General features: G+C 39.8%; 10 protein-coding genes and 1 long non-coding RNA gene across 16 annotated transcripts; 6 read left to right on the top strand and 5 right to left on the bottom strand.

The window, feature by feature from the left end:
- Window positions 1-6443: 6443 nt before the first annotated feature.
- slc35a2 (solute carrier family 35 member 2) lies at window positions 6444-19135 on the bottom strand. 2 transcript variants are annotated; one of them, XM_088331014.1, is made up of 7 exons: window positions 19008-19135; window positions 18607-18889; window positions 14813-15001; window positions 13646-13797; window positions 11349-11471; window positions 9562-10118; window positions 6444-6567 (listed from the first exon to the last, which is right to left on the bottom strand). In XM_088331014.1, exons 2-7 carry the CDS (start codon window positions 18668-18670, stop codon window positions 6543-6545), a joined length of 1110 nt encoding a protein of 369 aa, XP_088187140.1. In that variant the 5' UTR covers window positions 18671-18889; window positions 19008-19135; the 3' UTR covers window positions 6444-6542. The 2 variants fall into 2 exon arrangements, with proteins under 2 accessions (XP_088187140.1, XP_088187139.1); XM_088331013.1 differs by lacking the exon at window positions 19008-19135 and having other exon boundaries at window positions 18607-19001.
- Window positions 19136-21492: 2357 nt separating this feature from the next.
- On the bottom strand, window positions 21493-36453 carry otud5a (OTU deubiquitinase 5a). The gene is made up of 9 exons (XM_088331012.1): window positions 35581-36453; window positions 32604-32697; window positions 32068-32132; window positions 31679-31835; window positions 29745-29893; window positions 28112-28297; window positions 27095-27299; window positions 25805-25876; window positions 21493-23338 (listed from the first exon to the last, which is right to left on the bottom strand). The coding sequence occupies exons 1-9, from the start codon at window positions 36175-36177 to the stop codon at window positions 23202-23204; spliced, it is 1662 nt and encodes a 553-aa protein (XP_088187138.1). The 5' UTR covers window positions 36178-36453; the 3' UTR covers window positions 21493-23201.
- A 4912-nt stretch (window positions 36454-41365) lies between these two features.
- creg1 (cellular repressor of E1A-stimulated genes 1) lies at window positions 41366-46061 on the top strand. Its single transcript, XM_088331011.1, has 4 exons — window positions 41366-41793; window positions 44548-44667; window positions 44735-44848; window positions 44980-46061. The coding sequence occupies exons 1-4, from the start codon at window positions 41515-41517 to the stop codon at window positions 45061-45063; spliced, it is 597 nt and encodes a 198-aa protein (XP_088187137.1). The 5' UTR covers window positions 41366-41514; the 3' UTR covers window positions 45064-46061.
- Window positions 46062-46793: 732 nt separating this feature from the next.
- On the top strand, window positions 46794-48517 carry LOC148369094 (uncharacterized). The gene is made up of 3 exons (XR_015849872.1): window positions 46794-47089; window positions 48082-48166; window positions 48496-48517. It is a non-coding gene; the product is annotated as an uncharacterized LOC148369094 (long non-coding RNA).
- A 33-nt stretch (window positions 48518-48550) lies between these two features.
- Window positions 48551-51874, top strand: cd247 (CD247 molecule). The gene is made up of 7 exons (XM_088329891.1): window positions 48551-48641; window positions 48709-48747; window positions 48820-48879; window positions 49044-49076; window positions 49172-49225; window positions 51594-51620; window positions 51699-51874. The coding sequence occupies exons 1-7, from the start codon at window positions 48552-48554 to the stop codon at window positions 51765-51767; spliced, it is 372 nt and encodes a 123-aa protein (XP_088186017.1). The 5' UTR covers window position 48551; the 3' UTR covers window positions 51768-51874.
- A 2321-nt stretch (window positions 51875-54195) lies between these two features.
- On the top strand, window positions 54196-62361 carry dnajc27 (DnaJ (Hsp40) homolog, subfamily C, member 27). The gene is made up of 7 exons (XM_088331009.1): window positions 54196-54559; window positions 58231-58313; window positions 58397-58466; window positions 58647-58811; window positions 58889-59011; window positions 59095-59255; window positions 60245-62361. Exons 1-7 carry the CDS (start codon window positions 54473-54475, stop codon window positions 60375-60377), a joined length of 822 nt encoding a protein of 273 aa, XP_088187135.1. The 5' UTR covers window positions 54196-54472; the 3' UTR covers window positions 60378-62361.
- Window positions 62362-68429: 6068 nt separating this feature from the next.
- Window positions 68430-110950, top strand: xdh (xanthine dehydrogenase). The gene is made up of 35 exons (XM_088331008.1): window positions 68430-68539; window positions 68902-68959; window positions 70968-71064; window positions 73845-73953; window positions 76208-76334; window positions 80190-80251; window positions 81723-81803; window positions 81870-81950; window positions 83234-83378; window positions 83468-83560; window positions 83637-83788; window positions 83862-83955; window positions 95406-95515; window positions 95643-95827; window positions 95898-96060; window positions 96147-96236; window positions 96299-96468; window positions 97341-97464; window positions 97533-97652; window positions 99662-99758; window positions 100149-100273; window positions 100334-100467; window positions 100538-100625; window positions 102283-102369; window positions 102442-102633; window positions 102723-102868; window positions 102932-103013; window positions 103142-103237; window positions 106761-106964; window positions 107035-107087; window positions 107161-107275; window positions 108399-108464; window positions 108532-108720; window positions 109020-109187; window positions 109281-110950. Exons 1-35 carry the CDS (start codon window positions 68450-68452, stop codon window positions 109329-109331), a joined length of 4044 nt encoding a protein of 1347 aa, XP_088187134.1. The 5' UTR covers window positions 68430-68449; the 3' UTR covers window positions 109332-110950.
- An 8890-nt stretch (window positions 110951-119840) lies between these two features.
- On the top strand, window positions 119841-127705 carry LOC148369090 (tetraspanin-7-like). Its single transcript, XM_088329890.1, has 7 exons — window positions 119841-119921; window positions 123413-123601; window positions 123663-123737; window positions 123815-123910; window positions 126446-126601; window positions 127447-127530; window positions 127637-127705. Exons 1-7 carry the CDS (start codon window positions 119841-119843, stop codon window positions 127703-127705), a joined length of 750 nt encoding a protein of 249 aa, XP_088186016.1.
- Window positions 127706-136869: 9164 nt separating this feature from the next.
- On the bottom strand, window positions 136870-146151 carry LOC148369089 (uncharacterized). 2 transcript variants are annotated; one of them, XM_088331004.1, is made up of 5 exons: window positions 144234-146151; window positions 142434-142502; window positions 140970-141203; window positions 137833-137931; window positions 136870-137726 (listed from the first exon to the last, which is right to left on the bottom strand). In XM_088331004.1, the coding sequence occupies exons 1-5, from the start codon at window positions 144501-144503 to the stop codon at window positions 137616-137618; spliced, it is 783 nt and encodes a 260-aa protein (XP_088187130.1). In that variant the 5' UTR covers window positions 144504-146151; the 3' UTR covers window positions 136870-137615. The 2 variants fall into 2 exon arrangements, with proteins under 2 accessions (XP_088187130.1, XP_088187132.1); XM_088331006.1 differs by lacking the exon at window positions 142434-142502.
- A 157-nt stretch (window positions 146152-146308) lies between these two features.
- On the bottom strand, window positions 146309-155175 carry LOC148369088 (uncharacterized). Its single transcript, XM_088331007.1, has 7 exons — window positions 155065-155175; window positions 154822-154908; window positions 150673-150774; window positions 148043-148077; window positions 147915-147940; window positions 146582-146641; window positions 146309-146514 (listed from the first exon to the last, which is right to left on the bottom strand). Exons 1-7 carry the CDS (start codon window positions 155162-155164, stop codon window positions 146334-146336), a joined length of 591 nt encoding a protein of 196 aa, XP_088187133.1. The 5' UTR covers window positions 155165-155175; the 3' UTR covers window positions 146309-146333.
- A 4525-nt stretch (window positions 155176-159700) lies between these two features.
- flna (filamin A, alpha (actin binding protein 280)) lies at window positions 159701-204009 on the bottom strand. 4 transcript variants are annotated; one of them, XM_088331000.1, is made up of 49 exons: window positions 203862-204009; window positions 195531-195989; window positions 183541-183792; window positions 183146-183243; window positions 182009-182156; window positions 181829-181947; window positions 181668-181745; window positions 180858-181020; window positions 180577-180777; window positions 177834-177971; window positions 177575-177701; window positions 177373-177509; window positions 177094-177290; window positions 176912-177025; window positions 176616-176759; window positions 176405-176528; window positions 176006-176166; window positions 175810-175900; window positions 175033-175202; window positions 173677-173794; window positions 173462-173574; window positions 173236-173385; window positions 172828-173146; window positions 172198-172371; window positions 171961-172123; window positions 171715-171875; window positions 170859-171026; window positions 170660-170783; window positions 170435-170591; window positions 170175-170364; window positions 169238-169261; window positions 168624-168871; window positions 168038-168112; window positions 167265-167364; window positions 167051-167191; window positions 166850-166978; window positions 166560-166733; window positions 166302-166463; window positions 166020-166223; window positions 165784-165936; window positions 165583-165705; window positions 165199-165465; window positions 164980-165117; window positions 163495-163610; window positions 161791-161923; window positions 161519-161695; window positions 161234-161452; window positions 160960-161157; window positions 159701-160877 (listed from the first exon to the last, which is right to left on the bottom strand). In XM_088331000.1, the coding sequence occupies exons 2-49, from the start codon at window positions 195898-195900 to the stop codon at window positions 160693-160695; spliced, it is 7635 nt and encodes a 2544-aa protein (XP_088187126.1). In that variant the 5' UTR covers window positions 195901-195989; window positions 203862-204009; the 3' UTR covers window positions 159701-160692. The 4 variants fall into 4 exon arrangements, with proteins under 4 accessions (XP_088187126.1, XP_088187128.1, XP_088187127.1 ...); XM_088331002.1 differs by lacking the exon at window positions 168038-168112; XM_088331001.1 differs by lacking the exon at window positions 169238-169261.
- Window positions 204010-216741: the final 12732 nt, after the last annotated feature.

Raw genomic sequence — 216741 nt, 5'->3', positions numbered from 1 at the left:
AAAGCAAGCGGCGCATCTTCTACCGTGACACTGAGGATGACATTCTTTGGGGATTTGGTGTTTTGGAGTTAAACTGATAGTTTGGTAACCATATTCTTTGTGATAGTGTTATCTGAATAAAGTGTGTTACTAAAGTAAAAGTACTGTTACTTCAGAAAACTATAACTCAAGTGATCTGGAAGGGGATGGGCGCCACCAGGCTGTACTTGCCAAAGCACACCAAAGGAAATGCGCCCCTACGCCCCTCGTGGTTAAAGGATCCAACCAACCAGAAGTAAAAAGCAGTCATCTAAATAATTACTTGAGTAAAAGTAAGTGATTGCTGTGCAGATCCTCCAATAAGAAAAAAAAAACGGCAAAAAAAAAAAAGCCTAGACCGGCCCAACATAAGGATTGACTTTTTTAGTCCTAACACTTTGTGGTTCGCAGAAACACTATTTCTAGGCCATGCCAAGTTTTACCAATTTATTTCTAAACACTAGTATCAGTGTTGTCACGCAAACTCCGCTGCCTGTCAATTCCAAGATCTGGCTCATCTCCGTAGAGTGAAGTGACCCAAAAACAACAGATGATGAAGGTGCTGTATCCGAGTCAGATCAGGAGGCTTCTGCTGCTACTGGTAACCATGGAAAACCAGCATGATTTGTTTCCTGTGGGGAAACAAACTTTTACCCCTCCAAAAAAGCGGCCTGGAGAGGAATGGGTGCCGCCAGGCTGTACTTGCCTTAGATACACCCTAGGAAGTGGTGTCCCTACCACCCAGGTGGTTAAGGGATCCGTGAACTGTGAAGAGAATACATACACATAGTAATACAGAAGAAGAAACATGGAACTTATTAGACAATAATGCATTCTATTCAACACTTTATTAATAATAATTCCACCCAACAATTTACAGATTTGGCAGTGTCTGTCAAGGTTGCCATGGCGCCCAATTGTCCCCACCTGTGTGGCGCCAGCTGCGGCTCTTTGACAGATTGGCTTCCCTTCTATTTAAGCTCAGTGCTCTCACTCACCCTTTGTCAGTCCGTCAACGAAGCTCTGCACCCGCAAGACGTGGGTTTTGACTTTGTGCGGTTTCCTGCTTGTGTTTCCTGTCCGGTATTGTCCTGTTTAATAACGATCTCCAGTTTCGTCCCGTCTAGTTTGTCCTGTTTAATTTCGATCTCCAGTGTCTGGTATCGTTTCCGTCCATCTCGTCCTGCTTGTTATCAGACTCCAGTCTCCAGTGCCTGATATCAATCCTGTCTGTCCTGTCCTGTCCGGTATTGACCCCATCTGTACGATATCTGCTCGTGCAATTGGTATCAATCTCGTTGGCCTCTGGCTTCCTGTCATTCCACGCCAGACTGCTGACTTACGTCTTCCGCCCAACGATCACCGAATCACTGGCGTTTGGGTAAACGTGCAAGACTGCCCCATTTTCCGTAAAATAAAGCTTGTGTGAGAAACGTCACGCATCTGGGTCCTCCTCCTGCTCCGGTTCATGACAGTGTCGTCTGACCTTGAGGGTTGCAAACCTGTCACTAACTTTTGGGTGTTGCACTTGGTCAAGCACATCTTGAGCTAGGCTACTCCTTATTTCATCCGGTTCGGAGGAGCTCCAGAGACACATAGTCTGTAAATGATCAAAGTCGTAGTATTGAGTGCTAAAATAGTTGTTCAACATAACCACTGTATAACATACTTTTACTGTAATACACCGGGGCCTCCACAGACTCCACCTCTATGACGCAAGTGACACGAGCCAAGCGGAAGATGAGCTGGTAGGGAGGCGAGACCGGTGGGAGGAATCAAATGGATTGAACTATTGACTGGAATATATCCGACTTTCGTTGTTCCCATTTTTTGTTCTGTTTTACATTTTTTATTTTTATTATGTGGCGTTTTTCATCCCATTTAAGCCTATCCTGTTCTTTATTAGGAAAAAGATAGTTTAATGAATGTTTTAAATTTCTAGGTTGCTTTGGTTGAATTCGGGGGTGCTTGGGGACCCCCAAACTGGGCTGGTTATGCCCTCTGCTCGCGGCCTGCCCAATAATAACATTTGTAGTAATGATGATAAAAATAATGATAATAATTATAAAAATAATATTAATGATAAGCCTAAATCCACTGTGAAACCACTAGACCAGTAGGATGTAGGTGACATAGGAAAAGGCATAAGATTTTATCCCTCCATCACAGTGTACATTTTATTTTTGTATTGTGTTCATAGTTTAGGTTACTGCTAAGATCTTAAGCATGAACCTGGCCCAAGCCTGGCCCGAAATTCGGGTCAGGTAAAGCCTAATGTCAATCACTACATTCGGGTTCACGCCAGGCCAGGCTTCTCTCTTGCTGACTTTTTTTTTTTTTAAATATCGACCCGTCATTGTTCTCTGTTTTTTTATTTGTGGAGGATGAGCGCAATAGAGGGCAGCACGGTGGAGCAGTGGTTATCGCTTGTGCGGCACAGTTCATGTCATGGGAACCTGTCGTGGGTTCAAATCCAGCTCCAGACTTCCTGTGCGGAGTTTGTATGTTCTCCCCGTGCTTGCGTGGGTTTCCTCCGGGCACTCCGGTTTCCTCCCACGTTCCAAGAACATGCATTTCAGGTGAATTGGCCGGTCCAAATTGTCCATAGGTGTGAATGAGCGAATGAGTTGTCTGTCCCTGTGTGCCCTGCGATTGGCTGGCAACCAGTTCAGGGTGTCCCCTGCCCACTGCCCAGAGATGGCTGGGATGGGCTCCAGCCCCCCCGCGACCCTAATGAGGATAAGCGGTACGGTTAATGAGATGAGATGAGATGAGCGCAATAGATTCTATACCCCTATCGCGCAAGGCCCCCACGTTTGCAAGCTTGTCCACGCTTAGAGGAGCACCCCTCCTCCTCCTCAGGAGTCCTCACAAATAAAATATTAAAATTTGGGTTTGCTTCGGGCTTGGTCCCTTAAATCAAATTAATTTGTCGGACTTGGGCTGGTTTCAGCTTAAATGCCCGTGGGCCAGGTCGGCTTGGGCTGGATTCTTTAGGCCTGATCTTACCTTTAGTTTAAATTGTCAACAAACCATTTTAATCATGACCCCACATATTCAATAAGGTGGTTGTCGGTTTTTCCTCTATATCTCAATAAACTTGTGAGTAACGTTACGCATCTGGGTCTTCCTCCTGTTCTAGTTCTGAAAAAAGAAGCGGCCGGGGGACCTTTCCCTTGACTCTTTATAATGACTGTTTGGACAGCACATTGGGTCAGTTCATTGCATTTGCCATCGTCATCCTAGTAGCCATTTTCATGCCACTTTCCCCCTGTCTTCTGTTTCTATAACAGTTCTTTTTTTGTCAATAAATACCATCCTTTGTTGAGCATACCTGCTTCTTTTTCGACTTCCCTGCATTTGAGTCCAGTTCTGCAAACGTGGCAGTTGTACCATGAGAAAAATAGTGTGATGACCAGATAAAACCAAATTCTTATTCTTGTGCCATCTACATCAGTGGCCGGTCTTTGCCTTGGCAAAAAAATGCTAAGACAAAAAAACAACATCAACAACTGTGAGTCATAAAGACTTGTTAATAGTAGATGGCGATATTTCCCTGCAAATGTGAGTGGAGGCCGGCCAATTCCCACTACAGAAAAAGAACAGTGGCAATTATTTGAAATATGGATTTTGTTTTCTTGAAGACAAAGCTTCTGAAGTCTTTTGGATTTATTTCAAAATGCAGCTAATTGCGCATTAAAGGGAATATTACCGTATTTCCCGGACCATGACATGCACCCGATTATAAGGCAGACTTTTTTACTGCGTCAAAGCCTTTTTCACATTTTAGACGCACCAGATTATAAAGCACATTTTCTAAGTTCTGGTCAATTTTGAGTTTTCAGGCGTTCCTTGGAGTCTGTAATATGCGGATATTAATTAAAGTCGTTTTTGTTTAGTTAGTCTTCGTTTGTTCATGTTAATACTACCTTTGGTTTAAACTGCCCCATCCTTAGATTAAAAACAAAAAGTGGAAATGTTTTCTATAATTGGGCTGCGGTTTATAATTAGGGTAGGATGCTGGGTTTTTAAGTCAGACCAGTTGAGAACCGCTGCTTTAAGAAACACTCGAATAAACAAGGCATATAAAAAGTCCACAACAACAAACTCATAGGCTGAGACTAGGAAAAAAAAAAGACTTTGCAGGGTGTTTGACAGTTTTTCCTTAGTATAACAAATTCAATGGAGCGTTTGGTGTAATCGCGACAGCCATCCACCAGCAAATGTGCAACCTAATCGTTACGTCAATACAGTACTAATTGGATTTGTTCCCATCGACGATAGCCGAGTCTTTGTTTCCCTCAGGTGGCAGCAAGGACAAAGTACAACTATATGCACTCGGATTTTAGCTTACCTCGTGAAAGTCAAGTCAGGTCAAGTCGTTTTAATTTGCAGGGCCGTTGTGTAGTTTATTTTTCCAAATAAACACCACAATTAATTCTGCCAGCATCTTTTGACACTTGTTGTAAATACCCTATTGTTTATTATATGTCGCAGTATATTTTTCTTTCCCATACAATTATTGTTATGCATCATTCACAATTTAAATTCATCAAAAAAGGTAAAAAAAAAGAAAAAAAAAAAACAATACGGGGAAATCATATAAGTTGACATGTATGCATTTTGTGAACATTGACAAATGTCACATCACACAGAGTGACTTAGTTAAAAATTTAGATGTCATATTTGACCCCGATCTGTCCTTTCAAACACACGTGAAGAAAATTACTAGAACCGCTTTCTTCCATCTTCGCAACATTGCTAAAATTCGTCCTATGCTGTCTCAGTCGGATGCGGAGACTATAATTCACCCGTTTGTTACCTCCCGTCTCGATTACTGTAATGCACTACTCTCCGGTCTCCCGAAGTCCAGAATCAAGAGTCTTCAGGTGGTACAAAATGCCGCAGAGAGGCTTTTAACTAGGACAAAAAAGTCCGATCCCATCACGCCGATTTTGGCTAGCCTGCATTGGCTCCCTGTTAGCCTAAGATGTGATTTCAAGGTTCTCTTAGTATTATACAAAATCATACATGGACTTGCTCCCTCATATCTTTCAGATCTGATTTCCCCCTATGTTCCGGTCCGAAGCCTTCGTTCTGAGAGCGCCGGTCTTCTGGTGGTCCCAAGAGCCAAGAAGTGTTCCGCTGGTTCGAGAGCGTTCTCCATCCGGGCACCGGTTCTGTGGAATGCTCTTCCCCCTGAGATCCAATCTGCAACCTCTGTGGAAATGTTTAAATCTAAGATTAAAAAACACACTTCTACTCTATAGCGTATGAAAAACCTATACTTTTCGTGGACAATCTCTCTGTATTATTTGTGATTGCAACATCCTTTGCTGTCTGGTAATCCTGAAAGGGGGATGCCACATGTGCGGTCCCTTCTCAAGGTTTCTTCATTTTCCTCATGTTGAGGTTTTCTCTTGCCCTTTTTCCTTGCCCTCATGTTGGTTACAGGTCAGGGAATGGTGTAATAATAGTCTGTGTAATAACCTGTGAAGCCTTTTGAGACTCTGTGTGATTAAGGGCTATACAAATAAAAATGACTTGACTTGTTAGTGTATTTCACAGTTCACGGATCCCTTGACAGTTGCAGTTTTCAGGGAATCATTTCCTGTGGTGTGTCTTGGGCAACTACAGCCTGGCAACGCCCATTGCTTTCCATGGTTACCAATAGCAGAAGCCTCTTGGTCTGCCTGAGATACAGCATCTTCTTCGTCTGGTCGCTGTCGTTTTCCAGCAAAAAGTGACATCCCGCTCTTCGGGGTCGAGTTAGGCCTCGGCATTGATGGGCATCGGTGTGCAACTACACTGAGAAAACAATTTTTACACATTTGTGTGTTTGTGGATCTCTTAACCTCTAGGGTAATAAGGTCACAGTTTCCTTTGGTGTGTCTTGAGCAAGAACAGCCTGTTGTCGCCCGTCCCTCTCCGGTCCAACAAATGTTTCCACCCGGTCATGTAACTTAATTTAAGAGTTGATCTTATTATTTTTAAAGGGACCATATTAGTTTTTATCAATCTTGTTATCTCTTCATTTAAACACATGAAAAATTTGAAGATACAAAAAAAAATATACACAACACAAACTCCTTTATCGGACATCATTTTTGAGCATGGTGCACAATCTGTATCCAGAATACGGAAAAAACGTGGGTGTTTAAAACCGGAAGTGGCCAACTTTTACCCGAGACATTGTCCCGCTACAAAATAAAACTAGACTAAAATACTTGACTCGAGTCATGAGTTTTTGTTGTTTGAATTGAAAAAAAAAAACATTTTTAAGGGGAGAAAAGTAGTAGGGTTATTAAAACAGCAATGTATTTTTAGGTACAGTCAGCGGAGGTCACCTCAAAAAAATATATGCTATGCATATAAAACACCAAAATAAACACACGTCTGCTGTATCAAAATAAGTATTTCCGAAATGTTTGCGATCCATTGATTTATTTAAAAAATATAAAATAAAAATCACACCCTTCCATAGCCACAAAGTAGCGCTGTTTTCATTCGCGAGAAGTCCCGTCTCAAGCTCTTTTGTTCTTGTCGCACCTGCACGATGGGGAAAGAAAAGAGAAAAGTTCATCGTTAAAAACGTCAACAGTCACGGGGATCGTTTTGTCGTCTGGAACTGAAATCATCAAAATCTCATAGATGCGTGTTTCATCTCGTAATATATAGTATTCACCATTTCATTAAATGTGTTAATATACATTTGTTATAGGGACACCTTTATTGCGTCTTGATTGTACCAATCGGCATGTTGAACCAGAAGGCAACAAACAGTACATTCTTTACTTCCATCGGGAGTAATAACAATGGCAGAAACAGTGTAACAACCCTTTTAAGTATAAAACGTCAATCCAGGTGTTATTAATTCATTGGTACAAATTCCCAAAATAGCATTGGTAAAATCTTCTCAAATTCCCAAAGAACTCGAAAGGTGGTAGCAAGCATTTTGTCGATTTAGATAAGAATCCCTCGAGTAAGTGATCAACATGCTGTGCTAGGGCTGGGTGATCGATCCTTAGAGCGAGTAATAACAGATTATAAATCAGAATTTTAAAAAAGAGTGGGGGTAATAAAACTGTTATGTATTCTTTTTTTTTTTTAACAGAGGTCCCAAAACTTTGGTACACGGGCCAGATACGACTTGCCTCCATATTAGGTCCGCCCCCCTGAACAATACTAGAAAGCTTTCTTTTTTTCTTTTTTTTAGACTGAAAAATAACTCAAAATCTGGGTGCATTTTTGGTTGCAACGGAATTCGAACCAATCGTTATTTGATTTTTGGGGGTTTTGTTAATAAATGATCCTGGTGCCTCATCAGGAGAGGGAAAGGTTATGTGGCCTTCACAGGAAAAGGTTTGAGGACCCCTGATTTAAACAACTTTCCTGCCCGGGTAACTTCCCTTTCCCCGCCTCACCAGATTAATATGCTGGTGGAGGCTGTTCGAGGTGGTCAAACATTGTTCTTTAAAGGAGACTGTGTAATATTTGACCACTAGATGTCGCTGTATAGTGTAGTGCAACCGAAAACAAGTAAGAATACAAACTACAGATACACTAAGTGACCAGAAAGGACCCTTTTCTTTTCCCTTTACCCCCCAGTCTTACTCAAGGTTTGATTGGACCTTTGATAGCAAGATGAATACATAATATTTTCTTTGCCTAAGAGTACTGAAAATAATGCATGTTTATATGATATTTCAGGTATTTTGCTTATCATTCAAATTAATAGTATTTTAATTTATAAAACTTAAAAAAACTGACTAGGAGGTGCTAAATAATACCCAATGGCATTTTTATAAGTTGCACATTTAAAAAGTATTTAAGTTGAAACAGGTTTTTGAAAGCAAAAAGCGGGACACTTTGGTTTTAGGTCATATCACCCAGCTCTGCAAGCTGTTTATTCACCCCACAATTAATGACAAGATCGTATTAAATAAAAATCATACACTAAAAGACAAACTCTTTCTCCCGCTTAGGCACCGAAGTCACATCGACACCACCAGTTTTACAATTTTTTCAACATCCCATTTCTGATAAAAAATATTTCATAAGAAAATAGCAATTGCTTTATCAATGCATTCATGTATCAATGTCCTCATTGGGGTTGCAGTGGGACACAACCCAATTCATCTGAGTGAGAACACCAAAGACTGGTTGCCAGTCAATCTTAGAATACACACTGACATACAAAAAAAAAAATCTAATATCATGAGACCTCTGGACAAGGGCAAAGTTTTGGCATTGGTCTTCCCCACCAATATTGAGCAATCATTGTTTTATCCCCACTAATATTATGTGATCAATTCTAAAAATTAAGCTATGTCCCCCACCTATATGATATGATCACTTGAAAAACTGCACCATGTCCCCACCATTGCCAAGACCAAATCTACACCCTTGCCTCTGCACAATTTAGAACTGATGAGCGAGTAACCCTCTCCAAGCAGCAGCTGATCTATACCGCTAGAAGCTGCCAACATCTCTCCTCCATCGCCGATTAAGGCGACATCTGCCCAACATGAAGCCATCCGCACAACCCAACGGTATGGCTCGCGTACAAATCCGATGAAAAAGAAAGCGTCTTAAATCTGCAGGTGAGTTTTCCTCCGTCCATCCCACTACTGTAAACAAACAATCCTTGGTATGTGCTTTGTGCATAAAAGTCAAGGGAAATCAGTGTTGTATAAGGCTTCTCCAGGTAAGGCCCCTCGTCCGCATTTCATGCAATCAGTTAGTGTGTTAGGTGGGAGGTCAGACGCAGACAGGAAAGAAGAGGCTGTGATCAAAAGTGTTCACGTTTCCCCCACACACTTCGTTTATGGTGGCTCTGATAATCTGAGTTAAATTGTGTGAGTTTGTGGCGTAGACCCAAAAGTAGTAGATAATATCTGTTCCATAGTTGCAACCTTAGCAAATGAGAAGCTATCATCTATGCTAGTTTTTCTTACCCTATTGTTAGCCAGGGCACGTTTTCACAACCCAAGAAAATATTTTTGAAAAATTGAAAAAAAAGTCAACATTTCAAATGTTATTTTAAAGTGTCTTCAGTCTGCACCATTTTTTAAATCACGGTTTTGATCGTCATTTTGGTACTTATTCTTTTACCGGTTTGACTTCATGTACACTTGTTTTTCCACTAGAAAAATTTACTTAAAATGACCATTATTGAGTGCTGGTGGAACATATACGACACACTAGCGCCACATTAGTTGAGAAATACTGCTCTGTACAATAGGGTCCCAATGATGGTGCCCGAGTAAACCCAAGGACTTTATAAATTATAATCACTTATTAGAAGTCATCCCCCATTTTCTGTTGAAGTGCTCAGTCCCAAAGCCATGCGGGATATAAAATATTTCTTTGGTGCCACAATGTGGAAGTTATGAATCCCTTAGGGGAGGTGTTCATTACTTGCAGAAGTTGGCTCAGTCTGGTATGATATTAGTGGTCAGGGAATGCGTGAATAATCCTGAACACAGCCTGCAGAGAAGAGGGTTGAAGAGGTGGTTGAAAGGTCACATGACCACCACTGACTTTGTGGGAAAGGCCTCCTCCACCTTGGCGCTGCCCTCAGTCCGCGACGTGGAAGAAGAAGGATTAAGGCTGCCTGATGATTTTGGTTGGCTGTACATGTAAACGGCACTGATGACCAGTCCGGCGCCGGCGGCAAACAGCGGGTCCACGCGGAATGCAAACAGGTAGATGGACGTGATGGTGGAGATGATGATGGAGAAGGAGGTGGCGAAGCCTTTCAGGATGTTGTCAGCGTACTTGACCACCACGGCGACCAAGAGGCCGCCAAAGGCCTGGTTGAAAATGACGCACCATACCATGGACGTGTAGCCCGAGAAAAAGCCGCGGCGTGCCACGGCAGCGCCGTCGTTCCAGCACAGCGCTAAAGTGCCGAGCGCCGTGCCGAAAATACCCAGCTGCACATTGCGCAACCACACGGATGCCGAACTGCCCTTTAAGATCTTCTCGAAGTAGACGCCGGCGAATCCTGATGAAAGGCAGCTGACGACTACCGCCGCCAGCCCTACTGCGTAGTTCTGATCGGCAATTTCTGCCTCCTTGTTGCCCCCCAGTTGCACCTGTCGACCAATGAGAGAACATGTCTGGTGAAGAGGGATGCTTTCACCCACCAGAACAGTGGTCACCGACAGCCGGGCCACGAACGGGGACCAGGCCGCGGGTCATTTGTCACATTAGTTATTTGTAACGCAAGGTTTTATGTTATTATATTACTGTATTTGGGCAATGATAGATCAGAGGTGGCATTAACTCAGGTGGTAGAGCGCTCGTCTTGGGATCAAGAGGTTGTAGGTTCGATTCCCGGCTCCTCCGTTTTATATGTCGAAATGTCCTTGGGCAAGACACTGAATGCCCCCAATAATGCCCCCTAATGCCCCCAATAAGCAGGTTGACTCCCTATTGGTGTGTGAGGCACATTGTAAAGCACTTTGGGGAGGTCTTCATTGACTTGAAAAGCGCTAAATAAATGCAGACCATTTACCATCAGTCGACAAATACCGCTGACATTTTTAGCAGTGGATGCAACGGGAATCAAGCCCAGATTGCAGTGGTGAGAGCGCCGAATCCTAACCACTAGACCACCAGGAATGTAGATGACATAGGAAAAGGCATCCGATTTTATCCCATCATCACACTATTTTAATCAAAGTGCCATGTTGTACAACGTTGTGATGGAAAATATGGGAAATAGTTTAGCCAAAACAACAATGTACAATGTGGTAATCATTGGAGTAAATACGATATTCTAATTGGCAATACCGTAGTGCAGTTTGTGTGCAAAACAATCATGCATTTATATTTTTGATATTAAACGCAAAACAAACCAAGACTCAAAAACAAGAAGGTAATTTCTATTAAGATGTATCTATTGGGCAACTGGTGCACAACATGTTCACATCAAAATGCTTAGTTTGTTTTTCAAATGGCTCAATAAAGATAGTATTCAGATTGCTAATTTGGCAAAAAAGGTGATGTCAGGCATCCAATAGTCACTCCTTTTCCTGTAAAGTTTGCAACTGTTATTTGAATGTGATGTTTCACGATTGGACAAAAACGTCACATGTGAGGAGAATTTTCGTACATTAAGCTATTGATGTGCTCTACAAAAAAGGGTTAATTGATGAACATCCTTATACAAAATTGTGTACCAATGAGTTATTTATCGACTCTGAATAGTAAGATGTGGTAACTTTTTGCAGGGTAAGTGGAATGGCAAAGATAACGTTGTTCTATCTTTGTGGGTGAAAACCAGGTACACAGTCAGATACCAAGGGATGAGGGTGTCCTACCTGAACAATCGCGACGCCAACGAAGAGCATCAGTAATGAAAACCACTGCACTTTGGACAAAGTCTTTTTAAGCATCAGCACACTAAAGAGCGCCGTGGTCAGGATCTTCAATTGGTATGTCACCTGAGAATCAACAACTAGAGTCAGATTCACAGTCAGAAGTTCTCCACACCCAAAACTGACAACTTCCACCTATATTAGAATACCAATAACTATTTATCAGAATACACTTTTATTGTTGTATTTTCAAAAACATGTTTTTTATCGTAAGAAATATGGTAAAAAAAAAAAAACGTATCAAACGATGGGGAAAAAATATATAACACGAATTATAGGGATCAAATATACTTTCATTTCAAGGTAACCTATTTTCAGGGTGGAAAAAGCAGTCATTCCACATCACTAGCGTTAATGCAGATGAGATTATTTACATCTGTACTTCAAATGTGTTGTGCGATGCAATCAAACATTGTTTGACGGAATTTGCTGGAAGTCACATTTTTTTGAAGCGGAACATGACGGCCTATCGTCTTTTTCCCAAGTTGGAAGAGTTGTTTACCGGTGCAAAGGACACAGAGGATGAATATTTCATTGGATTTAGTGATTTAGAGTGGAAATGATAGTTTGGTATGCATGTTCTTCTATCTGAATAACTCTTAAGTTCAAATACATCAGTAACGATGTAAACTATTGTCTAAGATATGCACGTATGTGTAATTTTTTTTTTCAAAAGCTGACCATGCGCCTTATATATGGCTCAATATTAAATCGCAAGGTCTCGCAACTTACGCAACAGCCACCGACTCGATTTTCCCCCAAACGTGGAGTAGTCCGCGGTGTATGCTGGGATTTATATACCGGCGTTTCATTGGCTAACCAATGTGTCAATCATCATTTGAATTGATCGCTATTGGCTTAAGTTATTCGGAGCCTCGGATAGGCTAGAGGGCCGAAACAAAGCCTGCAATTGGCCGAAAAAGATGTGTCAATCGTCCGTTAAATCGATCGCTAATGGCTGAAGTTATTCGGAGCCTCGGATAGGCTAGAGGGCCAAAACAAACCCTGCAATTGGCCGAAAAAGATGTGTCAATCATCAGTTAAATCGATCGCTATTGGCTGAAGTTATTCAGAGCCTCGGATAGGCTAGAGGGCCAAAACAAACCCTGCAATTGGCCGAAAAAGATGACTGAATAGCAAGCTTGCAAAACTACGCCATAAAGAAACATGTTTCATTAGTCTGTATTTGTAAATATTTTACTCTCCTGGATTTACTACACTCACGGTTGTAAGAAGACCATGGTTGCGTATCATTATTGAACGTGAGAACTTAGGTGAGCTGTGCGGCTTTATATTTTCCCGGTATCTTGTTTTAGAACGATCTTGATGTTGCTGTGATGAGTTGAGTGAATTAAACTCAATTCCAAGTGTTTATTGTCATATGCACAGTAATGTTGCGAGCGAAAAAGAAAATAGAAACAAAGGAATCGTTGGCATTTCTTGAATCCTAAGACTTTAACCTTCCGAATGATATTTGAAATGATGCATTTGAGTGACATCGTACGGACACCGCATCCGCACGTGTCTACAACACATATTTGCTTCTTTGCAAGCTTTGGGAATTTTAAGGGGGTAATCAGTTTGACTGAATCATCTGACTGTTTTGTCGACGTTCCCATTGTAGCGCCTTATAATCCGGTGCGCCTTATCTATGGAAGATATAGGACCAAAAACTAATTTTGGGGGGTGCGCCCTATAACCCGGTGCGCCCCATAGTGTGGAAAATACGGTAAATGCATAACCATATTGTTAAGGACTATTGCGGCTTCATGTTGGTTCACTCGACAAAAATGATTTATTTTCATAAACTATGCCGAATAGTGGCAAATTTTATTTGCACAACTCTGGTTGTGCATTTGCTAATTGTTAAAAAAAAAAAAAAAAAAAAAAAAAAAAAAAAAAGTTTTTTTTTTGTTTTTTAATTATACTTGCAGCAAAGCTCAGCTTCTATGTAAATATCAGGGAATATATACAAATTATATACCTTTCAGTTATTGTAGAAAGAAAGCATTCTGCACATACTGTATGTCTGAAGGTTTTAAAAAACAAATGCCTATTTTATGAACCATACAAGAATGTTTTAAATGAGAAGAAAAAAAAAAACATTTCAAACGTACTGAGCAATATTCAATGACTCTGTACATCAAAATAAATAGCTGTGAAAAGCTGAAAAGGGGGGTTATGCCTTAGACTTTGTTAAACATGAAGATAATGGCTGAACTTGTGATGCAAGTAATGACCTGGTAGGTGGCGGCGGGCAGGTTAGAGACAGCGATGTACTGGAGGTTGTTCTGCAGCGTGTAGATAAGAGACGGTACAGCCAGCTTTAGCGTGTCCCTGAATTGAAAGAAAATAGTGTCCACCAGGAGAGATACCGTCTCCTTAACGTTGACTGAGAGGGGACAGTCAGACACACACACATACACACACAGGACGTGTTCAGTTTTATGACATTGTGAAATTTGCAGTTTCTAACTTAAATTACTAAACAAAGATTTTGCTCTGTCTATCTGCAAATTTAGTTGTAGCGTATTTGAGTTGTCAATGAATTATATGAAAAAATCCCATGTCCACGGCGGCAACCCCTCCCTGTCCTTTGTTTGACAAATGCGAGATAACAAACCTTACGTTTACGCCCAGTGCCACATCAGACCATTCGATCATTTTAAATCAGAGCTATTATAGGATTCAATGTTTTTACATTGTTTCAGCATTTTAATTTATATTGCAAAACAGAATGCTGACCCAACGTTGAATGTTTTAAAGAGTTTGGTAACAGTAAACTTTAGAAAGCGGTGATGTTATTGGTGAAAGCAGGGGTGTCAAACTCATTTTCACCGAGGGCCATATTAGGGTAATGGCTAAATCGTATCAACGTGTTCAAATTTTCAGAGGCTCAAAAATTGCACATAAGACATTTTAATGCCAGTTAAGGCCTTGTTTTTAGAATAACGAATTCAATGCCTTTTAGGGTTTTAAGAATCCACAGAAACCCTGTTTAGTTATTCAGTTTTTCAGGGTGCCAGGAACTAAATAAATAGTTTCAGTTGTTTCTTTTGGGGAAAATTAACTCAAGATTTGTGCAATTGTAGATAAAAGCATAATCTGGGAAAAATTAATCTTGTAAAGTTTAGGTATCACTGTATAATAAAATATTCTTGGACATTTTCATTTATTTCTGAATTCCACTCATTGACATTGATATGGAAATACTGGCGTCTAGTGGGGCTGAGCGGATATTGTCATCAACAGGAATTGTGGGAAATGTAGTTTGGGGCCAAAGCACACTTTTGACCCGTTTATTTATAGAGGCTCAGACATTAAAGGCTCTCACAGGGCACATAAAATAATGTGGCGGGCCATGAGTTTGACACATGTGGGCTAAGGGCACAAAAAAAAAAACTTACATCTCTTCTGTAGCAGGATGATGATAAGGCACGCAAGCACTTTGAGGACCTCGGCCATGACCACCGCCGACGTGGCCAGGAATTTCTCGCCCGGCAACGTGCGCACGTATTGGATGCTCAATATAAGCGACGCATTCTGGACCACCAGTACAGCCAGACTGATATACTTTAACTTGTGTTTCACAGACACTGAAAAACATAACACAAACATGTATTGTTTTTCAATTTCATGTTCACACAAGACAGCCATTGTTACTCATAAAGTACTTTTCAAGTAAAACAATCAGCCAATAACACACAACATTTATTTATTGAAGCATGTGCAAATACAAAGGTTCCATCAGTACAAAGATCCATTAAGAAAAATATTATTTTTTTTGCATCATTATCCTATTTTAGGACAGTAATGCTACTGAAATACTTCTGTTCTGTAGACCATTGTTCCTCACATATGTGTAACTTGTACCCTGGAGTGAAGGCCCGCCAGATTTTAAAGTGTTAAGATACATTTTACAAGAAGGATCCCGCCCAGTGTTTACCATCAATTTTGTGAGACCCTGGTGCCTGGACAGTCAACAGGGGTCTGCCCCCCACACTGCCGAACCATCTGTTTTGAACTTATCAAAAAACGTATAAAATATGGGGAAAATGTTCAAGTTGACACGTATGTTATTGTAAAGCGCAACCTATCAGTGATAGAGATTCCTTTTTTTTTTTTTAAAGAACCGGGTCTTTCAACTCAGATCCCAAATGGCTCTTCAGATTTTTTGTTGCTTTAAGTCAAGTTCTGTTTTTTAATTTTACTGATAAATCAACAATAATAACAGTGAACTTTTAATTCCAACTTTTTATCCTAAGCAACTTTAAATTTAAGCGACACAGACTCGGTGAAAAAGAAACAACTCAAGAAAAAAATATTGGAATTAATATCTCTTCGGTGCTATGAAAAAAACATTTTGAGTACAGGAACTTTTGACTATTTACAATTCAACTTCAGAACACAGAAGCTCTGAAAAAAACGCAAAAATATACATTAAAAAGTATATAACAAAAACAAAAATATAATTGGTGTCTACTGCATATTAGCATTTAGGAACACAAAGTTCTAAGGGACTGATACAGATTCTTCTGTCAGGGATAAACCATGCACAATGTTTTGGAGCCATTGATATAATAAAAATGAGTCCAAATAAGGATCATTTTCCTCCTTTGACCAATCTTTTTTTTAATCCTTTTGTCCTACAATTGCAATACCTCTTAAACCGTTCTTGTGCTCAATTGTGTCGCTGTGTTTTAGTTAGTTTAAAAAAAAATCCATGTGGTGTCAATGGGCTTTGAGGTGAGCAGGATTTCTGTACCTGTACTAACTTTGTCTGAAAAAAATAAAATAAACCTAAATGTTTATTTGCAGAGTTAATTGCCTACATGGCCGAATAACAGTATAATGTATAACATGAATACTAACCGCACTTCATATTTTTTAATGAAAGTCATTTATTAGAAATCAAAAATGTGAAGAAAACGTTTTTAGTCCCCTTGTTCGGCCAAATTCTGGCATCCGATCTGCTCCTTTTAATTCATTTTTTTAAGTGATAATTCAGAAAACAGTCATTTTCCGCTGTGAGGTAAAGACAAAGATTGCATTTTCTACACTACAGGCTGGTGTACCCTTTATCACAATGCCTGCAGCGTCTTTTATTTATTTTCAATGGGAAATGTGCAATTAGGTCCTTGCGAACATCCAATGGAGGGTGTCCGCATGACTTTTTGAATCCTGCACATAGCTTCTTGGATGGCCATCACACTCCTATCACCAGAGGATAGCCGACCTATCTTTTTTCACCAAATCAGAACAGAATGAATTAATATACATCTAAAAAATACATAAAGATACAAGTCGAAAATATGACGAACCAACAAATATTGAAAAATAGTACATACGAAATTACATTAGCATCACCCTCATTTCTCATTCCCACCTCAAAGTCACTGTCATTATCTTGGATGGCAGAAATCACATCCTGCACACTAAATTGGTGACCTCTCTATGCAAGTGACATTCTGAAACGGAAGCCGTAAAAAATAAACGAACATATTAATGTACCAATTCTACTGTATTTGCGCACCCCACATTTCAAAGGTTCCATACATCTTTCAAACCCAAACTATTCAAATCGCATATCAAATGCATTCTGCTCATCTGGCCTTTCTACACTCTACTTCGCACATTTTGATTACCATAAAAGCTCAACGATGGCATAATAAGCTAAAAATAATATTTGATGAATGTATTTCATGGAAACTAAATATGTACATGCTCTATACATTGTAATAAAATCAAAAAAATATCTAAGGCTTTTCACTTACCTGAATATTTTCAGATTCAGATTCAGATCTACTTTATTGTCATTCTAGTACACGTGTATACAGAACGAAATGTCGATACATCTGACCCACACAGTTTCCTTGAATGTACAGATATAAATAAAATGTTGTATTGAGTTGTAGTATTGAGTGCTAATGATATACTAAATAATTATGGCTATGTATAATATTTTACAGTAGCGCAAATAGTGCAAGAGGAGTAGCTAACCAGATGTGCAAAATGTGCAGTCAGGTAAACAAGTCAGGTAAACAGAACAATAACACTGTAACAATAGCGCTGTAAGTACAATAGTGCAGAGAAACAGATGTGCAAGGAGTGGCTAGCTATAAAGAACTGCCAGTAGTGCAAAAAGTCAAACAAAACCCACAGATGTACAGATTAGCAGCAGTTTAGATTTACTATGTGTTTGAGTGACCATTTAACAGTCTAATGGCCAGGGGGACAAGACTATTGTGGAATCTGGTGGTCCTGCACCGCACACTGCAGTACCTCTTCCCAGAGGCTAGCAGAGTGAACAGTCCATGATGGGGGTGAGAGGGGTCCCTGATAATGTTCTTAGCTTGGGAATATGACAAATCTAGTCCAATTAGTCAAAAGCAAGTGAAGTTTCAGACGTTTTGCACGAATTGTGACTTCAAGGCCAGAGGGCTTGACTTATACAGTAAACGCAACCACTGTCCAATGACAATCTGGGCAGGTACAACAGGGTCCATTTAAAAATTTAAATGTGGTCTTAAATGTGGTAACTGTTATGTTGCCATGTGGCAACACTGGGCCTTACAGGGTTTTTAAGTGTGCCTTAGCTGGAAGGCTGGGGTGTCTTCTCGGAGATCCGCGGCTAAGTTATGATTCTGATGCCATTTGGGGATTTTTCAGATTGCCTTAAATAGCGCGTCCGTCACCTTTATTTTAAGTAAAATATCATTGGGATGTGTTTCCTCAATGTTCTCTGGTGCGTTAATGATAGTCAACAAATACAGCTACAAAGGGTGCTTCACGAGTTTGGCAACATCCACTGGACATATTTCAAACTGCAATACGTTGTTTGACACTAATTATTCTCTTGTGCTTCTCTCAGTATTGTCTCACAGGGCACATCTGGGCACACATTTTATTGAGTTTGACACTTGGGATGTAGAGTGAGCCGGACCTAATAGACACCGCCCATGTTTACTCGAATTCACTTACGTGTCACGACCATATGTGGGGTAAAACTTGCACTACTTGCTCCACGACAGAATTCCATAGATTTCACGTTCGATAAATTTATTTAAAAATGGGTTAAAATACAATTGGGGTGGCCACTTGAAGTCGTTCGTTTTTGGTTCCTAATCCTGAAACTAAAAAAACGCTTAAGATACCACGACTTCTAAAAGAACACCAGTTTATTTTCACAATCTTTGCTTACTTTCAGCATGTCCTCCCTTCATCGTCCTGTCCTCGACCACCTGGTTGCGTTTTCTATCAGCCATGTAAACGTCTACGCCCCGCCTGGCAGCGGCTGGCGACGCCAAGAGAAACGGAGCCCGGGTCCAAACGCAGGTGACGGGTGAAAGGAAAGGTAGATCCGAGAGAAGTCGTCTGACAAGGGGGCAGGAGCTGAAACAGCGCCGGGGAGGTCACCTGGTTGGCTGGCTGGGGCTTGCCAGCCAGGCAGGTAGCCGTCAGGCAGTCCACCGAGGAGCTGTAACCTTCGGACGGAAGAAAAGTCCTTGTTAGATGGTTGAGGGTGAGACGTGTTACTTTCTTCGTGTTTAAACCCCAAACTATTGAGATAAAAGAGTTTTATAGAGCCCTGTACGACTTAACTGATCTCATTAACAAACACATCCTTGTTTGTCGCATCGATGATTTCTATTGGCTGTTGAGCAGGAAATGAACGCTGGGTTACAGGGGTGGCTGTTGAGTGGGGGATCTTGTGAAGACAGAGAACACGCATGCGCAAAAGGTCGGCCATCTTGGATCGGTAACGACAGCCACAGATATCGATAGACCACCGTGTCTGTGACTACGGCTACCGCACTAGAACAAACAGCTCAGTGCGCAATTAGGCGCACTTGCAAGAAAAAAAAAAAATCCAAATTCCATTTACCCCTTTTCGTGTTTGTTTGTTTGTGACGGAAATAAACTGCGTGCACTATGTTGAAGTAAAAAGGCAGAATTCAAGTCTTTTTCTACAAGCCGAGGGACCGAAAAAGATTAATTTTTGTACACTTCTATTTTATAGCTTATGAATAACCTATATTTCATGTTGACAATATCTGTGTATCGTTTGTTATTGCAATATCTGTTGCAGCCTGGTCATCCTGGAAGGGGGAATACCTCATGTGCGGTCCCTTCTCAAGGTTGATGTGTTTTCCTTTGCCCTCATATAGGTTTTAGATCAGGGGATGGTGTAATAATAGTCTGTAGCTTGCAATAATCTCTGGTCAGTGCAGCCCTTTGAAACTCCTTGTGAATAAGGGCCGTATAAATAAACATGACTTAACATCTCAAATGAGCACAACGTATGTGCAAGCAAAAAGATCAGCCAGGGCCTTTGGGCAGCCGCTGAGAAGGAAGTGGGCCCGCTGAAGGTTAGCTGGACGGTATACCATAAGTCAAATCAAGTCATTTTTTATTTGTATAGCCCTTAATCACAATTAGTCTCTAAGGGCTTCACAAGGTATTACATATAAGAAGTTTAGGTTATTCGTATGCTAGAGTAGAAGTGAGTTTTAAGACTAGATTTAAACATTTCCACCGAGGTTGCAGATCGGATCTCAGGGGGAAGAGCATTCCACAACACCGGTGCCCGGATGGAGAACGCTCTCGAACCAGCGTAACACTTCTTGGCTCTTGGGATCACCAGGAGACCGGCGCTCTCGGAACGAAGGCTTCGGGCCGGGACATAGGGGGAGATCAGATCTGAAAGATATCAGGGGGAAAGACCATGTATGATTTTGTATAGTAGTAGGAGAACCTTAAAATCGCATCTTAGGGTAACAGGGAGCCAATGCAGGTTAGCCAAAATTGGGGTGATGTGATCGTACCATACACACACACACACACACACACACACACACACATACATACATTTATTTTATTATATGAATCAAGGAAGCAAGGTTTTGGATGCTCTGAGGAGAGTGATGAGTAACAAGAGTATGAGTATGGATTTTAAGAGGGGACTGTATGAGAGTGTGATTGTGTCGACTGTGTTGTATGGTGCAGAGACTTGGAGCCGGAACACAGATTTAAAAGGAAATTAAATGTTTTTGAGATGAGGTCTTTAAGGAGTAGGTTAGGAGTGACAAGATTGGATAGATTGAGAAATGAAGTTGTGAGAGACAAAAATAGAGTAGTAATGGAAATGAGCGTGTGGATAAGAGAGTACTCGGTTGGTTTGGACACATGAAGAGGATGGATGAGGAGAGAATGTTGAAGAGGATCTACAGAGCAGAAGTGAATGGAAGGAGACCAAGAGGAAGGCCGCGATTGACGTGGATGGATGGTGTTTTGAGTGCACTGCAGGAAAGAGGTCTAAATCTAGTTAAAGCTAGAGCTATTGTTGGTGATAGGAAAGAGTGGAGGGGTGTTGTAAAAGGATAGTGGGATGTTTGGGCGCGTTCTAAGGGATGGGCAGGGCACCTGTATGATGCAGCAGGGGTAAACCAGTGAAAGCTGTCGGGCCCTGCTGTTAAACAAAAGAGTATGTTGTGACACCCTGACCCAAGAGACATGGCCGCTTTCTTGTGTCTTGTTTCATCTGGACGGGCGAAAGTATGACCAACTTAGGTGCCTAACTTGTTTGGGTGTTTGGGCATTTGGGTTGGCCATGGTCCAAAATTCTTTGGGTTTTTTGCTATTTTTCCCTTTTATTTTCTTTGTTATTGTATGTGTTTGTCTTGCTGTCGGTCACCCCTCTTGAGGGATATGACCAAGGTAGATATATATATATATATATATATATATATATATATATAATATACTGTACATATTATATATATATATACACATACATATATCATATATATATATATATATATTACATATACATATTATATATATATTATATAAACACACATATACATATATTATACATATATTATATATATATTATATATACATATATATCTATATATACAATATATATATACATATATATATTGTATTATATATGAATAATTTTACTATACTGAACATATATGATACTGTATATCTGCAACAACACAAGCTTGCTATAACGGGAACTCCCCATTTCAACCAAATCCCCAGTGATAGGACGATCCCAATGATAACAGCACGCACAACATTCCATCTGAAACAATTTTCCTGTTTTTATTCCAAGAAAAAAAACATATCTTCATCCCAAGTGATAAAATAAAAACAAACTTATATTATTAATTATAACAATAATCATAAAGAGTTTAAGTGCGACAATTATTTTTTTGTCTTTCGTTCGTCGCTTTTCTCCATGTCGGTATTGGTCATGATTAAACATGCAGCTAAGGATGTTGAATATGATGGTGGTGGTCGTGGTGGTGGTAAGAAGACAAACATTAAAAAAATAAATTGTCAAGCTATCACTGGAACTTAAACTCGCTGGTCAACAACAAGGAGGGGTAGACTTCAAGCGGTTAAAGTGTAGTAGGAGGTGCCACTGTCCATCAAATTAGCCTTCCACACACTTTATTGTGCTACATAGTCAAAGGCAATCTGTCTGTACAAACTAGATTGGAAACTTAATTTGCAATTGCAAGCCAGCAGAAATTCAACTGATAGCATGCTAACTTGTCAAAAAGAACCACAACAGTTCAGCCGCATTAAGCAACAACACTTTTATGCTGCTGTGGTTTTTCCCTTCCACTGAAGTACAACAGACCATGAAGACATGTTGACCTTGTATAAATTTCCTGTTGTCCCAGCCTACTACTATCAGAAAACACAGCACAGGAAAATCTCGTTTTCACAAACAGTATATTAGCATAGCAGCTAGTTAGCTACTACACTTTACAAGATGACGCCGCGACTTTGCCAGTTTGTGTTTTGGTTGCTGTGCAACAGCTTAGTGGCAGAGGCCGTGAATCCCTATATATATATATATATATATATATATATATATATATATATATATATATAAACAGACGAATCAAAACAAAGTGCGGGATATTGGGCAGTATTTCTTCTTGAATCACAAATGCACTACATTCTTTTTCCAAGTGAAATTAAAGTTCTCTATATGTTTTATGAATCCAGTAGCAAAATCCACTTGGTCTTATTCCTTTTGGTTCCGATCAATTGGCTAATTACCGCAGAGTAGTGAAATCATAAATGCTTAGAGCTCAGGTGACAGTTCACCTGCTTTCTGAAGGTGAAGCGTGATTGGTTGTTACACTAGCTCTGAGAAACATCATTTTCTTTGAATAGCAAATGGAAAAATTAGGATTAAAAAACCAAAAACATGAAGGCGTTAACTCAAATTCCGCTAATGCAATAATAATTGTAATATTGAGCATCGGTGTTTAATCAAATCCTATTAAAAATGCAAATATTTGACAAGTGCATGCAAGTTAACAGAAAGTGAAAGTGAAGTCATCCCTGAGAATGTGCCCAGTATCCCAAACTTTTTGAGAGCAGCGCGACTTGTGCAAACCAGAATAAATAATTTAAAAACAAATGTGAATCTGAGTGAGGTCATCTGACAACATTGTTTGTCTGTAGCCAAAAGTTGACTTGTGGTCATAATAGGTCATCGTAATGCGGAACATGCAAGCAAAAAAAGTGCATTTTTTGTTCCCATGGATTAACTCTCTCATGTGACTTTGTGGTTAGCGTTCACCTGACTGGCTTGCAAAGCCAGAACCTGCTCAGGTTCCCGAAAGGATAAAATGACAAGCGGGAAAGAACAAACGAATGTGGTTTGAGTGAAAAAAATGAAGAAAATAACTAATTCTTTCTTCTGGCTTTGTCTTCAGTGGTTCACTGGGGGCAAAGAATTCATAGGTCACGCATGTGCGTCCATCAGCTACTGTCAGGCGACGCTTCCCGCTCTCGATGTTGTACGGAGCCCCCCTGATGTTTCATGCTGTCTAAATATTCCTGCTGGGAAACAGCCAGGACTGATGCCAGGATTTCGTCATCCTCCCAATCACTTAGACCTTTGAAAAAAGGGGAAAAAGATGATAAATACAGAGGTTTTTTTTCCACTGACAAAATCGCCAAGCACATTAGCAACCGAGGTGTTTATTTTATGGCTTGTAGTCTATAATGCTATAGCATCTTAGACACAGCTGATAGCACGATAGCATTGGAAGCTAAAAATTTTCAATATTGCTAATTGGTATCCTGCATTTATGACTTCAAATTCCAATGAAAATCTGAGATGCATAATATTAGATACTGCCTTATATAAAAAGGTAATATCTCAAGTGCAGCTGTTGTTATAGGTATGGAGGCAGCGTTTGAAAAATGAGTTAGCAACTCAATTATTCTATAGTAAAAGCAACTAGTTACCGGGGAAGGTAACTATTTAGTTGTTGTATGTCAAAGGAGTTTTCTGAGCAGTATTCGAGTCGTTGGAAGAACAGACAGGTAGTTGTGTTATAAAACGTTGTAATATTTATTGCACTTCAACAGCAACAGATTTTCCCTACACTCGAAGTGCAGCAAATATAAATAGTAAACAATATTAAATAACAAACAGCAGCAAACGATATGAAGTGAGTTTAATAAATTAAATGAAAATAAGACCAAAAACAAAATACAATAACAAGACGAAAAAAAAGAGATAAATGATGAAAAAAATAATAAACTTGACATTGTTAAATAAACACAGTAACACTGAAAAATACAGTAAATAAAATTAGAAAATAAATCTACCGAAAAAAAAAAAAAAACTACAAAACAATTTTCAAGTCAACAACACATAATTCTCCCAAAATGGATACTGACCAATCATAAGACAAAAAAGGCTTCTTGGAGGGAACCAGCTGTTGATTAAAGGAAAGCCGGTTCCCGTTTCATCTCCTCCAAGAACCTTGGAGCCGTTTCGTTCGCTAACGTCGCGGTCAGTTGCAGAGGCAATGACAACAGCCGCCTTCTCTTTCGGCGCTTTAGTATATACAATATTCGTAATCGCTATTTTGGTGACATGACATCCGAAAAGACGTGACTTGAAAAACTCGGAGGAGAACGGAAACCCACTTGATCTAAAGTAACGCACCATTTTAGACAAGTCAGTAACGGTAACCGCGTTGTAACAGCAGAAAAATTAATTAGTTAAATTACCCTGTTACTGAGGAAAAAATAACCCTGTTACGTAACATTAGTTATAATGACGTTATTCTCACCTCTGAGTACAGCCAATACACTTCTGGGACTAACTTACTGGATACAACACAGGTGTTTACTACCGTAAAATTCGGACTGTAAGCCGCGTTTTTTTCTCCACATGCTTTCAACCCTTCGGATTATGCAATGACCGGCTAATTTGGGCATTTTTTATATCGGCTGCCAGGAGCGCCAGAGTAGAAAATCTAAGAGTGTGCATGTGGAATATATGTGTCGAGGAAGACGCAAGTTTCATGTAACTTTGCACTTTGTGCATGATTAAAACTAGCATGAACAGACCCTCATCATGGAAAAGGTGTCAATCAAAACGGGTAGGGCTAATTACCATATTGGGAATAATTTTATGAGTCTTGTTCATTTGTTAACGGAAATAATGTGGTGAAGCTAACCGATTACCAGAAAAAACATCCAACAAAGCAGTCATGTTTAAGGCAGATTCCTATTTATCTCTCGCATTATTGTGGGTTTTTGGAAAATATTTGACACGTTGGATTCTATGGATTGTCCTTGATGTAACAAAGCCATTTTCGCAGACATTCAAAGAAGTTGAAGAATGCCAGGGGATGTAACGGTGAGTTCACCGGTTTGATAGTTTTCGGGTGTCTTGTTTTAGACTGACTGTGATGTTTCTCTGATGGTTATTTTTTGAAGTACTCATTATATCTTAAGTCCCAATAGTTCAGGCTTTCCAATGATATGTGGTATGACGTATTTCAGTGACCGGTGACATCGTACAGACATGTATTTGTTTATCAAAAGTCAGCCGGCAGGCCAGCAGAACGTTAAAGGGTTAAGGTACCAAATATTATTAAAACTCTTTCTGTGTACCTTCTTCTTTATTAATATCTCATGTTTCAATGTGGGTACATGCAACTTATAGTCAGGTACGGCTTATGTATGTACAAAATGGCTTTTTATTCAAAAACGTAATGGGTGCTGCTTATAATAAGGTGCGCTCCATAGCCCAAATTTTACCATTATTAACATGTTGAACTGTGGTACGTTGATTCTCTGTTAGCATGTCACAATTAACCAGAGTTCGGCTACTGTGCAGGCCTGACGATTACCACGCATTCGATGTCAATGACATCACAATTTTGGCCTCAATACATTTTTGTCCCAGCGGTTTCGTTTCAAGGACATTATTGGCCGATGATTTTCAGTCCCCTGAAATTGGGAGCGTCACTAAGATTTTACCATAAAAACAAAGAGTTCAAAGGGAATAAAAAAAAACTACCAAGCCTACATGGTGGGCAATACTTGGTATATCTTACCAAAGGCTGTAGGTGACATCTCCTGCATGATGGCTCTGTACTCTAAATGATGACGACTCTGATTACTTGGACCTGCAACCGTACAGACACACATATAACGCATATTTAAAAAGTGCATGCTCAGAGTCACCCAGGAAAATATTTCACCTGTATGATTGCAAATCTCTGAGTTTTTTTCAAATCTACATATTTTGTGTTGCAAACTAAAAGGATGCACAGATTCTTAGATGCATACACGGATATGCTCTGGTTATAAGGCAAAGCATGTCAGCTTCTGATAACACAATTACGAAATAATGGACAAAAGGTTGGGAACCTTTTTGACCCAAAGAGCCATAAATGCAACAATATTTTGATGTTTTTTTTGAGAGAGCCACACCATATGATTTAAGACAAAATTCAACAAAACCGCCAAACCGACTCTCCAAAAAAAAAAAGCTAATTCTTCAGCGCATTTTATTTTACTGTGTGTGTGATGTCAGCTGATCTGGTAAAACCTATGAATTAATAATTATGCCAGAGGCTGTGTCCCATATCAATATAAATACGGTTGGTTGGAATTCTTAACCACTTGCGTCATAACGGCACCATTCCTTGTGCTGTGTCCTGGTGGCATCCCTCTTAAGGCCAACAAATGTTTCTATTCGGCCTCGAACCTCTATTATGTTCATTGTTTGAGTATTTGACAAACACTTGGAATTTTTATAGTTTTATACTAGAGAATATGTTGTTGTTTTGTGCACTATTTTTCTATTTGTGCAAAACTTTAATATTTGAATAAAGAAGGAAATTTAAAATGCATTTTTTAAATCCGACATTCGGGAATTTGACTGATATCGGTATCGGCTTTTTTATTTTAAAAACTGGGTAAGAGGAGCAAGTGTGAGCTTTACTTTGAAGCAGCCTTATTCTCTCACTTGCTCCTCTTGTTTTAGGGAAGCAGGTTTTAGGTGGGGACTGATATATCATCTGGCCTGGAGAGTGATGGGCGCTACTAGGCTGTACTTGCACAAGATACACCACAGGAAGTGATAACCCTATGACGTTTGGTTAAAGGATCTGTGAGCTGCGAGATACTGATTGAAACACAGTGGCTAATTCGATGCCTGTGAATTTGGGCTTCTACAATTTTAAGCATTTTTAAAACTGAAACATACAATTTAATTTGTTTTCATTCAAGAATGTTTCACACAAAAAGCGTTCCCCAAAACCCATCATGCAACTTGAATTTACCAAAGATTTTCCAGAAAATTCCACATTTTAGAAGCCCAGGTCATCGGTGAGTGTTACCTGGCGCACAAGGCGATGGAGGTTTGTTGAGGATAAGAGCAGCACCAGAGGGGGAAGGTGGCTTCATGACCGTTGATGGGGTGCTGCTGAGGTCTGAGTGGGCAGGGTCAGTCTCTCGTTGCCGTGGTGACCGAGCAGCCCAATCCTCCAGGCAACTGGAGGCTGCCGCTGTTGCAGAACTGCAGGTGGCGCTTGCTTTCCTGGGCTGGAGTGGAAGAAATTACCTTATCAGTAGTAGACAGAATGTACTTCCACTGACATCCACAAAGATGCAAGTTAAAAAAATGGGAATTCGTATTTTTTTAAAGACAGAATATTTTGGATTATCTCATGGAAATCATTTTGTTTTGGAGTAGGCCAATTAGCTCAAAATGAAGGATTACTTATGGATTCGTATGAATTATTTTATAATGCTTTTGTTAAGTTAAATAGAAATTGTATTTACAGAATGTTGTATACTTGTACATGGCCATTGGTCTTGAAAGTCATAATAGTATTTTTTTTTACATTTCTGCCGTATGGATTAATCACCTTAATTTCGTCCACCTCAGGGGGCATCTGTTTTCCTGCACTGCCATTGGCTGTCACTTGAAAATGGCAACACATTGCCTATAGGGTCTGTTTGAGTCACATGACCGGACTCAGAAAGCAGGTGAGCCGCTTGTGATCATTACCTGACCCTTTAAATCCGTTAAAGCTGCTATTTTAAGACCCACGGCACAGTAAAATTATTCAAATAAATGTAAATGCCATGTAACAAACATGAGGTCTAGAAATCGAATAAAAGAGAATGCAGAAAAAAAAATGTTTGGGTGCAAGTCCATTTAAAGGGTGCAGCTGAGTGAGTAACGTCACTAGATTGATTAGCTGATACGCATGTGTTGAATATTCGGTTGTAAATGTTCCCCTAAAAATGGTCAAATTATAATTGTCTTTAGTTTAACCTTTGCCATTATTCTTTTTGAAAACTTCCATGTAAATAAAGTTGCGTAAAATACTAGTAGACAGCGCACTGACCTGCCGGGCCTGCTTCTCCTGATCCCGAAGCCACTGCAGGTACGACTCCCTGGCCACCTGCTCTTCGATGGCCTCACATGTCGCCTCCCAGTCGCTTGCTCGCTTTTTGTCCTCCAACATCTGCTGCTCAATCCAAGACTCCTCGGATGTCTTGATGGCGGACTTCATCAAGGATTGGTCGGCATACTGGGTAAGCCGTACAAAAAAGTCAGAATATCGTGTAACTTTTTGATATGTTGTATCTGAATAGTTTTGTGTTCGAAGTTCCTGCCAACCCCTTAAATGTAGAATTTAAAGAAAAAATTCAAATGCTACATACCTAACGTTATCTTAGAAATGATGATCAGCACTTCAATGCTTATGTGCCCCGACAGTGGGATTAATTATCAAAGAGCACATAAACACAATGTTAAATACTTCATGTTAAGGTATATTTGGTGAAATGTTTTAGAAAATTGTTTTAACTGAACATTGGAAAGAGATTTAATTTAATGAGTTGTTTTATATCTCAAATAAAGAAAAATAAGACATTCCTGCAACACTTTTCATTGAGGAACCTCATGTGTTGCTATTGTGGAGAAGGCTCCCAAATAATCTATTAACAGCACAACATTTATGCTACACATTGCAGAATAATTCAAACCTTTAACCACAACCTGAAGCCTGTTGCTGAGAGTATTTTTTGATACAGATCCCAAGCTTATCGCTTAAACAATGTCATTTTATAAGCAATAAAAAAAAACTGCAACAAACGTTCAATTTTGTAATTTTGTATTTAAATATGTTTTTCTAACTATTTCGTTTTAAATATTCAATGCCTGCGGTAATCTGTAAAGTAACTTGTGTAACTAAATTGCAGCATAGAGATCCCTTGGTTTTTAGCGGATAACAGGGACCACAACCACCTGCGAAAAGTGAAAAGCCGTCAAGTAGTGTGCACCTTCATAAAAACCCAAAGGGGTTCAACTTACCTCGGGATGACATCATTAGAAACTGGAGTATACGACTGTAACACAATAACCACTATGGAGCTACAATAATATCACACAACTAATTCTTGCAGTGAAATGAATGGTTTTGTCATTATACAAAAGTAAAACCGATTGGAGGGCTTTTCCTTTCAGTGTAAGAAAGCAATTTAGAGAGCGGCTGGATAGCATCGAGTGTCCTCGAAATGAGCCAGATCTCTGCGATGATTAAAATAAAACCGTCCCGAATGTAGCAGATTCCCACAAGTTGAGCTCCAGATCGTCTGTCTCATGGCTAGTGGACCGGCCGTTGGCACAATACAGGGCCCGCAGCGGTTGCTTAGGCGAGTTGTTAGCTTAGCCATAGCAGTAGGCAGGATCAGCAGCATCGCGCTTGCCTTCTCTCAAACGCCGCCGGTTGCTTCTGGAACCCGATAATAATCTACGGAGCACCCGCTTGTAATCACAATTTGTTTGCACTCTTCTGACTTTCCTCAGAGTTCAATTTGATTGAATGATTTATTTTCAATGTAACGAACTGCAAAAAGTTAATAGAAGCGCGAAGTAGCAAGGGCTCTCTGCATTTGGTCAGCTGCACCAACTAAAGCATCATATGATCTATGTGACATCAACAAAAAACTTTGGGCAAGGATGCAGGTTCCTACCCCTGGCTTAAAGGCAGGAAGTCCAAGCCCCACACCAATGGTGGCTTTGTTGGGGTTGACCACAGAGTTGTAATGGATGTTACGATGGTAGCTCACTCGGATAGGCTCATCGTTATTTTGGTGGATGCCATGGAAGGTGTTGATGGGCTCTGAGGCAAAAAGAGGTGACAGGGCTTAGCACTGACGCAGATAATCAAGAGTTACAATGAGTTTAATTAACAGAGCAGAGTAGGGTTGCACAATTTTGGGAAAAAAACCTAATTGCCATTTTTTAGACCAGTGTTGCAATTTCAATGCGATTTTCGATTTACAGAATCACATTCTGTGTTGTTTTATAACATGCAGCCTGGGGGTCAATTGCAGCCCGCGGGGTGATTCTTGACGCCGTATTTGTAATATGAAAGTTTCAAGGGACTGTCGTATTTGTTATCGCCCCTTAGTGGTATAAAAAAAGATTAAAATGAACAATATTTATTTCAAATATAAAATACATGAACTATGATATAAACATGCATTTTTTAAAAGTCCTTGCTTGAGAAGGTTGCATTTATTTTACATGACATGAGCTAATGGTCAGCAATCTTGCTGCCAAGGGTAACTAAAAATCTCCAAAAAGGCTTGGCAAGAAAATGGGAGGTGAAATTGAGCATTTTGGTCACTTTGAGTCTCCATAGTTTGTATTCTTTCTTGCACTTGTTTATTGGTTGCACTACACAAAATAGAGCAACATCTAGTGGTCAAATAATACACATTGCCCCTTTACGGTCAAAAAGCCCATGCAAAAGACAAATGCATCTATTGACCTTAATTCTTAAAAGTTTTTTAAGATCTTATTTGGCATAGCAATTTAAAGAATCTATTTGAGAACAGTGGAATGTTTTTAAATCAGTTTTTCTAGTGAAAAACCTGATTTGACCCAGTTTCACACGGACCCTAACTCTAGAGCAGCGCTAGGAATTAAATGGAGGTAACTATTTCAAGGCAGTGGAGCATTTCCAACTCTGCGTTGTTCACATTTTTGTTTATTTTTCCTTTTTAATTGTTTTTTTATCCAGCGTTTTTCATCATGTTTAAGATTATCCTGTGTTTTTTAAGGAAAAGGTGTTTTAAAAATGCTACAATTTTGGGGTGGGTGGGTAGAATTTGGGCACCCCCAAAAACATGTTAATTAACTAATAAAACAATAAACACAAATGGCGAGTCAGAGGAAGAAAAAAAACAGCGAGTGACACACCAGCGCATTTACTCTATATGGCATTTGGTCCATATTGCGCCGTTCTAGTTGGACAAACACTCCATCAATCAAATAACAAACTATAAATCCTTGAAAAAAAAACACAGTACCTTATGATTGCAAAATCGCACTACGTCAATTCGTGATATAAATTAGATTTAGGTTAATCGTGCAGGCCTAGAGCAAAGTTGCAGAAATCAAGTATTGTTAACACTTTAATTCTGCAAATTACAAGACCCAATTGTATTAGGTGTTTTAACAGTGCTTCAGTGAAAACCTTGGAACTTGTATTTTACAAAACAACTGTTCCACAAAAGATAACCTTCAAAGTATTGTTTTTGTTTTACTTTTTAAAATCTCAAGAAACACTTGAAATGCAATCATGTACCCACAAACGTACTAGGACCCCATCGGAGAATCTCTGGTGTGGCAAATGATTTCATAAAAATAAAACACAATATGTATATAGCTTGATAAGGCGGGGCTAATCAGAAGTTTTACATTGTGTAGTAAACATTGCAGTTATGTTACTAATTTATATTTCTATGATTGCTGAAACATTATCCCATGTACCCACGGAATAGATAATCATCCCTGCAAAGAGGATGGCGCATATAACTTAATTTTTCCTAAATAGTTGACTAACTATGGTTGCCCTAGTTAACAATTTAATAACAAGATGAGAATAAGTAGAGGGCACCTGTGCCGTACTGGTACACCTCAACTGGCCTGTTGTACATCTCAGCCATGGCCTGCATCTCAATGTGGTTGCCATGGCAATTATTTTTCCTTTTCCTGTTGATGTATGTGGTAAAGTCCTCTGTCACGTAGTTGGAAAAATAGTCTGCATTCTTCATCTGTGAGGAAAAAGTCAACTTCAAAAAACCTACATAAAATTAATAGAATATTTTCTACAACTAGTATTTCAAATATACAGATACATTCGACTGATATATTTCAGTCTATCGGTTTAGTTGCCAAATAAAAATTAAGACAATAAAAGTATCCTAATTTACTATCTTCCCTTATAAACCCAATGTTTAACATACTTAAATGCATTGGAAAAAGTTATGCGAATAAAGAACTTACCAGATAGTCCATGCAATGTTTCCTCACCACTTCGTGCATGTCCTGATCACCATATACCTGGTCAGCTGATACACACACACAAAGGAATACATATTTGTTAATGGTGATCTTTGCCTTTTCTAGCCACCCTGTTGACCGGTAAGCTATGAAGATGCAGAAGAAGACTAATTCAATTTACTTGATGACCAAGCTCGTAATGCAATTTACTCTCATGTCAAGTGATTCTAATCTTACTCCCTCACAAACCAGAAAATGCTTCTTTATTGTTAGTGGTACACAGAATAGAGTGTGTATAAATGTTTGAGGAACATTGTGGGAATAATGCATGAATGGCCCTTAGCCAATACAAACAACAGTTCTGTTTTGTATTTCTTTGGTTATTGCCAAACAACTGAAAGTGAACAAATAACTTGGGTTCTCAAAACAGGTGTACCTGAACTTCATTTGTCCCTCCTTAGTAACAGGAAAGTTAAAATGACCAAGCAGTAAACCATATTTCCAAAAACGTGAAAGATTTGGTAAAATGTATTACTCACCTACAGCTCTGAAGAGACAAGCACCATCCTCCTTCATCTTTTTAATAACGAAACCTTTCTTGTCCTGTAGAGTTTTTTCAAACCAGTTTTCTTGCTGCAAAAAGCATCACAATTATTGATTAGCATCATAACAGCCAGAATGTCCTTAGTTTCCGAGTAACTTCCTGTGTTCCTGCTCTGTTTGAACACTTTGCCGTTCTAAAACAAGCTCCAATCCTGCATGGCCTGTTGCCAGCTCACTTGAACTCTTTTCTTGAGTAGTGGAGCTGCACAGGCGAGGCAAAGAGCACACACTTTGACTGAAGAGATTGGAACACCTGACTGAAAAAATATTTGACCATGAATTAAAATTTACTATAATAATTTATTATATCAAAATATCAAATCATTTTTAATATGGGAGCAATTAATTTTCCAGTGTTCTTGTCTGTGACAGAAATAAAACCATAATTAAAATATGTCCCATTACAGCCACCCAAAGTGCCTTGATATCCTTTTGTATGTCAGGGGTCTCAAACTTTCAGCCTATTGCTTAATTGATAGTTTAAGGCCAATGCCTTAATGTGACAGTTAAAAGAACATTGTGTATTATTTGACCACTAGATGTTGCACAGCAAAATACAGCAACCGAAAACAATTGCTAAAAATCAGTAAGAATCCCAACTACAAAGTGAACTTAAAGCACAATTTTTCTTTTATTGAGCAGCCTGTTTGTTTGGGTACCTATAGCAGCAAGATGGCGGAAAATTATGTCATCGCTCTGTACATGAGAATCTTAATTCTTGACACTGAATCCCTAATGCCCCCAATAAGCAGGTAGGCCCCTTGCTTGGCTGACTACCTATTGGTGTGTGAGTGAATGGGTAAGTGTTAAGCACATTGTAAAGCCCTTTGGGAGGTCTTCATTGACTTGAAAAGCAGACCATTTACCTACAAGTATTTAAAAATAATGCACATTTATAAGATAAAAGATGTATTTTTGCTTATCATTTGAATCAATATTCTTTTTAATAATGAATGACAACTGTTTTTCCCCACCAAGAAGCACTGAGTAATAAACAATATTGTTTTAAGTGCACCTGTAGCAAATTATGCTGAGGTTTTTTGTTTGTCCTTGCCCTAATGTGGGTTTTAAATCAAGTGATGGTGTAACGGTAGTCTGGAGTTTGTACAGCCATTTGAGGCTTGTTATGATTAAGGGCTATACAAATAAACATGACTTGACTTGATATAATTATATTTATATTATTGTTTAGCGAATTTTAGAAAACAATATTTGAGAGCAGTGGAGCGTTTTATCAGATTTTCTTTGTGGAAGATTCGATTTGGCCCAACCTCACCCACACCAACTATGGCAGCCCCCAAGTAAATAGCGTTTGAGTCCCCTGGTTTATGTGAATCATGAGATTTCACAGTCATTTTGTGGTGTAAAGTGAATAATAGAAATGGATAGAAGGTAAAAAAAATGACATTTTTAATAGGAATGCACATTAATTTTAACTAAACTTCCTTCTTTCAAGTTTCACTATTACTAAAATCAAAATTCAATTTCTTTCCTCTCATGATGTTAAATTGTCACTATAAGGCAGACACAAACGCTGGTACATTAAAAAGCCTTCCCTATTTTTCGAACATTAAAAAATAAATAAAAATCAAGGCGAGCATTGTGAAATATCACAACAGAATATTGGCCTCCTAAACCATCAACAATCAGTATCTAATCAAGTGTAAATACATCAATTGTCTAGAAAATTAAAAGTCCACGTAATGTGTGGTTACCTAAAATTATGTACTTCAATACAGCAATCAATATTTTGTACGTTTTCTGTTCGTCAATGAGTTTTTGAATGCTAGTAGACCCAATCAAGTGATGCTATGCCTACGACGTGATTGACGTGACCAGAGAACAGGAATGTCAAACATACAACTCAAGGGCCAAACCCGGCCTATTGAATACAGCCCACCATCAAAAGTTGTAACTTCTTTAAAAGAAATGCAAACCAAATGCTCTCCCCGGCTGCTAAAAAAACAGTAAATGTGTAATGGAGCTGACGTTAAGCACGCAGACTGATTGAATTAATAACAGGAAGTGGAAATTCGCATTTCGCAACATGACGTGTTCTTCTGAAAATATGGCACGTACTTAAACCCTAATGTTAGGTACCCGGCGACTGCCTTTACGTTTCGAGGGTGGACAGCGATGGCACCGAGGGGAGACAGGCCAAGGACAAAGGTGGGACATGGTTTCTATCAAGGTCAGAGAAGAGACGGAGTGACAGTAGGAAAGTTGTGAGCTGCTGTAAAGAGGAAAGGGGTGGTGCAGAGCTACAAACACTGCGCTTTGGCAGAGCGCGACACCCCGGGCCCCTGCCGAACCATGCCAGCAACGTCCGCTAGCCCGACCCGTGCCCACACCCCTCTCAACTGATGGGCAGCACGTGGGGAACATACTCTCAGTAGTAGGCCCAGCTCAATTTCATTTTTATATTTTGGAACCAGTACGACGATTAAGGGAAAAATTATATATTTTTTCATAGCTCCCGCTTGAGTTTGTATATAGTGTGGTGAGTTGGTTCAGGTGTAAAGCTGCATTCACTGAATTGAATAAACCAGTTAGCACATTTAGTGTCAAACATTGAAATAATGTTTTGCCCATTGTTTCTGAATAAATGTGGTATGCTTAGAAGAGATTCCTTGTCATCCGTGATGATAATATGTAGTGTAGGCTATTAAAGTAGTATGAATGATAAAAGTTAAAACTGGAAAAACAAGGCAATACATTTCGAGTTGAAAAGATTTAACCGATCTGGCCTGACTGAGACGTGAACATCTGGGTCCGGTACCAGACTCAAGCTGAGTTTGACATTCCTGCCCTAGAACCAGCGTCATTCGGGGTCTATTTTAAGCGCAACCAGAACCCCCACAGGTAGTTAGCTATCTTTTCTCCGGCTGGTTAGCTATCTTTTCTCCGGCTTACCTGCTCGGCCGTTGCCGGGTCAACAGACTGCAGGCGAGCGGCGTTTTCGTACTCGTCCTCGCTATTGTTGCCGCCGGCTCCCTCGTCCGTTTCTTGGCTGGAACCTACGCCACCAGGACCACTCACACCAGCCTGTCCTCCTCCAGCCAACGCCGCCGAACCGGAGCATGTTCCCGCTTGCCTCCGCCTTTTACTAAGTCCAGGCCCGGAGCAGCAACCGCCTATACTCCCACCGCAGCCCACGACGCCGGCCTGCACAACCAAGTCCCCGCGGGAGGAGGCAACAAGGCCGCCGCTGCCAACACCGACCCCGCCACCTTCCCTGCCGTCACACGGCCCCGCGGAGGCCACGGAGCCACCAGGTGGAGGCGAGGCCTGCTGCGACCGGGAGCTCGCCTCGATACTCCGCCGCTCGTCTCTGGCGGAAGGCGGCGCAGGCTGATACGTCCACGGCGGAGGAGAAGCCCTGGGCCGAGCTCCGGTCCTCCCCGTGTGAGGGTGGGGATGCTGGTGAGGGTCCGCGACGTTCCGTCGGTCGCTGTCATCGGCGTGGTCCGCGACACCGGCGCTGGGTTTCTTTTTGGGCAGGATCGTCATGGTGGGGAGGAGCAGGGACGGGGGGTAGGGTGTCGGGGTAGAGGGCGACGAGTCAGTCCGCCTTTTTGGATCAAAAGACTGGATGAGTTCGGCGTCGAGCTAGCTGACTAACCGCGAATCATCGAGCAAATGTTTGCCGTCGACGCCACGACGATTCCCATCGACGTTCGGAAGAATTACAGCATTCAAATAGACGAGAAAAAAACAACAAACACGTCTTCGTCTTCCCGAGCGGGCAGCTCGTGCACAAAACATCAACACAGTCTGACGGGCCCGGTTGCGTCATTTCCGGGTCAGGGCGCGTGCTTACGACACGATCAACGTAGCTGCCGCGAATAAATAAAAAATATATTGGTTGGTTTAACCACGAGGGCAACATTTCCTGTGGTGTGTCTTGGGCAAGTACAGCCAATTTATTTATACTTTATATATATTTTTTGCCACTGAGTGAAAAATACTGCTCATCGCTCTGCTAATTACTTTTTAGCGCTGATGTCATAACCATTCCACAAGTGAGCGTTTGACGTTTAAACTGCATTTATAGTCTTTTATAAAATAGTTACATCAATTAAGAGGACATTGTGTACTATTTAGCGACTCCTAGTGGTAGAAAGAAAACATTCATTGAAAAAGCATTGTACAACAAGCAAAAAGACGTGAACTATCATATATCCATCCATTATCTGCACTGCTTATCCTCAGAAGGGTTGCAGGGGTGCTGGAGCCCATCCCAGCTATCTTCGGGCAGTGGGCATGGGGCACCCTGAACTGGTTGCCAGACAGTCGTAGGGCACACAAAAACAGACAATTCACTCGCTTATTCACACCTGGGGACAATTTGGACCGGCCAATTAACCTGACATGCATCTTTTTGGAGTGTGGGAGGAAACCGGAGTGCCTGGAGGATACCCACGGAAGCACGGGGAGAACATGCAAACTTCACACAGGAAGGTCCGATCTCACGACCTCAGGCAGTAGCTCAGGAGTTAGAGCAATCGTTTTAGGATTAAGGGATCCCAGTTCGAATCCCGGCTTGTCCGTGTTACATGCCGAAGTGTCCTTGGGTAAGACACTGTACCCCCAACAAGCAGGTTAGCGCCTTACATGGCTGCACACATCACTGCCGCTATTGGGAAATGTGACGCACAATGTAAAGCGCTTTGGGAAGTCATTGACTTGAAAAGCGCTATATAAATGCAGATCATTTCATTTCAGAACTGTGCTGCACACGTGCTAACCACTGCGGTGCCGTGCTGCCCCCTAAACACTCGTATAGATGTAAATTATTTTAAATACCAATAAGTCGAGAGATGTGTATTTTTTTTTCATCAGTGTTTCTCATCTTGTGGGTTGGGGCCCAAAAGGGGGTCGGGGCCTGTCTCCTTGGCAAAATAATGCTACGAAGAAGAAAAAACAGAGGATAATTACACTCCTTAACCGTAGATGGCAGAAATGCCCTGCTCAATCTCTTTTACCTGTCCAGTCAATCGGCGTGTTTGAGAGGGGACCACATCACCTTTTATTGTGATATCTTGGTTTTATTTCCCCTTTCTGCCCATAACTATGGGTCCTGAAGGATTTTATACATTTGACCTTAAAGGATTTTATACGATCGAATACAAATTACATTTCATGCAAAAGATATTCACTGGCTGGGTTGTGTGCGATGGCAGGGCACCCTAGTAGAAAATGTTGTTTACAGGAACGGTGGGAATGGGACGTAAGGCTGATAAGATAATAAGCACATCCAGACGCAGAAAGGCCCTGATGACGTAGAAACGCTCTGTGATGTTTTGATTATTCCAGACATCGCGACGCTCTTTTCCAAGATGGTGTAGCCCAGAAGGCTTCATTGGCACGCCCATGGAAGGAGCGGGCACACCATCTTGCAGGGAGACGTGGGCCAATAAGAAGAAAGCTAAAGGACTTAAGAAGAAGGCTTCACACAGACTCCAACGTCACTAATTCGGCCGTTTTCGATGGAGTACACTTGGTTAAATTGTTAATGAAATTAAATCAGCCCCCGTGTTAAAATGTCGGCTTTCTTGTTCATCTTTTCCCTCAGGAAACGAGCGTGCATAAATTGTTGGGTGAATGTAGATTGTGTTGTGTTAATGGAGTCAGGTAACTAATTCGAACAATTTGGTAAACAGTACATTTTGATATTTTAATTCCAAACAGACCTAAGAAAAGTTAGCGATAAGGGGAAGGAAAAGTCAAAAACATTTACAACAACGATCGAGTTGAGGAAGGATATGATTCCGAACTGTCTGCCATCGAAGCGCTGCTGGAAGACACAGTAAATAGTTTCAAAATGGTATATGTTTTGTTTTTTAATGGTATATTTATGTTTATTAATTGAATAATCAAATCATCTTCTGTGTTTAAGTACACCGTTTTAATAATATTTGGAATTTCTTTAGTATGTAGATATTTTAAAGCAATTTCAGGGGGTTGCTGAAATGTGACGTAGGCTTATGTGCGAGTATATACAGTACTTGAAGTTGTTTGAAAAATAGGTGAAAAAACAGTTCCGTGAAAAAGTATTTGCCCCCTTTCTGATTTCTGTGTTTTTGCATATTTATCACACGCAGGTTTCATATCATAAAATCAATTTTAATACCACACAGAGACAACCCAAGGAAATACAAAATGCTGTTTTGAAATGTAAATTCCGTTTATTAAGGCACAAAAAAAAACTATGTGAAAATGAATCGTCCCCTGAACCTAATAGCAAGGTGGGCCACCTTTGGCAGTGATAACAGAAATCAAACATTTACGATTATTGAGATTATTGAGATGTCTTTCACAATGCTGTTTAGGAATTTTGGCCCACTCCTCTTTGCAAAATTGTTTAAAATCTGCCATATTGGAGGGTTTTCAAGCATGAGCTGCTCGATAAGGGTCACACAACAGAATCGCAATTGGATTTAAATCCGGACTTTGACTTGGCCACTCCAGCACCTTTATTTTGTTTTTTTTAGCCATTCAGGGGTGGACTTGTTGGTGTTTTTTGGATCAGTGACCCACTGCATGATCCAGGAGCGCTTCAGTTTGATCGCACAGAATAATGGCCAGACATTGTCCTTCAGGAAAACACCAGAATTCATTATCCTGTCAACCACAGAGAGTTGTCCTGGTCTTGATATAGCAAAGCAGTCTGGTTAGTTTTCATGACTTCACTATAAGAAAGACACTAGCCAAAGATGGCATCCATGGGAGAATTCCCCAGTGAAAACCATTGCTGTCACAAAAGAACACAAATACACAAATACATTTAGTTACATTAATAAATTACATCAGGCCCTTTAAGGACAACCATTATGCTGATGTGGCCCTTGGTGAAAATCAGTTTGACACCCTTGGTCTTTATGATTTCAAGCTCTGAGTATAAAATGTTAGTGTTTGGCTATAAAAGATTTAAAAGAAAACTTAAATGTATTAAATTAATACTATGATACTTTATGTTCTTTTACTAGTTTTATATAGTTATGATATGTCAAAGTGTCCTTGGGCAAGACACTGAATCCCAAATGCCCCCAATAAGCTGGTAGGTGCCTTGCATGGCTGACTCCCTATTGGTGTGTGAATGGGTATGTGTGAATGGGTAAGTGTGAAGCACATTGTAAAGCGCTTTGGGAGGTCTTCATTGACTTGAAAAGCGCAATATAAATGCAGACCATTTACCATTTCTAAGGGTGGGCGGATGCAATTAGATACTGATATTATCGATACTGAGCGGGTAATTGGATTGAATTGATGATATTGTCTTGGGATAGATACAGTTTTCCCATTTTAACCTGCACTGTAATATAGTACTATTAGTACTGTTTGGGGGTCGTAAGATCATACACACCGTATAACTTTTAATTTTGGATCCAATTTCTATGTGTTCACCGCTGACTCTATATTCAAAATATTGTGCAAAGGAAGGTATTTTAATGCTTTGTATTTTTTTTTACAATGTTCCTTTTCTGGTTTAACACTCTCTAGTTTTGTTCAAAATCCGTTGTTTAGTAGAAGTATTTTATTTTTCATACTGTTAAAGCCCCAATGTTTAATATTTGACCACTAGATGTTACCATGTTGTCTGGAACGAGCGAGAGACAGTGTGTTACACGGCAGAACATGGCAGCAGGATGGCAGACAAACATGGCGCCAACTTAAGTCAAGTCACATTTATTTGTACAGCCCTTAATCGCAAGATGCCTCAAAGGACTGCACAGGATTACAATTACACCATCGCCCGATCATAAGTGGGGATTCCATGTTGTAAAAGAAATACAATTTTCTCGACCAATGATTTTAAAAAAAAAATAATATTTGTATGATATTTCATGTATTTTCAAATCAATTTTTTTGGGGGGGGTCAGCACGGCGGCGCAGTGGTTAGCGCGTGTGCGGTACAGTTCCTCTTGTGTGGAGTTTGCATGTTCTCCCCGTGCCTGTGTGGGTTTCCTCCGGGCACTCCTCCCACATTCCAAAAACATGCATGTTAGGTTAATTGGCTGGTCCAAATTGTCCCAAGGTGTGAATGAGTGAGCGAATTGTCTGTCCCTGTGTGTCCTGCGCCTCGCTGGAAACCAGTTCAGGGTGTCCCCTGTCCCCTGCCCACTGCCCGAAGAAAGCTAGGATGGGCTCAAGCACCCCCGCATATAATGGATGGATGAATGTTTTTTTTTTCACTGAATTAAATTCTTATTTGTAAGACTAGGAAGTACTAAATATGACACACTATCCCTTTAAGGGCCTTTTTACACTGTATTGTTTACACTATTTGCACTTTCCAAATGTATTTTCAAAAAAGTTTGGGATGGAAGTTGTTGTCATGTAGAAATGGATGTATTTGCTTTTTTTTTTACTCCCTTGAGTTTTGTTCTGAAATTGTTGGAATATAAATATAAATATTAATATTTATTTTACACATTTTGCCTTGTAATTCTTTCCTCAAATCTTCGTGCTTTGTTTATCGTAATAATAAACTAACGCAAGGTGGGACAATTCATGACATTTCTAAGCAAGGAGTATAGGATAGGTATCGATCAATAGTACCCTGTATCAACTTGTTTCGGATTAATACCAAAATATGAAGTATCACACACCCGTTGTTTTGACGTGAATCTAGTTTGTTTACTTACATTTACTTTGAAAGTATGGACCGGATCTTTGAGATCCCTGTTGGTAACATATCCGCCAATGTTTGTTTACAAGAGTGATTACCTATTTCTATTACTCCGAAAATCTATCCCGGAACTTGTAGTCCCCCGCTTATTTTTATCTTTGCCGTTCTCCTTTTTGCGTCTTCATTCGTAAGGTTTTGGGATTGTTCAACCGACCATGAGAGTTCTGTTGCTGGCTTTCTGCCTCTCCCTCCTCGGCTTCGCTGCGGCTTCTACCCGGTTCCGCATGCCCCCCCACGAGCAGGTCGCCCGGGTCGCCCGCTTCGTTGCCCACCAGTGTGACTGGGCCTCCTTGGCCACCATCAGCAGCCACAAGCCGGTGGTGGGGCAGCCCTTTTCCAACGTCTTCTCGGTGAGCGATGGGCCACCGGGCACCAGCTCCGGCGTGCCATACATGTACTTGACCCGCATGGAGATCTCCGTGCAGGACCTGAAGGTAGCCTTCCACAAGATTTCTGCACATTTTTGCACTTTGCTGGAGAATTACTATACACAGTGTAACAAGATGACTGATTATGTAGAGATTAATTTATTTTTCGCCACACCCAAACGAATTGAGTAGATTAAGGGTTGTAGATCCCTCGTTGTGGTTATTGAAATTTATTAAATAAGGTAAATAACGAATAACCCGATACCCAATTTTATTGACCCACGTGATTCACCAGTTTGTTCTTGCATCTCATCTTTTAATATTTAAAATAAACCATACCCGTCAACCTATACGTTCCCCCTATTATCATTCGTTTTTTTGATAATTTAAAACAATTTAGCAATTTTTGTAGGGGAAAATTATATATAAATTTTGGAAAAAATGTTAAAACGTCATATTGTCAGACATAACGAAATTGTGAATATGCTTAATTGCTGTTAAAATTGTCGAGAAAAAATGTTCAAACCTCACATTGTTTATTTGCTGTTGATAGTGTCAATAAAATTGTTCAAACCATTATTGCATGTGGGAAAATAACAAAGAAATATACTGAACGAATTGGTTGTGTTGATAATTGGTTAGTAAAATTGTCTTTATTTTCTAAATAGTGTATCTCGCTGTGAGTAAATGGGTACCGCGTTGCGTTTGTAAGTCTTATTGTCTCTTGATAAGGTGAATTGCAATCATTAATAAGATAATCAATTGGCTGAGCTTAACAGATGTGTTTTTGGCTTTAGTTATTATGTTAGCTATGCGATACATATTCTATGTATTCACAAGATCAACACGCACTGAGAGATGTTATGCAACTGTACTAGAGTCACAATGACTCAGCGGCTTTTCAACTGTGTGTCAGCATTTATTGATATAGGCCTTCACTATAATCATGTGTTGGAAAAGCAGTTATACATATGACATAGATGAGGTCAAATATGTTGACTGCTATCAGATCGGGGGGTCGTCAAAAGTCCCATTATATGTCTGTGTGGCCAAACGTTCGCAACAAGAGAGCTATATAAAAGCATAGGGTACTCACCAAACTACCATTTTGTGTACTGGGCCGCACAGAAAGAAAAAGAAAGAACGCCCTTTTTTCCTCATACTGTATTTATTTGTGAATACATCCATTTTCACCCTATAAAACTCCATGTTTGGGTGCGTGCCATTGCAAGGTTTTACATTAGTATATCATTTTGATTGACTGATGATTGATCTGCTAACAATTATCGCTGACCTCATTTGATCAGCACTGGATGCAATGAGAATTGAACCTGGATTGTGGTAGTCAGAATGTCAAATCCTGACCATTAGCCCACTAGGATTGCACATGACACCGAAAATGGCAATCGATTTGATCTCATCACCACACTATTTTTACTCACGGTGCCAAATAGTTCAGCCTAAAACACATTGTACAACGTGGTACCGTGAGTACAAGTACTGTGATGATGATATAAAATCGAATGCCTTTTCTTTTGTCATCTAGACCCCTACACAGTGGATTTGGAAATATTATTATTGTTATTATTAATGTTTTAATTGGGCCGGGCATGAGAATATAGACATCAAACCTGTCCTTGGCACAGAAAAGGTTGCCGACCACTGTCTTAGACTCCCACTTTTCTTCCTTTACAAATGTCTGTCGATTTAAAATAAATAAATATGTATGTATGTATATATATATATATATATATATATATATATATATACATACATACATACATACATTTTTTTTTAAATTTCAAATTTACTAAACTTGTATTTTACTCTACAGCGGCTTTATCTTGAAGCTAGACTAAGTTTTTGTGTGTAAATAAATTGCTCACACGATTTCATTAGATTCCTGTTACGGAAAAGTTTGCTACTTACAGTTTTAAACAAACCACCCCCCAATACTCTGGAAACGGATTGTGTTTCACACATTGAAAGTAAGTGAATGAAATATACAATTTTTAATGACAAAGGTAGACATGTTTGCCTCTAATTAGATGAGTTGAATAAATGTTGACTTCTGTCAGATATGGGGGTTGTTAAACTGGATTTTATAGATCCGTGTGGCCAAACTTGCTCAATGAGTGCAATAGAGCTGCAGGATATTTAAGGGTACCCATGTAAAAGTCAATGTCTGCGGGCCATATAAGACTCTGGAGAAGGTTTTCTTTGTCACCTCGGGGATCTATAGTCCTCATCGTTGTTAATTTGTTATTACTGTATGTCACTTCTCCTTGCACTTTATTATTGCAGTGGAGTAAAAGATAGAACATTGCTATTGTGTTTTTCTTTGAGGTGATTTTAGACAACTTTGGCTAAAAACATAGGCTAAAGATGGGGCCTGAATAATACCGCCTTCTTTCCTTTAGAGGTAATATAAAGGGGATTCTTATGTCAAGGAAATGTGTCTTTTGTCCCCTTTGAAAATTAAAGATGACTGACAGAACAATAAGAAAATAATAGCTATATTCAGCTGACCAGATTGTAATATATTTGTTGTCTTTTCAGTTGGTTCAATTAGGTTCACTCGACCATATGCGTCATTTGAAAAATGTTCAACATTTGATCAATCCGGCTCTCGACTTCATTTTTTTCATTGCGAACTTTCCTTTGTTTGAGTTTGCCACCCATGTTTTAGGGCATTTATATTCATCACTGTACAAAAGCTTATTTATTTTCAGTTTAATAATTTTCCCAGGTTTTAATCAATCCGTTTAAATACAACACAAATGAATTCACTGAGTGAACTCAAATGTTCTTTTCATGTAGGTAAACCAACAGGCATCTTTGTCCATGTCTCTGGCTCAGACTCGGTACTGTCAAAAACAAGGCTTCGACCCCCAGAGCCCCCTTTGCGCTCACATCATCTTCTCAGGATCGGTGCTGGAAGTACGTCCCTGAACCAACTGTCTGCTTTTATTGTCAGAAAAATCATTTTCAAGTTTATCTTCTCTAGGTGAACGGCACAGAGGCTGATTTTGCGAAGAAAGCTCTCTTCACTCGACACCCTGAGATGACTGACTGGCCAGCAGACCACAACTGGTTCTTTGCTAAATTCAACATAACACAGGTAGCTGCGTAATGGGTTTTCAGCTTTGGAGTTTTCATGATGGAACGACTCAAGTCCTCAGTTTTGGCCCTACAGTCACAAGACCATAAAACAGCATCATTTTCATTCTTGTCATACCATCTGTGTTACAGGTTTGGGTGCTGGATTATTTTGGTGGTGTGAAGACAGTCAGTCCGGATGAATACTTCCAAGCCTCCCCAACTAACGTACATTAGTGCCATTAATGAAGCTTTTATGTGTTCTTTGCAGTGAATCATTTTGTAAATGCCTTCCAGTGGATACACTGGTCTTGTGTCATCTACAAGTGCCATGAATATTTAACTGTTGCAGTGTGACTGTTTGGAGTGTGTTTTTTTTAAATATTCAAAGAGGACGCAGTGTACAATTGAAGTTGAGTTGAAATGTTATGGGCTCAGAAAAGAAGAGGTTAATATTCACATGACTTTCTAAGGGAATATTTGAATGCCTTTATTTTTTTACCACTTCCTTATGAATTTCATAATTTTTGGATCCATGATATCTTTCCACATATACAATCAAACACAATTTTGAGTATATAAAACCGAATTTTCAAAAAAGCCCACGTAAACCTATTTGTAAAAGGTGTCCATTACTCTAGTTGGCACGAAACTAGTGAATGATTGTGTGGAAGCAATAACAAATTTAAAAAAGACGTTTTCTGGTGAATAAATCTTAATTTTGTTTATTTAGGGCTGGGTAATGAGGCATAAAATACAAATGTTGATTTCTGGGCTATTAGGATTTGTTTTGAATTGAACCAATAAACCTAATCCAAAAACAAATGATTGTAATTAAATTGATTACAAAAAGAATCCTGTACATAAAGGTGAGAAAGAAATAACTAATTTAGATCAGTCATAATACAAACTTATCATTCATAACATGTGCAAAAACAACCCCAGCTATTTATAGCTTATGCCTAACATATAATTCAGTATTTTGTATGTATTGTTATTCAATATAGTTAACCCTTCCATCAAATATTTTCTAGCCTTACTTTCAACAAACTTTTTTTGTGTGTCTTGAGTGTGTTGGGGAAAGTTTTGTGTGTCTTTATTTTATTTTGTGACAGCCACAGTGGATGCGGGTACTTTGCCTTATTATATTTTGATAATTCAGAACATTTCAAAGAATTATATTTTTGTAGGAATAATTTTGAAAATATTATTTACTAATAAAGATTGTGTGATGACCAATGTCTCCACCTGCTGTCTTTGAATATGAATATTGAATCTGTTATAGGACTCTGATTATGATGTGCCTCTAAATATGGTCTAAAATTTCCAAAATAAACAATCGAGATTGAGATGGTTGCTATTACCCCTGGTGTTCCAGCCACAGAGTGCATTACGCTGGAGAAAAGTAGGCAAGGGGATGGGTAGAGAAGAGTGAATTCACACACGTGTCTGCGGTTTTCGTTTATCACAGGATGAAAATGTTGAAAGTAAGACGATCTGTTTCAAACACAGGCCCAATGCCAACCCAAACCCCAAAAAAGAGGAAAAAGGAAGAGTTAAAGAATTTCACATTCTTGCACACGCAACAAAAGAAGCTTGACAAAGGCAGCAATAGTGAGTTCAGCCAGAAAATGGATTCAGCAAGTAGAATATTTTGAAGTTACAAAAAAATACATAGACCTACTCACAACAAAGATTAGCTTTACTAAGTTGCATTTAAAATATTTAAGGACTTTTAATCATGGAATGATTTCTTTCTCTCTTCCTTTCATCCTTTTCTTTCTCTCTTCCTCCCATCCTGTCTTTTTTCTCTCTTCCTTCAGACTGCACAGGATTACAATTACACCATCGCCTGATCTTAAACCAACATGCAGGCAAGGAAAAACTCAAAACCTCAGCGTGAAGAAAAAAGAAACCTTGAGAAGGGGGTCTCACAAGTGGTAATCCCCCTTCCAGGATGACCAGGGTGTAATAGATTTAGCATTGGGTCACAGTACATAAACATGGTAAACATCAATAAAAGCGAACACGAGGTAACATGTTGAAATTTGTCCGGAAAGTGCATGACAGCAACAACCCCACAAGCCTAAAACTAATCAAAAAAAAGTATAACAGCAACGACGCAGCTTCCAATCTCTGCCGGCTGGTTGATGCAGGTTTTCAGGTCAGACGCTGGTCCGCTGACTCATCTTGAATCGTCCTTCTCCCTCGTATCACCACTAGCCAAGCAGTCGGAAAAAGACAGGACAATACTAAATATGAGGTAGGAATCAATCATAAGCTTTTGAATAGAAGAGGGTCTTAAGTCCTGATTTAAGAACTTCCACTGAGATTGCAGATCTTATCTCCGGAGGCAGAGCATTCCACAGCACCGGGGCCCGGATGGAGAACGCTGGTGTCTAATGTGTTATCAACATGTACATTTAAATCACCAGTTATAGATGTTACAAATGTGGGCACACGTGTAAGATTGACAGTCTTTAATGGGGATAGGGGGATGACAACTTACAACTGCGTAATAGGGTGGTCCTTAATGGTGGTCGAAATTTTTTTTTTTGAAATATTGGGCTCTGACCCCCCGCATATGTTCTTATATCGATAAAAACACACTGTGTGCAATTTTGAACAATTTGGATAATATTTAGAGGTAGCTCAACGACTTTGAAATTTCCCAAAATGGTAAAATTTTGGCAATTTTCGAGAAAAAACGGAAATCTTAACCCTATGTGTACGGCGTTTTAGAACATCCAATTTCAGTCCATTGCGTATAATTGTAACACAAGAAAAGTTACAAGTAACTTTGTACACTAGGTCTGATATAATGTGCGAAAAATCCTTATTTTTCATACCAAAATTTCAGAGGCCTTGAGCGACCTCTAAATATCCTTTGATTTTGATGAAACTTTGCCTAATTACGTTTTGTATATATTGGAACATATTCAAGGGGTCAGAGCATGAAATTTTAAAAGTCGAAAAATAAGGACCACCCTACTGCGTAACCACAAAGGAGAACAGAAATGACATGAATAATAATGGTTATGGAATAATCTAAATGCATATTTTAATAAACAGGCAATTATTGAGTCTAATTTGCATTAAAGCGGTATATCAATGAGATATACATTATTATCGCCATCATAATTGTGAGGAGGAATTACTGAGAATTTGAGTCCAAATGCATTAAAAACTGAGGTAGGTCCCACACAGCGCAACCACTCTCAGCAGCTTCTCACCACTTCCGGTTGCATTTCACAGACACAGACGTTTGCAAAGCCTGAGTAGGTCAAGATGGCGTTCTGGTGGATATCATGTCTGATGTTTTCGATGATCTGGCCAGCAGGTAAAAATTCTAAATTTTATTATCTCTTTTTTGTATAATTGGTAGTTATTTAAAGAATACATAATGTATACTAGATGTTCTTTTCATAGGATAAAGAGAAACCTAACTTGATTTGGAAAAAAAATCAGTAAATATTTGAAACTTCCACTCTAGTCAAATCAAGTAATGTTTGTCTATATAGCTCTTACATTTTTAACAAAGTACTTGTAAGACAGATGAATGTTAAACTATGAAGTACTTTAGAGGCAACAAACCAGGAAGACAGTTTGTGGCTTTGGCATTGCTCTGCTCAGAAAGTAGTTTTGTTCTTAATGTATTTTTTTGAATAGAACAAAGAATGTCATTTGAGGAGTGTTTTAATTGTTCATCTGAAGATGCCATGAGCATGCTTTATGACCCCAAGCTGTGCTACATCCTCGATGGCTTCCTGGGTCTGTATGGCCTTGTTGTCACTGCCATGCTCATCAAGGAGAAGGTATGTCTGGTCATCAAACAAACCAAAGTTTCCTGATACTTTTTCAACTCTAAACATTTCCATGCAGTTCTTCAAAACCAAAAAGACGGTAAAGGACGGTCACATGGTAAGACCTAAAAGTGGCAGCTGTCACCATGTTTATACTTGACAAATTTAGTGCTCTGATTCATTCGACCAGGGTGGAAGCAGTCAAAGACTTGAAGTGGATGTGCCTCTGAGAGACCTGGAAAGAGGTCATGTAAGTATTGTAGATATAACCACTGAAATTAACTACATTTTAATAGAAATAGTGCTTTAACATTTGGACTTCATACAATATATTCAGCACAAAAGACGGCAGACCTTTGTAGCTTTATTACGTGACCATATTTTGAAATATTGTCTCTTTAATCTGTCCTACAGAACCGCTGGACGAATGATAACAAAATATACTCGGTAAAAGTCTACCCTAGTTACTTAAGTACAACCCTTAAAGCTTGAAAGAAAAAAATGGTGTTTATGGTTGTTTGTCTGCATGTGTGCTATTACAGGGTTTGAACCAAAGCACAGAAGAAGAGTACCAAGAACTTTCTTTGGGAAAAAAAGTAAGTGTCTACTTCCATATCATAGCCACAGTCATCAAAACCCACGGATAATTCGTTTTTTCCATTTTCATTTATCATTAAAAAAAAATCACGTTTTTTGATCCAACCCCCTACTCTAAAATGCCTGAGTTTTCAATCCTTGACTAATGAATTTTGCAAAAAAATGTTTTGAGATAAACGCTAACAATTATATAGACGTGTGCCCGTGTCAACCACCATGGAGTGCCAGGCGCTAACATCTTTCCACCATCAATGATGTGTCTTTTTTTAAACTAAGGTGGCATAATGAAGCTGTACGGAATTTGAAAATTTGATACTCTCTGCCACCATCTCTTAGCTTAAAGTCATGATCGCAGCCTCTGTCAGCTCATTTATGATGCACATGCAAGTTCGTGTAATTCTTAGACAATAAAATGAACTTTTTGAGGGTTTGGGAAGGCGTTTGGACTCTCCTCGAAGCAGGCCTTTTCTTACTTTCACATTTATCATGCTACACAGACAAATAGACATCACTCTCCAGCATTCCCCCAGTCTCTATTCATAAAACCTAATGTGTACCGTCCCGATTTAGGGATAAAAGCCCATCCCAGCAGACTTAGGGCATTGGCCAGATTACTGATATCCGGCAGTTTATTCTAACAAGACCATAAACACACTTTACAGCGGACTGATTATTTACCCACTAATGGATGTGAACAAAACTCACGTACTGCTCTGGATGTTTGTATCGGTCACCTAAAGTGGGGCAGATAAATATTTAGTCAACCATTATTTGTGCTCGTTTTCCCACTTGAAAAAATATGAGCTGTCTGTAAATGTAAACATGTGTAAACCTCAACCATGAGAGACAGAATGTGGAAAAAAAAACTATAAAATCACATTGTTTGACTTTTAAAGAATTTATTTACAAATTATGGTAGAAAATTAGTATTTGGTCAATACCAAAAGTTAATTTCAACACTTTATGTACCCTTTTCGGGCGATAACAGAGGTCAAACGTTTTCTGTAACTCTTCACAAGCTTTTTACACACTGTTGCTGGTATTTTGACCCATTCCTCAATGCAGATCTCTTTTAGAGCGGAGATGTTTTGGGGCTGACTTTCAACTCCCTCCTCAGATTTTCTACAGGGTTGATCTCTGGAGTCTAACCAGGTCACTACAGGACCTTCAAATGCTTCTTATGAAAGCCACTTCTTGTTGCACTGGCTGTGTTTTCGGAATGGATGTTTACTGGGTTCAGCAGGGGGACACGTCCGGCAGAGAAGGTTTTGAGTCCCTGGCGGCGCAATGTGTTACTGATAGTAGCCTTTGTTACTGTTGTCCAAGCTTTCTGTAGGTCATTCACTAGGTCCCCCCATGTGGTTCTGGATTTTTGCTCACCGTTCTTGTTATCTTTTTGACGCACCAAGTGAAATCTTGCATGGAGCCCCAGATCGAGGGAGATTATCAGTGGTCTTGTATAGTGATACGCAAAATGTAGCGCGGCTTTGACGCTTGTGTCGACTAAGAGCGGGCGTGGAAAATGAAGCCCCGCAAGAGGCATTGTCAATGACGTGCAGATGCAGAGATCAGAGGGCAACACGTGTATAAAATTCAACGCAATGTTGGGACGGCAAGGGTTGATGGCGAATGCAGATGAGTGGAGACTGTGTTGTCACTATGAAGGATTGGATACACTGCCTTAAACAAAACATTGAAACTAATAGGAAAACATGTTACTGGATTTTGTGAGGAGTGTGAAAGGGAAGAGTCAGTGGAGCATGTCATAATGAATTGAACAGGTTACCACATTCGGAGGGAGGACATGAGGAAAGGGCTGGTGAAAGAATAAATAATGGAATTTTTAATGAAAGAATTTCTGGACTCAGACAATGGCCTCAATGGAAAAATCTTTTACATTTTCTAAGGAGTATGGGACCTTTTTATAGGATTTGAGGAGTGGAATGGTGACGAGGATCCAACCATTGAGGGTGATACTGCACCAAAGTAGTGGATGCCAACCACCATTAAACTTCAAGAAAAAAACAGAAGAAAAAGAGAAAGAAGTCAAACAAGATTATTAATTAGTGGAGCCTCGTTAGACATTGTTAGAAGCTAGACCTCTTCGTCAAAATCTTGCTTGTTTGTAGTTGACCAAGTACTTATTTTCCACTCTAATTTGAAAATAAATTATTTACAAATCAAACAATGTGATTTTCTGTTTTTTCCCCACATTCCGACTCTCATCGTTGAGGTTTAACCATGTTGTAAATTGCAGGCTTCTCTAATCTTTTCAAAGTAGAAAAACTTGAACAATTGGTCTTTGATTTAATTCTTTTTTAACCCACTGTGTATGATCTACATGTTCATTTAATTACTTCTTTTCAGCGACCTCAATATAATCGAGTTTACCAGGTGAGTCCAATCTAATTTTTCAGTTATAGTCTATTTAAATTTTGCCATTCCCATATTCACAAGAAAATACTACTTTAGGGTTTGAGCAGTGCCGCCGCTAGAGACACCTACGACAGCATCCAGAAGAAGGCGTTTCCATCCTGCTAAACAGATATCGTGCTCTTGAATATCACCATGTCTTAAAAATCCTTGTGTGCTCTGACAATACATTGCAAAACAACATATGAATATAATTTGAATCTTTTTTTCCTAATATGTATACAAAATAATTCTAAATAAATATGTCAACTTATGTGTTTCTTTCGCCCTGTAATATTTTAAAAAAGTGTGTTTACAAGTTTTCTCATTTGTCAGAGATACAGTACAAATCCAATTTAATCCTCGATAGCACACTCTCCTTTAACTCTCATATAAATAACATCACCCGGTCAACCTATTTCCAACTGCGCTTCATCGACTGTCTCCGCCCGTCCCTCAGCCCACACACAACCACCATCCTCGTCCATAGCCTTGTCACCTCACGCCTCGATTACTGCAATTCCCTTCTCTACAGTTTACTTTAAAAGTCCCAATATAAACTTCCGCCAGTCCATAACTCTGCTTCAAGCATCATCACCAAAACCCCCTCTCGCCCTCACCCTTGTCCTTCGGCAACTCCACTAGCTCCCAATCTACCATAGAATCAATTACAAAATCCTGCTCTACACCTACATGGCCCTTGCCCCTCCCTGCCTCTCTGACCTCCTTCACATTGCCACACCATCCCACATCCTCAGATCATATTCCTCCCTCCATCTCATTATACCCCCTGCCCGCCTCAGCTCCATGGGGAGCAGAGCTTTCAGCCGCTCTGCCCCCCAGCTCTGGAACTCATTACCGCCTGACTTCCGAAATTCTGCGACCCTGTCCACCTTCAAATCCGGACTCAAACTCACCTTTGAGACTTGCCTTTTTTTGCCCATCTGCCTCACATATTGCCCCTTTTAATTCTATTGTGTTTTATTGGTAAATGTTCTGCATTTATATAGCGCTTTTCAAGTCAAGTCAAATTTATTTATACAGCCCTTAATCACAAAAATGTCTCAAAGGACTGCACAGGATTACAATGACACAATTACCTGATCTTAAACCAACATGCGGGCAAGGAACAATTCAAAACCTCAGCGTGAGGAAAAAGAGAAACCTTGAGAAGGGACCTCACAAGTGGTATCCCCCTTCCAGGATGACCAGGTTGAATTACATTTAGCATTACACTACACAAACATAGTAAACACTAGGTAACATGTTGAAAATTTGTTCGGAAAGTGCATGACAGCAGCGACGCCCCCAGCCTGTAAACTAGTCCAGAAAGTCTGTGACGGCCACGACGCAGCTTCCAATCTCTGCTAGCTGGTCCATGCAGGCGTTCACATGCATCAGGTCAAACACTGGTCCGCTGACTCATCTCAAATCGTCCTTCTCCTTCATATCACCACCAGGCAGGCAGTCGGAAAAAGACAGGACAATACAGAATATGAGGTGGGCATCAATCATAAGCTTTGGAATAGAAGTGTGTCTTAAGCCTTGATTTTAAAACTTCCATTTCAAGTCAATGAAGACCTCCCAAAGCGCTTTACAATGTAAGTCTTCACTCTTACCCGTTCACACACACACACACACACACACACACACACACACACACACACACACACACACCAATATGGAGTCAGCCATGCAAGGCACCTTCCTGCTTATTGATCCCAAGACGAGCGCTCTACCTCCTGAGCCAATGCCGCCCCTGCCTATTGGCTATTTATGTTTTACTCTTCGTTTCTTGTTGTGTCCTACTTATTTGTACAGCAACCTTGGGTGTCCTGAAAGGCGATTCGAAATACAATGTATCATTATTATTCTTATTATAAAGTATCTTTTAAATTTTGGGTTGCTTGGATTTAGTTGAGTGGGTTAATCCCTTAAAATTAGCTTTATACACCTTATAACCTTGTGCCTCAATGTTCAAGTTGCCGAACATTTTTTTGAAGGAACCGTGTGTATCAGTATTTGACCACTATATGTTGTATTGCGCAGTGCAACTAAAAACAAGTGCTAAAAAGCGCAAGGAAGAATACACACGACGGAGACTCAAAGTGACTAAAACTCCCCATTTTTTTCTGTCATTATTTGGCCCAGAGTTTTTTGGGTACTCGAGCGGCAAGATTGCGGACAATTATGTCACTCTCACAAAGTTAGGCTCATGTTATGTAATATGAATTAAAATTTCTCGTATTTTGAAATTTTAACACTTATATGATAGTTTGTGGACTTTGGCTTACACAAATCATTTTTGTTTTTTCTAAACGAGTTGTTTACCAAAATGAGGCGCTGGATTTTTCTGTTTTGAGTGCCTACTTAATTTGTATTTAGTTTTCATGTGAATAATGTTATATAAAATATTGAATCCGTATATATTAAATACTTTCAGTTGTATAAAAAATAATGTAACATAAAATTAAATTCGTGTTTTAATGACGGTTGGTCGATGTATTTCTTTTATTATGAAAAGTACAAAAGGAAGTAAATCTGCCTGAACAACCGCTTATGGACCGATAGCATTTAGGCCATGGCGCTAGCACTTGAGCTAGCTGTATTTATGCTGTCTTTTACGACAGATACCCAATTCATGTGCCTCGTCCCTGACTCGATTATAATTAAAAAATATAAAGAATTCAAAACTCTTATATTCTAGACTTCTAGTCACATGTTCATGGACAGTGCTCAGCTCTGACGTGAAATCATTGGCCGCACTGTCAGTTGTTCCATCGTCCTTGTCATTGACTACTTCCCAACATTTATTTTTGAAGATTTAATTAAAAATGGAAACGAGCGTTCCTAAGAGACGAGAGAGCAAGAAACCGCTCCGCGTGAAGGTGATTAGCCTCGGCAACGCTGAAGTCGGGAAGGTAAATAAACGCGATTCATAAATGGACGTCATTGGATTACGTTATTACATGTTGTAGTTATTAAACAGGTAGGTGAAAGTATTAGGATGAGGCATTTATCACTTGTGATAAAATTCATATTCCCAATTCTTCTCTCCCTTTAAACTGTTTTTTTTCATACTAGATGGAGTTACTACTACTATTACCACTACACTATCGAATGCCAATCAATAAATAAAGTATACATTGTACTGTATTGTTGTCTGCGCATTGAACGCATGTCGTAAAAGGACAAGGTCTGTAGGCAGGTTAATGTGTCTTTACCTGAGTAACCTGAGTGAATAAAATGCGCACAGGGTTGGGTAGGGTTACTTGAACTGGATTACTTTCAATTACTTTTGGATTACTCCAATACCACATATGCTAATAAAAGACAAAAGAAACTAAATATGAATACAATTACTAAATTTTGTGCAGGCTTGGGGAGTAACGGAATACATGGAATGGCAAAAATGATGTTGGCAAGCTGTTTGGATTTATTTTCATTTTGTTTCTGTCGCATTTTATGTTAGTTTTGCCGGAGTTCAAAGAGATCAAAGCCAGGAAAGAAAGCTTACCACGTGTTGTGAGTCATAATTTTATTCATATTTAGTTTCTTTTGTCTTTTATTAGCATATTTGGTATTGGAGTAATCCAAAAGTAATTGAAAGTAATCAAGTCCAACCCTGAATGCGCATAAGTCGATCTAAACAAATTCAGATGTTTACCTCCCAAAAAGCGATTTAGGGGGCTTAGTGTGTATTAAAATAAAGGTACAGTATACTCTTTGAATATCAGATGCTTGAATTTCCATCTGCAAAACACACTACACGCTATATCAGGTGTCTGGAACCCTTTTGTATTTAATATATATACATAACTGTCAACCTGTGCGGTTTTGCCGTTCAAAGTACGTTTTTTCATGCATTTTAAGACGTGTACGATAAACAAGGAAATCTGTACGGAAAAACGCAATTTTTTCAATGATGGGTACCATCCGGTATACACAGACTATCACGAAACTGCAAATCATTCAAGTCAAAGGGGTTCGCCGCGGAAGCCTTTATCTCGGTATCGTTTTTTTTTTTTCGTTGCAAACGAAGCGAGTGGTTTGATGCTACTGTGCGCATGCGTCTGCCGCCTGGGGATTTCCCATCATGCGTCATTCCAAAAAAAAAATATATATATATGGTGTACAATTATTCAGTATTTTGTACGGGAAAATACGACAGTTTGTACGGGCATGCAGCCGTGGAGGTTGACAGGTATGTATATATCTTGCTCTTAAGACAAAAGTTTCATCTTCAGGGCCATTTAACCTCACTGTGTGACATCTGCTGATATGGTCAAGTCTATTAAATAATAATAATAATGTCAACAAATATATCACTGTATAACTTGTTAAAAACAAGGACCCAATATATATTATTTTGCTTTATTTCTGAAAATAACAAAATACTATAGAAATACTACAAATTATTACTACAATTTTGAAAAAATACTACAACAGAAAAATGACAACAAAATACTTCAGAAATAATGCAGATATACTACAAAAAATCTTCTATAGAACTACTTAAAGAGAACTACAGTAATTCTTTAAAAAAAAAAAAAAACTGCACTAGAACTACCATAGCAGTGTCTTAAATAATGCCTGCCCGGATGCCCAGGGCGTGCATCTTTTACGTCGGGTGTACAACTTACAAAATGTCTCCGCCCAAGTGGCCGACAACTTTTTCAAGAAAGAAAAAAAAAAAAGAAATGAAAGATTTTTTTTTTTCAAATCAAACGTTTGCTGTATTCCAATTTCGAAATCTTCGTTCGGTTTCGAAATGTCGGAATTTCAGTTTGTTTTGCAATTTGCATACTTGGCAGCCAATCTGAAGCCTTTTCCGAGCGTTCTAAGGTCGTGCATTTGCATATCATTTTCCAAAGTAGACAAGAAAAATGTAGAAGTGGTTAGGAATCAAGCAAAAACCTCAGCGCCAGAAGAAATATTCAAAAGAAGCTAACAAAATTAATGACTCTACAAAACGTAAACGTACATTAAAAGCATCATGGAAAGAGGAGCTCACGTGGCTTGTAGCAGACAACGCAACGCAAACATTGCATGAATGAAGATGAGTAAATACAGGTACATGCTGATGGCAGATGGAAAACAGCGATGTCATACACATGCAATGAATTTTATAAGTAGATTTATAAGAAACCTAATTTTGAAGTGTTGTTCTGTTATATATTTTGATTATCAATCCTTAATACTTTGCAACAATGTTTTTTTTTTGCGATTAGTCGTCTTATTGTGTTTCAAGTTGTGAAAAATGGGACAGGCAACTTTATGGCTGGGCAGGCAACTTTTCAGAGTTGTCTGCCCTGCTGTCTGGCAACTTTTTGTCATGAGTTTCACACACTGGAACTACTAAATTAAATATTAAATTTAGTGTTTGAAACAGGTACCTTATATATTTTTTTTCTTTAATTGTGAGTTTTTCAAAACCATTTTGATGAAACTAATCTATTTGAAAACAATTATAAAGAAATATAAAATGTAGATGTCTACTTGTAAATATATTTGCTCATAAATGTAAAAAATCTCATGGATCGGCCCGTTGGCCAAATTTTTGAACCAAATGCCACTTGTGCCTTCAAATAGTTGCCCACCCTTGGTTTATGGTCATGTTAACCGGTAAATCATCATGGCCAAAGAACGATTTAGGATAATCACAACAGTGATGCTGTAAACTTAGAAACACAGAAATTCCCCACCGTACTGAGTCGATTTAAATCGCAGAGTCTGAGAAAAATACTGTGGCGCTGAGTTGTGTCTTAAAGTAAATAATGTTGAGGCAGGGAAACATGCACAGAATGCAGAAAATCATCCATCCATTATCTGCACCGCTTATCCTCAGTAGGGTCGCGGGGGAGCTGGAGCCCATCCCAGCTATCTACGGGCAGTGGGCAGGGGACACCCTGAACTGGTTGACAGCCAGTCGCAGGGCACACGGGGACAGACAATTCGCTCGCTCATTCACACCTAGGGACAATTTGGACCGGCCAATTAACCTGACATGCTTGTTTTTGGAATGTGGGAGTAAACCGGAGTGCCCGGAGGAAACCCACACAAGCACGAGGAGAACATGCAAACTCTGCATAGGAGATTCGATCTCATGACCTCAGAACTGTGCCGCACGCGCAATAACCACTGCTCCGCCCTGCTGCCCATGCAGAAAATCATATGTTAAATTCAAAATTTCATTATTTCTGAATGCCATTGTATTGGAATACATTATTAGCAAAAAATTATGACAAAATACAACCCAATCACGTAAGTTGACAGGTATGACTTTTGTTTGTAGTCTCATTTTGTGTTTGAACTTGTCTTTTATCTGTAATTGGAAAAAATGCCCGAAAACACTTGCAAACAACAAATGAAAGCATTTTGCTGTAAAATTGAGTTTTGGTTTTACATAAACTAATTAAATCATTGACTTATAGGGTCTCTTTTCGAAGAAATTGTTTATCTATTTTGATTTTTATCATAATTACAATTAGATACATATCTCTTAGTTTGATTGACAAGTTCTTGTCTCATAATGTTCTGGGTGTAGGCTTAGGTAGATGACCGTTAATGGCATTCTCATTTCTTCCATCAGAGTTGCATCATTAAACGTTATTGTGAGAAGAGGTTTGTTCCTAAATATCTGGCCACTATTGGAATCGACTATGGTGTCACCAAGTAAGTGTGTTCACTTAAAGTATTGAATGATGAATATTTGGATGTACTTCACCCATATAAACTATAATGGCATTTATTTTCAGGGTGCAGGTTCGCGACAGAGAAATCAAAGTCAATATCTTTGACATGGCTGGCCATCCGTTCTTCTATGAAGTGAGTCTGAAAATGTTTCATAGGCTTGGTGCTGATAATGAAAAAAGTGCAAGATATTGTATTCAATCATAACTATGATAAGGTCGGTTGTAAAATGAGTAGCTTTTCACAGAACAAAAATGCTGAAGCTAACTGTATGTGTGAGTTCACTGTAGTCAATGGCATTCTTTCCATCTGCAGGTGCGGAATGAATTCTACAAGGACAGCCAGGGTGTGCTACTGGTGTACGATGTGGGACTTAGGGAAAGTTTTGACGCCCTTGATAGCTGGCTGGGCGAAATGAAACAGGAAATGGGCTCTCAGGCCAACATGGACAGCATTGTGTTCGTGGTCTGTGCCAACAAGGTGTTACTTGGCCCATTGGGTTAATTTTCTGTAATTTGCTGGATCAAGAACAGGAAGTAACCTGAGCGTGTCTGCAGGTGGACCTTTTAAAACGGCGAGTGGTGGACGAAGGAGAGGGGCGTCTGTGGGCAGAATCTCGTGGGTTTCATTACTTCGAGACGTCGGCGCAAAGCGGTGAGGGGATCAACGAGATGTTCCAGGTGAGAGGACTTACGAGAGTATTCCTGGTCTGACGCTAAGCTGGGACGAGACTTTTATCTTTGCTGCGTTTGTCCGTGCCCAGGCTTTCTTCTCTTCCATCACCGACATGTGTGAGAACGGTGGTAAGCGTCCTGTGTCAGAGGTCAGCGTAGGTTTCACCAAAGAGCAGGCAGACACTATCAGACGCATCAGAAACAGCAAGGACTCCTGGGATATGCTAGGGGTCAAACCCGGAGCCACAAGGTTAGTCAAATGGTCAGGTGAATTTGAAGTACAATTCTCAAACGTGCCTGATCTTGGCACACATCTTAACTAACAGGACCATAAACTTTGACAGCATTCAAATATAGTAGGATATTTGAAACTCATGCCAAAAAAAAAAAGTCCCACCATCTATTAAACGTTAAGGATTGGAAATACTTGAACTATGTAGACTTTCTATCCCTCGAAAAGCCAATATACAGAAAGAATTCTGGGTGTCAAGATACATTTTAATAAGTACAGTACAGACGCTCCCCTACTTACGACCATTCGACTTACAAAAAAAGGGTAGATAGAAACATTTTTTTCAGAATGTCGAAAAAAACCCGACATTGCTGTAAATTGGATTTGGTATTGTGTGCACCTTTTTCAGAGTACAGGACAGTACTGTAGTGCTTCTTTCCGCCGCTACTGGCATGTGGCACTGTGAGAGGTCACCCAGCATCCACCCAGAAGAAGAAGTCCGCTTCCTCTTCTTAGTTCGTGTGTAAACATTCCATACTGCATCTCCACCGCGCTAAGAACGTTGACATTTTTATTGTTTAATATCTCATGCATCCATTCAATATAGTTAGTGTAAAGTGTAAAGAAGAGGCGAGCCATTTCATTTGAAATTAAAGTGGAATATGGAAGCTTGTTGAATCTCATCTTCCAAGAGTAAGTTAAACTCAGCTTTATTTATCTTTATAGAGCATATTATTTTATGAAATGTTTATTTTAGTACAAAACAATACAGGTTACTTATACAAGCCTTAAACATGCAAAATATAGCACTGAAGCAACTTACGAACAAATTCAACTTTACGAACGATCATCCAGAACCTCTCGTTCTTAAGCAGGGCAGCGTCTGTATATGAATCCAATCAATTGTCCATGTTAGCACTGCTGTTTCCATCCTTCATTGAAAGTGTTGGTATCAAAATAATGTCAATGAATATATCTTTGTCTTCCTTCCTAAATGTTTGCTTCAGAGAGGAGGTCAACAAGGCATACAGGAAGCTTGCGGTACTATTGCACCCTGACAAATGTGTGGCCCCGGGGAGTGAAGATGCCTTCAAGGCAGTGGTGAACGCACGTACCTCACTGCTGAAGAACATCAAATAGTGCCAACCCAAGAAGGACATCCAATTTTATTTTTATTTAAATTTATTTAAAAGCACTCTGCGTCCCAGCTTTTTTTGGTGCCAATTTATTTTCTGCCAAAACTCTTCTACAATTTATCCCTGAATGCATGAATGGCCGCAAGAATTTATGTTTTACAATACTTAATAACCTTTTAGTTTTTGTTTTGATTTTTTAAAGGGACTTTTGACAATTTTTGGGTCATTTATTTTGCACTTTTAGCATGTTGGTCAGCATGGTGCCAAAAGTTATGGACAATAGCAGGTCTAAGATCAGTGTTAAACTTTATGGTCTCTGATGAGAATAAGGTAATGGGCATGCAAAGGTCATTTCATTTAAATTATTTATTTATTATTATTTAGTTACGCGGAATCAACTCTACCTCCGAAGTGTGTATGAATTATATTTGAACACAAAAGTTTAGGTTGCCTTCCTTACAATGCATGCATGCATGGAAAATAGTCTACTACACTTTTATTGCTATTGCAGACAAATTCCAGGTGTCTTTCTGCCATGCTCGCTTTTCTGAAACCACCCAATAAAACCACTCAATCTAGCTGTTTTGCATGACTAGCAAAATCAGCCCTTTGTGACTGTAACCAGGATTTGAGCTAGAAGGCAAACACCTTCAATGTCAAGCTCCAATGGTTTGAATGGTAACTTTTTTGCTACTCAAACTACAAAGTTTTAAGGTGTCATTTGTTAAGTCTCTGACAGACCAAAAGAAGATGTGACACAAGGTAAATTGATCTCTGGTTTTGACATAGGTTAATTTCTGAACGTTGAGGAACATTCTGTGGCAACTGCAAGGATTAACACCACATTGGTGCAGTTTCAAAAGTTTTCCTAGATTATTTGTATCTATATTTCATGAAAGTAGAATAACCTAAACCGTTTAGAACATTTCTAGCAGAATGTAATCATTTTCTGTACAAATAGACACAATCCTTTTCTGTCATTTGCATCTGTTTATGACAAACATTGTGAACAATTCTGAACATAGTGACTGTTCCGCCTCAGTTCATAAAACTTCTCAAAGTAAAGAAATTTAAAGTATTAGTAAAATGATTTAATTACAGACGCTGCTCTACTTAGGAACATATTCGTAATTTGCTTCAGTGCTATATTTTGTATGGAATGTATGTTTAAGGTTTATATAAGGAAGTTTAAGGCTTGTAGAGGTAACCTGTATTGTTTTGTACAAAAAATAAACATTTAATAAAATAATATGCTCTATAAAGATAAATAAAGTCAAGTTTAACTTACTTTTGGAAGATGAGATTCAAGAGTTAGGCGGAAAAAAAAGCGATCCAACCATTTTCTCAACCGCATCAAGCTTTGTTATTCCACTTTCATTTGAAAAGAAACGGCTCGCCTCTTTAACACTTTACACCAACCATATTGAATGGATGCACGAGATATTAAACAATAAGAATTAAGTTCCTTGCGCGCTGGAGATACAGTATAGAATGTTTACACACAAACTAGGAAGAGGAAGTGGATTTCTTCTTCCTGGTGGATGCTGGGTGAGCTCTCAGACGGCCACACGCCGGTAGCGGCGAAAAGAAACACTACAGTAATGTCCTGTACTCGGAAAAAGGAGCACAATACAAAATGTAACTTAAAGCAAAGTGCGGATATTTTTTGATATCCCTAAAAAATATTCATATCTGCCATTTTTCATAAACCGAATGTTCGTAAGTAGGGGAGCGTCTGTAAATACAACAGTCATATCAGCAGTCATGTTTTAGTAACCTGCAAAAATAATCACAGATGACAAATTTATCCATTACGGTACATTAACAATGTGTTTCATATGCATATATCAAATGTATTGTGTCGCTGTAAATCTGTGAACAATGCATGACTGAAATTCTGTCTGCGTCATGTGAATAAGACTTGATGTACAAATGTGTTTTATAGTTCTTATTTAATTCAAAAGAATAAAAAATTTAGAATCAAACGATTACTGAGCCCTTTAATTGTGCTGACAGATAGCTAATACAGTTTAGGCTTTTCAGACTTGCTCTAAAACATTGTTTTTCAACTAGGTAACGGACCGGTCTTAAGTGGCCCGCGGGATTTTTCTAGGCAAAATAATGCTAAGAAGAAAAAACAGTGGGTCAATTACACCTCTTAACAGTAGATGGCGATAATGCCCTGCTCGAGCTCTTCGACCTCATTCAGTCTATTACTGTGTGAGAGGGACCACATGTCATTTTATTGTGATTTTGTTGGTTTTATTTCCCTTAACTGCCCATAATAATGATCCCAAGAAAGTTAGTGATAGGGGGAAGCAAATGTGTAGAACAGCGACGACAACGATCAAGGTTGACGAAGGAAACCAGTGCGAAATACGAAAATGGTCTACGAGTGTCTGCCAATAAAGAGCTGGTAGAAGAAACTGTTGTGGAGACAATGTCCAAATTGTACATTGTAAATGGATTAAAATGTTTATTTTTTGCGGCTTTTTGCCCGCATAGTAATATGTGTTAACTAAATAAATAATTATCGAAGTTTAGGTACATGCTTTATGAACATTTTGCATTTCTTTTTAATAAAGATATATATATATATATATATATATATATATATATATATCCCTTATCTGCACCGCTTATACTTAGCAGGGTCGCAGGGGGGAGTGCTGGGGCCCATTCCAGCCGTCTTCAGGCAGTGGGCAAGGGACACCCTGAACTGGTTGCCAGCCAGTCGCAGGGCACACAGAGACAGACAACTCACTCGCTCACTCACACCTGGGGACAATTTGGACCGGCCAATTAACCTGACATGAGGAAAACCCACGCAAGCATGAGGAAAACATGCAAACTCCGCATAGGAAGGCTGGTAGCTGGATTTTATCCCATGACCTAGAACAACTCAGCCACTGCGCTAGAAAACATATGAAGAAAAATGGAGCCGTTTGGCCACTTTGTTTCTCCATTGTTCGTATTTTTGTTATTATTTTTAGCACTCGTTTTCAGTTGCACCAGAAAATACATCGACATCTAGTGGTCAAATATTACACAGCGTCCCATTAATACACCTTTAAACTCTGACATCGACCCTGAGAATATAAATCAGCCAAAGATAGCAAAGGTCTGGAATTTGACAGCAAGCTTTCCTGGAATAAAATAAAATATTGACCTCAAAAGTGACTGAGAAACAATGCGTGGCTGGATGAAGAATTATAGTCATGCGTCAGAGGTGTGCTTGATCGAATGGTCACAAGTTGAACACGGGTTGCCATAAAACATCCATGACTTGATCGATTTGGACTGAGTGCATGACACAATGGCATTGGAGGTCACTATTACTCATGACACATTAACCCTTTGAAGCTTGCGCCTAAAGTCCATATGAAAATGTGATTCTTCGCAGGCTACAAATGTACTAACATACTGTAAACTACATACATTCTTTTACAACCGTAATGACTGAGCACAAGTGTATATGTTTGTGTAGTCAAAGAGTGTTAAGTGACCCCTCCCATTATCATATCAAGAAGAAATGAATCAATGCAAATACATTTTCATTTTATTCAACTTTTCATGTATTTCCTGAACACTAGGGCCAACTTCGGGCTCAAGTTATCTTTGTAGCCTCTTTAGAGCCCCTTTTGTGGCACAAGCAAGTATGTGCATTGCTTAGATGTGCTGGAATAAACTCTTTTTTATTATCTTTTTGGGGGGTTTAAGTTGGCGGTTGGCCTGTTTTTGAAACCGGCCTTTTCTTACTTTCACCATTTTCACACTACACTCACAAATAGAAAAAAAACGTGGTGTTGTGCACAAAGTCCTCTACACCCCACACCAGTACGGTGTCAAAGTCTTTTCTCCAGTTTATGTGTTCCACGATAGAAACAGCTCTGATAAAAATGAGATAAAAGCAGATAGGTACGCTGGCAAAATGTTTTTAAAGGCTCTTTAAACTCAGTTGGGCTTTGTTGCTACATATTTAATGAGAAAATTTTCTACTTGCAACTTTGTAAGGCCACCTCAAATGACACACTCCACCTTGAAAATCACCTTATAAACTCCTTCGAGATCATAGTAAAAATCTGTTGTAAAATAGTGATTATTTACTTAAAACTGAAAAATAATATCCTGCTGCATATAATTGTATGTACAATACTTAGTTTTAAAAAAAGATGATCAAATAAGTTAATTATTTTATTATAAATTCTATAGAAAATCTCATTAACCACTGCCCTGGTAAACCTGCTGGTAATTGATTCAATGCCTGAGCCAAAAGTAAACATGTCACATGGCTATAGAAGTAATATAGAATAAAATAGAATAGTCTTTATTGTCATTTATAACAACGTAGTGAACACTGTTTGATACGAGATTAGACAAGGCAGTCCAGGATAAACATGCTTTTTAGAAAAAAAAGAGATAAATCAATGTCTGGATAAAATAGGCAAAGGTATGTAAAAATGTCAAGGACAGGCTATGTTCATGAACCAAACAACAATACACAATCAGGTGTTCATTCAGTCCAAAAACAGCACATTTTTAGTTGCTAGCAATTGGATTTGATCAGATTTGCGCGATATTACAAGTCAGTATTTTCTCGGTATTTGAAAACAAATCATCAAAATAACAAAGATCACCAACTGTTAAGGTTTGGGCCTATTTCATTTTGTCAGAGCTCCACTATTTATCAATGTAACAAATGTACTGCAACACATGTAAATGTTAACTTAACTGTCACTGCCTCCTAAAAACCTTTTGCTCATTGAAAAGCTGTCCATATTTTTGGACCTTTGCCTCCAGACAACGGACCAAATGTAAATAATTATACAGTCGCCAACATATTCCCGTTCTTTGCCAAGTGTCAGAGATAACATGACACTCTGGAGTCTGGATAAAACCTAACTAACACCGGATCAAGCAACTGTTATTTTTTGTTACTGTGTATCGCTAGCAGTACGGGCACACGTACATTATTTGTGTAAGGAATTCTCATCAGCCTATTTAATAATATCAAATATTTTCCCCTCTCCTGCGATACATTCAGCCTTTATTGAAGTGAGTTGTCATTACTGTCATTGATAAAAACGTAGTGCCACAATGTACTCAATGAGATTTGACACGACATTCCAGGGTAAACTTTAAAGAGAAAAATGAGATAAATAGGCGAAAATATATTCGATGTAGTGCTTAGAGACTAGCCCAAGTTATAACAATAGTGCAATGAAATACTAGTGCATCGTAAAAACACTGCAATGAAAAGTAGTGAAATAACATTAAGCAGCAAGAAAAATTCTGAAATAAGTCGCAAAATATATATTTTTCAGTTTTACACACTTGTTCAGGGTGAAATGGCCCTTGGAGACAAAATGATTTTAAGCATGTTTGTCCTTGACCTGTATAATATAGTCTGTGGTTTGGAATAATCTGTGGTCCGTGCAAATGAAATGATCTGCATTTATATAGCGCTTTTCTAGTCAATGACTTCCCAAAGCGCTTTAGAATGTGCACCACATTTCCCAATAGCGGCCTTGCAGCCATGTAAGGCGCTAACCTGCTTATTGGGGGTATTAGGGGTTCAGTGTCTTACCCAAGGACACTTCGACATATAACACGGACGAGCCGGGATTCGAACTGGAATCCCTCGATCCCAAGACGAGCGCTCTACCTCCTGAGCTACTGCAGCCCTTTAAGACTCCTTGTGATTAAGGGCATCACAAATAAACATGACTTGACTGGCGCCTACCTGATGGCAACAGGTCAAAGAGGTGGTGGCCAGGGTGAGAAGAGTCCTTTATAATGTTGATGGCTCTTCTGCGGTATCGTAAGACGGCAATGTCCTCCAGACTGGAAAGCAAGATTAGAGAACCAGTCTTGGAGGGCCATAGTTCTATGTGTTTTACATATTATCATGCTCTGTAGAAATCTGATAACAATCCTGTCTAGTTTAGTCTACCTACGTTTAAGCTAGGCCAGAGGTCGGCAACCCCCAAAAATAGATTTGTCTGAAATTGCAAAAAAATACAGGAATACAACACATGCCTTATGTATCCATGCGACTAAGTTTATGATGACCTACGAGACTACTCTCTTATAGGATAATGAATTACAATGTTTCATTGCTTTCATAAAGTTGAAGGAATACAATAAAGAAATTCAATTTTTACGTCATTTTTTTTTGAGGATTTGAAAAAACAACAAAATGAAACGAGTATAACGTGCCCATTATACAGTGGAACCTTGGTTTTCGAACGCCTCTCAGTTCGAACAAATCGGAGTCCGACCAAAAATTTCGAGGAAATTCTTGCTTCGCTGTTCGGTCCAAAAATCGGAGTTCAAACGCCGGTAATGCGTGAGTGCGTACGCTAGGGTGCGATGCTGAGCGGCGTACGGGTGTAGATCGCTTTTTGTGACCAACTGTTATTGCGCGCGGACGTGCTTCGTTTTGCTTTCGCTTTAAATATAGGTGTACGAAGTGTTTTAGCCCCTAATTATGCCTCCGAAGAAAGTCAGTGCAAGCAGCAAAGTTGCTACAGGTAAAAAAACAAAAGTAGTGCGTACAACTATTGCATTTAAGAAAGAAATAATAGCAAAATATGAAGGAGGTGTGCGAGTGTCTGATCTTGCCTGCGCCTTCTGCTGACCACCACAAAGGTAAGAAATCCTATTCAAAATTAATTTTCTTTATCCTTTTTTTTATTTTTACACGTTCATGTTAGCGTAATCTTTCGTACGGAAGATTCCGATAACGCGAATGTACGATTAGCCTGGGTTAGCTTGATGTTTACGTTAAACATTCAAGGTAAACATTCAGGGTGTTGAAACGGAGCCCCCTTTCCAATGAACAGCTCACCACTTGTTGTGGAGACCCGGGTGCTAAATGACTTGTAGACGACCTGATTATTTTATTTTTACACGTTCGTTTTAGCGTAATCTTTCGTACGGAAGATTATGATAACGCGAACGTACGATTAGCCTGGGTTAGCTTTATGTTTACGTTAAACAGTCAAGGTAAACATTCAGTGTGTTGGAACGGATTAAAACGATTTACATTATTGTTAATGGGAAAAATGATTTCGGTGATCGAACAGGGAACGGATTATGGTCGAGAACCGAGGTTCCACTGTATAGGCAACAAAAAGAGTGCAATAAAACACAGCATGCATTGATAGGAATAAAATAACAACCTTTTGAAAATGTTAATTTAATACAATCAAATTGATACAGTTTAAGTTTGATCGCAGTTATTTTGATCTTTTTACCTTTCTGGCTTGGGACACTGCCCCTTTAAAAGGCAGAACTTTTTCCAACACAGGGGACAGCGGAGGAAGTGGAAAACAAGGTGAGGAGGGATGCACCAAAGTTTTGCATTTCAGCTAAATTCTTCAGGCCGAAGTCAAGCTTGAGAGCTACGACTTTACGTCACGGTGTATAACTTTGCTGGGTTCAAGGTGACACCCTGTATCCTGTGTTTTTAGAACACAGTACCTGTGACCAATACCTGTCACTTACCATTTGTAAACTAACACTAGCTGATCTTCCCTTTCGTCTCATAGCTACTCGGCTAGTTGAAATATAATATTTATTCCATACATTTTTAAAGCATCGGAAAACATTAAAAATGTTTGTGACCATATTCAAACTAAAATAAACTTTTCTCCCTCATCTTTTTCAATTAGTAAACATTTTTGGAAACGTGCTAGGAAGCCAGTCGGTAGCTAAAGAGCCGTATACGGCTCCAGAGACGCGGCGTGCTAACCCCCCGGGCTAGGAGATATGGAATAAAGACATGAATATGGCTCCTCGGGACCAGGGTTTCCAACCGCTGCCCTAAATGTAGCCACACACAAACCCAAACCAAAGGCATTGATTGTTTTTTCTGGATTTTGGTTATTTTACAATGTTGTTTATTTTTCAGGAAAAAAAGGAACTATATTACATGTAGTACCATATGTGAGGAATACAAACTAGAAATGTGTTGGGTTCCTGCAAGGGGGCAGGGCCACAACATCACGCCCACTCCAGACAGCTGAGGCTTGGAATTATTAAAGACACAAAGGGGAAGAAAGGTTTCACAACATGAAAGAACTGGACAAAATCATGACAGGCTGCAATACCTTCGCGCGGTCTTCAGCCGATGACCTCGTCTTTTTTGTCAACGGGAGAAAGGTAAAAATGTCACTTATCAAACTTAAATATTAATTTCGATTATTTAAATGATTCAAGAAAATTCATGATAATAGTAGAGTAAAAAATGTATTGTAAGAATTGTGGAGGATTTGCTTTCCCAAGATGTTTTTTTAAAATGTTTCTTCTGGAACTTTGGCAACTTTTGGTATTCTTACTTTGTGAATACTGATGACGGGTAATGTTTAAAGAGCAGGCAACAGACAAACAGGCCTTCAGCTGTTAATAAATAACTGATCACCTTCTGAGCTGTTTCATACGTTAAACACGCTTTATGCTGATTCATCAAGTGCATAATGTACAAAGCGGAAGTGTAAGCATTTTATTTACGGGTTGTTGTCTAGGTTGTGGAGACAGATGCCGATCCTGAAATGACCTTGCTCACCTATCTGAGGAGGAAGCGTATGTAACATGCACAAACACTATCAGGAGCCGTGAAAGCAATGATTGTTCCCGTTGATCGTATAGACATTGTATTACACAGTCAAGTTTATACAGCACCAGGCAGCTCATGTGTTTTATGGATTTGGTCAAGTAATGTTCATTGATCGCTTGAAGTCACTTTTAGCAAATTTGATGGTGGTGGTAAAATGCTCCTGCTAAAGTCTAAGTCAAAGTCAGCTTTATTGTCAATTCTGCAGCATAAATAGAGAATTGAAATTGTGTTTCTCTCAGACCTCAGTGTCTAGAAGATAACACTATGCTAGGACACACTACACTAAGACACGCATGTAGACAATACGACACATAAATAGACGGTGCACGCACAAGTCATAAAATGCATAATGGTAACAAAAAAATCAGAGTTGTATTTTCTCATTTCCTATTCCACCAAGTAACATTATTCATTGAAATACGGTAAAAAACTTGGTCAGCAACATATTTGACTCGGTCTTCCCTTTATAGAAATGAATGAATTTAAATTCAACAATAATGTTTACAAACAGTATTGTTTACATCGGCAAAATAGATGCAGTTTTATGATATAGTTTTAAATGTTGTAAGCAGTGTCTGAAATAAGGTCTTCCCGGACGTCCGGGGCGTGCATATTTTACGTCGGGCGTACAACTTGCACAACATCTCTGCCCGGGTGGCCGACAACTTTTTCAAGAAAGAAAAAAAAAAAAATCGTTCTTTTTTTATTTTTTTCAAATCAACAGTTGCTTTATTCTGATTTCGAAACCTTCGTTCGGTTTGGAAATTTCGGTTCGTTTGGCAATTTGCATACTCTGCAGCCAATGAGAAGCCTGCGTCAAATAACTTCGTGCTTCCGGACTTTCCTGAGCGTTATATGGTTGTGCATTTGCATATCATTTTCCAAAATAGACACACAGAGAATACAAGAAAAATGGATAAGTGGTTAGGAATCAAGCCCCGGAAAAAAGATTCAAAAGAAGCTAACAAAATGTATGACGCTACAAAACGTAAACGTACATTAAGAGCATTATGGAAAGAGGAGTTCACGTGGCTTGTAGCAGACAACGCAACGCAAACATTGCATGAATGAAAATGAGTAAATACAGGTACATACTGATGGCAGATGGAAAACAGCGATGTCATATACATGCAATGAATGTTATAAGTAGATTTATAATAAACTTAATTTTAAAGTGTTGCTCTGTTATATATTCTGCTTATCAATCCTTAATACTTTGCAACAATGTTTTTTTTTTTTTTGCGATTAGTCGTCTTATTGTATTTCAATTGTGAAAAATGGGGCAGGCAACTTGATGGCTGGGCAGGCAACTTTTTAGAGTTGTCTGCCCTGGTGTCCGGTAATTTTTTGTCATGAGTTTCAGACACTGTTGTAAGTTTTAGGATAAGAATGGGATTTGGGCAGACAGGAGCTTTGATAACCCCGAAAACTTGTAAAATGTGCAAGGCCTGTTCAAATAGATAAAAGAACAGAATAACGAAAATTGGGTAAAATTGATTAAAAAATGATCAAAGTTGCCCTTTTTCTATCTTTCAGTTTTTATTTTAAATAAGGTCAAAAGTTTGGACACACAAACACACTGCAAAAAAAGAAAAAACAATTCTGGCTTCAATGGCACATTTTGCAAATTTTAGGTAAGGTTTTTTTCCTTTGTAAGATGTTTATCTTATTTGTTTTTTTATGCAGAATAAGTAAAAATCTATCTGAAATATAAAAACAAAAAGTGCACATTAAAAAAAAGACAATTATTTATAAAAATATAAATTTCAATCGGCACGTCACATGTAGTTCTAAATGGAGCGATGTTCTGCTGATTTTTACAGCAAAAATAAAATGTGCCTTTGGATAACGCGCTGCTTTTTTTATTGTCTGTGGGATTGATAAATCACACACATCACACAACCTAAAGCAGTTGTTGCTTTTTAACCTTCATGCATTGTCTAGCCGTGTGTTCTTATGGATGTTTTTCTTCAGTGGGGCTACCAGGGACCAAGCTTGGTTGCGCTGAGGGCGGCTGTGGTGCGTGCACAGTGATGCTGTCCAAATACCAACCTCTCACACAAAATGTGCTGTATCCTTCTGGGACACCCGATGATCATGTGTCCTCGTGTGACATCTAGCAGCAAGCTTATTTCAAGCTGTAACATTGTAAAACAGACACATAAGGCCGAAGTTTTGATCCCAGCAAAAAGTAGTCTTTGTGCTTGGTAAACTCATGGTCTGGATCGATTAGCAAATCAGAGTAATGGATACAATTGTTTTTTGGATCAGCAAAAGAAAAAGGCAGGAAATATATACTCAAGTCTTCCATATATTGCAAAAGATACTTGAGGATCTATCAAATCTTCTTGGACTGGAAAAATGTGAATACATTGAAAACATATAGCTCAGTTTCATGTTTGCTACCGTAGTGACGTCATTAGATACAAAAAGCACATGTACACAGCCTGTTCTTAATCAAATGGCCATCCACGTATTGCTTTACACAAGACGTCAAGTCAAGTCATGTTTTTTGTGTCGCCTAAATCACAAGGAGTTTCAAAGGGCTGCACAGAGCACACACTGTTGCAAACTACAGACTATTATTTCATCATCCACTGATCTAAAACCTACATGATAGCAAAGAAAAACTCAAAACCTTCAGCATAAGGAAAATGAAGAAACTTTGAGAAGGGACCGCACATGAGAAAATCTCCCGTCCTGGATGACCAGGCTCCAGTGGATGTTGCACTAACAAACAATACAATTCAAAATAAAATGTAAAATAATTAAAGTATGATATAAAATCAAAAATAAAATAAAGAGGGTGACCAGCTTGCGAAGACGAATTTAACAAACATATGTCGGCCTGGAGAAGGATGGGTGCCACCAGGCTGTACTTGCCCAGGACACAACACATGAAATGTTACCCCTACGACCCTAGTGCTTAAGGGATCCAACTAAAACACCAAGAAATGAAGGTAAACAAGTTTTCAACTCGGATGCTTTGCCAGATTTAAATGAGCAGAGCAAAGACAAGGGTTCTGACTATTCAAGGACCACAGTGAAGATATCATATTTCTGCAACAAAGATAAGCTAAGTGTCTCGCTTCCACGCGGCGGAAGCGCCTCAATAGTTACATTTTGTGAAACTGTTACATCAAAGTCAACACAGAGCATGATATATTCTTTTAAACAACTTCAAGAGAAAATTCTCTAGTCTGTCGTGTTGAAATGATCGGTTATCATCACAGCTATTAACTCAGCCCCAACTTTTGTCTTTTCCTGCTCATTAACGTTCATAAGCATTTTTAACTCCTGTCAACAAAACACAGGCGGTATGCCGCTGAAATGTGTGAACATGGATCCGCTAACCACAAAACAAAAGGAAGTAACACTTTCAAATGAAAATAAACAGGATATTTCTAAATAGTGTAGCATCCGTTCACCATGATAACTTGTGCGTGAGTTGCACATTCGCACTATACGTCGCATTATTTTCTTGAAGCGATTCACGGATCACGTCTGTTTTGAACCGTAAACATTGATCCGAATGGATCACGGATCATTGATAATATATTGCACTACTAGACCATGGGTGGAGTTATAGTTGGTCCGTTTCTGTATTTTTCAGAGTTGACATTTAGGTCTGTGCTTTTGTGGGAGAGAACACAGTAGGTTTCTGGCCAATTAAAGCAGCTCACATATCCATCCATTATCTGCACCGCTTATCCTCAGTAGGGTCGCGGGGGTGCTGGAGCCCATCCAAGCTATCTTCGGGCAGTGGGCAGGGGACACCCTAAACTGGTTGCTAGACAGTCGCAGGGCACACAGAGATAGACAACTCACTTGCTCATTCATACCTGGGGACAATTTGGACCGGCCAATTAACCTAACATGCATGTTTTTGGAATGTGGGAGGAAACCGGAGTGGAGGAAACAGTACTCCCTGTGAGTGAGGCCAGTAAACAGTAGACAACGACACAAAAACTCTATAATATTCAACACTGTTGGCAATGACTAGTCAGACGGTATATTGTTCAGGTTTCGGTTGAGGTGGATCACCTTTTCGGACAGCACATAGACCGGTACTTAGAGAAACTGAGGATAGCAGGGCTAGTTACTGATACCATACCTTCTTTCTTCTGACATATTAAAGAATCCAAACAAATCGTCCAGTCTGCCTGACTTCAGTCCACACCATTTTTAGCATTATATTGTAAATGGAGTATCCCCATACTCCGGTGCTGATCTAAAAGCTTAAAAAAGTATTGATGCTTACCAGTTATTCATAGCTGGTTGGGTTACCGGCATGCGTTGCTGCGCTGACAGGGTAGGTACCTCATAATGGCAAAGGTAAGGCACAAACGTTAGCTGTGTATGCTAATATTTTTTATCCAGGGTGCCATCAAATCTCAAATCGATTGTAACCAAAAGTTGCTCAAATTGCTTATGGTTTATGGTCATTAGCATAAATTTGAGGTTTTTATTGTTTTGTTTTTTAGCTATAGTAGCACTAGCTAACTTATTGGTAGCTACATTGAATATCTTTGACGTGACTTGTACCTATTAACAAAAAATTGCTTGGAAAAACATAAAACGTACCTGGTGAATAACGCTCACTTCAAATCCTGGAGTACTTCGAGGGCTGCCAGTCCCTTGATTGCAGATATCCAACGCCGTCTTCTGTCTTCATCAAAAGGGATAATGCAACAAGACCTGATGTGCAAAAAGGCATTGGGCAATTTTGGAACGCCCATAAACATGTAGCAAAGTAACTTGCATGCCTACTCTAAACTAGACTTGTTTTGTTATAAAAATTTAAGATGCATCCAATGTTTGTTCTTTCTTTGAATCCTTATCGCTGATCAGTCATTATTCAGTCAATGCTTGCCTGGCCCCGATCTGTTCCTTGCATTTGGTTGCTGTGACCACAGTAGAAGGAATTGGAAGTGTTGCCAGGAAGCTGCATCCAGTACAGGTACAGGATCCCAAACCGTCTTATCATATTGCAAAAGATTCAATGTTTTTTTTTTGTGCTAGTATTCCCCATGACACAGTGCATATTGAATTATTAGTCCCCATTAGTACAATTCAATGCAATAGGTTCTCAAATGTGGATATGTGAGAATACAGGAATTAAGAAAGATATTAAATGAACATAAAAAGTAGTAATTATATTAAAATAATTCGAAAGTAATTGTTAAGTTATGTAATAATTCACGGAAATACATAATACATAAAATGAAGGCTATACATTTATATATTATATATTTTGAAGTTTAAGTCCGAAATGTATTTTCTCAAACAAATATTCACTATGATTATAACTATTTTTCAATCTTTTCTCTAGTAGAAGAATGAAATCTGCTAACATATAACAGTAAATAATATTTTTTCACTTATTTGTTGCACTCAAATACATCAAATCATTCTTGAAATGAGTGTTCTTATTATTTTCAATATGATCAAACTCTTGGAAAAAGCTTTTTTTTCCAAATGAAATTGGAAAAATAACATTTAAAGCAAGCAAAAGTATTTGCCAAAAGTATACCATTTTTTTTACTTATTTATTAATTTCTTAGTTTCCCTTAGCTTAGTCTTACTAGACTTTCTATTGTGTTGAAATGTTTTAATTGGATTTAAAAATAAAATGAAAATAATTTACGAATTGTTTAATCTAAAGTAAACATGTTTCTAAATTATTGATTTTATATCCAATAACAAAAAAGCTTTGCTCGTGTTAGGGTTACTTCCCTGAAAAAATATTAGGAGTAAATATAAGGAGTAGGTCACTAATAACTCACTGTGCCATTAGAATTACAAGGGGAAATTTGGAACAATTATACCCTACTAGTGACTTTTATCCTTAATAATGTATGACATTTCAGCTTACCCAGTTCATAGCCAGAGGTGGGTAGAGTAGCCAAAAGTTTTACTCAAGTACTGTTACTTCAGAATAATATTACTCAAGTAGAAGTAAAAGTAGTCTTCCAAATACTTACTTGAGTAAAAGTAAAAAAGTACTTGGTGGGAAAATTACTCAAGTACTGAGTAACTGTAGCAACGCTATATTTATTTTTATATTTTTTTAAACAGCCAATCAGATCATCAAATGAACAAAGTCCATCCAATCAACAAAAAAATACATGTAATTTTAAAGTAGATTTAATAAGTCAACGTAATATATATATATATATATATATATATATATATATATATATATATATATATACATAGTAATAAATAGCAAATAAAACCAGAGTAAAGTTGACATTTGAAATTAGGAAACTTACTGCTACGTTTCCCCAAGTTCGATGTTGAATTCTTGAATGCAGAAATCTCAGTTTGTTTAAACAAAGGAGACATTGTATATTGTAGCCTGTGTTTGGCACCCTATATAAGGGGAACATGCTTTTGATGTGAGGCCAGGGGTGCTCCTCCTCTTCTGTGCCTAATAGTTGGTACCGCTCAGCGACATTTTGGATCTGTTTCATCTGTGAACAAATTCCCCACGCTAAAGTTGAATATGGTCACGTGACGGGGCTGCTACGTTTGATTGGTTAAACATGGTAGAGCCTGCCGGTGGTCTCTGTCATTATAATGACAGACGCATACTTCCGTGGAGGGGAATTATTAAGTAACGAAGTAACGACTTCAATCTTGCCTGATGCAGCGGAGTTAAAGTATTTTTTCATTTTACTCACAAGTAATAGTATAGGGATTTAAAAATACTCCTAGAAGTACAAGATTTCCCAAAACTCACTCAAGTACCTAAATGTAACGGAGTAAATGTACCGGTATTCCCTTATGACCCACCTCTGGTCATAGCAACATGTTATTAGTGAGGCTAAAACAGGTACTACCTAATTCACAATTGTATTTTGTTGTATTCCATAACACCACCCAGAATTGTACATTGTTTAGTATTGTTGTAAGCAGTAAACTCATGTGCAATACTTAACTCATAAAATTGTAGATATGGAGGGCAGTAATAAATATTCTACAACTGCGACAGTGCATTCATGCATACATGTGTTGGCATACACATCTTATCATTCCTTTATTTCACAACAACTGATTTAATTTATGGTTAAAACGACACTTAAACAATCAAAACAGTCTGCAAGATGTACGGAAGGAAGACTTCTGATGAAAGTGTTATGAAGTCAAAACCAAAAGTCCCTTCAGACAGAGTGAAGAATAAAGATACAAATTTATTGTGCTGTTTTCAGGAGCGGATCGCAAAGGCTCATGGTTCACAGTGCGGGTTCTGCACTCCTGGTATCGTCATGTCCATGTACACCCTACTGAGAAACAACCCCATCCCCAGGATGGCTGATGTGGAGGAGGCCTTCCAAGGTAAACAAAGCCTCAAACTTAGTCAGGGCAAATGTAGCTTTTAGGTAAGCATGCTGGCATCAAATTTAGTGCCAGTTACTTCTGTGACCTGGACTCTTGGACTTAAATCTCTTAATGCTACAGATCTTATCTCTTGGGCATTTTGACATAGTCTGCTATCTCTTAATTGTATTTAACTACAGTCCTTATAATACTGGCAAGTAGGAAAAATCACTCAGACTTTTAGCAAATTTGATTAAATTGATGGCACTATTTTACATAAACAGTAAAATGGATAGCATGCTTATGTTAGGTAGCGGGTTAGCCGTTTTTAATTTGTTTGATTGTACAACCTAACCAAACATTTAAAGAATAAGGCAGTAAAATGTCTTAGACAACAATCGGGGCTTTGTACAGATTTATGATGAAGTCAATTAGGTTACTGGTTCTCAACTGGTTTGACTTCAGGACCCACTATTCCACCCTAATGACTAGCTTCCACCCAAATCAAAAAAATAATTTCCACTTCTCAATTCTATCAAACGAAAGGATTGTGCATTTTAAAGCAGATATAGTAGAATATACTGTTAGTACCTTTTCCCCTTAAAAAACAGCAAATGACCCGCAAAACCAAAACCGAGTTCAAGTAAGGTAAAATGGCATATAAACCTACCTCACATACATGCAACCTCCTAAAACTGCTTTAAATTAGCCATTTAATATACCAAAGCTAAAATTCTAACATTTTTAAACCATTTATTGTACCTTTCAGCAGAGCTTCAATGGTACATCATTTTCGTATTTCGCAATGGTTTCTTTCTTTGACTCGACCGTTGTTTTCACTGTTTTCCCCTTTGCCTTTTCTTATCACTATCTTTCTTAGAACCTATAATTAGGGGGCAGAAAAATGAATTAAAACAGCAACAATCACAATAAAATATTATACACCTGAAAATATTCTATGAGACAGTAGTGGCAAGCGCCCTCTTCTACGCGGCAGCGTGTTGGGGAGGCAGCGTCAAGAAGAAGGATGCCTCTCGTCTCAATAAACTGGCTAGGAAAGCGAGCTCTGTTGTGGGCAAAGAGCTGGACAGCCTAACAACAGTAGCTGAGAGACAGGCACTGAAAAAGCTGAGGTCAATCATGGACAATCCATCGCATCCGCTTCACAGCATTATCTCCGGACAGAAGAGCAGTTTCAGTGACAGACTGCTGTCACTGTCTTGTACTACGGACAGACTGAAGAGATCTTTTCTTCCTCATGCCATGAGGCTCTTTAACTCCACCCGGCAGAGTAAAGGCCCACATTAAACCACACCACCTACATTGGATATTACCGAATCTTACTGCATTATGTGTTCTGTGTAGCACTATTTAGTTACTCTATATAACATGCTAAAGTGGGCATTTGCACGTCACACTGGGTATTTGTATATTGTATTCTTTTGGCTTTATTATTGTATTGTTCTCAGCTCAGGGATGCTGCTGGAAATGTGAATTTCCCTTAGGGGATGAATAAAGTATCTATCTATCTATCTATCTATCTATCTATCTATCTATCTATCTATCTATCTATCTATCTATCTATCTATCTATCTAATAAAACGTGATGTAGTCCCCCTGTCAAACGTGCCGATTGACTGAGTAAGAAGATGCGATCGAACAGGGTATTATCGCTATCTACTGTTATGGAGTGTAGTTGACCCTTCATAGTTAACTCAAGTCATGTCTATTTGTATAGCCATCAATCACAAGAAGTCTCAAAGGGCTGCACAGACCACAGACTATAACAGACTACAGATTATCATTACAGCATCCCCTGATCTAAAACCTACATGAGGACAAGGAAAAACTCAAAACCTTAGGTAATCCCCCTTCCAGGATGACCAGACTGCAATTGATGTTGCAAAGGCATCATCTAACTTGCGTTCTTCCCCTTATTTGTCAACCATTTAGAAAGCACACTTGTGAAACCTTATATAGCTAATATAGATACATATTGTCACGAAACGGAACGGGAAGCAGGAAGTAGGAACTCATTTGCATAGACGGCCTCACACTTTAATTGAGAAAGAAAATTTGTCCAAAACACAAACGGACCAGACCAAAAACCAAAATGGGTCAAACCCAGGCAAAACTACAAACTAGGCATTTCCAGAATCAAACAGAACTTGCAGGAATCTCTTAGAATGTTACACCGAAGTGCAACAAAGTCCAACAAGCACAACAAGTATAACCAAGCATAAACAAGTCTTCAACAACGATCTGGCAAAGCACAGTTCAAAAGAGCGCGTTTAAGTACCCACAGGAGTAATCAGAAAACGCGAGTCAGCCGGTGTCAAGGGGTGGTGCCAGCTGGACGCCATGGCAACCGTCCAGAACTGGACACATATAACATGTGTTGCATTCATTATGAGGCTTATTTAAGGCTTTTATCATTTTTTTGCGACCCCAGACAATTTTTGTGTTTTTTTTTTTTTTGTGGTCCATGTAGACGTATTGTACAAGAGGTATATCGGATTTTATTATAAACTGTTATTTTCAATGCAAACTACAAGTTCAAAGTAATGGCAGGAACTTTAAGTGAAAGAACAAAGTTCAGCCTGATATCAAGAAAACACGAGACCAGGGTGCAAGCAGTCAACTGAAGTTGTGGTTTCCTGTTGACCTATCCAATGCCTCAAAAATATATTTGTTGCACTAAAATGAATAAAATCATCCTTGAAATGAGTGTTATTATTATTTTCAATATGATCAAACTCTTTGGAAATATAACATTTAATTAACGCAAAAGTATTTGCCAAAAGAATACAATTTTTTGACTTATTTATTTACGACCCACCTCTGGTCATGGCAACGTGTCATTCGTGAGGCTAAAACAGTTACTACCTAATTCACAATTGTATTTTGCTGTATTCTATGACACTACCAAAAAACGAACTGAAACTGGGAATTGGCTAATGATACAAAAATGTGCGAACAGATGGCAGGCAAAAAGCAGAAGTTGAGGTTTCCTGTTGACCTATACAACGCCTCAAAAAAGGTTTAAGAATCTTGCTTCAAAATGTCAAAGACAGACTAGTGCTAAAATTGTCCGATTAAAAACTTGTATTCCGGTGGTCTCAAGAATATATTCTGGAGAATATATTCCACTTTATCTCCAGCCTCTTAATCTACCAACATTCTTCTCACCTGAAATTTAACAAACATGTGAAGGACAAGATCAGAATCCACAATCCCTTTTCATCCAATATGGGTCTTTCAACATTTTGGGTTGCCGACCCACGGTTTAGAGTGTGTCGGGTCAGTAAGTTTGTGTTAGAGAGCAACACAAGGCCGACATCTCAAGCCCAGGACACGCTGAGTGTTGTTTTTGTTTTGTATGTCGGCATGTGAGGGACACAATGTTTCAATTTGACGCAGACGTAAGTCACAGATGCCATCAAGGCGATCGTAATTCAACTCTAGCTCAAATTTGAATGTAATCTTAGTTGAAAATGATTATATTTGCCAAGGAATACCCAGTGTTAACCGATCCCGACCCATTAGTTGGAAACACTGAATTAAATTATTTGAAAGAAATTGTCTTGTGTATTTTTCATAGACGCCACAAAATGCTTTTTCACCAGTCAAGGTCGACGTGACATTTTCTTATTTTATTGTTTCATACTTTTAATAGGTGTAACAAGCCAGCATCCGCTTACAGAAAAAAGGAAATGAGAATTACATGGTTCCAGGACCAAATATAGATCATGGTAATAAAATAATAATAATGATAAGTCAAGAACATCACGATTTGCCAATCGTTTAGGAGACTCCCAAGTTATTCAATTTACTTTACATTGTTTTCAGTGGTTGAAATTTACACATTTTCAGGAAATCTTTGTCGCTGCACGGGATATCGGCCCATCCTGGAGGCCTACAAGACCTTCACTGTGGTGAGAAACACTCCTACTTCACTGGTTTGGGAGGAAATTGAGATTAGACATCACTTTTGAAAAGCGGCTATCTTGGCCACTCATAAAAACACTGGAAAAAAAACAATTCTTGTTCCACATGCTGATTTTTGTCTTTTGAGCTCATGTCATGCATTATTCATTTTCTTCTTTTCCCTGTTATATTAGCAAATCAGATCATCTGATATTGCAGATGCATATGACTTTTGGGTTTCTGAAGGATATGTTTCTAATTGAGTTGAAGACAATAAATTAAACAGGAAAACACACATCAGACACATACAAACCAAGGTTTTTAAAAGCATTTCAATAATTAATAAAGCCAAATTCCTTTTAAACTATAATGCATTGTGTTTATTACATTGTTCTCTAGTTCTGCCATACTTAACATATTGTGCAGAAGTCTGGGGCAATAATTACAAAAGTTCACTACAGCCCCTTTTTATCCTCCAAAAACGTGCAATTAGAACCATACACAGAGTAGGATATCGGGATCATACTATTGTTTTATTCCTGCAGTCCAAATTATTAAAATTAGATGATTTAGTATTTTTTTTTACTTCACAACTGCTATTATTCACTTGGAAAGAGAGGTTATAACTTAAGGGGCTGTAGTAAATTCAAAATCCCAAAGGTGAGAACCATCAAGAAAAGTATGTGTGTGTCTGGGTGTGGGGTCAAACTTCGGAACAATTTACAAGAAGAGATCGATGTCCAACTATTCACGTGTTCAAATATAAATACAAAACAACATTACTGGCAGAATACAGGGATGAAGAAAACGGCGTATGATTGATATTACAGATTGGAAATACTGTACTGCGTTTACAACTATAGTTAACCTTGTTGCTATTGTGACTATTATTATATCATAACTGTTATTATTGCTATTTTTATTATCATTTGTGTCACAATGATATTTAGTGACGATTAGCATTGTAACGTTAATAAATTGCTACTACGATGATTAGTGTATAAAATATGTGACTATTGTTATTATTATACTTATTGAAATCTGACCTATGTAATATGTAACCGTGAGATTTTGTTATATTTAAACACTAAAGAGGAACTATCTGTAAAATGTTATTAACAGGGAAGATTAAGAGGTAGGGAAAATAAATGTCTGCTTCTTACTACCCCTTTTCGAACATGTTATGTTAACATTATTTTGCTGTTGATTCATTTTTTTGTCCTGTTTTTATTTTTATAATGTTCGGAATAAAGTTTTTATTAATTCATTCATTTTAACGTTTTCCCTAAGGTTATTGTAAAATAGATAAAATTAGCTCGTTTTTCTGCGGGAATATGTAATTACTTGTAAAACATAATTACTTAACCTGTTTTACAACATCTTTTCTAAACTTTCTAATAACATATAGCTTTAACTCGAGTTAAAATGCCAGAGTTTATTTTTGTCCATTCCAGTCAACCTTGTTATTGTCCTTCCTAGGAAGGGGGCTGCTGTGGTGGAAAGGGCCAGAAAAACGGCTGCTGTATGACTAACGGCAAAGGGGAGGTGGAGGACGTGGAGGTGAGCGTGTCAAACTATTGAAACGAACGTATCGCAAGTTTTAGTAACAGCACAATGCTTTTATAGACTTCTTCGAAGCTTTTCAATGCTTCTGAGTTTGCACCACTTGACCCCACGCAGGAAGTCATCTTCCCACCGGAGCTGATGGTGAGAAAGTGAACACAATTTGGTTGTTTTTGTGCTTATGTTATCATACAGAAAAATGAGTGCCAGGGATGGCCAGGTACAGATTCTATATATCTGTATCAGTTTCCATACCAACCCTTTTGAAGGTATCAGTACTCGCAAAGGTGGGGAATACCAGTAACATCTGATCTCTAGTGGCACTAGAAATTAGACGAATAATACATTTCCATTCATTTAGAGCAGAATTTGGAACATTTTTACTCACTGCCGCCACCTACCCGCTTGTAACATTATTGCAGCCTCTGTCAAGCTTCTTATGTTGCTCGTACAAGTACAGAATGTGCATTTCTTGGACGCACTCGAATGAACTTTTTGCTGATTTCACCATATTTTTGCGATACTAACAAATATCCATCCATCCGATATCTGCACCGCTTGTCCTCAATAGGGTCGCGGGGGTGCTGGAGCCGATCCCAGCTATCTTCGGGCAGTGGGCAGGGGACGCCCTGAAGTGGTTGCCAGCTACTCGCAGGGCACACAGGGACAGACAACTAACTCGCTGATTCATTCCTAGGGACAATTTCAACCAGCCAATTAACCTGACATGCATGCTTTTGGAATGTGGGAGGAAACCGGAGTGCCCAGAGGAAACACACGCAAGCACGGCGAAAACATGCAAACTCTTTACAGGGGGATTTGATCCCATGATCTCAGAACTGTGCCGCCGACGTGCTAACCACTCAGCCGCCATGCCGGCCTACTAACAAATAGAAACAAATAAAAACGTGGGGATGTGCACAAAGTTAATGTCTTCACCCTACCACCGTTCCTCACTCTCTCTATCTAATTTGTTACGCCCTGAACAGCTTTTCTTAAAGTAAGATAAAAGCGGATGGGCGCTTTGGAAAAAAAACAGCACAAGAATTCTTTGAACTCAGTTGGGCTTTGTTAACACCTACTTAATAAAGAAAATATTCTCCTTTTAAAGAACACCGCAATTGATGCACCCCACCTATAAATAAATAATAAAGGGGCCCTGCTCCATGCGAGCTACTCGAGATACGAAGGATTTTGGATACGGGATATGGGAACAAATTCATCTCCTATGTCAAGTTCTTACCGTATATTGGGATTTAAAGGTCATCCTTTAAATACTAGTCAATATTTTGCAAAGGGGATGTCATTTTGGAATTTGGAAATATGGAATCATTGACAACCTAATAGTTGAGTATCTGTACATGACTGAAAGAAGTGTTTTGGAAACTCCCTCAATAAAAATTGTTGCTTTCATCTTACCCATGTAGTCCCTGAGCAAAAGTCAGAAGCCTCGCTCCCTACAATTTTGCAACAACAGGGCAGTGTGGTTGCAGCCTGCCGACTTAAATGAATTCCTCAATCTGAAATGGAAACATCCGGATGCCCGAGTGGTGGTGGGAAACACTGAAGTGGGTAAGTGTTTATTCTCATGAATTTATTCACACTTCCTCAAAGTTTTACCTACTTGGTTACACTGGGCCTGTGTGTCCTCATGTATACAGGTATAGAAGTTAAATTCAAGAACATGGCATATCCAGTAATTCTGGCGCCAGCCTTCATTCCGGAACTCCAAAGAGTGACGCACTCTGATGAAGGTGACTACGGAACTGACTCAAACCCAAAATGAAAGAATAATCAACTGTTTTTAATCTTTTTGGGTTATGCACGCAGGTATTGTGTTTGGCGCGGCATGCACTCTCACCCAAGTAGGTGATGTCCTCAAACAGGCTGTGGAAGAGCTCCCTTCTCACCGGACACGGGTCTTTCTTGCAGTCCTTGAGCAGTTGCGGTGGTTTGCGGGTCAGCAGATTCGCAATGTCGCAGTGAGCATGGGCAGCCGTGGATTTTACAAAAAATCAGGCGGGATTTTCTCAGGATTAACCATATGTGTTTCAGGCTATTGGTGGGAATATCATGACTGCCAGCCCCATATCAGACCTAAATCCCGTATTTATGGCGGCCAACTGCAAACTGACATTGGTGGACAAAGGTATGTATTGCAAAAATATGATGAAATAATTAAAAAGATTATTTTTCTTTAGTCGACAGAATATTCTTTTCCTTTCGTAAGAATTATGTGTTTTATTTAAAAGCCGAATTTGATTTTGAAAAAATATCGTAAAAGGAGAAAAATAAAGTACAGAAAAACAAAACAGAATTATGTTTGTTTACAATGTATTCATCGTCATTTTTTTAGTAAATACAAAAGAGAAAATACACACGTAGTATGCATCATACTGTATGTACTCAATGACAAGTTATCTGATAGGGCAGGTAGGATACTTTGAAATAGAGGAGCATTCAATGTGAATGATTATGTTATTGTGTTATGATTTTGCGTGGGTTTCCTCCGGGCACTCCGGTTTCCTCCCACATTCCAAAAACATGCATTTCAGGTGAATTGTCCGGTCCAAATTGTCCCTAGGTGTGACTGAGCGAGTGAGTTGTACAGGACTGTCTCTGATCATTAGAATATTGTGATAAAGTTCTTTATTTTCTGTAATGCAATTAAAAAACAAAAATGTCATACATTCTGGATTCATTACACATAGACTGAACTATTTCAAGCCTTTTATTATCTTAATATTGCTGAATTTGGCTTACAGCTTAAGAAAACTCAAAAATCCTATCTCAAAATATTAGAATATCATAAAAAAGTATACAAGTAGGCTATTCAACTAATCACCTGAATCATCTAATTAACTCGAAACACCTTGCGAGGGTTTCCTGAGCCTTAAAAACACTCAGCTTGGTTCAGTAAACTAAATCACAAGTATGGGGAAGACTGCTGATCTGACTGCTGTCCAGAGGACCATCATTGATACCCTCCATCAGGAGGGTTGTTAGGTTCACGTTTCCAACATTTATAATAAAACGCTCTGCAATATAGGACAAAGAGAATCGGTTCTTTATAATTAGTTACTTTATTAATCATCATATTGAGAGCCCCGGAGATCGAGCTGTTACGAATCTCCGCCTCGCTTGCTCGCTAGCTGGGTTCTGAAGAAATCTCCGAATCTCCTTCTTTTTATTATGTTTTTTGCCCTGTAATACATGAGTCTCTTTACTGAGGGGCGGGGATTCTATCTAACAAAGGAGACTGTATTCTAACTTTTGCTACGTAGAGTTAATCAGTCTTCTTTGGAAAGCCTGGTTTCCTTTTGTTTTGGGAGAGACTTCATTTCCTTCTTCTCACGGCTCTTTGGTGAAAAACAATCTTGAGTTATGGCATGAAGAGGTCATTCCAGGTCAGGCTACATCCGTTGGTATGTGAGAACAAAACACAGTGCATGAAGAGGTCATTCCAGGTCAGGGTACATCTGTTAGTATGTGAGAACAAAACACAGTCTGTATATCAAAACACAACTCATGGCCTTGGAAAGTAATTTACAGGCTGAGAACTCTTCAAAATGGCTGAGAACACATATAACATTTTAAATATCAACTGTAGGATAAATATAATTATACAATCCTAACATTTCCCTCCTGTTTATCCAACTGGTGATATTAATACTTCATTCAACTGTCACTTTGCGTTAAGATTTTCAACAGAGAAATCATGAATAAAACAACAGAGGTTGCCGTCATAATCACCAGGATCCGAGTAAAAATCAGGAAAAATGCAGAGACAGGCAATCATCATCAACATTTGTGTCATTACTATTTTCACCATGTCATTTTTATGGTTAAGACAGCTGTATATGCGTTAAAATGAGCATTCTACCTGTAGATCTGCAATTCCTCCTAATACTTCCAGAGTTGTGGACAATCTTCACTGGTTTGAGATGACTGCAAACTATAATTACAGCCCCCTTTGTAGCCAGACTTCCTCTGAAAGTTTGTTGAGGAACTACAGCTCTACAGCAAGTACCACAATGCTATTACAATGACGCAAATGAGAACGGTTACGGCGTATGCTAAGATAGAAATAGTTATTTTAGTCGTATTTAATTACTTTCTTACAATGTGTCAAATGAACCCATATGCTTCGTTCTGCAATCTTTACTGCTGTGCCTGTGGTTAACAACACCTGGTAGGGCTCTTCCCACTTAGGTGAATGCCAGTTTTTCTTCTTTCTGCTTTTTATCAAGACCCAATCTCCTGGTTCAACTAACTGGCTTTCCTATTCTTTCGGGAGAATAGATTAGGACATCATTGGCGGCTTTGATGCCGTTTTTCATGAGCATGGCCACCGTTAGGCACCCCGACGCCTCCTGGCGTGATGATGTGTTGCTTGTAGATGAGGTGACACCATCCAGTTGTCCACATTGGACTGCACCTCTTTTCGGATGTGGCAAGCTAACTTCTTCCATGAGATAGCAGCCTCCCCAGAGTCCTGACCGCTGCCCTTGGGAAGAAAAGTTAAGTTTGAAGCTCCCTGGGCTGACAGAAGTCCGTCATCTGTTCAGCAGGGGTCACCATCTCCTGTATGGATGAGAAAAGCTAAAGAAAAGTTAAGTTTGACGCTCCCTGGGCTGACAGAACTCCGTCATCTGATCAGCAGGGAAAGCTATAGAGGAAAAAAAGAACAGACTTAAAAATATATATTTTTTTAATACTTTATTCTATGCCTTCTTTCCCCCCTGTTGAGACTTTCATGGCTCAAAACAAATTAAAAAACAAAACAATAAATTCATTTATAGATTTGTATATTTTCTTAAGTTGTCTTTATATTTATTATACGTGAAAATCAAAATCCCCACTATAAGTTGCCCTATCAATTTTGAGCATTCTATCCCAAAACTCCAACTCGAAGATAAACAATTTATTTTTTAAATTGTTAGTTCTAAATCTCAAATTTTGCTTTTTCACTAAATTCAGTCACTGAATCAGTTTAACCATTATCCTTGTCAGAATCGTTTACCCTGATTTGAGTGATTGAGTGTTTTCTCTTCTGCAGATTGATCATATTCGAAAAAAAAAAAAATTGTATGCACTTTTTAATTGCATTTTCTTTTGGTTTTCAATGCGTTATCTTGCTGCTGGCCATTCCCCTCGAGGCAGATGACCAGGATAGATTGTTAAATTATCAATTTAGCAAAAAGAATCGTTCTTATTGTTATGATTCACTCTTTGTTTTGCCTTTTGTAAAAATCATAACCTATATATTATCTTTTCAGTAAGTAAATTTGTTCAAAATAACAGTATTTTGCAAAGAAAGCAGGTAATTCACGCTCAAAGTGAATGATTTTGCCAAAAATCAAAAATACTATCCAAAAATGTTCTCAATGTGGCTGATAATCTAATGGTGAATGGTTATTTTAATTGATTTTTCTAAATCAATTTGACAAACATTATAATTTTGTTATATTACAACATTTCTTTTGTGTAATATTTTTTCTATCCGTCCAAATTTCGTAATTTGAATCTCAAAAAAGTTATATGGAGAGCTTATTCAGAAGACAATTTTTCATCAATTGCGGATAAAACTAGGTTTTAACTTTTATTTTACTGAATGTCTCAAAACTTCCCCCCTGAGTTAAAACCTAAGTTCACTATCTATGAATACGAGTGAAATAAGACAGCATTTATAAATTTGCAAGATTAATTAAACAATCCTCCTCAGTACATTTACACTTTGTATTAACAAGACTCTATATAACTTCAAGCAGACGTATTCTTGAATGTTGTTGTCTTTCAGTCTTTGATTTGCTTATTCCACATTACATTCACCATTTAAATGTTGCTTTTGGCCCATCAAAAATACTTTTTCAAAAATGTGTCCATGTCAAACACAAAATGACTTTATTGACTTTTCTGTCAATTCCACTGGCAACGACTGCAGGAATCTCCTGTTAGCTGTCTGAAAAGCAGCTGGGATGTGCCCCATCACCCCCTTGATTTCGTTGTTGATGAGCGCAGCTGGGATGTGCTCCAACACTCCCTTGGCCTCGCTGTTGATAAGCGGCGCAGATAATGGATGACTGATGTCTTTGTCTCTTTCAGCAAATCTCTGTCCATGACTTCTTTTTTACATGTCCTTTGGAGAGTGCACCGACTTTCAAAAAGAAAGGAAAGAGTCTTTTTGTGGAATTCACTGGCACTTAAGAGTCCCGTTAATTTATGTGCTTTTCGTACTGGGATTTTTAGTAAATTAACCGGATTATTCAAATTTTTCTCAATTTAACTACTAGTAGACATTATCTTAGTTTAATTAATTTCTATCCATTTATTTCCCATGCAATTATTTTTAAATTAGCATGATATGTCTCGAAATCAACTAATCCGTTATTTTCATTTCTTATGAATCTCTTGTTCAATCTATTTCTCATTGTCTTCTAAAAATTCTCTTCCATAGAAACCGTTCCCTTTTTAACTTAACCAAACCATAAGTCAGTATTTGTTACACATTTGTTTATCACTTGTCAATCGTAACACTCATTCTAAAAAAATTCAGTGTGTAATCAATTGTCCTTCCAATTGTCCTTTGGGCTAAACTTGTCAAAATTCCAAACCCTCACACTAAACATCTAAATTTTGAAAAGATCAACAAAAAATTCTCAAAAAATGCCAAATCGAACTCATGTCATAACTTTTCTTATTTTATTTTCTTCTCTCTGTAATCATAATCAATCTTTTGTTATTGATTCAATATAGAGCAATACATACCCGTCACTTATGAACCATCTTGTTAAGTGTATTTATTTTGTTTATTCATTATCTTTTATTCTGCGCAACAATCTTTGCTTCTACGCACCAGTCTTTGTTCTATGCAGCCCTTCGAGATCCCTTGTGATCAAGGCTATACAGATCAACATGATCTGGTCCGACTATTAATACTTTTCTTTTCCTTTGTTTAAAGGAAACATTTCATTCATTGACTGAAATAGCTTCAGCTACGTTATTAATGATTTCTAATCTTGAATTTTCTTTTCTGTGTTAGTTTGTCGTCATTTTCAAACTTCTTTCAAAATTTTGATTATTTTATTGAGAGTAATGTATTATTTAATACGAGAACAACTAAGGAAACAATCTTTTTACGTATTACGCCTCTTTTGAATTTGTCCATTTACGAACGAGAAGATTGACACTAAAATTATGGACCGTTTTTAGTCATCTTCATTGCTTCAATCGCCCTTGCTTTATTAGGAGCAAAACTACACGTCTTAAAGTTATTACCCTTTGCTATTCGCATTTTCAACGAAAAATGATTAGTTGTTCACTCAAATATTCTTTCTTTTTATACTATTCTGTATAATTATCTTGTATTATACACTCAGTGTTTTCATTTTCCCACTTACCTGTCCTAGACGCATCATTTATGCTGGGTACGCAACCTTTTTTTTTTCCTTTAAATTTTCATTATCATTTAGTTTACTCTTTAACAAAGATTTAACGCATTACAAACCTTATTGTTATTTTGAATTTGCTGTACGAGTTTTTTTTTTATTTTCCTGCACGCCGATCTTCACTAATGAGATCTCGTCGCTTCGAGATTACGTCATTGTTGTTGGTAATTCTTGTCGAGCGAAGGTCAGTCTTTTTATTAGACAAACGGCTTTTTTTCCTTGTTCAATTCATCAAAGAGAGCTTGCTTTCAAACGGCTCATTTGCTTTGATGATTGATATCACGAATTATGTTGTACTAAGATGTTAAAGAAAAGTACAGTAAGTAGAAAAATGGAAAAAGACAAGCCTGTTATTCGCAATTACCATCAACAAATGCAGAAAATAAATTAATAATTCGATGATCAAAACTGAATGAATACGCAGATATCTACTATTTTGCTTGTTTGTTTGTTTGTACATGATTCAAATTGAATCTTTTCTTCCGGCGCCGTCACGAATGGCAGCCACTCCAGCAGCTCCCGTGTTATTTTCGATTGTTCTCGATTGTTCTCAGCTCAGGGATGCTGCTGGAAATGTGAATTTCCCTTCGGGGATGAACAAAGTATCTATCTATCTATCTATCTATATTTGTCACCGATTTATAAGTTCGATCTTTGTATCACTAAATTTCAGGGGTTCTGCCAAGATCTAGAAATCTTTTAGCAAGCTAGTACACGGAATTCAAAATTCCTATCATATTATCATTATTGATAGTTCAGTTTAAAAAAATCATATATACCAGGGTGTCCCCTGCCCACTGCCCGACGACCGCTGGGATGGGCTCCAGCACCCCCGCGACCCTACTGAGGATAAGCGGTGCAGCTGCTGAGATGAGATGAGATATATATTATATATGTGTGTGCAGCACGGTGGCGCAGTGGCCAGCACGTGTGCGGCATTACTAAGGACCTGGGAACAGGTGTGTGTGTTCCAAGCCAGCCTGCATGCTCTCATTGTTACGGTTTACTTACCTCTTTCAAAAAACATGCATTTCAAGTGGACTGACTGGTCCAAATTGTCCCTATGTGTGAATGAGCTAGTGAATTGTCTATCTTTGTGTGCCCTGCAATTGGCTTGCAACCAGTTCAGGGTGTCCTCCAATCGCTGCTCGATGATCGCTGTGATGGATTCCAACAAGATGAGATCTACTTATCATAGTTATGGTTCATACCGGCCGAATATGAACACAAAACTTTTCTGGTTCTCACCTGTAACGCCTTTATTGTTGACATATTCCTTTAATATCATAAAAATTGGTGTTTCACTTACCATCGTTCATCCCATTCAAATATCTTCATCATCGTTAGTAATGCTACTTTTTTTCCTCACCGTTCCTCCATTTTCTCCTCAGCGGATTGTTGAGTCCAAATGAGACAAGAACCAAAATTCTGGAACTCAAAAACATCGTTAGAGCAACACTTTTGCTGTAAAATCAAACGTTTCCTTCCTTTGCAGTGTTTTCACGATAGTTCACTAATATATATATATATATATATATATATATATATATATATATATATATATATATATATATATATATATATATATATATATATATATATATATATATATATATATTTTTTTTTTTTTAGTCTATAATATTTCTCATTATGGCAACAAAATAGTGTAGTTTTTGTATCACTACAGTATTTTTGTAGTCAAATTTATTATTGTAATACTTTGCAATTCTCTCATTTCTTGTTCTAAAGCAAAACAATATGTTATGTCTATGTTCATTTGCCTTCAAATAGATTTTCATCCTTTATATAATTTTCTTTTATTTTTATAGCTTATCTATAAAATTACTGTCACATGTTTTGACTATTTTTCACCAAATGCATATTACACAAATCTCAACTGTATGTAACATCTTACATGCAAATATTTCTGTGTAAATATTGTTTCACTATAACTTTATCTTCTCCTCAATTTAGTGTCCACTTAATTCCTGCGTCCTCATATTCACCTCTTTTTTTTTTTTTAATTATTCACAGCTTGCTCGGTGTCACGTGTGAATCCCCCTTCTAGATTTAAAACCATTATTCAACCCAGAAAAATAACTCCCTTTTTAATTAATCACTGCCAAGGCCGTGCTATGACCCATGATCTGACCTACTCAGGATTAATCAGTTTCTCGTTATCTATATCTATGTTTTACTCTGTCAATAAGGGGGTCCACTTGGCCTTTTAGCCATTGAGAATCGGGCGGTAAAACCCTACCCTCTTCACGGCTTCTCCTCGGAAGTGGGTAAATGGCCTGGGGGGTATTAGCGCATGTGAATGATATTTGGCATATTGTGGGGGCGGCGTGGAGCGAGGCGTATTACTGTGTGCCTGCTCTTCCTTCCTCAGTAAAGAGGCAGCAGCCATTAATCGACGCGGTTCACTATATGGCCCTGTATATTCGTTATCCTCCTTTTTAGGATACATTACGGTAGTTCCACAAAGGTAATGCCATAAATCGCAAATGGTTTGCATCTAAACAACGCATTTCAAGTCAATGAAGATCTTCAAAAGCACTCTATAATGTGCTCCACTCTACCCATTTACTTACTCTAGATTTAAAACAGTTCAATGTTGAAAAAGTAAGGTTTTTTTTCCAATCTATTGTATTAAGGTTAGTCTCACTTAATTTTCACCAAATTATCTCTCTTAATATTTAATTAACTTTCCCCTTTATGTTTCTCTCTCCTTTTTTTTTTTTTTTTTTTTCTTTAAACCAATTAAATCTACTATTTTAGCTTCACCTATTTAATGTGAAAATGGCATCTATTTATTTATGAGTTATCTTACTCATTTGAATTTCACTCAATCCATTTTTTCCATTTTAATTGAAAGAGAAAAAAAAGTATTTATAAACAATTTTTTCAATATTTTTTGGTATAAAAATGCCCTTATCTCAAATTAGTGTATTTCAATTCACTCAATTAGATTTTTCCTATTCTTCCCAGTCCTTTTTTACCAATTTTTTGAACTGAAAACAGGAATATTTTATCTTTTTCGGTATTATTCTGGCATTATTTTGATTTAACGCATCTAAATAGCTCATTTATATTTTTCCCAAATTTCTCACTTTTATCCAGTAACACAGAGGCTCGATTGCGGTCGGGTCTTCCCTATAAATGACTCTTCACCTATGAGTTCATCGAGTATTTATTATTATTGTTATTATTATTTTTTATATAAATACAATTGCCCAGGGGCAACTTTATATTTCATTCGCTCTTTCTCAATCACACAGACGTCTTGTTTTTTATCGTGATCACGTTCTTACATCGCTTGTTCTTTTTCCACTTATTTTCAGTTGACAGAGGACTCCGCACATCCTTGTGAAATTTAACTAACTTCAAAGCACTGGGTTAGGGGAGTCCACACCTCCCGCGGAATTTTAACTGTCTGAAAACTATTTACCTGATAGAGTCTAGAATTGTCAGGGTTTTTCTGTTAAGAATCTGCCCCCCGTAATTTCTTTTTCAACGGAGGATTCTTAAACTTTGTCTCTGTTAAGATTTTCCTTTTCTACAGAGAATTCTTAATCTTTTCGACGGGGGATCCTTAAACCTTAAGAATCTACCCCCCGCGCTCGCTCGCGAGTCAATTTCTTTTACCGGTTATCTACATGCACACAATGTTACGAATAAATTTTACTCACGATTCTCTAAGTCCTTGGCTTTCCGTCAACCGTCAGATCCCAGCCCGCGAGGGAAGGTCCAGTCCCGGAAAAAGGGTCTTTATGCTGTGGCCACAGTCTTTGCTGGATTTTCCTCTCGCGTCCTGGAATCGTCTGGTATCTTGGAATCCGGTTTCGAAGGACCAATTAAATGTTAGGTTCATATCCCCAACATTTTTAATAAAACGCTCTGTAATAAAAGAAGACATAGAGAATCGGTTATTTAGAATTAGTTACTTTATTAATCATCATATTGAGAGCCCCGGAGATCGAGCTGTTACGAATCTCCGCCTCGCTTGCTCGCTAGCTGGGTTCTGAAGAAATCTCCGAATCTCCTTCTTTTTATTATGTTTTTTGCCCTGTAATACATGAGTCTCTTTACTGAGGGGCGGGGATTCTATCTAACAAAGGAGACTGTATTCTAACTTTTGCTACGTAGAGTTAATCAGTCTTCTTTGGAAAGCCTGGTTTCCTTTTGTTTTGGGAGAGACTTCATTTCCTTCTTCTCACGGCTCTTTGGTGAAAAACAATCTTGAGTTATGGCATGAAGAGGTCATTCCAGGTCAGGCTACATCCGTTGGTATGTGAGAACAAAACACAGTGCATGAAGAGGTCATTCCAGGTCAGGGTACATCTGTTAGTATGTGAGAACAAAACACAGTCTGTATATCAAAACACAACTCATGGCCTTGGAAAGTAATTTACAGGCTGAGAACTCTTCAAAATGGCTGAGAACACATATAACATTTTAAATATCAACTGTAGGATAAATATAATTATACAATCCTAACAGGGTAAGACACAAAAAGAAATTTCTCAAAGAGCAGGCTGTTCACAGAGTGCAGTTTCAAAGCATATCCACAAAAAGTCTGTTGGAAGGGAAAAATGTGGCCGGAAACGCTGCACAACCAAGAGAGATGACCGCAGCCTTAACAAAATTGTGAAGAAGAGCCGCTTCCAGAATTTGGGGGAGCTTCAAGACAGTGGGCTGAAGCTGGAGTCCAGGTATCAAAAGCCACAGTTCACAGACGTGTCCGGGAAATGGGCTACAATAGCCGTATTCCCATGGTCAAGCCACTTCTGAACTCAAGACAACGGAAGAAGCGTCTGACTTGGGCTATGGAGAAGAAGCACTGGACAGTTGCAGAGTCCTCTTTTCAGACGAAAGCAAGTTTTGCATTTCATTTGGAAGTCAAGGCGCCAGAGTCTGGAGAAAGGCTGGAGAGGAGCAAAATCCAAGTTGCTTGAAATCCAGTGTGAAGTTCCCACAGTCAGCAATGGTTTGGGGAGCCATGTCAGCTGCTGGTGTTGGTCCACTGTGTTTCATCAAGTCCAGAGTAAATGCAACTGTGTACCAAGAGATTTTAGAGCACTACATGCTTCCATCTGCTGAAAAGCTCTATGGAGATGAGGATTTCATTTTCCAGCATGATCTGGCACCTGCCCACAGTGCCAAAACCACCAGTAACTGGTGCACTGACCATGGCATCACTGTCCTTGATTGGCCTGCTAATTCCCCTGACCTGAACCCCATCTAGAATTTGTGGGGTATAGTTAAGAAGAAGATGAAAGACACCAGACCTACAAATGCAAATGAGCTGAATGCCGCTATCGAAGCATCCTGGGCATCAATAACACCTCAGCAATGCCACAGGCTGATTGCCTCCATGCCACGCCGGATTGATGCAGTAATCCGTGCAAAAGGATTCCCAACCAAGTACTGAGTGCATCAATGGACATTTTCAAATGTTTGATTTAGTTTTGCTGTTATAAAATTATTTTTTTACTTGGTCTGAGGAAGTATTCTAATATTTTGAGATAGGATTTTTGAGTTTTTTTCAGCTGTAAGCCAAAATCAGCAATATTCAAATAATAAAAGGCTTGAAATAGTTCAGTTGATGTGTAATGAATCCAGAATGTATGACATTTTTGTTTTTTTAATTGCATTACAGAAAATAAAGAACTTTATCACAATATTCTAATTTTCTGAGACAGTCCTGTATGTCCCCGTGTGCCCTGCGATTGGCTGTCAACCAGTCCAGGGTGTCCCCTGCCCACTGCCCGATGATTGCTGGGATGGGCTCCAGCATCCCCGCGATCCTACTGAGGATAAGCGGTGCAGCTGATGAGATGAGAGCTGAGATGAGATGAGATGATATATATATATATATATATATATATATATATATGGTTGGTTAGTTAGTTAGATTCTTAACCACTGGGGTCGTAGGTGAACCATTTCATTTTCTGTGGTGTGTCTTGGGAAAGTACAGCCTGGTGAGCTGCATTTCAAGGGGTTACCTTTCAAAGGAATAAACACAAATGAGCAGAATGACGTGCTAACGGACAGGGTGTTTGTTAATTTTCGTTTTTTTCTTGGTCACAAAAAAAAGTGCATACTGCGCTCAACTGTCTGTTTGCTCTCTCTTCTGGCTCATCAGATGGCAGTCGTGTGGTTCAGATGGACGACAGTTTCTTTGTGGATTACAGGAAGACTGTGCTGCGACCGCAGGAAATCCTGCTGTCCATTGAGATTCCTTTTAGCAAGAAGGTTAGACGGATCACCACAGCTAACCACTTTCGTTCACCCTGAATATACAGTCAACATTTTCAAAAACACAATGAGTAATATAAGTAAGAAAAACAAAGTGTCGTACATTTCTGTTTGTCACTTTTAGAATCAATTTTTCTCAGCCTTCAAACAGTCACCTCGCCGAGAGGATGACATCAGCATTGTCACGACAGCGATGAGTGTTACATTCACCCCTGGTACAAGCATTGTGGAGGATCTTAGGCTGAGCTATGGTGGCATGGCAAAGACCACAGTGCTAGCAAAAAATACTGCAAATAAACTTTTGGGAAGGTAATGCACACAAAGAGTAGAAATTTAAAAACGAAGGAACAGAGAAGGAACCACTTTTGCTGTGATCCAGATGCTGGGGAGAGAAGTTGCTGGAAGAAGCTTGCGTCTCATTGGCAGAGGAGTTGATTCTCGATCCCTCTGCGCCAGGGGGCATGGTGACTTACCGGCGAACTCTTAGCCTCAGCTTATTCTATAAGTTCTACCTGACAGTATTGCAGAATCTCAGAGAAGAGGTAATCAATTTCTCATATCTGTGCAATGCAGAACTGTCCTGCCAAACTTCTTCATAAGATTAATATTCAGCTTGCTGGTTGAATAGGGTTTGGATGTGGAAGAGGTCAGCTCTGATTACCTGAGTGCAACGGAGATTTACCATCAGGAGACACCAACCAGCGTTCAAATTTTTCAGGTAAGAGCAACACCTGGCATATATTCACAAGGCAAAAACTAAATGGATGCTTTCACCTGTAGGACGTGTCGAAGGCTCAGCAGAAAGATGATGTGCTGGGTCATCCCATGATGCACCTCTCTGCTCTGAAGCAGTCGACGGGCGAGGCGGTGTACTGCGATGATATTCCGCTGTTTGAGAACGAGGTGTACCTGGGGCTCGTGATCAGCACCAAGGCGCATGCTCGTATCATGTAAGTCTGCATGCAAATTTCAGATGTAAACTGTTTTTTTTTTTAAATAAACTGAAACAAATGTGTCATTTGTTTTAAAGGGGTATTATGTATTATTTAGCGCCTTATAGTTGTATAAATATTCATTCAAGTAATATTGGTATAAATGATAAGCAAAAACACACAAACTAGATCATGTTGTATGAACCTGCATTTTTTAAAAACTCGTCAGTCGAGAAATTTGTTTCATTCTACATAAAATGAGGTTAACCTAGAGGGAGCCGACATGATGATCCAGCATCTTGCTGCTGCAGGTACCCGCAAAAGAAAAAAAACCTTGTGAAAGGCTGGGCCAAAAAAAAAATAGAAATTGACCAGTTTGTTGACTTTGAGTCTCTGTAGTTTGCATGCTTCGTTGTGCTTTTTAGTACTCCTTTTTAGTTGCACAACACACAATACAGCAACATCTAGCAGTCAAATATTACACTCTTCATTAGAGTGTCGGCCCAAAGTTTTTGCATTTTGTTTCAAACAACTACCCTAACCCCAATTTATTTTTGTTGGTAGAAAAAAAGTATAATTATATCTTGAATACAATTTTAAAAATGGGTCATATGTTCCAAAACAACCCCAAAACTTGGTGTTCTAATTTAACACAAGCCCCTAGAAATATGTAACTGTTTCAAATAACCTGGAATGCCACCCCCTCCCCAAAAATTGGTTTTCTTGGAAATAAGACTAAAAATAAACTGTCTTTATGATTTTTTAAAATAAACCCCTCCAAATTTGATTGTTCTTGTTTTGGTTAAAAAAAAAATACGCAAAATATTTGGGTAATATTGCCAACACTATATCAACCCTTCACAACATGTATGTTGCTCAATGTGTCCCAGTTCCATTGACCCCTCTGCAGCCGAGAATTCGCCGGGCTTTATTTGCTGTCTCTTTGCTGGCGACATTCCCGGCAGCAACACAACCGGAATATGGCATGATGAAACCGTCCTTGCCGATAAACTGGTAGGCTTCAGATGTGTGAGTTGTTACTGTGAGGCATATGGATGTTCAGGTGTCACTTGTCCATATAGGTGACATGTGCAGGTCAAGTCATTGGCGCTGTTGTGGCTGACACGCAACTTCATGCCCAGCGAGCTGCTAAAGCAGTTAAAATCCAGTATGAGGAGTTGCAGCCGATTGTCACCATACAGGTTAGAACACTTGAAATGAAATGATTTGCATTTATATAGCGCTTTTCAAGTCAATGAAGACTTCCCAAAGCGCTTTGCAATGTGCTTCACATTTACCCAATCACAAACACTCACACACCAATAGCGGTCGTGCAGCCATGCAAGGCGCCAACCTGCTTCAGTTCTTACCCAAGAACACTTCAACGTGTAATACGGAGGAGCCGGGATTCGAACCTGCGATCTCTTGATCCCCAGACGAGCACGCTATCTCCTGAACTATAATTTTTTACATTTTTTTGTGGTGTGGCTTTTTCTGCCCCCACAGTTTTAAAATTGAAGAATTGAGTCAGGAGTACTCGAAAACCAGCGTGGTGTAACGCTGTTTCCTACAGTGCGGTAAAATTAAACTGATGCAAGAAAATAAATATTTGACATAAATTGAGATAAAATGACAGGAATCCTCCTTGTGATTGACTGAAAAAGTGGCACATTAAGAAGCACCCAATGCCAGATTGTATTTTGTTTTTGGAAAACTGGTCTTATGAAAGAGTCGACTGTATATTTAAGAGGAAAGAGCTAAGAGTGAAAAAAGGCACATGAGGGTGTTTCATTATCATTTAACAGACAGATTAAATGTTTAATAAGCACACATATTAAATTAGGGCAGCACGGCGGCGCAGTGGTTAGCGCTTGTGCGGCACAGTTCATGTCATGGGAACCTGTCGTGGGTTCAAATACAGCTCCAGACTTCCTGTGCGGAGTTTGTATGTTCTCCCCGTGCTTGCATGGGTTTCCTCCGGGCACTCCGGTTTCCTCCCATGTTCCAAAAACATGCATTTCAGGTGAATTGGCCGGTCCAAATTGTCCCTAGGTGTGAATGAGCGAATGAGTTGTCTGTCCCTGTGTGCCCTGCGATTGGCTGGCAACCAGTTCAGGGTGTCCCCTGCCCACTGCCCGGAGATGGCTGGGATGGGCTCCAGCCCCCCTGCGACCCTAATGAGGATAAGCGGTGTAGCTGATGAGATGAGATGAGATGACATATTAAATTAAGTATTTGTAAAATTCTCGATAAGCACGTTTTAGACTCAAACAAGTCATAGCCCCGCCCACTAGTGGAGCCCCGCCCACTAGTGGAGCCCCGCCCACTAGTGGAGCCCCGCCCACTAGTGGAGCCCCGCCCACTAGTGGAGCCCAGCCCACTAGTGGAACCCAGCTCACTAGTGGAGCCCAGCCCACTAGTGGAGTCCAGCCCACTAGTGGAGCCCAGCCCACTAGTGGAGTCGAGCCCACTGGACATCTCTGTGTCCCACGTATATTCTATAGATGCTCTTTTCTCAATTTGATGAGTTGCCATTATGGGTAATAGTGTTGATATAAAACAAGTGTCTAGCTTTTAATTCTCTGTTCGTGGTTTTTAAGTTTGATTTTGCAATAAAAAAAAAAAAAAATTGTGTAGCAGATAACGACATTGTTATTAAAGGTAAAAGACCTTTAAAAAGTTTTGACCATCCAAAATGAATGATCTAAAGGGACTGTATGTAATATTTGACCACTAGATGGCACTGTGTTGTCTGGTATAAGCGAGGGCCAGTGATACATGACACAGCGTGGCAGACAAACATGGCGCCAACTTGAGTGGGGATTTCACGATGTACTGTAAAAGAAATCCAAATTCCTCCAGCTATGATTGAAAGTTTTTCGTACCATTAAGAGGGAATACATTTTACATACTGCCTGATCCAAAGGGACAGTTTTAATATTTAGTGCCTCCTAGTGGTTCATTTTCATTAAAAAAAAATCAATTCTGTTTGGAGGGATTCAACCTGTGGGCGGGGCTGCACCTGGTGGGTGGGGCTGCACCTGGTTCAGCTCCACCCCGTGGTTCTGAGCGAGCACCCTCTCAAAGTTCTAAAATAGTCAATATTGAACTGTTATTTGTTTAATAACTATAAAAAAACGTTTTAAAGGGGCACGAATTTTGAGAAAGGGTACAGGAGCCACTATTTTATAGCATGTGGTCTGCTCAACAGGAAGCTATTATCGCCCAGTCCTTCTATCAGCCAATTAGAACACTTCAAAAGGGAGACCTGGAGGCTGGATTTAAACAGGCAGACCACATCCTGGAAGGTGAGATTGTCACACCGTGAATACATCTATTATTATAAATACCGGAGCCATATCCCCCTTGTGGGAGGGAAGAACACATTCACAGTTTTGCTTGTTTCTGGGAGATTGATACAGAGGAGGGGAGTCGCAGCCCCCCTCGCTTAACCCAGCTGATGTGTTGCAACATCTCGTTGGGAGTCATTAGGTGACCAAACCCCCCAATTCTAACCCCTAATGCCAAGCACCAAGCAGGGAGGTAGTAGGTAGTGGTTGTAAGTCTTGGGTATGACCCACCTGAGGCTCGAACCAGCAATCTCCCAGTCTCAGGGCAGGCGCCTACCCCCAAGGCCACCGACCTGGTGAATACAGATATACTTTCCCCAAATAATCATAATACTGACTGACTGACAGGTGAGATGCACATCGGGGGTCAGGAACATTTCTACCTGGAAACCAACGTGACCGTGGCCATCCCTCGAGGGGAAGACGGTGAAATGGAGCTTTTCATTTCCACTCAGAATCCCTCTGAGTCGCAGGTAGAAAAACATTTTGTTAATATGGAATTTTATGCAAGGCTCTAATTGTTTGCATGTTAGACCTTGGTGGCCAAGGCCTTGGGCGTCCCTTCCAACAGGGTGGTAGTACGAGTAAAAAGGATGGGCGGCGGCTTCGGAGGGAAAGAGAGTCGGACCACCTTACTATCTACCGTGGTCTCTATAGCAGCACAAAAGTACTTTATTCAGTTACTTCTCATTTTGACTCGTACATTTATGCTGACAAGCTTTTTGCTTTTGCACCAGGCTCCAACGGCCTGTCAGGTGCATGTTGGACAGAGACGAAGACATGTTGATCACCGGAGGAAGACACCCATTCTATGGAAAATATAAGGTAAGAAAAAGCAGTTTATGCAGATAACAAAAAAACCTGAAATTGTTGTGTGTTTTTTATTTTATACTTAATAATTATTTTAAATTTTATTGTTTGTTAATGCAACTTCCATTGCAGCCTTGTTATCGTGGAAGGGTGATTACTTCATGGTTTCTTTATTTTCCTCATGCTGAGGTTTTGAGTTATTCCTTTCTCTCATGTAGGTTTTCAATCAGGGGATGGTGCAATAATAGTCTGTAGTTTGCAATATTATGTGGACTGTCCAGCCCTTTGAGACTCCTTGTCAGTAAGGGCAATCCAAATAAACATGACTTGACTTTAAAAATATAGGGTGAAAATTCTTGCCACCCTACAAGCATACCTTGAATTTGATATAAGTAATGACAATAGTATTAATGATAGTAATAATAATAATAAAAATACAATGAAAATTGACTAATGCACTGCTTTTGAATTATGGTCCAAAAAAATTGTTTTTAAAACGCACTTAACAGGCCATAGAAATTAAAATTTAGAATGAAATTCATAAAGACAACAGGTATTTATCTGTATTTATATATATATATATAAATTACTTGTGTAATTTATATCTATTTTTTCTCACAGCTGTTATGTGAAAAAAAACTTTACTATTTGTTTTTGCTTTTTCGAAAGCGAAATCGTCCGTCAATGGTTTATATATATATATATATATATATATATATATATATATATATATATATATATAAAAAAAATAAAGACTTGATATTATGTGAATCTGTCAATATAAAATGCACATCCGTCGCTATGAGTGGGCCATAGTGATAGGATGTATTCGAAAACGAATTTGTTTTTTGCATGGCATTTTCTAAATAAAAAAAAAAACATATCGCCCAAAAATATTAATAATGACATGTACATAATGTTTTATAAAAAAAAAAAATCTGGAGAAGGGGCCCACAAAGGGGAAAAGAGTGGCACCAAAACAAACATTTTTGTATTTGTTTTAATGTACATATTTTTTTACTTTCCTGTTCAGCAGACCAAAATAAAAAGCCTGACGAGCCATACGGGGTCCTCCCGCCGTAGTTTGCCAACCCCTGCCTTCAAGCCTTTTTGGTGGAAAAATTGCTTTTTGTGAAAACTATTGCATAGCAGATGTCAATAGACTGATATCAAAAATTGAACAGCCAAATAAACAAATGTATATTTGTTAAATTAAATTCCCAATATGGCAATATTTAGAATGTAATCCAGTCCAAATAAATTATGTTTACAATAAGATGTTCTGTTACTGTCCAGTAGTCTAAACGGTATACTATGATTAATAAAAAGGAAAAAGGATCTCTTGAGGCTGCCATTTTAAGAATTGCTGTCAAGCCACGATGACACCACAGTTACTTAGGGCTAAGGTAACGACCAATCAAGATTTAATTTCGAAAAAGAGTTGAATCGTGAGTGGTCATTACATGAACCCAGGACAGGTTTGATGTATTTGCTCAAGGCCACAATTAGTCAAATAGCCACTACCTGACATAAATATACATACTGTGTATGAATCCTTAACCTATTTTTAACAATAGTCTTCAAAATGACGGGTTTATACTAGAAAACAAATGTGCTGTTAAGAAATATTTTGGGTGGACTTCCACTTTAAACTATCATTTTCTTTTTCAAGGTGGGCTTTCTGAAGAGTGGCAAGTTGGTCGCCCTGGATGTATCTTTGTACAGCAACGTCGGAAACTCCCGTGATCTCTCTCAGTCAGTGAGTATTCTTCATCCCGCATGTTCCTGCATTTGCGAAGGGCGTTTTCCTCAATCGTGCTTTGTCTTCCAGGTCATGGAACGTGCTTTGTTCCACATGGAGAACTCGTACAGCATTCCAAACGTGCGTGGTCGCGGCTTTTTGTGCCTTACCAATCTGCCATCTAACACAGCCTTCAGAGGCTTTGGAGGTCCCCAAGGCATGATGGTTGCTGAGAACTGGATAAATGACGTGGCTCAGAGTCTCGGCCGGCCGGCAGATGAGGTCTGTGGATTCTTGGAATAAAAAAAAAAAAAAGGACGAGTTGTGGGAAGAAGGAAGTCTTGTTACCATCACCTCACTGCAAATTACAGGTTCGGCGTATAAACCTATACCAACAAGGTGAATTGACACCTTACAATCAGGTGCTGGAGCAGTCCACCTTGGAGCTCTGCTGGGAGGAATGCATGTCACGCTCACAATACCAGCAAAGGAGAGCAGCTATCGATCTCTACAACAGGTAAAAGATAACTTTGAGTTATAATTTAAAACGTTGTAGCCTTAAAACAAGTTCATTTATTAGTCAGAACCGGTGGACAAAGCGAGGCCTTGCCATCATACCGACAAAGTTTGGCATAAGCTTCACTGCGACTTTTCTTAACCAGGTATGATCTATTTGCATGGTATTCAGTTACAATATGTATTGTCAAATCTTGGTTAGGCTGAAGTAAAAAATATAACAAAATGTATCAAAAAATAAATGCTCGCTTTGCTACTTTTCTGTTGTTCACAGGCTGGCGCGCTTGTTCACATTTACACAGATGGGTCGGTATTGCTGACTCATGGTGGGACAGAAATGGGACAAGGACTCCACACCAAGATGATCCAGGTAGTTCATGGGACAGTCAAAGGACTAGATGTCATGGTGTGACAAATTGTAGTTTTCTTGTGTTATTTCACGATACAAATTCACTGCAATGCAATATTGGTCATTAGAAATCATAATGACCTTCAGTATAATAATACAAGTCCACTGTAGGTAAATTTACAATACGTTTTCTGGGCTTTAAAATATATGAATAAAAGGGTAAGGATTTTAAAATTGTCAAATTCTGTCAATTAAAACTCCAGAGTGTCAAGACCAAAACGGAGACAGGACCCACTTGCGTTGCGTTTCTCACAAGTTTTATTGGAAGAAAGAGAAAAGGTTGCGCCCACGATACAGTGGTTTCTGGACGCGGGTCGCTCTGAACGCGGAAGTGGATCTTCCGTGACGAGCGATGGCGGTGTCGGGAACGGAAAAACGGGTCAGTAGAGCAAAAACGTGGTCGGGGTCGTAAGCCTGGAAAGGAGAGTAGACGTGGTCGTGCACACAAAGAGGACGAAAGCCAGGACGAGAGAGTAGATGTGGTCAGGATAAAAAACAGGTCGAAGCCGGGGGACAGACAGGAGCAAAAAAACAGGTGGGAGTCTGGGTCGAAAAAGGCTTGCCTAGTGTAAACTGAGGTTTGCAGACGGACAGACAAAAGGGGACAGATTGGAGGGGGTATAAATAGGGACAGAGAGCCAATCAAATTCAGAGGCAGTTGGCGCCAAAGGAGCGGGCACAGGTGATGCATATCGGTAATCATGACACAGACAGCAGAGGAAGCAATAACAGACCTTTCAAAGCTACTTCAGAATAAAGAAAGTTTTATTGGAAGAAGGAGAAAGGGTTGCGCCCACGATCCAGTGGTTTCTGGACGCGGAAGTGGATCTTCTGTGACGAGCGATGGCGGTGTCGGGAACGGAAAAACGGGTCAGTTGCTGGGACAGGAGAGCAAAAATGCGGTCGGGATCGTAAGCCAGGAAAGGAGAGTAGACGTGGTCGGGGACAAAAAGAGGTTGAAAGCCTGGACGGGAGAGTAAACGTGGTCAGGATCAAAAACGGGTCGAAGCCGGGGGACAGACAGGAGCAAGAAACAGGTGGGAGTCAGGGTCGAAAAAGGCTTGCCTAGTGTAAACTGAGGTTTGCAGACGGACAGACAAAAGGGGACAGATTGGAGGGGGTATAAATAGGGACAGAGAGCCAATCAAATTCCGAGGCAGTTGGCGCCAAAGGAGCGGGCACAGGTGATGCATATCGGTAATCATGACACAGACAGCAGAGGAAGCAATAACAGACCTTTCAAAGCTACTTCAGAATAAAGAAAGTTTTATTGGAAGAAGGAGAAAGGGTTGCGCCCACGATCCAGTGGTTTCTGGACGCGGAAGTGGATCTTCTGTGACGAGCGATGGCGGTGTCGGGAACGGAAAAACGGGTCAGTTGCTGGGACAGGAGAGCAAAAATGCGGTCGGGATCGTAAGCCAGGAAAGGAGAGTAGACGTGGTCGGGGACAAAAAGAGGTTGAAAGCCTGGACGGGAGAGTAAACGTGGTCAGGATCAAAAACGGGTCGAAGCCGGGGGACAGACAGGAGCAAGAAACAGGTGGGAGTCAGGGTCGAAAAAGGCTTGCCTAGTGTAAACTGAGGTTTGCAGACGGACAGACAAAAGGGGACAGATTGGAGGGGGTATAAATAGGGACAGAGAGCCAATCAAATTCCGAGGCAGTTGGCGCCAAAGGAGCGGGCACAGGTGATGCATATCGGTAATCATGACAAAGAAAGAAGGGGAAGCAATAACAGACCCTTCAAAGCTACTTCAGAATAAAGAAAGTTTTATTGGAAGAAAGATGCACAGGTGATGCATATCGGTAATCATGACACAGAGAGCAGAGGAAGCAATAACAGACCCTTCAAAGCTACTTCAGAATAAAGAAAGTTTTATTGGAAGAAGGAGAAAGGGTTGCGCCCACGATCCAGTGGTTTCTGGACGCGGAAGTGGATCTTCTGTGACGAGCGATGGCGGTGTCGGGAACGGAAAAACGGGTCAGTTGCTGGGACAGGAGAGCAAAAATGCGGTCGGGATCGTAAGCGAGTCGTAAGCCAGGAAAGGAGAGTAGACGTGGTCGGGGACAAAAAGAGGTTGAAAGCCTGGACGGGAGAGTAAACGTGGTCAGGATCAAAAACGGGTCGAAGCCGGGGGACAGACAGGAGCAAGAAACAGGTGGGAGTCAGGGTAGAAAAAGGCTTGCCTAGTGTAAACTGATGTTTGCCGACGGACAGACAAAAGGGGACAGATGGGAAGGGGTATAAATAGGGACAGAGAGCCAATCAGAGTCCGAGGCAGTTGGCGCCAAAGGAGCTGGCACAGGTGATGCATATCGGTAATCATGACACAGAGAGCAGAGGGAGCAATAACAGACCCTTCAAAGCTACTTTAGCAAATACCGTAGTTTTTCAGGCTGCATCGTCTTCACGTCACATTTCTCCAATTAATTGGCAATATTAAATGTAAAGTTATATGCCTTTGTGTCAGGGCCATTCAATGCAGTGTAGAAGCAAAATACAGTATCACAGAATGAACAGTAGTTTTTTTTTCAGGCAGGGTTCAGCTCATGGGTAATCAGTTATCGGGGCAAAAGTATGTTGATCACCAGAGGCAGCAGTCATGGTCCAAAGGGCAGGCAAGGGGTCGGTGATCCGGTAAACTCGCTTCCGTGAAGGCGACAGTCCAAATGTTTGGCAGGCGGTACATGTCATCAGCAATGAAGGCAACGGTTCGGTACACTGGAGACAATCAAGGCTGTGACAAGAAAGCTTGGAACGTGACAAAAGACTCAACAAACAAGCAATGAGCCCAGAAAACAGAGAGAATAGTGAAGCAGAAGAGGTGAGATTAGGACGGAATCAGGTGTGGGTGGAAATTACAGCCAGGAAGTAAGTGACCAAAAAAGGCAAGGGCAAGTGAGAGGGGGAGAGAGAGAAAATCAAACCTGACTGCAGGACTTTGACACTTTTGTGCTCTTGAACATGAAAATTGTTTTGGTGTTAGAGCAGTTGGTTGGTTGCTGAGTCTTGCAAACAAACAATCCCAATTACATTATTTTACCAAAACATATCGTATATCAAAGATACCGCTGCACTTTACTGCATTACCGCTGAATGTAAAATATTGTGATTTTTTTTTTTACGTATCACATTTAGCAGTTCAAACCTTCCTGTGTGGAGTTTGCATGTTCTCCCCATGCTTGCGTGGGTTTCCCCCGCTCACACATTCCAAAAAAAACATGCATGTCAGGTTAATTGGATGGTCCAAATTGTCCCTAGGTGTGAATGAGCGAGTAAGTTGTCTGTCTCTCTGTGCCCTGTGATTGGCTGGCAACCAGTTCAGGGTGTCCCCTGCCCACTGCCTGAAGATAGCTGGGATGGGCTCCAGCACCCCTGCGACCCTACTGAGGATAAGCGGTGCAAATAATGGATGGATGGATGGAAGGACATTTAGCGGTGTAGCCGTCAAAGCATTTGATTTTTAACACCATCTACCATTCCAGGTTGCCAGCCGGGTTCTTGGCATTCCTTGCTCAAAAATCCACATATCAGAAACCAGCACTCAAACTGTCCCCAACACAAGTCCGACTGCTGCCTCGGCCTCCTCTGACTTGAATGGCGCTGCTGTGGAAAACGCCTGCCAGCTCCTTAATGAGCGACTAGCACCCTACAAAAAGAAAAAACCCAACGGATCGTGGGAAAATTGGGTAAGGGGTATTATTGGCAGTACTTAGATGTATTTGTTGCCCCCATTGAGTGTCTTCATCCTTGTTTCAGGTGAAAGATGCATATTTTGACAGAGTCAACCTGAGCGCCAATGGATTTTTCAAGTGGGTCCCGTATGGATGTTCTGCCCAACTCGTTTCGATTCTTCATGATTTACTGTTGGCTGTTTTTTGTCAGAACTCCAGATCTCGGATACGACATTGAAACCAACTCTGGCCGGCTGTTCAACTATTTTAGTTATGGAGTGGCTTGTTCTGAAGTGGAAGTGGACTGTTTGACTGGAGCACACAAGGTCAGGTTCCCAAAGAAAAACAGGTCGCTTTATTAGAGCTCTTTATTTACCTTTATGTTCTTTAATTACCAAACCCAAAAAAGTAGACACAATTACTGATATATAGGGAAGAATATACCCATTGATGCCCGTAATAACTAGTGAGGGGATTTCTTGCTCCGCTTAAGAAGCAGCTCTTTCGGCTTGACTCACTGAAAAAAAAACCCAGCTCTTTCAGCTCCCAAACGGCTCTTCAGATTTTTTGGGTAGCTTTACTTTGATATTCTGTATTACCAATAATTGTGTAACATTATGCATAAAATTAATTGATAATATTAAAAAATGTACTATACAATCTCCACAATAAGTGATGGGAATTCTGTCTCATCAACTTCCAAAACGGTTCTTCAGATTTTTAAAAAGTTTTTTACTTCAATCCATGAATGACCAATTATGATGTAAGATTGTGCATGAAATAGTTGTTTAGTTAATTTAAATATGTATTTTTTAATTAAATTCTAATATCATTTCTTTTAACTCTCTCTTTAAACTTTTTTATACTAAGCAACTTTAAAGTCAAGCAACACAAAATTCCTGAAAACTACACCACACAGCAAAATGTAATATTTCTATATTAGTGCAACAACAAATAAACTATGAAATACAAGAATGAACTTTAAATTCACATACATTTATGGTGGAAAAAAACTTCATTTGAAACACGGGATTCCTGAAGAGCACAGGAAAATGCAATTTAAATATTAAAAGATCTTCCCAAAACATTATACAATGACAAAACAACTTTTTATGTCCTCAACAAATTTCAAGTCATCTAAACAGAATCCCTGAAAAAAAGGAATAATCACCAATCACAAGAGAAAAAAGTGTTGAAAGGAGCTGGCCCTTAATCGGTGTGGAGTTAACTCCCATCTTTACTTCAAAAGACTGGCTCATAGAGCCGTTACGTTTGCGAACGACACATCACTAATCATAATACAGTAATATCAAAACATATCTTTATCATTTATTACATTATGTTCTTCAAATGCATTTCAGTGTGGATCAAGTGTACAACTGTATTTTTTTTAAATTGTAAGCTGGTTTCTACCGGGGTCAATTAACATTGTACTTGTACCCGATTTAGAACCTGAGCACTACTATTGTGATGGACGTTGGTGTTAGCCTTAATCCCGCAATAGACATCGGACAAGTAAGTTGACAAAGCTGAAAATACCTCCTTGTTTCGCGGAGCTGCAATGTCGTTTGTTTGTTTCAAGGTGGAGGGGGCATTCATGCAGGGTCTTGGTCTCTTCACCCTGGAGGAGCTTCACTATTCCCCCAAGGGCATCCTCCTTACCCGGGGTCCGGGTGCTTACAAGATCCCGGCCTTTGGCGACATTCCTACCAACCTAACTGTGTCCTTGCTTCGTGACGCACCTCATGACAAGGCCATTTTTGCTTCCAAGGTAACCGTCATCAGGCTCAGTAAAACATTTTGGTTGTATTTCTTCCCTCCCAACCTCCAGAGTCGGTGCTTCAAGAACTGAATGTTACCATGTTTCATGCGCAGGCAGCAATCAGTGCTTGAAGCACCGCTTCTTTCAGTCATAAGTGACCTATAGAACCGTATTTCCAGTCGATTTGGACTTTAGATGATGACTTGACCATTGGTGTAATGACTTATGAACTTGCTTGGTAGAACCTTTAAAAGTCTTGGTTGAAAATGAAACACAAGATGATGAACTCAATGTATTGTCTTTGGCAGGCTGTTGGCGAACCTCCATTGTTCCTTGCTTCGTCTGTTTTCTTTGCTATCAAAGATGCTATCACTGCCGCTCGGGCTGAGTCAGGCATCACGGGTACCTTCAGGTTGGATAGCCCTGCCTCAGCTGAGCGTATACGTAATGCGTGCAATGACCGCTTCACCAAACTGGTAAACATATTTTCGAAAATGTCCTCAGCCAGCAAAGACCAAAGTTGTTTTTATGGTTATTGAGGAAATAAAATACCGTCTTTTCTTTATCAGTGTCCCCCTGCGGCGCCTGGCACCTTCCGACCTTGGTCTGTCCAAGTCTGAATATATTGGAAAGCAGAACCACTTCACTGAATGGAGAATACAGCAGACTATAACCCCCATTTTACTATTAGGAATAGTAGAATCAAGAAAAACATACAATCACACTTTAATCGACACTGTTTAAGGAAAGTCTTTCACATATGGACTCTCACTTGGGCAAATGAAAGGTAAACTTGAGCTGTTTGTATATCATTCCTGTTCAATGATTACTGCCTAAACCAAGGGTGTCAGACTTATCTTAACTCCGGGGCTACACAATAGAACGGAGTCCCCCCACATAACCAAATTTAAAATGACAAATAACTCTCACTGAGTTTAAAAGGTAACATTTAAATGCAAACATTTCGAAAACAACCATGTTGTATACCGGTATCATCTTCCATATCCATCACAACTCGCACAATTGCCTTGGGAATTGTCAAGTATTTTAATTACTTCCCAACACAAAACTGATCATTTTTACAATCTATTATGATATAAGAGATGATAAAAAAAATCTTGAATTTGGCTTTTCCATTTTACAAGATGTTATAGTGAGGGACTAGCACAAATCCCGCCAATCATACTGGAAACATTAAGGCACTCTAGCTCTTTGTTTTTTTTTCCTTTGCTTTATAGAAGATAAATAACTTGATCACAATATTCTAAGACAGTCTTGTATGCTCTATGGTTGAGTTGGACGTAGTCTGGAGATTTTTCTTTCAGCATTTACTGTATTTGTAAATGGTTAATCAGTTAATATCCATTCACTGAGAAGACCAAAATTGTTTTTATAGTTATAGAGGAAATTAAATACAGAATTTTGTCATAATAATCATAAGGCAAAAAAAAATCTGGTGATTGGTTTTAATTTGGAATGTTTAGTTTTTTGCAAAGGAATGTGTGTTTTTTTAATTTGTGAAATACTTTTTTTCATGGAGCAAATCTAAACTGTTTCAAGTAAAATGGATCAAAATGTTTAGAAAAAAAAGTGGGAGAAAAAAAATAAACAAAGCTTTTACAGTATCACAGGGTTGTTGGCACATCACTTCCTCTGGTGTGTTTGGGGCAAGTACAGTCTGGAGGTGCCCAGCCCTCTCCAGGCTGTTTTTGGGGTATTGGTTTCATCCAACACATTAGATAGATAGATAGATAGATAGACATAATCACACTTACTGACTTGTTTATTTTCTGATTCATTCTTAATATGGGGACTTTTCATGTTTAATATCTTATTTTGTCTAGAAAAGAAAATATTTGAGAACAGCAATTATTTTGTACCTTGAGGAAAACCCGATGCTGGTCAACTTTACCTGGACCCTAACTCTTCCTGCCCCCAGGTAAATTGTGTTTGAAACACCTGGTGTATTGCAATCAAAAACAAGCGCTAAAAAGCACAAGAAAGAAAACAAACCACGGTGACTTAAAGTGAACAAAGCGCACCACTGCTCCTCCCATTCCCCTGCCCAGCCTTTCAAAGGGTTTTTTGTTTTTTGGGGATACCTTTCGCAGCAAGATGACGGGACAACCATGTCAGTTTCCCCTAAACCAGCCACACGCCATGTAAATGAGTACAAATACAAAACCCTTTGCGACTTATTGTGATTAAGGGCTATACAATTAAACATGATTTGACTTGATTTGGTGAATGTATGTTATGTTGTGGGGTTTTGTTTGTGTTACTAAGGTCTCATTTATTTGGTGGGTGGCACATGTTTGGGTGTAGAGGGATAAAAGAGAGGACAGATTCTTAGGCTTTACACTAAACTCTTATAACTTTAATGAAGTAGCTTCAGTACACACGGTTTAAGTAGGTGACTTAAAACATCAAATCCTCCCAAGCAATGCACTGGTCTCTCTGCAACTTTGTTGATGACAATGTCATTGTCTATAAACATGAGGATATCCTTTTCAGTGTACATCAGCATGAAGGCCTCCAAAGGTTCCTGAGACAGAGAGCATTTTAGCCTATTTTCACACTTTTTAAAGCATACAATCTCCGCTCACACGCAACTGGAGTACAGGAAAGGGTCAACAGAAATGTATATGCGATCCCAATGACATGGTAGGCATTCCTTGAAGAGATTATATTGTGAGAAGACCTTTTTTTCTTCTTTTTCATTTATTTCCCCATCTTTTGTTTCCTTTTTTTTCAAGCAGTTTTCAACTTTTTTCATGCTTTTCCTTCATTTTTCTTATTTTACTTGTTTCCTTTTTATTCTTCTAGCCTTTTACTTTTTTCTTCCTTTTTATGGTTTCTTTTTTCCCCCCTCATTTCTGATTTCAACTGCTACGTTGGGGTTCCGCTGAATGTGGCCAAATATCTGACTAGAGAATGAATGCATGAGTAAGGTTAGATAAGTAAGTGACCAATACATGTGATAATTATTTTTCTCATCCGGCCAGCCCAAACTCCACCGGCCCTTCGGGAAATCCCACGTTCTTCCCGAATAGCCACTCCCCCATTGGACACACACGCACATATACGCACGCTCAAACTTTGACAAAGCGTCAAATAACTGAACATAAATACAAAAATAAGAGCATCTAACAACTAAAGAATACATTAGGAGCACAACACGCACCAATAATGGGATAAGAAACCAAAGACTCGACATATAGTCATTCAACACTCAAGACTTTCAATTAGACGTAACTCACCCAACACATGCAGTCAAGCAACTGACCGGAAGCTAGCATAGCCTCATGCTTGCCACACCGTGCGCCACTGTGTCACTTCCCCCAAATTTAATAGCACTCCGTTACACTAAGAACCCCAGAAATATGTACCTCCAACTCCTTACGAACTTGCAATCACATGTATAAGCAACCCTGCTTCATCTGTGCTTTTAAAAGCCATTAAAATGTTGTTTCTTTGAATAAAAATGAATAAGCACTTTATTTTACCTCCCTTTTTTCACTTGTTGCATAAGCACAAAGTTTTGAATTCAGAGTGTATTTTAAACAAGCACGTTATACATTTTTTTCTGTCCACATGATGGCGTAGTTGAGGTACTGAATCATCTTGAAGCCCCTACGTGTGTGTGTGTGTGTGTGTGTGTGTGTGTGTGTGTGTGTGTGTGTGTGTGTGTGTGTGCGTGTGTGTGTGTGTGTGTGTGTGTGTGTGTGTGTGTGTGTGTGTGTGTGTGTGTGTGTGTGTGTGGCATTTCTCTTGAGGGCTTCACTGTTTTATGGGGCTTTAATTTGCCATCAACAAATTCATCTCTGTAAAACTGCCTCTGTCTCATGTATAATGAAATGAAATGTGCATTTGGGGTCCAGCAATTTAGCAAAACATAACAAAATTGTTGCAATGCAGAAATTTCAGTTACTATGCACTTTGTCTTTTGTCCTTCCATCACTTGCTTTCTAACACAAGATGTCTCTGTCAGTGTTTGTACATCAGAATTTATCCATTTCTTTAACTGTAGAATTTGGTCCAAAAGTTATGCTTCATGTAAATGCTTTTTAAGGAACAGTATACTGATAGGCAAATATTAACAAGGAAGTGCTTGGAGACTGGCCTAAGTTGTTAGCTCATAAGAATATAATGGCGATAAAGGAATAGAGCAATGGCAGCCAAAATTTCAAGTGAGTGAAACGTCACCACTGTTGTTTTAAGCAACAGAACACGGAACCTGTAAACAAAAGTTGTTGTTGTTATTTATTCTGAATCTGCATTACGAGTACTGCAAGGCTTCCTGATTATTGTCAAACAATTTCGCAAAAAACAACAAGTAAAATAGAAAAACAAATAAGGAAGCTACATAATCCACAAAAGAAAGGATAAAACAAAATATGTATTCAGAAAGGAGTGTCTTATTAACTCTCACTCCTTTGACAAGAGCCCATCATCACAAGGAGTCTCAAAGGGCTGCACAGACCACAGACTATTGCTAACAACAGAGTATTCATCTATCCATCCATTATCTGCACCGCCTATCCTCAGTAGAGTCGCCCATCCCAGCTATCTTCAGGCAGTGGGCAGGGGACACCCTGAACTGGTTGCCAGCCAGTCGCAGGGCAGACAAGGACAGACAACTTGCTCACTCGTTCACACCGAAGGACAATTTGGACTGGCCAATCAAGCTAACAGGCATGTTTTTTGGAATGTGGAAGGAAACCAGAGTGCCCGGAGGAAAGCCACGCAAACACGGGGAGAACATGCAAACTCCACACAGGAGGTTCGATCTCATGACCTCAGAACAAACTAACCACTGCGCCGCTGTGCTGCCCCAACAGAGTATCATCTCATCTCATCTCATCTCATCAGCCGTACCGCTTATCCTCATTAGGGTCGCGGGGGGGCTGGAGCCCATCCCAGCCATCTCCGGGCAGTGGGCAGGGGACACCCTGAACTGGTTGCCAGCCAATCGCATTATTTTATTTTTTTTATGAATCAATGGTATTTTCGATGACAAAAGTAGTTTTTATTGTACCCAATTTTGTGATTTTTTTTAAAATAATTTACCAAATCTTTAATTGTTTAATGTTTTTTTTTACAACGATCTGATTTTTCAACTAATTGCTGCAATTGTCGCTGATGTATCGACTATTTGAAGAGCCGTTAGTTTCATCCCTAACCAAAACAAGTATATATGTATATACACATGTATATACCTACATACACCGACATACACACATATACACTTGCTACATCCATGCAGTTACGCTCATAAAATCCTATATTCACACTGACACATATATATATATATATATATATATATATATATATATATATATATATATGACAAAGCGTCAAATATATATATATATATATATATATATATATATATATATATATATATGTAACGGGTGTAATAATAACTTTTATTTTATTGAAATTCCTGCTAAAATATGTGTATAGTTTTTGGTAAATGTCCTGCAATGCTGAGTCCAACAGTGCCATCTGCTGGTATGGGGTGGGGTTTGGTTTTGGCTTCTAACATGTGACCAGGAGGCGGGGTTTTGTCAGTTTAACCAGAGTACTACAAAGGTAAGACATATCTTTTGGTGCTCCACAAAATAAGTTAATTTTAAACTTTATAACCCCAGCTGACAAATCTCTCACCATGCATAGTAATGTGATTGATATTGTCAAGCTGTTTAGGTTTATTTTCGTTTTGTTTCTGTTTTACTAAATCTTAATTCCCCTTGTAGAGATCAAAGAGATCAGACCCAGCAGAAAAAGCTAATGTTGTGACTCATCCATTTGCAGGTAAATTGTACCCATTTTTATACTCATTATTGTTTTTATTCCTATTTTTCATATACATTAAAAAAAAAGGATGATGTTGGTTAAAATTCAGAGTAAAGAAAAACATGTTGAATTCATTGTAAACGTTAAAAATCCACTATACGATCTCTTGTTAAAAGTATCTTGTTAAAATGCAAAGATTTATAAATGTATTGTGATATTCTAAAATGTATTTTCTGTAAAGTGAAAAGACAGCTCTTTGATATGCTTTGTTGTCAGTTTAACCAGAGTACTACAAAGAGATCAAAGAGATCAGACCCAGCAGAAAAAGCTAATGTTGTGACTCATCCATTTGCAGAACTGTAATAATAAAAACCTCATCATCCAGTCCAGCGTGAATGTGGATCTTTGGTGGGACACGTACAACGCGGTTACATTGGTGCCGTGACCCGTGACTTCTATCAAACTCGCCGAACCGAGGACTGTCCTACCTGCCACATGAGCTCACAGTATTTGAAATTTTAGTTACATGAGCGATATTGTTTAGCTCATTACAGTGCAGTGTCACAGTGATACGAAGGCTGCTGATTTATTTTGTGATTTTGACTTATTTACATTTTTTTCTGTTAATCTTTGAAACATGTTTAATCAGAGCAATGTGTTAGCTCCACAATTTGACACACCTATTCACTTTGGCAGGGGCAGGGGCATGTTTACCCCCATCCCCTCTGATAATAGTTCTACCCCAGGTGGTGCTACACATAGAGTAGAGGCAAGTTCCAGTGTGAGCACCCATAATGCAGCTGACCAACATGCTAGCCTACCTTCACCTCAGGTCAGACCCACATCTACGCCAAATTCCACGAGTGAAATTTCTGAGGGTTTAGCTGATCACATGACAAATATTATTCAGGAGATAGGACATAAATTGGCTGATAGCATATTCTCAAATATACAGTCACATAATATAGTAGCTCCTAACGCTGCTGCCACACAAGATGTAGCAAACAGATTGAGTCAGGTGGTTACGCAGAGAAAGGTTAAGGAACCGCCGTCATTTATTGGGGATGGCTCAGACTCAATAACAATACAGGAGTGGGAAGATCTAATGAGGACATTTATAAAAAGGAGTGATGTGAAACTTGAAGAGCAAGCAGAGGAAATCCTTATACATTTGAGAGGAAAAGCTAAAGATGTAGTTAGGTTTAGCATTAGAAACAGTAATATAGACGTCTATACCCGCCCTGACATGATTTATAGTCTTCTCAGGAAATACTTTAGCTGTACCAAGTACTCTGCTGTCCCTTTAGCTGACTTTTATTCAACTTTGCCCAAAGACCAGGAAGACCCCTATGACTACTGGCTGAGACTAAACAGAGCAGCTGACCTTGCCTCTGAGTGCTTGAGAGAGCAGGGCAAAACATTTGACAACCCTGAAATAGAGGTTACTCGCATGTTTATTAGGAACTGCCCATGCAAGGAACTGGCACTCACTTACAGATCAAAAACCATCGAAAAGTGGTCAGCATGTGAGGTACTAGAGGTGCTGAATGAATACCACGCTGAGAAGAGCTACAAAGCAGATTCCCTACAACAACCTGCGAATAGAGCGGAAATTGCCGTACACAAAGCTGAGGTGAACCATGGTCCAACCCTCGTGCACGAGCCACCTCAGACTTCGAGCCCACAGTATGTCTCTCTAACGGATGTTATTAGTATGTTGGAGAACGTTCTGATACGTGTTACCTCGAACCAGTTTCAAGAGAGAGGGGGAGCTCCAACCAGGCGACCTGGAGCCAGAATAAATGGTTTCACTGCCAAGCCATGTATCATTTGCAAAGAAGTCGAACACAGTGCTCTCTCTCATTGCCGAGACAAAAACCTTTGCTTTCACTGCCATGCCCCAGGGCATTCTCGACGTGATTGTCCAGTGACGAAAGTTGTCCCGCTGCCTCAGGGAAACTAACTGATCTGCGCTTAGGGGAGAACAGTGCAGATCAACTGAGTATACCTCCCACCACTAATGTGAAGCCTGACATGCAAGACAATAAATCAATTTATGAGTTGTATAGCAACAAGATACCTCCATCGAAGAAGCTGATCTTTCAGGGGTTTCAGAGAATAGCGGAGACAGACGAACTGTTTTACACACCTGTACTTGTGCAAGAAGGCCCCACTTTCAGAGCGCTGTTGGACAGCGGTTTCTGTTTAGTGTAGCACTCCCATATTTAGCAGAATTTCAGGGGGGTGTATGTAACGGGTGTAATAATAACTTTTATTTTATTGAAATTCCTGCTAAAATATGTGTATAGTTTTTGGTAAATGTCCTGCAATGCTGAGTCCAACAGTGCCATCTGCTGGTATGCGGTGGGGTTTGGTTTTGGCTTCTAACATGTGACCAGGAGGCGGGGTTTTGTCAGTTTAACCAGAGTACTACAAAGGTAAGACATATCTTTTGGTGCTCCACAAAATAAGTTAATTTTAAACTTTATAACCCCAGCTGACAAATCTCTCACCATGCATAGTAATGTGATTGATATTGTCAAGCTGTTTAGGTTTATTTTCGTTTTGTTTCTGTTTTACTAAATCTTAATTCCCCTTGTAGAGATCAAAGAGATCAGACCCAGCAGAAAAAGCTAATGTTGTGACTCATCCATTTGCAGGTAAATTGTACCCATTTTTATACTCATTATTGTTTTTATTCCTATTTTTCATATACATTAAAAAAAAAGGATGATGTTGGTTAAAATTCAGAGTAAAGAAAAACATGTTGAATTCATTGTAAACGTTAAAAATCCACTATACGATCTCTTGTTAAAAGTATCTTGTTAAAATGCAAAGATTTATAAATGTATTGTGATATTCTAAAATGTATTTTCTGTAAAGTGAAAAGACAGCTCTTTGATATGCTTTGTTGTCAGTTTAACCAGAGTACTACAAAGAGATCAAAGAGATCAGACCCAGCAGAAAAAGCTAATGTTGTGACTCATCCATTTGCAGAACTGTAATAATAAAAACCTCATCATCCAGTCCAGCGTGAATGTGGATCTTTGGTGGGACACGTACAACGCGGTTACATATATATATATATATATATATATATATATATATATATACATACGGGCAGCACGGCGGCGCAGTGGTTAGCGCATGTGCGGCACAGTTCATGTCATGGGAACCTGTCGTGGGTTCAAATCCAGCTCCAGACTTTCTGTGCGGAGTTTGTATGTTCTCCCCGTGCTTGCGTGGGTTTCCTCCGGGCACTCCGGTTTCCTCCCACATTCCAAAAACATGCATTTCAGGTGAATTGGCCGGTCCAAATTGTCCCTAGGTGTGAATGAGCGAATGAGTTGTCTGTCCCCGTGTGCCCTGCGATTGGCTGGCAACCAGTTCAGGGTGTCCCCTGCCCACTGCCCGAAGATGGCTGGGATGGGCTCCAGCCCCCCCGCGACCCTAATGAGGATAAGCGGTACGGCTAATGAGATGAGATATATATACATATGTATATATATACATATGTACCAACATACAAACATACTAGATCTCTGTCTATTGTTACTTTGCCATATTAACAGGGCCGTTGCAAGCCATTTGGGTGCCCTAAGCACAATTGCTTTATAGTGCCCCCCCTCAGCAATTTGTTCATTGACGTAACACTGTCGACAAACACGACAATTAAATAAGTAATTCCATACCTGTCAACCTCCACAGCTCCATGCCCGTACAAACTGTCGTATTTTCTCGTACAAAATAATCGTACACTATATCTTTTTTTTTTTTCGTAATGATGCATGATGGGAAATCCCCAGGCGGCAGACGCATGCGATTGACAAATTCGCGTACAGATTTTCTTGTCTTAAAATGCATAAAAAAACGTACTTGTACGGCAAAACCGTACAGGTTGACAGGTATGTAATTCTATTTAGTTTCTTTGGGGTTAATCAGGTGAGGACGTTTAAATTTGTTGTCCTAGTAAAAAGTTGTTTTAAAATGCTGTGTTTGAAAGTGTGTGGTACTCACTTTATCAATCTAAAACTTTACTGACAGTCTGACACTGACAGTGAACGAAAAAAACTATACAGAGATAGAGGATACCGCGGCGAACTCGTTTGACTTGATTGATTTGCCGTTTCGTGATAATCGGTGTTTACCGCATGGTACCCATAATTGACAAATTTGCGTTTTTCTGTACAGATTTCCTTGTACATCGTACTCGTCTTAAAATGCATAATAAACGTACTTTGTATGGCAAAAATGTACAGATTGACATGTATGAATCAATAAAGCTATTGTCGGAAGAGCAGCAGAATGCGTGTTCACGCAAGGGGGTAGGATTTTGCAGGGGAGTCGAAATTATGCACTACACATCAATGGTTGATATTTTAGTTTGGTTTACAAAATAGAAATGCCAACTATTTTTTTCCTCCAAAATTATCTTATTTACAAATTTAAAGTGTTATTAATGGATATTTTAGTTACACTGATTACAATTGTTCTTGATTTTTTTATTTTTTTATCAAGGATATGTACAGAATGATATAACGAAACACATGTACAATATAACATGTTAAAGTACATAAATAAACACGTTTGAAAAAAAAATATGGTGTAAGATTTTTTTGTATTTTGTAAGGGAAAATACGACAGTTTGTAAGGGCATGCAGCCATGGAGGTTGACAGGTATGCACTGAACAGTCTGTTTAATTACTAATATTTAAATATAATTTATAATACCCCGAGTTTTTACAGCACAGACACTTGACAATGACATAATATTTGCAGAAAATGATTCATAAATGTTGTATAAAATTTTAAAAAGTGACTTTGGATAATTTCTCACGGCATACCTGACGATCTCTAACGGCACACTAGTGTTTTGCGGCACAGTGGTTAAAAATCACTGCCCTACGCAGTGCGTGTTATGTGCTTCCGGGGCTACGGCCCTGCATGTTATTACATAAATACATAAATCAATTTCACCAGTAATTATTCATGGTCATTCTCATTTGTACCCACCGAGCAACATATATTTGTACCTTTTCTCGAAATGAAAGACTTTTGTGCTAAACGAGGATACAAGTTGATGTTGGCAGCCAGTGGCTACGGATGCTTGTCGTGATGGTGTTACAGCTTCACTTTCATGTTAATTGTGTGGCTCAAGTGTGAACTATGAGCTTTGCTGGCATATGAAGCCTCTCGCACTGTTACCATTCTCAGATGTTAGCATGGAAGGTGCGCTCGCCGGGCTGACAAACTCAAAGTAGGTCTGGGTCACCTTTTTTGCATGCGCTTCAAATCGGACGGCCCGGGTTGGCGAGAGAGAAAGTGGAGCCATGGCACCCAGGAGGATGGAAACCAAGCCGTTCATCTTGTGTGTGAAGATCCTGCTGCTTTTTTACTCTTTCATCTTCTGGGTGAGATGCGTTTTGGCATCATGCCTCCTATCTAAGTCTTGAAAACTGCTCTTTGTTGTTGTCCGCTTCGTTGGCTGAAAGTGAGGGGGGAAAAAAATCGAGATCACTCATTACGTCTTAGCCAGAGAAAGAGGGGATAGATGTTTCTAATTGCTTGTGATAGCATCGAAGGTGTTTTATGAAAAAGTCGAGGTCAGAGTTCAGGAGTGGAATGATCTCAGGAATGATGAGAAGCTAGGCGAAGTAGTCTCACCCACTTGTAAATGAACAAAGTGACTAACACAAGTGTGTCCATTTTTTTTCCTTCGATTTGCAATGGGTGGGTTAAGAAGGCCCAATTGGGAAACTTTATCTTTACTTGCACGCCACTTAATGTGAAATAATAAATCATTCCAGTTCAATATTTGCTTCAATTTTGATGGTGGTGGTTTAAAACTCGAATTCATATTGACATATCAAAAATTACAACAATTTGTTGAATGCATCCGCTCATTATTCATATTAACAATGTTGTCACCTGATTTCTGGCTTGTGTCATGCGATACTGACGCTGCCCTACTTGTGAACGAGATAGGTTCCGGGCGAATGTTCACAAGTTAAATTTGTTCGTAAGTTGCTTCCGTGCTATATTTTGTAGGAAGTGTATGTTTAAAGTCTGTATAAGTAACCTGTATTGTTTTGTACTGAAAAATAAACATTTCATAAAACAATATGCTCTATAAAGATGAATAAAATGAAGTCTAACTTACTTGTGGAAGATGGGCTTCAAGAGGTCCTCTTCCGTGGTAAAAAGCGATCCGACCATTTTCTCAACCGCATCAAACTTTCATATTCCACTTTCATTTCAAAAGAAACGGATCATCTCTTCTTTACATTTTACAGTAACCATATTGAATGGATGCACAAGATATTAAATGATAAAAATGTAAAAGTTCTGGAGATAGTTTAGACATAGTATATACAGTACTGTACAAGTAACCTGTATTGTTTTGTACTAAAAAAATAAACATTTCATAAAACAATATGCTCTATAAATATAAAAAAAGGTCCACCTCTGTGGTAAAAAGTGGCCAAAAAAAGCGTTCCGACTATTTTCTCAACCGCATCAAGCTTTCTTATTCCACTTTAATTTCAAAAGAAACGGCTCGCCTCTTCTTAATACACCAACTATTATGAATGGATGCACGAGATATTTGACAACAAAAACGTCAAAGTTCTTAGCGTGCTAGATACAGTACTGTACGTTTACACGCAAACTAGGAAGTAGAAGCCAGATTTCTTCCTCAGGGTGGATGCTGGGTGACCTCTCACAGCGCCACCACAAGCCGGTAGCAGCAGAAAGAAGCACTACAGTAATGTCCTTTACTCGGAAAAAGGTACACTCAACAGCAATGTCCAGATATTTTTCGACATTCCGAAAAAAATATTCGTATCTACCATTTTACGTGAGTCGAATGGTCGTAAGTAGGGGAGCATCTGTAGTTTGCAAGCTGAGCTTTTGGGACTTTGATCTCCAAACGATGGCTATAATTTTCAACAGCCCGCAATAACAATACACACTATGTTTTTTAAATATATATGTACAAAGCATTTTTAGGTTCTGCACTAAACCTAAATTAAAATAAAAAACAAAATCTCATGTGTGAGCGCTGTAAAAACGACTGCATTTGTTGCCCCCTTGAGATGGCTTATAAGACTCCACTCCAGCTTTGGTTTGGGCAACATTTTATTAAGCTCACAGGTTGGTTGCATCAGCGAGTCTCCCATCATTTTTTTCGTGAGTCCCTTAAAGGTACCGAAAACCATACACTGGCAAACCCTTATTACTGATCAATGAATGTCCAATTACAGTGTGTCTAGAATGTTCCAGTTATTGCTCATCCCTATGTTTGTAAATACATTGAAAAATAACAAAGTGCCACACCTTCAGCAGATTTGTTTTTTGCTTCTAAGAATAATGAGACTTTGTACCGTTGACTATATGGGCAGATAATTTCTTGGGGGTTGCTTTTCAAATTCAAAATATATGTTAGGCTTGCTTATCAGTCAATTACAGTAAGGAATATATCCACCTTGTATTGTTCAAATCTTCTATACATGGCCCTCAGAGATAAAAACAAAAAATAGCACCCCTGCTAAGGTTCCTTGATATCATTTTCACCAAACCATCTTTTTCTCATTATTAAATTACACTGAGTGTCAGGACCCAGAAAGGAATCTCGGACTCAAATGCGTACGTTTGGAAGGAATCTTTATTGATTAGTTAAGGGAGCTGGCTTAGGAAGCCGCTGTGCGTCGATCGCTCGTAGCGTTGGGGCGGGGGCGTCAGTTCCGTGACAGGTAAGAGGAATCAAACTTCGCAGGCAGGTCGATGATCAAGGCAGGAGAGAAAGTCGTAGCGAGGAGCGGAAAACAGGTCGAAACCGAAAGCAAGAATCAAAACAGAGTAGTCTTTAGTACTTGACGATCTGGCATGAACACACAGGAACTCAGAGGTACGCTCGGACAAACTGGTCTGGGCGCTGACCGCTTAAGAACAGTACGGCAGCCAATCAGGGAGCGCGCTCCAGCGCGCCACACAACTGCCGCAGGTGTCTTCACTTTAGCAATCGTGACACTGAGGGGCGGTACGGCGAATGACTGGGTGGTATGCCCTGCTTACAGTTTGGAGTTCCCAGTTTTAATTCCAGCTCCTGACCTCCTTGTACGGAGTTAGCATGTTCTCTCAGTGCCTGTGTAGGTTTTTCCGGGCACTATGTTAACCTCACACTGAGGTAAATAGTGACTTGGAATTATGCCTCAGAATGAATATGTATGTGGATGTTTATTTCTCTGTGTGCCCTGTGATTGGATGGCAACTAGTCCAGGGTGTCCACTGCTCATTTCCTTATGTCTGCACCCCTGTGACCCTGGTAAGGATAAGTGGTTTGGAAAATGAATGAGTGAATAATTTACATTGGGTATTAACAAAAGAGTTTTCAAACTTAAGTCCTATCTATCTACCCTGGTCATATCCCTCGAGAGAGGTGACCGACAGCAAGACGAACACATACACATAAACAAAGAAAAGAAAAAAAGGGGAAAAAGTAGCAAAAAACACACACAAAATATTTGGATCATGGCCAACCCAAATTCCCAAACACCCAAAAAGGTTAAGCACCTCGGCACCCAAGTTGGTCATGCTTTCGTCCCTCCAGATGAAACGGGACACAAGAAAACGGCCATGTCACTCGGGTCAGGGTGACACAACACACTCTTCTGTTCAACAGCAGGGCCCGAAAGCTTTCACTGGTTTACCCCTGCCGCATCATACGGGTGCCCTGCCCATCCCTTGGAACATTTAAGTTTGAAAAACCTAAGTCCAGTATTTCATAAAATGTCACGGAGAGACAAGTGCTCCAGCACACTTTGAATCATTAACCTTTGAGCCACAGTGTTAACTTAATTTGAATGCATTGTTGCATGCGTGCTCTCCCCAACTCTATGGACAGGTAACAGGCGTGGTCCTCCTCGCTGTGGGTCTATGGTGGAAGTTCATGTTGAGTCCCTACACGCTGTTGATCTCCAGCGCGCCGTCCAACGCTCCCTTCATCCTTACCGGCACCGGCGTCGCCATCGTGCTGTTTGGCCTTTTCGGCTGCTTCGCCACATGCAAGGGTCACCCTTGGATGCTCAAACTGGTAAAATATTGTTTGAGTTTTCGCATGCTTTTCGCGTTTTGATTGTGTCTCCCCACAACAGTACGCCATCTTCCTGGCTTTGATTTTCCTGATCGAGCTCATCGCTGGAATCTCCGGCTTTATCTTTCGCCACGAGGTTTGAACTGGATTTTTAAAAAATCTCATAACCCAACCTGGTTTTGGAATAATGTATGTGTTTATTTGTGTGCTCAGATCAAAGGTACCTTCCTCACCACGTACAGCGAAGCAGTGCTACAATACGACGGACGAAGCGACAGGAGCGTTGCTGTGGACGATGTCCAACGAAAAGTTAGTGTCTCATAATTCAGTTTTACAAAACAGAGCGGTTGATTTTATTAAATGAGCATGACCATCAGAAATAGAAATTATAGGTCCACAAAGTAGGAGACCTGACCCTGCTTGGATTCAGCCACAGGTGCTTCTATTCAAAGGCAAACAAGTGTGGCATGGTCTTAATCCATTGGTCCCTTATCCTTCTTTAAAATTATTAGCTTTCTTACAATTTAAGAGTGTCAGGACTCACATTAGGGTTTAAATGTCATGATTGCTCATTGCACTAACCTGTGCCCGCTCGTTTGGCACCAGCTGCTCCTGGTTGCCTGATTGATTCCCCTCCTATTTATTCCCGGTTCTCCAGTCGGTCCTGGTCAGTCCGTCAGCAAACCATTGCATACGCAAGGCAAGAACTTTGACTCTGGCTCCCGTCGGTCCCGTCTTCATCCTTTTCATACTCGTCTGTTTCTTATTGTCCCGTCTGTCTCCGGCTATCCTCCCGTTTTGTCCATTTGACCAAGCTCTGATCTCCCGCTATTGACCCATTTTCGCTCCTCACCACGCTGCGACCTTCCGTCCCGGCGAATCACTTCCGCATTCCGACCATGCTCCGATCCCGTGAGCTGCTTGCTCCTCCTTTCCAGCGATCACCAGATTTGTGGCGTTTGTTTCCTCGAGATCCCAATAAACTTTTGTGTGAAACGTTAAGCAATTGGGTCTACCATTTGTTCTGGTTCTGACAGTTAAAGCAAACATGATCAATTTGTCTAGATTCAAATTGACAATTGCACAATTTTAAAGAAAAATACCTGACTACGGATAAAAGTATATCTGTTCGGAGAATATCATTATTGGATAATATCCTGGTCTGCAAATTTTGTACCATACCTCAATTAAAAACTTCTAATGGGAGCCCCTTGGTTTTTTCTTTGCTTGAATCCTCAGGTTATGGTGAACCCTCATCGATATTTTCTTAAGCAAACTGAAATAAGTTCTAAAAAGTCCATAGATGGAGTGGGTCTTTTTAAAAGAAATCCTCAATGTGCAACAAGTCACGAGGCCTCATCAGTAGTTATCGCAAGCTTGATTTTGAACATTTGAGGGCACAATTATTATCAGAAAAGACATTTCTTTGCTCGAGTCAATATCCTTAGTAAATTTTTTAACCACTAAATTTTACGTCTTATAACATAACACATTTTTACTTGAGTCTCAAACATTATTTGTGGGGCAGCTTTATGCTGTTGGTACAACTAGCAACATCACAATATCTAGTTTAGTACTACCAAGATTGAGTACTAATGCTTGATACAGTATTAATATCAGGTCGATACCAACCTTGTTTTAATGTATCGCATACCTATGAAAGCTGCTAATACTATGCACCAATACTGACATGCACAATGAACACGTTTTGTTCTTTTTAAATTAAACATCAGATAAACCAGCATTTATTTCAAATACTTGTAGATTGAGAAATTTGTATTTATTTGACATAACATGTGGCTCACCCAGAGGGAGCTGACATGATTGGCCACCATTTCCATTTCTGCAACAGTTACCCACAAATAATCAAAAACCTTGTGAAAGGCTGGGTGGAAAACAGGAAGAACAATTTTGTGGTTTGTTCACTTTGAGGCTCTGTAGTTTGCATTCTTCCTTGTGTTTTGTAGCACCCATTTTTGGTTACACAACACAATACAGTGACTTTGTCAAATATCCTTTGATGCGCACTGGTCGTGTAAGGTCTTTCCATATTGTATTCCAGGCATTTAGTCAAGTCATTTTTTTGGTAATCACAAGGAGTCTCAAAGGGCTGCACAGACCACATATTATTGCAAATCACAGACTATTATTAAACTATCCCCTGATCCAAAACCTGCATGATGGCAAGGAAAAACTTTAAAACCTATTGTCTGTTTACATGTGTTGCTGCACTGTAAACCTTTTCTTCAAGGTAGAGGTAAGATCTTGGTTCGGAATAAAATGTCAATTATCAAGTCGGGCTGGGCTTCTCTCTCTCGCTGTTTTTTCTTCGTGGAAGATCTGCACAGCATGTACTCTGCCCGGCGCAGCTTACTTTTACTCAAGTAATTATTTGGATGACTTTTTACTTGTACTTGAGCATTATTATTCAGAAGCAACATACTTTTACCTCAGTAGCCTAGATGGTAAGGCGCCCGCTTTGAGACTGGGAGGTTCGGGTTCGGGTTATTATTATTATTATTAACAAACTTTGGCGCTGCACTTTGGCGCCGTTTTGTGCTCGATTTGAGGGACTGAGGCATGTACAGAACTTAACTTAATTACTTTTTACCATTATGTGCAATAATAGGGAATGTGTTTTTATTATTAAATGCAGTACAGCAAACATGCCTACATTTTTGTTCCCACATTTTGCTATATTTTGTGGTTCAGTTAACTGTCATTGTAGTTGTCCAATGCTAGCTTTTTATTCTTTCATAAATATTTGTTGTTAAATTCACCTTCAGTTCTGCTTTAACATTGCACAGAAGTATCGGTTATTTTACCTTTGTTGTCTCCGTGCAGTTGCAATGCTGCGGTGTTCATAACTACAGCAGCTGGTTATCCAGCGAATATTTCCCGACCGGGGGGATCCCAGTCAGCTGCTGTGTTTCTTACTCCGATTGCAAAGAGGATGACTTGAAGAACGCCACTCTGGCACCTCGCAAAGTCCACAAGCAGGTGAATAGTGATAGTGTCAAGGGTTCACCAAAGCAATTGATTACTGTCAATTCCGGACTACAAAGCTGCGTGTGCAGATTTTAAGAAATAACTCAACTTTGTTTTTGCACAAGCCTCACCGGATTTTAAGCCCCAGAGTTTAAGGTCATTCGCAAGGCACAGTGTACAGACCATTGTGATTGTACAGACTTCTGAATTTTAGTCAGTACAGTACATTGAGTTTTATTTTGACAATGTTTTTGCTCTACTCCTGTGTAAATGTTAATGCAAATTTTATTAATATTGACTGCTGCGCTAGTTGGTGGAGATAGACAGCTGTGGACACAGACCGCAAACAAGTGTCTTTATCGCGACACAATGTGTTTTCTTAGACATTTCCCCGCTAATTCTGCCAAGATGGTGATGCTACTCCATAGTGATAGTAGTAATCTTGTTCATCAATTCATGCTCGTCACTAATTGGATGATGAGGCATTTGGCTACCGAAGGGAGTGGTTACCGTCTACCAGCGCTTCTTTGTATCTTCACTTTGACATTCAAATCACTTGGCAGAAATCGCAATGCTTAGACTTAATCAAACAGTCAGATTCCCCTGGTCCGTTTTAAGACAGCTGTTAGGTGACGGGCTGCCAGACGGTGCGGGGAGGGCCGCTGCATCAAAGTGGAGCCCTGACGGGGACTGCAGCTGGGGAGATCATTGGGAAGGACTCGCAGAAAAAAAAGGAATAAGCCGCATTGTATACTAAGCCGCAGTTTAAAATGTAGAGAAAAAGTAGCGGCTTGTAGTCTGGAATTTACAGTATATAGCAAAATTTTGGCCTGGGTGACGAAAACACGTGTGTGCAGGGTTGCTACGAGCTGGTAACGTCCTTTATTGAGAGCAACATGGGAATCATCGCTGGAGTCACCTTCGGGATCGCCTTCTCGCAGGTGCTCGTTCATTTTCCATAGTGGTACCGCATCACTGCTGTGATTGTAGTCCATGTAACGAGTTGAATTTGCATTTGTCTCTCAAATATAATGTTATGCTTGCCAGCTTATAGGCATGTCGCTCGCCTGCTGCCTGTCTTACTTCATCAACACGAACCAGTACGAGATGGTATGAAGAAAGAGCCACGATCAACATGGCGGCCTTTGGAGTCACAGGCTGCATTGTGCAAAGCACACCAGGTCAATGTGGTCGAATTTAGTCAACCAGCTGATTGTTGACTATTTTACAAAGGCCCAGTTTGCTTTACATTTAAAGACCAGGAATTGAATATCTTGAGTGCTTATACCATAGCCCATAATTCATGATTTTGTGGTATGAACTGTGCTATTATATACAACTAACTTTGGCAATGTTTATTTATTTTGCAGCACGCAACAGGTTCAAACTGATATAGTTGTTTAATCATATCATTTTCATTTTCCATAATTGTGTCTGATGAATATGGAGTTGATAAATGTTTGGCACTCTTTGTTCTTGTTTAATAATCAGCTCTGGTTTGGTAATGTCACAACCAACTTAGTCTACTTTTACACTTTTGGTCAAGATTCATCCCAAAACGATCCTGATCCCTTCACAGTAAATTTCATGTTGCTGTTTATTATTACACATGTGCAGTGTTGGGCATGCTACTTTAAAAAGTAATTAGTTATAGTTACTCACTACTTCTTCCAAAAAGAAACTGAGTTACTCTATAGTACAAGTAACTTGTTGCCAGACAAAGTAACTATTTAAAAAGAAGTCGTAAGTCAAATAATTGGAATTTTTCTGAGCAGTATTCGAGTCAGTTGAATAGAGAATAACAGACGGGTAGTTGTGTTATAGAACCTTTTTATAGTTATTGCACCTCACCGGCAAAATATTTATCCTGTACTTGAAGTGCAACAAAAAGAAACAGTAAACAATATAATAAAATAACAATCAGCAGTAAACAATATAAAGTGAGTTTACTAAATCAAATCTAACTCGAATGGTCTGTTGTAGAGATGGGAATTCTGACTCTTTTTAGAGAACAGGCTTTTTCTGCCTGGCTGACTAAAAAGAGCCCTGCTTTTTCGGCTCCCAAATATCTCATCAGGTTGTTTTTCTTGTTTAATCCATATATTAGTATTTATTATGTATTATGAAGAATAATTTGAAAATGGGGAATTCAAGCAAAATTAACACGTAATCGTTAACACTGAAAACCATAAAAAACATAAATGAAATATTTATAAATCTACAAAATAAAACGATAATATACAAAACAATTTTAGCCTTTTTTATACCTAACGAATTCCAAGTCAACAGCCCAGAATCCCAGAAAAAAATGCATTTTGATTAATATAGGAGAAAAATAGCAAAACGAAGGGAAACGGCTCTCGATTGGTGGGTAGTCAGCTTTCACTTCCAAGAGACGGCTCACAAAGCCGTTACGTTCGCAAACGACGAGTCGGTTGCCGCAACAGCTGTCATTCGCCTTTTCTTTTCTTTTCGTAAATACTATATTTGTAATCGCTATCTTACTATATGGTAGTAGTTATTTTTGAATGGAGACATGATCCGAAACGACAAAATGCAACGAACTCGGAAGAGAGCTGAAAACCGCTTTATTTAAAGTAACGCACCGCTTTTGACCGCTAATAACGATAACGGCGTTGTAACTTCGGAAAAAGTTAGATTACCCCGCTATTGAAAAAAGTACGCCATTACGAAACTGCGTTACTCATAACGGCGTTATTCCCAACATTGCATACGTGGCTATTGTCATAAAAATGAAACCGAATTTGTTGTAAAAAGTCAGCTTGTTGTTGGCTTCTTCATTCTTTAAAATCATTCACTCTTGCAGGTTAAGTGCTGCTACTGACTTTCCACTGACTTCAGTCAATAAAGTTTTCTTTGTTTGTCTTGTCAAGTTGGGATTGACGGCCTTATATTAGCACAACTCAGATGAAGAATTCTTAATGTTCAGTAAATGAGGTAGATTGAATTTCACATGGAAGGTAAAGTTGCAAATTTGCGAAGTAGTGTTTTCGGTATGCTGTTAAAGTTAATTATTTTTCATGGTCATTAACAACACTTCAAATTGTGCCCTTGCTTAATTACAGATTACAGACGCTCCCCTACTTACGACCATTCGAGTTACGAAAAACGGTAGATATGAATATTTTTTTCGGGAAGTCGAAAAATAAATACTTGGACATTGCTGTAAGTTGCATTTTGCATTGTGCACCTTTTTCTGAGTACAGGCCAGTACTGTAATGCTTCTTTCCACCACTACGGGCTTGTGACACTGTAAGAGCTCACCCAGCATCCAGCCTGAAGAAAAAAATCCGGCTTCCTCTTCCTAGTTTGTGTGTAAAAATACTCTACTGTATCTCCAGCGTGCTAAGAACCTTGACATTTTTATTGTTTAATATCTCGTGCATCCATTCAATATAATTTGCGTTAAGTGTAAGGAAGTCAAGTCAAGTCAAGTCATTTTTATTTGTATAGCCCTTAATCACAATTAGTCTATAAGGGCTTCACAAGTTATTACATATAAGATTAGGTTACTCGTATGCTATAGAGTAGAAGTGAGTTTTAAGCCTAGATTTAAACATTTCCACCGAGGTTGCAGATCGGATCTCAGGGGGAAGAGCATTCCACAACACCGGTGCCCGGATGGAGAACGCTCTCGAACCAGCGGAACACTTCTTGGCTCTTGGGATCACCAGGAGACCGGCGCTCTCGGAACGAAGGCTTCGGGCCGGGATATAGGGGGAGATCAGATCTGAAAGATATGAGGGGGAAAGTCCATGTATGATTTTGTATAGTAGTAGGAGAACCTTAAAATCGCATCTTAGGCTAACAGGGAGCCAATGCAGGTTAGCCAAAATTGGGGTGATGTGATCGTACTTTTTTGTCCTTGTTAAAAGCATCGCTGCAGCATTTTGTACCAGCTGAAGACTCTTGAGTCTGGTCATCGGAAGACCGGAAAGTAGTGCATTACAGTAGTCGAGACGGGAGGTAACAAACGCATGAATTATGATTTCCGCATCCGACTGAGAAAGTATAGGACGAATTTTAGCAATGTTACAGAGATGGAAGAAAGCGGTTCTAGTAATTTTCTTCACATGTGTTTGAAAGGACAGATCAGGGTCGAAAATGACACCTAAATTTTTAAGTGAGTCACTCTGTGTGATGTGGCAATTGTCCAAGTTCACTGCGGTTTTAGAGAATAAGTCACGGGACTTAGAAGGACCAATAACTAACATTTCAGTATTTTCAGGGTTAAGACGCAGGAAATTGAGTGACATCCACTCTTTTATCTCAGTGAGGCAGGCCTCCAAAGTTCCACAGTTTAGTGTGGCAGATTCCTCCATGGGGAGATAGAGTTGAGTGTCATCTGCGTAGCAATGGAAACTGATATTATACTTACGAATAATATCACCTAGTGGAAGCATATAAATGCTGAAGAGAAGGGGGCCAAGCACTGAACCCTGCGGAACACCACAAGTAACACTAAATGGCTCAGATGTCAATTCGCCATATTTAACGCAGTGTGTCCTATCTGAGAGGTAGGATCTGAACCATAATAGGACACTTCCTGAGAGACCAATCCATTTTTCCAACCGTTCTAGCAAGATAATATGGTCCACTGTGTCAAATGCAGCACTAAGGTCCAGCAGCAGCAAAAGTGATGATGTGCCCGAGTCCATTGCCCGTAGGAGATCATTGGTTACCTTAATCAGAGCTGTCTCAGTAGAGTGGTTAGCCCTGAATCCTGATTGCATTGATTCAAAGAGATTGTTCCCGGACATGAAATCATTCAGCTGCTGTGCCACTACTTTTTCAAGTATTTTAGAAAGAAACGGTAGGTTTGACACAGGTCTATAATTACATAAGTTTTCTGGATCTAGGTTGGGTCGTTTCAGTGTGGGTTTAATGACAGCGGACTTAAAAGCAGCTGGAACTACACCTGAGGCGAGTGATATGTTTAAAATATTTAGAACTGAAGGTGCAAGAACGCCAAAGAGACCTTTGATAAGTGAACCTGGAAGTGGGTCGAACTGGCAAGTCGTCGGTTTGGCCGTATTCACCATCTGTTTAAGATTTTCGAGTGACAGTTCACTAAAACGGGACAAAATACCTAGACAGCCACCATGTCGTGCATCTAGAGATTTGAGTGCTTTAGTATGTGTTGAATTAATACTGTCTTTAGCAATTTCTTCCTGTATGCTTTGGATCTTCTTAGTAAAGAAGACCATTATGTCGTGGGCAGAATGGGTGGAGCTATCTGGGATAGTCTGTTGCCTTGTTAGCGATGCTACAGTGTCGAAAAGGACCTTGGGATTGTTCTTTTGTGACGCAATCACTTTCGAAAGGTAGGCTGATTTTGCAGAGGCCAGGGCCGCTTTATACTTCAACAAACTATCACACCAGATTTGATGGAAAACTTCAAGCTTGGTAGCGCGCCATTTTCTTTCAGATTTCCTGCATTCTCGTTTAAGGGATCTAGTTTCATCATTAAACCAAGGTGTGCGTCTTTTAGGTCGTGATTTATGCCGGATGGGCGCAACTGAATCCAGGGCATTGGCCAGGGTAGCGTTAAATTCATTTAGGAGTGGTTCGATGGAGCCTATGTAGGAAGGAAAGGACGCAACTGCTCCTGGAAGAATATCGGAGAGCTCAGAAACTGTGCCCGTGCTTATATTGCGTCCGGTGAATCCTTCAGTTTTTTTGGTACTACATTTAGCTAGCACCTCAAATGTAACTAAATAATGATCCGAGATAACTGTAGTACACGATAGCACCGCCGTGTTTGAGGTTGAAACTCCTCGAGTCAGAACCAAGTCGAGCGTGTTTCCATCTTTATGGGTTGGCAAATCAACCAGTTGATTAAAACCAAAAGCATCAATTATAGACTGAAACGCAACAGTGAGTGAACTGAGTGGGGAGTTCATATGAATGTTAAAGTCGCCCATAATTATAATTTTGTCTGCATAGGTTACTAGTTCAGACAAAAGTTCAACAAATTCGTCTAAGAAAGTTGTGTACGGCCCAGGTGCCCGATAGATAGTTATTACATAAATTGACAATGGAGAGGACCTCATAACAAGAGCCTCGAACGACTTGTGATTATTAGAGGTACGAGGAGTAAATTTGAGCGTTTTTTCAGAAATGAGCGCGACACCGCCACCCTTTTTCAACGTGCGTGCTAAATGGCTGCTCTCGTAATCTGGGGGAGAAGCATAATTTAGAGCTAAATACTCATCCGGGCGTAACCACGTTTCACAGAGACCAATACAGTTAAGTTTATAATCGCGAATAATATTATCTACAAGTAAAGCTTTAGGAGCGAGTGATCTAACATTCAAAAGACCAAATTTTAGCTTTGAATCATTTGACTTAGCTGTAGCCTTTGTGGAGATCGTCACGAGATGCCGGTTGTGTGCGTTGGGCTTCGGGTGTCGGTTGACTCGCAGAATCGACGAAGAAATGATGGTTGGATTAGGCAGATCTTCATGTCGTTGCTCCATCAACTTCACACGCTTCCCTGCACGACATCCTCGCTTCTGTTTTCTATCTTTTCGCCGTCTTCGTCTCCGATTTTTCTTCTTTTTCTTCGGTGGAGCGGGAAAGCAGGGCGAACCCGAGTCCCTTTGGAGCTCATTTGGGATGTCGTGGGTGGTATAGAAAGTGCCCGAAAAGTCGAAATTTAGACACCCACCTAGTCGGATGAGCTCCTCCCGACTGTAGGTCTTATTGGCCACGCATGTATCCAAAAAGGAAAGCAGGAGGACAGTGGTAAATAGTAGGATAGCCGGATAACAATCAGCCGCAACGAAAACTCGCGCCGCCATGTTGGAAACCGGAACCGGAAGGAAGAGGCGAGCCGTTTCTTTTGAAATGAAAGTGGAATAAGAAAGCTTGATGTGGTTGAGAAAATGGTCAGAACGCTATTTTTCTGCCTCTTTTTTACCATGGAGGAGGACTTCTTGAAGCCCATCTTCCAAAAGTAAGTTAAACTTAACTTTATTTATGAAATGAAATGATCTGCATTTATATAGCGCTTTTCAAGTCAATGACTTCCCAAAGCGCTTTACAATGTGCTCCACATTTCCCAATAGCGGCCTTGTATTGCAGCCATGTAAGACGCTAACCTGCTTATTGGGGGTATTAAGGGTTCAGTGTCTTACCCAAGGACACTTCGACATGTAACACGGACGAGCCGGGATTCGAACTGGGATCCCTTGATCCCAAGACGAGCGCTCTTATTTTTTATTACAAAACAATGCAGGTTACCAGCTCAGTAGCCTAGATGGTAAGGCGCCCGCTTTGAGACTGGGAGGTTCGGGTTCGCGCCCCGGCCGAGTCATTCCTAAGACTTAAAAAGTGGTCGGCGGCGCCCTCTCTTGGCTGCGGCTGCATCGGGTCAGATGCAATCGACATTTCGTTCTGTGTACATTGTTACACAGAATGACAATACAAGGAAATTATTATTATTATTATTATTATTATTACTTATACAAGCCTAAAACATACAAAATATAGCACTGAAGCTACTTACAAACTAATTCAACTTACAAACGTCTCGTTCGTAAGTAGGGCAGCGTCTTTAGTGTGAAGAATGTTGGTGGATTAATTCCACTTTAATGTTAATAATACTAACATTGAAGTAAGATTAGCCCTTCCAATTACTAATAGCCGGTCTAAATCCATGATTATCAGTATTGTCGTTTATTTTATGTTCCATTTGACACACTGTTTTGGCCTCAGTTAACAACATATACTTTATTGGGATCAGGTTTGGGTGGGGTTACTTTAACTGGATTACTTTCAATTACTTTTGGATTACTCCAATACCAAATATGCTAATAAAAGACAAAATAAACTAAATATGAATAAAATTACTAAATTTTGTGCAGGCTTGGGGAGTAACGGAATACATGGAACGGCAAAAATGATGTTGGCAAGCTGTTGGGATTTATTTTCATTTTGTTTCTGTCGCATTTTATGTTAGTTTTGCAGAGATCAAAGACAGGAGAGAAAGCTTACCATGTGTTGTGAGTCTTAATTTTATTCATATTTAGTTGATTTTGTCTTTTATTAGCATATTTGGTATTGGAGCTATCCAAAAGTAATTGAAAGTAATCCACTTAAAGTAACCCTACACAACCCTGATTGGGATTCACCTGATAATTAAATTGATAAAATTGGAATTAATCCTCTGTAGTGATGTGTAATTTAAACTATTTATACTTCTGGAGAGTGATATACAACTTACTATAGCTTTGCCACACTCAAAAATATGTGCCTGGCTAGTCTTGTATGTATTATGGCAGGCTAAAGTTAGCCCACTAATGCACTTAAGAGGATAAGGAACAGGACACCTTCAAACTGCAGCATGAGATGAAGGGATGATGATGTTGGAAAATGAAAAACCAGAAAAATAGGAACGTGGAGGTTATGAGCTTTGTAGTACCCCAAAAAAAGTCTTGCTCCTCAAACCATTGAACAATAGCATTATCTCAGTTGTAAATTCATGTCACATCAATGATAAGAGGCACAGCTGTAGCTTAACACTAAGCACATAAAACAAAACATTCTTGAATTATTTTCCACTTGGGAAATTTGAAAAACCCTTCCAAAAAGTAATTATTCTAAAGAGTCTGTGATCTGTTAATTTCTAAAATCAATAGCTGGGCATACATTACCGGTAAATACATTTCAACGATTCATTCACTTTAAATCATCGCTAATCTTAAAACTAAATCATGAATTCAAAGTGAGGAATTTAATGGTTAAATTTCAATTACTCAAAGTTTCTGATGGACTTAGAACTTAGACCAGCCTCCTTACACTATCTTCTAAACGTTTTTGCCTATTTATCCCGAAATTATTTTTCTTCTTTTATGTCTTTATTTCATATATTCCTTAGTGTCATGTCGAATCTTGTTGTAAACAATGATCATTATATTGTTACCAATGACAAGGAAGATAATTTATATTATAATGCTGATTATTAAAACTGCCAAATATTTGTGCCACTTAAGTAATTAGGACACATGCTATTTTTAACAAGATATGAGTACTAATTTTGCGTTAAAACACATTTAAGGTAAGTTATTCTCGTTTTAACATTTTCCAGGGTTTCTTTTTTAATCAATATTGCTTTTTTTTTAATCAAATATGTGTTTGGTAGGGTTTGTTTTTAGAAATGATTAAATTGTACTTATCCATTGAGACTGATAAAATCAAGATTTTTTTTTTCTTAGAAGTACTAAAAATGAATTCTTTTAATGTGGATAATAATGCCCCGAACTGTTTCTTTGCTCATGACTTGGCAGATAGGCTAGTGAAAAAGTCTACATGTCTCATAGGTATCCATCCATTATCTGCTTATCCTCAGTAGGGTCGCAGGGGTGTTGGAGCCCATTACAGTTATCTTCGGGCAGCCAGTAAGGAACATCCTGAACTGGTTGCCAGGGTACATAGTGACAGACAATTCACTCGCTCATTCACACCTCGCGACAATTTGGACCGGGCAATTAACCTGACGTGTGCAAGCACGGGGAGGACATGCAAACTCCACACAGGAGGTTCGGTCTCATGACCTCATATCTGTGCCGCACACGCACTAACCACTGCGCCGCCATTCTGCCCTGTCTCAAAGGGATATTGTATATTAATTTGCACCTCCTAGCGGTAAAAAAATATTTCTTTGGAAAAAAAAAAGATAATATCAATGATTTAAATAATAAGCAAAAATATATGAATATATGAATTTCTAAAAATACTAGTAGGTCAAGAAATTAGTACTTACATAAAATGAGGCTTACCTACAGAGAGCTAACATTATTTTCTGCCATCTTGGCTTGTAAGGTTACCCCCAAAAACTAAAATCTTTTACTAAAAATGTAAAAGGCTAGGCAAAAAAATGGAAAGGAGAAATGGAGTGGTTTGGTCACTTTGAGTCTCCATAATTTGTGTTCTTCCTTGTGCTTTATAGCACTTGTTTTTGGTTGCATTACACAATACGACAACGTTTATTGGTCAAATATCATAGTGTCTCTTTAAAATTACATGCAAGTTCAATTTTGATGAAGGAAAAAAGTTTTATTCAGAAGAAAAAGTCAAAATGTGTATTTCACTGCAAAAGTGTTATGATGACTCATTTCATTCACCTGTGCCCGCTCGTTTGGCGCCAACTGCTGCTGGCTACCTGATTGGTTCCCAGTCCTTTTTAAACTCAGTCCTTTCACTTGCCTGTTGTCAGTCCGTCAGCGAACCTTCGTTTCTACAAGGCAAGCACTTTGACTCCCGTCGGTCCCTTTTTGTCAACCGTTTTCCACTCGTCCGTTCCTGATTTTCCCGTTTGTCTCCTGCTACGACCTGTTTTTGAACCCGACCACGTTTTGATCTCCTGTCCCTGCTAATGACCTGTTTTTCCCGTCTAACTACGCTACAATCTCCCGCTCCGGAAGATCCACTTCCCCATTCAGAACACGTCCCGAACCCGTGAGCGGCTTATTTCCCATGTCCAGCGAGCACCGGATCGCTGGCACTGCCTTTCCTCTATATTTTAATAAACTTGTGAGTAACGTTACACATCTGGGTCCTACTTCTGTTCTGGTCATGACACAAAAGTATAAAAGTGTATTCATATCCCTCTATAATGCTTCTCGTTATTTAGTAATAGTGTGTGGTTGTACTTCAGCTGGATGAGAGGAAAGATACAAACTGGTTTTGTCACTTAATTGCGGGGAACAAATTACAAATGATAATGTCTTCTATACCTACAGACAATTCATGTTAAACAATAGCATGTATATAAAGTAGTTATAAATAGGATTCAACAACACAAAAGCAAATTAAATAGCGCCATCCAACTATCATTTTAAGCAGTCCCTATTTGATACCCACCGTTTCTTTCATAAAAATAGTAAATGTGCACCGAGGGTTGAATATTTTCACCATCACGGCCTCTCAGTGGCCAGAATCCCCAACAAACCGCCCCAATTTTGAAGGCAGCTGCATCCTCTAGTCTGTGTGGATTTTTGTCTCAGGGCACAATCACCCGAGTGGAGCTCCAGTAGGCGGCCTGCTGCGGCATGAGCACTTGGACGTGACACGTAGGACATGATTGCTTCCTCCATAACCACTCTTCTATACACTGAAAAAACACAACAGACCAAGATCTATTGACGTAACCAAAAAAGGGTGACAGGGAGACACTGTGCATGATGTCATATTTTTGCCTAAATCGATTTGGTAAGTACCTCTCGGTGGAAGCTGTGTGTGCACTGCAACTCTCTGACTCCGCCTGCGCCCCGGTTCAGGTCATGATGGCAGATGAGACACATGCTGTCTGCATCACTCTACAGTACACACAGGCAGATTTATCTTATTGCGCGCAAAAACGGTTTTGGTGTTGATATATTGAAACTTAAAAAGGGATATTTGGTGTTTCAACCAAAGAAATTACACCATTCGGCTGTAGTTGTTTTTCCTTGGGCCTTGTGATTTCATGTATGGCAAATTATACAAGAGTCATTCTTTTTACTTAATAAATATGTTTGTCATGTTCTAATAAGAGCATTTTAAAAGGACAGTGTGTATTATTTTGTGCGCCCTAGTGTTCAAAAAATCACTAAATAATAATACATTTATCTATCTTATCTAAATCCATTATATAAATGTGCATTTTTTTAAGCATTCGCATGACATGAGGCTCACCCAAATGGAGCTGACATGATTGTCCACCATCTTGCTGTTACGGGTATAGCTAAGAAATAAAAACATTGGTTCAGGTTATGTAAAAAATGAGAGGGAAAACTGCAGTTCGGTCAATTTAAGTCTCAGTAGTTGGTATTCTTTTTTATGCTTTGAAGCAGTCGTTTTTCTGTTTTACCACACACTACATGGACATCTAGTGGACAAATAGGGCACAATGTCCCTTTAAAATGACCAATAGAGCATTGGGACGGATGTTTTTGTCAATGCACAAGGAAAGTGAAAATACAGATAAAATAAATAAAATATCAAAATAATAAATAACAGTGGATAACCTTATTGTAAACTTTTTTTAAATGTCTCTGATTGGACCCAGGGAAAGTACAGATATTCTAGTAGACCCTCATTGATTTTATTGTCTTTGAGTCACTTAGAATAGTGTAATATATCACTGCATAGATAGTTATAATTGTATGTATGTCCTTCAGTTATATCCATCCACCCATCCATTATCTGCACCGCTTATCCTCAGTAGGGTCGCGGGGGTGCTGGAGCCAATCCCAGCTGTCTTCGAGCAATGGGTAGGGCACAGAGACAAACAACTCACTCACTCATTCACACCTAGGGACAATTTGGACCGGCCAATTAACTTGACATGCATGTTTTTGGAATGTGGGAGGAAACCGGAGTGCCCGGAGAAAACCTACGCAAGCACGGGGAGTACATGCAAACCCCGCACAGGAAGGCAGCTAGCTGGATTTGAACCCATGACCTCAGAACTGTACTTCCTTGGTTAAACCCATTTATTACTTAATTATCAAATTTTAATTTCAACATAACATTATTATTTTGATAATCACATTATTCATTTAGTTGTTCTCAATACACTTCATGATTATCTATGTATCCGAGTGAAGTATTTATTAATGGGTGTATTCATTCGATGTCTTATCGATTGTTGTGAATTCCTTGTAATTTTTTAAACGATCCTTTGTGTGTGGCTGGACTTTTGCTAGACCACTCACAAATTCCGTTGAGCCACAACTGAAAATTAGGTAATTTGGTAAACAACCACTATGTACAGAGATTCTTTCTTCAAACCAGGCTCATGTCTTGTAAAATAATCCCCGCCAGTTTTCCGACACTTTGTTATAAATGGACTTTGTTTTCCTCACAAGCCCAGAATGTATTTCGTTTCTGTTGTACTTTGTTACATTGTATCAAAATCCGCAATGGAACGATTATCCCCAGCTTTTGTTTTATTTGTCGTAACGTCTCGTTGAACCCGGATTTTCTCTTTCCTGTCACGGTGGCCATGGCGCCCATTTGGCCCCGCCCGTGTGGCACCAGCTGCGGCTCGTTGACAGATTGGCTTCCCTGCTATTTAAACCCAGTCCTGCCCCTCTCCTTTTGTCAGTGCGTCAATGAACCTCTGCCCCGCAGGACGTGGGTTCTGCCTCGGTCCTGTTTTCCTGTTGGTATTTCCTATAAGGTATTGTTCCTGTTTATTTTGTCCTGTTTAATATCGGTTTCCAGTTTTGTTCCCATCTATTTTTGTCCTGTTTATTATTCTTTCCAGTTTTCGTTCCCGTCTAGTTTGTCCTGTATAATTTCGATATCCTGTTTCATTATCAATCCTGTCTGTCCGGCATCGAACCCATCAGTCCGATATCTCCTCGGGCAATTGGAATCGATCTCGTCGGTCACTGGGTTCCTGTCTTTCCAAGCCAGACCGCTGCCTATCATGCATGACTCCACAGTTCCCGAAAAATAAAAGCTTGTGTGAGAAACGTCACGCATTTGGTTCCGGTTCATGACATTTCCAGCCCGGCAACTCTTGTTTTTCACAACAATAAACATATATATGGAGTCCATCTCCACCGAGTTCCCTCCCAATTTTTTTTATTTTTGACCAATAAGAAAATAAGTTGAACATTACGGTTGTACTGACTTAGCAGGCAGGGTTTACTGAAGTCAATACTAACCAGAAGAATCTGTTTGAAAATTTGTCACCCAAGTCCAGAAATTCTACACTTTCAAAAATTCTCTGTTTACATGGGGGGAAAATATCAAAGGTGTTTACAAACAAAATACTACAGAGCCAGAAATTCCTGGGCAGTGTAAAAAAGGCTGATGTTCAAAATGGCTTCATGTTGTCCTTTGTAAAAGTTTGCAGCTGCGAGCAGTGTATTACGGACATAATTTTGAAAACCTACAATTTGATTGGAAAAATCACGGTCTAATTTATTCATTTTGGACTGTTGCAAACCATATAGATTAGTTTATTCCGTTTCTTATATTGAACACCTCCAAAGAAGATTGCACAGGATGGCAGTTCCTTATTTGTACTATTACAATGCACTCATGTTGCTGTTCTTTGATTACCACACCCCTTGAAGATTTAATAATAAGAGACGGCTCAGGGGAAGGCCTTAGAACGGGGAAGGAAATTCCTTATCTGAAGGCTTATCTCCCTGTCCTCCTTGTACATTTAAAATTCATTGATTGCTTCTCTTCCCATTTTGAGTGTCTACTAAAGTCTAAAAATAACACTTGTGTTTAAAATGTTGAAAAAACGTTTTTCGGAAATTGTGCCTTTTTTTACGCTCTGATTATTCCTCCCCTCAAAATGATCTTTGCACCCCACTTCTTGCAGGTAGCTTTTGTCTTATCGCATACCCACCATAGACATGACGTTGCGTCTCCTGAACTGGCTCTTTTTCTCAGGCGTAACACCCTCCGGGATGGTAGGAATGAGAGAGGGTCTCCGCTCAGTAGTGGGCACGCAGGGGGCAGCGTCCTCTTGCTGAGATGGCAGCAGGCGACGAGAGGAGGAACGTCGCAATAGAGTTTTGGCAGTCACGGGGGTGCGCGGGCAGGAGTGCAGACGTGCAATTTGCATGCTCGAAAGGGTCGACTGCATTCACAGAAACAAAACACTTAACTCAAGGTACAATGTATACAAGTCGAGTCAAGATATGTCTATTTGATTAGCTACAGTTCCAAAAAAAACCTCAAAGGGCTGCACAGGCACGAAGATAAGAACTCCAAGATATTCACACAAAAAACACAGATAGCTATGAAAAATAGTAAAAGTAGATCTTAGTTTCAGTATAAAAACACAGTTTCCTAGTTTAAAAAAGAAAAAAGATATTGATTCATTTTTGTATCTACCAATTCAAGTCTGCAATCAGATACCTCAGCACTACATGAGGAAAACAATTCTCTCGTATCATCACTGCTATCTTAAAAATATGTATTTCATTTTTGTCCTTTTGTGGTAAACATGCCATTAGTGCAAAGATTAATAAATGGCAAAAAAAGGAAATAAGTCTATTTTATATGGCATATATAAAGAGACCATACATCCATTCATTATCTGCACCGCTTATCCTCAGTAGGGTTGCGGTGGTGCTGGAGCCCATCCCAGCTTTCCTCGGAGAATGGGCAGGGGACACCCTGAGCTGGTTGCCAGCCAGTCGCAAAGCACACAGAGACAAGACAATTCACTCGCTCAGTCACACCTAGGGACAATTTGGACCAGCCAATTAACCTGACATGCATGTTTTTGGAATGTGGGAGGAAAACCAGAGTGCCCGGAGGAAACCCACACAAGCCCGGGGAGAACATGCAAACTCCACACAGGAAGGTTCGATCTCATAACCTCAGAACTGTGCCGCACACACGCTAACCACTACTACGCCGTGCTGCCCATATGAAGAGACCATTTCATTCAATTTGTTTTGAAACACTCAGAATTACAGCAAAGTAGCAGACGTTTTTTTTAATCAGTAAATTTCAAAATCTGTGCAGCTTATGTGAAAAGTTTAAACAACACCAGATAAACCTCCATCACGTCTTCGTGGATTTCAAAAGGTGTTTGACAGAGTATGCCAAGTCTCTTTACTGGCCACCCTGCGGAAGTACAACAGTGGCCAGAAACTAGTTCGGACCATTTGAGAGCTGTATGCCAATGCCAACAGTGCAGTACTGATGAATGGTACCATTGGAGCGTGGTTTCAATTCACAGTTGGTGTGAGAAAATGCTGAATTCTCTCTCCAACTTTATTCAACATTTTCCTGGGAAGGATCATATCCCATGCAACATGAAGGTACAGTCATCATTGGGGGACACAACATCACTAACCTCTGTTTTGTTGATGATATTGCCGGATTGGCAGGAAACGAACAGGAAGTCGGAGATCTGGTCAATCACCTGGACAAAGCATCAAGCCAGTATGGGATGGAAATCAGCAGAGAAAAAAACAAAAATAAGACCAAAAATCCCCAAGGTATCACCACAAAATCAACATTAACCACAAAGAGCTAGAACCTGTCACCAAATTTAAATATCTTAGAGCTGTCATATCAGAAGAGGGGTCAGAACCAGAAATCATAGCCAGGATAGCTCAAACCATAGTAGAACTTGCCAAACTTGAACCCATGTGGAGGGACAGGAGCATAGCAGTGAAATTAAATATCAGACTCATGCAAGCCCTGGTTACTTCCATCATCCTTTACGCTTGCGAGGCATGGACTTTCACAGCAAAACTGGAAAAGAAAATCCAGGCCTTTGAGATGTGATGCTCCAGGAAACTTCTAGGCATCAGGTACTTAACCCATATGAAAAACGGAATGGTGCGCAACACCACCAGAAGGCACATTGGACCCTATGAAGAACTGTTGTCAACTATGCGCAGACGGAAACTTCAGTGGTATGGTCACGTTACAAGATCATCAGAATGGACCAAGATAATTCTCCTGGGCACAGTCGAAGGGGGCAGGAGGAGAGGAAGACTGAAAACGAACTGGCCCAACAACATTAAGGAATGGACTACTGCCAACTTTGCCACAACCCAAAAAAAGGCCAGGAACCGTCAACAGTGGAGAAGGCTGTCCAGAGTTGCATCCTCATTGGTGCCCTGACAACCAATGCGGTTAAGAGATCCATGAACCGTGAAAGAAATTTGTTGCAAACTGTTGGAACATTTGGGACAAGAGTGGCACCAAATCCACTTATTTTAGAAGTAGTACTTTTTAAAACCACTTTATATACACTATAACCATTTAGTGGGTCAGATTAAGAGGCATGCATGTGGCTCACAGACTGTAGTTCACCTACCGCTGTCCTAGTCGGCAGTCAACTTGTGTTTTTTAACTCAGTTCAAAGGTCATTTAGGAATGAGGAGTGCGAATACATTGTGATGTAAAGTAAGCATGTAGATCCCCAGGCCACGGGTCTCCAACATGGTATCGGCAGGCACCAGTTAAGACCACCTGAGGAGCCTGTGGTCTGGTTCTGATACTATATCATGGCTCATTGTGATTTTATAAGAACTTTGACTTCTAACTGGCATGTTTAGTGGTTGACTGAGCTTATCCTTACCTCTAATAGTTACAAACTAGTGACAATATCTGTAGGAATAATTAGCAGATAGTTATCACACACTTGCTTTCGATTAACGTTTTAAAACATGTAGTATTTTACGTGATGGCCTAATAGTAATGTTGAATGTTTTGTTAACAGTTTTCTTATGTTAGTCTGGGATAAGACAAGTTTGCCGTGTCGCGTATTGTTTCCTCAGCAATCTTATCTAGGCGACACAGATGTAACTCGTGGCCTCCAAAGTGAAATAAAATCTTTGGGGGGACTGAGAGACACCAGAAGCTGACGAGCAAGCACCCAGTATGGTTGTTCTTTAGCTTCCTTCCAGCTGGAATAAAAATTAAGCGTTTGCGTCTCTTGTTTTCGGTATTTTTGGTATAAAATTGTTTTGATGAACCTGACATCATAACATGTTTTTTTGGGAAAAGCATATAAAACTAGTAGCCCTTCGTTCTAATCAGTACCAAAAAAGTAAATCTCAGCTTCAAAAACGTTGGCGACCCCTGCCTTAGGGTGAATTACTTTAATACAGCGAAAAATAACTGTAGAGTTGTGTGTTACCGGACAGGGCAGAGATGATCTGCGCTTTGTTTGAGAACAGGCTGCCGCCTCCAAGCTGATTCTGTTTTCTGGCCTTGCATCTTTCTTTTCGTCTTCCTTCTCATCAGTCGTCTTCTGCTGCGCACCGCTGTACCGTTGCATCCAGGCATTGAAAATCTTGGCATCCTCTTCCTCGTCTTCCTCCTCTTCGTCTTCTCCATCAACCTCCTCTTCTGAAATGGCAAGGTTACAGTCTACTGCAAAGACCTCGGCTTCGTCTTCGGAATCCATCAAATCAAGATAGGTGAGAATTCATGTATTGATGGACATACTGTAAACTAAATTGCCAAATAAACTGTGACTTCAATGTAGCAAACAAATCCAATAGTTCTTTTTCTTTACTGGTGCGCTCCCCCTGCTTCAATCTCTGCCTGTGTTGCACTCTCCAAAAGCCTGATAATCCAGTTAGGCAAAGATGGATGAAGCTGGTTTAGTGTATCATTGGTAAAGTAGCCCAAAGGTAACACAGGAGAAGAATGTAATGTGCCAATGTATTTTTTATTGTTTCTTTGGTTACATACACACAAATTATGTGATTAATTGAAAAGGCTAAGATTTTCAACTTAAGTCAACGATTGACCATGCTAAGACTATTTATTACATCAGCGTTTGTTTGGTGGTGTGCTCTACTATTCTTCTCAAGAAAAGAAGGATATGCAATTAGCTTGGCAACACACGGGAAATACTTGTTGACTGACTGCAAAGAGAGTAAACCAGAATGATTGTATTTTACAGTCCAACCATTGCTTTGTAATTTTGTCTCTTATACTGTTAATATACATTTTATACTGTACATATGTGTACACTGTTCCTTTTTAATAATACCCATACTCACACAGTATTTGTTAACTGCTTGTCACAGATAAAACGGTGGTTTGTTGACTGACATTGAAAAACTCAGAAAAGACATCGTTATTCCCTTTACTTTAAGGATCGGATTGGATTTATTGGTTGTATGTAGGCCAAATGTATTGATGTGCCTCTGGAGACACCATCCCAAGTTCAAACTGAGTAGTTCGCGCGACAGCCATACAATGTAGAAGTCTAGGGTTCACATCCAGCCACTGACTTCCCCATGCAGTTTGCATGTTTTCCCTGTGCCTGCATGTTTTTCTCCCACATTCCAAAAACATGTTAATTTATGACTAAAATAAATTGTCCTGAGTGTGTGCCCTGCAACAAGCTGGCAACCAGTTCTGCTGGGATAGGATCAAACACCCCTGCAACACAAGTAAGGATAGGCAGTGCAGAAATTGGATGAGAAATATAAGTTTAGAAAGGGATACACTGGCCACGTCATACTATAGAGTGTGATTAATTAACTTTGAATATGCTCAGGATTCGTCCACATTTCCCAAGGCTAAATTCAAGCACCTTTGAAGGGCTTTGAAAGGGAATTTTCGAAATTCCCCATTACCATAAAAAGAGAAAGTCCGGATTGAATCATGTAATCAAGTATATCTACAATTTACATAGGCAGTTTTATTTTGCATGTGCGTTTTTAAAGACAAACGATTTGTAGATCTTGAGTCAATCGCAAATATATTTGTGATTCTGAACAATATGTGTAAATATTTTTTAGACAAATCTTTCCACATAAAGCTAAAAATGAATATGTAGTAATATGTAGCTTACATTTTTAGTTGCAGGAAGTTCTTCCGATGACAATTTACCACTGGGAAACACTGCTTTAATTATTTGCATGGCCTATAATAAATTTACATAGTTGATCCGTAATACTTGCACTAATACACATTTCACAGTACCCGATTTGTCCTCTTCAGCGCGACTCCTAGGGGACGATGATGCTTCATAATACAGTACCATAAAAACTATTGCCAGCTTCTGTTAGTCACAAAGGAAGAATAAATGCAATGGTAAAGCAAAACCACCAGAGCTTTGTCTGCGTCATTTTTACGCAGATCTGTTAAGAAAAATGACAAATTTCAAGCATTTACAAGCACTTCACGCAAAATTCGAGCACTTTTTCAACATTGAAAACACAATATTTCAATTCAAGGATTTTAAGAACCCTGTATCCTCAAAATGGTCATTTATTGATTATTGAAGCTTAAAAGGATTTTCATCTTTGGTCAAGTGACAGTACGAGTAGTAGGCTGCAACTACCACTGCAAGAAGCAGCAGCATTTTCATCAGCCCCCACATGCTGCATCCAGAAGGGACCGCCTCCTTGGTGTGTACCGTGTTCTGATTGGCTGGGCTGCTCTGGAGCCGGATGAGTCTGTTGCACAGGAAGCCATGACGATCACTGAATTTATTTTCCGCGATGTGAACATTTGCAGACGTACTGTTCATGGCTGTCTGATTCCTCGTCTTCGTAAGGCTCACTGTTGTATCTCCTTTTCAGCCTGATTGGAATAAGTGTTAGTTAATAGTTTACAATTGCAGAGGAAAATGATGCCCTGCCCCAAATCCCACCCTAGTTTACAATTGGGCAATTGAGCTGTTTACTCCTGTTTATCAGTAGCTCATGTTATCCATCGCTTGATTAAAAATAAATACACTAATCCCTTGCTATTTCACACATTCAGCGGATTTTGAATTGTCTTTATTGTAAATTATATCGTTGTATCGTGCATTGTTTTCTGCAGCAGACAGCGTGCAGAAAATGCTATCACAGAGGCAGGTTAGGGAGGGCTTTGTGTGTTGGATTTGCGTGACTTTATGCGAAAGTGTGATAGGCTCTTGTATGCCATCAGTCAGAGATGGGCCGGCACACCAGTCAATGTGTCCACCATAACAAACTGCGGAGCACGGTGACAGCTAGTAGCTTTAACGGCTCTTGCATTGAAAAAACAACAACAAATCAATTAAATCAGACTCTGAGGAAAGGCAGAAAAGCACAAAGAAATAGCAATAGCCAGTGCATGCTCCAAGGATTGTTATCAGGTTTGGGAAGCGACCAGGTCAGCGTCGGGAGAGAAGGCAAAATACGGGGCTGCAGGTCCAGCCTCACGCTACAGCTAGGCTAACAACTCTATTAAGCTACCCCCGACGAGCCTGTATCTCACCAACGCTGAATCCATTACGAATGGAATTGATAACCTGGAGCTACAACTTGTGAGAAACTGCTACATTCGAGACTGTTGTATTTTAATCATCGCGGAGACCTGGCTCAATCTGAGGATACCTGATACTGGTGTGCAGCTTACCAGCCGCTCTCTAAATGTTTTTCTTACACTGAAAGGATAATCCCTCCGATTTCCTTGTACTTTTGTATATTGACAATAAAGACCATTCATTCAACTGAAATTCGGTGTTGTCTTTTTTATTTTGTAGATCTATAGTTTTTTTTACAATCGTATATTCTCTGTAGGTAAGGACGTCATCTCGTTGTAAGTTTGACCTTTGAGGGCACGTAAGAAGGGGCATTCCTACTCTGCAGATGATCACTTTTCGCGGAGGGTTCTGGTCCCCATTAACCACAATAACTGAGGGATTACTGTAAATCAATGAAATCCGATTTCAACTCTGCTTACTAGGAAGCCTAATTTGACATTGTTTTGCTAGCTAACTTGCTCAGGCAGGTTTTCATGCAACCTCACCCAGCATGATACACAATGGAAACGTCAAACAAAGTGAATGCGAGCACACTCTGCACTGTGTTTGTGACGCACTCACATGTCTCTGGAAACTTCTTGTTTCACCTGTGAAAATAGCAGCAATACAGAACTTTAAGGTTAGCAATCTTATTTGTACAACAAAACATAATCGGGAAAAAAAGGCAAGGGGGACAATCGATCACTTACCGGGCTGTGGTAGGTCACGTACGTAATTTCCTCTTCTGTGAGGACAAACGACATATCAGTTCAGCTTTCACTGCAATTTATTGTTTACGACCCATTTGCTTTCACCTTTTTAATTGCCAAGTTGGTCAGTAAAAGTACACAAAGTGCGCCACGGGCTTGTCTAGAAAATGGTTACATATTTCATGCTCTAAAAACAACATTGCATATAGAGGTGTGCTCCTCGGCTCGAACACCTGAAGCGTGTGCCGAGTATTTTAGACGAGTGGTTCATGAATTGCGAGTCGTGTGCGTGTTGATGACGTAAGCGGTGACGTTTTGAGCACGATGAAGCTGGTGTACCACTTGACTGATTCAGGAAATTATTTGCTTGCTTTGAGAGTGGTGTGAAATAAAATAAACGCCCACAGAGTTAAAAGTCCCCTTCAGTACTGGAAGTCACAGAAACCTGCACTTCAACTCCTTTACAAACTTGCGATCACAAATCGACGCTTCATCTGTACCTTGGGAAAGAGTTATTTTAAAAGCAGGGGAAATTCTCTGCAAAAAATAAATAAATAAAGTAACCTGGTCCAAAAACGTTGGAAAAACTATTGTTTTTAAATAAAAATGAATAACCCCTTCACTTTACCCCCTTTTTACTTATTACATGAGCACAAAGTAACACAGAATAATTCATGATACACTCTTACTCTGTTACTCTTCAAATATATACCGGTATATTTTTTGTATTCAGAGCCTGTTTTTACACAAGCATGTTATATATTTTTCTGTCCACATGGTGGCGCAGTTGAGGTGATGAATCATCTTGAAGTCAAGTCATGTTTATTTGTATAGCCCTTAATCACAAGGAGTCTCAAAGGGCTGCAGGGACCAGTTTATTGCAAACTACAGACTATTATTAAACCAACCCCTGATCTAAAACCTACATGAGGGCAAGGAAAAACTCAAAAACCTCAACATGATGAAAATGAAGAAACCTTTAGAAGGGACCGCACATGAAGTAATGCCCTGTCCAGGATGACCAGGAAACGTTGCGATAACAAATAATACACAGTTATTGGAGACACTATGGGTGAGATCAGGATTTCCTTTGAGGGCTTCACTGCTCTACGGGGCTTCATTTTTCCATCACTAATTACATGCATCCTTTTTCAGGGTTTGAAAGAGTTTCTTGGACTTTTAATTTGTGGATGTAATAGAGGACACAGTGAGAACGCTAAATGATTAAGTGTGATATTTTGTCCGCTGGACATCGAAATTGGCCGTTCAACATAGGCTGCGAACGGCATCAAAGCGATGGGAGACCAGTTTCACTATGAGTGGGAGGCAGCGCCGGGCGGGTTATGCTAAAATTTGCAAATGGATTGTAGATGCTTGGGCTAACTGGTTTGTTGGGACTGTTGTTCAAGCTTTCGCAAAAGCTGGCATCCGAGGAGCCGCACGGCACGGAAATTGACTCAGACAGTGAAGTAAGTGAACCTGGCATGTTTTTCTCTAAAGGTTTGTCACAGAAACAGAATATAATGACTTTGATGGCTTTGAATGATGATGATGAATAAAAAGTACTTTATAATCAATACTTAAATAAACCACAACCAAACTCAGTTCTGCTCCCTGAATGTTAAATATGCACACTTGTGTTGTTGTAAGGCGGGCGTAATGTGGTTGGTTGACGTGAGCAGGGAAACAAGCGTCACGAGAGGGTTGAAGTTCAGTGTTGTGTTATCAATAAACGGGTACTCTCCAGGGAAGCCATACGCGTTCATGAGAATCCATCAATCCACTCAGCCGCCGTGCCACCTTTCTTCACAGGTATATTTTCTTTAAAGCAGAGTAAAAAAACCTCCCTAAAACGACACGCCACAGTACACCCGCGCCCAATAATCACGTGTGTATGTATGTGTTAAATACAAAAATAAAACCAGCAACTGAGAACTGTGCCCTTAGACATGGTGCGCCCTATGGTCTTGAAAACATGGTACTACAATTTTCGGTAGGAATGTTTAGGCCAATACGTCAGTTATGCATTACATAAATGTCATCAAATAATAAGACTTGTCACCCGCTGGCATCAAACACAGCATTGTGAATTACATAGACCATGTAACTCTGTGCTGTTGAGCCACTGGAGAAAATGAAAATGACAAATGATAGGCCATGTGCAAATTGCCATGCGCCTATTAGTCACTAAAACGTAGAAAAGAAAAAAAATAATTATGAGTTTTTTTCCTTTTTTTTTTAGCTTTTTAGAAATGTCAAAATCCTATCCACATCATCGATATTTTTAATTAAATAACATTTTGTGTTAGCTCAGTAGTGTCTTGGGATCAAGGGATCCCAGTTCGAATCCCGGCTCGTCCGTGTTACATGTCGAAGTGTCCTTGGGTAAGACACTGAACCCCTAATACCCCCAATAAGCAGGTTAGCGCCTTACATGGCTGCAGCCGCTATTGGGAAATGTGGAGCACATTGTAAAGCGCTTTGGGAAGTCATTGACTTGAAAAGCGCTATATAAATGCAGAACATTTCATTTCATTCTATTTGGGCATCCCAAATGTGTTCTCATTGGAAGGAGGCCCCCCTGCTTCAGCTCTGAAAAACGACGACAAACAACCAGTGGAGAATCTTACCTTCCTCTCTGTAGTAAGTCTTATCAGAGGAAGACTTTACTGGCAACTCTTCTTTTTCCATGGCCCTCTCGAGCTTCTTCACATACAAATTACGCGTCGAGTCTGCAGGCACAAAACAATCCATATTTATACCTAAAGATGCGCAGCCACAATGGTGCTTTACTCAACATTGCAGAACAAAGATATTCTGTGTTCTGGGCAATACAATACACCACATACACATTATATCCCATTACCCATAAAACGGATGATTTACAATTGGTTGGAAACTGCTACATTCGTGAGAACTATATTTTCATCATCACGGAGACCTGGCTCAATCCAAGGATCCCTAATGCTAGCGTACAGCTTGCCGGCATCTTTCTACATCGCTTCTTGCACTGAAAGCGGAAGCCCTCCAATTTTCTTGTCCCACAGGCTCTTTGTAGACTGGTCTTTCGACTTGTAAATTCCAGCTAAAATGAGATGTCCATAGTTTGCACGGAGTTGCTGTTTGGTGATCGTGATAAAGTGCATAATCATTTCCTGTCCTTGTAAATTAGTCATTTGTTCAATATTTCCTCGGTAAAAAATAAATTAAAGGCGGTGATGGGGCTACTGATGCAGGCAATGGCATGCAAAGTTTGCCCGGTATCGGGCAGTGTCTGAGGCAAACAGTGCTCAGCCTCTTGGTGTAATGGAGACTAATTATTTTTTTTGGGATCGCCAAATGTTTTTGTCCACTTACGTCTTCTTCCACAATCTTCCCAGATCCTTCTACACGACTTCTTCCTCCACATCAACACCCGGTTTATCGTCGTCAACAACCTCCTCCAATTGTCCCTTCGGCCGAGCGATCAGGTTTAAAATCCTCTTCCGAATAGTTTGAGGTATTAGAGGAAAAAAAAAATCTTCCGGTTCGGATTTTCCCTTCATGGCCAAATACAGCTTCTTTGGCTGAGTATTTCCTTTCCATCCTGCCCAAGTCAGTGTTGGTAGGTAATGGTCGCCGGGTTGAGTTGGTCCCCTATATACATTTTGCCAAAGAGGTCATAATCCACTCTAGTTCTAACAGCTGACCAATAAAGGTTGAGAGTCAAACACATTTTTATTTGAATTGTTTATCTCTTTCACTTAAATAATTCTGATATTTCTTTCCCACCAATCAATCAGTTGTTTATCTTTGAAGCAGCGCAGGTCCCCATAGGCAATTCAAATTCACGACACTTGGTTTTGCAACAACAAGGTAGAACGCAATACACGTGTGATGCACCACAGTCTGCAATACCAGCATCATGAAGGCTGCAGTCAGTGGTTTGCAGGCAAAATTATAACCATGATTATTACTATATTTGTACTTTGGCGCCACTGAACAAAATGTTTTACAGTACTTTGCATATGATTTACTCCACAGCACTAAAGGGAAAATATCAAAATCCCTGAAAATACAATGAAATAAACTAGGTTTATGATGAATCAAAGATTATGAATTATAATGGCCGTCTATACGGCCAAAAAATGTACATGGCACGCTTTTGTGTATAGTATGAGGTTGGCTTCTAAATGCAGAAACATATAAATTACAGCCCCATGACATTTTGAACATCTACACGTTCTCACAATCTGTGTGGAATTTGAGCTCCCAAGAGTTTACTTTTCAATGCTCTTTCTTTAAATTTAAAATAAAAAAGCATGAAAATGTACATGATATGTACCTGCAAGCCACGAGGGTTAAAAAAGTGCATCGCATAGACTTTCATTTATAAGTTAAGATGAGGCAATGAAACATTTTCTTTAATGCTACAGTTCCTATTAGGGCTGCACGATTAACCGAAATGTAATCGACATTGCAATGTGACGTTGTCAGATTGTCTAATCGCATAACACTGTATTTTTTGGAAACATTTATAGACAGCAAACCTCTAACAAAGCTTCCCAGAAGGGGGCGCTTGTTACTTAAATTTGACATTTTATTGATCCTTTAAAATTCACCTTAAATCTCAATCCAAGACGTACCCTAAGTAAATTGAATGCTGTCGCTTAACCGTTTGGAGAAAATAGATGGTTGTACTCTCTTTTCATATGTAACACTCTGAAGTTTTGTTGGGCATCTTAGCTGGAAAACAGCTGGGACAAATGCATGAAAACTTACCTGGGTACCAGGTCAAATTTGATCACAATCTGAAAAACTAAACATGAGTATTTTGCAAATATTTCTAAGGGTATGTCTAGGCATTTCCGTAAGTGGCTATTTGGAGACCCGGAAAGTAGCAGTGAGTGACTAATGACATCATACAGACAGTTTTGCTTCTCAACAGTCTTACAGCCTGCAGGCGGGTTAAAGCACGTCACTAATATTAACTCTTGGATGCATAAATAGGATAAAAAATGACCCCATAGTTGACATTCCGGCAGCATGGCAGCGCAGTTGTTTGCACGTGTACGGCACAGTTCTTGACTAGGAAATCGAACTTTCCCTGTGTGGAGTTTTCATGTTCTGCCCGTGCTTGCGTGGGTTTCCTCCCACATTCCAAAAATATGCATGTCAGGTTAATTGGACAGTCCAAATTGTCCCTAGGTGTAAATGAGCGAGTGAGTTGTCCGTCTCTGTGCGCCCTGCCACTGGCTAGCAACCAGTTCAGGGTGTCCCCTGCCCACTGCCTGAAGATGGCGGGTATGGGCTCCAGCACCCCTGCTACCCTACTGAGGATAAGCGGTGCAGCCAATGGATGGATGGGTTGGCATTCTTCAAAATATTTTAAAATAAAAGTTGTAATACTGTCATGTTCGCTGTAAACCATGTACATGACAACATGCATTAAGTATTTTTATTTTGTCCCCACGAATTATCACTCCAGCTCATGGACGAGTGTATATATTGGTAGGTCATGCATCCAAGGGTTCAGTTCTCACAAAAAAAACTAGCACAGAAAAAGCACTTTCCTTTTAAAATAGAAAATCACATCGAAATTGCAATAGTGGTCTGAAAAACAGCAGTTACGTTTTTTTCCCCCAAATCGTGCAGCCCTGGTTTCGTCATTACTCTACTGATCAAATGACAAATAAGATGTAGGTTCTTGTACAGTGGAACCTCGGTTTTCAAACGCCTCTCAGTTCGAACAAATCGGAGTCCGACCAAAAATTTAGAGAAATTCTAGCTTCGCTGTTCGGTCAAAAAAATCGGAGTTCGAACGCCGGTAATGCGTGAGTGTGTACGCTAGGGTGCGATGCTGAGCGGTGTACGGGTGTTTTAGCCCCTTATTATGCCTCCGAAGAAAGTCAGTGCAATCGGCAAAGTTGCTACAGGTGAAAACAAAAAAGTAGTGCGTACAACTATTGCATTTAAGAAAGAAATAATTGCAAAATATGAAGGAGGTGTGCGAGGGTCTGATCTTGCTAGGGAATACAGCATGGCTAAATCTACGATCAGTACGATACTAAAGAATAAGGAGGCTGTGAAATCTAGAGATTTGGCTAAGGGAATGCGTGCTATAAGCAAGCAACGGCGGTCCACCTGCGCGTTTTGCTGACCACCACAAAGGTAAGAAATCCTATCCATAATTTTTTTCTTTATCCTTTTATTTTTATACGTTCATGTTAGCGTAATCTTTCGTACGGAAGATTACGATAACGCGAACATACGATTAGCCTGGGTTAGCTATATGTGGGTGTTGGAACGCAGCCCAACTTTCAGGGTGTTGGAACAGAGCCCCCTATCCAATGAACCGTTCACCACTTGTTGTGGAGACCCGGTTGCTAAATGACTTGTAAACGACACGATTTTATAATTTTTACACGTTCATGTTAGCGTAATTACGATAACGCGGACGTACGATTAGCCTGGGTTAGCTTTATGATTACGTTAAACATTCAAGGTAAACATTAAGGGGGTTGGAACGGATTAAAACGATTTACATTATTTTTAATGGGGAAAATGATTTCGGTGAGCGAACAAATCGGTTTTCGAACAGGGTTCTGGAACGGATTATGGTCGAGAACCGAGGTTCCACTGTATTTGGAAATCTGTGCCCCTACTATTAGGGCGGTTCGTTTACAGTTCAAATGTACCCCTTTTCCAACTTCAATAGAACCCTAATACCACTTTTGTCAAACGTGAGTTAATTCCAAAGGTGACTACAAGCATGACTTAGAGAGAATTGCACTTCTTACCGACTATAGGTCCATGTTTGATGCCGTAATCAGTAAGCATCTTACTGAGCTCTTTGTCGCTTTTGTCACTCAACGACATTCTGCGATCTGCACAGTTAGCAAAAACACATGGAAATGTGTTAGCCGACCAATTCAAGTGGTCGCGTTAATGGAAACCGGAAAATGGAGGGAACCGAGCCGCGCACACGCACACACATAAAAACAAAAACTTCATTAAAAGTGACAAGAGACATTAATACGTACTATTGAAATAGGTTCCGTGTTGGAAAAAGGAAAGAAACAAAATCCTTCCCCGCCTGACAAGTTTGGGAGTGAAGAGGAAAAGGGCGGAGGGCGTGTCCATCTGTAGTGGATGACGACACACTATCTTTCAAATGAATCCACACAGAAGAGTTTAAATTTTATTTTTTTCCCCAACAAGCATTTAATTTTAAAGCATTTTTGAATACATTTTTTTGAATATCCAAACACATGTTTCAACACTGCGTTTTCATATCTTGTATTTAACCTTTTTTTTCCCAAAATGCACAAATAAAATCACTGTGTTGTTGTGTTATGTTCGCCTGCTATCGGATTGAAATAGACTGGACCGTTAGGGTTTGTGTGGACAAATATGTGCTTATGAAAAATCCAATATGAAAGTTTATATTGGGACAGATGATCACAGATCACATGCATGCAGTTCAGTTTTTATCCTCTAAGTGTCGTCAATTTGCCCGAAATAGTTCACTGTTTTTTTTTTTTTGCGTTTACGGAAGCCCAAGAGTGCCATGATTCAATTAATAGAACTGACATTTAAAGAGTAAAACCAGTTTTAAAGCTAACATTAAACTCATAAATCAGTTTTTGAACATTTAAAAACAATAAAATATTTTTATTAAAATATAATCGTAGATTAACTTAATGTTGTAAAATTTAGAACAACATACAGCACGGCAGCGCAGTGGTTAGCGCTTGTGCGGCACAGTTCATGTCATGGGAACCTGTCGTGGGTTCAAATCCAGCTCCAGACTTCCTGTGCGGAGTTTGTATGTTCTCCCCGTGCTTGCGTGGGTTTCCTCCAGGCACTCCGGTTTCCTCCCACATTCCAAAAACATGCATTTCAGGTGAATTGGCCGGTCTAAATTCTCCCTAGGTGTGAATGAGCGAGCGAGTGAGTTGTCTGTCCCCGTGTGCCCTGCGATTGGCTGGCAACCAGTTCAGGGTGTCCCCTGCCCTCTGCCTGGGGATGGCTGGGATGGGCTCCAGCCCCCCGCGACCCTAATGAGGATAAGCGGTACGGCTAATGAGATGAGATGAGATACAGTACTTTTCATGTCAAGTCAAGTCATGTTTATTTATATAGTCCTTAATCACAAAGAGTCTCAAAGGGCTGCACAGACCACAGATTATTGCAAACCACAGACTATTATGACACCATCCCCTGATCTAAAACCTACACGAGGGCAAGGAAAAACTCAAAAACCTTAACATGAGGAAAATGAAGAAACCTTGAGAAGGGACTGCACATGAAGTAATCCCCCTTCCAGAATGACGAAGCTGCAATGGACGTTGCAATAACAAATAAGACACAGATATTGTCAACCTAAAATTTAAGTTATTCATATGCTATAGAATAGAAGTGCTTTTCTTGTCCACATAAAATGTAATTCAAGGTTGCAATTAATTATTCCTGGTCCAATACTGCAAAGAGCAGAGGCCGATAGAGCAAAAATGTGTCATGTGCGTGAGTTATATAATTTTTGTCCTTTCCGACTCTAATAAATTATACCAGTGCAACCAAAATTCATAATAATTTAATTTTAAAACGTAATTTAGAGTATAGTTTTTTTGAGAAGCAACTTTTTTTTTAAATAGAACCATGACTATTGAATCACAATATAGTATTATGAAGTGTAGCTGCTCTAAATTAAAAAAAAAGTCAAATTCAATTATGATAGATTTGTAGTTATGGTTTGCTTAAGGACTTTTATTTAAATGGCCGTTTGGTTGTTAAAATGTTCATTTTTAAGGCCGTTTGATAAATTGAATGCTCGTTTTAAATCCGTATAAATTTTTTATCTTTTTAAAATTTGTATTTTGGCACTCTGCGGCTTCCATAAATTAATGCGAGATTTCCCATGAAACGCAACTGTTTTTCAATATAATGCAACAGTATTGAGTTGTTTTGCAATTATTGTGTTTATAAGAATATATGTCGTGTGACTGTGAGAATCAGATGTGAGAATTTGTAACAATGTTCATGAATTACAATAACCAGACAGTTTTGGGGGGTCTCCAAGTACCCTGAAATTCAACCCAAGCACCCCCCAAAATTGTGTCTTTTTAAAAATTCTCTTTTCCTAGATAAAGGACGAGATAGTCTTGAATGTAATTTAAAAAGCTAAATAACAATTCTTTTAAAAAGTAAAACAAAACAAAAACGTGAACAACACAGCTTTAGAAATACCCCACTGCCTTAATTTTTTTTTTCACTTTTTCTGCTTGTTGTTCCTTTTTCTCATTTTCCTTAAAAAAACAAAAAACAAGTCGGTTGTTTTTTTTAAGCTGTTTTTGTCCCCACCCCCCCAAAAAAATTTAATGTTACATGATGAAATGTATTACATGTATAAACGCAAAAAAACAATCTGAAGCTTTAGTGATCCGAGCCGAAAGAGCAGCTTCTTTAAAGGGCCAGAATTCCCATCACTACGAGCTTATTTGAGTAACTGCTCGATCCTGCAACAGGACAGGGCCAAAATATGCTCTGGCCTTTCTGTCCAACCTTTTTCCCTTTCAGTTCCTCCTATATTGTTTCATAAAGCATATTTTTACTACTTGGTTACCTTTTATGTGGCTGAACAGAGCACATAAAACATCAAATGTTCTGGAAGTTCCTGAAGTGTTCAACTGAAGGCACTGGATTTACACATTTTTGATATCTTGACTGTGCCATTTTTAAAAAAAATTATCAAACCACAGAAATATCAGGATTGCCAATTTATAGCTTTAACTACTTGTCTGATTACAATTTGTATTTCCTTAATGCAAGTTTAACTTTATAGTTACAGTACTCACATTTTTAGGAAAACAATTCTGACTAGTTTTAGTGTTACCTGTGGTGTTCCGCAGGGTTAAGTGCTTGGCCCCCTTCTTTTCAGCATTTACATGCTTCCGTTAGGTGATATTTTTCGCAAGTATAATATCAGTTTCCACTGCTACGAGGAATCTGCCACACTAAATTGTGGAAATTTGGAGGCCTGCCTCACTGAGATAAGAGTGGATGTCCCTCAATTTCTTGCATCTTAACTCTGAAAAAAACCGAAATGTTAGTTATTGGTCCATCTAAATGCCGTGACTTATTCTCAAAAACTGCTGTGAACATTGACAAATGTCACATCTCACAGAGTGACTCGGTTAAAAATGTAGGTGTCATATTTGACCCCGATCTATCCTTTCACATGTGAAGAAAATTACTAGAACCGCTTTCTTTCATCTTCGCAACATTATTACAATTCGTCCTATACTGTCTCAGTCGGATGCGGAGATCATAATTCTCGCGTTTGTTGCCTCCCGTCTCGATTACTGTAATGCCCTACTCTCCGATCTCCCGAAATCCAGAATCAAGAGTCTTCAGCTGGTACAAAATGCTGCAGCGAGGCTTTTAGCTAGGACAAAAAAGTCCAATCACATCACGCCGATTTTGGCTAACCTGCATTGTCTCCCTGTTGGCCTAAGAAGTGATTTCATGGTTCTCTTAGTATTATACAAAATCATACATGGACTTTCTCCCTCATATCTTTCAGATCTGATTGCCCCCTATGTTCCGGTCCGAAGACTTCAGAGAGCGCCGGTCTTCTGGTGATCCCAAGAGCCAAGAAGTGTTCCGCTGGTTCGAGAGCATTCTCCATCCGGGCACCGGTGCTGTGGAATGCTCTCCCCCCTGAGATCGAACTGCAACCTCAGTGGAAATGTTTAAATTTAAGCTTAAAACTCACTTCTACTCTATAGCATATGAATAACCTATACCTTTAGTGGACAATATCTGTGTATTATTTGTGATTGCAACATCCTTTGCTGTCTGGTATTCCTGGAAGGGGGATACCACATGTGCGGTCCCTTCTCAAGGTTTCTTCATTTTCCCCATGTTGAGGTTTTTTAAATTTTTCCTTGCCCTCATGTTGGTTCCAGATCAGGAGATGATGTAATAGTCTGTGTAATAACCTGTGAAGCCCTTTGAGACTCTTTGTGATTAAGGGCTATAGAAATAAAAATGATTTGACTAGTAATTTGATGCTGTCGGGTCCCGTTTGTGTTCTGGTCCTAATTGCGTTATGTTGTATTAAAGGAAAGAGGAAGGGCTGCGCCCAAGCTCCGGTGTTCGCTAGGCGCGGGAAGCAAGTCGCTCTCGTGCTCGGATTGTGATCCGAACACGGAAGTGGATCTTCCATAGAGAGCGATGGCAGCGGCGGAAAAATGGATCAATAGCCGGGACAGGAGAGCAAAAACGTGGTCGGGGTGAGAACGGGTCATAGCCAGAGACAGACAGGAGCCAAAACGGGACAGGTGGGAGTCAGGGTTGAAAAAGGCTTGCCTAGTATATACTGAGGTTTGCAGACGGACTGACAAAAAGGGGAGAGATAGGAGTGTGTTTAAATTGGGAAAGGGAGCCAATCAGAGTCCAAGGCAGTTGGCACCAAAGGAGCAGGCGATCCACATCAGTAATCATTGCAGATGTAACTTTTATTACATCTTTGAAGATATTTTTATTAGCAAACTAATGGACTAAATCTTTCCGAAGACAACTGGAATAAGAATTTTATTTCAGTTTGAAGGAATCCCATGTGTGTAACAGTTCTAGTCAAAGTTGGGAAAGAAAGATGAATACAAACTGAAAAACTACTAGACAACAACTTTATTGTGTATCAAAATACTGTCTTACAAAACATTTAAAAGCATTTTTATTCTGAACAAAGATCTAAATTTTTGTGGACATCTTTTAATAAGAAAAAAAAGAAAGAAAACCTCAACAAGTGAGACATGAACACTGAAGATGTGGGTTTTTTTTTTTGGTCACTTTCTTGAAACAATGTGATGAATCAATCTTTCATCCAGCATCATTTGAAATGTTTCCCTTTTGAATAAACATGTTTGAAACGCATCAGGTAGCTTCTCCTGTATCTTGAAAGCATTTTTGTGAACATACAGCCATAGCCAAACACTGAGAAAGGCAGCGTTGTTGTGAGCAAGTGACAAGCTTAGCGTTAGAACTCTACCTGATCACTTAAACTTTTAACGTTAAATTAGATATCTACTCTAACATGCTTACATCTTAGAAGAGCAGTGCCTAAAACTGGGTCACACCGTCAGCAGGTTAAACTGTTATTAAAAAAGGAGTCACAAAAAATAAGTGGAATAGGCTTTTCCAATTAAACATGACAACAACCATGCCAACCCATTCAACATGAGCCACTTGAAATTTTTACGGACCATGAAGGTGTAGATTTCAATTATTAGGCCCAGTGGAATCATGCCTAGCACGATAATTTACATGAAATGAAAACTTCCACAATGAGAAGCATTCTGGACCTTTTGGACTCAAGTCCACTATAGCATGGCCAAGTTCTGATGCAAAATATACGTTGAATTCAACTGCCGGCTCACAATCTTTCAAATGTGCGCTCAACATTAACCCGACACATTTGGAAATTGATTACAAATTGACTGAAAATTAGGAATATTTGCATCTTTGGAAGATGATTAGGTTTTCAGAGGGTGTTTACATAAGCTGAAATCCGGTCAATAGGAAATGTATAACATTGGTGGGACACGGAGATGTAAACAATAACAGCGGTGAGAGAAGCTGCTGGTGGTGCTTTTTTTCCTCTTTTTTTAAACGACAATATGGAAAGGACTGCCGGGAATGTGCTCATCCCCCCATTTGACCACTAGGATGTACTCTCCCTTCTCTTTGAGCTGGTAGCTGACATTATACAGGCGGTTGCCCAAGTGTTTGACCAGGATCTCCTCACAGGGGACTTTGGGGCCATCCACTCCAACCAGAAGCATGTTCCGACCTGAGGGCATGCAAGAAACATGTCACAACCCTTACAGTAATCAGTTGATTTTCACTGCCATAGGTTTGAGACACACTCTCACCTGCTTTGCCGCAGTCGACACTGAAGCTGTTCTTCTGACCTAGGAAGCCCTTGTTGAGGCCAATACCTTTGGCCACCACCTTGCTAGCGTCTGACTTGACAGGAGCGCCTTGATGAGTGGAGCTGATGGCACGAGTCAACGGGTCGACCATGACGGAGGAGGTCTCATGCATACTGTGGCTGGACACCAACTTGGAGCCTGGAGAGAGGCGGGATGAAGTGACGGAACCATTCAGGACGTCAATTGCGCTACAGCAGCAGAGTCCATTTCTCACCAGTGATCTTTGCTTTGAAGGGGCTCCCCACAATGTGGTAAGGGCCACCATACTTGATAGATATGAGATAACTTCCAGGAGCCATGGGAGTGTAAGTGACTTTGTAGCCCTCCGAGCACTCTACACAATCCATCTTCACCTTCGAAGGACCATCAATAGTTACAGCCAAAGCCCCAGGGCCTGCAGTACTCGTGTTGACCACAAATTCACATGCCGTTCCTGGACAAGGACCACATTTAAAACATTACATTTTTTTGGACCTTCATGATCAACCAACTATCTTACCTGTACTCCCTCGTTCTAAGCCTGGTCCATAGGCTGACACCATCCCAGGATCACCTGCCTGGCCCGTCTCTCCAACCCGGATCTTAAACGGGCTTCCAGGGATGTGACTCCCATTAAACTTTACATCAATAAGATAGAGGCCGTTCTCTCTGGGGATGAAGCGGACTGCATACTTATCTAAAACAAAAAGCAAAACAATTAAAGAATAGACACCAGAGTTAAGACGTCATTTTTAATGCAATTAAGAAGTGCTTTATTCATTTTCTCACTACCTTGGTCAATCTCAGTCACACAACACTCCTCCAGAGCTCCCGACGGGCTGTGAACTTTAGCATCGATGACACCCTTCGCTCCATTCAGGCTGACCGCGAACGATGCCGGCTGGTTCACCTTCAAGCCGGACTCCTGCTCGACAAAAAGAGCTCACACACTCAAATCAAGGGATCATTTTTGCTAGGCATGAAAGTATACTGGGGAAAATACACATGTACAGAAACCGTACAGCCCCTTTAAGTATTCTAACCGATGAAATTATCCGAATAGGGTAGTTCATGTCCAGTTAAAAATGGGTTTTTGTGAATGCATTTAAAAATAAAAAAAAAGTTGCTCTGCAACAACATTAACCCATTTACTGCCAAACACATACCATTATGTAAATACAAAGTGTTTATTCAAAAAAAAGCTTTGTTATAAAAGCATATCTTAACACAAGTATAAGATGCCAATTGAACAACACAAGCACTGAACCTTCAATCTCTTTCTAGATTTGGGAATTTTGTACAATCGCAATTGAGATTTTTTTGTGGTGAAAATTCTAGTATTTTATCTGTAAGGATATCTGAAGACCTGTTGTCAATAATTTTTCATGCATAAAATGAATGTACGGGAAATAATATTGACTTTTTTAGGAAAATATTTTCGTTTTAGTAATATTATTAAACTCTGGAATTGACACACAGAAATTTGCCACAAAAAGTTCTGATAACATTTTTAAAAGAAAATGATTAATTTTTATCTTACCTGGAGGTCGCTAAGAAGGTTAAAGAGGAGGCTGCATAGTGCAAAGGCAGGCAGAAATAGAACCAAAGTGTAAGGGGACAAAGTCTCATGTACGCAGGTGAAAAGTAATGGTGATGTTAGTACAACTTTAACTTTTAGAGCTACACATAGCAGCTGCAAAGAACAAGTTTGTGCATATGTGACTTAAAGCTCATACTCTTCAGAAATCAAGCAAAACTACAAAGTCATTAAGAAGAGTTAAATTATTGTCAATAAAACTGGTTCACCACAAAATACAATTACTGGCCTAAAGATGATGATATAGCTCGTTTAACAAATGTCAAGGGTAGTGTTCAAATAGGTAAACAGTGGATAGAACATATGATTATGTATCATTACTTGGTGGTGAAATGGAATTTTGCAACTTCCAGTTACCCTTTCCCTTCCTTCATAATTAAACACATTTTAAAAAAAATGTGCCTCTATCCCTTAGTATTGTCATAACTTGCATTCTTCAAGCTATATTGCGCATATCTGAAAGGAACAGGAAAGGGAGAAGGACAGCCCACTTTGAAACCTCTTTAACCCTTTAGCGCCCCTTGATCACATTTCAGTAGGCTGTTGGAAGCCTTTAGAAGGAGGCACGAGAAACACACACAGTCCTTTGTTATTCCACAAGCCCTTGGCACTGCCCAACAATGTAGCAGCTGCTTGTCAGTAGCCTGCAGCTCACAAGACATAAGAACCACTTAAAGAGTACTCATTCTTCACTCAAACAGGTCTACGAATAATGCACACATTACCCAACTGGTTTCTTTTTCGTTCTATTGTTTAAGGCGGTTCATCGTTACTGTTCCCTCGAGACAACTAATATTGGTGTGGACTTGAGGACACTTGACAAGCAGATGCGTTTTGGACAGTGACCGGCGGCTTGGTGCGCTTGAACAGGGACATGTGTGCGTGTCTCAAAGCCTCACCTGAAGGCTGGCAACAGTGAGGCGTCGGGCGTCGTCTGAAGGCGAGGCCACAGGAACGATGAAGGGACTGTCGGGGATGTGTTCGTCATTGAAACGGATTGACACCTCATAGTCTCCTACACGGACACAAACATTAAAAAACAAAAAAATCACTACATGTATTAAATTAAATATTTTCTGGACTATAAGGCACACTCAAAAATCTCAAATTAGACAGAAATCTGAACATATGCCTTAAAAAATTAAAATACAATACCATATTTGTTTAACTGGGGATCAAACCAGATAGCAATAGTAAAAGCACCAAATCCTAACAACCAGGCAGTTACATGGAGGGACATGAATGGTTGTTCACAATTGCATAACATCAGATGCAACAGGAATCAAACTCGAATCGCGGTGGGGATAGCGCTGGATCTTATGGTCAAAAGTGATCAGAAATACATTCCAACTGATCAATGCATAATAATAATAATAATAATAATAATTTCCTTGTATTGTCATTCTGTGTAACAATGTACACAGAACGAAATGTCGATTGCACCTGACCCGTTGTAGCGAGCCGATGCAGCCGCAGCCAACTGAGGGCGCCGCTGACCACTTTTTAAGTCTTAGGAATGACTCGGCCGGGGCGCGAACCACCGACCTCCCAGTCTCAAAGCGGGCGCCTTACCATCTAGGCTACTGAGCAATATGGTACCTCTATTTTTTGTGCAATTTTAGCCCTTACTGTAGTTGTAATTCCATATGCCTTCAAGTCCAGTGCACTTTAAATATGAAAAAGAAATCATCACAAAATACTTTTTTTTGGGGGGGGGGGGTTCCTCATACCGTATTTTTTGCACTACATGACGCACTAGAAAATAAAATAAATTAGGCAGCACGGCGGCGCAGTGGTTAGCGCTTGTGCGGCACAGTTCATGTCATGGGAACCTGTCGTGGGTTCAAATCCAGCTCCAGACTTTCTGTGCGGAGTTTGTATGTTCTCCCCGTGCTTGCGTGGGTTTCCTCCAGGCACTCCGGTTTCCTCCCACATTCCAAAGACATGCATTTCAGGTGAATTGGCCGGTCCAAATTGTCCCTAGGTGTGAATGAGCGAATGAGTTGTCTGTCCCTGTGTGCCCTGCGATTGGCTGGCAACCAGTTCAGGGTGTCCCCTGCCCACTGCCCGATGATTGCTGGGATGGGCTCCAGCCCCCCGCGACCCTACTGAGGATAAGCGGTACGGCTGATGAGATGAGATGAGACTCAATGTTAACGTATTGCATTTGCATGCATAATTTTATTGTGATTTAACAGCTCTGGGCTAATCTTCACTGTTCATTAGTGTTGCTACTAAAGATGCTGCTTCTTTGCACTGTTGAAAAAAGCACTTGGCTCATTATCAATATCCTGTAATCTACAAGGCTTGAGGGATAAAATTCACATCTCAGGAAACTCCATCCCACATGAACCCCACTATCATTCAGAAAACACTTGTCTCACCTGGCTCCTGCACAATATAAGACACTCCACTCGAGCCATCCTTGCGGTCCTCAAAGGCAATTTCCGCCTTGCTTGGCCCCTCCACTGCAATACTGAGCCCACCAGCTCCAGCCTCCCTCGTCCAAATACTGAATTCGGCTTCAAATGAAAAAGGACAAAACTTGGTCCACTTTTAGAATATAATCTTCGCAAACAAAAATGTCCAGCCACCAGACCCACCTGGCACACCGGCTTCCGCTCTCTCCAGGCCTGGCCCACCAGCACGAACTTTATGTGCGCCGCCCTCTCCAAGCGGGCCAACAGTAAATTGGAAGGGGCTGCCAGGAACATGGATCCCATTGTATTTTACGCACACCGTATGCACCCCCGTCTCAGTTGGGACGAAACGGATGCAGTATGTGTTGTTCTCGCCCTCCATAATTTCAGCTTGGTGAACTTGACCAGAGGGGCTGGTCACCTGAGCGGACATGTCTGCTATGCTGATCTCTAAAGAAACAAGTAGTTGAGTGAATAGTCAAAATGATTAAATAAATCAATATGGATAAAATAAAAACATTAAAAACAAACCCCAACTAAAATTTTAAAAATAATGGTCATGGCTACCTGGTATCTTAAGGCTAAGATCACACTGGCTGCCAACATTAGCCACTGAAGCTGCCCTCTTCTTTCTAGTGATGCTTTCTTTCATCCTGCCCTCGCCTGTAACCTTTACTGTGAATGCACTCCCTGTGCAAGAAATTACAACACATAAGTCAAGCTTAGCAATTGTTAACCTCATTGTTGCCACCTCTGTTTAGTTCCTACCTGGAACATGTTGGTCAGCAAATTTGATGTTGATTATGTAATTCCCAGGCTCAGTAGGGCAATATGTGACTTTACAGGTACCATCTTCCTGGTCCTCTGTGTTTATGTCCACTTTGCTGGGTCCTTCAATGGAAAGGCTCAAGCCACCATAGCCTAAATACACAGAACGTGTGAGGGGGGTTTTGAAAGATGTTCTCAGTGATATGCCAACTATAAAGTCCTTTAAAAGGTTGTACCTGCATCACGAGTGTCAATGATGAATTCAGCAGGCTCAAATGTCTTTGCTTCACTCAGCCCCAAGCCACTAACATGAACGCGGCTGGCATCTCCAATCTCAGATTGATTGATCATTACAGGAATAGGGCTGCTTGGTATATGGCGACCATTTTTCTTTATGTTAACCAGATGTTCCCCAATCTCCTTTGGGACAAAGGAGATACCTGAAACAGGAGGGGAAAAAGTTTACCAGCTATACAGATTACCAACATAGACCTTTTTTCAAGAGCAATTATTCTTACCGACATGGCCATTACGCAGCATTTTGAGGAGGCAATGTTCCTCACGACCCGAGGGTGTGGTGAGCGATGCAGTCAGTTGGCTCAAGTCAAAATCCCCAATGTCCAAGGGAATGTCAGCAGCTGAACCCACTTTCAGATGAGACATTCTCATAGAGTCATCTCCTGGATTAAACAACGAAAACATAAGGCACTCACTTTGAACCTTTGTGTACATTTATTGACACAGTCCGGGATTTTGTAATTAAATATTGTATCTACCAGTGATTTTTGCTGAAAATGGGCTGCCAGGAATGTGTTTGTCATTGTATTTGACCAGGATGCTGTAGTCTCCTGGCAGAACAGGCAGATAGGAAACACTGCAAGTCCCATCTTGGTTGTCCAAGCAGCTGATGTCCGCTTTTGATGGACCCTCGATGGCTAGAGATAGACCACCTATTAAAAGATACAACCATTTATTATAAATCAGGAAATTAAATGTTACTTTTCTGGTAGAAAAAAGTATGTATGTTGTGCTATATTTTTTATGCTACAGCATCATTGCTGCATACCCTCGCCAGCATCTTTTGTATTGACCGTGAAGACTGCAGGTTTGTTGACTGTCCCATGAATTAGGCCAGGTCCATAGGCACTGACATTACCACTGTTCAAGTAATCCACATAGAACTGTAGGGGACTTCCTATGAACACAAGTGAAGGACATTAAAGAAGATGATGCAATACTTGCAGAAATCTTTCTAAAAAATACTCACCAGGGATGTGAATGCCATCATATTTTATGTCCATCTCATGCAGTCCAGCCTCAATTGGAGCATACTTCACAGTTACTGTGCCGTCCTTATTGTCTGTGATGTCAGGCTTGGCAACCTTGCCAGATGGCATTCGGACCTCACCTGCGGTCCAAGGCGGTCAAAGTGAGATTAATGTACCCCAAAATAAGAGAAACTCAACAATTCATTGTCCTACCTGTGATCTCCCCTTTCTGAATTGTGAACGGGATGACCAGATCAAAGGGTCTAAGCCCAGTCACATCCAAGCCATTCATTCCAAGTGGTCTGTCTGTTGCCTAAGAGAACAAGAGCCGAATAAATTACTCAGTGTAACAATATATTAGAGAGCATACGCACTTATTCTCTACTCTTTGTTTCACTTAGCATATGACCCCTAAGAAACATGGATAATGGAATTAAACACTGAGAAGACAATCATGATCAACAAAGTGGACATGATTACGACAATGAGAATGATGATACTGACAAACCAACAGAAACAGACAATGAGGATAAGATGTAACAAGTCAAACGCCAAAAGGACAGTTCAGCGCACAAGTCAGAAAACACAGTCCTCATGGAACACTGCCAACGCAAATCATTTGTCCCTTCAGTAAGTTTTTAAATAGCACTGGGCAACACAGTTAAATCACTGTGCACTGTTGCCATTTAGCTCAATGTCAATTTCTTGAGTGCGGTATCAAAAACCTTGACCAGTGCCTCTTTCTCACTGAGCAACTTTGTTGCATTTTCCATGTTAGGAACCCTGTTAATGAAATTAAATATCACTGCAGAAGATGAGAAACAAAAAGGCCGTCAGATGAGAGACACCTGCTCATCGAGGTCGGACATGTTTGATGGTGCATAGCAGAGAATGGTAGGCGGGTGACATGATGGAAAGACAACATGGGACCCATTTGTTAAAAAAAAAAAAAAAAAAAAAACGGTTGGGACAAAGTATTCTGGTACCCAGGGTTGCTGAGCGTAGTACTGAGGAATTTGCCGCTGCTGCATGAGCTGGTCTGATGGAGCTCCTTCCAGTGCCTGAGGGGATGAAAGATGAGGGGGGATAGATGGGATTGGAGTGAAGTAAAAAAATGTGACACCAGTTGGAGCCACTAATGAAATTTCTGTAGAATAAACAGACTAAAAAGGAAAACTTCTCAAGGCTAAGCTTGAAAAAGTTAGCCCAAGTTATACATGTTGCTCAATTATTTGTAAAGCCCTGTAGGTTGAGGTAGCCTAGAATTTGGACTGAATAAATGCTTAAAGATTTGTTTTACAAAATTCACAAAGAATTTGTAGGTTCAAAAGAACATATAAACGCACTTTCTGATGTGGCCTTTTAACTCATTTACCGCCATTTGATTTTACATCCAGTCATAGCAGTGAATGAGTAAATGCAAAAAAACACTTATGACCATCACAGGCAGTGAATGAGTTTCTTTTCAGTTAGGGTTGCAATGCTTTGGACAGAGTTGTAATTAAATTGTATAGCAAAAGATACACTTTTAAGAAAAAACAAAAAACAAAAAAGAAGAAAAAAAAAACACACCGTGACTTGGAAGGGACTGTTGGGAATGTGTTCTCCTCCGAAACGGACGCAGATGATGTACTCGCCAGGTTGCGGTGCAGTGTAAAAGATGTCGAATGTACCGTCCTCATTTTCCACAACGTCCACATCCAGCTCTGCTCCTTCAGGTGTGCACACTGTGCAGGTCACCTTGCCTTTGCCTGCTGCCTTGGCATCCACAGTAATGACTGTCTGTTCCCCAATCTGGATGGTTGGGCCCACACCAGCACCTGTTTGAGTGAAACGCTGTCAAGTTGAAAATATACTACTGCACAAATCTTAGAAGGCTTATTTAGCATGCATATTTTGCCACCAAGTAAATAGATTGAAGATGAAATCTTGTCATGTTAAATCCAGAAAATATTTGCCCAACATTGATATTAACATCTAAAACTAAGTTTGATTAGCGAGTGTCATTCAGCATGCCATGATTAATTTTCCAATTAGTATTAGTGTATCAAAATGTTTCATATGTTCAGTTAAAGGAGGAAATGTAATAAGTGCATGAGAGAAAAAAAAAATAGTTCAGGTTTTAAGCGTTTCCATGCTAAAAGACAGGGAATTGCTCTACAGTCCAAAGTTACTCCATGGCTTACCTAAACCGTGACCTCCAATTGAGACTGATAAGGGGAACGGTGACAAGCAGGATGTGCAAAAGACAAAAGTGACACAGTTAGCTAGGGGTGGAGGTGATTAGAGGCAAATGTGTGCTGTAAAATCCAACAAAAAAAATATAAAACTGATAAACGCAGTGAAGCAAATAAGTGTTTGCATATGTGGAGCAGGGAATGGCCTAAGAAGTGTAACAGAAAAGGAAACTTGTATATAAATGCTAGAAAAGCTACTTAAAGAAAAGGTAGTGGTAATTTTGGGGTTTCATGAAAAAACCTGCTGAGAAGTAGACACTTGTGATGTCAGGCTCAGCACAGGTCAAACTACCCTATCCTTCAAATCTACAGTGATTATAATATTATATTGTATTATAATATAATAAGATCTACTCCTATAAATAACAAACATTACTAAATACAGGGCGGCAGGGATTAGCTATAGAAGACATCGATAGAGTGGCAAGATTCTCATCTTTGGCAAATCTTAACACTCAACTGTTTATAATTAAAAGCATTACAAGTATTCTAAAACGGTTGAAATTTTGGCATCAACAAAAATTGACAAACAGAATCTAGGAGTAGATATATGAATACGGTTAGCAAAGGGCAGACATATTTGTTAGGTTGGTATGGGAATACATTGTTCAAACGTTTAAGGGATGGCCATCATATTGAATGATCTTAAAATCTGCATAAAAAAAAAAAAAAAAAAAAGTTTATTTGCAGGTTTGTCGATATCATCTACATTTTTTATTAGGTCATAAATCAAGGTCTACATATAAACCAAGCTCGTGTTTTTATAATACAGTGCAAGATGTCTGAAAAATAAAAACCAGTTGGATTTGGACCATTTTAATGAGGAAATATACCCAGATGCCCATACCAGTGCAAGCTAAATCTATGGAGAATGTTCATTGCATACCTGTGACTGTGCATTTGCTGGCATCTCCTGTTGGCAAAGCCCTGATACGATATGGCGAGTATGGAATCTCATCCCCTCCATACTTGATCAAAATGGTGTATCTGCCAGTCATGTCTGGTACGTAAGATACCAAGTATGTTCCGTCTTGGTTATCACGGATGTTGGCCTTCTTTGGCTTGCCTTCTGGGTCCTGCCAAAAAATGATTAAATATAGATCCCAATTTGATTTAGCGTTATTGTTCGCAATTCAACACCCTTACAGTGATTTGCACAGCCAGTAGTCCTTCTCCTGCATCTTTAGCATCGATGGTAAACTCAACAGGAAGGGAAGCAGGCACCCCCGTGGTGTTTAAACCAGGCCCGCTTGCTCGTACTTTACTTGCATCATGTGTAGGAAGCACCTTAACCTTATAAGGGCTGAAAAGGGAGACATAGTTCAGTGTAAAACAAAACTAAACACTGACTACAGTCGGCATGTGCAGTACCTGCGCGGGATTTCCTCATCGGCATACAAAACATTAATGGAATAAGGACCCTCTCGAGTGGGAACATAATTGACTGTGTGAGTCTGGTCACCATTAGCCACAATTTTTGCAGGCTCTACGACACCTAATATATACAGACAAGTGATAATCCCAGCAAATTGTCACGATAAATGCAATTCAGTAACATACTGCAATATACCTTTGGGGCCCTGAACGCGAACCTGCAGTGGAGCTACTCCAGCCTTGGTAGCATCCACTGTGAAGGCTTGTGGAATATTGGCCCTGACATTGTTGCCAAGCCCTGGACCTTGGCACTTTACCTTGGAGCTGTCCACTGTGTCAACGACTGGCACTGAGAAAGGACTGCCTGTGAAGACATTTTATCGGCAAACAGTTTAGATAAGTCAAATAAAGGCCAAGCAAAAATATAAGTTTCCATGCATTTCCACTTTTATGCCTTTTTGTATTATAATTTTCATCCCTTACTCAGCAGTGTTTCCTATAGAATTATAAGGGTGGGAAACTCTAGGGGGGTTCAGGGGCATGGAAGAAAATCGTTGAGATTTTATATTCAAATGCATCCAGCTGGTGCATTATTAAAGCAAAATAAAGAAGCTCTTTGATGAACGTGTGCGCTTGTAAATCATTGAATCGTAAATACACTTGTTATGAAAGGCAGCAAACAAGTCAAACCCACAAAGCATGAAAACGAGACAGGAACTAAGTGCAAGAAAAAAAAAAAAAAAAACTACTCGCCATCTATTTAGACTAAAAAGAACTACCATTCCATTTTAAAGTAGGTGATCGGTGAGTCAACAGACCAAAACCATGATTTGATTTAATTTATCAAATATCTTAAGAAATAATCTGTGAAAAAGGTAAAATGACAATTAAAAATGCTGCAACACTGTAGAGCATATAAATGTAATCATTGCAAGCACATTTTAAATTAACTTTGAGGTCTTCAGCCATCAATGGCAGTAAATGAGCACACTGATGTAAAGCCACTGGAATAGAGTTTCCACAAACACGTTAACTAGTGAATTGTTATATACCATTGATTGGTTGTCCTCCATATGTCACATTGAGATTGTATGTGCCCGGCTCGTATGGGATGTATTCGACGCTGCAACTGCCATCCTTATTATCAGTGCATGACATTTTGGCCTCCGACGGCCCTTCCATAGCCAACCCAAGACCGCCAGTCCCTGCTCCCCTGTAAATATTATGTAACAAAAAACATAAAAGCTCAAGTCATTATGAAGGACAACAGATTATCCTAAGTTCCAAGTCTAATTTACCGCGTCTCCACTGTGAACTTGTTGGGCTTGTTTGTGGTCCCACTTTTTAGGCCAGGACCATGTACACGCACTCTAGCCGGATCACAACCTTCAGTGACAGCAACTCTGAATGGGCTTTTTGGCACTGGTGTGCCATCATAGCACACTTCAACACTGTGTGGGCCTAAAGCATGAACAGGGACCATCTTTAAGCACATATACATGAATAACAAAACTGGCAAGACATATTTTGCTGACCTTCTTCGTAGGGCGTGTACTCCACATTATAAATCCCGTCTCCAAGGTCGGTAATCAGGCTATCTGTATGACTTCCCGATGGGTTGCTAATTACAGTTTTAATATGGTCTCCTCCGGAAGCAGTCAAAGCACGAGCATCCACTGTAAAATCAGTAGTGGCTTCACGGAAAACGCCTTAAATAGAAAATTAAAATGGGTGTTAGATAAAAAAATAAAATAAAAAATAAAATGAAAACAGTGGCTTGATGAACTTTAATATATTAAGCAGGCTACTAAGGATAATTTCGTGGTGAAGGTTAAAGCGCTTGAAACTACAGTCTCAAACACTTTAAAATTAAAATCTGCCTCTTTGCCTACTACATGAACTGGGCCATCAAGTGAACACAATAAGCATTTTGAAGAAATAAGGATGCAAGTCTTAATCTTCCTCTGACTTGATAAAGTGTTATCGTGAAATTACTGCATGTTTTTTCCCTTCACTTCTTATTTGTATGGGCTGCAGAGAGAACGAATGCCATATATTTTTTAAGCAATGACAATGCTACCCCTGCATTTAAACCACAAACATCCCTTAGCAAATTTTAGGTAATAATTCATCTATGGGTACATCCTTAAATATAGTGATTTTACCTTTGCCTTCCACTCCTGGCCCAAACACACGGACACCACTCGCATCAATGGCTGGTTCAACAGTGAGTCGAGCTGGGAAGTTTGGCACATCCTGGCCACCGTAGCGGATTGTCAAAGTGTAGGAGCCAGGATACAGGGGAATGTAGGTGATTGTGTAAGTTCCATCCCCGTTATCCTGGATATGAACTTCAGCCTCTGTTCCACCATCGGAAATTATCTCTATTGTCAGTTCAGCTGGGCCAGCATTAGTACAGTCCACTACAAACTCCCCAGTTTCCCCAACCTTTGCACGTTCCAAGCCTGGGCCGGAACAACGCACCTGGTGGGAAACATTTACATGCATTAACTCCTAAGGACTGCATTTCTGTAGTTTTAAGTTACTAAACCTGATTAGATCTTCAAATTTACCTTAGATGGGTCTGTGGCAGGATAAGCTGTGGGTGTGAAAGGTGACCCAGGAATTGGGACTCCATCATAAGTCAATTCAACTTGGTATTGCCCAGCTTCCCTTGGAATGAACCTAACTTGACTGGTTTCTGGACTGAGACCAGGTTCCACCTGGAAAAAACGATTTGTGATATTAGGCATTAGAATATAAAATTTACAAGCCAGAGCAGACAAGAATATACCTCACCTTGCAAGCAATAGGCTTTCCAGTAGGTGCTGAAACTTTGGCTACTACTTTGCCTTGACCTCCGGCACCCTTTGATTTCACAGTCACCTCTTGGTCTTTGCCTACGGTCATTTCTATGATGAGAAAAAAAAATTGTCGACGCAAGTCAAGGAAATGTTTGCAATTTTTAAAAAAGCAACAGTTATTATGTTAGAACAGAAGTGATTAGCACATACTGTCCCCCAGTCCCATGATGTTGATCTTGCTGAGGTCCAGGGACGGCGCAACAGCTACATTAAAGGGGCTCTTGGGGACATGATCTCCACCGTAGGTCACGGCAAGCCCAAGTGGACCCTAACGTCAAGAAGGAATAAGATTCAGAGTGCAACCGTATCAATGCAAACACATTACAATTGAGATAGGGTAGATTATCCTGAAGGTGGGCAGTCCAAATCTAAAGTAGATGTGGAAAATATCTTTAAAAAGAAGAACCACAGCAGGAGATGGCAAATTTATAGATATGAAAAAGAAAAAAAAGCCAATTATTGGAACAGCTAAGTATAAAGTTTGGTAGGACAAATTCCATTGTTTGCATAGGCTGAAGAGGAATATAAATGATAATGGGACTGGAATTGACTGGAAAAGGGTTATCAATGAAATGAGAAGTTAGTGAAGCAAAGGAGGATCAGATGACACACTAGCTTAGTTGAAAAAAAGGTAAAACAATTATTTGTAAACATTGTTGCATCTACAAGTGTTCTGGGACTTAAAAAAGCAACAATTTTGCATTTGCCAAGCAACAAAATGTTGATCTTTATCCAGAAATGCTGCTATAGCATGGAGCACGTCACTGCACTAGAATAGAATTAGAATTTACTTTTATTGTCATTCTTTGTAACAATGCACACAGAACGAAATGTGGATACAACTGACCCGTACAGTTAGACTGTAGCGAGCCGATGCAGCCGCAGCCAAACAGGGCGCAGCCATTTTAGCCATTGGGTGACCAAACCCCCCAATTCCAACCCTTAATGCTGAGCGCCAAGCAGGGAGGCAATGAGTACCAATGTTGTAAGTCTTAGGTATGACTCGGCCGAGGCTTGAACCAGCGACCTCCCAGTCTCAGAGCGGGCGCCCTACCATCTAGGCTACAGAGCTGGTATAGCAGTATTTTAAAAAATAAAGGGCTTTTTTATGGATGAAAATCAAGTTCATGCTTTATAGTTAACAATTTTTGTCATGACTAGGCTCAACAAAAACCCACTTTAATTCATTCTGCACCAAATTTTTAAAGTTATGAAAACTGTTCCTTCCATTTGCACTTGGAGCTTTTCAAATCAAGAAAGTTAAACCAATTTGTTATTAGTCAATGATAATGTCAATTCTGTCAATGATTTTAGCTGAAGCATCTCAAACAGAGAAACCAGTGACTACCGTCAAAATATGTCAGAGAAAATAAAAAACGTCAATCACCCTTAATAATGCCAATCAACTCAATTAGTAAACGGGCTTTGTTATCTATGTACATAGGCCATAGAACTAAATAAATTTTAAATTAAACATTTTGATTGTAGAACATGTTCTACACTTACCTGCTGCACAGGAGTGTATTTTACAGTGTGCGTGTTGTCATGGTTGTTGATGATTTCAAAGTCTTTTACTGCCTCTCCTTTAATAGGCCCCACAAAGTTGCAGTCCAGGTTTGCTTTTCCCGCTCCTTTTGTGTTCACAGTGAAATGTGTGGGCTTGTTCAATTCAACCCCTAGGAAAGGCATGTGGACAATGTAAGGACAGGTATCAAAAGTGGTGTATATAAAATAATGGAATAGGTTTTATGGTTTAAGAACTGTTTATAAAGATTTCTCAATTCAATATTTTGCATTCCATAAAAATGAAAAGAAAAATATTTCGTCCTCAACGAAAGCCAAGCACAGTCATGGCGTCATTTTTTTCCTCATAGGCGTTCAGCAGCTTGTCCCCATACTATTCCTCGCGTCCCGTCCTGAGACCTCCAACTAGTGTTGGATGGCCTGTGTCTGCCTCCCTTTGAGCTGCTTTCTGAGGTAGCCCTTCGATGGGTTTCCTGCAAGGCTGCACTCTTGCCTTAGCTAAGCACGTTGGCAAGCTTCACGCCTTGTCGTACAGGACTCATACAAGCGCAGTTGAATTAATAACTTTTGTTCTGTTAGAATTATGGTTTGGCCATTGCTAAACTTTTATCAAAACCCCATAAGCTTCTAAATAAAATGATTGTCGATCTCAGAAAACAATTACTGTAGATTAAATCATAATTGTTTTAAAATATGGTCAATGATTGATAAAAGTTAAAAAATAAATAAATAAAGTAAAATAATCATCCGTGAGCTTACCACTACGGCTAAGTCCCGGGCCTTCTGCCTTCACTTTACTTGCATCATGTGCAGAATCCACCTTGATTCTGATCGGTGTCATTGGAATGGCCTAAAAAAGTATTAACAGTTTTATATAAGCTAAACGACTTCTCACACACAGTCAGTACAAAATTAACTTCTGACTGAATTCAACTTTACATAGTAGAAAACAAACCTGGTCAGCAAAGAGAACCATGATTGTGTAGCTGCCTGCCCCAGGAGGCGTGTATTTGACAGTGAATGTATCGTTGTCGTTCCTAATTATGTCAAAATCAATGTCAGCTTCTGCATTTCCAACAACGCCGGGAGCGCACTTGATTCCAATGCTAATGTCACCTTCAAAAAAAACAGAAGGAGAATATCATGAAATACTGTTGACAAGTTTATATTAACTTTCCAAAATGTCAAACAATGTAAAACTGCCAAATGCGGGCTCAAAATGCTCTGACTTAAAAAAGGAAAAAAAATTACATTAAGAGATTAGACAATATCCATATATAGTAGTTTAGTTTTAAAGTAGATGGCGTTTTCTTCCCTCTAATTTCTCACACCAATTGTAGGATTCAATCATTACCTTGACCTGCTTCAGTACAGTCAACTGTAAAATAGGTTGGCTCAAAGGCCTTGAGACCAGTCTTAGCTACTCCAGGTCCAGAAACCTTCACCTTATTTGGATGGCAGCCTGCCCCGACATTCATCTAGGGTCCACCGGAAAACAGACCAATCAGTGACAAAAGTAATTTTGAAGGAAAAAAAAACAAACTAAAATATCAAAACATTCATACCCTGAACGGGCTGTCAGGGATGGTGACTCCTCCCCAGGAGACCATGACTGTGTGTTTTAGTGGCTTGCGTGGAGTGTAAGCACAAGTGTATGTGCCATTACCATTGTCTTTAACATTGACATCCAGAGGATTGCCTTCCCAATCCTGTAAAAGGACATCAAAGTAATTGTATATGCATGTAAACCTCAGAACGAAAAAAAAAACTCCAGAAGAATCATGATAATTATAGTGTTCGAAGACATGTTAACTTAAACAGTCAAAAATTAAAATGTACCATTTTATACAAAGACCTATACCTGTGCAACGATCTTCAGGGGAGCTTTTCCACCTTGCTTGGCATCTACTGTAAACTCTGTGGGCTTGCCAACAGCCAAACCAGTGCTTTGAAGACCAGGACCATAAGCCTTAACCTAGAGAAATACATTATTACTTCTGTGTAAAAGCTGGGGACACCAAAATGTTATTAAAAATTGCTTACCTTTTCAGGGTAAAAGTCTTTGCCAGGTGGGTTAACAATCTCAGCCATGAAGGGGGAATGTTGAATGTCCTCACTGTTGCAAAGCACATGTACTGCATACTCGCCAGGCTCTGTTGGCCAGTAGCGAACATCACAAGAACCATCGCCCTTGTCGTCACACTCAATCTTTGCCTGAGACGGGCCTTCCACAGAGAAACCTGAAGAGAACAATCCCAAGCTTAGTTTGCGAGGCAACAAGGATGGAAGTGGTAGCTAACATATGAATACACAAAAATATACCTAAAGTGCCAACATTGTCTCCAACAGCCTCCACTACAAAGTCAGCAGATTTGCCAATCACGCCACCCTCAAGGCCCGGACCCCAGGCCCTAACCTTCTGCTGGCCAGCTTCAGGACCAACCTTGACTTCAATGGGACTGAAGAGAAAAAAATATTAACATTTGTGCTTCTACAAAAATATGATTTTAATTAGAGTGAATACCTGCGAGGGATGTGCTGTCCTCCCCATGTGATGGTGATGCTGTATGTGCCAGTCGAGGTTGGGTAATACTCAAATCCATACACACCATCCCCCAAATCTTTTCTTTTACAAGGTTCCTCAAGTCCCTCTAGAGATAAATCAGTACATTATTGTTAAGAGCATTCATTACAAACTAGCCCTCCCACCCAATAAAAAAGTACAAATCTATCACAACCTAAAAACAAAGTCAAAGGAAGCATTAATAACAAAAACAACTCACTGGGCCCCTTGATAGTGACTTTAAGCTCTCCGGTGCCAGCGCCTTTGGTATAAACACGGAAGTCTGCAGTCTCCTTTACACGCAAGCCTTTTGGCTGCAGACCACGACCCTTAGCTTTGCATAGGCTAGGGTTGCATGCTGTTCAAACACAAAAGCAGGGACACACAGAGAATTGAGAGAAGACTCTCAATGTTCTAAGAAAAAAAATATAGTGAGAAAATAGCCGGCTCTGTGAACAGTCGCTTTGAGTGGTCGGGAATTTACAGTACGTGTCATGATAAGACATTTACCGCAGGTGGATTTTTACTTTGATAGGAAAACCCAGCACTCAAATTGTTGAAAACTGTCACACATTGGAAAAACTAAAACAGGTAGACAGTTTTGTTTGAAAGAACCACATACATACCACTTGATCCTTGTGTGGCCATCTTTGCCACATATCGTTTGGGATATGTTGGTCAAACAAAAACTTGCCTTCCGAAGGCCAGATTAGTGGTCGGGGGAAAAATAAAAATGTCAGTTTATTTTCATTGGCTCCATCTTCTGGGATTTCTTGAAAATATAAAATATTTACTTTGTCTCAAACTTGAAACTTAGTATAATTTTAAGCTTGGTTAACAGTGTCTGGAAACTAGTTATATATTATATACACTATTTCCTAAATTGCAGTCTTTGATAAAGTTTTAGTAGGTTGAGGAAAAACAATTGTGAAATAGAAACACAAAATTATACTTCCGTAAATTCCGGACTATAAGCCGCTACTTTTTCCCCCAAACTTTCAACCCTGCGGCTTATTCAGTGATGCGGCCAATTTATGTAATTTTTCTAACAGCCACCAGCGGCGCTCGAGTTCAAGGCACATGACACAGCTTACAAGCTAAACGCAATCGAGCAGTCCGTTAAAGAAGTAAACAGAGCTACTGCACGCAAACTTTACCTTGCGAGCGAGTTACTAGTGTGTTTATGAATAAGGGAGCGTGGAACGTCGTCAATATGATAAAGTCTCTTGCCCATACTGGGGAAGACGACTTTGATGACGTCGGTTATAAGGAGGAAGATGAGGACGGTTCACCGTGGTTTCTACAAGTATGGTATGTTTTTTTTTTTAAACATACCGGTTCACTGTGCTGCGAGCGTATTGCTACCCTTCACAGGCACGGTTTGGGATGAAAGTTATATTATTATTAAAGCTTTGAAAACTCTCGGTGTACCGTCTCTTTGTAAATATGTGTAACCATGTATAATATGTATTTGCAACTGCATATTTTTGTAATGTATTTATTTTGGACATTTATTCTGATAAGTCTTGTACTGACCAATTAAAAAGAAGGGGCGTAACAGACGCGGGGGATGATGGGAAGGTGAGTGTTTGTGGACACGGCAGACAATAGTGGATATATATTTTTCCCACCCTTACCTTTGGAAATATACACTTTTTTCCTTGGATTACTTTTAACAGGACCCGGACTCTGTAGGACTGCAACCAATGTTAACTACCGGTATCATTTTCCGTTAATTTGACGGCTGTGGTTTTGGAACTGCGCACTTTAACTTAGGGTTGGTAAACTGAGTACTTTGTGCTGTGCACAATCACAGCCATGATCATTGATTTTTGCAATCCAAAGATGGAATAAGAGCTTGCTCTGTCCGCTCCACACATCGGCCCAGTATTGAAATACCTCCGGGAACGGTGCATTCGCAATGCTCGCAGCAAGGCTTTAAGGCTAGGACCTTAGCTTGGCCTTTTGGCTGAGAGTATTATGAACTGACCGATAACGGATAATGAACAATGAATAAAGATAGAAGATAGAACAATAACCCTTATTATTATTTCTCGACTGCCAACGAAAATCGAACGGCATAATATTCCATTCATAATTGCAGTCTCCAAATCAGAGCTACTTCATGCATGCTTAAAAGCCAAAAAGTAATTAAAAAAAGGACAGTGGCAGATGTAATTATGCTATAGGAAAGACTGTTATTAAGCAGAACAAATAGGATTCAAAAAGTTTAATGGAAAAATGGCTCCTAATGACAAGACAAATTGGTCATTTGAAAAGCACCTTTTAGGGAGGAACGTATTCCTCACGGAGGTTTGGAATTCTTCCCCAAAAAGGTTACAATTTTGCAAGGCAGACGACAAAGTCCACAGATGTAATCATGAAAAAACATGCAATTTACAAAAGATGTCAAAACATAGCCATACAGCTCAAAATCTTGCACATGCAACATGCATTTTTACAGTTATAATTGCATAAGCCATCGTTGTGAGGACATTCAGTGGTATAACCCACTAATAACAGTATGTGCATTAAAACACTAAAATTCATTAAAACAAATTAAGTCTTCATGATTATTGTTTGACAGTTTCTCCTGGGGTGGAACATTCTTGTGAAAAGTTCCTCACTAAGATGGCTTTTAAACTATACCACTTACAAAGATAGTGATACAAGAACACAAAACCACAGACAAAGACATATGTGGGTACCCAAGAGAGACTCCAGGAAACGGGAAATAACAGCAGAAGGAAGAGGTAGCTCCTGAGAGTAGGCAGATGCCACCGGGCCTCTATCAGAGGAGGCCAGGGAGGATCCAGCATAGACGCAGCAGGAGACAGAAATGCATTAAAACAAAAGAAAACTGTATGTGGTGACAAACTTGTACTCAAAGAGGTTTCACTAACAATATTTGAACTGGTACAACTGGGATCGTTACAAACTAGGATTGTCTGTGGGGTCCCTACCTTCGCCGATGTCCACTGTGAAGGGACTCTTGCTGATCTGGCCACCAGCAAAGGTGACAAAGATTGTGTGTTGACCTTCCTGGGTTGGTTTGTAAGTGCAGCGGTAGCTGCTGTTGCCCTTATCCTCTATGCTGCAAGTTACAGTGTTCTTCTTCCCTTCAGGGTCCATGATAACAACCTCCACTTCGCCAACACCAGCACCTTTTTTATAAGAAACCATATAAGATGGAACCTGGAACAAATAGGTGCACTCCCAGCTGATACTTTATCTATCCAATTACCCGCCGTGTAGGTGTCAAAATAAGTGCTCTTGTTAGCGATATTCCCTGTGGGCTCCAAGCCAGGTCCTTGGGCAGTGGCTTTGCTAGAATCTCCCTGAGCCATGCCAATCTCCACCTCGAAAGGACTCTTGGAGATGTGTTGGCCTGCAAACAATACTGTCACCTACAGTAAAAAGAAAAAAAAAAATAACAGCTCTGGATAATCAACAGGAAAATGGACCCGTTAGTTGGCCCTTAAAAAAATCTGCAGTTCTGTTCGGTTTGATTATTAGAACATTTCACACAATGGCTTACACCATTCATTATTTAAAATATATTTCGGCAGCCGATAAATTTATTCGGTTTTTAATACAGAGACCTGCAAAGGAGATTGTATAGAAAGCTAGTTCTTTTTTTTTTTACCATTATTGTTTACAATTTTTCATTGTTGGAGTATTATGAATTGTTGACATCATTGTATGTTTCAGTTGTAACATAATGCCACAAGACTCCCTGGCCTGCAAAAAACCTTGATCGGTAGCCTAAATGGTAGGGCGCCCGCTCTGAGACTGGGAGGTCGCTGGTTCAAGCATCGGCCGAGTCATACCTAAGACCCACAACATTGGTACTCAATGTGAGCGCCAAGCAGGGAGGCAATAAGGTTGGAATTGGTCACCTAATGACTAAAATGGCTGCATCGTCTCGCTACAGTTTAATTGTACAGGTCAGGTGTATCGACATTTCGTTTTGTGTGCATTGTTACAAAGAATGACAATAAAAGTAAATTCTATTCTATTACATCAGTGTTGAACATTATACAATCTGCCTTACCTTGTGCATGCCTGTTACTTTTGGTGTATAGAAGACAGAGTAAGTGCGATTTTTATCATTGTTGGCTGTCACTTTGGCCTAAAGGTAGAAGAAGTAAGCAGTATTTTAAAAAAATGTTTTAAGTGATACAAAAAAAACAAATAGCATCAAGTATCTCTAACCTCCTCTCGGTGTCCTGCAGGGTCTTCAACATAAACAAGCACTTCTCCCATACCAGCACTGATGGTCTCAACAGTGAACAAAGCCTTTTTCATCACCACATTACCAATCGGTTCAATGCCTACAAAGAGCAGAGTAGGTTTTTACCAGCATTCTTACTTTTGGAAAGTGTCTATGTTTACCTGGCCCATAAGCACGAGCTTTCTTGGGGTTGAGTTTTGGTCGTAGTGGTGCACCAGGTTTGAGCTTAGCCTTTGGGAACTGGGAGAGGTATGTCATGACTGAATGCTCATCCACATTGGGGTCAACAATTTCCTCAGGTGTTATAACCTAAGAGGGCAGAGAATGCGAATAAGAGCCAAGAAGTGAGTCTTTTACTGAGTATTAAGCTTTGCGACACAGGTAAATAAAATGTTTCAACAATCTCCTCTTCCTCCTTAAACATTACCAAATTTAAAAAAAATACATTTATCTTTTGTCTTTCTGAAACAGTCGACAAAAGGGCTCTTACCGGAAGAAAATCTGTGGGTGGAAAAATCAGCAACCACACAGACAAGTGTCAGCACGCAACAATGAGCCAGTGCCCAATCTGGGCCAGTCAGCACAACACAACTGCAAGCCCTTTTTAATACATGCTCTGACTGCTGTTGTGAAACATTCAAGTCAGCGCTGCCAACCTTTGGAATTTCAACAGACCAATATCTGAATGGGCACGCTTTCAAACATTTTTTTCTCTTGGAAACACCCTCTGAGCAATTATTTTATTTATTACCCGTACAGTTGCTTAATGGTAATGGATGTAGAAACCCAACATGAAAATCAGGCAATGAAGCTTTGCCAAGTAATACAGTAATATCAACCTGACTGCAGGCTTAGTGTGCTGATGAAACTCGAAAGTAAAAAGGGAAATTCTAAGTTTGGAATCATTTTTTCCATTTGAATTATTTTCATAAAAAAATAAATACCAAGTCATTCTACTGGCAAAAAAAAAAAAACATTTGTGCCCTTTAAGTGAGTACCGCCTGCTCAAACTGCCTAAAAGTGTTCCATACGGGATAAACCAGCAGCTTAGGACGGCGCAGAGGAATCTTACAAAAAATATCTATTAGCTATTGACAAATGGTGATGCAAAAAATATGTGGTAGCCCACCAACTTGAAGGTGGATGCTGTTCTACAATTCACTAATTTTAGCAAAATCAACGGGTGGTCAAAGCAGTGATTTAAAATTCCTTTCTGCAAGATGATAGCCCTCTAGAGTTGTGAACCAATTATTTAATACTCATGTTTAACCAGCTTTAAAATGAAGGCATCACATTACCTGTGGTATACCTAACCAATCATCAGCTTGCTGCATGGCCTCACGGGCGTTGTCCACAGGTTTAGTGTTATCCCACTGGTCCCAGTCAGGACACAGACCTAAGAGGTTTGTAAAAGGTAAAATAATCAATAGGCCAGCATTTGCAAAATACCTTAGAAGGTGGTAAATGTAATGGAACAGTTTTAAATTCACCATACTCAAAAAAAACGTTGAACAAAAATATTGTCATGCACTTTAACATGGTGGAAGGCCATAAATCTCAAATACCAAACTTTTAATAAAGTTGTTGCATTATGGGTCTAACCTTTATAAAATGGTTCTATACAACATTTGTGGTTGTGTTATTTGCGTTAATTTTGATTTTAATCTAAAGCATGCACCTCTTTAGCAGTTACCTGGAGCACAGCTGTCCACCAGGGCCCCTAGCGCCCGACCAGTCTGCCAATCTCTGTTGAAGTTTGTGATGGGAAGCTCTGGAAGTTTGTTCTGAATCCACCCCAACAACCTCTGCTTGGGAGTCTTCTGTCTGCCATCATCTGCCTCCTCTTCTTCATCCCACATTGGCATGGAGATTGAGTAGTGCAAGATCAAGGTCCAGATCAGACCCAGGATGAGCTTCAGATTTCCATCAACAATGGCTTTGGAGTCTGAAGGCCCAAAAAACACATTATCATTTTAAACTCAAGACTTGGTAGTGCAACACAACAGATTCAATTTATGTATTTAAGCCTTTGATACAATTCTCCCAAAATATCATAGGGCCTCGGTTGGAAAAACCAAATCAAACCAACAAAATAAAAAAACAAAAAAAAATAAAGAAACGCACCATTTAAGAAAGACTTGGGTTATTATTTGTGTGAGATTACTTGTATAATGATAGGTTTGAAAAAGTAAATGAAACATTAGTTGTCATCCTGCTTTTCAAGTGTTTAGTTACATCTGGAACCAATTTTGCTGATTCATTATCATGACAGCGCCTCATTTTTTAAAATTATTTGTCGGACATCTCACTGAAAACGCTTCAAAAGCTATATTTACAATGGCCTATCAGTACAGTACAGACGCCAAATTCTTGTTTAGACGTTTGACTTAAATGTGTCCAGACAAGTCAAAAGAAGAAATGAGACTTTTCTTGGCCATTATAATTGAACAAAACAAAAACAAAAAAAAAATTAAACTGTTTAAACGGTGTCAGAAGCATGCATGTGTAAAATGGGGTTGATTGAGATGCTGATCCCAACAGAGGGAACAAGCCTTGAGGAGAAGGCGTGGCTGTGCGTGTATCCATTTTCTTACTGATGGTAATCATACATATGCATGTGTTCATTTTTTTTTGCCAAACTCAATGAGCCGCCAAGATACTCCTGAGGTCTAAGAAGAGCAAATAGTTTTGTCCATCTTAAAGTGAAACCCCTTTACGTGAGCTGTGATAATAATACATATTATTTCAAAGAGTCTTTCAGGTCACTAGACAGAGTATAAAAACAGTGATAAGAATAAAAACAAAGCAATGAACACAAAATTAAAATCAAAGTACAGTTAAAAAGGGGGCCAGGTGAGACGTTTTATCATGGATAGGCAAGTCTGTCTGATGATGTCACAAGAGGTCATGTGCAACAGTGGAACCACACACCTCAGAAATTATTTGGAAAAGGACAAAAAGGGCCTGCTTTAATAACCACTACCCTTGGGAACTTTGAATATGTGGATCACTGTAGCAACCCTGAGTCAACTCACTTTGTAGTCTTACAGAGAAAGAGTGATGACAAACACCTAGAAGCAAAAGAAAGTCAGGATAGAAAAGACCCATCATGGTGATGAATGTTGATCAAAATAAACAGAAGAGATGTTAAATGCCATGTGTTTTAAAGTATACCGCACGTCAGAACACGCAGTAGGAATGCTGGTGAGAAAACAAAGGGTGTGGCGCAACCTCACAGCTTTGAATTAGCAGAGATTTAACACAAACCTCTGAAGTACCACAAGCAGTTCAGCAATGAGTTCTAACCACGCTTAAAGTTTTGCATTTATTATAAACTTTTATTTTAGGGCACACAATATTGGAACAGAGCGCTCTTGTTCAATTGTGTCACGGTCAGGCTCCACTTACAAGTTTCAACAGCATTCATACAATTATATTATTAAACGTGAAAAGATGGCATAGTCATAATTTTTGCTAAAATAATGAAAACGTTCAATAAATAATTCCAACTGTAACTACACAACCCAAACCTGAAAAAAGGGGTGCTAATGCAACTAAAATGCAAGTACTGTGCCAACATTTGGGAGACTAAAGTAATGACAACAGAAAGGACTCCAACACTCAAAGTGAGCAATAGAGACAAATTGACACCCAGCAGACCAACTCAAAGCATGCAAGAGTTGTAAAGAGGAGAGGCCCCCAATATTCATTTTTTTGGGTCACTTAAGAGTTCAAAGAGAAAAAAATAAAAATAAATGAAAAAAGCTGCGACATGCATTGTAACTTCACCGACAACGTGCCAACAAAAAAAGGGCAACACGACAAACGTATTCCATCATTTAAAACGGTATCGCCCACTAGGTTATGCTAAAGGATAAACAATTCAGTCCCAAACAAGGGCTAGTGGACTTTCAATTGTTGAAGAAAAACCCAAGAGAAAATGGTCGGATCTATTTGATTGAGACTAACAGCAGACAACGATCGTCCAATGCCACAATTTTCTCGAACATAACTGGCACTCAACGTGGGTTGACCTTGGCTGAACCCACCCTTGGTTTCTCTTCATGACAAACGCAGCACGCACTTTGAAATAAAATAATCTAACTTTGTATTTCTAGCCTTGATTGTGTTTAACGGAGTGCAGACCAGTAAACCAGAGATAATGGGACGACAAGTTAAATGTGTGTTAAAAAAAAAAAAAAAAAAAAAAGATCGGCCTGCGGTCTGACCCAGAAGCTAGACTGCTGTATAACTGGATAAAGAGAGCAGCGAGCCTGGCCTTGAGATAAGGATGAAGAAACATTGATGGTCCATATATTTTTGGAAGACTTGTGACAAGCTCCAAGCCAGTGAAAGAAACTGCTAGCTATCAAGCCGCTACATGTGTATACCTGAAACCACAGGTGGGAACACAGTGAACTCTCACAAAGCAGCCTTAAAGCCTGATACTGTGTACATACAGGATTTTTCTGGCCTGTAACCTTTAAAGCAGTGGTTCCCAAAGTGGGCGGTGGAAAGATCTTGTGGGGCGGTGAGTAAGAAGAAGGCGGTAGGGGGGCGGCAGTCCGAAGTTTGAACGTAGTGCTGTTGTGAAACCGCGAAGCACTGCAGTTTTTTTTCAAGGTTTTGGAGTGAGTGATGGCCAACCACAATTGTTACTGTTCGAGTTGTAAAAGCGTCAAACAATCAAAGGCAAGGTTTTAATAATAGCACAAGCCAATAAACGCAGTTCACCACACTATGCCACACCCACCGTGTGGGCTCATTGAGTGTCATGGCGGACTCAGTAAACCTAGTCACAGAGACAACAGACGAGAAGGAACCGAAGCCGAGCGGTACATTACTTGTTTGGACCTATTTTGGTTTTGACGAAGCAGACGTGGAACAGAAGAAAACGCCCATTGCAGAATTTACTTTCGCGTAGTCACTAGGTCCAAAGGAAACAAGTCATTTGTACCAGCACCTTGAAAATTATCCCAGCATGTCAAAAGGGTTACAAGTAAAAGTCAAAGACGGTGCATCTACAAGTGAACTGAGAGGTAAACAAACCTCCATCAAAGCGGCATTTACGACGTTCAAGCCATACGAAAAAAGATCGCAAAGGCACAAAAGAAATAACAAATGCTTTGACTAGCTAAAAATGTCTAATAGTGTCCAAACCCAAAACTGCATTATCGAATAGAGGTAAAACTTTATTTATGCAAATTAATAAGTGAAGTGGGCTAGTAATACACTGGGAAGCCTTAAAATCTTTAAAGCAATGGCTGTTCTTTTTAGTTGTAGCATTTTTTTTGGCCTGAACATTAGGTTTTGTCAATTCTGTTAACATTGTCACACAACTTAAGCCCTTTCGTTCTGACATAAAAGTTTGGATAAAGCAGCAAATGATTTTGTCAACTTTCACTCAGAGGCAAAAATTTGACTTCAAATATGAAAGAAAAATGTGATGATCATCAATTGACTGAAATGTTTTATCATGATAACGTTTTGTCATACCCAGCCTTAATTCCAGACAATAAATATGATGTGTCCACAATATTCAAAACGGCACAATGATTTGCAGCTCTGCAAAGTCTAAGAATGAATTTCTGCCTTTGCAGACCGTTTTGGGGCAAAATCCAAACCACATTTCCAAATTGGACACATCCCAGAAAAACACATGAGCATTATGATATTGAGTGCTGTGCTGTTATTGATATTATACATCCAACTCTTAAACGCCCCTCTTTAACACCCTCACAAAAAAGGCACACATTTGTTTTTGTACTTATAAGGAGAGAAAAATAAGTATGCTTACTCATGGCAAGTCACATAATAGGTATGTGCTCCAATTCGCTCAGTGGCACAAAGTAAAATATTCTATGCACGGGTGGTTAATGCTTCTTTTGGAATATCCTGCTTAATAGGACACAGAGAATCTAATACTTAATAATCTGCCTCATTCTTTGATACGTTCCTCATTTCACCAGTAAACTCGATAGGAATGTTCAGACATTCCCGTCAAGAGTACATGAGTTCAGACGGAGTCCATATACGGACAGAGTGCTACATAATACCCCTGTGCTGAGTCATACCCCCTCTGCATGTGTGCAGCAGTGAGAGATTGCTTTGCCCACCCTCCTAAAAACCATGACTCATTTACATGTATATGGCGTGCACATGCATCATCTCCCATGTCCATTCCGGTCACGATATCACCCAAACCTTAAGTTTCAGACCCTGCTTTAATAAATTACAGAAAAAAAAATCAATTCTAAGGCCCTAAAATATAACACCTGAAAACATTGCAGTGTTTATGAAGAGCAAACTGAATATTGGGAAAATCCAGACAGCCATCTTGATACAATATTGACATCCATGATGAAAGATTATTTAATGTCCATTCGGACAAAACCACTCGATCTATGTGTGCCTTGTTCCCAATGGCTGCAACATCATCCTTAACACTTGTAAATCCATACATCCACCCTTTCTGAAAACAGAGGTGAACGTGGAAAACTTGTTAAATTGGAGTCTTGTGCTTTGAAAGGAAAAAAAACCTAAAAACAAGCTTGGTTTTCCACTCCAGTCAAGCATGGACAGTAAAAAAATCTGAAATAATGCTATAGTTGAAGCCTTCAATGAAACTATTCCTGGTTATCGAGAACAAAAGTATAATTCTCTAACCCGTAGTCAAAGAAAAGCTTAGACTGGAAAAATAATTCAACCACAATAAATATTAGGGAAACAGGAAGTGGAGAGGTCAGACTATTAAAAAGTCCCATTTGTAGAGAGGCTGGCAAGAATGTAGATTTTTGGACAAAAATGTGCATGGCATTGGAAATACCAGCATTGAAGTCTTTGCATTGCATCATTAGATGGGGCCAAATAATAGATTGAATCAATGTGGCTGACTCACAGCTGCACATGTAGCCCTAAATCCAGTTACGGTTTTACTTCTTACCGATAGATTACTTCTTCATGTTGAAAAGAAACAAAGCAGAAAAGGGTAGTCTTTGGTTAGCAGAGATCTCAAACAAGCATTCATTTCTGGATGTATGGTAAACTGTAAAATTGCCAAAATGCTTAAAGTTTAACTCAACCAGTCAGGTTTCCGAACATTACCATCAACCATGGACTCCCAAATCTAAATTTCTCAGATAATGGACAAATGTGCTTCTGCTCGAAAAATAAGTGTAGTAGTGGGTCATAACCAGATTGCTATCATTTTCATTGGAGAGCAAGAAGTAACTTGGCCAACCATGAGAGACATAAATACCAGGTGAGCTTTGTTTCACACACCTTGTATATTGCACAGATATGGTAAGCTAATAGAAGTGGGAGACCGACCAGATAGAAGTATTTTGGGTTGAATAGACTTAGTCTTAGAATCCAAATGGAACCATGGATAATGGAACAGTATTTTATTTCATATTGGTAACAATTTTTGTCATTCTCTCCTTTTAGTAACATGAATGGCTTTACCGCCTCAGTTGACCCGCTTTCTGGGGTCATTCCCTTACTGATCCACTTCCCTCCCTCCCTCCCTTCCTTCCTTCCTTCCTTCCTTCCTTCAACAAGCCACAGTGGATCTACTACACTTCCTCATTTTCCTCTCTACCATTTCTACTCACGCCCACCCTGCCTGCCTTCTTCCCCGCTTCAATGCCTGTGACTGGAAAAAAGTTTCCCTTGGTTTTTTTTAGCCTTAAAAGGGCAGAAGCAACTGGATCTTGGCGGCCCTCCCATTCCACAGGCTCTGGTTACAGAGGAGGGAGGAGGGATTTGGGAAGAGAGACTGAGAGGGTGACCTAAAGAAGAAAAGTTAGAAAGTGTTGTGTGAGGATGTTTTTTCTCTAACTTCAAACATGCAAATACAGATAGTCTTTGCTTAGGATAGTCCACAACATGAGGAAAACATGGGTTTTGGTGGAGAGATTTGGGGCAAGAGGGAACTGAAAGAATAGACAGACTAAGGGTGATGAGGAGGCAGCACGTACAATGATGAACGAGGGGCTTTAATAAAAACCATATGGCTTCAAAAAGGTGGTTTTTCATGGAAGCATCTGGTAACACTGAGCAAGCGCACAAGTTTGCATTTGCTAGTCATTGAGCTCAAAAATTTCAGAACAACTCCAGCATTGCACCCTGCTTCCATCCATTACATAACCAACATTTCTTTGTGAAATACCAATGTTGCCTGCTCAGCTTGAACAAGAAGAATGAGGAGTAGGGAATCTTTTCAACTATGATGTAATGCAATAGACTAAATGCCACTGAATGGAAGGAGAGCACATTCTACATATCTCAACATTCTTGACCAGCCTTAATTCAGAAAGGAAGTTATGCCCATGATAAGGGGCTGGCAGGAAGTGATTTATCTCCAAGTACAGCAAAACTTGTAAATGCATTCCTCAGCGGTCGTATTCCTACCCATCTATGTGATCTGTGGATTGACAAAGTAATAAAAGATGAATATTTAGAAATAGTACTTGTTTTTGTATACAACTGTAATGCACATTACAGATCCAAACCCCTCATAAAAACCTAACATTGAGGCACTTACAGGATAAGTGAATTTAGTTTCTACCATAAATAGAGCACACCAGTTTCACAATCATTTTTAATCCACCCTTGTCTGATAAGAACAAGGCTTACACATTGGTGCCCGAGTCGTTTCATATGAAATTTAAACTTTGTGGTTACCACGCAGCCCCCCCCGGTGCAGAGGCCCAATTTCAGCTACCGCAGCCTCACTGTGCCGAGTTTGCATGTACTCCCCATGCCTGAGTGAGTCACCTTCGGGCACTCCGGTTTCCTCCCACATTCCAAAAACATGCATGTCAGATTAATTGGCCAGTCCAAATTGTTCCTAAGTGTGCATGAGTGAGTTGTCTTTGTGCCCTGCGACTGGCTTGCAATTAATTCAGTGCGTCCTGCCAACCGCCCAAAATCGGCTAGGATGGGCTCCAGCAGCCCCACGGTCCTACTGAGGATAAGCGGCACAGGAAATTGATGGAAATGCACCCAACCAAGAACTGAATCTGCAAAAATGGAAGGGGAAAAAAAAACGAACTTTTTTTCCCACTCTTGTGTTGTCCTCACTTTAAGGACCATCTTTGTACTTTTTTCATGCAGCTTGCATGGAATTGTGAATAATTCAATTTGTTAGCTCTTTGAATCAAACTAGGAAAAGTCCTAACATTTACAGTAATAAAACATAATTTTAGGATTTTAAACATCACAGTGGTGGGTCATTTTGACCCAAAGACAACAGAAAGGTTAAATAGGTTCAAAATGTGACAACTTTAATTGTATGGCTCTATCTCTACATTGCCAATACCGTTAACCAAACTAATAAGTACACCAGATTTATGAAATGTGGTCACTATAATATCATCATCATCATTACCATCATTCTTAGACTGTCCACTTAGGAATTATGTCAAATTATGTGAATAAGCTTTTAAGAATCAAGCATCTTAATCTACATCCCAAGCATCCATGTTATGGACTTTGTGTCCATAACAGTAAGTTTCCTAGTCTCCATTTCATTATTACAAAATAGCCGGGTTGTTGCCACATGTGCATGTGTCTCAACTCGCCTTCTCAGCCCCAGGCAGAAGTAAAGAGAACAAGCAGTTATAAAGTGAGAACTCAGTTGTGCTTAAGAGTCATCAAACATGCTTGCTCAATCACATCGATCAATGTAGCGTAACAAGGACTTTTTCATAATATAAACAAATCGGAAATACCGTTTTAATTTTTTCTGTTGACAATAAACCTGATGAAAACGCAAAGATTCCAGTTGCAAGTTTTCGAAAACCTGCTAAGACTGCATCTTGGCAAATACGGTTTAATTTATAAACTACCTTAAAACATACAGGATGATGCCGAGTGGGAATCATTAAGCTTACACAAACAAGCATGTGACGAGCCAGTTGAAAAACACACACTAGATATCTCAAGCTGGTGAGAGCTAGCAGACTGGAACTTCACCGCAATACTTGCCTCAACTCACAGTGTGCTCAAAAGGTGACTCAAACTGATTAAACATCATGTCTCAATGAGACATTCACTTGACACATTTACCAAGTTGAGCAGATGGTAACACAGCAAACAAAGGAAATCAATTTATTTGTTGATGCAAATCATAAAAAGGATTAAATGCTGGCTCAAACTTACGTGTTAGAAGGAAAATTTGGTAAGGATTTTAAGCACACACACAAAAATTGCTTTAGTTTTAAGATATATTTATGTGGGGTACTACATGAAGCCATTGCGTGGCAGCCAGGACAGCAATTCTTGGTAGGTTAAGCTCAGGGTCCAAGGGGAAGTCTTTACTTTTAAAATAAACAAATGATCTTTAATTTTAGTACATTTTACTACAAAGTTCCAATGAAGAAACCATATATAGGCAGACATTGTATGGACAATTCAAATGTATTAGGATGTAGTGAGAGTCCTGATTTACTCATATTGCACAACATGTTAAATTACGCCGCCAAATAAAAATGCCCCAAATTCCCAGGTTGCCGGGAATCTACTTGAAGTGTTACATCATTTGTGTTGAGCAACAGTTTATTGTCCCTTATTTGCCTTGTTGCAACTTTTACTAAGCAGAACAACATCAAAAGAGTGGCTCATCTTTTTGATTTTAGTGGATAAGCATTTATTAAAAAAGAACATGTTTGGTTCAGTTATTAGAGTGTTTGAAGGATTGTAATTCATCTTGAATGGGCCAATGCAACACTGGCAAGACCATGCACATGAGTTGCAACACTCTGTGCCCACTTATCTTTGTGTTCAACATGAATGAGCTATGCCGTGAATTTCTCAAAAATGCTCTTCTGGTTAGTTACAGTAAATGGTCTGATAAAGTTGAGAAAAACATCTCCTGTTGGGTAATTGGGGCAGCTAATGTAGCATTATTAATCAAGGCGATTAGGTAGTAGTAGCAGTATCAAGTCATTTTTAAAGGAAATATACTATAAAAAAATCTTATATAGAAGGCAGCACACCGACTACTTTTTATTGTCCAAACAGTTTATAAACATGTGCAGAAATGCTGCCCACCGCCGTGCTACCCCGTGAAATGGGGCAGCATGGCAGCGCAGTGGTTAGCACATGCGCGCCACAGATCAGAGGTCATGAAATCGGACCTTCCAGTGCGGAGTTTGCATGGTCTCCCCGTGGGTATCCTCCGGGCACTCCGGTTTCCTCCCATATTCCAAAAACATGCATGTCAGGTTAATTGGCAACCGGTTCAGGGTGTCCCCTGCCCACTGCCCGAAGACAGCTGGGATGGGCTCAAGCACCCCCGCAACCCTACTGAGAATAAGTTGTCCAGATAATGGAGGGATTTGCAAAAATGTATCCTATTTTTTTTTTCCTCGATTACGTTTCAGATATCTAGTATTCTGCTTTTCCAGATGCACGATACATAGGAAAAATCCGGGTGGATACAATATGTTGGTCACGAGAAAACCATAAAATTAGTTTCAGGTTTGATTAACAGTATTCAATTGTATGTAACCAACCAATATTACACAGTCGTTTGAGCATAATGACAAACTGTACACACTTGATAAATTAATTGCGGCCTTGTTGCAATTTTCTGCAGGAAAGGTGTAGCTCTTAAAAGTTTCACATTTGTGTGGATGACGATTCAGTTAGCTAAAATGCTCAGAAAGATGTGCGATAAATAAAACTAGTGGTAAAAAAATTGAAACAAGAAAAGTTGAAAAGACCTTAAGCATTATACATTCCACTAGCCGTTTGTACTCGATTGTGGTCATCCTTGCTGCAAGGTTGTGCCAATTTTCTGCAATTATACGAGGAAGCAAAAGGGCAAAGAGCTGCCCTCTCATCTTCTGATTAAGAAAGTCAGAATAAGAAGCAGCATGAGGATGAGTCAGCTGGTATCACACCCCAAAAAGACCCAGCAAAGCTTAGGGAGAGGGGAAAATGAATCTATTCTACACAGTTTCACCAAGAAATCCCACTAGGCCTGGTAGTTAGTGATGCGATAACTGGGAATATAGATCGACTTGAGCAAATATTGGTGAACAGAAGAGTGAGTGAGGGTGTCAGACTATGAACAGTATATGTTAAATTCTATTAGTCACTTGATGGGGTAGCTTTCAACTTCTTTGTAGTGAGAAAAAGCGTGGAATAGCAATGCTAGAAAGGAGTTTGAGCGGTTTGCCATTTATTTGTGATAGATTGAGGTTGTGCTGGGCCTATAAAGCACTGGGGGGAAACCTGCAACTACTTAATTAGATTGTGTTCTTTTGTTGTTAAAATCCACTTTCAGTTCAAGTATAGTCAAGTCATAAATTTGAGCAGCCAGTATTTTTCCCAACACCACATCATTCGGTTTGAGTTATGCAAGGTTTTGTGTGTCTATCTGAATCCGATGTGTTGAATTTGGAGTTTTTAAATTCGTGTCCATTTTCAATTGTTGGTCAAACTAGTTTAGCCATTCCACTTGCAAACATGGAATGGAATTGTATACTACTTAGAGGTGGTATTAGCTAAACATGAGGACTGTTTGGATTTTGAAAACATCATCGGCTAGCCAGTCAAAGAGCATTTAGGCCTACACATTGTATTGTACATGTACACAAGGATTACCCATTCCAATGAGATTCAAGATCTTTACGGACTGTCACTTTGGAAAATCTTGTAAATGTGACTTCACTTCCTGTAACTACTGGACAAAGATACATCTTCCAGGCTGAAATGTTATTGGTGATGTAGAATAACATAGCTTTACACACCCTGTATTTTTCATTGGGACAGATACAACTCCTAAGCATTTTGCATTCACTACATTTGAGAATTTGGGAGCCTTATTCTATGGATTTGAATTCCTTTTAATAGTTCCCTGACACTTCCTAGTGATGTTCAGGATTGAGAAGATATAGTTTCACTTGTATTTACATTAAAGTGTCAGAGAGTTATGGTTAGCCATTACTGATGGCACAAAACACATTCAAACTATAATTGGGAGATAATCAAGACAGCTATGATATGATTATCATGCCAGTTTGCATAATATCATGTCAGCTGAAAAGCTCTAGATCTGTATTTCTGGAAATCAGAAAGTCCACCCTTTTGGGTACATGACCATCAGTATGAGAAACGCAACATCCAGGCAAACTCAATTTGACATGCCCTGAAGTAACCAGGTAGGAGCAAAGTTATCTCAGAAATTAAAGTGGGTTCCTTGGGGATAAACAGAACCCCAGTTAAACTTCATTGTGACCCACATAGTTTTGATTTGTGATGGGCAAGGAAGTTCTCCACGGAACGAGGGGCCCTCGTCCCCATCCACCTAAATGGAGAAAGGACAAAGCAATGGCTCCCATGTAGACACACGGCATACCGCGAGCTTTACAACTCATCATGACAATGTTAACACGTTCTCCTAGCTTATTTAAACCTACTTGGTGATAGTTGAGCTGTTGTAGTAACGAAAGTCGGTCTTTTAACAGGGTATTATGTGTAATTAGGACAACGTAAATGCACCTGGTCAAAACTAATTAATGGTGCTCGTTGACATAACAAAATAATTTCTCGGGAAATTGAATTTTAGACGAAGGAATACATTCCATCAATCTTCTAAACTCCATCGTGCTCGGTAAAGTAAAATCACTTGGGTGGAGCCAAAGCTCAATCGCTACACTTTTTGTGACTCACCGATGGACACCAGCTTGATGTTCTCCTTGTCCAAGAACTCCAAGGCCACAGACACGTTCTCCAATTGCATTTGACGAAAGGTAGGCCTCTGGTTGTACTTTCGGAACATCTTCTTCTGGGATAGAACCTCCAGAAGCCCGATGAGCCTCAGCCCATCGCTGAGGTCCGTCTGCAAGTTGCCGATTCGCTTGTTGACGCATTTCAGATGCTCGTTACACCAGCGGGTGAACGTGTTCTGTTGGATTTTCTTCCACGGCGCATCCTCGGCCAAGTCCTTCTCCGTGGCGGGCATTTCTGCGTCCTTGTCCGTGGAGAGAGCGTTGGGAGCGGGCGCAGCGCTCTGGTGGAGCCGGGGGTGGGAACCACTCATTTTTATAGCGTCAGCTGTCTCTCGGTTCGCTGCCTCGTTTCTGGGTGGAGTCTCTCTTCAACTTTTCCTTGTCTGACAATCGGCCTTGTCTGTTTGACACATACAAATCAAGACGGACGGTTAGAAACTCTCATTTTTCTGTGTCTCGATATTCCCCCAAAATGTTTCGTGTTGACGCGAACAAATACGGGTTCATTGAGTTTGAAGGGACGAAAGTGCAGTAGCAAAGAAAAGGTTGCCTCAGGCGACCGTAATGAATTTAACCAATTTCTCCTCCACCCCTTTGCTTAAAGTCGGCGAGTACAGTCAAATAAACGAGCATGCCCAAGGGATAAGCCAAAGATGTCAGGCATACGTCCCGCGGGCCGGCCCAGGCCCATCAAGGGTTTTAATTTTGGCCCGAAATACCTTGCGGATGGAAGCACAAAATAAAAATGAGCTGCACTTTTAAATATGTCCGCTTGATGTCGCCAAGTCGGGTGTCACTCGCAAAACCAATGGGGCTGTATTTCGCTTTCTGTCTCCTCTCTTTTTTTCTTTCTGTCTCTCTCTTTTCTCCTTTCTCTCCCACTCTCTCTTGTTTCCCTCCCCCTATCTTTCTCTCTTTCTTTCTCTTATTTTCTCTTTCTCATGCTCCCTTTCTCTCTTTTTAAACAAACCCACTTTCTCGCTCACTTTCTCTTTGTTTCTATCTTTCTCTTTTTTTTTCCACCATCTTTTTCTCCCTCTTTTCCATTTCTCTCTTTCCCTCTCTCTCACTCGTATTTTCTTAATTTCTCTCTTTCTCCCTTTCTTTTTTCTCACAGTATCTTATTGTATTTATATAGCGCTTTTCAAGTCAAGACTTCCCAAAGCGCTTTACATTGTGCTTCACATTTCCCAATAGCGGCTGTGCAGCCATGTAAGGCCATGCTAACCTGCATATTGGGGGTATTAGGGGTTCAGTGTCTTACCCAAGGACACTTCGACATGTAACATGGAGGAGCCGGGATTCGAACTGCGATCTCTTGATCCCAAGACGAGCACTCTACCTCCTGAGCCACTGCCGCCCCCATTGTTGTGCTCTCTTTTTCCTTTTTTTGCCTCACCTTACTTCTGTCTTTCTCAGTCTCCCTTTTCTATCCCTCTTTTATCCCTCTTTCTCCATCCGTCTTTCTTTTTATATAATCTATTAGTCTGGCCCCTGCGAGATTTTTTTTCTATCATGTGTCCCCTAGTTAAAATGAGTTTGAAACCCCTGGTTAAGCGAACTAAGCGGCTGCTAAGGGGCCTCCAAGAGCGATACCATAGAAATTATGGTTGGTTGGATCCCTTAACCACCAGGGTTGTAGGGTCACCATTTCCTGTGGTGTGACTTAGGCAAGTACAGCCTTGTGGCATCCATCCCTCTCCAGGCCAACACTCTTTATGTGTGTGATCAATATAAACAACAGTTTCCCATCAGATTTCTTATCGTGATATCATAAATGACTTTTGCCTCCAGGAAACCCAGGAAACAAGAGGTTCTGAAGGTTAGATGGAGTAATGAGGGACAGTCTGAACTGGTTGCCAGCCAGTTGCAGGGCAGACAGAGACGTACAACTCACTCGCTCATTCACATCTAGGGACGATTTGGTCCAGCCAATTTACCTGACATGCATGTTTTTGAGAATTTGGGAGAAAACCCACGAAGGCACGGGGAGAACATGCAAACTCCAGGTTGCGGTAGCTGGACCTCTGCACCGTGGGGCTGCGCGCTAACCACCCAGCCACCGTGCGGCCCCATGGGTAAAACATATATTATGCATTGATTCCTGTGTGGCCAGTAGAGGAAGTGGCTCACTTTTCCAAACATTAATTTGAAGAAAAAAATCTGCCAATTTGCAAATCTGTTGTCCGTTTCCGTAGGCTTTTTCCCCGTGGATTACAATCTAAATGCAATAGATACATCTCACATCTAGTATTTCATGTGTATTCGTAATGAGTCACGACAGAGTAGAACATGGAATGAGTTGCAGTCAGCATGCAAATGATCAATTAATAGAGGCCCCCAAACTCTAATTTTGTTTAGGGCCTGTCCAGGAACGTTAACATCACAATCAAAATATACATCAACATGATTGACTCCGTGGTTTGTATTCTTCTTTGTAGCACTCATTTTTTGTTGCACTACACCAGTGATCTCCAACGTGGTGCCCCTTAAGAACATCTGAAAATAGCTCACCGGTGCTGGGTCACTGTAATTTTCTAGAACCGGTGAAAAGATTTTTTTGTCATTGACTGAGTCTATTTAACCCTACCTCCAATAATTAACCTGGTAATAACATAGTAACAACGTAGTAATAACATGCTAAGTTGTTAGTTAACAAATGCGCATCAAACTGGGTGCCCTTTGCGCTAATTAGTCACACAAATAGCTCTCAGTTTTAACAAGGTTGGAGACCCCTGCACTATACAATACAGCAACATTTAGTGGTCAAATATTACACAGTGGGGCAGCACAGCGGCTTAGTGGTTAGCGCGTCCACAGGCACAATTCTGAGGTCATGAGATCGAACCTTCCTGTGTGGAGTTTGCATGTTCTCCCCGTGCTTGTGTGGGTTTACTCCGGGCACTCCGGTTTCCTCCCACATTCCGTAAACATGCATTTCAGGTTAATTGGTCGGTCTAAATTGTCCCTAGGTGTAAATGAGCGAGAGAGTTGTCTGTCTCTGTGTGCCCTGCGACTAGCTGGCAACCAGTTCAGGGTGTCCCCTGCCCACTGCCCAGAGATGGCTGGGATGGGCTCCAGCACCCACGTGACCCTACTGACGATAAGCGATGCAGATAATGGATGGCTGATATTACAGTGTTCCTTTAACCGTTATAAAAAAACAGCAAACAAAGATAAACTTGGACAACGATATTCCAGCCACTTTGAAATTGAGATATTCCCACTCTTTCCACTCATGTGGAGCAAATGTGAAGAAACCTGAATTTAACAGGATTAATAATGGTACCAACTAGAAGTATAATGCCCAAGCACCCAGCGCTTTTGCCACAGACCGTTGGGTTATCGGTTCTGACCTTCTGTGTTGAGTTTTCATATCCTCCATGTAAGGGTTTTCCTTATGCACTTCCTCATTCCAAAAGCGAACATGTTTGGGTTATTGAACACTTCATTGTTCCTGTGTTTTAAGTGCGAGTGAGGTTGCTGTTTGTCTGTTTCCTGCGATTGATTCACCGGGTGGCATTCGCCAATACCAGATTGTCTAAAGCAGGGCTCACCAACCTTTTTAAAGCTGAAAGCTACTTATTGTAACTGATTGATAAGAAGAGCTAACAATTTGATATACATTTCTGAAATAACAATTTATGTTAAGTTATTATGTTATTTTTATGTTAATATCGGGTTGTATTAATTAGAAGTCAAGCCAACCACTAAAACATCGTGTCAGTTCGAAACCAAGTTTACTAGAAAATCGTATTTACCCATCACTGGTGTGCTATTTTCAGTACCTGTGCACGGGCTACTCAGGTGCTCCTTCGAGGCTACCTGGTGTCCACGGGCACCACGATGGAGACCCTAATTTAGCCTCCTAAAACTTAACAATTTTATTGAAATATGGTCAGACAAGCAAAGATATTAGATTGGATTTGGCTGCTCGGAGTGGTCGGCGGTTGGGAGCTAAAAATACCCAATTTGGCCACATGATGGCATTAGAGCCCCAACTGAAGCAGACCACACGAAAGCAGATGTACATCGGTTTTGTTGGTATTTATTTGGGGTGCCTTGACACGAAAGACTCTCGCAGAGGCCTGGAAGTAAAACTGTGTACATTTTCACAAAAATCGGTTCAGCTGTTTCGGAGCCTACAAGTCACATTCAAACACACACACATATCAGGATTTATAAATTAGTTCAGATAGATGAGATGAATAAAGCTCCATTAGTGATATTTAATTTTCAACAGGGACAAAGGACAAGTGACCTGCCAATCCAGGGACACACTCTTAAATCAAATATTTACAGATCTAAAAAAACAAGGTAAAATACCAAACAATTTTAACCTGAAACAAATTTAAAGTCAACAACACAGAATCCATGGAGAACTGCGTGTCGACCAATCACAAGAGGAAAAAAGTTTCAGGAAGGGAGCTGGCTGTCTGTTGCTTTAAACAGTGAATACTATTGTAAACTGGTGCTAGATTTGCAGTTGCCTATGTTTAACGTGGCTCAGCGGTGTGCAAAACTTTCTGGGGGGGGCAATAATAGTTGTGCCCGACCCCTCACCCCCCCTTGCAAGTTTATGCACACATTGCAAAGTAAGTCTTTAAAATGTTTTATTAAAGGAACAAGGGTGAAAAAGAGAGGAAGAGATGTGACTGCAGCGACTTTGACTAAATAAGGAGTACAGTGCCGGCAGACTCAGTGTGACCTGGAGTCGGTTAAGAATGTCCAGTCTTTGTCTCTGTGAGCGTGTTGGGTGTGTGATTGTGTGTGCTTGGTCAATGGAGAATTTCAGGAATGCCCCCCAAAACTCAAAAACAAGCTAATAAAAGGCCCCCAAGAGTGCCATGCCTTGTACAACCCTACCAAAGATGAGAAGTTTATTACTTCTTTACTTATTGAATATTTCTCTATGACGTTTTTTTTTATTATCAGCCAAATTATTGGACGGAAGGCCTCAACTTGGCATTCTAGATTTCAACTATATGTTTTTACATACATCACCTGTGTCATCAAAAATGACTATGGTACTGTGTTGTAAGCTTTGAAGTAATGTTTAATTTGTTTTCTGTGCAGTTAAAACAGTCAAATTGTAAGTATATTGTATTTTTAATATATTTATAACTAATGCCTAAAGATGACCGCCACCCTGTTGCTGAAAAGATCTTCCTGGTACTTTGGATAGGGCTTTGTCGCCATCTAGCGACAGATTTTTGTAGTTGTCAGGGTCTTACAAATACTTTTAGTTTACCTCTTGGTCTGGCTAGAAGGATACTGCTATCCCTTGTAAATCTTGATTATAATCTTATGATATTTTCTTGGCTTTTAAGTTTTAAACATGCTCAAAGGAATGCTTTTATCCTTTCCAGCTCCCCTTGATAGAAAGTACATGTAAAAAAAAATCGTATACAACGTTGATAATCCTTCTTCTTAAGACCAGTATTTCTGTTCTGATGGGTTACAGTTACCCACCAACTGATCCTGTGGCCTACTCATATAAAGTTTGCCAAGAAATGAGTCATGAACATCTGCTCGAGTTGCTTAGTTGGAACTGGTTAGCCCACGATGGCACTACTTTTTGGAAATCAACGCAGTCATTATATCTTTTTGTGTGAAAGAGCTTTTAAAAAAAAACAATTGGTCACTTTGACAAATTTGGCCATAGGTACAGATTTTGAAGAGAAGAAAACTAATATGTTTTGAAAGGTTAAGTAATATGATGCTATGTGTGAAGTGATTGAAAACACTTGACTGAAATGCACACCGAACATTGGTCTTAACGGTCTTCGGCTCCCCTGTGATGCATTTAGGTGCCAGCTAGCCATGTCAACAGAATGTCATCACAGCCCACCACACCCAAAGAGCCACAATGAAACATATGCCTCTAACCACAACCAGCACGTTGCAAGTGTGGAAAATAAATGCTTCATTTCCCTTTTTAATGGACTTGGAATGCTATCAAAGTGACTGGGTACATTGGTTGAACATGACACCTTCGTTACTTGACGCAATATTTCCCCTAGTAATGTATCATTATCTTTTTTGATTCCATTACAATAAACACTTCTCCTCGTAGTGTGTTTCATTAAGCAACAACTACAATCCAAAACTGCAGCAACCAATGTTGATTTACAGAAGAAAAGAGATATATTGAAACAATTACAGTAAGCAGGACCTCTCAAAAACGAACTGTACTGTGTTATATCCATCCATCCATTGTCCGCACCGCTTATCCTCAGTAGGGTCTCGGGGGTGCTGGAGCCCATTCCAGCTATCCTCAGGCAGTAGGCAGGGGACACCCTGAACTGGTTGCCAGCCAGTCGCAGGACAGACAGAGACAGACTACTCACTTGCTCTTTCACACCTAAGGACAATTTGGGCCGACCAAATAACCTGATATGCATGATGGGGAGAACATGCAAACTCCACACGGAAAGGCTGCGGTAGCTGCACTTGAACCCTGAGCCTCTGCGCCGTGGGGCTGCGCGCTAACTACCAAGCGGCCATGCCGCCCTACTGTGTTATAAACTCATCAACATCGTTGAATTATTGAGGCACTTAATATAGCATCCAAGAATTTAGCACTTACATAAGGGCTGTTGCACTTATTTTTGTCTTTAAAAAAAAAAATCCACCACTAGTTTGTAGATTATACACTTGCTCATCATAGCCACTAGGCTCTTAGGAGGTTGTGCCATCTCTTAAGCAAGGTATCAGTAGGGGACGTTTAGGCAGTAGTGAGCACTTATAGACAGTGGGTAGCGCTAGGCCTCCTACTTCTCCTCCCCTGTCTTTCTAGGTTTTTAAAATTGTTTTTCTTATAATTACTTTGAAAAATGCATTCACTAAACGTTTAACTTTACGTTTAATGCACCACAAAATGTGCAATTTTTAGATTGTTTTTTTATTAAATGCATAATGTATCATTTATAGGTAAATGCAGGGTAGTGCCTTTGAACACTTGATGCCAAAATCTCTGTGAATACCACATTGGTGTCCTTTGTCCTGTCAAAAACTAAACTTGTAGGTCTACATATAGATTACTAGAGGTAAGATTTTGGGCCCGGCCCGAATTTCGGGCTGGTTTGAGGATAAAATGTCAATCATGAAGTCGGGCTGGGCCAGGCTTCTCTCTATCGCAAATTCTTGGTTTTGTTTTAATATCCACTTGTCATGTGTTATTTGATTATTTTTCTTTGTGCACAGCATGCTCCCTACCCTGACGACTCCAGAGGGGTGATTTTTGCCGTCTCAGTCAAGCTGTTCGTCATTGGAAATGGCAAAAATCCCCCATATATGGTAGTTAGGGTAGTTTGTATGCTGTGCACTAGTGCTGAAGTGCGCACTTCGATGCCGGGCTGTTCGACAAAAATCACTTTTGAGACGTGGTCACAGTAGAGTGAATGCTGCACACCTCGGCATCGGGCTTTTTGTTGTCGGAGATGGCCAAAATCCCCTTTCCTCCCCACATATAAAATGTGCAAATTCAAGTTTTTGTCGGGCTTGGTTGCTCAAATCAAGTTAATCTGTCGGGTTCGGGCTGGTTCGAGCTTTTATACCCTCAGGCTGGTTCGGATTAGATTGTTGGTTTAAGATCAGGCGATGGTGTACTTGTAATCCTGTGCAGTCCTTTGAGACATTTTTGTGATTAAGGGCTATACAAATAAATGGGACTTGACTTGACTCTAGGTCCGATCTTATCACTACTAATAACAAAACATCTATGTCCAGCAACTGCACAGATGTTTTTTGAGTCATTGAAATAAACAAGTAGCTTTGTATTGAGTATTGAGTGTGAGGTTTATTCAGTTCAATCATGCGTGTTTAAGCTGTTCAGCTTTATTTTACATTAAATTTAAGGCTCTCACCCTTGAAAATAACTTTTGGGGTACCTTTTAATTAAATTTGGAAAACATAAAAAAATCACTTATTGTTTATCATATAACAAGAATGAAATGTAAAACCAAACAGATTTAAAAAAAAAACGCGCTTCTCCAACCAGTTTAGAAATATCCCTGGAATACCTTATTTGGTAAAATGTCGCAAATGAAGACAGTTTTACAAGAAGACCGGAGGTGGAATGCCTTAGTGTACTTGGTCCAAAATCCACGGTGCGCTCACCTGCACGCGTGCGCGGATTGGGTATTAAAAACAATTCCAAAAGGTACCTATGTTTCCAAATGTGATTGCGTCACAAAATCGCACCGACCAACCAATTATAAAAAAAACGGTATGAAATGTTATTTAGAAATATTTTCAAAAAGTGACTTACGTATTCTTTTGCGTGCTGAGCCTGAATCCGCGGTTCTGCGTGGGTCCGCCCCACGCGAGTTTCAGCTGGAGGGAATGGACTTTTAAAGTTTTGAGGCTCGTGTTGGTGTAAAAGAGAGGGTGGGAGGAAAAGCAGTCCCTCCGCTTTTTTTCGGTCAGACTTTCTTGTGAGGACTAGTGCTTTAATTGGTGGACGAGTGGAAGCATCAGAGGTGCTGTAGGGGGTGTTTCTGACTGCCCATGCGCGCCTCTTCTTTCTGCAGTGACGTCACGGCCGCGCCTAAAGGATTTCAAAGGTGTGATGTCATTGCCTCGTGCAGCGCATGCACCTCTAATGTGCGGACTGTATAAATAATGTGAGACCCCCAACCCCAGTTGAACGTTCAAAAGGCTAAAATGTTCTGTATCCAATTTACCGCAGTGGGAGGACATAAGCAGAGGAAGAGCGAAGACAGAACAGTGGGAAGACGCAAAGGGGGGGTTAGTGAAGAAGACAAAAACAGCATTTACTCTCTGGAAACGCCATGAAATCTTCTACTTATAAACTCGAAACCCCTGTACGGTGTGTATTGGTTTGCATGCACTGTTGTTTTAATTACAGCCAGATGTTTGCTGTTGGGCTTGAGAGCCATGCTGGCGGTCAGTGACATCACCCATGAGGAGTTCATTGAAGTTACATTAACAAATCTCACAGACAAACATATTTTGGGAGGACTCATGTGTTTTTTTTCCCCTGTTGAATAGCATCACGGAATCATCACAGGATGCACGCGCATTGTTGACCTAAAAATGTGGTAGTATAGCAGCACGAGTTTGAATAGAGCGAGAGAAGAATTGTATGTTGAATAGCGTTTTTAGAGTCGCAATTTATTAAAACAACACAAACAGCTGTTGTGTGTTAAGGTGCACAAATTGCCAATTTCAATGAACACATTTGTCTTTGCAATTCCGCGAGGAAACAGGCCATTTTAAAAGCATTGTTGGCTGCAAGCCAATTAAATAACTGAATGGACCGAGGACGTCATAAGAATGTCCGCATTTGTGGTACCATTTCATATGTGGTAAGTTATCGTGGGGAGCGGGTTTAGATTTACTTGAATGCTCAATGTGTAAGTAGGATGAGTGTCAAGGAACTATGTTTGCTACCAATGCCTACTAGAGTTTGCTACCACTGGTGCTAGCTAGATCTTTTATATTAATAATAATTTTAACTATAATAATATCCTTATGGGCAGCATGCCGGCGCAGTGGTTAGCGCGTGTGCGGCACAGTTCTAAGGTCTTGGGAACATCCTGTGTGGGTTCAAATCCAGCTTCCGGACTTCCTGTGCGGAGTTTGTATGTTCTCCCCGTGCTTGCGTGTGTTTCCTCCGGGCACTCCGGTTTCCTCCCACATTCCAAAGACATGCATTTCAGGTGGATTGGCCGGTCCAAATTGTCCCTAGGTGTGAATGAGCGAGCGAGTTGTCTGTCCCTGTGTGCCCTGCGATTGGCTGGCAACCAGTTCAGGGTGTCCCCGATGATTGCTGGGATGGGCTCCAGCACCCCCGCGACCCTACTGAGGATAAGCCGTGCGGCTAATGAGATGAGATGAGATAATATCCTTATAAACATTACTTTTAATGTATATTTTATATAAAAAGATTACTGTTCAAAAGTATGTGGTCACCCAGACAATATTTTGTTTCCTTTAATAGTCCTACTTTTTTAATTAATCAAATCAGTAAATAAAGTGAAAGTATAGTCAAGACATTGATAAGGTTAGAAATAATGATTTTTATTTGAGAAATACATTTTTATCCGTCAGGCTTTTGTCAATATATAGAAATTTCTAAGCTACCCTACAGTTTTGACCGATAGAGTACATTTAATAATAACACTTTATTATATTGTTAAATTAAACAATACTTATTACAATTATGTTTACCAGCTCAGTAGCCTAGATGGTAAGGCGCCCGCTTTGAGACTGGGAGGTTCGGGTTCGCGCCCCGGCCGAGTCATTCCTAAGACTTAAAAAGTGGTCGGCGGCGCCCTCTCTTGGCTGCGGCTGCATCGGGTCAGATGCAATCGACATTTCGTTCTGTGTACATTGTTACACAGAATGACAATACAAGGAAATTATTATTATTATTATTATTATTTAATTATCATTAATCCCACTAATACTGTCAATGTATTTAAAGCGGTTGCAAGCAAAGGAAAGTCAATCCTTCGCACAGTTTAACTTTTGTAAGAACTAAGGTACTGTAAATATGACTGTTCATCTGAGCCACTATTTTCGGCCATTTAACTTGCTGACTAGTAGGTATTTGCATATGAGGCAAAAAAGTCACACACAAAAGCACCACAATGTAGCTTGCGTGTCACGCCGATCATAAGAACTTTTTTTGTTGTCGTTGTCGGTTTTGCCCACTAAAATAAAGTCGCTATCTTTCTGCTTGCACATACTTTGTGCTTATTTGAGATGTTACGATGTCTTTTTCTGTCAATCGGATGGCATAAACTGACATGGATTCCACTGTTCTACCTTAACAATGCGCGCGCAGCTCGGCGACAAACACTGAAAGGTGTCTATAGTAATGACAAAAGAAAGCCAAAATACATGTACAAAATACTGTAGTGGAGAAGTATACAATTTCTGGCAAGGTTATGCTAAGTGTTGTGACAGCCTTTAGATTAACAGAACATTTTGAATTAAATATATAATTAAGATCTTTGCAACAATGTCCTGCCTTTGTCCGGCACGCCTACTGCAGCCTACTTCAGTTGAAGAGTCACCAAAGTGGTGACTGTGATATCGCCCAAAGAAGCCAGCCGACCCGTTCTGAGAATAACTCGCCAGTGATGGATCATTGTGATTTTCTAGAAAATTATAACATGTAAAATTCGGATAATCCGTTTATTAACAGACATGAGAAGCAATTAACATTATCAGTAACATTAGGAACTATCAATAATATATGCAGTTTGGTGTCCTTTTTTGAGTAAGATGTTTTCTTGTGATTGACTGGGCCTATTTTTGCCCCACTCCTATTAATAAAAACCTAGTAATTGTTATGTTGCTGTTTGTCATTTGTACTAACCAGTAATAAAGAAGTAGTTCTCAGCTTCAAAAAGGGTTGGTGACCTCAACTCTAGTTGATGGCAGAACCAACAACAAATTCCCAAAATGTGCAAGCCATCTGTCAATGTCCATGAGGGACTTATTACTGTTTGAAAAAAGAAACTTGAAACATTCAAACATCTTGTTTGGTAAATAAATACCACTGTAAGAATTCCTCACTGCTGTTTTCAGCATCTTGCAGGAAATCATGCCGATAATTGTTCGTACATCAGAGACTTCAAGTATAACGTGGATGGACATTTGGGTTAACTACTTGGCACAACGACTGCTCTGCAAAGACACTTATCACCTAATTACAGTGCTGTTTTGGAAAGTTGGTCGGATATGCAGTAATATTCAATATCATTGTTAAAGCTTTGTTTGTAAACAAAAAAACAGTACAATACACATTCTCCGTCTATTATAAAACCATTGCTGTAAATGGTCAGTTGCAAAGATCAAGAAGGAAAGAAGACAATCCACATGGAACTGTGTTGCGTTTAATAGTGTTAAACTCAGTAAATAAGATGAAAGTAGCATGGCGCCGACTGAAAGGAAGTCATTTTTGTTGGCCAGTTAAGGAAACTAAAGAGGTTCACTGTTTTACTGGAAGTGATGGTGGAGATTCTCAGTCTGTTTCTCTCTCTTCCTCAATATATCCAGCTGCACATTTTGTAAGCTTCTTCGTCACACATCTACACGTGACTTGTGCATGCAGGTTTTCACCCCCCAAAAGCTTGTTGTTTTTTTGCAGCAATTTAATAAACATGGCAAGATTTGTATTTTCTTTTTCTCTTGGTTAACCAGTCCCCGATTAGTCAAAAGCACTTAGCGCATAAACCTTGATCCCACATAAAACCATCTGGAGTCAATGTGGAAAAATGTCACTCATTAAAGTCAGGTTTGTTTTTAGACATAAGATTTGAAAGAGCTTTAAACCTGCCAATCGCACACACACAAAAACAGCAGAAGGTAAAAAGGCCAGAAGCAGGTCTAGATTAGAACGTAATTGTCTTTTTGTTCTTTTCATCACAATGCGGACGGTGGAACCAATTCACAATTCTCACAATAACCCAACACTTGGTCACATCATCGAAAAAGCAAAGCAAAACAAAGGCGATACAGAAAACAGATCCTGCTTTGAAAGACCAACAAAAAGCACACCTATTATTTATTTCACAAGATACAAGACAAGCGTCATGTACTGTGAAGATGTGGGATTATGCAACAAAGTACAGTAATCACAGTGACTCACAACTTTGAAGCCAATAATGCCTCCGAAAGGCGAGGTCACAAAAAAACAGGACTTCCGATGTTCTGTTTCGGGTAATGTACCTTTTTGCGGACTTTGGAAGGTAATGTGCGTTGAACGGTACATTCTGGTTTGCTCGCCAAGTTAGTAAACTGTGAACAATTGAAGGGTATTTGTAATCAAACCCAACCTGTTTAAACTCCACTTTAGAAATCGTGTCTTTTTTTTAAAGCCCCAGTGTGTAATATATAACGACCCCTAGTAAATTAAAAAAAAACCTTTAATTCACTGAAACAAAACACCAATACATAAGCAAAAACACATTTATTATACAATAAACACGAAGACTTGTGGGTTTGAAATGTTTTAATTGTGTTACAAAATTTGAGACCCCTTTAAAGAAGCTGAAATGTTTGGCCGCCATCTGACTACTATGGGAGCCCGAATGATGTTTTGCGAAGATAGCTTGTCCTAGTGGTGCCATGAGCACTCAACTTCCACAACTGAGCCCTGCATGTGAAGGTCACCCGTGATTCAGGCATCAGGCACTTGTAATAGCTAACTTTTTTCCCCCCTATTTCTTTCTCTAGCCACTCATGTGGCCCCTATGCTGACAATAGCTCATCAATAGCAACTATTGTTATTGCTAGCTGTTTCGTGTAAATAAAGCTTCCTTAGTCCTTCAGTGTCACCCAGCTGGTCATGTTAGAGATGTTTCTATTGTCATCTTTTACTGGCCTTTTTAGTACCTGATCTCGCTGGCTGCCAAGTTAACCTATTACACTATTTCTGACCAACTCCAGCTTTTTTGCTCTTTTCAGTCGCTGGGGTTAAAAACAGCTTTAATGTCATGTTGAACATTCATTCATTCATTCATTATCTGCACCGCTTATCCTCAGCAGGGTTTCGGGGGTGCTGGGCCCCATCCCAGCTATCCTCGGGCAGTCTGCAGGGGCCACCCTGAACTGGTTGCCAGCCAGTCGTAGGGCACACAGAGAGAGACAACTCACTCACTCATTCACACCTAGGGACAATTTGGACCGGCCAATTAACCTGACATGCATGTTTTTGGAATGTGGGAGGAAACCGGAGTGCCCGGAGGAAACCCATGCAAGCACTGGGAGAACATGCAAACTCCACACAGGAAGGTTCGATCTCGTGACCTCAGAACTGTGCCGTACACGCGCTCACCACTGCTCTGTCGTGCTGCCCATTCTGAACAGTCTTTAATAAATTCACCCTCCGTATAAGGTTTGCAGTGCTTGATCAGCGTCCCAACCTCCTAGCTTGCCTTTGTAGCATTTTCATTTGATTTGCTGGGTCTCATGTAAAAGCGCTGCCGTGCCATTCAAACAGCTTCTAGTTGCTTCACCTTTTCCAGTTAGCTTTTTGTAGTCAGCATGTTTTGTCTGGCAGCGCCTTCTGATATATTATTTGAAAACAGCCACAGTCTTTTGGCAGATTAGGCAGAGGCCGTTGCTTTGGATTTCGGTGAAATTACACCAATTTCCACTTATCCTGGAAGCGGCGACCCTCACAGCCAACTTTTTTTATTTACAGTTGCCATCTCGGAAATAGGGTGGGCTAAAATTCTCACAGAAAGCCAAGGGCAAGGTGGCCAAAGGGATACTCTCATCACCTGGAGAATTTGTTTTATACAAATTTATTTTATACTGCAGTCAACATCCCTTGTGGGCCAAATATTAATTTAATGACAGAGGCCGTAAGCAATGACAAATTTGATCACGGGCCGTAACTGGCCCATGGTCCGGACTTTGGACATATCTGCTTTAGTTACTTAGAACAGAGAACCACACTATGCAATGAAACAAAACAAAATTGGAATATTCATCAAATCTTTAGGATTGTTATGAATTCATGGACTTATAGTATTCCAATGGGATTCTTGCAATTCCAAGCCAACACGCAAAGACCCCCTAAACAACAAAAAAACAAGTATTCCTAATGCACACAAATAAAGTGCATATTCTGATCAATGCTAAGATTTCTAAAGGTCCTCATCTTCCAGTAACCCGCAAATCCCACATAATGAAAACTCCTTTCAAAGATTAAATAAACACTTGACTTGTTTGGAAAAAAGAGGCGAGTATTTTTTCAAGACATTTACTTTAGTGGCGCCCACAAGGGTGTCTCTCCACTCCTTGGCCATATTAAGACAACTTCACAGATTGGACAAATTGGAAGGGAAAGCAATCTGGACCTCTTCCCAGATGAATGGATGTTTAGAGTTCATGTCTTTGGAGTGTGCATCCAAGCATCTACATGCAAACGTTACCTGCATCTGAGAGTAGCCACAATAGGAACCTCTAACAACTCAGTGACAGAACCCAATCTAAGTTTATCCTGGCTACAGTACACATTTGATTGAAAAATCTAGTTCTAGTTCTTCTGAACCAAGATGATCTGGATGCCCTGCTCCCACCTGTCAACAAATAGATGAGAGAACAGCTTGGGAATGCTCACTCGTACATTTAAACACTGAGACGCCCTTGTCTATCTGCAAACACAGCCTTTTAAGGAAAGTTTTCCCTTCCCCTCGCTGCCTGTCTTTCTTCCACTTTTACATCGTTCATTTCCAACCCCGACTAACCTCCCACCACCACCCCCTCAAGCCTGTACCGCCTCCCCATGTGTGTGTGTGAGTGCCAGTTCTTATTTTTTCAGTTTTTTTGGCTCTTTCCCCAGTGTGCAGTATTGAATTCCCTCTTGACCAGCATGCCCCTGTCAAGTTTCCTTAAACTAAGAGGAGAAGAAGATCTGCGAGAGACCACGTGAGGGCAAGTGGGAAGCCAACAAATAAGAGATTGAATGTGACCCAGAGAGACGTGGAAAATGTTCTTGTGGTCCTGGTTTCTGTAGTGTGACAATAAGGTACTGTTTTGTTATGAGTTGGAAACATTCAGCATTAAATTCACTTTGGAGCGAACGCTGAAGATGATACTCAACAAGAGATGGATGGAAGAATGAACTCCCGTGGTTTTGCCCTTTTAAGGGGGCGGACGGATGCAGACAGCAGCTATGAATGACTGGGCTCTCTCATCTGTTTCCCTTTCTGCATCTGGACCCATAAGAATCTTTCCTTACCTTTTCTAGGTTTTACACAATCAATATATTTTCTGCAATGCAATGAAAGCATGTGGAGTAAGGTTATGATAAGAAGAATGAGGTCATTGTGACACTAATAGATCCCTTGCTATTCATTTTATGTGTCATTGATGTGCATCATGTCACATTTGATCACAAACATGTACTAGCACTGCACCTATGTGACTCAAGCACTGCTTGAGACCAATGTGTGTCATAATGTCTGGTTGTATTTTTCCAGACGACCTCAGCCTGGTCATGTACTGTAAGTGAGCGATACAATATAAAGTGACACCAAATCTTTTGTCTTGCATCTGGATTCACTGAAAGTTCATATGAAGGGGAAAGCATAATGACCTCATGCTAGATTATCAGAAGCAGCAGTTAAAATGTCTGGATGTGATGAACTGTCTGTTGTGTTAGCGTGTGTCTGTCTTTGTGCACAGGCCTTTGTGAGTGTGCGTCCACATCAAATATTTTGCCATCTTAACTCGCACTTCTTCAATCCATCTTATTTTTTTTTATAGTGTGGCAGCTTTATTTTTCATCTTCATAACCTTTACCATTTTATTATTTGTTTATTATTATGATTGATCATTTTTGTATTTAAATAAATAAATAACCAAATGGGTTTTAAAAATGAAATAGTTCAGGGGTCACCAGAGGGGGCAGTGCTAAGCAGAAAAAAAATAAACAGAAGAAGAATACAATAGAAAAGGATTATGAAGAACAAAAGAGGAAAAAAAGAAGACGAAAGCAGAAAAATAAGTAAAAAGCAAGGAAAAAACAAACAAGAAGAAAAAGGCAGGAAAAAAAGAGGGAAAAAAACATGGATTTTGGGGTTCTCTGGATCAGTATATTACCATTGATAATGTAATATTATGCACACACTTAAGATGTGATTTTAAGGTTCTGCTGGTATTATACAAAATCATGCATGGACTTGCTGCCTCATATCTTTCAGATTTAATTCCCCCTATGTTCCTGTCTGGAGTCTTGGCTCTAAAAATGCTTTTCTACTAGTGATCCCAAGAGCCAAGAAGAAATCCGCATGGAACAGGAAGCCAGTTTTCTGGAGCAAACAAGTTCGTAATCCAAACCACTTTTTCTATCTGGTCGTCATTTATCATATAAAAGTTATACCATGAAATGCTGCGAGGAGCCAGGCAAATAGTTTTACTACATTTTTTAAATGTTTTCTTTTTCCATATAAACAAAGGAAATTAATTTTGCATCCATGGCACCAAGAACAAATGACATGCAAATGTGTTTGGACGTCAATGACTTGAGAATAGAAAAACTGTATACAGCGCTATTTTGTAAATCATAGATACAGTTGTAGAAAACTAGCATGATGGATCACTGTTGCCAGTAAATTTCCTCAAAGAAGGCCAGTCCTTCCCAGGCGTTTTTTCCTAAAACTTGATTGCCTGCTCTACTGTATATCTCAGTGTTCAGGAACAACATATAAGCAATATATGCAATAATCATCTGCTTCTGACTACCCCTTTTCGAACATGTTATGTGACATTATTTTGTTGTTGACTCATTGTTTTTGTCCTGTTTTTATTTTTATGTTCGAAATAAAAGTTTTCATTCAAAAAAAAACAACAACATTGACTTCTGTTTGTCATAGTAAACAGCATAGGAGTGTACTGACTTGTCTTTGCTTTTGAAACGAAGTAATGCACTTGATCACAACCAACCATGCTGGTTCCATTTTGAACATGATTTTGTGACATTTGTTTTCAGTTTATCCGTCTGTCTGTCTGTCCCTCCATACGTCCGCCCGTCCGTCCATCTGTCTGTCTGCCTGCCTGCCTGCCTGCCTGCCTGCCTGCCTGCCTATCCGCTTGCCCGCAAGCCAGCCTCCCTGCCTGCCTCCCTGCCTTCCTATTAATTATCTATTTTGAGAAATAGAGTTGTTGTCAAGCATTTGATGGTCGAACAAAATGGGGCAGCAATTAGAATCTACTGGAAAACAAATATTTATTTTCAGAATTATATTCACCTTTAGTGACAAAAGTTGTGACTCATATTCATTCCAACCGGTAGGCGTCAACACAAAATACATGGTTGCTACAAAACATATTTTTCCCACTTACTATCTATGATGGAAATAATGCTAGGGTAGTTGGGTTAGTCAACTCCTTGACCGAAATACACCTGGGCTCTACTTTAACTCTCATTCACTACCAATGACGGCTGTAGACGTTGAAGATCCATTTTGATTTCAAAGACATTGATGGACGTCAATCCTCCATTTTGAATTTCAGTGGGACGGCAATGAGTTAACCGTGGCTACAGTGAATTAGTTCAAATGTTTTTGAATACAGAGTGTTTGATTGTGTGCGACCACTTCAAGAATGAGGGTAAGAAATTTCAGCACGCCATTTTTATCGCTATAAATCTTGGTAGTTGTTCTCTCATTGTGTGCACTCACTCAGGGTTCAGCAGGAAGAGGATGACATCATATGATCTCATGACTAAAGCAGTTGAGCCCAGCATAAACCTGCAGAGACATGACCTGCAGAATGGGGGACTTGGACACACATGGTGGGACAAAATACACGTTGGGTTTTATATTTAGTGTTTCCTGTTGGAGATTTAGTGGCTTTGTAATTACCTGTTGAATTTTAGCAGGGCATAATTTTATTTTTATTTTAACTACTGACATTTTGTGTTTCTAACCTGTTCAGTCTATCAGCAAGTGTGATTTCATGGCAGGAGCATCCTGTAAAATTGATTTTATATAAACCAGGGGTCGCCAACTTGTTTGAAGCTGGGAGACACTTTTGTTGCTACTGATTAGGGCTACCAGTTTGATATGCATTTTTAAAATAACAGTTTATAACTATGTGTTTACTGTACTATTATTATGTTATTGCCTGGTTGCAATTATTAGAGACTAAAATAGGCACAGTCAAAAACTTAACATAATGTCAGTTAGAAATCAAATTTCCGAAAAAAATCACAATGACCCATTGTGTATTTCAGAACTAGTCCGCAGGTTGGTCAGGTGGTAATAGTGTCAGGACTAGAACGGAAACAGGACCCACTCGCGTAATGTTTCTCACAGTTTCATTGGGAAGAAGAGAAAGGATTGCATACACAATCCGGAGATCGCTGGTCGCGGGGAGCAGGTTGCTCAGATGCGTAAGTGGGACTTCCGTGGCGAGCGATGGCCGTGTCCGGAATGGAAAAACCGGGTCAGTAGCCGGGATAGAAGAGCAAAAACGTGATCGGGATCGGAAACAAGTCGAAAGCCAGGAGAGGAGAGTAGACGTGGTCGAGAACAACAGATTGTAACGGGAGACAACAGGAACAATGAACAGGCAAAAAAGGGCTTGCCGTTTAAAAACAGAAATTCGCAGACTGACCGACAAAAGGGGACTGACAGGACAGAGTTTAAATACTGACAGGGAGCCAATCTGTCAACAAACTGCAGCTGGCGCCACACGGGTGGGGCCAATTGGGCGCCATGGCAACCGTGACACACGGGCGGGGCCAATTGGGCACCATGGCAACCGTGACAATTAGGGGCTATCTGATAGTCCAGGGGTGGCTAACCCGATCCTGGAGAGCCACATGTCCTGCATGTTTTGGAGGTTTCTCTGCTCCAATACAGGTGATTCCAATCACCTGGATCGTTATCAAGCTCTCACAAAGCCTGCTAACAAGCTGAAAATTGGCGTCACCTGTATTGGAGCAGAGAAACCTCCAAAACATGCAGGACGTGCGGCCCTCCAGGACCGGGTTAGCCACTCCTGTGATAGTCAATAGTTAGTGGTAATGTCGTCCTATTTTGTAGAATTCTGTCATTTCTGTATCATAGTATTACTGTAGTGATATTTTTGTTGAATTTCTGCAGCAAATATTTCCGTATTAGTATTTTCGTAGTATAGCTGTCGTATTTTTGTAGTATTTTCATAGTATTTTCATAGTAATGTTTTTGTAGTATTTCTGTCATAATATTTTTGTAGTAGTATTTTTGTATTATAGTATTACTGTAGTGGTATTTTTGTATTATTTCTGTGTTATTTTCTTTTAGTAATTTTATCATAGTATTTTTGTAGTATTAATTTAGTAGTTTTGTAATATTTCTGTAGTAGTATGTTTGTATTATAGTACTACTGTACTAATATTTTTGTACTATTCTGTGGTATTTTTTTTTTCCTTTTTGGTGTGATAAATATTATTGATTGTGTAATAGTCGTCTGAAATATGTGCAGCCCTTTGAGACTTCTTGTGATCAAGGGCTATACAAATATCACTTGACTTTGCATTTCTCACATTTATATAACTTTATCTGTCCCTCATTCAGGATGTCAATTTTTTCAGTTCATGTGCAGTCTGGTGACAGCATTTCCCCATATGTAAACAGAATTTTAAAAGAAATCCAAATGATCTTTTTAGGATTTCTACATTTGCGGTGGCAACACGTTGAGACACAAATTCACCTAGCTCACGTGACATCGTTTTTGCAAAATAACTGCTACACTACATGTCCACGGTTGCCTTAAAAATCAGCTCAACGTATTTTTTTCAGTCATCCAGTTTCTGACTTGCGTCTTGTTCATTTGTGCTTCTTCTATCCAAAAAAAAGCTGCTGTGTCGTGTGAATCGGCGACAGAAAAATAAAGTTACAAATGACTTCCACATGCTCCATTTTTGCCTTCCCCGAAAGTGTTCAATGATTGACAGCTTTAACCTGCACTTGAACTGAATTTGATGAAACCTTGTTTTCCATTGAAGTTAGTGTGGGAGATAAATGCCCACGAGTGATTACTTATATACGTGTTATATATTGTATTACATTTTGAAGCACTGTTTTTTGCTCTCATGTGCATCTGGCAGCCTCATTTAGGACCTCATGATGAGTAGCTCATGGGCCAGTTATTAAATTGTTTGCCACACTGCAAAAAACGAATTTTTACTCCATTGGCAGACGTTTGGCTCATTTTAAGTATTATATTTCTTGTTTTAAAATGTTTTCAACTTGTTTCTGTTTTAAAGCAGGAAAAATCCTCCTTGAAATACACACGCTGCCCTACTTACGAATCGGACGATCATTCGTAAGTTGAATTTGTTCGTAAGTTGAATTTGTTCGTAAGTTGCTTCAGTGCTATATTTTCTATGGAATTTATGTTTAAAGTTTATGTAAGTATGTTTAAGGTTTATATAAGTATGGTTAAGGCTCTTATAAGTAACATGTGTTGTTTTGTACTAAAAAAATAAACATTTCATTGTATAATATGCTCTATGAAGATAAATAAAGTTGAGTATAACTTAATTATTCCACTTTTATTTCAAAAGAAGTAGCTCGTCTCTTCTTTACACTTTTCACCAACCGTATTGAATGGATGCTCGAGATATTAAACAATAAAAATGTCAAAGTTCTTAGCGCGCTGGACATAGTATT

This window comes from Urocampus carinirostris, chromosome 3 (genome assembly GCF_059441175.1).
Source record: "Urocampus carinirostris isolate Australia breed hairy pipefish chromosome 3, RoL_Ucar_1.0, whole genome shotgun sequence".
Lineage (NCBI taxonomy): Eukaryota > Metazoa > Chordata > Actinopteri > Syngnathiformes > Syngnathidae > Urocampus > Urocampus carinirostris.
This window is presented reverse-complemented; position numbering and strand designations above follow the sequence as displayed.

Bases quoted from the DNA above. Each gene is read 5' to 3' on its own strand.
- slc35a2 (XM_088331014.1), bottom strand. From the start codon at position 18,670: ATGGCTGATAGAAAACGCAACCAGGTGGTCGAGGACAGGACGATGAAG. The intron at 11,472-13,645 runs GTCATTACTTGC...GTTGATTCTCAG, and splicing joins TGCCCGCCGCCACCTACCAG to GTGACATACCAATTGAAGAT. The intron at 10,119-11,348 runs GTAGGACACCCT...ATTGGTCGACAG, and splicing joins TTGGCGTCGCGATTGTTCAG to GTGCAACTGGGGGGCAACAA.
- otud5a (XM_088331012.1), bottom strand. From the start codon at position 36,177: ATGACGATCCTGCCCAAAAAGAAACCCAGCGCCGGTGTCGCGGACCAC. The intron at 29,894-31,678 runs GTGCCCTCTACT...TTTTTGCCTCAG, and splicing joins GGTGTACCAGTACGGCACAG to AGCCCATCAACACCTTCCAT. The intron at 25,877-27,094 runs GTAACACTCACC...GTACGGTTGCAG, and splicing joins TCCATCGCCTTGTGCGCCAG to GTCCAAGTAATCAGAGTCGT.
- creg1 (XM_088331011.1), top strand. From the start codon at position 41,515: ATGAGAGTTCTGTTGCTGGCTTTCTGCCTCTCCCTCCTCGGCTTCGCT. The intron at 41,794-44,547 runs GTAGCCTTCCAC...CTTTTCATGTAG, and splicing joins TCTCCGTGCAGGACCTGAAG to GTAAACCAACAGGCATCTTT. The intron at 44,849-44,979 runs GTAGCTGCGTAA...TCTGTGTTACAG, and splicing joins CTAAATTCAACATAACACAG to GTTTGGGTGCTGGATTATTT.
- cd247 (XM_088329891.1), top strand. From the start codon at position 48,552: ATGCTTTATGACCCCAAGCTGTGCTACATCCTCGATGGCTTCCTGGGT. The intron at 48,642-48,708 runs GTATGTCTGGTC...ATTTCCATGCAG, and splicing joins CCATGCTCATCAAGGAGAAG to TTCTTCAAAACCAAAAAGAC. The intron at 49,077-49,171 runs GTAAAAGTCTAC...GTGCTATTACAG, and splicing joins ATGATAACAAAATATACTCG to GGTTTGAACCAAAGCACAGA.
- dnajc27 (XM_088331009.1), top strand. From the start codon at position 54,473: ATGGAAACGAGCGTTCCTAAGAGACGAGAGAGCAAGAAACCGCTCCGC. The intron at 54,560-58,230 runs GTAAATAAACGC...TTCTTCCATCAG, and splicing joins GCAACGCTGAAGTCGGGAAG to AGTTGCATCATTAAACGTTA. The intron at 59,012-59,094 runs GTGAGAGGACTT...GTCCGTGCCCAG, and splicing joins GGATCAACGAGATGTTCCAG to GCTTTCTTCTCTTCCATCAC.
- xdh (XM_088331008.1), top strand. From the start codon at position 68,450: ATGAAAGAACTGGACAAAATCATGACAGGCTGCAATACCTTCGCGCGG. The intron at 83,561-83,636 runs GTGACTACGGAA...TTATGCACGCAG, and splicing joins AGTGACGCACTCTGATGAAG to GTATTGTGTTTGGCGCGGCA. The intron at 97,653-99,661 runs GTTAGAACACTT...TCTGCTCAACAG, and splicing joins AGCCGATTGTCACCATACAG to GAAGCTATTATCGCCCAGTC.
- LOC148369090 (XM_088329890.1), top strand. From the start codon at position 119,841: ATGGCACCCAGGAGGATGGAAACCAAGCCGTTCATCTTGTGTGTGAAG. The intron at 119,922-123,412 runs GTGAGATGCGTT...CTCTATGGACAG, and splicing joins TTTACTCTTTCATCTTCTGG to GTAACAGGCGTGGTCCTCCT. The intron at 126,602-127,446 runs GTGAATAGTGAT...ACGTGTGTGCAG, and splicing joins CTCGCAAAGTCCACAAGCAG to GGTTGCTACGAGCTGGTAAC.
- LOC148369089 (XM_088331004.1), bottom strand. From the start codon at position 144,503: ATGGATTCCGAAGACGAAGCCGAGGTCTTTGCAGTAGACTGTAACCTT. The intron at 142,503-144,233 runs GTAACACACAAC...TGCTTTGTCCAG, and splicing joins GATCATCTCTGCCCTGTCCG to GTGATTGACCAGATCTCCGA. The intron at 137,727-137,832 runs GTACTTACCAAA...GTGTTTTTTCAG, and splicing joins CACACAGCTTCCACCGAGAG to TGTATAGAAGAGTGGTTATG.
- LOC148369088 (XM_088331007.1), bottom strand. From the start codon at position 155,164: ATGGACACGCCCTCCGCCCTTTTCCTCTTCACTCCCAAACTTGTCAGG. The intron at 150,775-154,821 runs GTAAGAAGTGCA...TTGTGCCTGCAG, and splicing joins CAAACATGGACCTATAGTCG to ACTCGACGCGTAATTTGTAT. The intron at 146,515-146,581 runs GTACGTCTGCAA...CCTGTGCAACAG, and splicing joins GAATCAGACAGCCATGAACA to ACTCATCCGGCTCCAGAGCA.
- flna (XM_088331000.1), bottom strand. From the start codon at position 195,900: ATGAGTGGTTCCCACCCCCGGCTCCACCAGAGCGCTGCGCCCGCTCCC. The intron at 168,113-168,623 runs GTGTGTTTTTTT...TCATCCCCTCAG, and splicing joins ACAGTCCCTTCCAAGTCACG to GCACTGGAAGGAGCTCCATC. The intron at 163,611-164,979 runs GTGAGACAAGTG...GTGTCCGTGTAG, and splicing joins TTATATTGTGCAGGAGCCAG to GAGACTATGAGGTGTCAATC.